The following is a 239,309-nucleotide window of genomic DNA, read 5'->3' on the forward strand; positions in this document are numbered from 1 at the left end:
GCGAAATTAGAGTGCTTTTGTTTTTTATTAGAGCTTATTGCTGTTGGAAAATTACGGATGATCACTCCCGCTCGGGATCGCTATTGTTGCTGCGATCATCGCCTGTCATTCTAAACTTGGGCTAACAAAGTCGTTAAATTGACTCCCTCGCTCCCTCATTATGCGCAGTGTTAATAACCGCTAATTAACTTTGCTTACGCGCGCGTCGGAAAGCTTCTCTCTCTCTCTCTCTCCTTTCTCTTTTTGTTCCCTCTTTCAGCCTGAGCAGCATCCAATTAAGTCACAGTAACTGGAATGAACTGTCAGCAGTGTGACTCCCAAACGAGTAAAGACAGAGAGCAGACGGCCAGCCCGAAACGAAGCGTTTAATACGCAGGAGACATCGGGTCCGACTTTCATCCGTGCACATAAAGCACACTGATGGGCATCACTTCCATTCTGATGAAGCCTGGACGCTCTTTAGTCAGAAAACACGTAATAAGCCGAAAGTCGCACGATATCTACGCTTCGAACACTGTATTTCCTCACATCAACCGGATTTAATCCAAACACCTTCAATACAACACTACAATTCAGTAAAAAACAATTCATTAACTCTGCACATAAATAAATACATACATAGGCAAATATGGTGCCAATGTGTATTTTTGATTACTTATTGGCCAAAGCTTTTATTCAAACTAAGAAATGTTGTAAGACTTAATAAGACTCATAATAAGGACATTGTTATATTGGGTATGTGATTATGGAGTGTGTATAGCTCTCAAATTAAATCTACTCAGAAAAAAAAAATCAATTACAGGCCAAGTCAACCTAATCAGCCCAAGATGTCTAGGATAATAAAACTGTATGTATTTGTGCATGTGTGTGTGTATATATATATGTGTGTGTGTGTGTGTGTGTGTGTGTATAAAACATTTTGCATATTATTGAATATTGCATCCATAATATATATATATATATATATATATATATATATATATATATATATATATATATATATATATATATTACACACACACACACACACACACACACATATAAACACCCACACACACATGCACAATACATACAGTTTTATTATCCTAGACATTTTGGGCTGATTAGGTTGACTTGGCCTGTAATTGATTTTTTTTCTGAGTAATATATAATATATATCTATTATGGATGCAATATTTCACATATCTCTGCTCCTGGAGAAACCTCTGGTCCCATATTAGGGACGGGATTACTCCAGATCTGCGCAGTAGTTTATGGAACACACAATGCACCTCTCATCCTCAGTTTAAGCCCAAGCTGCCAGCAGAGGGCGCTGCTTACAAAAAAGCAGGAACACCCGACGCATTTTGGGTTCTTGAGCTCCTGCAGACATGAAATCAGTCATCACCAACCTTCCAGGACATCCAGCTTACTCCAGAACTCAGGTCCAAATCCATAAATCCGGCTTCTGCTTCAAATAATCAGTGGACTTGATGAGATGGATCAGCTCTGCTGGGTTTGGATTGGAAATGCAATCTAGGAACAGAGCTACATGGTGATCATTGAGCTGAGGTCTTTTTTTTTTTGACCTTTTACACCACTGGACAGAAGGAAACGTTTAAGAAAGTTTATATATATATATATTCTATTAACAGGTTAAGCAAAACGCGTCATACAGTTATGTAAAGAGTTAATGCTCTTAAATTGCACAGAAGAACCCTTGGAAGCCTTCAAAGCAAAACATCTATGCTTTATTTATAACTTTTTTTCTGCACACTAAAATTTTTTGACATGTTTGTGTAAAAGCCGATTATTCTTAATGGTGTTATCTATATGTATATATAAAAACACCAATTACAGCAGATATTAGGTCATTATTTAATTGCTCATGTCATACTAAAAATGTTTGCCTTTCTCGTTTGCTTAAATGTGTGTATATTCTACCTATGTTGTGCCTTTAATAATACTCAGATCAGATCCAATCATGCACCTTACCCAGGTCTATGATACCTAGGCTTTATTTCTAATGAGAATGATAAAAAAACAGTATAGTTTACACACCACTCTTAACACTAGATTGTTGTACAAATTATCAAGTTAGACTTGTTGTGAAAATATGACACCCGGTAGCATCAGGGGAACCGGAGGAGAGTGAGAGTGACGTGCGCCGGTGCTAACAAGTGGCCCGCGCGCGCCTTGCGCTAAATAGACCACTGAAAATTAAATATGTGAAAATTGCGCCTTTTTTTTCCTCCTCTCACTCTCCCCCTTTCTCTTTCTCTCCAAACGTGTGTGCTTGTAATTAGTGCATTTAAACAAAGCGCGGATATCCTGCTGGCGGTAATAGTCCCTGACATTTCTTTTCTTGGGTTAATAACAGAGTGCGTATAAATGAATCAAATTGTGGCCCCAAATTACATAGCGACTTTAAATACGGGTCTGCATTGCGCGGCTGTTTGGGACCAAGAGGGAAAAAAAACGTTTTATATTGTTATTATTGTCATTAGTCTGTTGATCTGCTTTACAAATGCCCCAGAAGTTTAGAGCAGGAGTGTATTTGTGGCACAAATTTCCTGGCTGCTTCTGGATATTAATTACACTGACTTGTGGATAATTGTAAATAAAGGACAGACTGCGCAGGAAAAACAAGCATGAAACACGTGTACACTGAAGATTTATTTTTTATATAGAGAGACAACCCTTCGGTCGCAGTATATAAAACAGCCAGTCATCCCCAGAGGCCCATATTAAGGTCATAACATACACCACGTCTCGGTATTTCATAATTATGTCTTGATGCGCCTCTTCTCAGGTTGTAACAGAGCTGCACAGCTCCTTATAGAGCGCTGAAAGGAGAGTGTAAATTGTAGCTTGTTGAAGTTTCAGGATTGAATTTTGAGAAAAAAAAAAGATCCTTTTATGATGGCTTTGAGCGGGGTCACGCCATCCGCAGCAGGTTAAATAGACTTCTCAATCAACCTCTCCAGGCTCCTGAGTCCAGTTACCTGCGGGCCATTATCACCACCTTCAGCCATCTCAGACTATCTGATCGCTTCAGAGAGGACAGGCAATTAGGGGTGGTGAGGAGGGCTACCAGGCTGTGAGCAGGGCTACCAAAGTGCAAGGAGGGCTACCATTGTGTGTGAAGGAAGGCTACCAGTAGCATCCAGCCTCGCCCAGTCAAACCATACACCATATGTTCTGCTATATACAGTATATATATATATATATATATATATATATATATATATATATATATGAAATATTTTTTATATATATATTACATATTAGCAACAGAAAAATGCGGTTATTAGTGTCTATATGACATTAAAATCACTATATTTAATGATACTAAAATGCAATTTATTGGATAAATATTGAAAACCAGACCAGCAAAGCTAGCCAAATGGGATTATGTCCCTTAGGGATTTTTACATGGAAAAAAAGGATTTTATCACTACCTAACACAACAACAAGAACAAGAACAAGAACAACAACAACAATAATAATAATAATAATAATAATAATAATAGTTTTTTATTAGAATAATAATAATTATTATTATTATTATTTTATTATTATTATTATTATTATTATTGTTATTGTTATTATTATTATGTTTTTTATACAGTATATATACTGTATATAGTGACGAATATAGTGATTAATATAATGCTTTTTATTGTATAAACTACAATAAACCACTAATACACCTCAATAGAAATATTAATCAATCACACTGCATAAAGTATAATAATTGTGCTCATAAATAACAAATATCAGCCTTGTGATCATATCTGTTCAGCTTATCTCTATCTATTTATCTATCTTGAACTGTGCAGTCGGCTTTATTGGACTAATGTGTGTATCTCAGGCCGGTAAACTTTAATGAGAAAACTGAAAGATCCCCCTTTCCCCCCGGGAGCCAATCAGATTGTCGCTCCACGTCAGTGCGGCGGAATGGAGAGAGGAGCTGCAGCGCCAAGGAGCTCCACACTTTACCACTTTAACATTACGTACAGACAGACACACACACACACACACTGACACGCACACTCAGAGAGAAAGAGAAAGAGAGACCTGGGGTTACATGCGCAGGGAGAGAGTGTGTAGCGCTCACACAAGCTGAAACTTCGCCGAACGCAGGAGGCAGAAACGCGGAAAAGCGGCTGAAATTTACGCAGAGACAAAAATGAGCAGTCAGTTCGACGACGATGCGCGCGACAGGAGCGAGTGTAAAAGCAAGTCTCCGACCGTCCTCTCGTCCTACTGCATCGAGAGCATTCTGGGCCGGAGGAGTCCCTGCAAAGTCCGGCTGCTGGGGGCGCAAAGTTTAACAGCGCGGCCGGAGCACGAGCAGCCTACTGAAGGTACGGCACACACACTCTCACACACTCACACATTTACAAACATTATGTGCGCTCACGCTAAAAAAAAAAAAAATGGAGATTACAAAATATTTAAGGAAGCATGTATAGCTACGGGCTTGTCTTTGCTAAAAGGCTAAAATCAGCTCCTGTTTGATTTCACCCAGAACACTTTAGAAATCCGAGCATGAACTTGAGAGTCTCGTAAACATATCCAGCCTTTCTTTATAACGCAGTACTCAGCGGCGCGCGCGTTTCTGCCTAATAACTGCATAAGAAACATTTTAATGCTTTAAAGGAATAATCAGAGCTGAACTCCACGAGCTGTGTATAGTTACACATTTCATCAGATTTACATTAAACAGTAAAAATGATCATGTAACAAAGAGGGTAATAATATAGTGAATAATGATATTATGTTTATACACAATATATAAAGAAGGTTTTGTAAACATATCTCTATCTCGTGTTGCTTATATTTCTAGCGTGAAAATGAAACTAACACTTTAATTATTGCTTTGGATTTATTGTATTGTTTGATACCTAGAGCATACATATTTAAATAGAATTAATTTTCCTTCACTCGTGACAAGGAGATAAAATATTATATCATAAACTGGCTTAATATAAGTTTTGTAAAATTAACTGTAGTAGAAATAAATAAATGTAATTTAGTCAGCTGGGTTAATTTGATTGCGTATATTTTTACAAATTTAGTAAATCCGCATTCCTTTTTTACATTGACAGTAAAAATGTTCTTTCAGTACAGTGTGTGAAATAGTTCTGTAATTTCATTTATACATTAAAAGAACGTGATTAAAAATATATTACACCAGAGTTAGCTATGAGCTAATTTGCACCTGTCAGAGATAAACACGAATAAAACGAGGTTAGTGCATACTTTTAAAACATGCATGTGTCCTCCATCTGTCTCTCGCTCTCTAAAAAAAATTAAAATACATGATTTGTTTTTGCTTTGTTTTGTTTCAGTTTCCACCAAAGAGCTCTCCTTTGACTCGGACATGCACCTTCCGCCCAAACTGCGCCGGCTCTACGGCCCCGGGGGGAAATACCTGGACACCAACAGGGTGTTTCAGGATCACGGGGAGAAAAGCGAGCTCGGCTGCGAGAGCATGAAGATCAGCCAGGCGCCGCAGGTCAGCATCAGCCGGAGCAAGTCGTACCGGGAGAACGCGCCGTTCAGCGGGCTGGAGGAGGCGCGCAGCAGCCCGGAGCTGGCCGAGCTCGGAGCACTCAAGTTCGAGGAGGATGCGGTGAAGGAGGAAGAGGAGGAGGAAGAGGAGGAGGAGGCGTGCGGAGCCGAGCATGGCCTGTCGCCCAAGGACGAGCCGAGCCCACGCAACGACGCAGACGTGAAGGACGGAGAGGACAGTGTGTGTCTGTCTGCGGGCAGCGACTCGGAGGAAGGCATGCTGAAGCGCAAGCAGAGGAGATACAGGACCACGTTTACCAGCTACCAGCTGGAGGAGCTGGAGAGGGCTTTCCAAAAGACCCACTACCCAGATGTGTTCACCAGGTACGCACACCCACCTCCACATAATAATAATAATAATAATAATAATAATATTTTCTAGTAGTCAAAAAATCTGTAAGTCTAGGAAATTTTCTCATCTATACAAAAAAAATTGTTTGTTTCAAAAGTCTCTGTTCATAGAAGAAATTCTATTTTTTTTAATCTTCCAAAAATTTCCATACTTATTTTACATCATTTAGATAATAATGTCTCTGAAAAAGAACAACACACTGAACTCATTCTCAAGTGGTAATGTTAATTTTCTCTATGGAGACTTTTGGGAAAGTGTGCATATAATATATATATATATATAATATACTTGTATAATTTAGTGCTCGTTCATAAATGTATAATCCAAAAGCAGTCTCTCTCTCTCTCTCTCTCTCTCTCTCTCTATATATATATATATATATATATATATAAGAAACAGATAAAGATATATAAATGATAATTTTCCTCAAACATGGAAACAAAAATACAGACCTTTACTGAGATGACACGCTGGATTTATAAAATATCGGCAGCTAAAATTCACACCAAAAATATTAAGATTTAACACAAAACCCGTATTATATAAATGCAACCAGTTTATAGGATTATTGTAGTAACATGAAGTTAATAAAACAAGTCATATTTCTGTAAATCTGTAAATTGACAATTTTGCCTTTTTAATGCCGCATTTAATTCACTTGAAAGTGCAGATGCCGAAAATAAACTCGTATATTTTTTTGTATAAAATCACTGCTCGGTTTTGCGGCGTTGAGGAAAACAAGTAGAAAAACAATAACAATAAAACAGCAGCAATTTTGATCTAATCTTATATTTATTTTCACAGGAAATATACAGGCTCGTGTTATCATACAGTACTGAAACAAATAATATTATTGATAGCAATACAACCCGAGTGTCCTTTAAAAAAAAAAAACAATAACAAGAATAAAAGACAATAAAAGCATTTTCTTTCCCCTATAGACTGGTCGTGTGTATTGATGTCCTTTAAATCGGCGTGGCTCGTTTTCTTGCACATAGTAATTGTAATTGCCATCATCCTTGCAAAATGGTGAAGAGTGATGCGGTTCCTGGCCAGCCCTATAGATTGAATAGACATTATGTCCGTCATTATGTAGTTAAAGCTTTCAGAAAGGAGCAAAGGAGCGAGGGAATTAGAGAGAGAGAGAGAGAGAGAGAGAGAGAGAGATTAAATAAATTCCTTGAATCTATTTAACATGTAACAGCGTCTGTTTGATTTAGTTATTGTATAAGTACATTTGAGTCTGACATGGATGTAAAATGTGTGTGTGTGTGTGTATTGTTTCAGAGAGGAGCTCGCGATGCGGCTGGACCTCACCGAGGCGCGAGTGCAGGTAAAACGCGCTTTTCTTCTCTCCTTAAAACCCTCAAACAGCTGATCAGATTGATGAATTAACACTAAACACCTCATTATTATAACATCATTATTCTTGTTAAATTATTATTACATACTCTTGATAAAGTCTATTTTAAAGGAATTATTAATACAGAGACAAGAATTAGAGTTATGCATGGATTTCAATGCGTCCTGTATAAAGAGTTATTTTTAGATTTTAAGATGTAAGCATTTATTAGATTTATAATTGTTTATTATTGTATAAGAGTTTTTAGAAGACTGGGATTTTATGATTAAAGAATTTAAGCAACAACAACAACAACAACAACAAAAAGAGTCATAAATGTAATCACCTGGGGGCTTCAGTAAAAACCGCTTTCATGTTCCTGGTTAGTTATATATTCATATTTACACTGATACTCTATTTGTATATTTATTTATTTCAGTAGAGCGTTAAGATTTCCGAGAATTCTGGGAAATTGTGCTAAGCGACGTGTGCTATATCTGGCTAATGGCCTATATTTAATTTCATTTGAAAGTGTAGCCTTCAGCTGTGTTAAACGACTCCCTAACGTCACGCCGGAGATCTCTCCTGTTATCGAAAGTTATTACATGCAATGGAGCGAGCGTTTTAACGGCAATTACGCGGACGCGCTCGCCATTCGTAAAAGCGCACTTAGCGCAAGAGCAAACACTGCTATTCCAGCGAGAAAATGGTGTTTGAATTCTCATCGCCTCTGTGCGGGTGGAGGGGGGGGGGGTGGAGGAGGGTGCGAGGATAATGCTATTTGATTTCCCATTTTGTGATTGCAATAGACCAGCACTGATCCGATGCTTTGCACTTGGAACAAGTGAGACTATTAAAGGTGTTTGTCGCCCCCTCCATCCCTCAACACCACCACCACCACCCTCCTCCTCCTCCTTCTTCTTCTTCTTCCAATCTATTCAAAGCTTGCATGATCAAGCTCAACTCCCATAACCAAAGAGACAGTACAAACACATGGCAGGGTTATTGCCAACATAAAACAACAGATGTCTGTTTGAGACTGTGGATGAACAAATCACTTAATGGGCTCGATCAGGAGGTGATAAAACTCATAAATTCCCCAGGGGCCCTGTAATGCAAAAGAGCCTCTGTATGTGTGTGTGTGTGTGTTGTAGAGTCACTGTTGACAATGTCCTCATTGCGAACACACTTGTCTCCAGGCCCTGGCGCTGTAGTAGTAGCCCGTACACACCAGCAGTGCAGTGATGGTTTGGGGCACCCGTGGGAAAGTTAAATACCCTTTCAAAGTCACTTGCATTTTCAGGAATTTTCATTTAAAGCGTATTAATTGTTACTGGCCCCCGTTTAAGCCGTTATATCCAAGTCCTTTGTGAACAAGGCTCTTAATTACCGCGCTCCACCCCATTTTTTTCCCCTTGGTGCAGCCTAAAACCAGATTTTAATTAGCAAACTTAGGCTAACCGACCATGAGGGAGCGGAGCTTAGGGTCATGTAATTACCCTTGACTTTCCGCCTATTTGTCACCTCATTAAAGCGAAGCAAATATTGCACACAGATTACAGTGTCGAGCTCAGACAAGCATGCACAGCAGTACACAATTCAGAATACAAAAGTGAACTCTGGTAGCTACTGCAAGACGACTATACGTCACAACACGGAGATCACATCTTTCAGAAGTTATTGAAATTATTTAAGACATCATACATGGGTGTAAACAAGAGCCATTCTTTCTGTCCAGGTTTGGTTTCAGAACCGGAGAGCAAAATGGAGAAAGAGAGAGAAGGCAGGAGTTCAGTCTCATCCACCAGGTCTACCCTTCCCTGGTCCACTAGCGGCAGCTCACCCCTTAAGTCACTATCTAGAGGGCGGCCCGTTCCCTCCTCATCCACATCCAGCCCTGGAGTCGGCCTGGACCGCTGCCGCAGCAGCCGCTGCCTTTCCAGGACTTGCGCCACCACATAACAGCTCCGCCCTTCCTCCAGCCACACCCCTTGGTTTGGGCACCTTCCTGGGCACCGCCATGTTCCGCCATCCGGCCTTCATCGGACCCACTTTTGGCAGGTAGGCAGGAGCGAGGAACGAGCTCACCAACTCAGCAAAATGTTAGAAGTGTAATATGTGAATAATCCTCTTGATTGACCTCTGAAGATGTTTACAAACATCTGTATAATGGATCGAATGGAAATTAGATTTTTTTTTTTTTTTTTTTTAGAATTATCTAATCAGCTTGACTCTTCTGCTCAGACTTTTCTCCAGCATGGGTCCCCTGACCAGCGCTTCCACGGCTGCTGCTCTTCTGCGCCAAGCCACACCACCAGTGGAAAGTCCGGTGCAGCCGGCCGCAGGTCTGTCAGACCCACCCAGCGCCTCGTCTTCTTCCTCCACCTCCGCAGCTGCCGACCGCCGAGCCTCGAGCATCGCCGCGCTACGTCTTAAAGCAAAAGAACACTCGGCTCAGCTCACTCAGCTGAATATCCTGCCTGCCAGCTCTACAGGGAAGGAGGTCTGCTGAAGCTCTCTCTCTCTGAAATATAAACCCCTTCCTGATAAAAATAATAAAGCATGACCAAATCCACAGTGCAACAGCACACCGGCAATTGAGCTGAGCCGAGCCCTGGAGGCGTGATGCACTGTTACAGCGCCCACCTTATTGGACATCATCAACGACCTGAACCCCAGTCTGCAATGTAGCTACGCTGGCATCACTACGACAGCCAGTCCAATGGTACTTAGGAAGGCCACTCCATTTGTGTTTTAATTTTCTTTTTCTTTTTTTTTGGGGGGGGGGGGGGGGGGGCGGTCAGGGATGTGGTGACCAGTCACTCATAGAACAGCACCTTCTCCTCTGCAAAAAGTATCAGCTCCAGTGTGGAACCAGAGGAGGGGGTCAATATGCCAAAGGGAACTGCTAGAACCCTCCAAATCACACCAAACTCATCAGCTGAGAAATTAGGAAGAAAACAAACAAAAACAAACTCCTGTCCTCTCCGTGAAGATTGCTCCTTCACCTCTTGTGTTAATTATAATCTTTTGGTGTGTGTGTTGGGGGGGCGGGGAAATTAACATCCAGTTTCTTTAATATGACAGTGATGGAGTTATGATTGCTTGATCTGTTAAGAGCAGCCTATTTGTACATAGATACATATATATACATAAAAATATATATACACACAAACACACACACTAGCACTGCCAACATGAATTGAATTGGGGGGGAAAACCTTAAGCTTAAAAAAGGTGTACATTTGAAAACACTGAAATTGAAATTCACTTGATGTAGTATTGTATGAATGTTTCCTAGTAGAGCTCAACTTATGTTCATTTTATGGAATTTTAGGTTTGTAGATGGTTATTTATGTCGACCCTGCGGACTGTTCAGATCCACCGCCGGACACACTGCTGTTCCACTAGAGACAATGAGTTTTTTTTTTTTTTTTTTTTTTTGGCAAAGCCAAGCAGAATAATAATAATAATAATAATAATAAAAAGAATGAATAAATCTGATGAATGAATCTTATAAAATGAAAACCCCAACCATTATTTTGCTAAATTATTATAATTATTAGAATAATTATTATTATTTACATCAGTTATAAATTTAGACAGAAATAATACAATAAAACCAACATATGCACAATGTACAGCATGCCTTCACAAATAAAGTACAGAAGCAATATCATTTAGGATTTTGTTTTGTTCCAAGATGCTCCATGGTTTCATTTGAACCAGTTAAACACGCAATAGTTAAATATTATTGAAATATTTCTGGGTAGTTTTTATATTTTATTCATATTTACATATTTAAGGAGTTAAAATATACTTTCATATAAGGAGATACAGAAAACAAAAGGCTTTAAATTTTACGCACGTCGGGGGATAAAAAAAAAAAAAGAAAGGTCTTTTTTTTGTACCACATTATAATTATTTCAGAAAATATTTCCGTCTTGGTGGTGCTTTAACGTGTAAAAAAAAAAAGTGATGTGATGATTATTCGCTCCATTAGTCGTGCTTATATTCATGACGCCTTTCAGTTCCACCTGTTAACAAAACACGCTTGGAGAAGTTTCAGAGGCCGCAAATTGATCTCGACATGTGTAATGCGGGCTAAGTCGAGCCGAGCCTTTTCTTATTAATGAAGTATCAACCGGTTTATCAGAATGTCTTTTCTCTGGATTTAGCCCCCTCCCTAAAATCCTCTCCGCTGGATCGCGATGCCATTACAGCACTCAATGCGGCTCCTTTCAGCCAAGTCGTTTTGACCCGTCCATGGTGCTGAGGCAAATCGCGTGAAATTACCTCTAGGATTAATTTTCCCTTTTTATTCTTCGCCTGCGCGCAGTGAAAAGAGTTCCCTTTCCTTGTTTTACACCCGCTAATCCGACTCATTTCGACACCACAAACAAGCAGGATCAGTGGAAATGGAAATAAAGCTTTATGAAGATGAGTTAGAAGAAAGAAAGGGGTCTCTCTCTCTCTCTCTCCCTCTGGAACGTTTGTGACTCTTCACATAATTTATTCTCACTAACTCCGTGCGCTAAGAACCCCCTTCCCTTCCCGCCTTCTCTCTCTCTCTCTTCCCCTCCACAATCTCCTCTCAATCCATCCTCCCAGACTCCTAGAAGTCCATATTAAACATTGACATGCCATGCTGCCTGACAAGAGCAGCAGAATATGTTCAAAGGGGCATTAAGGAGGCAGGAAAAGAAAAGAAACCCATTTTCTCGGCAGCTCCAGCATATGAGGACTATTATATTTAACAGGGAGCGCTCCGGAGCGCAGGGGTTTGGCCACTTCTCCACCTCCACTCCTAATTCTCTGGGGCTTTTATTTATGGGATTATGTCGAATTCCTTAATCTTATTATTAGCAGTAATAGCATTGTTGAATGTTATTAACGAACGAGTTCACATAAGAACTCGGAGGAACTTAAGACAACTTACATGTTGATAATCAGCCAGGATGAAAAATGTATCATCGTATTAGCATCAAGGTAAAAATCGTCTGAAAAAGCGAAATAAATGAATGTGTCTAAATTCATCACACATCTTACAAACTTTTTTTTTGGGGGGGGGGGGGGGGGGGTACATGATTGTAAAGTCGGGTCTGGAGCGGATAATAATCAGGACGCGTTTTTGCGCCTCCCGGTCCGGCCGCAGCTCGATTGGATTGGATTGGCCGGGTGCTGAAGGCACTGAAGGCGCTTTGATGAGGCTCTCGTCTCCCTTTTTGGAGTCGCGGAGAAGAAAATCAGTGAAAAGGCTGAATGGCTGAGGGGGCCCCCACTCACTCACTCACACCACCAACCACTCGCACCCTTGTTCCCCCCCACCCCTCCCTCCCTCCCTCCCTCCCTCAGCCCTTGTGGGCGCGCCTTAATTCCCCTGCGTCTCTTTTACTCTCATCCAATTAGTTCAGTGTATTAAGCGGTTTATCATCTCATAGCTCGCTATTGAAGGAAACAAGGGGAGCACTTTGCAACGGGAGCGGCTTTTCCTTTTGACACCCACGGCTACTTACATATTCCGCCGCGCAATGAATAATAGCGAGAGAATGGCGCACTAATTCCCTCATCAAAGGAAACCTTGTCCTACTACAATTTCTGGTCCGAAAGGCGGGCAATAAAGCTTAGCAAGACACACACAGAGGGAGAGAGGGAGAGAGAGAGAGATTCTTATTAGCTTAGTGAGCAGAATGAATGCAAAGCTGTGCGGCCATTGAGAGAGGCGCAGTTTGAAAACAGCCTCCACTGGCACCATAAACGCTTTTGGAGGAATGCGTCACTGAAACCCATGAAAACCCGTCGGTGAGCCCATGGACTGATGACTTAACCTTGTAAAGTGTAAGGAGGAAAGGGAGAAAAAAAAATCCTTTCTTTTTAAGCAGCTCTAACTATTCAGGTCATGTAAAGTAGTTTGTCGCAGATGTGATATAATAAATATATAAATTAACTTCTGCGGCGACACGGGCCTCCGCATGAGCGCTGTCCATCACTTACACACATACACGGGACTAAACCCGGGCCAGAAAGCCACTCTGAAAGTGTACACTCTGTGAGGTCGATGCCATTAGTGGCTGTCGTCTAAAGTGATTTTTCAAGCACGGTACTTATGGAAATTGGCATTTGCAATGATGAAATGGTGTAAAGGCAAAAAAAAAAAAAAAATGTTCACCTGTCATTATAAACACATAGAACAAGCGCCATTTTTTTAACCCATGCAGCACAACTGACTGCAATATTCAGACCCCTCATCCATCCATCCATCCATCCAGTTTATTTCCCCTCCATAAGGCAAATTGAAGAAATACCATTTCCTCTACTTAACATCTGGAGATTTTTTAAAACGGCAGCAAACTTCATCACTTTCTTAAGTACTTTATTTAACATGAAGTATATAAAAACATTCAACCGAGACGTGATCAGACATTGACTTAGACAAAAAAAAAAAAAAAAAAAAAGACATAAAAGTATAAAACCTCCATACTGAGTGTAAGTCCAAACGAGCATCCAATCTTTCCCAGCTCTTCAAATCACCAGGCCGAGTCTGTATCATTGGCTAATTGCTACGCTGTCAAGGACCAGTGGTGGTGGAGAGAAGTTATTACCCCTGATTGTTCCCTCGTTGTGTGTGGCGGAACGAAGAGGAGGAGAAAAATAGGGAAGGGGGTGGGGGTGGTGGTGGGAATGGATTGAGGGTGCTGGTGTTTTTATGGGTCTTTAGGCTCTCTTCATGTCCATTTTACCACCAAATTGGGATCGATTAAAGGACCAGGACACAGGGCTAAATGGACATGATGAAAGTCGCTGAGTGACGAGCAGCCAATCAAGGAAGCTCTTGACAAACACGGCAATCACCACCAGCAATACAGGTGGGGGGTGGGTGAGCTTAGGTAAGCGCTACAGGTTGTCCAAAAAAAAAAAATCAGATGAGTAGCAGATACCCCAGGTATATGTGTGTGTGTGTATGTGTGTATATATATATATATATATATATATATATATATACACACACACACACACACACACACACACACACACACACACACACACACACAAATGAATCCTAGTTAGAAAAACTCAACAGTCCAACTGCCACCCGGAAGGTTCTACACTAATAAAACATTACTTTAATGAAGTAAAGGCCTGGAAGAGTTTGGCGAGGTTGACCTCGGAGTAGCTGCTGGACGCCAGCACACGGTCCACCGCCGCCTTCAGCTTCTTATACACAACTTTCTCTTCGTTATTTTGGTTCCTGAATCGCTCTGTAGACAGAATGCAGGACAGGTTAGTGCATCAATAAAATGAGAACGTCAATCTATGAGAAAAAATAAATAAACAAACAAACATGATGTGCATTTATGAGGCTGCATGGCTCTAACTCACAGTAGAGAGCAACTATGTTTATGTACATGAGAACCATGGGGCACTGATTTATTAATCAAATGTAGTTAAGCAAAGTGACAAATACAAATAATTCCTCAGACAAATTTCATAAACCATTTTTCTTTGGAGGTTTCTCCAGTTCCCTGCTCACAACTTCATTTCCTACCTACATTGAACTGCCAACAAATATGAAAGACCACCAAGTAACTGTGGTTTCATCGTCTTGCCATTTAACAGGTGTACAGAAATATTATGAGAAATTATAAGAAAATGAGAAGGTACATCTAGTTTGATTTGGGAATCTAATCAGAGAAAAAAAATGCTTGGACAAAAGTTAGTGTGTAATGCGCCAAAAAAAAAAAAAAAGCGTTATTTTATTTAAGGCAAAATAGCTAGCTTTGGAAAATGTATTACCAGAGTACTGGACAAGCCACGCCCACATGACCACAAGTGACTTGTTACTCACTAGTCAGGACAGGTGGTCCGTCACTTTCAGAACACATCCATAGATTTTCCAGAAAATGTTCAAGTCATCAATATTTAATACACAGTTTTGTCAATTTATTCCAGCTCTATCTTTTCTTATACTAAGTTAGTACTAATAAGTATATACAACTGGTACATTTATCCCTGCACTGCAAATATTTATAACTTATCATTTAAAAGTTATTTAATGTACATAATTGCATGTTAGTTTAAATGCTTTAAAGTTGGAAGATAAGACCGGTGAAACGAAATGGTACAACTCAGAACTTATTTTAAGAGTGTATGATTAATAATGTTATTTTAACACAACCTCATATACACTACATGCCCATATAAACACAGAGCCACGGCCATTATTTTTCCAAGAACACGATCAGCGACGTGTCAAATGCACGTCCCAAGCGGTTAACTCATAAAAATCCTTCGTATAATTACTGAGAAAATTTGAACAAGAAAAAAAAAAAAAAAAGCAAATATAATCATCTAGCAGGTGAAAAAGAAATCCATAGATGGTTTAAGAGAGAGGGAGAGACACGAAAAAACTATCTGCTATAATATCGAACTCTGCTCTTGGACAGAAGAATGGAGAGGTTTATCAAGTATCATTTCAAACACAAGTCCCCAAGAATCGATAATGCTGCAGTAATCCAGAGCAGGGCGACGGTTTGAGGGGCTAGGTGACTGCAGAAGTCTGGAGGCTAAATAGAGTGCGCTGCCAGGGAGCCGGGAGGTCAGGCAATCGGGTCGATATCCCGGGTCATTTATCCCGACGGGAGGGCCTTCAATGATAGAGAGGAGATGATAGAAGAGCTACTGCCAGCCTTGCAGGACTCAACCAGAATCACTGACCGAGTCGAAGGCTTTAGCCAAAATCTTTTGTAAAGCAGAGACTTCACACGTTTAAGAATCCACAAATGTAAAAGAATCTCTGCACACAAAGCTGTAGTTGGTCCTCCTGCCAAAGGGTGGCAATGTAAGATATCACAGAGACGTCCGAAATCATTGCTGCTGAGAAAATCCGTGCAAATACTTGGGTTTTAATCACAGATCACTTTTATTAGCAAGTGGAAAACAAATATGAGCCTCAAGAGTCAGGGGGGAGAAAAGAAAAAAAACAACAACAACCAGACACCGAGATATCACCACATACACACACCAACGTCAACTTCCATTATCCATCACACACATTTTACCATAAACGAGAGTGAAAAAGAGAGAACAGAAGGCTTAGACGTGAACCAGAGCGAGGGGGAGAATACTATTTACCTGAGAGGGAGAAGGAAAAAAAAAGAGAAAAAAAGAGGAAAGAGAACAAAGATGATGATGCATGATCAAGCGAAAGCAATCATGTCATCATTTTTTTTTTTTGAAAGGTGGAAGAAAATAATTCTTTTTGTCCTCCCTCCATTTCTCCTCTGTCTTTTTCTCCACTACCACCTCCTCTTCTTCTTTTTTTATTCTTCCCCCAATCACTGTACAAGAAACGAATAGAAAAGAGCAACTTAAAAGCCACAAAGGTTGTCATAGACCTCGCTTTCCCCCCTTAGGCCCGGCAGGGGTCGTATTTAAAATAAATAGCATTTGGGGGAGGTGGGAAAAAAGAAAAAAGGGGGTAGCCAGTGAAGATAAGGTAGAGAAGAAAGGCGAGGTAAAACGGAAGGAGGAAAAGGGAAGAAGATAAAACGATGGAGACGTTGAAAAAGCAGAGAAGGAAGAAAAAAAAGGAGAGAAGAAGAGAAGACAGGAGGCAGGGAGGGAGATGAAGCTCATTCGAGAGAGAGAGAGAGAGAGAGAGAGAGAGAGAGAGAGTGTATCAGCTTCCATGCGCTCTAACTAGGTGTAAATACAATAACAAGCATGTAATTAAGTGAGCATGATGAAGTTAATGGAGATCATACATTCCATTTGGGCTGCTTATGAATATTCTATTAGATGTTATCAGGCAGCTGGAATAGCTGTTAATTTAATCATCACCGCGAGCAGGGAAAAGTTCTTTGTGCAAGTGTAATTGCACAGAATGAATAATTGATTTGACAATCGCACCCGCGGATTTGCAGCAGCTCGAGGCTGGCAGAGTGCGGGGGAGGCGGGGCGGCGAGGCCGAGAGCTCGGCGCCCTGAAAAGGTTGCAGAGGAGATAGCCTGCAAATTGAGCATTAGCTGCACACTGATAAAGGACAATTTTTATTTTATCAATGCGGCAAAATTACATTACGGCACAAGCATAATCACACTGCCCACACTTAAGAAGAGACAAGAGAGCGTGTGTGTGTGTGTGTGTGTGTGAGAGAGAGAGAGAGTGTATGCGTGCGTGCGCGCGCGCGCAGGGGGAAAAAAGGAGCTGAGAGAGAGAGAGAGAGAGAGAGAGAGAGAGAGAGCGCAAGAGAGGCATTAAAAAGGATGACTAAAAGTATAAATTGGAAATAAATTGCTCTTCATGAAAAGAATGGAATCAGAGTTCAACATGATTTGGACGTCATTGATATGGGATATCTAATAATCCAAAAAAAATGAAAAGAAAAAAGGAGAAAACGCTTTATTATGGAAGATCTCCTGCCGTGTGTGAAATTGCCTCCACATTTACCTCGCTCGCTGCAATCAGCCCGAGGACTGTGGTCTACATGTAGATCAGATTCTGCATCTGAAATCTCTCTCACACACTCACACACACCAAAAGCACCCCACTTACTCTGTGGACACACTCAGTACATACATTCCTGTTCAATCCCAGCTGAGAGCTCTGATGAAGTCATGAGACCGACACGCCGTCCAGATCCTTCCAAAGGTCCGAGGCTCCGAGTCCAATCACGGGCCTGGATAGCACTCCTGGATGCTAATGTGTGACACGCTAACATGATGAATGGTGTGATTTACTGTGATTGGTTCATACACGGGTAAGAGACGATCAGATTTGGACGTTTAAATAAAAAGCGTCAAGAGAAAAATGAAGTCTGGAGGAAGAGAGGAAAGAAGAGGCGGGAAGCAAACAGACATCCTTATATTTATTCGGTTCTGAGCAGTAAAGCCCATAAACAAACAGTTTTTTTTTTTCCAATCAGTCAGTATGTTTAATGATGGCTTTTAAACTGAAGGTACACGTGTTTGTTCGACTGAACTAAACTTTTTGAAGCTGGACTAGCTAAACACGGATAATGCGGCTGGGAGGCAAGTTACTTTTTGCACCTCGGCTCCTGCCTCTGGGTTTGACCAGGAAGTTAAACTTATGTGCTTGTGAACTCATTATGTGTTGAAGAAAGCGCTAACATAATAACCATGAGGCATAGTGTGTATCTCGTGTACAAAAGAAGAAGGTATGGAATGTACAGCACAGGTAGTTGTCCATGGTTAGTTCACCGCTCCACATGCTACCAGTTGGCGAAGATGAATAAGAGTATATATATATATATATATATAATTTTTTTGGCGATATCGCCAAAAAAAATATATATATATAATTTTTTGGGCGATATCGCCAAAAAATTAGACTTCCGGTAAAATAATATAATAAAATTAGTTTAATGCTGATTCTAATGAAAAGATCTCGTGATCACGTCATCAACTGAAACAAGAAAAATTTTCTGTGTAAAACAGCAGGAACGGATGCTCCAGAGTTCCTACACAATATTTTGGGCTATGTCCTATATACACACGTGCTAGTGATTAATAGCGCCCCCTTGTCAGAAAGTTTAAAATCAGGTCAACAGGGAAGGAAAAAAAAAAAGCCTAAAATTTGAACTCAAACTCATGATTTCATCATCAAGCAGCAGAACAGGCTTGTGGCCTGTGCTGTCGGTGACGAGAGCTACACATGACCGCAATTCAGGTCAGAAAGAAAAAGAAAAAAAGTAACAGCCGAGTCGATTGGTCAATCAGAGCCGAGACTCCATCAGCTGTTAAGTTTAATGTCTCTGAACTCCTCAGACTGACCAAGCAGGCCCATTTACGCAGCTCCATTGTTCACGTCGAGGTTGGAGACCAAAGGCTGAAGTAGGATCGGCTCGCTCACCTCTGGCCCCCGTGTCCGGCGTGTCCGCCCCATCCTCCAAAGCACCCCCCCTTTCCCACCAACCCCCGGCACAGTACAGTCGCAGTTATCTAAAGCGCCACAATAACGGCGCAGCCGACAGAATAGCGCCAAGATTGGTTTTTCTATTGTGCCGTCGCGCTGGCATAATGCCCACTTTAAAAGCAATTCCTCGCTCATCAGAGACAGACAGAAAATCTGTGACGATACGACACTAAACGTCGCAGGCTGGTGGTGAGTGAGAGAGAGAGAGAGAGAGTTTGGCGTGAATTCAGTAAAATTACAATCGTATGTGCGCGCGTGTGTTTGTGTGTTGCAAAAGGGGGCAGCTGAAAGTTTCTAGAACTACACTTTATTCCATCATTCCCACTACGCCGGCGCCTTTCTCTCGGCCCGGAGCTCGACCTCACGCTTCTTCCCTTTTGTGGAGTAAATGGACTGAAGTAAAGGATACATCACTGCTGACTGCAGAGCGGAATCAACTACAGGCCTCAAAGGAGTCTTCACTCACCAGCTCTTTGCAGGAGGGGGGGAGGGGGGGTTAAAAACAAGAAGGGGGTCCTATCAGACCCCTGAAAGAGGGGGGGAAAAATGGAACACTAAAAGCACTGACTGTGACCAAACACCTAGAATAAAATACTACGCCTACATGGTTACAGCCATAACTTGTATTTTTTTTTGCTTTGTGTATGCTTTACAGATGTGGACGACAAAAGCGAGCTTAAAACGAAAAATGTTGAATTACACAAAAAAAAAAAAAAAAAAAAAAAAAAAAATCATAAAGTACTCGTCGTGTCAGTGATACTGATCAAAGCGAGGATATGGGTGCAACCGAATTCGATTCCTCCTAATCGCTACGAGTCAATACACGGCAATAAGAGGCCCACCCAGGGTCCGAAATCAACACCTGGATCGGCGTTAAAGACAGCAGCCGTGAAGCAGCGCTGTAATTTCTCACAGAGTCCCGCAAGTCTATAATACACTAACACATGGGATTACCATGTGGCCTCAGAGAAGCAGGCATGAAATAATCAGAGTCAGAGTCAGTATGGGGCGGAAATTTATGGACGTCGTAAACTCTGAACAATATTTACATCCAATCTCAACTGGGAAGAAATCAGATGGAGTGGAATAATCATAGAAAAAGTGAAATTAGAGGCAAGGCCGAGCACAGAGACAGGTCAGAACTACCAAGATTGGCCACAATCACCCCTGACTGTAGGGAAAAGTAGAGAAATAAAAAATTCCAGAGAGAAGCCAAGTCTATAATCATGTTAGAGGCCCCCCCCCCGCCACCTTCCTCCACACATCCCCAACACCACCAACACCCCCAAACTCCCTCCTCTCCACAGCCACTCGGCTAGCTTCATGTTCTGAGTGGTCATCTATTGATTACACATTATATTTATCTACGCCTATCGCTCTCGCTCCGGACCTCATCGGCACACGGAGAAAGAAATAAATACATTTACAAGTCCGCTCCAAGTGGTCCTTTTTAATCAAGTGACATCAATCACAGAGGGCCGCTGGGTAAGTAGCGTAAAGCTGCGGTTCGGTCACACCGGGGCCGGATCCCGCGCAGGGCCGCTGGAAATATATGCTCCATGTCCCATTATTTATGAAGGCCTATCCTTTTGCCTTCTCGCCAATTACTCGCCCTATCATTTTCCAAAATCTAAAAACTGTTTTCAATCAACAGAGCCAACGCTATTACTGAGTGCCTGCCGGCCCTGAGAGGAGGCTTTTCTCCCTCTCGCGCTCCCTCGAACTGATTGGACCGCTTTGCATTCCTCGCCGCTCCGTGATTGAATCCCTCGCCTGAATTAAGGCTGTCGACTCGAGGAGCCGTACATCCTTAACCCCCAATACCCCTCCCCCCGTCTCTTTTTTCTAACCAACCCCTTGACCACCTCCAGCATGTCTGAGCATCGGTGTGCATGCACCTGTCGTTTTGTATGTAGCATGGATTTAAAAATAAATAATTTGTCGTGTTTTTCTGCGTAGCGGCGCCTTCTTACTTCTGTCGTCCCCCTGCAGGACTTTGGTTGTGGCGTATTCCCAATCAAAGATGAACCTGTAGAAGCACAGCTGGTTGTAGAGCGCCTTCTCCGAATACTGTAACGAGAAAAGAAGAAAAAAAACACAAAACATGGCATCATTTAGTTTAGGTTTAAAGAACGAGCAGAAAACATACTGCATCACAAAAGTGGGAACGCAAAAACAAGTCAGCGTGTTTTTTTTTTTGGTTGTTGTTTTTTGTTTTTTTACGCCATGTTATCAATACGATGATGCGTGAACCCAAACTCACTTCACAACCCCTCTTCAAACTGTTTAGTGACGCTGTGGTGGTCGATTACTCAATCGCTCATTCACATTGAAAAAGAAAAAAGGGAAAAGAGAGAAAGGAGAGAGAGAGAGAGAGAGAGAGAGAAAAAAAAAACAATTAACCATAATCACACGGATGTTTACCTCACGTCGGTTTAGCACTGTGTTTTTTGTTTTTTTTCTCTCATCTCGCTGGGGAAAATGGAAGGCTGGAGCGTAATGAGATTGGTGCAATTCAATCAGGGAAAGCTGGAGAATCACCTGCCTTAATTACAGCTGGAGAGACAGGTAGTGTTTGTCATATATTCTCCACTGTCATAGACGGAGGCAAACACAGTTGCTCAGGCGAGCCCTGAGTTTAGAGTCATATAACCTGCCAAATCTGTCTGATTGGCCAAAAACCAGGCGCCCTTGTCGCTCGCTCCCCTCTGCAGAAGTACCACAAAAGCAGGAAACAATTTGTTTGGTTTGTAAATGCTGCTGTAATTATCGTTGGCCACGTGTCTGCCTGCCAGAAGCGCTCAGGTCGAGAGAGAGAGAGAGAGAGAGAGAGAGAGAGAGAGAGGGATGAGAAAAGATAGAGAGAGAGAGAGAGAGAGAGAGAGGGGAATCTGAAATTACCTCGAAAATTACCTACTTCATAATAGTTTGTTTTGATAAGGCATTGTGTGTGGAGCTGATGAACAACGGTGGCTGTCAATTTGATTAGCCATTATACTTTTATGTTAATTGCCATTATTGGGTCGCCGTCTCTACAAGTCACCATAGAAGCCATGCAATGCCTGGCGCAGAGAGAGAGAGAGAGAGAGAGAGAGAGAGAGACGGAGCGAGAGAAAGCATGCCGCAGAGGGAATTTAGCGAGGGCCTCTCTTCAGCTTTTAATTGCCCTCCACAGCTTCCGATGAGGCCAGCAGCTGTTGACCCATAATGCACTAGCTGGTCAACAACCGTGCCCGTCGATTCAGCAATGCGGCCGTAATGGAGGCCTTGTATCCAGCGCCAGCACGGCAAACACTCTTTCTACTGAATAAACACGCGCGTGCATGCGTTTCCTGCGAAACTGTGCAGATTGTATAAGATTAATATAGCTATAACACCCCTCCCACACACACACACACACACACACACACACACACAGCGGGGTCAGCACCGACTCCACAGCGCCTCACGTACCTCTGACAGGTGTCAAAAAGGCGTGGCGAGCGGCTCATCAACCGTTATTCGATTTGGAATTTAGTCACCCTGCCACATCCATACCACTCTCGCGGTTATCTCCCTCTTATCGCCGCCCCATCCCTCCACCCTCCACCACCTCCCCCTCCCCGCCGTTTTTTGGTCGGCTCAATGCTTTGTTCCTGTACTGACACCATTTCAATTTTCGTCGCAAATCTGCAGCATTTTCGGCCCGAATGACTAAGAAGCAAACCAGCTGTGAAATTGCCTCTCCCCAGAGACCCCACATCCACCGCCGCCACCGCCTCATGATAAAGCTACAACACTATACACTTCACGGAGGGAAAGAGAGACGCCTGTGCCAAAACATAACGAACAAGACGCAAAACGACGCTGCTAAAAAGTAATCTAAATCCTTTAATGTATACATTTCAAGTTGGAATAAAGTAAAACCGGGTATGACATTTAGTTAAACTCGGGAAAAGGCCACTTAACAACTATAAAACTGCGTCTGGATGTAAAGAACTTATAGAATTATGCTTCTCTAACCCGACAGCAGCGGCAGGAAAGAAAAAAAAAACTTTTTTTATATATTTTTTTATTTAATTCATGCAGATCTCTGCAGCTGCAGCACAAGGGGAGGAAAAAAAAGCCAGTTTTGATGAGGCTTAACACAAAACGCTCCAATTAGAGTTAATTTTAATGGGCCGAGCTGAAAAAAGGAAGGCGATCGGCATCACAAGGTTTCATAATGAGTCAATATATGTAAATCTTTACAAGGCAAACACAGTAGGAAACAAAGACATTTAACTGAAGCGCCAGTTGATGTCTCCACTTTTTTGTGCGCATAATTTCTCCCCATTGAAAGGTATAATTGCCTGCTATTTGAAGATATTCATGCTCAATTTTTGAAATTAATTTCAATTGGGGGGAAATGTAGAAATGTCAGCTCCCTTGAAAGGGATTTGATTTCAATTATCCTTGCTCAAAGGACTGTGATTTCCAAATACACTTAAGCAAAATTATGACAAGAATTTTTGTTCCCAGAAATTCAGTGTTTAAAGAGCGATTAGGCGATAAATGGACTGGCTTTGAATTGAAGTGAATGCGCCGGTCTCCATCTGAAAGGCACTCAATTATCCCTGATTGCTCCCGTTATAATGTATCAAATAGAGATACCTGCTATTGCTGTAATTTGTGTGAAAATTAACATGCTGCAATTTCCACTAGAGGGAAAAAAGGAAGCCCTAATGGGTGCCTGAACGTACATCAATAAAACGGAGACCGAGTGGGGTGGGGAGGCGGAGGGAGGGTAGTGAGGGAGGGGGCGCGAGAGCAAGAGCGAGAGAGAGAGAGACATTGGGATTGAAGGAGAGAGTGAGAGAGAACAAGAGGAAGGGAGAGAAAAGCAACAGAGAGAGAGAGGAGGGAAAAAAAAAACTAATTTACTGAAAATATTACAAATTGCACCTGTATATAACTCCTCCAAATTACCAGCCAATCAGTCTAGGGTGCCCATTACACTTCCATTTAATCTGGATACAATGGCGGTCGATGTCTCCGTGGCCGTGGAGACTCGAGGCGAGGCGAGGAGCATCGCTGTCAGGAAAGAGGCGAAGCTCAGAGCGACAGAGGGACGACGAAAGGGGTGAGGAAGTTAATGTTTTATTCAGCCCGCAGTTTAAACTGCCATCTCACCAGGCAGAGAAGGGGACGCCTAAGTGGCTATGGTGACAAGAGAAATTGTCCTTTTGGGTTTCAACCTGTCGCCACAGAACCAGACAGAGAAATCAGCAGCAGCCAGAGAGAGAGCGAGAGAGAGAAAAGAAGAGCGAGCGAGACAGAACAATAAAAAGAAAAAGAAAAAAAAGGAAAAAAAGAGATGCAGATAAGACAAGAGCTGCAAAGTCTCCTGTCGGTCCGTGTTGGTCAAAGTTTTTGACTCTGAGGCATCACCTGCAGTCCTGACATTTGAGAACCAGAAACACTAACACCCTCTTGCCCACCCCAAGGCCCACCCGCCCACAGTCCTCTGGGGAAAAAACGAATCCGAGGACGCTTATTAATTAGACCCTGTCCACTAGAACAGGAAGGTGTGAAGGATGGAGGAGATGAAAGCAAAGGAACAGAGAAGCAGCGCCTGTGATAAAGATGTTCACTGGCTCCACAGCGCCATCAGCTGGCTGAACAGGTGTCAGGACCGAGCATGCAGCCGTACCTCAGGTCTGAGTGTGGACTTGCAGCAGACGGGACAGATCGGGCCTGAGCGCGAGAACGCAACGGGGAGACGGCGTGTCCGGTTTCCACACGCCTGGTCCTCACACTGCAGCCATCCCTGTGTGTGTTTGTGTGTGAGAGAGAGAGAGAAGTAAAAAAAGAGACTGCATTAAATGTAGAAAAAAGCAAACATGTTCAATAATGCACATATTAACGCAAAAAATATATATTCATAAAAAAAAATCTAAAGTTTCCGATTAATAACACACACAATTAAACTACAACCCAATCACATTCCTTGTTCTGTAAATTCATTTTAATATTAACAAGGCTGTATATACTTATAACATTTTTTACAAATAGAACAAATATCAGCAGCAGCGACACACCCGGATCAATCACGATCGTCATCTTTGATTTATTTAGTCACATTAATAGTTTATTAACTGTTGATCCTTAGCGTCTCGGGTTACCCAGGACGCGCTAAAACATCCGTCATGTTCAGTCAATTCATTAACACGGACATCTGTTGTAGAAGTTAAGCCTCGACAGACTGGGGTCAAATCCCAATTGACTTCCTATTGACTAGATACGCTCACTAACATAATGCCTTTCAATATGAGACGCTATGAAGTGGACAATAATCCCACAAATGCATAAGTACATCATCGTTTTGCTCTAGTATGTTTGTCAGATTTTAAAAATGTATATTAAAATTAAATGAAACTAAATTAAAGCATGGCACTCTTGACTTTAGGTTAAAGTTACTGTCTGACCTTACGGCAAGATAAATATGATTTCATTAAATAAGAATAGAAATGATCAAATAAACTTTTGAATCATTATATTATTTTATATAAGTAATTTATTTATCGGTCAGTTGTACATTCTGTAAAAACGTCGTCATAAATAAAACCTTCACATCGATAATGTGAGCTGAAGGGAAATTAAAAGGGAAAAAAAAAACATGGAAAAAAAAAAGAAAAAAAAAAATCATGCCCCTACATAGTCGGGGGCAAAGAATAATTCTGTCAAATTTCCCCATCAATTGCCCCCCTATTGGAAGCTTAGTGGTGATCATCGTCGACGCACGCAGCACAGGATTTTCCTGCGCTGTGGGTTCAGGGGCCTGGGACAGGTGCAGGAACCCCCCCGCTGGCCCTGCCTGCCTCTCCCCTATGATTAGAGCAGGGGCCAGGGCTAATGTGGGTAATGCCCTGCTAATGACAGAGCCCCCCCCCTCACCCCTCACCTCGAATAAAGCGCTCACCCTCGCACCTGTCCCACAGAGCATTAGCACCACCGCCTGCATTACTGCGGACGGAGAAAAGACGGAGCCGTGACGATGAAGCGCAGCTGTCGACAAATAGGAGAGAAGAAACCGGAAAGGTCTAAGGGTCCACGGGTCTGCAGGTGACGTCTTATTCGAGCTGGTGAAACCGAATAAGTGACAAGGGACGGGGCTAGGCCACAAAGCTGAACTCAGTTAGTATTGGTTAAACAAAAACTGGCTGAAAAATGGCTGATTAGAAAGAGTTTAGGATTACAAATGTGCGACACCCATAACTGAATAAAAGTTGAAACAATATATAAATGAATTTATAAACATTCCTTTTTAAAAAAAAATGCCAGTCAGGCAGTAATTTTATTTCTTTCAACTAAAAAGTCAAAGTTGAGTTCTGGATTTAAAAAGTTTCTCCAGTGGTGCAGCTGCAAATCGCAGGGATAATTTTGATGATCCGTTTCTATACTAATGTCACCCTTTCATTAGTAACAGCTTATTCACAGAGACGTGTGAGATGGACATGCCATGTAAGGATTCATTATAAAACATACAATAATTTTTTAAAATGACATTTTCTGTAAGGAGACAATAATTAAACATGTATAGAAGGAGTCTCCAGTGTCTGAGTGTTCTGAAGTTTTTAGGGCAGTTAAAAAAAATTAATGAATTAACTAAAAAAAAAAGAAAAAAAAAAAAAAAAAAGGGGGACAAGTGATCGTGAAGGAATGACTGTTTATATTTTCGGTAACTATAGCAAAAACTCGAACCTGTCTTGCAGACGGAGATCCTTAACAATCTGACCAAACAAACTGATGAAAAGTAAGACGTTATAGTTAAAAAAATAAATTAAGTGTAGCTGTGGGTAAAATGCTGTGGTGTACGACGCAGAAAACCACCTCCAGACACGCCGTTACACGCAGACGGCTGTAACTCAGCAGGGGCCTAAAGTTCAAGAACGAGCGAGTTAAACATCTCAGCCTGTCTAGCGTATTACGATGACGAGGGATTTCCCAAAATAAAATAAAAAAAACACAAACAAAAACTTGTTTGATTATGAAACGTCTGCCTATTTTACACCGGACTCTGTTACCATAGAAACATCTGAAATAACTTAAAACACTAAGCTTAATGCATGCCGCGTGTTTTATTCCAAACAGGTGTGAGTGTATAGGGGACGCATTAGCTAAATAACTAACTACAAAAACCTGAATTCGGTGCTAAATGTCACGATGCATTTTGTCGGTTTGTCACGAATTATAAATGCCTATATTTCACAGATTTTTTTTTTGTGTGTTTCTTCCACAGCCTGTCACTTTCATTTTCTACCGTTTACGTTGAAGTGGAAGCCAGGCGTAATGCTGTAATGTTAGTAATCAGGTGATCGTTATTACTCTCAGTAGGAACCCGCAACCTGCACGTTATACTCAAGGGAGTTAGATGTTAGTACTTAGCCCCTTTAATCTGGAAGAGCGAAAAAAGTTATTTAATCGCCCTACAGTGGAAAAATCGCTTTAAACGTTTAAAATAAAATAAAAATCTATAAAAATAAAGATCAAAGTCTATAAGCCTGCTTCATAACCAAACATTTTTTGGGGGTGAGGTGGGCGACTTTCTTCTCTCCTCTACTTCTGCCACTAAGAGCATAAAAGGAGATAATTCTGTAAAATAGAGCTGAAACGACCTTTACTGAGCAGTGCAGTTCTGCGCAGACAGCGGTACCTCGGCATACGAATGCCCTCATTTATGAATTTTCGCCTTAAGAACTGAAAGGTGCATCGGCATAAGAATCATTTTTAGCATACGTCCAAACACACACACAAACCGAACCTAAATCTAAATCTAAGTTACGCCCAGGAGCAGTTCAACTTGCTTGCGTTTTTTTTTTTTTTTTGGTGCAAGATTCAGTGAAGACACAGCTCCATGAATGTTAGCAAGGACGGTAGCAAGAAGAAAAGGGAGACAATTTCAATTATTATTATTTTTTTTTAAATCACAGCTAAAACAAAAAACAGCCGCTGCCAAGAATCATCATAAATTAAGGTTAAGTGGGGTTTAATGTCTAATAATTTTATGTTTTACTATTTCTAAATGTTTTTTTATATGCAAAAATAAGATTATAATGGAAATTGGTAATATTTGCATCTGCATTATTACATTATTTTGTCTTCAGAATAAATTAAATTTGCATGCCAAGGTTCCACTCTATACACAACCGCTCAAAAGTTTGTGATCACTTTCTAACTCCATGGTCGTTTCTTATGTTTCTTTCTTTCTACACTGTAAAACAATACTGAAGCGTTTATCCAAAACACACAATAATCTCCACTGAACAGATGATATTGAGATGTATATCTGCTACCTCTGCTCTGTAAAGCTAAATAACGGCTCTAATCTGAGGTGCTGGTTGTTAATTGGTGATTTCTGAGGCTGGTGACTCTAAATGAACGTCTCCTCTGCAGCAGAGCTCAGTTTTGGTCTTGCTTTCCTGGGAAGATCTTCATGAGAGACAGTTTCATCATGGAGCTTGATGGGTTTTACAAACACACTCGACACGATGTTCTTGCAAGAACTGACCTTAGTGTCTTAAAATAACAACTGACTATTCTTGTTGTTTCACAATTACATAATTCCGTATGCGTTATTTCATAATCTCCAGTATTGTTGTGAAATGTAGAAAATAAATCACTAAACAAAAACAAAGAAATTTGCAAATGATCCCAAACTTTTGAGCAGTAGTGTATATATACAAACACACAACCTTCAGCAAAGTGTGAGGTAAGCAGAAGTACTCTTTACCGTGTAAGAACAGTTTCTAGACTCGCGTCTAACCTGCCGTAGAGTTTAAACATATGCTGTAAATCTGCACATTCTTCACGTTTAGTGATCGGTTCATTTGGGGTTCATTCGTTTTGAGTTTTTTTTTTCATCCATTTGCCCGATTAGTTAACTAATTAAAACCGATATTCAAACCATACAACTCGATCATGATCATGTTGTGCTTTACGTCTGACTCACTGATAATAATAGACACACACGACGGCAGCAGCAAAAGCGAAAGCTTCCCCTCCGCTGCGATGATGTTAATTTGCTCTCATTTCCTGAGCTCTGATTAGTTCTGGAGGGTCTCTTTTCTAAAGCTTATCAGCTCCGTATTTAAGCCCAAGATGCGTCTTATCACTCACCTGCACCGACAAACACACCGGCATTGTTCACACCTTCACGACTTTATCAGAATCAACAGTTTGTTTCGATTTTCCAATTAATCTCATCTGCGCGGCCTTTTTTGCATGGTGGGCCGAGGTTATTTGGATAATTAGCGCCCGGGCCTCGAAGATGAGAGAATGGTGGGGATGAAAAAAAAAAAAGAAAAAAGAGAAGCCAAGGGAGAGTAATTGAATCCTGACATATGTGAGCTGTTTGGTTTTCATTTTAAAGAGAGCGACGGTGTTATCACCCCTCTGTTTGCCCTGCGGCCCTTTTGTGCTTGAGGAGGCCCAAGACTAAACCAACAGAACAGTTCCCATGGGCCAGGAAAGACCAGTCCTGGAAAGTGCATTCCTGCTTTCTAGTTAGCATCAGGAATATTAAATTTCGAGGATACGGAATAATGATGGAACGACGTAGATGCATGCATACATACTGCTCATGTAGAAATGACACGACGTCTAAAAGGAAGAATACCAACAAATGAAACTATAAATCACGCAACTGTCGGTGGAGAAGGAAAAAACAACAACTCCAAAACAATCCACATCAATATTGTGAAGGTGGTGATAAACACAGAAATACACAAATTAAAGAAAGGGTTCACTTTCCAGCTGGAGTCCTTCAGAAACCTGTGTAACCGAGACAGAAGGGAGGGAGAGACAGAGGGAAGAAGGGAGGGAGAAGAAAAAAGGAAACAAAAAATCAAGGAGCAGCAGAAATGGGGGAAAAAAAGACATCTAATTGAAACACTAAGCACTGGCTTGAAGAGAGAGAGAGAGAGAGAGAGAGAGAGAGAGAGAGAGAGAGAGAGAGAGAGGCAGGATAAAGCCTCATAATTGCATAATTATACCAGTCGATACCTGACATAGTGAATACAGCCACTTCTGCAGACGTCAAATGAGTTCCACATAATTTAACCAAACACTGGGCAAAACCTGAGGGCGATGAATCAGCGCAAGGCAGCGGAAAGGAAAGGGAGAGAGAGAGAGAGAGAAAGAGAGAGAGAGAGAGAGAGAAAGGCTCTGCGCTTTGCTTGTCTCTGCTCTCCTCCTTCTCCATTACAATCCTAACGCATTTAAGGACAATTTTCTTCTTTCTTTCTTTTTTTCTTTTTGCGTTTAGAAATTAAGTTAAAATTAACACAAGTAAATTCAAATGGAGGCAGAGAAGAAAAAAACCCACCCTTACACTCCACACTGGCTGAATCTACCCGCGTATAGTATATTATGTATAAAATTATATTACATTATACTATATTATATAATATAAACCTGCGATTACAGGCGTATGAGTGCCAAAGAGCCGCGAGACAACGGGCTTAGCACGGGGCTTTGTACTTCAGTAATCAACAGATGTACTTACAGGCCGCGGCCTCGGCACCACAGAGCAGCTGAATGGGCAAAAAAAAGCGTCCACTTTGTACATCTTCGCCTTAATCAAGGCTTTTCTATTCAGCAATTTGACCTTTTGTTCAAAACAGGATCATCACACACACACACACATAAACCCCCCAACACACACCACCACCACCTTTCTTTTTTTTTTCTGTTATTTATTTATTTTCTTCTCTCTCCCCAGCCAGTTACCAAGGGCGACCCGTGTGACGAACGTAATTGCAATAATTTGTTAAACGCCATGGCAACCCACATTAGAATGGGGAGTAAATACGACGGGGGCTCTCATTTCGTCTAAGGAGTCCGGGAATGGAAAAGAAGAAGAGAAGTAGACAGGAGTGCGTATTTGCTTTGTCTCCAAAGCTCTGGTTTATTGGTAACGGTGGCGGGGTAAGGAGGGGAGGAAAAAAAAAAAAAAAAAAAAAAAAAAAGGTGGCCGCGGCAGTAATTTGCCCCATGATTAATGCCCCCGCCGGTGTTGGTATTGGTCCTGGGTGTTGCGCGCCTAACTCTACAAACACCTCCGACTTCCAATCTGTAACCATGTAAAGCCTGTAAAGTCGCCCCCACTCCATTACACAGCCCCGGCTTTCTTCGCTCCATCTCAGCGAACAAACAGCTCTATTTGAGCTCTCCCCTCAGCTGAAAGGAATCCTTAATTACACAATATTACCCCTCTTCATTGCTCTCGGTGCGGGAGGAGGGACGCGGGCGCGATGGGCCCTGGGCTTACAGGCGATGTTAGCATTCACAGCCGGCAGCTGGTTTACACACCTACTGACAAAGAGGGCCACAGGCGCAGGGCCCCGCTCAGGGAGGTGGCTACATTCACACGACTAATTGATTTCTGCACGGCACGGCAGGAGGACGAACCCCTCCACCGCCACCTCCCCCACCCCCCCTTCCTTCTTATCCGAGGCTCACTTTCACTTTCTCATTCTTTTACCCTCTCTCTCTCCCTTTACCTGCTACTCTTACCCTCAGACATGATGGCTGCTAATGGAACATTCACAAGGAGGAGGGGAAAAAAAAAGTCAGCTTCTCATTCCTTCTTCAACAATCCTGCAAATTCCAGCACATACCCGATACTGTGATTATTTACTGATGAGTGTTCTGCTTGACGGAATGGTTAAAAAAAAAAAAAAAAAAAAAAAAGGATAATGCTTAATAATCAGACTTTAGATACATTGCACATTTGTTAGTTCAATAATCAGGACTATAAAACTATTAAAATTATTGTACACAAACAGGACAAGTCTTTTATGAGATGTTTTATGCGTACGACAAAAGAATGATTCCTAATAAACTAGATTAATCCAGCCACACACTGTATAATCTGATGAAAGTTTCTGAAAAAACAAACAACCCATTAATTAAATAATTTAACCTTCAATTAATTAAACTTCCTAGTAGTGACCTGATCAACAGTCTTTAAGTAACGAGTAAAACTGACTATTTTATTAGCCATTTAATTAACTAATTTATTAGTAGTAAAAGTAAAAAGTTAGATAATATTAAATAAATCGAAAATAAAATGTAAATATGCAGATTTTCCGAAAATTATGGCGCCTTCGCCAAATGCAGCTAAAAATTTTTATCTGAATGAAAAATATTTACCACTTCAGCTAATAACAAACATTTTCATCTTACAAATAAAACTCTTCTCCTAAGATATTCACTTTAAAAATTAAATAATGCCATAAAAGTAATTTTCCCATTAATTAAATCTTTCTATATTAACGACCAACACAATGCAATTCGGTCACTTGATTCGCACGTTGTGATTGGTTAAAAATGTTGGGTGCGTGTTTTGGGGAGTTGTCAGCCAATCACAAAACCGTGTCGTCATTTCTGACTCATCAAAAGCTTTTCTTTTTCTAAGAAATTTTGGACGTATTTAGACCAAACATCCTTTTACAATCAGTAATTATTAGTCACTTATATCGGACTTGACCGCCGAACCAGAACCTTTTGGACCTGTGCAATCATGTGATCCACCTTCTACAACCGAAGCTCCTGGACAATCAGATCGAACTCTCAAACAACAGCATAGTAGCTGAATTAGTGTACTGTAGAAATCTTTACATTTCTATAGCCGCAAAATGAAATGTTAATTCTTTGTTCCATGGCTCGGGTTCTGGGTGATTTGACGATGCTGGAAATAAAATATATTACCAACTACTTTTCATTAATTACTTAAAATAAAATTAAAATAGAAAAAAAAAAATCCACAGCTGAAATGATTGAATGTCAGTTAAAAAGCTAAAATTAGAATTGATTTATCTATAGCTGTTATAATAAGTACACTTCATAAATAAACCCTCTTCCATCATAGTGCGATCAAATTCTCGCTTCTGATTGGCCAGAATGAGTTAATCAATGTTTTTTTGTAACTACAGCAGCTCTTATAATAGCGCAGGTTTATTTCTATTCATTTGATCGTTGTAATACATAATTTCTGAAGTAACGGCACAGGGAAGTGATTTTCCAACACTCCGCGTACAAAACGTTGTTTACGCTACTTAAAGGTTTCTTAGCAACATATGAAGGGAACGACTGTTTAAGGCTGTGTAACGCAAGCGAGAACAGGAAACTAACTAACTATTTTGCAGATGAACCGTGACGTTTAAAAGGTAGCTATACGTTTCATACTTACGCTGTAGTATTTGCGGACGTGTCTCCGAATGTCCAGGAGCAGTTTGTTGCTGATTTGAACGTGGTAACGTAGAGGGCTCGCGTTACAGGGGACGTGGCAGCAGCGCGTCAGACTCGGTTCAATCACGTTCCCCTGAGAGCGAGAAAGCGATAGAGACACAAACATTGTTATTTACTAGTATTGCTTTTGTTTTTAATATGCATCATTGTTAATGTTGATTCATGTAGGAAAGATTTAAATAAACAGAATTTGTTGCGTGAAGTCCACTTTTCCCTGGTATAAAAAAAAAAGAAAAAGAAAAGCCGCAAGTCTGATTCGGGGCTTTTAGCAGCCCTGTCAAGAGCAGCGAGGATTAAACAGTGGGTGGAAAACACAGCACCCCTTCATCCTGTCCCCTACCCGAGCTGTCTTCTACAGCCATTACGTCTCAAACAGGCCGAAACGCACGGAGCGTTAATGCGTTAGAGCCGCTCAAATATTAGAAACTTTCTCTCACCAGAGAAAAACTTGACCAGCGCTTTTGCTTTATGACAGGAGGAAAGCGTTCGGCTGCCTTCTGGATCGGACCACCGGTAGTCTGTGTGAGCCATTAGCCCGTTTATGATGTTTACTCCCATCATTGGATAGCACTTTGAGAGGAACAGTGCTTCTATGCAAATACTCTTTGGCCTCTCTCGGGCCGGCTGCGGCGGCGAGAGTGTGTTTGCATTCCTGCTCTCCTCCTCTCTCCTCTCTGATAAGAAAAGAAAAAAGCTTCTCGCTAGACTGCGCGGCTGAGAGTCAAGGCTTTTGCGCTCGCCCCCCCCTCTGCACACAGATGCTCTGAAATACCGCGCTCTTAATTATTACATGAGCTTATCAGTGAGGCATGAGCAGCCGTGCATGCGCGCGTGTGTGTGAGGATAAATCAAAGTCGGAAAAGTGAATACGTTCAAAGTAAACTTAAAAAATTTCCTCGTCTCTGTGCGCGTAAGAGGTTCTTGTAGAAAGAGTGTGCGAGTTCTCCGACACGCTAGGAGGACGCGCTCTGGCGAGGGAGTGCACGCTACGTTTTTATGAGCCACAGAAAGACGAGGGAAAGCTGTGTAACTCTTAATTAGACAAAGACTCCACTCCCTTAACGGGAATAAGGCAGCTGTCCTGAAAAAAAAAGAAGAAGAAGAAAAAAAAATACATTCTAAGAGCTAAGAATAAAAAAGATCCGCCGTGCTATTAATGCTGGCAACTTCAGGATCCAGAACCAAGGTTCTCAAAGGGTGCTCAGAGGAACCGTATACGTGTGAGACAACAATCAGGTGATTGGGTGACTTATTATCGGGTGACCTGGTCGTTATTTAAACTGAATCATTACATCACTGATTGATTCATAACAAGTAGATCCATATCAATCCCTAAATGTTAATAATAATAATAATACTGTTTAATATTTTCTTTAAAAATCTGTAATTTAACTCCTTTAGTTTCCGTAACAATCGACCTTTAACTGACCGTTCCCTCAAACACGCTGTCGTAGATGTTCTCGGTGCCACACTCGGGGCAGGCGAAGGAAAACCTCTCACAATCGCGGTACCGTTCCTCGTCCGTCAGCTGAGCCGGGACGCCCAGGAACCCGTCCGACTCCTCCTCCCGCTGCTGCCTCTGCTGGGCGCGGAACTGGCCCGGGTCCAGACCTGAAAGACACGCAGAGCCGAGCTGAACACTTACTCGCACTTACACTACTGAGGTCACACGGGGGTCACAAAATTTTACACCAGCAATTAAATGATCAATGAGGCATATTTAAATTATACAAATTTTAATTCTTAGAGCCTAACTTACACTTCTAATAGAGAAATAATAATGTCAACCCCCAAAATCTGCGGAGTGGACGTTTTCCACACACACACACAAAAAAAACCTGTGTACTGTACAGTACTGTACTGCTGTGTCTCCTGTAATAATTTACCGTCCCAAGCGGCGTTTTTCCTCCATGGTCGCTTTCTGTTCTCTCTACAGTACTGAAAATTGTTATATTTTATTTGAAAATGTAGCATTAATATTTATAATTAAAAAAGTAGTAAATTGTATTATTCTTAATAGTTTAGCGTAAAAAAAAAGCATGGAAAAACTATTTATTGGCACGAAAATGGGCATTTAAAAAAATGTTTCCGCGAACATTTATTTATTAGATTCTGAGAAAAAAAAATCTGCGAATGACTGAGTGGCCGCGAACTCTGAACTGCAACTCCGTGGGGGGCTGACTGTATCAACAAAGGTTTATAATAATAATGCGCTCCTTTTAAATAACTCCTGTTGCTATAGTAACAGCTCATTTGTCCAGCAGATGCTATAATAATATAAAATGGATTTAAAAATAAATAATCCTTCAGATGGTAAAGCTGATGTAACCTGTATGAAAGGAGTCTCCAGTCTCAGTAATCTGTAACAGTCAAAAGTGAAGCTGTAACTCCACTAAAACCTTTTTCATCATCTTTTAAGCTTTCTCAGACGGTTTCTCCGTGCAACGTTTGTGGTACTAACGTGAACAGCGAGACGACAGAGAGCGGCTGGAGAGGCAGAGCAAGTGTTTATATCTGCTGTAACTTCAGTAACAGCAGCATGTGGACTCGCTGCATCGAGTCATTAAAGGCACCGAAACTGTATGCCATGGTGGTAAAGTAATAAAAACCTAACCAGTTAATAAAACTTTTGTCACTATTAAAACACTTTAGGATGTGTGACTGCGAGTCTAAAGTATGAGGAGATGATGATGAGGAAACTAGAGGAGGGAGATAAATAAAAAAAATAAATAGATAGATAAATAAATAAATAAACAAATAAGGCTCAGATAAGCAGCTGAGATGATCATATCATTAAGAGATGGCAGCTGAATATCTATTTCATCCTCCCAGGTGACACCAAACACCGTTAGAGTGAGGGGGAAAGAAAAACAGCCGACGTCCCCCTGAGTAATTTAGCTAAGTGAATAAGTGAGTAAATAAATAAAGTGTCTACTGCAAGGCTACGAGGATTAAAGCAGCAACGGCGGCGGTGGTGCAGGAGGAGGAGGAGGATCAGGAGCTGCTGCCATCTGCAGGCAGGCATCCACAGCATAGAAACTTATTCCACAAAGGAGTGCAAAGCTACAACACACAGTATAAAACACAATAACAGCAGTTCTTATCAGATCAGGTTCTGTTTAAACCTGAGACGAAAGGATAACAAAATAAATATATATTGCATTATGATTATGAAAGACATTTCTACAACACTTGTAGAACTGCTCATTAGAAGAAAAAAAATAAATATGCTTAATAAGGCTTGATTTAATCTCTCATTTTAGTCCCCATGATGCGATAAATACCTGTACAGGGACATCACCCTTAATGAAGCTGACCGGATTAGAGGGGAAATGTCACGAGGATTAAAGCACAAATCCAGTAGCCTTGACTTACAACTACTTGACATTTCGGCGACCTGAAAGCCAGAGGACCTTCAGACACGACGACACTTTGAGTTTTGTATTTGTTATGTATTAAATACACGTTTGTAAATGTCGCACCTTATTTTAGAAAAGCCGCCCAAAAGGTGCGCGAGTGACACATTGTGTGAGATTTACTAAACAAACATGAACACTGCTACATTGCTGCGTCGAGTTATTAGATTACACTGAGGTGTGTGTGTGTGTGTGTGTGTGTGTGTGTGTGTGTGTGTGTGTGTGTGTGTGTGTGAGTGAGTGAGTGAGTGAGTGAGTGAGTGAGTGAGTGAGAGAGAGAGAGAGAGAGAGAACGAACACGATTGGTAAATAAAGTACTTTTAAATCTCTATTCGGACGGTTTCACAAAACAGAGAGAAAAAAAAAAGAGAAAAAAAAAGTTTTGGTAGAGGAGCTCTCACCGAGCCAGGTGGCAATCAGGACAGCATCAATACCCTCGATAGGCTCACAGATTCGCCCCACCACGGGGTGGACCTGCTGCGAGAGGTAGTACTGTGTGTCCAGGGTCAGACCCGGCTGCTTCTGGAGCTGCTCTGGAGCGTACGCTCTCTGGCTGGCTGCAAGGTTCGAGCCGTCCTGGAATAAAAAAATAAAAAGAAGAAAAACATAAAAAAAATAAGAGAAAAAAAAAAGATTTGATAATGTTTGTGAAAAGCTGGACGTCTACCTGACAGATGATGTAAGACACGGTGTCCCCTGCTTTGACCTTGCGCCCTCCTTGAGAGTTGATCCACAGAGCCACGTGCACATGAGGGAGACTTTTCTTATCCGGGTAGTCCTGAGGATCCTTCGTCAGGGCCTACACACACACACAGTTTAATATCAGTCACGCGTAACACAGTCTTGTGTGGACAGAATGTGTGCTCCTCTGAGCCAGTACACCACCTTATGGATCTCGAACATGTTGAGAGGGACGCTGCCGTTAGCCACCTTCTCCCCGACCTCGATCAGGTGCTGCTGGATGTTCTCCAGGATCATGTCCCGGTTCTGGTCCGACAAAATCTGACCAATCACATAGCTGAAGAAGAAGAGGAAGAGCAAGAGTAAGAGTTGAGCAGCAGGGGATGAATATCCATGCTGGAGAATATCTGGATTTAAAAATAAAAGAATTTTGTAAAGAAAAAAAATATCTGTATAAAATTACAGCTTACAATCTGGCTTATACCAGAGAGAGAGAGAACATGGGGAGCAGTCAATATAGATAGATATAAAGGAAGAAGAAATAAAAGAAAATAAAGTGGATAAACTTGATAAAGTGGATGAAAATGTGGTCAGAGAAAGAAAAAAGAAAGTAAAGTAATAATGGAATAAGAAGGAAAGAGACAATTAATGATTTGCTAAACTAAAGCAATGAAAAAAAAGCAAGAATGGAGAAATTGAGACTAAGTGGGAAAATGTGGTCAAGAAAAGAAAGAAAAAAGACAGAATGGGAAAAGAGTCAAAGAAAAAACAAAGAAGAGAAATCAAAAAAGAAAAAAAAGAAAATGGAGAAAAAAGAAAAATAGAGAAGATAGATCTTAAAAAGAGATAGCCAGCAAAAAAAATAAATATAAAAACACAGTATGTCAAAAAAGACAAGAAAAGAAAATGAGATAGGAAGACAAAATAGTATGAAAGAAAAACTCTATTCGATTTCTATCTTTAATGAAATATAGAAAGAAGCAAAAGTAAGATCAGATTTATTTTCACAAATAAAAGAAAAGAAATACAAAAGAAAAGAAAATTAACAAATACATAGAATGTACTAAAGAATTATCAGTAAATTAAACAACATTTTCAGCACATGAATGCAGTCCAACAGCAGACAGATTATTTTAAACTTTCACAAAAACCTTTACATTTTTCTTTCTTTTTTTTTTCCTTTTTTCCATCTGTAGTGTAGTGAGGTCTGTACTGTACCTATATGATGTCACTTCAGTTCCCTAGCCACGCTCACTGATTAGATCGTCAGTATTATGAATTTCACGTGGAAAAATCCCACGACTAAACGTGAACAGACGCTGCACTGCATTCCTCTTGTTGACGGAGTTCGTGCTAACGAGCTGGTATTAAACTGAAGGCTGATCGGCTCGGCTTTAACAGCTCTTTTACAAATTGCCGTCTTCATTTCAGCAGCTCGCGTGGGCAGTTAATTAAACGCTGGCGCTGTGTTGAGCAGAATCAAGCTGAACACATTAGACCCTATGCTTTTTTTTACCAGCTGGACCGGTACAAAGGGGACGAAAAAGGAAAATAAAACTAACAACTAACAATCAATTAATCACCTGTTACGGTAATGCGCTTAGAATTTCCGCTTGGAGACATTTGAAAAAAGTAGAGTATGAGACAGAACAACAACGCCACAATCACACTTCATCGAGGTAGCTATCTAAAGTGCTCAAATATTTACAAATAATAAAAAAAAAAAAAACGTATTAAATGTTGTGGGTTATACTTTAAGGAGGCCGATGCAACCTTTGGATTATTCCAGCATCAAGTTATCTCTATCGAGCTTGTCACAAAAAACTATTTTTCTTTGTAATTAAATTAAAAATTTAAACTCATTCTAGATTGATAACTCGTGAAATAAAATATTTCAAGCTTCATTTTGTTTTAATTTTGATGATTATGGTTGACATCTAATGAAAATCAAAAATCCAATATAAATACTCTTATAAGCCACAGAAGGTCATCACTTAGAGCTGGCTGTTCACAGAGTGCTGTATCCAAGCATGTTGATGGAAACTTTTTGCTTTTTAGATTTTTCCCCCAATTTTCTCCCTAATTTAGTCGTGTCCAATTCCTCCCCGTCACTAGGGGGCTCCCACATTAAGGCTACTACCACTCAGTCAGGAGGGCTGTGAAGAAATAATAAAGAAAAAGTGTGGATAGGTATGAAATCCAAGTCCAGTCTGAGGTTTCCACAAGGCGATGATGATCTGAGGTGCCGTTTCATCAGCTCGTCAAAAGTCTGGACAGTATCTACTAAAGGAGATCTTCATGCTTCCGTCATCAGACAAACTTTACATGTAGACGATGATTTCCTTTTCCAGTAGGACTTGGCCCCAGCCCACAGTGCCAAAACGATCACTAACTGGTTTACTGACCGTGATATTACTGGGCTTGACAGGCCAGCAAACCCACCTGAACTAAACCCTACAGAGAATCTATGAGCTACTGTCAAGAGGAAGATGAGAAACACCCGAACCGACAATACAGACGAGCTGAAGGCTGCGATCACAGCAACCTGGTCTTTAATAACGTCTGAGTCACACTGACGCAGTAATCCATGCTAAAGGATTATTGAGAACCGTGTCAGAAGTAAAAAAGGTGTAGGTATGTGTATGTATGTGTGTGCGCGTGTGTGTGCGTGCGTGAGACCCAACACTGACTTGCCGCACTCCTTGGCGAGGTCACACCAGTCCCTGCGAACGATGTCCAGTCCCTTGAGCTCCTGCTTGGTGGTGTAGCGGCCGTCTCCCTGAGGCTCCACCATCAGAGCCGCGTACTTCTTCTTCTTCAGCAGCAGCAGGGACTTAAACACGCCGTCGATGTCGAGCTCCAGGAGTCGGTACAGTTTATTCACCTCGCTCTTTACCTAATAACACACAGTCACAGTTTACAGCTTAACTTTTTCACTAAAGTTAATAGGGCCAGGTAGGTTTGGACAGTTCCCCCCGCCCCCTTATTAAATTAAATATAAAAAAAAAAACAAGAGGCGAATACTTTAATACTTTATCTATCTTTACTGTAAAGATAGATAAAGAATTAAATAAACAAAAGTATTTCTGTAAGATGACGTAAGCCACATTAAACATTTTTTTAAATTTTTATTATTTGCTTTGAAACCAACGGACACACGTGAGCCAAATTAACACGTGTCACGGCGGTGGGAGGTTTTTTTCTCCGGCTACCTTGTTGCCCAGTTTGAAGACCTCGTCCAGGTTGGAGCTGTTGGTGTTGATCATGATCGAATCGGTGTCTCCGTAAATCACATCCAGGTTCATCTGCACAAGAACACGGCCAAGACGGTTAACACTTTGGAGCCGAAAAACAAACATCTAATCAGAGAGAATCTCCTCGACTCACCTTCTGGACCATGTCTTTAGTGTGCATCAGGATCTGGAAACGAAAAAACATGATTAAAATATACAGATATCAAGATCTCCCACATACACGAGGTATAATATCTACATTCTATACCCGTTTATAAAAAGACGCACTCTATAAGAGAGACGAGTGTTAACCAGACAATACTGTGAAAGCGGCGTACATTACGGACACTGGCTCGACAGCCGGCATAGTGACACGCCAAACACACAAAGAATTTAATTAGCAAATCTATTCAGTAATTCAACACTTAGCAATAGGGAAAAGAAAAAGCCTCGGTGATTTGCTTTTAAATGGAGGATAATTGGCTAAGAGGGCTATTAGCTGCACTGAAATGGGGCTCCAAACCCACACACCAGCCGAGTCATAATAACGCCTAATGGCCTTAATCACCGGTGGCCTGCATAACGGAGAGAGTGAGCAGAAAGAGAGACAGAGCAAGCGAGCGATAGAGAGAGAGAGAAGGAGAGAGAGGGAAGAAGAAAAAAAAAGTGTAGGAGTGGTGTCCAGCTGTAGATTGCAAACCTACGTCAGCTGCAGCTGTCTCGGACAAGAAAAAAGAAAAAAAGAGTGAAAAAGTGGCGGAGTGAAACAGACAGTTGACACACACACCTTAGATATCATTTCACATTTAAACGTTAATCTGTTAGGAATGGTGCTGAGGAGGCAGCAGGGCGCCAATACTTATAATAATGGCAAGAGTCGGGCAAGTTCTCATAAGGGGGTGAGAATATGTATACGTCAGGTCAGTTCAATGCACAAAAACAGCTGGCTCGCCAGTGTGTGTGTGTAGGAAAATGGTCATTGAACTCCACTCCAGAGTGCTTTATTTCTTTTATACCTCATCAACTTGCTGACAGTGAGAATGATTTATTTTAAACAATTAAAGACGGCAGTGTCGTGTTCTCTCAGTTTATAGAAAACATTTATTCCGGCCGTCCGTCAGGCAAATAAAATAAAATTCACGTGTCACAGCGATCGGTTTATCCGTCTTCGGAACTCCAGATGCCCCGTCACTATTTAAGGAGCTGCGGATTTCGGTGTGATTCACACACGGGAGGTGTGAGGGGTGACCTCTACGAGAGAGGGACTCTGACAGGTGGAGATGAGGGCAATAATCTAAAGCCAGACAGGGAAGGGGGTAAAAAAAAAGAAAGAAAAAAGGGGTGTCGTAGTGCAGCCTGTCAACAGCAATCGAACAAGCCGCCACCAGCCATGCCTCTCTCTCTCTCTCACTCACACACACACACACACACACACACACACACACACACACACACACACACACACACACACACACACACACACACACACACGGAGCGCATCCGCATCCTCGTCATGGACAAGGACGGTGCTATTTCAGAGCGTACGGACTCCACTCCTTGAAACTGGAGCGGCCTTAAGCGCGCTTTATGAGGTGCCAAATGCCTCACGGGGGGGAAGCGAGGGGTCAAATTTGAGTAATTACAGAACAGCCCTGCGCATTAGTGAATACAGTCAAGGTCACCTGGAGGGGGAAAAAAAAAACACATCAAGAGAGAGAGAGTGATAGAGAGAGCTCATTAGTTTGCAAAAGAGCTGCGCTGTTTTCTTTTTTACGACTCATCCCTTCTTGTTATGTCAGCGGAAGAATCCGTCTCCACCCGGATGAGATGGTTAGAAGAAACTTCCTCGCCAGAAACACACACGCTTTCATTCACAATCAGACGCTGATTTGAGAAAGCCTGCGTGAACGTGTCGGCGTGCACGGCGATGAGAGCTCCGGGTTTTCCACAGGGACAAGCTGAGGAGGACAACGCTGGTGAAAGACAAGTCGTTTGACCATGGCTCAGGAATGACCAAGGGGGCAAAAGGGGGGGCGATGGAGCTCATCTTTAAACAACACATACCGTTCCCAAAAACATCCAAGTCTGACTAAACGCCCGCCGCTCGGCTTTGGGGGGGCGAGGCCGGAGAGACACTCCTGCACTGACGACAGCCACGATCTCTAAACCGCGAGCCCCGGGGGGGTAAAAAACACAACAACAAAAAAAACATTGGGGTTTGGCTGGGAAATTAATTTTTATCTGATGGGAAAATATTCAAGTATCAAGAATGAAAACTATTAACTGAATACTTGTTAATCGTTAACTTCAGTCCACAAAGTGCATATTGTCACATGACATCTTTCCAACGTTCACGACAAAACACAAATGTTAAGTTTTGTTTTTGGTTTCTTTCCTCCCCAAGAAGAAAAAGAAAGAAAAGAAAAAGAAAAAAAAAAAGATGAGGCAATGTTCCAAATCCTTCACACTTCCCCTTTAGGACGGATCATGATGCTCAGCGTGCAGAGCCGGTCTTTATGCAGTGTGTAATTAAAGAGGTCGGTGAATCAGAGGCTGTGATGTGCGGCAGGATGGGAGGATCGTCTTCAGCTCACGTTTGCTCTTGGCTGACTGACCGATAATCACACACACAGGTTTAAAGTCACTCAAACAAACCCACGCTGTTGCACGCTAATACATATGAGATGATTACTTTCTCATAGCAACATTTCCGTTACATGTTTTATTCCTCTTACTCCCCAGCATTTTCCCATCACCACAATGTTCTGATTTTAATTAATATTTGTCAAACGTCCATGAAACAAGTTCGTACATGTACAGCTGTGACGTTAGTGAGAAAGGTAAAGGTACTAAATTGCTTCGAGGACGTTCAACAAATATTAAATTTGCAAAAAATTATTATAAATATTCATAAATACTTGTTCCTACACAAGAATCTTTTCTCTTTCGTCTATTCATTTATCGTCAAAGTAATAAAACCAACAACAAAAAAACGCTACATATATATATAACATACATACATACACACACATACACACACCACAGCTTGTCATTATCGTTTTCACATAATCCACAAAATAAGCATCGGTCATAAAGACGTCAGAGCGACATGAGAGACACTCAACTGTAAAGTTTTGAGAGCTTGGCAGCAACCACGTAAAACTTTATGATCCTACAGGTGACGCACTCTGAACTATTCACACATTTCCATCCCGTGTTGTAAGAGTAATTTATTCGCCAAGTTTGTTTAGAAATAATAATTATGGTGGATGACATCACATAGATTCATGCTGCTTAGTAACAATGTTGCTGTTAAATGTTAGTTAAATGTCAAACTCTTAGTTTGTAGTGTTCAAACCCTGCGCTTGGCTTTTTAAGTGAGAAAATTAAGGTTATAAAGAACGGGATACATTTAATTATTAATTAAAACATTTTTCAAAGGTTTAAGATTAACAAAAATAAAAATCGTGATACTTATAGAATCGCAATCGGCACAGAGGTATCGTGATGCGATCGTTATGATCAGGCGGTTCCTGCTGATTCCTGTCCCTAATACGTACTGTGTATATCATGGCCCTGTATTACTCTTCTCTTTATTTAATCTTTATCCTCGATTTTGTGTTTTTTCTGTAAATCAAATATACATTAAACGTGTAAATACTGCACCACAATCTGACGGTTTGAATTATGTGACTCTAACTAGCTATAAAATCACTCATTCATATTTACAAGCGCCGGATGCGAGGGATGTGACATGTAAACCACGAGCGGCCCGTGAACCAGCTCGACCCGAGTGTGTTACGGCCGTGTGTGCGCGCGCTCGCTCGGAGCCCCGCAGGTCCGCACTCCACATCGCAGCAGGCATGTTAATCCCCAGTGGGCCATGAAAAAGCTTGTAAAAGAAAGTATCTAGTGACTATTGTTTTGAAAAGCAGGCCTCTGAAAAGCATTTAGAGGATGACAGTCGCTCGCTTGAAATAGCCAGAGACACACTGAACTGTCAGAGTGATCTATAGCTGCTGCTGCCATCTCTCTCTCACACACACACACACACACACACACACACACACACACACACACACACACAGAAGTTAACTAGTAGATGTTTTAAACATCCACAATGCGCACACACACACAAACAGTTTTGGTCATGTATCTACATACACACACACACACACACACACACACACACACACACACACACACACACACACACCCAGAGTTAAAGTTATATGAGCCAGATTCCAGAGTACTGCTCTCATGGAACTTCAGGTGTCACATATCCACGCAAATCCCTTCTCTGATTTAATACAACCGCCTGAAATCACAAGCTGGCACCCCAGAGCCGAAGGTTACGGAGAACCGAAGAACCCAACCCCGCGTGTAAAAATATCACACAAAAGAGCGACGCATTCCCCTGATGCGTAACCTCCCCGGCCCAAGACAAACATATTAATCAGATCCCGTTCCAGCACGTGAGACAAGCGGCGAAAGAAAAAAAGATAACAATAAAAAATAGAAATAATAAAAGATGAAATAAAAGAAAAAATTAAATCCCCGGTACGTTTTACACACACTAATAATTCTTCACTGTGCAGAATATCTTTACGGGACTCAGCTGATACAATATTAAATCACGATAACGTTAAGTAGATCACGATAAGTATGACAATTTTATCAACTTCACAATCAGTTATTACTTTTCTTTTTAAGATTTTGTTACAAAACACTAAATAAACCTCACACAAATAATTAGCTTGTACCGTACAAGACGCTGGGCTGTGTGAATACTTTAGCGTGCACCACCTGCAGAATTATAGAGAAAATGCACTTCAAATGCAAATATATTTTTTAAATTATTTAAAAAAAACACATCAGTTTCAAGGTAAAATTCCAAAAATTCAAGAGATTTGACATTCAGTGTCACTTTATTCAACGTGTGAAAAGACTTACAGTAAAATATATTTAAAGTATACTAAATCCCCTACATACAAACATTTGAGTTCTGAGTTGACTTTCAAAAGATATGCGCATGTTCAATCGCAGAAGTTAGACCACACGTCCGGTGTACATTGTCATGTGTGTGCAGCGCATCATCCCAGGATGTCCAGAAACTAGCAGAAAAAAAAAAAAAAGACTGCGACGATGAAGCTGGTACTGCTAAGAAGCGCCGAGCAAGAACAATGGAGGCAAAAGTTAAAATGGAGCGAGGTGAAAAGATGGCAGATATCACTCGTTCTTTTAACATGAATCGTTCGACCATCTGCACGATCTGCAGAACATTGTCCTGTAATATACTGTTTATCGCCAAGTGTGTCAGTATCCTAGTACCTAGACGATGTTTATTGGACTTACAAACAAACTGGACTTACGAACAGGCTCTCAGAACGGAACATGTTCGTATATTGGGGACTTGCCGTGACAAACAGCTCAACATTTACATCACTCTCCAAAATTTACAACAGGCCCCTAAACATTAACTTAAAAAACAATAATTGTTAAATAATATATTAAAACCCGTCTTTAGGCTCACATACTCCCTGTAAAGCTCTCGCATTCCCATCAGGGCCTGGAGCACGGCACCACACCCGCACGCCGGCTCTGTCGTATTATTATTTACTCGTTCACTTCCAATAATCCCTTTTTGTCCTTATAAAAAGGTGAGCGAGACGCCCCAGCGCATGCAGAATGATGTGATCTTTTGCACCTTTTATAGTCAGGTGTATCGATATCAGAGCTTTCACGCTTTAGGAAATTAAGCCGCCGTTTCGAGACAATTAGGCCCGATTTAAACCGGTTTGCCCGAGATCCTGTTGCTCCCTCGCGTCACACCGCTGACAAGTCCATTGTAGTTTAGGCAGGAGCCATGATTCAAGACCCGGGACACTTTTACGATACGTGTTAAACCCGCTGGAGGTGAGAACGAGAGATGGAAAGGTTGCGCGCGCATGGGTGTGTGAGAACTGCCTGGATGAATTTATGAGGGTTTCCTAAACATTTCAGCTCCTTCTGATTGATGAAAATGAAAAAGTATGTGGGGTCAAATCTCAAATCTGATCTCCGTAGGGTTTAAAGCACCTACGTAGTGAGGATATACAGTATAGACTCGGGTGACTCTAATATAAGTTATGACATATTTCCATGGTAACAGTTCACACAGAGTTGGGGTATAGCTGAAGCTAATGGTTATGTAAGGAGTCTCTAGTGTCAGGTATCGAATACACTCAAGACATGAAACCGTAGCTTTGATCTTTCCAACAAAGAAAAATCTGAGGAAGTTTTTCGGTGACTTCTTGTTACTTAATAATTATTAAATGATTGTAGCAAATCTTTTTCTTTAAAACCCATTCCTGTCATTTATTAATAAGATTTAAATTTTCTTACTTTAACAGTTACTGCTAATGCTGACATAATTTTTCCTTTCCCTTTGAAGCAAACGCATCTTTAAATGTGATTTAAAAGGAACATGCTGGAACCTAACAGGCTGTGGAGAGGACATTAATTTTACTGCCTCATCACGCCGGACTATATAAAGCTCAAAGGTCTGACTGTCATCGTTAAATCCAAAAATGTCCCCGTGACTATTGGTTAAGTCCAGCAATATCAGGAGAAAATCCTCCACTAAAGACAGAAGTAATAACCCCCAGGGGGCGGGGGCGCTGCTTACGTTTTATTCTGGGAAAGGTTAAAAATGACCTTTAGTGCTTCTGAGTATAGGATCAAAGAAGCAGCAATTACTTAGCCCTCATCTCCTGTATCAGCTGAACTCGGGTCAGGCGAGCCGCGCCTGTTTTTACATCACGAGATACAGAGGATTAGATTTTCCCCTCCTTTACCGCCTCCAAACTGGAAGATAAAGAGGCAGGTCAGAGGTCAGGCTCACTGACGTTCTGCAACCATCAGCAGCTCCGCAACCACCTCGCTGAATTACCCCCCCACCCCAAGCAGTTTTCCCTAACCCTGTCCCCCTCCCTCCGCCGGCTCAGCTGTAGCCCCATACTTCACACCAGGACTCGCCACAAAGGTCCCGAAATAAAACAGAGGCACATCAATCACACGGAGCCCTCCACATGTAACACTAAGCCGTGTTCCGCGCCATACTCCGCATGCCGGGCCAGCTCAGGGTCCGCCGCAGAACAAATGTTTCTCCAGAAAGGTCAGAGTGTCCAGAGTCATGCCTCGCTTCTGTTAGTTAAAACGCTAAACCTGGAGGAGCTCTGGGCTGGAGAGCTCGAAGGGGGACTTCCCGACTCCTCCTTAATCCAAGGGGTAGAATTTACTCACAGCCTCCCCTCAGTGACACACCGCAGTACTGCTTCAAGAAGAAAGCACACTTTCTTACTCAACTGAGAAACAGGATCAGGAATAAAGGGATAAATTAAAATGGGAAGAATAGGGAAGATTGGCATTATTAATGCATAAATATATCAAACCAGTCCAGCAAGCGCATTAACATGAGACTCAACATTCCTGCATCGCTAACCTTAGCATCATAACAGTGACCTGAATCACCTGATGACGTAATCGTACGCACCGAATATGACTCTGATTACGGCTAAATTCTGGATTCTGATTGGTCACAAAGTTTTAATTAGTTTTCTAAGACACTAGCTCTGACAGTGGTGCCTCTGCAAACGTTTGAATACATTACGGTCTCCATAGTAACAGCTAGTTCTAAGGGACTTGTACAATGGACACACTACGTAAACAGACACTATTTTTATTTTTTTCAATCGTTGATGAGGTGAAGTTTACAAGGTTTCTGTTTATCTTCAGTTTTTCTTACTCAGCTTAGTAACATTATGACAGAAATAAAAAAGAAAGGCTGAAGTAGAAACGATGCAAGGTGCGACTTAAACTAAATGATAAACGTAACAACGATTAGAAAAAAGTACTAACGTAATAATCAATCAATCAATTAAAATGCACTCGTTGCAAAATGCTGTAGAATAAAAGGAATAAAATGCTTTAAGTCGAGATAGGGAGAGTGCTGCAACAGATCTGGAGCTTGTCTCAAAAACACTGGATAAAATTCACACATTGAGGTTTTTAGGGAAAGTGCGAGGAAACTGGAAAAAAAAAAAAACAGATACAGCCTTAATCCTTACAGATGTCACACTCTAATGCTGTTCTGTGTCACAGTTATTAATCTGGGACTTTTATACATTTACCTGTTGAAACAAACTACACTACAACTCAAATAAATGTAAACATACTATAATACAGAAAAAAATATTAATTTATGATTACTTTCTAAGTAAAGATGTACTTCTACATATTTAGCCATTTTAGATTTAAACTAAGTTAAACTCCGCCTTTTTAAAACTTGATAGATTATTAATTCAAAGAGTTAGTTAAAAGAGATGATCAGCATCTGTTGGTCGTATAGTGATAAACCTTCTCCCCTGTTTGTTTGTCTGTGTTAAGTGTAATTTGATTTGTATTTACCCTGAAAAAAATAAAATGAATAAAAAAAATAAGGAGAATGGCAAAGAAAATCCTGTAGATTGTCTAAAGTGTATGCCAGGTTGCTGATAAAAGGTCATTTAAAAATGTTAATTATTAAATAAGTATCATATTGTTTGTAATGTTCTAATATTAATTAATTTATTTACCCTTTCTCTTGTCCAATCTACAGGTGACGTTTCTGCGGGTCGTTTTTGGGGGGGGGGATTGCTTGTGGGTGCAATTCACCTGCCGCAGGTAAATGGATTCAGTGTCTCACTACAGTCAAATTAAAAGTCGATTGAATCCACGTCACCATCACGATGGATTTGCATGAGGACACATACATTGTATGTGTGAAAGCATCATTAGAAGTCCCAGGAAATCCAAGCTGTGCGCTCTTGACGAGGACACAAGCACCAAACCACACACAAAAAAATAAATAAATAAATAAAAAACTTCACACAAATGCAGACGTTATGATTCGAGTCACGTCACAGGGTAAACTCAGAGGTGTGCCAGATGCCAAATCTCTTACCACCATCATTCTCATTCATTTCGGATGAATATAGTTTAGTTGGCAGTCCAAAACGAAACGAGAGAGAAATTGAGAGAGAGAGAGAGAGAAGGCAGAAAAAAAAGAGAGAAAAAAAAAAAAAACACACACTACAGCAGCTGACAGCAGTAAGCGCATATCATAATGGGAGTAATTAGAGTAATTTGTGCCATGGAGCCAGACTGAGAGCTGTGTATTAGCATGAACAAAGTGGCTCAACACCGGCCGTCTTTATCTCACGCCGCGCAGGTCCGCTATTCCTAACGCGCACTAGTACAGCGCTTTTAAAACGACTGAAATGTGTCTGCGTGCACGAGTGAGAAAGTGTTAAGAAGCGCGCACGCTCTAGGAAGGTAGACACCGAGCTTCTACGGCTCCAGGTTGAAATAATTCACGCTGATGAACGTGAATACGTGCGTTACTCTCGGCACTCGTGCCCGTGAATGTGAGCGCGGGGAGCTGATGAAAGATTGAGGGTATAAAAAGCACGAGAGGGCGTCAAACGGTTTGTTAACGCGTAATACACAAAAGGAGGTAAGAGATGAGGAGGGGGGAGGGGGGGTGTAGGGGTCTGGACTGTGTGAAACAGGTGAACGTTGGGGGAAATCTGGGTTTGTGCTGCCCCCGTCTGGCTCAGAGGGAAAAACGCAGGTAACAAGTCCAATAAAATCTTTTATTTTTTTAAAAGTTAGAACTAAGATTAGGTTTTTACATGTATTATGAATATTCATGATATATAATAACTACCACTATACATTAAATTTAATCCTATAAAACACATCTACAAAAAAAATCTAATATATACACAGACACTTAAAAGCATAATATTTAAAAAACAGCATCGAAGCATGTTATACATTTCACTTCTCGCGTGAGCATGTGTATAAGTGACCCAGGATGGGCGTTACTCACCTCTCTACCTTTGTGTGTGACCAAAGCAGCCAGAGGTTTGGCGTAGAAGCGGCTGTAGGAGAAGCCCAGACACCCGTACATGCTGTTAGCCGTCAGTTTCAGAGCCTTCTGCCTGATATCATACTGTACACAAAAACAAATGAAAGGACATTATAAATAAAAATAATAACACTCATGTATTAAAGAACACACAAGGCGGCGTGCACTGACCTGCATGTAAAGATCAGGGTTCAGATCAGGCTGCTTCATCAGCTGTTTGACCTGCCGCCGGCGCTCCACCAGCTTACGGATCTCCTTCGGGAGGACGCCCATCTCCAGATCTGGGTCCGGAATCTCCGGAATATCATCTGCGTCATCGTCCTGCTTTTAGGACACAGGAAAATGGGTTTCGGTTTTGAAATATAATTAAAAGTGTTTTGGGGAAAGAAAAAAAAAATAGATCTTCAACCTTGTCGCCTCAATCTGCTCATGTGCTCACCACTCTTTTGTTGCGTCATTAAACAACCTTTATATAAGTAGAAACCAGCTACGCTACTGCAGACGTTATGGACATGTTATGATGTCTGGCAACCATTTATGAGCCAATTTGAAAATAAATGGGATCTGTAATGAAACATTTACTTTTCTAATACTTTATTCTTTATTATTTTGTTTGAAGTGTGTGCGTGTGTGTGCGTGTGTGTGGATGCCACCTCACTCTAACGCCCGCCCGTCCACAGAGATATTATGTCCTGTTTGTCCCTTAAGAAGATTCATTACTTAATCTGTAATTCAGGATTTAAATTTCAACAGGCCAGAGTTCAAGTTCAATTTATAGTTTACTCTCCCTTTTTATTTGATTTGTTTGTTTTTACTTGTGTTAGGATTTTTTTCCTCTTTTCTCCGTTTTACGATAACAAGCACCCGCTATTGTGTTACAGCTTTGCGTCAGACTATTACAAAGCGCTTATACTGGATACTCCTTCCATACATGTTAAAGATATAAATGTCTCCTGAAGGAAAACATTACTATAAGAACGCTTTTACAGCTTTAAATTGGACGCCTAAAGCTCCTTCCATAAATAAAGAGTTCAACAAACACCTCATGTGTAGCCAGAAACATCTGAGTGGCGCAACAGAAACGTTGCATATGGCGTTGTTATTAAAAGTTGCACACGTCAAAAAAAAAAAAAAAAAAAAGTCTCAAAGCACTGCGAGTGCTAATACGCTGAAACTGGCGTGTGTTAGAAGCCACTATCAGGTCGAGTTTTGAGACTTTGCGGGCGTTTGAGGTGGTAAAACCTCACTGTTTATTTTTAATCCTGCAGGTAGCACAGACGGCACAATCTACACATTTTCATCCCCTGTGGTTGGAGTGAAATAATAATTTAGAAATAATAAATATGACGGAAAACAGCGATATGTTCTGCTCAGTAACAATGTAGCTTTGCGTTTAATTTAAAGTTAAATGTTAAACTATTGTATTTGTAAATTAGTTTGCAAATCTACTGTTATAAGGAACAAGCTAAGTTTAATTACTCATTAAATCGTTCTGTTTTTAAAGGTCTAAAATCGTAACAAAATCAGGGAAAAATGTAATGTCGAATCAAGATCAATAAAAAATTGTGATAATCGTAGAATCAAAATTTTAATAAAATCAGCACTTAGGTTAATGTAATGATATCGTATCGAGAGGCGACTCCTTATTCTTGTCCCTACCACTCAGTGTCCGGTGGACAAAAGACTGTGAATAAGCTGTTACTATAGAAACGACAACGTACTAGAATGATGTAGCAATAACGATACTCAGGTCCAGTGGGAGTGTTAGAGAAAATAAATCTACAGCTTCAGGGTTGAAAATTTAACAGCACTGTGGTATAACCAATGCAACACACACACACACACACACCTCAGTCTTTTTGCGTGAGCCAGATGCCTCTCGCTGAACCGTAGTGAAACAGATGTTAAACTCCTGGATGATGGATGGATACAAACTGTTAAAGTCCAGCAGCAAAATGAACTTATCATAAAAACCTAGAGGAGACAAAAAAACAAACAAACTATATTAGAAAGAGAGGTGTGTGTTTTAAATATTTGTTTAAAAGACACACACTGACTGAACACGTACCAATTTTAGGTTCCAACACCAGACCTCCAGCATACGCAGCCTTCTTCCTCACTTTCCCAGACTTGCTCTTTCCTGCATCTATATCATCATCCTCACCCTAAATCCACAAAGATAAAAAAAAAAAAAAAAAAGATTAAAGAGGGGGAGAGAGAAAAAAACAGGAACAAACGTACTCTCTTTAACAAATCTACAATCTCCATACAGGCTCGTGTTGAGGTTTCTTCATAAACTGCTTGTCTGGAACGATGTAGTCCCTCTCGTGGAAGGCGTGAAGCAGCAGGAACTCATTTCTCTCTGATCGGCCGCCCATCAGCGTCCGAGACTTCAAATAAACACAGCATTGCGGAATTAACACACAAACACCAAGTAACACAGTGTGTGTGAGAGCGTATATGGAGACTGAGGCTTACCAGGACGTTGCCGGCGATGTTGGTGATCTGAAGCGCTAGAGGAAGCACATTGAGCTCGCACATGATCTGAAGGATAAGCTTTGCGTCCATCCAGGTGAGTTCCAACAGGTAAATCAGGTGATTAGAATCACTGAAAGAATAATAAAAAATATATATAATCACACATACATTAAGTATGTGTAAGTAAGTATCAAGTATTAGGAAAATTTTTATCAATGTAGGTGGTGACCCATCAAATCCATCAACCTGTAGAAGTTCCTGATGTTCTCAGGAGGCACCACGACTCGCTCCGTCTTTAGGATCTGTGCTGCCAGCTCAGTCAGGTGGTAACTCTTACAGCGAATTAGCTCCTTAGCGGAGATCTCGACGTCGCACACAAGTCGTCCACAGGCGGCGCTCCTCTCTGCGAACCCACCACGGCCCTGAGAGGAACGGTTGAGAATCAGTTTCTCTGATAAATCACGCTTCTACTCTTATATTAGCATGGACGATTCTCTCACCCCCAGTTTGGGCATGTTGGCTCGCCTTAGTCGCCCTATTTTGGACCAGAAGGGCACTTTGCACACATTGATTCTCTGCAGGAGCACTTCCAGATCAAAGCCCAAGATGTCATGACCCTAAAACAGATTGGTTCACACCTCAGGACACCGCCAAAACCCGCGACCTTGTCTCCGTACAGTATTTCATGATTTTTCACTCACCACTAAAACATCAGGATCGATCTTGTGCAGCTTGGCCAAGAAGAAACCCAGCAGAGTGCGCTCCGTCGCCGCGATCTCTACGTTCCCGTTCTGAGCAACAAAAATGCAGGGAGAGCGTGATGGTTAAAAAAAATAATAATAAAAATCGAGCTCGATTGTGCAAGTGCGATTTAGTTTTTCTAAATAACATCACACAAAGCTCACCTTCTTCTTAATTGCGTCTTTGAAGTCGTACGGGTAGATGCAGTCTGTGGGCTTGCTCACCACTGAGACGCGGAAACACATGCAGCGTGATCAGGAAACCAAACACATGGAGGTTAAAATGATTAAGTAATACAACACAAGTAAGAGTACTGTCGTAAAAAATATCAGTACAAATTCATAAATATTTTTAAATAATTAAAATAAATAAATAAATAAATACCATCAAACAACTGTACATTTCAGACTAGGAATGGGAACCACAAGGTACCAACAGGGACAATCTGACAGAAGTGCGATTTGATAAATACAGTATATCAATATAATAATATATATATATTTTTTTGCTGCAAATAACTTTCTCTACACGGATGCGGTGCTGCCTGCCAATGTGTGAACAGTTCAGAGTGCACCACCTGTAGGATTATAAAGGAACTACAACATTTTACCAACTTAAATGCAAACACATAAATAACTGAGCAAATCATTACAAAAAAAATAAAATAAAAAATAGATTGGCCATACACGCATTGCCACACAACACAATCAAAATTTTTTCTCCCCATTCCCATTTAAAAAATAACAAGCCAATTATTTTGCTTATTTTCCTTTATTCAGTGAAAATAGCTTTACATGTAAACAGCCAAACACATTCATGTAAAAATATTACTATAATTATACTAGTATTTAAATAATAAAAGAAAAGAAAAGCAGACAGGATGAAGAATTTAAAGTTATAAATCTTAAAAGTTATACTTTAAATCTTTTAATAAAAGTTTAAAAGATTATTTTCTGGGCTATTAGCAGAAGATCATCATTAACATCAGGAATTGGAAAAAACTTGAATGTTGATTCTTCCTTGCAAAAAAAAAAAAACCCCACACACAATCAATTCAGTTATCGATCACTATTCAGTTGTTGCTGTGATTCCCGTCTCTCACACGGACTCCAAAACCGATTGGTGAAAAGACTATTTTTTACATTTATAATAGAGATGAACCGGTCGATCGTCTAGTGAGCAGGATCATCTGGTTTTCAGTTAGATTGGGTGTGACCGGTGATCAGCCAATCAACCTCAAATACAAACCATTCTGTACCGAGCGACGCAACAGAAACACATTTTTAATGTTACATTATTAAAAATCGTGCGTGTTAAAAGCCTCCGGTCTGCCCTTCACACAAATTTACACCAGTCGCACAACATCACCAGCGCTAATTTGTCGGAAATTTGCGTGCATTGGAAACCCTGCATGCCCGCGTTGGAAGCAGCATACACCTGCGCGCTAACAGTCAAGTTGTGTTGAGGCGTTTGAGGCTTTAAAACATTGTCGTTTCTTTATAGTCCTACAGGTGGCGCACTCTGTACTATCTAGACATCATCCTGAGTGGTAGGAGTGAGATACTGTAGGCGCTGCTCAGGCGAATGCTAAACTCGTGTATTTGAAGTTAGTTTGTATCGTTTAAATATAATTTATTATGTTTTTATAAACAGGTTTTTATAATGAACAGGTTACATTCAATTACCTGTTAAACTTTTAGGTTTTAAGATTTTAAAACTGTAACAAAATTTCAGGGAAATGTCATATCAAATGGATATTTATAAAAAGTGTGATGCTAATAGAATTGCATTTTTAATTGAATCGGCACCGAGGTGTTGTGATAATATTGTATTGGGGAGGTGACTGGTGATTCCCGTCCTTACTCCTTCATACCCACCATCCGTTTGTCCAGGCTAATATTTATTTATTCATTCATTCATTCTAACTTCCAACTCCCCCCCCCCCCCCCCAACTCTTTACTCCCCTCCACAGTTAAACTTTTACTTAAAATCAAAACTACAGTCTAGAAATCTGTAAAACACAATTAAGTTTTTTTTCTTCACTTACCACAGAAATGGGTCTGATACGGGACACGTGGCGGCGCCTTGTCCAGAGGAAACTTGTAATGAATGAGAGCTGCCAAGGACACAATCTGCACAACACAGAAACAAAACCGTAAAAGTCGTCATCAAAATCTACAACAAGTACCGTGCATCGATCTACCTGAACCCTCACAGGAACCATTGGTCTCACCTCATTGTGGTGGGTCTTCGGGTTGGGGACCGTCTTCAGGTTAATTGACATGACGATGAGCGGAGGAGGAGGCAGGTCCTTCACCACGGAGATCAGGTCGCTTTTCAGAGCGACGGCCTCCACTTTACACCAGCTCATCGGCTGACTGCACAGCTCTGAATTTAAAGACCATACTATCAATAATATGTGATTGATATTTCCCCCCAGAATAAAATGCTTTTTACGCAACTCACGTGGGGTCTTAACATCAAGCCAGCAGGGTCCTCGTATCTTCCTGCTGAGGAGGAAGTGCTCCAGGCTGGAGGTGTTCGTACCAAACACGTGAGAGAAGGTGGAGCCTTTGAGACCAGACGGCAGCGGGGGCATCTCGGCCTACCGGACAGAAAACAAATAAAACCAGGAAACAGATAAAAATACAAAGAGAAGACAGGGATGAAAAATTCCATGGCGTGTCACTCACAGAGTATCGCACTTCCAGGTACTCGCACTGTGTGGGAACGTCTGGAATCTCGAAGGCGTAGTTTTTCTCCACTTTCTGTCAGAGAAGGAAAACACCATAAAGTAAATTCTAACATTTACAGAAAAAGAAAACAACAACAAAAAAAGGATCCAAGTGTAACAAACTACCTTGGACTTGAACTTCATTATTCTGTATTTTTCCGAGAGGCTGTTAAACTCCTGGTAGACGTCCATCATTCCGACTGGAACGTCCGTCTCTTCACCAGTCGCCAGGTTTACTTTCTGTTAGACAAACAACAAGGGGGAAAAACAAACCTTTACATGTAATTCACGTTACTTGCTTTTCTTATGGACACACAGCTGTTTTATTATCTCATATTAATTATATTATTTAATATGTGTCATTATTTGACTCCTGACACAAAACATGATCCTGGAGGCAGCCATGTTTTTTTTGTTTTTTTTCTTAACCCTCTACCAAGCCATCCAGATGCCTAATGCGTGTGTACGTGTACTGACGCGCTCTCTCGGCAAGAAGTACATCGTCCTTTCGATGTTTTTCACTGCCACGCAGCAGCTGACGTGGGCTTTAGCAGTCTCGATCCACACCTTCCCAAACAGATACACCACACCTGTAAACCACATCAGATTTCACCGTTAATCTCTAACGATTCAGAGAGCGTTATTAACCTCCGTAAACACAGAACGAAACGTTATCTAACAGGAGACGGACCCGTTAACGAGACTCACCTGGTTGGTTGTACTGATCCTCAAAAGCGTCGAGCCAATAAAAGCGGAACGCCGTTTCTCCGTCGGCTCCCTCCACCATCGGCAGCTGGCTGGAGTCCACCTGCACCTCCACAGGAGATTCGTCAACCTCCTGGTCTTCCATCTTGCCCCAGCAGGAGCCGCCCACCATGCCGGATCTAAAGGAGGAAACGATTGCCAGGTCGATCAGAAACACGCAAACGGATACACAGACGACACATTTAGCCCCTGATGAAGGTGTGTAAGGACACTCACATCAACACCTCTTCCTCAGGTTCAGGTTTTGGCTCCAGTTTAACACTGGGCTTCGTTTCAGCCTCCGTCTCTGCTTTAACCGCAGTTTCCTTCTCCTGCTGCTGCTCGGACTCCAGCTCCATCGGCTCATCAAAGTCCACCTCGTCAAAATCTAACGAGTCGCACGCTACGGGAAATGAGATGATAATTACATGTACAGGTGAATGACATTCGTAATATAATATAAAAAGCGTTTACATTATCTGGCTAGTACAAACAAAAAAGGTAAAAGACAAAAAAATTCAAAAAATGATTACACACTCAAGATCTGTTTTCAGTTTAGACGGCACTTTAAATTTGTAATGGCATCTTCCTTGGGTCCTCTAAACGATAACCATTTGTTTCCCCTATCACTCTTGGACTCGACATTCTCAGTGTGGTGTGATAAGGGTATAAAACTATTTAAATATTTATATGTGGATGGTGTCTTCGATAGTCTTGCCAATTTGTCATCTCGTTATGGTCTCCCCATTACCCATCTGTTTCGCTATTTTCAAATTCAAAATTTTGTGGCCAAGCGTTTCCCTAATTACTCCACTTTACCTCCAGAACAGCAGTGAGAAACTATGCTATCATTTATTTCTCATCATAGAGGAACCATTTCGAAACTCTATGATACTATCCTGTCTCTTAGTAACCACTCAAATGTTAAGCTTAAGTGTACATGGGAAGGGGAACTAGGAATTCAAATACACGAGGAGTCCTGGGAACAGGCTATAGCGAAGGTACAATCTTCCACCTCTTGTGCTCGTCTTGGACTTATTCAATTTAAGGTCATACACAGGGCACATTTCTCCAAGTCTAGATTCTCTAAATTGTACCCGGAAGTTTAAAACAAACGTGATAAAAGCCATGGCTCTCCTTGTCACCTTAGCCACATGTTTTTTCTGTGTCCTGAGCTGGAAGGTTTCTGTTCTTGGGATAACTCTCCAACCTTGCCCTTTGATTGCTATATTTGGGATTCCTGATAGCTCACTTACACTTAATTCTACACAAAAGGATATCATAGCTTTCACATCCTTATTAGCGAGACGTCTATTATTGTTGCATTGGAAGTCTGTTAAATATCCTACTATCTCCCAGTGGCTTAAAGATTAAAATATTTTTATATTAAAAAATTTAATATACGTTAAGAGGATGTGCAGCCAAATTTTTCCACAATTGGCAACCATTGATTTCTTATTTTACTAGTCTAGAGGAACTGCCTGGTTAAATGTATACTTGTTACTGTTATAGTTAGGTAATATGTTTGGTGGTTGTGTTGAGCCGAGTGGGACATAAAAAAAAGAATGATTACAAAATTTTATCTATATAAAACCTTAAATCTCATTATTTAATATTAAATCTAGTTCCAAGCAATGATGATGGGGCCCAAGCACCCGTGTCATCACCACCTAGATGCACCAGAAAGACAATGGTTACAGACATTTAAAGAGGGACATACCAATACCATTATGACAATTTTAGAATCTTGTGTTCAAAAAAGCCCTGGATTCTGGGGAAAAGAAAAAAATCTACTATTGTAAATCTACTTTGATGTCACTCAATGTGATGTCACCAAGTGAACACTCAAAGTTATTAGCCACTTTTCGGCATAAGTTTAAGACATCGACGCGGCTGAACTATTCAAAAATGTCAAAAATCCCCTCACAATTCTGCATCCTTAACGTCTTGAGGTCACATACGCCCGGTTTAAGGGTAATCGTATAAATCCCCTACGAGAAGTATATCGATTTCTATTGGACGCGTTTTGCAAACGACCCAAAATAACCGACTTCCTGTTAAGTAGAGCCCAAAGTGAATGTGTTCAGCTTAATGAGACCAAAAAGAAATTAGTGACAACATGAAAGAGGCATTGAGAACCTGACAGGGACATGGCTAGGAAGCAGGATTAGCTTGATGCAGGAACGTATTTACTTGGACCTTGTTACCACTGTCATTTTTAGGACATCTTGGGAATATCATGGACATCTTGGGAATATCAATCTTTACTGGAGTGTGACGTGGGCTTTAGATTTCACAGTGCGCCATTATAGCTGTCTCCACGGCTCTATAAATAAAAACAGCAGTAAGGTGAATACCTTCCTCAGGTTCCTCCACCTTGAGTTTCTGGGGCTGGATGGAGGCGGCGGGTTTAGAAGGAGGTTTAGACGCTGGTTTTGGTGTGAGATCTGACGAAGGCGGGCGAATCACCGCGTGCTTGGGCTTTGACAACGAAGCGACAGGTGACTCCTGCGACGAAAAGAAAAACAACGAGAAATGTGAGCTTTTAAAAAACAAAATCTACAAAGTTTTATAAAGTTATAAAACCGTCACTATACGAGTATTGCAAAATCTAAGCAATCCATTCAGTGCAACTGAAAATTACAGCTCAAATTATAATGTTTTTAAAGTGGACTAGATAACAATTTATATAATCAGTATTCTCTTATATACACAGTAAATGTGTTATATATAATAATGATAATCATCATTTTAACAGCATTTCATAAAACAATAACAAACACACAATAAGGAGAACGGTGATGACCTTGGGAGTTTGTGCTTGGACAGAGAAAGGGTTCATGGGTGACCCCAGAGCTTTCTTTTTCTTCAGGGTGATGACAGGAGGAGGAGTGAGAAGCACCGGTTTCTGAGGGAGAGAAGAAATAATAAAATGTATGGAAGGGGGGAAAAAATAAAAAAATAAAAAACGAGATTCTGGTTCTGATTAATGACAAAGTGCTGACAGGTTTATATATATATATATATATATATATATATATAAAAAAAAAAAAAAAAAACAGGCTACTGTTTCTATAGCAACAGCTTGTTTACACAGGCAGATGGTGGGGGTTAGAAAGGGTATTAATGTTTATAGCTGCTATAACAGAAGTGATAACAGAAACTAAAAGAGCTAAAGTGAAATTTAAGGGAATTTTGCTCTCTTGACCCTTGACCTAGTTGGTGATATTACATACAGTCAGCCTAAGAAACATTGTTGCCAGACAATTTCTATAAACATTTATTTATAAGGTTAGTTAAACTTCCCATCATTGTCGAGGAACTTCTGCGTTATGATTGGTTTTACAGGAGCTTTACCGAGTATGAAATGCAAAGCCCATGTTTGTAGTTGCGTTTTAATAACCGCGTGTCATAAATGTTTTTTAATTTATTTCATAAAATCTTAATCTTAAAAAAAAAACAATTACAATAATTATTTTGCTAGTCCAATGACATTTTTTTTACATACAGGAGGTCCCCAACATACGAACGAGTTCAGTTCCGAGAGCTCGTTTCTAAGTCAAACAAACATTGTCTAGGTACTAACACAATCGGCTAAACACACTATAAAACTAGCATGTTCCATGATCTTGTCCTGATTCGAGTTAAAAGAATGATGCCATCTTTTTTTTTTTTTTTACTCCTCCTAAGGCCCTTTTTAAGCAGCTCAGCAAAACATTAAAAGCTGTAAGCGGGTTCAGCATCAGTCTCCTCACCTCAGAGTGCAGATCCTCCAAAATGTCTCCCAGAAGATCGTCTTTAGAGAGGTCCACGTTTTTCTGCAACCCAGACATTAATGTAATAAATGTTTTTCTTAAATATGGACAAGTGTACAGATAATAAATCGAGCCGTATCACGTGACCGCTCACCTCGGCAGGTTTTTTGACGTTGCTGTTCATGAACATACTCTTGATACTGTTGGGTTTACTCACGGACGCCTTCTTAGCGTTCTTCCCTTCTCCTCCTTTAGCACCAGATTTATCTGTTGCAACAGTGTGTGAAAATCACAGCAGATGAAAATGAGAACAACAATTAAACTTCTAAGTTTAACAGCTGTGCATTTGTTACTGCTTACTTTTAGTGCCTTTTCCCAAGCTGGTGTCATCGAGATCTTCATCAAAGATCTCTCTGCCATCTTCTACGTAACCTGCTCCATCTGTAAACAAGTCAACAAACACGTTTTAGAAGCTGATGTGAATTATAAATATATAAGTCAGAAGGTAAATGTGTGGGTTTTTTTTTTTATCTCTATCGTTTTGCCAGAACACTAAACAGATACTAAACTACAACTCGATCGTGAGTTGGTGTGTCTCTGCAGCTCAATATGCTGTAGTTTAGTTGCACATGTCTCTCAGACTCACCGTCATCAACGATCCAGTCGTCGTCCTGTCTGTCCCGGACCATTCGCGAGTACTGATCCTCATCCACCTCCTCGTACACACTCTCCATCTCCTTCACCTGCATCCAGGCATCACCGGACACTGATTACGTCCTTATCCAAACTAGTTTATTTGACTAACCTGTTAACTAACTATCCCATGCACAATAACATACCTAGATCAGTTAACATATTTCATCCGACCTCGGCTCTTAACTCACCTCATATTTCACCTTCTCGCCCTTTTTGGCTCTTTTAAGCTGCTCCAAGGCGGATTTACGGCCCACTTTCTCTTTTTTCTCTCGTCTGGAGCGGGATGCGGCAAGGCCGCATGTGGTTCCATCATCTGGGAAAAAATTATTTTGTTGTAAAGTATGTTTTTCCTCTAAAATAGTTACATGCTGTACCCATATTCAGTATACATCAGGTCCTGAGGTTGTTTCCGACCAGCAGTCTAATTGGATGAGAGGCGTTATTCCACGAATGATGATACTAGACAGTAACAGCACTGTGACGTGTAACTATCTGTATGACTGGGTGTGTCCCAGGTGATGTCCAGTGGTTAATGACACTAACTGTGTGTCTCAGCGTGGGTGAGAGTAGGTCTGTACGGTCCGCAGTACTGAATAGAGAGCAGCTGTCTGACAAAACCCACATTCACAACCAGTCACAGAAGCACTTTCAGTAAGAACACACGTCTGATAACGTTGTGTCGTCTTAAACAACACGCCGTCTCTGCACTAATCACTTCTAAGTCGTTCTGAATCGCCTCTGAACTATTCGTGTTCGTTCATTTTCAGCTACAAAGCTAACTAGTTTCTAACACAAGGTTGAATCCCAAATTCCTCTCTAACCCCTGATCAAGGGCACTACTTGGTGTGTGGAACAAGGGAATGTACACCCTACATAGCGCACTAGCTTACTTGTACACTATTTGGTATTTGACCCCAGAACCCGGAAGTTAACAGAGCTGATATTCTAAAGTGTAATAAGTGGAAATATAAAGTAGATCTGATGAGTTTCTCAGGACTGTCCACCACCTCCATGGTTTATTCTCCTCCCCTTTTGTCTACAGAGTACCGCTAAGAGTTTAACACCACTCTCACTCACTCACTGTCGCTCACTAACTCTTGGTCGTCAGCTCAGCCAGTCGCGGGAGGATATATGTAGGCGGGGCAAAATAACTGGCTAAATAAAAAACCTAATCATAATCTGTTAATAAATGGAACTGTTGTGTAAAAGTTATGTCGACTCTCCAGGTCGCACTGATGATGCTGCTGGTCGTGGCTGTGATACTTTCAGTACTCTGGCTGTGCCCCTGTGCCGTGCTGATATTCAGTACAACAGCACGAAGTTACTCTGCTCTGGAATTGTGTCAGTGGATGATATCTCAAACACGGATAAAATGTCAAGGTTGTGTAAATTATTGCTGTATATTCACACAAACTTCAATAACATCGATTTCAATGTTTAGTTTTCTATCCACTCACGCATCCCGAAATCTCTAACGACACATGAGCTCCATAAAAACACCAGCTGCTAGAAACTCAGTCCTGGGGTGGACATTTAGTGTCTGGATGAGGTTTAATTGCTAATGAAATCATTATTAACGCTGATAAACTAATCCCGTCTGAATAAGGTGTTGAATGCAGTGTTATTTAACTTATTAGAGTACATCTTAAAGAGGCATCACCTAGACTAGAGCTATTGTCCAACTTTAAGAAACTACTAAATTGTGGTTATTTTTTTATAAAGGTTTATTAATTACAGTTAAAAAATGTTGGGATGTTAAAAATATAAAGTTTCTTCATTCTTCAGTTTTTATTAGACATCCAGGGTATAAATTATCCTGTTTATTTATTTCATACCGTTACTGAGATATGGCTTTGAACAAAGTATTGGCACCCCATCCATACAAAAGGCTCCTGAGTAAAGCAGTGTGTTTTCCTAATTATTATGAGCTCATCTGACACGATGGTTAGTGAAGATGGACTTAAAACACTAAACACGATATGTAACCATAACTAAACCTTATAAGAGTAAAGAATTCAAGCCCTCAGGAAAAATAAACCGCACGCGCAGTTAAAGAGTAATGAACAGATAAAGAACGGACAGGTTGGTAAACTTCCAGACTTAACATTTTTAAAAAGATATATGAGGTAATAAATATTATATAAAGCCTGTGAGAGAAGAGTTTTAGTGGTTAGCTCGCTCGCTCCTGTCAGAGTGTTAGCTCTCGGCTAGCTGCAGGAGATTAGCACTCATGCACGCGCTCAAGAATGCGATTCACTCCGCTGAAAAATCAACATAAATACAAAACACAAACTCACCGAAATCCCCGTTATCCGCATCTTTATCCGGATTAGAAACAGGCGCCATGTTCTTTACGGAGTCACAGCGTGAAAGCAGAGCAAGAAACCAAAACAACAGACTCCGCGCCAAATCGCCTTTCCCGGGGAAAAGTCATATACCGGAAGTGTCGTCAAAATAGAGCCGAATATTATCCAATCAGAAATTACAATGTAGACTGATGCAGTTCCGAGCGCGTCCGCACGATGTCACTGTTTCACATGACGGAGTTGAAAGCTAAATATTGTGTCAAATAAAATAGTTTTTTCCCACTTTGAGTTGTTTGACTTTTTTTTTTTTTTTACTTTGTTGCTCCTTTTTAATTGATAAACTGATGATTTGGGTGTTAACATATTAAAAAACGTTAGTCGTCTAAGAGCTTCCATGAGACATCACTATGATTATTCATTTGCTATCATTATTTAAGGTTAAAGTGTAAACCAAAATGTTAAATAATTCCCTGTGTATTGTTTGTGTGATACATGGCAGAGCTAACATTATTATTATTTTATTATACAATCGGTTATTATAGAACCCTCAGGACTAAAATTAACTGTACTGCAAAGGTACATTACTGTACTGCAACAAATCTTGTGACTAGCTAGCTCGCGCCTGTCAGCGTGACTTTATCACTTTTAGCAAAAAATAAAGGAGCTTAAATGAATAATCTTAAGATGTACTTAGGCTTAAAATATTCCAGTTTTTTAGCAGATATTTTCATTTTTTCCATGTTTCAGCTTGAAGACAAGTGCAATGTTGTATAAGTCATTCTTAAAAACTTACATGTTTTTAAGAAAAAAATCTTTATTATTCTATATTGTTGTACAGTGAGGTGTGGGATATCAAACCCTGTTTTGTATTAAAGTTCATGTTGTAACATTTTTGTACAAATGACACAACAGTTTGTCTAAAAACCAAGTGTTTTTTTGTAAAAAGAATAATAAAAAAATCCACTGCAGTACCTTTTAATACCATTTAAATAGGATGTCATCCTGTAATTTATTACGAATAATCCTTCCTGGCTTTTTACCGGGTGATGGGCGATGGTGTGTGAACAGTCCCATGAGATTATCAACTGTTATTTCATGCTGTGGTGCGTCGCAAGCAATGAGCAGGTTTTTTTATCGTTCTATGTGCGTACAACTCGACTGAAACAGTAGGCAGCGTCATCATCAACATTTACGTCCTACTGTGGTCGTGTCACAGTCGTTCCTCACTGAATGTAACAGTAGGCAGCGTTCTGCAACAAAAATGTCTACATCAGGCTGAGCTCAGAGCTACTGAAACCCTGGATCAGACTGCAGAGAGTCTACAGCGGTGGTGTATACGACAGGCAGAAGTAAGGACTTCAGAAACACTGGAGCAACGTGAGGAACAGCAGCGAGTTGACCACACACTCCATTCGCTGTTTATGGTAGCAGGTAATCGTCAGGATTTGCACACGGGCAGAGCTGCGGGGAAACCTCATATATCCGGGTGACGCTGCGGGTAACATCTGGTAAGTTATAAGAAAATAGATCTTTAAAAGATATCAAAGTTTTTACAAATACAAAACTATTACATTTTATTGTTTACACTTATGCAGCATTCAACACTTTTGAATAATATTTCACATCTTCAAAACGTTTTTATGTAAACTAGTTTTAGCATTAAACTCTTTTCGAATCCTTTTCATTTTTTTTAACCCACCGAATTGTGATTTGGGTGTCACAGGAGTGGTTAGCACTGTCGCCTTGCACCTACAGGGTCCATGTTCGATTCCCACCTTGGGTCTGTGTGCGTGGAGTCTGCATGTTCTTAGTGGCTTTTCTTAGGGTACTCCAGTTTCCACCCACAGTCCAAAGATATGCAGATTAGCTGGCAACCCAGTCTTAAGTAACTGCCAACAACTAATATACCTCGAGGGTGGGGCGTACTAGTTGCCCGATGTAATGGATGGACTATGGAAGGACCAAAAAATTGGCACATTTTTTAATAAAAATAGCAACAACAGCAATGAAATAATGATATTCTTTATGATTTCATTTTCCTTTTTTTTTTTGCAAATTGCACTCTAAATTAAAGTGCTTTTTCAAGTTTATTGAGTTCATATTTCACATCTTAAATAATAATAGTAATAAAACAATACTACTACTAATACTACTACTACTACTACTACTACTACTACTAAAAATAATAATAATAATAATAATAATAATAAATCAGAGAAGTTGTTCAGTCATAATGCTGCTGTCGTACTCACACAACATATTTTTACTATATTCTTACATTTTTATACCTTAGAGTTTACAATTTCTTTTTGTACAGTCTCTAAATCCTGTATAATTCTATTTTATTTCCTAATTTTAGTAAATATTGTAAATGTTCTGCCTAATAAAAAATCTATTGTATGTCCTATTGTAAGGTTTCATTGTATTTTATTTTTTTTAAATATATAGTTTATTTTAATTGTACTCTGGTGCACCCTTTTCCAAATTCCAAAAATTATTTAAGGTAAAAATGTATAATAATACAATAATACAATATATTTCATAATTTAAATAATAAACATAAAGCAATTACTATGAAAAACAACATATTATTATTATTATTATTATTATTATAGATGTTATTATCAGACAGTTATTCCTTTTCTACAGTGTTATTATTCTTTCCATAAACAGTCTATCCCCTGATTGCTCCATCTCTCTCTCAGGTGATGCAGATTCTCACCACTGGTTAGTGATGGTGCTACATCCAGCTCATCCAATCACATTCTCGTAGGCAAATCCGCTCGTGCCGATTGGCTGTTTCTCTGCTTTCCTCTTGTCCTGGTCTTTCAGCCTGTTTCCTTGTTTTCCTGCTGGTGTGTATACACAGTCTGTGTGTGTGTGTGCTCTTTAGGAAAAGCTGTGGCTTTGTGGATTTCTCCGCGCTTCCTAGTGGAGAAGGAGGAGGAGGAGGAGTGAAGGGTGATCAGGAGGAGGGTGTGTGTGTGTGTGAGAGAGAGAGAGAGGTTTTAGGATTTGGGTGAAAGAGCATCTTTAGTGGTGGAGAGAGAGGACTCGGGGAGCTTCATACTGATGCTGAGTCAGAGACAGGTGGATCCCTGGGCCTTTGTCTCTGGAGCCTCGGGTGAAGATGGAGGAGCTGGAACACACCTGCCCTCTTCCTCGGACGGTGAGACAAATGAGCTGTATGTGTGTGAGACAGAGAGAGAGTGTGTGTGTGTGTGCAAATCTCTGATCTAACTGGGTGTTGCTGTTTATAGTCATGGGTGTACTGAATGATGCGGTACGTAATGAGTGCATTTCTAGTCTGATATCATCACCAACATTCGCTGACAACCCCTTTAATCGCCACATGTGCCAGATGGTCTAAGCTGTTCTTGCATTAAAGCTGCAGTCTGACCTTCTCTGATCTGCTTTTGCTCCTCCTTGTCACCTTGCACAAGATGATGACTGATGCATCTTTTTTTTTTTTACTTCCTGTTTTGCACCCATGGAGACCGGTCTCCCCGGACGAACAGATGGTCACAGTGGCATCATGGGTGTGAAGTTACAGTGCAACATACTGTACGATATAAACGACAGATATACAGCATGAGCAATTAAAGGTGAAACATGGAGGAAGGTTGGATCTCTGTAATTTAAAAAAGACGCCTTGGCTGAAGTGGTATGGTGTTGAGAGTGATATTACACTTGATAAGATAAGATCTATCTGATGGGACTCCACACTCCTGGTGAAAGTTGATCAGTATCCTGCGTTTATGGTTCTGTCCAGTACATAAAAGCTTCCAGTGAATCATATTCACTCCTGAGTCATTCGGCACAGACTGAGTGTTCGAGTGGTGAGAAGCTTCTGCTTAAATCTGAACGCAAAGTATAAAGTTATTATTTGAATCAAATGATAGAGTAAAGATTTTATTCAGCATGTTAAACCATCCATAAAAAAAGAAAAAAAAAACCCTTAATGAACAGTTTGAAAGTATCGACTCTGCTTAATGAATCGAATCGAGTGTTCCGACTCACAGAAAAGATCCAATTAATTTAGTGATAGTGCTTTAGTGGCGTGTGTGTGTGTGTGTGTGTGTGTGTGTGTTCTTCCCCTTGTCTGTACTCAGTGAACAGATGGATGGATAGACTTACTGGACGCTGCTTGATGGACTTTATTGATCTGTATGAGTCTCTTTGCAGCTGACGAGCAGAAAAAGCACGTGAATGAAAATAAAGGCGTACAGTTAAAATCTAGAGCTGTAATATTCCTGGAGATCACCGTGCAGGTGTGTGAGGAATCCCTGGAACGCTCCAGTGTTTCTCTTTAAAAAGCCAGACCTTTTAAAATCCTCGTCTCAGCAGATCATCACCTTCATTTCTGTTATGTTTATCTTCTCCGCTCTCTGCAACCACTTCTTCTCATTTTCTCTTTCAGTTTGTCCGCTCTTTCTTTCATTCTCACTCTTTCTCTTACTTCACTTCTTTATTGCTAAATTTTTGTTCCCCTTTCTCACACTTTTTGCCACTCTTACTTTCATTCTTCTACTTAGTCTTTCCTTCCAACTTCTTCACCTTCTTTATTTCTTCTTTGCTTAGTTTTCTTTCCGCTTTTTTTATTTATTGTCACATTTTTTTCTTTATTTTGATTTGTCCTTACTTTTTTATTCTTTCCTAGGCCTTCCCCTTGCCCCTAAAAGAAGACGAAATAGTAGATGAATGTGAGATTTCTTTTATTAAATTTTACCTTTTAATAAACAATAAAAAAACATCTATTTCTAAAAATTTTTTCTTTCTTTTTTCTTTCTTTCTTTTTTCATTTGTTCTAACTTGTTATTCTTTCCTAGGGCTTCCCTTGCCCCTCATTACTTTCTTTCTTTCTTCTTTCCCTCTATCTGAAAATAAAAGGAAATGAATGAAAGAATAAAAGAAGACAAAACAGTTGATAAATGTGCAATTTCTTTTTTTACATTTTACCTTTTATTAAAAAAATAAAAATTTTCCCCTTTTTTTCTTTTTTCATCATTTACCTTATTTTCAGATTATTCTTTTATTATTTTTATTTCTTATAAATTACTTCTTATTTATATCTTTCCTAGTACTTTCTCTTGCCCCCTTTCTTTCTTTCTAAAAATAAAGGAGAATAAGGAATAGAAAAAGACAATAATTTTCACTTATTTTTTAATTCTTTTCTGCCTCATCATTTGCCTCATTTCTTTCTTTCTGTCTTTTCCAACACTTATTTTTTCCATTATTGTTTGTAATCACATTTATCTACTTTTTTCTCTTCTTTATTTATTTCTCCATTCTTTCTTAGTTTCTTTTATCTTTTATTTCCTTTAGAAGATGCACTGAAAAGCTCTTCCCCAACACACACACACACACTCTCTCTCACACTCTCTCTTCTTACTCCGTCTTGTTTTTCTTCCCCAGACTCTGATCGAACCCGCCATATTTGCCCAGGAGACGAGCTGCGAGTGTCGAGCGCCCCACGAGAAGCTGAGTGTTGATCAGGCTCGACTCGGCACTCCCGGTCAGACTGCTTTAACTCTTTAGTTTATCTCTTTTTTCCTCTCCTCCTCCTCTCCTCCTTCCATTCAGAGAGACGATTCAGCTCCTGAGGTTACTGCAGGTCATGAACAGATGGCTTTCAGATGGGCGCCGCCCACTCAGGGGCCCGTGGGGAACATTGGCACCGTGTTCTCTCGTCCAGAATATCTACTGTAGCATTCACACATGAAACCTTTTACACACTGGAGACCAGCCTTTAGTCGCTTTAATCCTGATGTAAATAAAACAAGGGATGGGTTTTTAAAAAAGTCTCAAAATAAGGTTCTTGTGGTTTCTGTACACATAAGAACTAGGAATGTTTCTTCAAAGTGATGCTGGAAAAAAAAGTAAATGCTGAATCTTTAATGAAAAAAAAAAAACAACAACATTTCCATCATGTGGAAGGATCGCGGCAACAAATAACCAAACCATCCAATAAATCTTCTCTAAGATTCTCCCTGAGGGACCAACAGGAGAAAACCATTAATGCTCCTGATGGAGAAACGCTTTGGGGATCTTTGGAAAGTTAAGGGTTCTAAAGAGTTTTGAATGCGTTTTCACATTAGGGCCACGGGGTCGTTTCCAAGAACACTTGAACCCCAAAGTCTGGTTCTTTTTAATCAGTGAGAACGCAATCGTTCTGCTTAAAGAGGTCTCGAGCACAGTACGGCGCACTCAGGCACAGAGCGAGAGATATGGCAGCCAGTCATACCTAAACAGGAAAATAGATCGCTGTTTAGACACGACGTCATTAGTGCTCCTCTGAAATCTCACTCGTTAGACGCTCCAGTCTCATCATCACCTGCACATTGATACATTGGGAAAGACGCACAAACTTTTCAATAATAATATCAGACATAGCGAAAAAATTAACTTCCTCGTTCTCTTCTTCTCTTGTGTTTAGCCAAGTACTGTAGGTGCACACTGCCACCTGCTGTATTGGAGAATGAAAATACACAAGCGTACCCGAGTACAGAGAACAAAATTCTGGTGAATGCCGGACAGCAGGGGAGGGGGGAGGGGGAGGGGGCGGGAGCAATCGATCCTGGGCACGGTACAAATCTGTCATGCCTAATGTGAAAACCCCCTTAAACTGGTCACAGCTTCCCCTTTAATAGGAAGCGCCACTATCAGAAAAAAACGTTTTTAAAAGTTCTTTTGACAGCTAAGGGCTACGTAGTTCCTGAAAGGTTTCTGGTTGGAACCAAATATTTTACTTATAAATTTTTTATTAAAACACTTTCAGCCTTCAAGATGGCTCTATGTTTTGTTCTGGTCAACTTATTGAACCTGATCATGTTTTTTTAAATGAGTTAAAGGGTTCCACTTGAGGAACGATTGGTTAATTTTGTTGTAAGTTTACCTGGTGTGCAGCAGGGGGCGCAAAACCTTAACATGCAGCTTCTTTAAGGTGAGCGTTTAGAGCGAAAATGTGGTTGACAATATTAATATTTGTATCTGCTGTACAGTTAACACTTTTGACCTGTTTTTGAAATATTGATTTCTAATTTACCTGATCATCTGTCTCCCCTCCCCCGCCGCAGTGGACCGGCCAGTGCGCGTCTACGCAGATGGGATTTTTGATCTTTTCCACTCGGGCCACGCCCGAGCACTCATGCAGGCCAAGAATCTCTTCCCCAACACGTACCTGATAGTCGGAGGTTAATACTTCAGCATTCTACGTTTAGCAGCTGCAGTGTGTTTGTATTTCATGTTACCGTTGTGTGTTATTCATGTGCAGTTTGCAGCGATGAACTTACTCACAAGTACAAGGGCTTCACGGTGATGACTGAGCAGGAGCGGTACGAGGCCTTACGACACTGTCGCTACGTGGACGAGGTGGTGCGAGACGCGCCCTGGACCCTCACGCCGGAGTTCCTGGAGAAACACAAGGTCAGCACTAGAGCTCTAAATATAACCTTCAGGCTTAAAGGGGTGGTTGTAATGTGGCGCCCTCTGTGGACTGCAAGGTGAACTGTAATTATATAATAGCCCCTGCATGATGATAAAACAGATGATAAAAAAGATGACAAAAATCTAAACGAATACAGATGTTCATGAGAGAATTAAAACATTATAAAGTAAAAATAGAAATTTTCTACAAAAAATTTAATTACGTAAAAAGAATTGTCAGGATAGAATTTATTTCTTATAACTGAAAATTAAGTAATATAATAATAAAAAAAAATAGAAAGAAAATAATTTGTTGATTAAAACATTTTAATAGTATAAACATTCATAAGAAGATAATTTAACTTTAAAAAGAAAACAAAAATGACTAAGAATACAAACAATTCCACAAAAGAGAAGTAGATTTGTTTGCAAAATAAAATGAAATGAAAATTTTATCATTATAGTTTGCCTGCAAAATTAAATTTGTCAAGCTAAAATAATTTTAGAAAAAGCACGGAATAAAACAAAAAAACAAAAAACAATTTTACCTTTTAAGGATATGGGGCGGAGCATGTAAATATCTTCTGTCTGAGGGCGGGGCCAGTTAAAGTGAACTGTAATTAAATAATAATTCCTGCATGATGTCTTACCAAGTAAGATATGAAGTTGTGTACAAAATTTTTTAAAAATTTATAAGAAAAGAATTTACTTACAATAATAAAAAATTAGTAAGAATATGTCTACAAAAAATAAAAAATTAGTAAGAGTGGAATTTGTTTATTAAAAAATGTAAAAAATAAATAAATATAAGATAATTTACCCTAAAAAATAAAACAAAAATGATTAAGAATACCAAAAAGGCCACAAAAAGTATAAACCAGGTAAAAGTTTTGCACAATTTTTTTTGTTATAAATAGAATTTATAAAATGTATATTTGCAAAATTTAAACTGTAAAAAAAATACAAGAACAGAATTTGTCTACAGAAATAAAAGAAGTCGTAAGAAAAGTGAGAATCATGCTCAAAGCTAGCGTTACGATGAGACAGACGAGACACAGCTAAGCTGGAAAAGCACCGCACGAAACTACAGGTTTACCTTATAAGGATATGGGGCGGAGCATGTAAATCTCTTCTGAATGGGGGCGGGGAGCTGTGATGTAAAAACGTAGCGCGATGTGTTTATTGGCCGAATCACACAACAGACTATTCTAACAGATCTGAAACTTTATTTGACTTAAATGTTTAGAAACATTTATACGTTTATTACAAACTGCTTCATTAATTTAATCAGTTTAAAGAAAAAAAATCTAACAAATGTCTTTAGATTGACTTTGTGGCGCACGATGATATCCCATACTCCTCGGCTGGATCTGAGGACGTGTACAAACATATAAAGGAAGCAGGTGAAGAAAACTTGTTCTTTTTAGTGTATGTGTGTGTGTGTGTGTGTGTGTGTGTGTGTGTGTGTGTGTGTGTGTACACGTGTGCGTCCGGCCTGGTCTAACACCTGTGTGTGTGTCTCAGGGATGTTTGTGCCCACTCAGAGGACAGAGGGCATCTCTACATCCGACCTGATCACCCGTATCGTCAGAGACTACGACGTTTACGCCAGACGCAACCTGGAGCGCGGATACACGGCCAAGGAGCTGAACGTCAGCTACATCAACGTAAACACGCCACGTTCACACACACACACACACACACATTCTGTTAATGTCCTAGAAATATAACACATAGGTCTGTTATAACGGTCCCAGGAGAAGAAGTACCGTCTGCAGAACCAGGTGGACAGGATGAAGGAGAAGGTGCGGACGGTGGAGGAAAAATCCAAACACTTTGTGTACCGCGTGGAGGAGAAGAGCCACGACCTCATCCAGAAATGGGAGGAGAAATCACGCGAGTTCATCGGGAACTTCCTGGAACTCTTCGGCCCTGATGGCACGTGGGTGAGCGTGTGTTCTCTCGGCCTCGAGTCGAACTCTTTGCTGTTTTGATTTTTTAGTGAACAACACAAAGTGATCAGCGTGACGTCTGCTGGTGGTTTAACAGTGAAATAGTGAATAGAAGATTTTACGGAGTTGTTATCAGAGATCATTTCCTTCTCTCTCTTCCTCAGAAGCAGATGTTCCAGGAGCGCAGTGGCCGGATGATCCAGGCGTTCTCTCCCAGCGGTTCCCCCAGCAGCAGCCCTCCCAGGGATTTCTCTCCGTCCCGCTCTCCCTCTCCTCCGTCCCGCTGGGCCGTCCCCAGGACCTCGCCTCCGTCTTCCCCTAAAGGCGCCTCGGCCTCCATCAGCAGCATGAGCGAGGGAGACGAGGACGAGAAGTGAGGACGAGGACGAGGACTTACTCACTCACTCACTCACTCACTCACCTTAAACACCTCACACACACGCACACACACACACACACACACACACACCTTTCTTCTTTCCCTGTACACTCCAGCAGTGACGAGCTTCGTGAGTCTCCTCATGAAAAACAAATGAAAACAGAAACGTGTAAATACGCCGTATGCAATACGAGATCGATCACGTCCTCTCGATCGTTTTCTTCTGACTTGGTGCGATTGATTCTCTTTAGCGGAGAGGAGATGAGAGCGAGGAGTGTGTGTGACTGATTTGCCTTCACCTGCTCAGGTTCGACTGAAATGTAAAGACCGTCCGTGTGAAGTACTGTACATCTGTGTCTGCAGTTTTTATTTAAGGACAGAGACGCTTCAAGCTGTTCATTGATTTCCGGAGACGCTTGATGATGTCTCTTATTGTTCTTTATTTCATTAAAGGAACAAACGAACAACTAACCAAACAAACAAACAAACAAACAAACAAACAATAAGCGGAGTCCCTCTTCACGCCTGCTGTGATGTTTGGAGCTGAGACGCACTTTCTCTGAGAATCAGACTTTCACAAAAACCCACACAAGAACTCTTCATTTTATTCAGATGCTCTAAAACCCGTCGATCCTCGGACTGACCCTGTTCTCCGCGCGGCGTCACGTTTCTTCAGTTCCTGGCCTTTACTTCTTCCCTGTGAACAGATCCCTCAAATAAAATGGAAGAAAACACCGGAGTTATTTCCTGTCGTTGAATGTGTACAGCAGCACGGATGGGGGGTGGGGGTTGGGGGGTGGGGTGGGGTGTAGCTGAGATCGCTGGTGTTTTGGGCGAGCGTACACTGCATGAAGCTAGAGAGTTTAGCGTTTTCAATGAAGCACTAATTACTGATATTTTATTCGTCTTTAACTAGTTACCTTTAGAAGAAAAGTATAGCTGTGACTTCTTATTAGAAGTAAAAACAAAAACAATTTATTAAAACAATATATTAAACACCTATAGATGTACAAACTCCGCCTCCAGAGGACGGGCCACACCCCTTACCTGAGCCTGATCCTGGTGTGGAGCAAGTTCGAGTTTTCCTTCAAGACCTTATGATACGATACGGAATGTCCAACGTACGATGATTTACACACGCAGATTTAATCCCGGCGTAGCGGTTAGCACTGTGGTCTCGCACCTTCAGGTTCCGGGTTCGATTCTTGCATCCTGTGCTTGGTGTGTTTCCCCCGCACAGTCCAAAGAGAGGCAGCTTAGGCTAACACGCGTTCCCAAATTGCCTGTAGTGTATGAATGAGTGTTTGAGTGTCTATGCCCCGCCTCGTGCCTCAAGTCTCTTGGCATAGGCTCCAGGCCCCCCACCACCCTGTATACATGTAGATTTAGGCATTTGGCAGACACCCTTATCCAAAGTGACTTACATTTTTATCTCATTATACATCTGAGCAGTTGAGGGTTTAGGGCCCAACAGTGGCAACTTGGTGGTCGTGGGGTTTGAACCTGGGACCTTCTGAACCGTAGTCCAATGCCTTAACCACTGAGTTAACAACATTTTAAGGAAATGAAGTTCTGGAATGATCAAATTCATTCTTTTTAAATGATTGCATCAGCATCTGTATGAACATCTGTCCTGTAAACGTCACTGCTACCTCCACACCCTCCTCCTGCTTCTTTGATCGCTGGAGTCGGGACGGACACGAGATTATCTGTGGAAAAGTTCAGACTGACCGACGGCTCACCGGTGGCGATAAAATGCTAACAATGTATAATCTAAAACAAAATGTTTAACCTCCAGCGCTGACGTTTTGATGAGAAATGTTTGCTCCTAACGCTAACACTAACACACTGCTCGACTGAGAGGTCGCGTTAAATGCACCGGATGTAAACTTGCACTGTGTATAAACCTGTGTACAGACGTGCTGCTTTGTTCACGTGTTATTTTATACCTTTATCATGAACTGGATTTAAAATAATGTGAATAAAGTGTAAACCCGTGAGAAAATGTGGATCTCTGTATCAATGGATGGATTTCAGGAAAAAAAAAGCAAGCAGTGAGACAAGACGAGACGAGACGAGACGAGACTTTCGAGACAAGGTTTTATTGAAGTGGTCACACTGCATGACACAATAAACCACTACAAAACACAATAACACAAGAAAGGCTGAGCAGATCATGTCAATTATTTAGATCTCTGTCTAAAAGCATGCTGGGAGATCCAGCGCACTGATGAGAAACGTTTCTGTGGGGTTTTAGGAAAATAACCAACAATGCAGAGACACTTGATCCATCCTGAAGGTGATCATATTCCTGTAAATGTTTTATTCCTCATATACCACAGCGATGCGTCAGCAGATTTCTACTCACTAAAGAACGACAAGTTACACTGTTTAGCTGTTTATAGTTACGCGTCACTTACAGTACACGTCACAGCAGCTTGAAACTTAAAAGAAAAAAAAAAAGGCTAAGATAAAGTGTAAACTCCTCTGTGGTGAATACATGTACAGCTCACTTCGTCTGACACTGGAGACTCCTTCCTTAAATGTTAACACTTAAACGTTAACCTATCACTATTACGGCGGTACGACAGCGTTAATACAAACCCTTTATTATGATTGGCTGACGCCATGACATCACCATGCTGGTTAGAAAGGTTAATCAGAAAGGGGAACTAAACCACGACTCTGTGGTGTACATACACGCCTATCTTAAGACTGATTTGCTACATACATGCTGGCTTCGGCTAAGCAGAGGAATAAAATCACGTTTTAATTCATTCATTCGTTAGTTTATTAATGTTAAATTACTTCATTAAAGAATGTAATCAGGTCAGGAATAGGAATGAATTTTAAAATCAGCTCCTTCCAATAAACTAAATCGATCGCGATTAGATTAGCAGATTGCTAACTAGCATCTGATCTGCAGTGCTAACGGGGACAAAATGAGCAGGCCATAAATAAAATAATTTTAAAAAATATTATAAAATGGACAAATCATGATTCATAATATTTTAAAATCTCTTTTCTGCCAATTCACAAATAATTTAAGATTGGATCTTTATAGTGCTGAGTTGTTCATTCTGGCGTATTGCTAGTGGTTTTGGAATAATTTATATTTCGTACACTTCGATGGATGTTAGTGGCATAAAACAACAAAAACAACAACAAAGGGGAAAGCTAAAAACATGTAAACACTTTTTTTTATGTATATTTTCCATTTGTAATACCCTGAAACCTTTTCTCTTTAATTAATGGCAGTCAAAGCTCAGTTATTTGCACGTCCCTTCAAAGTGCACCTAATAAATAATTTTGAAATCAAGAACGCAATATTGGAGTCTGTAGAAGTATAACTCGTGTGCATGTTTCTTGGATCTGATTTTTCTGTAGAATCTCCTCCTGAAACCTTAGGCGTTAAATATCTTCCCTCCGTCACGGCGCTCTCGCTCGCTCGCTCGTCTACGGCGTGAAGGTTACGAGAGCTGACTGATATCGAATTCTGTAAATCTGACCGTTAAGATACTGGAATGTGGTATGTGTGTGTGTGTGTGTGTGTGTGTGTGAGATGTGCTACCCTACTTTCCCCTTCTGTTCGTAAGGTAAAGAGAGGTGACGTTACTACAGCTGAAGCATGCTGAACTCTGTTCTCTCTCACCACCAGGGGGCGCTGGGACTGACGTTTTAGAAGAAGGAAAAAAAAAGGCAGATGTGCTGAGGGATGCTGACCCACACAACCACCCATGCACAAACACACACACACACACACATACACCAAAAGAGAACACTCGGAGGTGTGAGGGAAGGAGTGAGATAATGCTCTGGTGGTCTGCTGGTCTGGTGCCCCTGGTGGTGGATTTATCTCTTCGCTTTGTACTTGGAGGTGTCCCGCGGCTCTTTGCTCGGGTTGCTCCAGTCGTCCGCCCCCGGACCTCCCTGATAGTGGCGCCAGGCCGACTTGTTAAACACCGGCAGCCGCTCAAACGACTCGCTGGAGAGAGCCTGAGTGAGGAACAGGAGAGAGAGAGACGGAGAGAGAGAGAGAGAGAGATAAGAAAAAGTGAAAAAAAACACCAAAGTCTCAAGGTGGCCGAATATAACTAAAAAAGAAAAAATCCTGGCGAGACTATTTTTTATTTATTTTAATGAAACTTAAAAATAATAATTAGAGAATAATTAAACATCTTGAATAAATATAAATAGTATAAAATAAATATAAATACATTTTATTCTCCCACACACACACATTCACACACGCACTTATTCAATTATAAGTTTTATAATTATAAGTTGCGCCTTATAAGTTGCACAATGCCAATATTTGCAGTGATGTACAGTATATACACACACACACACACACACACTACTGTGTTGCACCATCGGTAGATGCTAAACTGCATTTTGTTGCATTTTTTATAAATTATTATTCCTACAGTACATAGTGTCCTAATCTCAAATCTACTTTAATTATCACAAAACGAGTAACATCATAAATTAATGAAGGACTTAATTTAATACTTAACATAACCTTAATTAGTGAGCAGACTTTATAAAACCTCTAAACAAATTCATGTAGGCAGATTTATTTAAGCGAGTATTTCGCCCTGACTCGGGCGATTCCGAGACTCTGCGCTCCTCTGACCTTCAGGTAGATGACCGCGTCCGTGCCGACGCCTTCCATCGAGTAGAGCTGCAAATCCCCCTGAAAATAGCGAGCGTAGAGTCTGGAGATGGGGAGGCCGTGACCGAACCCAGCCTGCACACACACACACACACACACACACACACACACACACACACACACACACACACACACACACACAGCAGGAGCCGGGAGTTACACTCACACACCATCTTTTTCGGCATGACTAGCATATAAGCTCCAGAAAAAGATGATGGGGAGAGAGAGAGAGAGAGAGAGAGAGAGAGAGATGTAGTTTATTGTAGTTCATTGTAGTTGGGTTGTAGTTTGGGGGTTGCTGCGCGATTCTTACCAGCGGGACGCGTTTAGAGTTTAAGCTTGGGGTCGGGGCGGTGGAGTAGGTGTAATTAAAGAGCCTGTCAATCTTCCGCAGAGGGACGCCTCCACCCCGGTCACTGATCTACAGAACACACACACACACACACACACACACACACACAGAGACAATATACAATATGACCTTGAGCTATAAAACAGGGAATAAAAAAAACAGATGCCTTTATGTTCATATTTTTCAGCAACGAGCCATTCAACAGAATGAAGAGAGGTGTGTGTGTGTGTGTGTGTGTGGGTGTGTGTGTGTGTGGGTGTTCTGTAGATCAGTGACTGGTTGTGACTGACCTTTATAGAGAGATCCTCTTTCCCCAAGGTCACTTTAGCCTTAATAAAAGGAAGATCATCTTTATTTTCTTCATTATGTTCCACCGTGGCCCGCATCGAATTCTATACACACACACACACACACACACACACACACACACACAAATATATGCAGCTTTAAAAAAAAAAAACTCAACAGGCTGAGAAGCTCATGCTGGTTTTGTAGATCGAGCTGTCAATCATATATTTCAATATTAGGCCACGCCCACTCAGATCAGCGGAATTTTAAGTCGTGGCTTAAAACCTTTATATTTAAATTCTACTTTCTTTTTAACAAACCACACAAGCCTGAAAGTGGTGTCTAAGTGTCTGAACAGTCCTGAACACCCTTCAGGGAAAAACATCACAAAAGAATTATTTAAGAAAGCATTATTATTATTATCATTACTATTAATATTATTATTATTACTATAATACTAAATCTATATCAATTATCTATTCATTTGTTTGTTTTTTTTTTTTTTTTTAAAGTTCTGGAACATTTTTAGCCACAGTGTAAAAAGACAACCATGTGCATGAACAGTCGGCCAAAATAAAAAATTAATATGAAAATAAATTAAACCCTGTTTAATCTCCAGGTAACATTTACAAAAAAGGAAAGTGTGATAACCTTCTGTCAATAATTAAACAATTCTGAATATCCGCTCTGACTCAGATGGTGTATAACCGACTATAATAATCTACAGTAAAGATAAATTTCCGGTACAAAGGTTAAAGGGCGATAATGTCTGGAGAGCGTGGCTCATAAACCGTGTTTGGTGATTTACCTTAAAGAGTTCGAACAGCATGTGGAACAGATGAGACGGCACATACACGGCCTGGATGGGCTTGTCAGGAGCTTTAGCTATAAATGAACAAATAAAGAAATTAATTAACATTTTGGATTATATTTTTTACAAACAATAACCATTTCCATATTTAGACTTGAACATAATATGGAATTTCGGTAATTTTATTATACATACATACATTTTATATATATATATATATATATATATATATATATATATAGGGAGAGAGAGAGAGAGATGTAAATGCACTGATGTTTAATTTGTATTCAGTCTTGTCAAACAAATTTGTGTGCACCTGCATTTAAATGTGCAAATTAAAGGGGCAGCTAGTACTCCGTCAGGTCGGGAGAAAACCTCACTGTTTCAGAGGAGTCAAACTATTGTTCTCACAACAACCAATGAGATCATGCTGAAATGACTAGTGTGTTAAGAACAGTCCAACACATCATTAAACCGGGCAGGATAGTGCTGAACCGTCAACTCCACATGAGAAACCAAAAACACATCCTGCGTGAGTGTAGTGGGAGCTTGGTAAAGTTGCATTGTAAAAAACAAAACAAAAAAACCCCAGTCGAAATCAGACCTAAGATTAATTGTGAAAGCCCGATGAGAACTCACAGGATTGAGCCCGAACACTCGTCAGTGAGACTCATCAGGAAAAAAGGCTTCAGTTTGCTAGAGATATTTTTTTTAAATGAATTATTTTCAGGAAGAAAAAAAAAAAAACATTAAATAGCTGGTCTGTGAGCAAGGTGTGTATTTGTGCTCCGTCTAAAAGTAAGACGAGAGGAGACAGGGGAAGAGAGAACAGAGACTGAAAATATAACTAATGGGTTATAAACGAGTAATACGGAGTACTGTACGTGGCTACAATGCATTTATGTTTGCTGGAGTTTATTATAACATTGCTTGTCTTTAGTTCCACTGTTGGACCTGCAACATGTAAAGCAGAGTTCGTTTTGCCCCGGGGGGAGAAGATAAACCTAACTGTGTCGCTCATTAATGTTAACCTGTAGACCTACACACTGCTCTCACAGTTCAGTCAGCCTCAGCTGCAGGCATCACGCCGGAGAAACGGACTGTTTGTCTGTATGAGATCCTCACTTTAGAGCTGTTTATATAGAATAAATATAGTTATATATATATATATATATATATATATATATATATATATATATATATATATATATAAATATATAGAACGTGTTTTTCCAGATCTCTCAATGAGAGTTTATTTATGGTTTGTTTATGCTAAAGAAAATGTTCATAATTATTATAGTAATTCATAAAATGAAGTCAGGTGACCATGTGAGTGTACTGAATCACCAGGTTATCACATCTATGGAGTTTCTCTTCTTCCCTGATGGCACAAGCCGTATTCCAGGACTCAGGAAAATATCTGTTAATAACGCTTAATAACAAAATATGTTTATAACGCTTTTCTATCAGAGCTCTATTCGCTCAACAGCGTATTGAAAACAAACTCACATCCATATATATAATTTATCTCAACTCCCACTGACTTTACTCTGAGTTTTACTTTTACATTTCAATTTCATATTCTTCTTCTTAAGTTAAAAGAATGACTTTGCAGAGAGAGAAATGCTCAGGATATGCCCAAATTAATCAAATGATTAAAACAATTATTATAAATAATTATTTATAATACGCTTTTAAAAAATGTATTCTGTTAAAAGATGGGAATACTCTGTTTTTCACACATGACAAAAATGTTTTAATTTCGTCAGATCATGTTTCTTCCTTGTAGAAATGCTTAGAATTAAATTAGAACAAAGAAAAAATTAGATCAATTATCTGCCAATAGATTAAGATTATTTTGAAATTCAAATTCAAATTAAAATTTTATTTGTCACATACACAAACATACACAGTACGAAATGTAGTGAAATGCTTATACGACTGCCATTGACCCTAAAAGAGAATTAAATTTTATGCTTGAAACATTTAGAGCCAGGTTTAAAAATCTCATCTCAAGTTTCTTTCAGTGCAGCAGATGAAATCAGTAATGTATATTCAAGATATTTTACTCGCAAAAATGTCACCCTTATGTGTGTGTATAGTTAATTTCGTTAAAACGCTTGTTTAAAAACAAATAAATACATTGTACATCAATCGTGCACTTACCTCATTCGTCTCTTCTCCTCTTTTTTAGGCGTTATCACTTAATTATTTGTTAATAATCATAGTGAATCATTGACCAATCTGATTAATGAAGAGCGTACCGTTAAACTCTTTAATCTTCAGCCCCGGGGCAGTGGGGTAGTACTGCTCACACAGCATCTTAGCCATCTCGTAGGCATCTGAAACACGAACGCAGGACACGTAACACACCGTCGAGGAGATAACGCTGAGATCACAGAGCAGAGAAGATAAAGCCGCGGCTCACCGTTAACCACGTCGGCGACGTTACACGCGGGATCGATGCTGCCGATGTGTTTGGGATGCGCCGGGTTTGTGTCGTTACCAAACAGGAGAGCTGAAACCAAAAAACTGTTCATGTTGACAGCGAAAGCATAATAAACACGCAAATAAGAATGGCATCGTGTCAGAAATCGGGTTCGGAATTTTACACCAAATACAAAAAAAACTATTGATTTCAGGATCCATGAATAAGCGTTCATCTAAATCTGAATCATAACTCCGCCCCCTTTTCACCCCCCTCTGGTGAGGCTATGCTCTAAGCCATGCTAAAATAATCACTAATTCATGAAACCTGCTTTACAACATGAGCACGTAGCTGGCAGGCTAGTTGATTAGCTAACTAGCGTTGATTAGAGGTAGACTTTAATGACTGCTTATTATTCATGCTTTGATTTACATCAGTGCTGTCTCAGGGTTGGATATTAACCACAGAGAATCTGTCTCTTATTTTATCTACTACAAATGTGTTTAGCGCTTAGCATCAATATTCTATAGATGGTTTATGAATACACAATTTGCAGCGTTTTTATTGTCAAAAATAGTAGGTGGAGTCGATGCATGAAGCCCATGATGTCATCGTCTACGACGCTGCCAGGCTCGAATAATCACACCTGACGGGTTTAAAGTTATTTCATGACATCACAAATTGAGCCTGTATGTAGCTCCGCCCCTAAATGGCACAAAATTCTTGAAAAGATTCAGTTTTTAAGTAGGAAATGTGATTTAAAGACCAATTAAACTAATTTCACCCAAACATTTGACATTTGATAAAGAAATCACCTGACCTGCAGAGTATAAAGTTTTTCTTTTTATTGGTTTTTAAACACACGAGTGAGTCAAAAATGATCCGCACTCTGGATGTATAATTTGTTTGAATACATTTTTAGAAAACACAAATACATACATTTTCCACATTAATCTCAGTGCTTTACGATACACTTTGTCCGGCTGTCGACAAGCTTTTCTATCCCCTCATAAAAAATGTTTTTTTTGAGCTGTGAATTTTTTTGAGCTCACCCTCGTATATATTAGAAGCTTGACGAGTTTTTTGGAAAGATTGAGTAAATCTGAGCCATGAAGCTGTGTGTGTGTATGTGTGCATGTGTGTGTAAGACAACGTACTATGCTGGTTGATCAGCATGCGGAAAGAGATTCGGTTGGTGTAGAAGCGGTCCAGGAAGTACTGAATGTTGGAGCTGGAAAACGGGTCGATGCCGAACTTCTCCTTGTACTCGATCACGCCCTGGGCCATGGTGGGAACCACGTCATTGTGTCTGTTCCTGATCTCGATGAGAATCTCCAGGAAGCTGAAGGGTAGAAAAGAACAAAAAACTGAGCTGGAGAAGATGGACTCGATTCTTAAACAATGCCACTAAAAACACTGAGTTCAGAAGGATGATTTAATAGACGTTGTGGAGAACAGAAAAGCGAAAGGATGAGACTCACTCGTTCAGGGCGTGCGGGTCGTCTGAGCTTCTGTTTTCATACTCCAGCAGCTCCAGAAAGCTCTGCATGTACCTGATGGGTTAGAAATAACAAGCTCATAGGTCAGGGAGTAGTGAGGGTCGGTTTTACACACACACACACACACACACACACACACACACACACACACACACACACACACACACACACACGTTAGTCTGAGCTCCACCCACCATTTCTGCACCAGTCTGACCGAGGGCTGGGTCAGCAGTTTGTCGGGCAGCAGGTTGACCTCGCGCATGGTGTTGGCCAGTCGCACTGGGAGCTCTTTCCTCAGGAACATGTACGAGGTCTTCTCGCACGCATTGTCCCGTCCTGGAAAAGTTTCATCATCAGAAAAATGACTGAATGTAAAAAAAGATGTAGAAGTCTGAATGAGCTCAAAGATTAGCTCTTGTCATCAAGTGCACAATGTAGCGTGTAAAAGCCAACTTTTAAAACTATTTCAAATGCACTAATCATACATCTCCATCCAACACATTGTTTCCGTATAACATTTTGTGTGACGATTCATTCGTTAGATTTTTTTAAATGAATTTTTAACTCAAATACGTTCGCATCGGAATTGGTAAAATGTTGCAGTTCCTCTGTAATCCTGCAGGTGGTGCACTCTAAACTATTCACACGGCGCAGCATCCTGTGTGGTGGAAGCGAATTATTTGTCAAGTCTGTTTAGAATTGTAAAAATTTAATCGTGATACTCGGAATAACAATAGAGGGGCCTGGTGAGTCCCATCTCTAGTATACACACACTTAAACACACACTGATGGGACGATCATTGAATATAGCTGATGATTGGTTGATATCCTGTGCATTTGAAGCAACCGATTGTAAAAAAAAAACAATAAAAAAACCTAACAAACAACAAAAAAAAACTATCAATTTTAATTGTTAAACATTCCTGTACTGTAGTTTTCGGGAAAATAACCACAAGGGAAAATCTTAACATGAAGCAATTGCCATGCAAAATCTGTCACAAGGAATGTGTGTGTGTGTGTGTGTGTGTGCGTGTGTGTGTGTGTGTTTGTGTATACACAATGAGTAAACACTAGTTGGCCTATGATGAGAGTGTACTCCCGCTTTGACAGCAGTGACATGTCTGTAATGTTAATAATCAGCAACAGATGCTTATGTGAGTAACCCTAGTTGATTGGCGTGTGTGTGTGTGTGTGTGTGTGTAAGATGTCCTCTGACTAACAGTGAAGTGTTTTAGGATTGATTTCCGGAAACATGACTGTAAGGATAAATTAATAGCCGACTAATAATTCATCATTAGACAGGTTTACTCAAAACACATGAGTGATTATGAAATGGTCATCACACACACACACACACACACACACACACACACATATACAAAGTATTTGGAAATATACTGTCATAAACAGCAAAAACATCTATCAGGAATGAAAATGCACTTTTCTTCATTTTTCATTCTTTTTTTTTTACATCAAAATAAGGACTTGATCTAAAAAGTGTCACAGAATTAATCCATTTTTTCCCAGTATGAGAAAAACCTAACGCTGTCATCCTTCCCATTTTGTAAATGTCCAAAATAATTGACATCCACGTGTCTGAGTGCCAGACGCCACTGTAAAGGCCACTTCCTGATTTAGGTCTTTTTTTTTACCGGCCACAAAAAGTAAAATCATTAAATATTTATCTCTTTTTAACAGTTCCTGGGGTAAATGGCCAAAGTATCCGGTGTTACTGTCCAATAAAGACATCTTTTAAGGTTTAATGAATCCTCTCCCAGGAGTCTCTAATAACAGGGCAGTTCCAAAGAAAATGATGGTAATGATTTGCATTTTGTTTCCCACAAACGAGAGGAACTTTAGTATCGAACTGAATAGGATAGGATTATTCCCTCTATTTCTAGGAACCGAAACATTTCCACTGATATCTCCGTACTCTTGTAAATTCTTCTTCTATTTACTGTCGTGTCAATGAAATCTTGCAGATATCCATAAAAATCTTGCATTCCTAATACAGTACATGTTTCTTTTTAGTCTCTTCGATGAATTTAAACTGTATAAAGTTCCTTCTTTCATCAAGTTGCACAGGGACGTTATCGCTTCAGCTGTATAATCTCTAAACCTGGTATTTGGGGTAAAATCTAAATGGTACACACACGATTTAATCTCAGCGAACTCGTCATTTTCCACATTTCACCCGTGAGTTACTGATTGTATTTTTATGATGTTGTAAACAATTAACTTCCCAAACTATTATACGATGAGCGGCACCAGTATATCACACCATCTCATCTCTGTGCAAACTAATAATCATGGAGGGAGTGTAAGTCCCAGCAGAGAGACTCTTCCCAGAGGGAAGAGAAAGGAGAGATTCCCAACCAATCTCTCCTTTCTGGATTTTTCTCTTAGAGAGAGAGAGAGAGAGAGAGAGAGAGAATAGAGTGTTTCTCAATAGAGTAGAATCTATATGGAAAAGTTTCTTTTTATGATTTCATTAACAATGTGAAACTCGTTTTAGAGTCATTACATAGAGTGAAATATTTCTAAACTCTTTTGTTTTTATTATAAAAATATGCTTAAACAAACAAACAAAACACAATAAATAAGTTTTTTAAGGATGAAGAGCTACTTCACAGCATGTTGAAATTTATTTTCACTGAGATGTCATTTAGGGGCAACACACACACACACACACACACACACTCCGTGTGCTGAGTCAGCGGTCTGGCTTTAGGGCATATCCTGCTGAGAGTGTGTGTGTGTGTGTGTGTGTGTGTGTGTGTGTGTGTGTGTGTGTGATGCTCGTTCAACCAGTGTTTTTGTGCTTTTTGTTTTTAAGGTTTAATCCTGCACAAGTGCTGTGATGTGACAAGGGGCACGTACACACACACACACACACACACACACACTCTCTCTCTCTCTTTTCTTCTCACACACACACACACACAAACACACACTCTTTCCTTCTCTCTCTCTCTCACACACACTGAGACACACACTATTTCCTTTTCACACACACACACACACACACACACACACACATTAATTATACATCAGGCAGAGGATGAATAAAACGTCCACAGAGCTGGAAGTTAAACACAGACTTCCAGGAGTGAGTCCCTTTCGACAGAAACCTGAATCATCATTAAAGGGGCGGAGCGAGCGCAGGGTTTGGTGCTCAGACCTCGGACCATGATTTAAAAAAACACATGGAAAACTAAACACTATGAAGACGAACCAAACATACTAAACAGTTTTGCTCTCTGGTGGTCTGTGTTCTCATTCTCTAACCAATCAGCTCTGAGAAGCTGCATCACATGACCCCAGCCCCTGAAGCTCCGAGGCTCAACGTGTGAATTTAAATAAAGCAAATATTATACAATAACTCATTTAACTTCTCTTGGCACGTATGCAAATAAAGGACTAGGCGTGAGTTCCATCTTACACATCTTCCTCTAATCATCTGCAGATCTGATAAAAACCATAGAGCGTATTTATTCTGTGACATCACCTGTAGCTCCGCCCACGCAATCTGTTTCCACAAGCACTGAGAAGGTCATTTATTTCTAGGTCATATTTAACCTTAAACCTCATTAAACCTCCCAGGAGTTTTAGGTGTGAAGATAAATGATGTTTTCTACGGACTCTGGGTTACGGACTGGAGCTGGAGAGTAAACAGGGTCTTTATCAGACTCTTTCATCACTCTGAAACAATACAGGGAGAACAAGCACAGCGAGTCTCCTGTAACTGTAAACCCGTGAGCTCGGACACGCCGCAAAGGAAGGACGAAAAAAATAAAATAATCGAGGCGTATAAACGCGGCATAAAATACCCGAGCTTGTGTGTTCTGTAAACACTCGGCCGAGGCGTGTACGCGCAGGGAGGTTTACAGTAAAGTAAATAGGAGGAGCAGAAGGTGAGGGAGAAGGTTCTGGCGTAAATACAGTTTAGATCCTAGTGTTAGTCCAGTTTAGTCCAGTGCTGTGTGGGACGAACTCTCTCTCGCTCTCTCTATGGATATTTCACTGAAACTCTGTACAATATTGATGCGACTCGACCCAGAGTGCTGAACAGGCAGAGCGCCTTTAACGGCAAAGAGGAAAGGAACCATGATATAATTACAGTCATATCAAGTCTAATTGGCATTAATTACATATAGGAACATCTGCTCTATTGTGGTTATAGGAAACTAATCAACACCTTCTGACCAATCAAAGTTAAGGATTTAACAGCACTGTGGGATAAAAGACATTTAATGCCTGTGTAATTACATTTCAAGGCATTTAAAAGAATTTGGCAATTTGACTGTACATGAAATAAAACATTACACTATGTTTATTAAAAAGAAATGTGAAGTGTTCAGTCCTGTACTAGTTGGAAAGAAAGAAAAGAATGAAAACATAGACATGAAAAGGGAGGAAGGAAAAAATGAATAAAAAAAAGAGGGAGGAAAGGAAGAAAAATGGAAACAAGAAGGAGGGGAAAAAAAGGAAAAATTTAAAAGAGGGAAGATACGAGGGAAGAAAAAGAAAGACCTGCGACTCCTCAGAGCTCATTGTTTACAGAAGAAGGAATCTCGTCTCTATCGCGTGGCTCAGCGACATGTCCCAGACTCAGACACTTTATTAAAGTCGATGTCTCTCCTACGTATAAAGTCTAAATACTGATGTCCTTCACTATAAAACGCAATTTAACATTAATATGAACTGCATTAACCAACATATTCTGACTAATCAGGATGCGGAACTCAACAGCAATCCCAAATCAGGATGGGTTCAAAGAGAATGGGTTTCCTGAAGATTCTGGTTCCTCTCGAGGTTTCTTTCGATTGGCATCTCAGGGAGTTTTTTTCCCCACAGCCCCGTAGCCCTCGGCTTGTTCATCAGGGACGATCTGATCATTTTGATTTAAACACATTTTCTTACACATTTCATCATCTTTTCCCTAATTTAGTTTTGATTCTTTGCGACAATGACCACTGTTAAAAGCACTATAGAATAAAACTGAAGTGAACTGAACAGAGCTGTGTTAAAAAGCTCAATTATTGTCAGGGCAATATGACCCAAACAAACAAACAAACAAACAAACAAGGATTAGATCGCAATAACTGATTTTTTTTTTATATTAACTTATTATTCTTAGATTTGTTAAGAATAATAAAAAAAAAAACAACCACTGCAGTATTATAAACACATGTACAAGTATAAAAATAACACCTGCTGGCCACTTTATTAGGAACACCTATAAAAAAATAATACAATAAAATAAAATTGTACATAGCAGTCTGCCACATTATTAGGAACACCTGTAAAAAACCTTGGATTTTCACCCACAAAATTCTGCCACTTTATTAGGAACACTCTGTAAAAAAAAAAATTTCACCTGCAACAGTCAGACCCAGAGTTGACAGAGTTTACACAGAAAGGGGCAGGGGGGGGGGTATGATACTCAATCACCTTTATCTTCACCTGCATTTATATGTCTGTAAACTGTACTGCTGCAGCATGAATGGGCTGATTAGATTAGATAACAATACGAATGTCTGGGTGTCCCAATTAAAGTGAAGGATTAATGTTTACTGTTTGAAAAGAAACATTAAGGAACTGGGGGGCTGATTCTAACTATTAAACAAACAGAACATTCTAGTGTGTTGTGATCACTGTCTGAACTATTGGACCTTTAGTGCACTACAGAGGACACAGGAAGTAGACATCATGTCAGGAGTCTTTGTCCTATAGAGGTTAAGGGACAAAACAGGTCTGAACACGTGATCACTATATACTTCACGTATATATATCTGTTTATGACGTCACACAACCGCTCGTGCAATAGAGGATCACTTACCAAACTCGAGGAACTGCTTGATGGACAGCGGAGAAGGTGAAAATCTGGAGTAGTATTCTATTTTCGCAGAGGAGTTCAGGAGAACCGCAGACAGCCTCATGGTGATGGGAATAAAAACGCTTTTTATTATCCACAGCTAATCACAGGCTAATGGTTCTGTTCCGTTCCTGCAATCTAAAGCATCAAAACCGCAAATACAGGCACAGCACTTCCTTAAAAACTATAAGAGCATCCTCGGAGATCACTGACATTTTCCTCTTGTCCTCTTCCATCTCACTAAAAGAGAAAGGGTAAAAATAGTCCCTTATTGTTTTTTTTTCCCGTCCCTGAATGGTTGCTGTGAGACACTGCGGCTCTGCTGGACCGCGCTCTGATTGGCTGGCATGGAAACGCGGAAGTACGAAATCGCGGCTTGTGATTGGTCAGAAAGAGACCGGCGTCGCTTAGGGTTTGTTCTCGCCTCGCTCAAGCTCGGTTGAAATGCGCAGTAGGAGTGCGCAGCCGGACAGAACCTGTCTGTACCTGTGCGCGTTCACAGCACGTGCGCTTACAGGTGGTTAAAGGGTGATGAGTGATTCAGGAAGCAGCACGAGCTCTGAGTCAAAAATAATGAAACACAGTTGACTGTGTGGGTGTCTGACCTTCATAAAGGTCCCTGAAGCCAGACCTGAGTCCACCTGATTAATCAGTCGTTCATGGATTTCCGTAGATGATTGGGTGCAGATTGATAGAATACACACACACACACACACACACTGGACCTTTCCGGATCCCCCCATTTGTAGAGGGGGGCCAAAACTTTGCTCAATAGACACATGAAAAACTAATCCTAATATACAGTGTAGGTTAATGAATATCAGATTAGATTAGAATAAATAACGACTAAGAATTTCATTTATCATCTATACCACTTTATCCTGTGTACTGGGGTCACTTGGGGGCCTGGAACCTATCCCAGGAAACTTTGGGCACGAGGCGGGGTACTCCCTGGACGAGGTGCCAATCCATCACACACACACTGACACATGCATTCACACACAATTTGGGAACCCAAATTAGCCTAATCTGCATGCCTTTGCACTGTCGGAGAAAACTGGAGAACCTGGAGGAAACCCAGCAAGCACGGGAAGAACATGCACACAGCCCTCGAGGCGAGAATCGAACCCGGAACCTGGAGGTGCAGGGTGACGGAGTTAGCCACTATGGCACTGTACCGACCTGCGAGATGTTCTTTCATAATTCATAGTTCACACACTCGTTTTTTCACAAACAACAGGCAATTTATTCTGTCCAATCCAACATCCTGCATATGTGTGTACGAGGAAACTAGAGAACCCGGAGGAAACCGCGCACCTGGAGAACAAGTGAGACTACATACATGGGATCGTATCACAGATTTGCAATTTCCTTTGAGTATCTATCTATCTATCTATCTATCTATCTATCTATCAGATCTGGATTGGTTTCATATCCACATCGCTTCCTGATTTTCATGTAAAATTTGCAGTTTGATTCCAATAAATATTGTTTACACGTGTTTTTGTGTTACTGAGTTTTAGATGAAGTTGACGGTAAATTCGGCTCGTCACACCGTCCAGCGTGTACACCACCCAGTGCCCCGAGTCCCCTGGGAGAGGCTCCAGGCGCTTCCTGTGAGCCTGTACAGCTCCTCACATTTACAGCTATACTTCCTATTATTTAGGTTTAAATTTAATACTTGGTCATCGGTGCCTGAAGTCTAAAACTTAAAAACTAGCCAAATGTTTCCAAGCAAAATCTGACCAGTTTAAGCAAAATAATTAAAATAATGTTTAAACCATGATTATGGCATTGGGGCCAAAGGGAAGTGACTCATAGAGAAATGAGGAAAAAACTGCGAGGAACTTGTTCATTATAGATTTATTCTCTGTTTCTGGTGCAATATGGGCTACAATTGTATAATAAAAGTCATATAATAATAAGCATAATAATGTTTTAAATGTAGTTTTGTTTTTTTCTAAACAAAAATCACGTACACACTTTATAAAAAATGCTGTATTGTATTTGTTATAAAAGAGCCACTTCTTTATAAATACAAAAATATACATGTGTAGGTCTGTGTTCCACTTGGTGTGATTGTGATCTCATGCCAGAAAAAAAATCACTCATTATTTTCCACACAGTATTTGCTGGACTGAACAATTTTCTTCTCTTCGTCAGTGTTGATGTATTGCATGGGTTCGTACTGACGCCGGTACAGCAAGCGCGTCACCAGCGTGATGATGAACATCTCCACGATCAGAAGCTGCTGATTTATCACTGGGAAATAAACAACCAGGAAACCATTTAAAATATTAAAATGTTTCTTACTCAACAACTTGATAGCTTAACTCTGTAAAATATTTGGAGTATGATGTATGAGCTAGACTTGTGATATCCCTGTTTATGCTCTACAGCTTTGAACCAATCATTCTTGGTATCCACAGCATTTTTATGCTAATTAAGACTATTAGTTCACAAATTCAAAATTTTTAGGGCGGGGCAATGCACAAAAAAAATAACAGAATGATGATGATGAAGATGATGATGATGATTACCCTGGATATGGTAACACAGGTTTTATACAGTATGAACAGGTTAAGGTGCTGTGAATGAACTTGGAGAGGATTTATTTATCTATATTTATTATCCTGGTGTTTGTAATAAAGGTAAAAGTAATCTTTCAGGCGTTTAAATTCTATGTAGGTTATAATATCAGAGGCGTGAGACTCACTGTAGCCGCGAGTGATAGAGCTGAACGGCGGGGAGCAGGCGATCGTCCCACACAGGGCCAGAATGTTAATGATGGCCGGCTGCAGCTGACTGAGAACCAGCACCAACTGAGGAACAACAGAAAGACATGAGCAATGTAATAAGGATTATAAAAATTATTACTACTAATAACAATAAAATTAAGCAAAAAATTACAGCACCTTGTTTTCTTAAATAACTGTTTTAATATTCTTTTTTGTGGCTTTATATCCAATATCATTCATTTGTTTTGTCTAATTTTCCGCCTCTAAACTTTTCATTTAATTTAAACGATAATATACCATATTTTGGGACTATACAGCTCAGCCAAAACACAATGCAGAACATTAAGCCCAGTATTGTGTAGGTTCCCCTTGTGCCTCCAAACCAGATCCAGCCCATGGGCATGTGGCTCCGCCTGGCCTCTGGGGGCGCTGTAGTGTATGCCACAGGATGTTGGCAGCTGATTTTTTTGGGTGCTGTGAGGTGTGGGGTGGAGCTTCTATAAATTAGACTTGTTTGTCTGGGGCATCCCATGGGACTTGATCAGACTGGAATCTGGGTAGTTTGGAGGCCGGGTCGGGGAGCCCATCCGCAGTGGTCTGTGGTGCGCTGGGTGTTCGGGTGCCTTTTATCATGGCCAGCATCAGAATGCTCGCGGGCTTGCGTTTGGTCCCTGCAGGCTTGGTGAGCCCTGTTTGCCCATTTATAGATACATACAGATCCTGTTGCCAGTTTATTGGGGTATAACTGATAATCAGTGTCATGGCTGATCGGTGTAGGTTTAGACTACTGTGTAATAAACCTTGTAAGTGCATATATTAGCATTTTACAATACTATATTAGCACTATGTTTCCCTACATTAACATTTTACTGTACTGTATAAGCATCAACACATCTATCATTTTACTCTCCATTACATAACATTGTTTCCTATTAGGATTGTTAGCAGTATACTCAACTGTACTCTATTGTCATTATACTGTTTTTTATAAGAATTATTACACTACCGTATAATATTATTCATTAATTATAAATATTCATTCATTTTGATTTATTATAGAATAAACAAGTTGGTTAGTTGTTTGACAGATCTGTCAAATAGTCACTTAACTGTTTTCAACAAATTAAAACCGAGCTCTTTGGTACATTAGTTTGTAGAAAATGCAATTCGAATTGTGAAATTTACAGTATATTTTATTTAAACTAATGTTAAATATATAGTGGGGCAAAAAAGTATTTATTCAGCCACCAACTGTGCAATTTCTCCCACTTAAAAAGATGAGCGAGGCCTGTCATTTTCATCATACAGTAGGTATACCTCAACGATGAGAGACAAAATAAGAAAAGAAATCCAGAAAATCACATTGTAGGATTTTTAAAGAATTGCAAATTGTGGTGGAAAATAATTATTTGGTCAATAACAAAATTCCATCTCAATACTTTGTTATATCCCCTTTGTTGGCAATGACGGAGGTCAAACGTTTTCTATAAGTCTTCACAAGGTTTTCACACACTGTTGCTGGTATTTTGGCCCGTTCCTCCATGTCCTTCGTTGCCCGGGCGGTGTGTTTGGGATCATTGTCATGCTGAAAGACCCAGCCACGTTTCATCTTCAATGCCCTTGCTGATGGAAGGAGGTTTTCACTCAAAAGCTCACGATACATGGCCTCAATCATTCTTTTCTTTACACAGATCAGTTGTCCTAGTCCCTTTGCAGTAAAACAGCCTCAGAGCATGATGTTTCCACCCCCATGCTTCACAGTAGGCATGGTGTTCTTTGGATGCAACTCAGCATTCTTTCCTCCAAAAAAGTTGAGTTTTTACCAAAAAGTTCTATTTTGGTTTCATCTGACCATATGACATTCTCCCAATCCTCTTCTGGATCATCCAAATGCTCTCTAACAAACTTCAGACGGGCCTGGACATGTACTGTCTTAAGCAGGGGGACACGTCTGGCACTGCAGGATTGGAGTCCCTGGCGGCGCAGTGTGTTACTAATGGTAGCCTTTGTTACTTTGGTCCCAGCTCTCTGCAGGTCATTCACTAGGTCCCCCGTGTGGTTCTGAGATTTTTGCTTACAGTTCTTGTGATCATTTTGACCCCCATGGGGTGAGATCTTGCATGGAGCCCCAAAAGGAGGGACTATCATTTTTCTTGTGTGTCTTCCATTTTCTAATAATTGCTCCCACAGTTGATTTCTTCACACCGAGCTGCTTCCCTAATGCAGATTCAGTCTTCCCAGCCTGGTGCAGGTCTACAGTTTAGTTTCTGGTGTCCTTTGACAGCTCTTTGGTCTCGGCCATAGTGGAGTTTGGAGTGTGACTGTTTGAGATTGTGGACAGGTGTCTTTAATACTGATAATGAGTTTAAACAGATGCTATTCTTATTTTGTCTCTCATAGTTGAGGTATACCTATGATTTAAATTACAGGCCTCTCTCATCTTTTTAAGTGGGAGAACTTGCAGAATTGGTGGATCCAGCTATAACAGGAATCAGCAGACAGAATGGTTTTGCATTCAAATGATGACAAATTAATGCTTAAAAAAGTGCAAAGATGTTTTGCTAAACAAGGAGGAAAAATACATACATAGCGCATGAATAATTAACATGTCTTGAGAAGAGTGTTGTGTTCACCTGATACATGGCGTATTTGGGAATGATTTTCAGGCTGCGTAAAGTGTTGCGCACGTGCATGAACATGATGGCGACGGGCCACAGGGCGATGATGGTGAAGACACCAATGCTGGGGTTAATCCAGATCGCAGCACCCGTGATTTTCATCTGCACAAATGCACGAACTCCAGTGTGATGATACAGTGCTGCAAATCATCTCATTTATATACATGAAATATCTCCATCCGGAGCTTCTAAAAGGAGTCTGTACTCACATCAGTGGGGTCATACTTCTTGTTGGTCCACAAGATGATGGACAAGATGGTAAACACCACCTTCAGCACAGCGAACTGGAAGGAGCCCAGTTTCAGCATGAACAGGGAGCGGCTGTGGCACAAACACACGACCAGCGAGAGTGTTATTTTACCGAACTGGTGTTGATGAGTTTTCTAGAAGAGCAGCTCTGACAGTAGTGCATGTTTATATTAAGGTGCTTATTTGTTTCCATAGCAACAACTCATCAGCTTATTGTAATAAACAGAATGATGTACTAGTGTAAGTACTGGTCATTGACAAAATGTTAAAGCTAATAATAATCTGCTGATCTTTAATGTAATCAGTGATATTATTATTATTATTATTATTATTATTATTTGAGGTTGAAGCCCACGTCCATGTCTGTGTGTCTCTCTGTACAGCAGAACTCTCTGTCTAACTTATTACTACAAAGAAATCCCATTCTGTAAGGTTGAGTATCTGACGCCTTGTTTACACTAAGTTGTCCTTCTTTGGTGCTCAGACAAATACACTCCCTGTTCGGTAATCGGAGAGTGAATCACAGATGAGAAATGGAAAAAGGAAAATCAAAGGATAAAGATGAAGTTTTGTCTTAAAACCACTCCAGCGTGTTAAAATTCACTTATACCACTTCAGCGCTGTTATTTCAGCCAAAGTAAAAATATGAACTAATCCCAGTCAAAATATTCACTTTATCTTTTCTAATTAATATCTATTGGTGCAGGTGTTTGTTTACATTGAGACAGTAGCGCATTAGTAGATTATTTTAAAGTAGATTATTAAATCCCACACATAACTGTTTATAACATCACTTTTACTCAATGATTAGATTTGAATTATGGTGCAGATTAAACTTCAGGCAAATAACGAAGGACTGGCAAAGTTTTATTAAATTCCATCCAAAATCTGGCTGGACAGACAAACAGACATCCAGACAGGAAATTGATTTTTGGTCCTCCAGTGTATGAAATGTAAAGATATAACTGAAAGTTCAAGTTCTGACCAAACAAAACCTTTCTTTTATTTTTATAGATCAGCACACTATGCCAAGTCGCTGGTGGCTCAGTGGTAGATGTTCCGCCAGCCATGCGGAAGGCCCGTGTTCGATTCCCACCCAGTACCCAAACCCCCCCAACCACTGGAGGCAGTGCCGGTCCCAAGCCTGGAAAAAAAATTTCGTCAAGAAGGGCATCCGGTGTAAAACCTGTGCCAAGTTGTGTGGACCGAATAATACGCTGTGGCGACCTCTTGCCGGGAGAAGCCGAAAGACCAACAAGCACAATATGCCAAGTGCAACAGCAAAACCTTTTTCCATTTATTTTGACAGTGTGTGGAGTATGGAGCTCTAAGCGACATGAAAGAAAGCAAAAACATCGAAGGAAAAAATATTTTTATAAAAAAAAAAGAATTATGTAAAAGGGGAAAAAAATTCCAGTCTGACTAAAAATACAAGGATCACTTTCATCGCTAGACAAAAGTTAACTAGAGAAGCAAAACAATCTTCTTAATGAACAATATTATTTATAAATAACTAAAAATATTATAACTAAAATATGTAAACGTTCAAGAATGATAATAAACATTAAAAATAAAAAACAATTGTACAGTGGCCGAGAAATGCAAAACAAAATAACAAAACCAAAAACAATAACAACACAGAAGACAAAATAACAAAAACAAAAACAATAACAACACAGAAAACAAAATAACAAAACCAAAAACAAAATACCAAATGAAACACAACGACAATTCAGTACTGCAGCCACACGGACATTTAGATGTATTTTCATTTTAAGGATTCATTTTCGTATTTTGGGATTATACAGCACTTTGGTCAACTAAGTTGTGTTAAATCCAATTAGAAGTCCCACCTTCGCTCGCTAAGTTTTTAACACTAGAAGCGCCGCGCCAGTGTCAGCTACTTTTAACCAATCCCTGAAGAGACAGAATCATAACGCAAAAGGCTGGATGCTAAAATTTTGCAATAGTTCGTTTGTATAATTTTACTAGAATATTAACTTCATTATTTATAAATTATTTAATTATACATAAATAATGTTTATACCGTCAAACAAATATTGTGCTAAACTACACAAAAAAATCTTGACGTTTTAAGTCTCGCATTTACAACCAATCACAGACAAGACAGAACCAATCACACACTTGAGCTGAATCGTAACACTTCTTATCCTCTCACAAAAGATTGCTAAAATTTCGCAATCAAACTTTTAAAAATTATTATTATTATTAAATTAATCTAAAAGAAATGAACAAAAACTAAAATAACTTTTTAAAAAAAGTTTTGTGTTTTTATACTGCCCCGGATACACTCCTACCCTTCTGTCCCAAAACATATAGACTATTTTTTTTCATCTACTGTATATATTTTGTGTACCCTATGCAAAAATGCTTCTAATTCATCACCTACAGCGCCACCTCCTGGACAAAATAAACTTCCAGGAATTAAAAAGCATTTCATTCTTTATAAACTAAAGAGTGTAATTATTTTTCTTGTAAACTTAAAAAAAAAAAAAGAAATATGACAAAATAAACCACTCAATAAATAAATCAATAAATAAATTTAGAATTACTTTGAGCTGCACATAAAATATATGAAAGATGCTGTAAATAAACACTTTTCGTCTTATTGTTGCTTTTCCAATAATGATGCTGTTTGTGGTAATCTAATTTCCACATCAATGTGATTATGACACCATGACATCACGGCGACATGTCCGTACAGATTTTCAGGTATTAGTAACGAGGTCACGTTTTATCGTTGTTTTTTTTTTTTTTTTCCTCTAAAAATCTTTCTCTGAAGGTGTAACGACCCCGAGGTCACTCAGGTAACCTGACTGATGCGCCACATCAGAGTTTAATGACCAGAAGGACATTGGACCAGAAGCAGGACAGCTAACCAAATATTCAAGCATGGTACTGTACTGTACAGGCAAAAGTATGTGCACCCGTGACATCACACCCATGTCCAGTCTTAAGGAAACGCTTGATGTTGGTGCATCACTGTGAGGATTTGTGTTTGCATTAGTAAATTATATTCAGGGTTGCACATACTTTTGGCTGTATAGTAAACATTGCTTTTGTGTGTGTGTGTGTTACCGTGTGATGGGGACTCGGGGCAGACAGGGGCAGCAGCAGCAGCATGGGCCGGTACTGATCCGAAACGTATTGTTAGACTCATGTTTAAGAAAAGCCTGGTCACCCCCGCACTCCTCGATCATCAGGATCAGAAACTTAAACACCACGATGGAGAAATACCTGCAGTGCGCGCACACACACACACACACACACACACACACACACGTTTAAGTATCTTGTTTAAGTTTTAATATTTAGGGAGGATTATTGGCACCCTTTTTATTAATCACATATAATAATCACTAAACTAATATATGAAATATATAACAAGAAGTTTTTATAATAATATTAAGAGAGCTTTTTTTCAACACAAGATAATTTAAAATATATAAGACAAAAAGAGTTACTGAGAAGTTTCTAAGCTTTAAAAAACTAGAATTTAAAATCAAAATTCAATAATGATTAGTTAATTATTTTTTTTTTATTAACTAATGTGTTTTTTATATATATAAATATGTATATAATTATTCAGTGTAATAATAAATTGTTAAAATATAATTATATTCAAAATGTATTTTTATTATTATTATTAAAAATAATAATATTTTTTTTATAAGTAAACATTTCTGTAGGATATTTTTTATAGTTTTATAGTTTTTCTTAACTAAAATTAAGAAAACTGAGAAAAGTGTTCCAGTTATAATGAGATCGATCTGTAGCTTTAAAATAAATTTTTTTCATTTTATTTTATTGAAAAGTATTGTAAGTGATTTAAGTACTAGACAGCAACATGCTTTATTTGTTTGCTTGTTTCTAAAACTAGTGCAAATCATGTGTTAGTGAATCGCTAAGAAAAATATTTAAACATTATTTTTCCTAAAGCAAAAAACATCATCTGTCCGTTTTTGCTCTCACACTCACGTGGCTGAGGTCATGTCTGTGAACATGGTGGCTCTCGGGATCCACATTCCCAAGCATGACATCGTCCCGATAACCTGCGCCGAAAAAGATCAGACACGCACCATTTTCAGGTAAACTTTACATTCTCTCATTCAGAGTAGATGAGATGAGTTTTTAAAGAAAACCCTCGCTCACCGGTGCGGCTCCATTCACCCAGATGATGGCGCTCTTCTTGTTGGAGGAAACTTTCCTGTAGATGTAGATGGACTCCTCGATGAACAGCAGCACGGACACTGAGGCCATGAAGGTGAGAGTGGCGTAAAGGATGATCCCGAAAAGGTCGAGTTCTGTTAGGGAGAAAAACACAAAAATACACAGACATCATGAACAATTGTTAAAGACTCTCTCGGAGTGTGGAGTGTAAACGTAACAGCTCTGGGAAACAACACAAGGATAGATGTGTAGCCCAAAAAAAAACAAAAAAAAAAACACACCTTCATGTTAGTGTCTATTTTTCTCTCCCTCTCTGATGTTGTAGCATGGAAATGACGTAACTCTAAGGTTTGATTTCAGATGTTTGCAGCATCAATGACAGACCTGCGTGGTGCTCTAAAAGAAATCCTCGCTGTCTCCAGACACACGTCTAAATCATGAAGGGGTTTTAATTTCAGATTTGAGTGAACCTGGGATGGTGAACTTTTAATACAGACGAGGGCTTCCTGCACCGGACTGGCGAGCCAGCCAGGAGTACAGAGACTCACGAGGGAGCTCATCCTCATAGGGAAGCACAATCCGGAGGTAGTGGAACCGCATCTTCTCATACCTCAAAGACATCTGCCTGATGACCATTCAGCATTTTGAAATCCTCTTTTAAGATCCCTAAATCAGCTTCTCTTTTAAGCCAAGATTAACATGATATAAAGACTTGTGCAAGGAGTTTCCTCAGGCATTAAGAGTCAAGTCGGGCCAGATGCCACAGGTTACAGACAGGACATGTTTAATCACATTCAATTTTTATACTAAATATAACAGCGAGAACGATCATGTCTTTCATGGCATCATGGGTAAAGTCCAAGATGAGCACTGCTAACAATTATGCAGGGTTGACAGAGCATAAGAAGGCTATGTTGAGAAATCAGATAAGCAAATCATTTTTACCATAAATAAAAAAAAAGTCATAATAGGGAGAATTCTGATTCTGATTTGTGCTTTTTCAAATATTATCATGCATATTTATAAAAATAACATTAATAATTCATAAACTTTAACAAAACAATCTACAATCGGTAATGATTTCTCATTAACTAGAAATCCATAAACGTTGAAAGTCATAACTATACAACAAAAAGTATGTGCGCCCCGAACAATTACACCCACATTGTGTTACATTTCATTTCAGATTTATTCTCCTGTGTTTGCCGTTATAGTGCAGTGCACTCCACTCTTCTCTTATGTTCTCTTCTGTGAGGATACAAGTTCATTCACACGGTCTACAGGAACATTACCGAACTCGGGCTGATGCCGAGATGTCAAAGGGGCTCCATTTCATTCCCAATTCCTCCCAAAGGTAATCAATCATTGGGATCAAGTTCAGGGCTCGGTCTAAAACACCCCAATACACTCTTAACACAACAGGGAAGGGAGCTATAGGGAGCTTTAGAGAGCTTCAGGGAGCTTTAGAGAGCTGGCTTTGTGGATCTTAAAGGAATATCGTCATGCTGGATAAGGGTGTTGGTTCTATTGAAGGGAAACTGCACTGAAAAAAATATAACACTGGCTCAACTTAAAAAAATTGAAGTAATCTGTCACACGTAATTTTTTAGCATTGATGTAAAGTAAATAAACCTTTACATGTAACTTAAAAATTTTAAGTTCATGTAAACTAATTTCTGAAGGTATATCAAACTAAAATTTTTAAGTTGTTCTAAATTAAAATAAATTAGTTGGCTATATTACTTAATCTAAATATTCTGCTAAATCTAACCTGAAATTATAAACTTGATATAAACCACTTTTTGAATGTTTGAGAACTTTTTTAAGTTGCATCAAATAAAGATTTAAGGCATTCATAATTTAAATATATATAAAAAAAGATACTTTGGATCAACTTAAAAAAAATTGCAGTTGTAGAGAAGTTACATTTATAAATGAAGACAATGAACAAACAAGTTCTCCTCCAAAAACATTTATTACCATCCTTGAAACCATACCATGTTGTACTATTAAATTATTTCTCCAATAAAAGACAGAAAACAAAAATAAAATCAGTAAAACAATGCATTTTTAATAACTTAAGCTTAAAAACTGTATAATCCTATTTGCTAACCATGTTAAAATCTGACAATTGTTTGACAAATAGTGTGACCAAAATTTAATATTTTAATGTCAATATAGAACACGTTCCCTAAATATTTTCTGCCGGGCCACAAATGTGTGTTTGAGCTCACCAGGATAGCTCAAGTTTAACGCATAGATAAGGCCAAACATGGAACATTCATGTGCGACTGACTTTCTGTGGTGGCTGAAGACAGTCCTCTTCCTCCCTGAGGGCAAACAGGGCCATCGTGCACCTCTCAAGTTCAGCCTGAGCTTCACCTTTCTGAACAACCTAATAAAAGAAAGCACATTTGTTAGACAAGTTGCTCTATTTGGCAAAACAGTGTCTGATGTATGAATGTAAAAATCACTTAATGCTCCCTATGAGTGCAAAAAAACACCTAGGATTATGGTGCATCAAGTTAAATTTAATTATGTCAATGAATAGGCCAAAACAACAAACATACATATACACACACATTATATATTACATTATATTGCCAAAAGTATTGGCTTTTCTGCCTTCACATGCATATGAACTTGAGTAACATCCACTTCTTAATCCATAGGGTTTGATATGATGTTGGACATTTGCAGCTGTAACAGCTTCAGCTCTTCTGTAAAGTCTTTTCACAAGTTCAAGGAGCATGTATGTAACTAATGTTAATACATACTATGATTAAAAAAAAATAATAATAATGCCCCGGGGTAAAGGTTGTGCTGCAGCTGATAATTCCACTGACCTCGTAACATTTTTCAATCCTAAGGTTGAAATACTTCATGAACAAATGCTTACCAGTGTTTAAACAGTTGGTCCACATCTTCCACTAAATACACCATAAGACATTTCAGGAGATACTCTTTTCATACATTCACCTCCAGGCTCTAGGCATGTAATAACAAACATAGTATTATGTTAGGCTTTTAAAGCGTAATAAAATGAACATGGCAAACGTTGAAACCTGTATTCAGACAGCATTCACTAACGCGTGAACAAGTTAAACTAAAATGTTTTATTCTGCTAGTTTTGTTTTAATTTAGTGCGTCACAGCCAACTTGATTTGAATGCCCTGCTCAGCTCCTGTGACTTCCATTCACAATATTACATTTAACACCAAGCTAATTTCTGTTATTTTTGAGTGAGTACATACCAGATCAAAAACTTGAAGATGAAGATTCTATCTCTGGTCTTCTCTCAATGAGTTTGTAGTGTTGCTTGTCCAAGGAAACCAGCAATCTTGCTTGAAGTGCAGCAGTTGTAATTCTCAGAAGCTCATTATTGATCTTAAAAAAAAAAAAAGGAAAAACAAAAATTGGACTGGCTCAAGTTCTTAGCAAATCTTAATTACAGTATGTATAGAAAGAATCACCCCCCCCCCCCCACACACACACACCTTTAAAATAACTGCATTCTGTTGCCTTGTAAGTGCTCACTACTGATAATACAATAAACCAATAAACATAATTCAGTTTTGCAGGATAACTAAAATTATTCTCTGATATTATCAGATAATTCAACTACTAATTTTCAGTGGTCTGTCATTTCGAGATAGTTTATTTTAGGATATTTAGATTTAGACTGACATTTAATAAATTCACGGCAATTCTATTGTATTATTTCCATTTTAAAAGTTATCCACATAGGGTTTTTATTTGTGGATTCTGGGACTTATCAATGTCTGCAGTATGGGTAAAATAATGCCCTTTCAGAAAAGCTAACACATCTTTAAACACAAAAGTGAATAAAGATTTCATGTTTACTTTTAAACTTCATAGTAATGGCTAACCTCAGCTTGTTGGTCTAAGTGACCACTAGCTCGAAGTGGGACAGTGCTCTGCCCATTAATCCATGATACTAATACCAAGCAAATTGGAATATATATACACACATACATACACTATTTTTGTGTTTTATTTTACATTTTATTTAATTTACATGGTTAATTTAATCGGTCCGACTTGTGGACTTTTGTACTTTTACTTGTAGTAACGTTAAATCAACGTGTAAAATTGCTGCCAGTATTAGGGATTATATACTGATAACGTTAAAAACGTGTGATAAAGTGTAACCAGTATGTCAGGAACATGTGCTAATGCCCCGTTTCATACAGGGGAATATAGTTTCAGCGATATTACATTACTTACACGTTAGCAAGTCCAGAAGGTTTTAATCATAACTATAAGTACAGTACAAACATCACTCACTCCAAACTGGCCGTTCTATGTTTAGGTCACTTTCCTATTATTTTTTACATCGTTAACCAACGGTAGTTAAATATAATTAATTTCATTTTATTCGGCACAGTCGACTTAGTGTAGAAACTCCGGTGTTTTTGAAAATAACCGCGTTAGTTTGCTAATGCTAAGTAATAGTGTATAGGTGTTTTTAGCCAGCAAACACGGACGCAAAATTTAATCTACAAAGTAGTTGTTCCTGACATAAATCAATCGTTTGCTCACGGAAGAGATACATTTAACATAGAAATGACATGAGTTTGCTTTCTTACCTGTTATTTTCTTTGAAAAACGATGGCCGCCAGCAGAACGGGATTCAGTCCTCGATAATACTACGTCATGAGGTCACGTGACATGGCGAACTTTTGGTTTAAAGTAGAAATTGTCCTTTGAATGAACTAAATAAATTTAGGTTTAACCAGGAGCTGAAATGTTTGCTTTTAAGCAACGTAAAAATATCAGTTTCGTATGGGAAATTTATTTTTTCCCATCAGATCAATGTAGAAAACTTACTTTGTATCAATGACACAGCAGTTTACTTTTTTCAGTGTGTTATGTCACACTGTACAGAGACACTACAAGTATGTGCTCCAAACTTTAGATTGTATAATGTATTTAATGAGATAAAAGACTAAAGAACTTTAAACAGATCATCTGGATTAAAAGGGAAAAAAAAATCTTGGTTTTGTATTTTATAAATGTTAGGTAAAAGTGTGGTGTTAATATTTGTGAGAAGGAAACAGTTAGTCATGTACAATTAATGCTTCCACATTAAGGCTACTACTACCCATCAGTCGGGAGGGCCGAAGACTATCACGTGTTTCTTCAGAACCATGTGACGCCAGCTGACCGCATCTTTTCGAACTGCTCGCTCACGCACCGTTGAGGGCGGAGGACCACACTCGGAGGACAGCGCTATCTGCCCCTTGCGCAGGCAGAGCTCCCTAAATGGCTGTAGAGCCGTGAGTAATGTGGGAGCACGAAGTGCCTCTCATCCCTCCCCTCTAAGAGAGCTCGGCCAATCAGCTCTCTCTAGACCTCCGGCTGCGAAAGATTACAGCATCACCCGGGAATCGGACTCCCGATCTCCGTATGATAGGGCGCGGACTTTACCACTGTGTCACTCGGGGATAAATAAAATGAATGAACAAGTTAATGGACACAGACAGTAAATAGTTAAATAGATAGATAGACAGATTATTTCTAAAGAAATCTTTCGTTTTTCCATTCTGTCTTTCTGAGCTTAGCTGGTTTTCTGCCTGTCCAAATAAAAAACAAAAAGACACAAAGATTGGCTTATCACCAAAACACGATTACTAACAGAGGTCCACACATTCTATTACACTAAAGAAGCTTGTAGTGCAGTAAAGGTTTCCTCTCCACCTCCTGGAGCTCAAGAAGCTCTCTCACGCTTATATGGAAAAGATAAAAGAAGGAAAAAACAAGCACCGTTTACAGGCAAAATCTGAAGGTTTAATCAGACCATGGATCAGATCATCAGACTTCCTGGGCCACCTGCTTTTACTTGTCCTTCTTTTCACTTTTTTCACTTTTTTTTTTTTGCATAGATTATAATACACACACATAAATACTCCCCCCACTGCATTTCTTGAATTAAATGATATAGAATAAATTACAGAAATTGGAACAAATGTTTTACTGAGACAGGCTGCAAAGTGTCTAAAGATACAATTCATAAACTGTATGTTTTTATGTAACAGCCTTGGCAGCGACCTCATGTCCCCTCTCGTCTGTTCCAACCACTCAGCCTTCAGCATCAGCAGTAACTAATCACCGGCCTGATCATCTGTCATCGTCTGCATGTGTTTTCCACTGGTTCAGGCCTTAAGTTAGATGTTTTTTTATGCTTGAGAGACTCATAGGTCACTGTGTGGTTTAACAAAAACAATCTCTCTGGCATTCTCTTTACAATTATCCAGTTAAGGGTTGCAGGAAGCCTTAAGTACGACCTAGGGGACTTGGGGAGAACATGCACACTCCACACACAGAAGCAGGGTTTGAACCCTTAAACTAACTACTATGCCACTGCAACACCACAAAAACACATTCTTCTGAAAGTGCTCAGGTACTTTCCTGAGGTTTTAGATACTTTCCTCTGAAACTGCTTCTTCTTCTTTAATAGCAATAATCTACATAAATAAGTGCAAAAAGTAAGGCTTAATGCATTTAAAAAAAATATTTAAGAACTGGTGTTCCTGATGACATCAATGACAATTCAGAGAAAAATTACAACTATTTACCCTCAGGGGCCGCCACATGAGATTTTTTCCTGCATAGCTCATACACACTTTCACATAGGGACATGAAACTCGGTACACATTTAGAGCTCATTGAGCTCATGTCCTGGGCTCAACTCAACAGGAGGCCGGCTATTTTGGGTCGTTCGCAAAAAACCCACCTGATGGATTTTGATCTACTCCTCCTAGGGAATTGATACAATCGCCACCAAACTTGCCACACATGCGAACACATGCACGCATGCACACAAATACACACAGACATACACACATTACAAATGTTAACACTCTCACACTCAACACACACACTAATGCATTCAACAAATATTTAGGGCCTAAACTGACATCAGCCCTATATAGTGTCTGAAATGTGCAAGTCGTGTGGTGCACCCGGGCGGCGAGGGCTTTTTGTAGGTCTTAACACGCTGTAATAACACACAGGTTGTGCGGTTCCCCAGGGTGGCGATGGCACAGGGTGCTTCGACCCGTCATTGTTGTTTGCAACTGTATTTCTTTATTTATTACTTCATTGCATGTATATTTTCTTTTACCCTCTTTGCTCTTGGAGCAGTCTCTGGCACAAGATTATCTGGAATTAATAAAGATTTATCTTATGTTAATGATTTTAGTGTTTTTTTATAGGACGAGATGTATGTTAATGTGCATCTGATTTATTTCATGAGGGGGAAAAAATCTCTAGATGAAAAACATATGGTTTCCGCTTTGATGGATGATCAAAGTCACAAGGCATTTCTTTGGAATTCAGGCTTTAAAAAACAACAACAACACAATTAATTGATATGGAACATTAAAGTAAACAAAAAAAAACAAATCATGATGAAAGTGTACACTACACTACATTTTCTGAACATAAGCTCACAGAGCTGACAAACACCACTGGAATGAGACCTGATTAGGGTTATTGTACAGGATTACAAGTAATGTTAATTTAAATGATTTTGACATCAGCAAAACTATAAGTGACAGCACTTTCCATCAGTTTTGTAGAATGACCCAGATGATCTTTATTTTATTTGTTTGTTTGTTTGTTTGTTTTGCTCTCTCTCTTTCTCTTTTCAATATTCAATTCGATTCAAAGATTAAAAGAACTTTATTAACCCCAGAGGGAAATTGCTTTGTCTTGGTATTACAGTTGTATTGATTAATTTAATAATAATAATAATAATAATAATAATTAAAATTTTTTTTCAAGAAATAGAATTAAAAGAAAAATACAATAAATAGAAGAAAAAATAGAATTAAATATAGCACACAGTTACAAATTGCACAAAAATATATATTTGTTTACTGATATTGCACACATGTAGTGATAATCAGATATTGCACTTGGACTTATCTCGCGCTCTTTCCCTTCTCGTCTTCTCTCTCTTTTTCTTTCATGCATAATTTTTTTTCCGGGTAAAATGAAAGCAGACTTACGGGAGATCACCTCGATGGCCAGTGGCGGCTCGCGCGTGCAGTTCGGGTTGATCCCGCTCATGCTGCTCCGCGATACCGTTACTTTTTCCCGCGCAGATCCGGACGGAGCTCAGAGCTCAGCGCGTGCCTCCCGAAACAGAGCCGCACTGACACCCGAGAGGGACTTTCATTCGGTCCAAAATCCACTAAAGATCAACAACCCCCCCGAACACACACACACACATACACACAGAGCCCCGCCCCTTCACTCACCCTAACTAACCACCCCGAGGAGAATCGAACCCATACACACCCCGAATCCTGCGACTCTCTCCAGAACTGTGTGTGTGTGTGTGTGTGTGTGGGACTCGAGAATGCTGGAAGCTGAAATATTTCAGCCCTCTCCCGCAATCAATCCTACATCCCATGAAGCGTCTCCATGGAGACTGAGAGAGGTTGGGGCAGAAGAAAGGCTTCTGCAGTCATGTGGTGTCAGCTGGGCAAGTTTCCCACCCTGTTCCCCCAGTCAGGGGACTGTTTCATCCTCTGAGCATGAATAAACCTCAACAAGAGTGAAGCAAAGTTACAAAAAAGGGACAACCTCTACCTCTGAAAATGACCTTTTTTTGGCCAAAATGTAAAACAAGAGCAGTTAAAATAACTCAACACGACTAACAACACGAGTCGTCGGTCTTTCGGCTGCGCCCATCGAAGGGCATCGCATTACAATTCGGCACAGGTTCGACGTCGGATGTGCTTTCTGATGCAGCCCTCCTGTTTTATTCGGGGTTGGAACCGGCACTGCGTCCGGTGACTGGGAATCAACTGCTGAGCCATCAAAGCCCAAATCATGTAACTTTTCCAAATTTAACACAAATGTCTCCTTTTAATGATCACTGCAGTTCAGTTATATTCATTCAACCTCCTGAATAAAATCAAGCGGTGTCACGATGGCATTGTGGTTAGCACTGTCACCTTGCACCTCCAGGGTGTGGGTTCGATTCCAGCCTAAAGGTCTCTGTGCATGTTCTCACCGTGTTGGTGGGTTTCCTCTGGGTACTCTGGTTTCCTCCCACAGTCCGAAGACATGCCTAGTAGGCTAATTGGCGTTTCTAAATTGCCGTACAGGATGTACCTGGGATAGGTGACCCTGTGGCATCATATATAATTAGGGCTAATAGCAAGTACTAAGTACTGAAGATGTTTCTCATCGTGGGGTTGAATAATGTTGATACTGTTGTAGTCATTAAAAGTAGCATTTAGTGTTGAATTTAGAGAAATCCCTTGTTATATTAGTTGTGAATTTTATTTTCACTTTAACTTGTTTCACTGATTTATTACAAACAGCTGCATGTTAGTTATTTTAGCCAAAAATAAAAAAATCTCGATGGGGGTTTAATCCTTTTGAGAGCAGCTCTATGTTGTATGATTGCAACAATGTAAAATAGAATAAAGTGCATGCTCTCTAAATGACGTATCCATCCATCCATCCATCCATCCATCTATGGAACCTCTGTAGTCCTACTAGGAACTGTGGATGCCAATTGGGACTATTGCATTTATTCCCATCCATGTGGAAAGGAAACCGGAAAATCCAAAGGAAGCCCACCAAGCACGGGAAGATTATACAAACACACAGACCTGACAAGGGATTAGAACACGACCCTGGAGGTGCAGGTACACAGTAACTCTGTGTGATAAAAACACATTATTTATATTCTATACTGATGTCCTCAGAGTTGTTTCCAGCCAAACAAATTATTTTTTCTACTTTGAAAATGAAAATGCTTTAGTGGTAACAGTACAGTGGATTTCCCTAGAGATCCCTAGAGTTTTAGTAGTTAAATCTGTTTGGATTTCTCGTTTCCAATAACTATAAACTCAAGCTGATGAGACTCACAAAACTTCAGCTTTCCTGCTAAAAATCTTACACTCACACATACGGAAATCCAGCCAAACCCCAGGTTTGTGCCAGACGGGGATTCTGCTTGACTAATCCTTTACTTGAAATGATCAGGATGTTTAAGGAGTAATTTTAAGTGATTTAATTTTTTTTTTTTTTGCAAGGCGCTAAAAACCACAACATTTAAGTCTGAGATGTTTTATGTTTTTGTTCAATTTTCCTTCACCAGATCACACGAGACAAACTTCATGCAGCTACACGTTGGGGATGAAACTCAATTCATTTATCACTCCTCATAGATATGATCACTCTTCTCATAACTAACGCTTTCAACCAGCTTAATATAACCAGATCATTTGATTTATACACTTATTCTTATGAAATATTTTATTACATGTGATAAAAAAATATTAATACATTAATTAATCAATGTAGAAAATGAACGTAACTTTATTCTTTCATGAGTTATTTACAAGTTTCTGACCACTTATAAAGCAGTTATTAACAATTTACATACTAATGACACGCGAGGAGCGAATAGAAATTGTGTGTTGATGTCTGGTGAACGCAGTAACCGGGTCACTGCAGCAGATTTCAATGCAACACACCCTACGAGACCACCCATCTCCCATGCTACAGTTAGCAAACTGCTAATAACTGCTTTATAAGTGGTCAGAAACTTGTAAATAACTCATTAAAAATAAAAAATAAAAAAAAAGTTGGATCCAAAATGGTCGACTTCAAAATGGCCACCATGGTCACCACTCATCTTGAAAAGTTTCCCCCTCACATATACTAATGTGCCACAAACAGGAAGTTAATATCACCAACCATTCCCATTTTATTAAGGTCTATCCATATAAATGGCCCACCCTGAATAATTTTTTTAAATGTACATCCATAATTTTAGGTTAACCTTTATTTTAAACAAATGAAAAACATGTAAAGTGCAGGAGTGGACTCGACACCAGAGCAGTAAGTGTTAAAATACACTCGGATCAAGGTCAGTGAAGGATTTACTGAAGCAGAACTTCAGGTACTTTACTACATTGACCTAAAAAAACAAGGGGAGGAAGATGGCAGTAAGAGAGAGAGAGAGTGTGTGTGTGTGTGTGTGTGTTTGACATTCCTCGCTTCTGATGTGTAAGAAGAGTTCAGTGTCCTGAGAGTCAGTGAGATGAACAGTTGACCAAGTTCAGGGTCTTGCACACACACACACACACACACACACACACACACACACACACACACACACACACACACACACAGGCACCTTTATTTTTAGTCATGTCACATAATAAGCACGTATTTCATTTACAAAATATTAAGATTTAAACTAATCAGACGAAAAAAAATAGACACAGGATCAACATTTTACAGAATTCCCAATATTTCCTGTAAATCCTGAAACTTATCTGGCAAGAAAAAAAAATCAGGAGGTATAAATATCATAAGCTACTCTGCATGCCAGAGAGTTTTCCTTATAAATAAAGCACGATCAGGTGACAAAAAGGAGTTTAAAGATGTAGAAAATGAACATAACTTTATTCTTTCATGAGTTATTTACAAGTTTCTGACCACTTATAAAGCAGTTATTAGCAGTTTACATACTAATGACACGCGAGGAGCGAATAGAAATTTATTTATGAGTTGTTGCTTGTGGGCGTGGCCTGTGTGTGCTGCCCCTTGTTTCCTCCCCAGCTACACACCGATCAGCCATAACATTAACACATCAACACTGATTATCAGTTAAAACTGGTGAACAGGTCACAAGCACCCGAGTCTCACCCACGCAAAGTCCAGCCCGTCTGGTCCGATCCCACAGAAAAGCCAATAGTGGGCGTGATAGAAAAGCACCAGAGCTCAAGACCACCTACCCGGCCTTTACACTGGTCAGATCCCAATCCGATCAAGCCCCAAGGGACGACCAGGCAAACAAGTCTGATCCATGAAGGATCAGACCCCCCCCCCCCCACCCCCCACCTACAGCACCAAAATGATCCACTGCTGACATCCTGGTGCCAGACATCACCGCACACACACACACACACACACACACACACACACACACACACAGAGGTTTTGTTGAGTCATGCCCTAAGGAGGCAGAATTGCCCCGAAGGCACACGGGTTGCTGATCAGTGTTGAAAAACTGTAAACCGAAAGTTCATTCCTAAATAAATCCCTTATCAGAGCACAAGTGTGTACATGGTGTTGTCTCAAGCGGCGTCACAGTGGCGTTGTGGTTAGCAGTGTCACCTCACACCTCCAAGGCCCGGGTCCGATTCCAGCCTCAGGGTCTGTGTGCATGGAGTTTGCATGTTCTCCCTGGGCTTGGTGGGTTTCCTCTGGGTACTCCGGTTTCCTCCCACAGTCCAGAAACACGCAGAGTAACCTAATCACATCATATATAATTGGGGCTTAGAGCTAAAGGGAGTTAAAGTTGTTACCAGCCAAACAAATGTTTAATTTTTTTTTATTTTGCTTTAGTGATAACAGTACAATAGATTTAGCCTTTGAACAATGACAGCGATGCAGCAGAGCTTTGGGAATTAAATCTGTCTGGATTTCTCGTTTCCAATAACTATAGACTATTCACAAAACTTCAGCTTTCATGCTAATCATCCTGAGAGAAATCGTCAGTGTCGGTGACTTACACAAACAGAAACACACTTAAACCCCGGGACGTGGATTCTGCTTGACTGATCCTTTACGGAATACTTGGAATGATCAGGACGTCTAAAGAAGTGATTCTCAAAGTGAAAGTTATTTTTGCAAGGCGCTGAAAACCATGACGATTCAGTCTGAGATGTTTTTATTAAATTTTCCTTCACTGAATCACAAGAGACAGATTTTATGCAGCTGCACGTTGGGATGAAACTCAATTTGTTTATTTATTACTCCTAATAGACATGATGTTCACTCCTCTCATATATCTAACGCTTTTAGTCCGCTTAATATGACCAGATCATCAGATTTATACACTTATTATTATGAAAAATTTTATTACAGGTGATAAAAAAATTAATACATTGTTTTATTAATTAATTTAAAGAATTAACCCAAAATTAATTCGGAAGAATTAAATCAAAACACCAATGTGGTGTACAAAAAAAACTCAAATGGTTTAATAACTATATATATATATATATATATATACATTTTATATATTAAAAAAGTTTAATATTAACTGAAATCTAACAAATTTTGTGTTATGAATGAATTTCCCCCCATTAAAACTATTAGTGAAACGCAAACGGTAAGTTTAGTAAAATCTCACACAATGTTTAATTGCTTTTTCAAAATTAATAAAACACCTAAAAATATAATTTATAATAATTAATAAAAATACACCATAAATACACCTTTATGTAAAACAAACCAAAAATATAGTTGCAAGCAACGACGAGCGGGCCCAAGCACCCTATACTGTACAACTTGCACACTCAACACAATATGACGTAATAGTGCTGATGTTTTACATTTACATTTAGGCATTTGGCAGACGCTCTTATCCAGAGCGACTTACATTTTTTTATTCAATTCAATTCAATTCAATTTTATTTGTATAGCGCTTTTAGCAATTTTCATTGCCGCAAAGCAGCTTTACATAGTCAAAAGAATTATTTAAGTTTGTATGAAATGTGAATTTGTATGAATCAAAATGGTCAGTTTGTCCCTGGTGAGCAAGCCGAGGGCGACAGTGGCAAGGAAAAACTCCCTGAGATGGTAATAGGAAGAAACCTTGAGAGGAACCAGACTCAACAGGGAACCCATCCTCATTTGGGTGAAACAGAAAGCAGTAAATGATCTGCATTTATACAGTGTGTAGGGTGGGAGGCAGTTCAGCTATAATAGCTGATGTTAATTGATGTTAATATGGAGTCCAGGTAGTTATTGAAGACCCAGGTAGACTTGTAAGAAGTTCCAGTCATGAACTATCGAACTGTCAAGTCCCCAGAGAAACAGTTGCCAACACCAGTCAAGGCCAGAACCATTTTCTAGGTAGAGAGAATCATCCCCAGACACCAGACGCATCCCAGAGAGACACACGGGGCATCCATGTGACGAGATCTTCAGCCAGAAGCGGGGCACCAGGATGGGTCAGACAGGTCCGGAGGGCAGAGGGAGTCTGGATCACTGGCAGCTCAGGAACGACATGTGTAGCTCAACAGAGAGAGAGAAAAAGAGTGAAAGGGGGGGACAGGAGGAGAGAGGAAAAAGAAAGAGGGGGGGAAAGAGAAGAAGAGGAGAGATAACAGTTAGGTATGGTCACAGTCACACAATGTATAATGTGAATGTATATTAACTGTAGAGTGCAAGCAGAGACTCCGGCAGGACTAACTATGACAGCATAACTAAAAGGGAGAGCCAGAAGGAAACACAAACATGAGAGGGAACTGAGATGTAAAGCAACCAATCACCTCACCGTCAACAAACCTGAGTGATCAATGAGAGTGAGGAAGACAGCATCCAAACATACCAGTTCACCATAATACTCTACGTCCATGAGTCCCCCAGATCTGCTCCTTTACCTATGGCAAATCTATTTATAAAAATGCTTGGCTAAATAAATAGGTTTTTAGCCTGGACTTAAACACTGAGACTGTGTCTGAGTCCCGAACACTATTTGGAAGACTATTCCATAACTTTGGGGCTTTGTAAGAAAAAGCTCTGCCCCTAGCTGTATTTTTCATAATACGCGGTACTGACAAGCAGCCTGCATCCTTTGATCGAAGTAGGCGTGGCGGATCGTAAGACACTAGCAGTTCGCTCAGGTACTGCGGCGCGAGACCATTTAATGCTTTATATGTCAAGAGTAGTATTTTAAAATCGATGCGAAATTTCACAGTGAGCCAATGGAGTAAAGATAAGATAGGGGTGATGTGCTCATATCTTCTGGTTCTAGTGAGGACTCTCGCTGCTGCATTCTGGACTAGCTGAAGCTTATTTATGCATCTAGCTGAACAATCAGACAGTAAGGCATTACAATAGTCCAACCTAGAGGTGATAAAAGCATCAACTAGTTTTTCTGCGTCGTTTAGCGACAATAAATTTCTTATTCTGGCAATATTTCTGAGGTGAAAGAATGCTATCCTGGTAATATTATCTACATGTGCTTCAAATGAAAGGCTGGAATCAATAATCACACCAAGGTCTTTCACTGTTGCATTTGATGGAACAGAAAGGCCATCTAAAGTTACGGTGTGATCTAAAATTTTACTCCTAGCTGTATGCGGTCCTATGACTAGAACTTCTGTCTTATCCGGATTTAGCAGAAGGAAGTTAATTAGCATCCAATTTCTTATGTCCTGCACACATTGCTCAATTTTAGTAAGCTGTTTTTTCTCATCAGGTTTTGCTGAGACATATAACTGTGTATCGTCAGCATAACAATGAAAACTAATACCATGCTTACGGATTATGTTGCCCAGAGGAAGCATGTAAAGGGAAAAAAGCAGTGGACCTAAAACTGAACCCTGCGGAACGCCAAACTCCACTAGAGAACATGCAGAATAATCACCATTTAAGTCTACATACTGATAACGATGGGTCAGATAGGATCTGAGCCAGGAGAGGGCTGTACCCTTAATTCCCACTACATTTTCTAATCTGTGAAGAAGAATAGCGTGATCAACGGTGTCAAAAGCTGCACTGAGGTCAAGTAATACATTTTATCTCATTACACATCTGAGCAGATGAGGGTTAAGGGCCGCGCTCAAGGGCCCAACAGTGGCAACTTGGTGGTTGTGGGGTTTGAACCTGGGATCTTCCGAACCGTAGTCCAATGCACTCAATAAATATTTGTCATGTCAGTTGTGTGTGTGTCTGTGCACGTGTGTGTGTAGAATAGGAGGAATTCTATATCAAGACCTCCAAAAAGGCAAAAAGAGTCTGTGTGTTAACATTTGTGATGTGTGTTTTAGTGTGTGTGCATGATCCATGAGTGTTTGTGTGTGTGTTAACATTTGTGACGTGTACGTGTTTACTGTAGAATAGGCTGCAGATGCTAGAAAAAAAGCATCACACTATGATGAACGTGATGTCACTCGATATGATTTCCCACAGAAAGATATCGATCACTATTCAGCATATTTTTAAGGCATCGTCACGGCTGATCCGTTTGAGATATCAAAAATCCCTCTACAATTTAGCATCTTGGATGTCTTTAGATCACATCGGCCCAGTCTGGTGACGATGTATAAATTCCCTAGAAGGAGTAGATCAAAATCCATCGGTACGCTTTTGTGAAGCTCTAAATGTGTACCGATTTTCGTGTATCTACGTAAAAGTGTGTATGAGCTATGCAGCAAAATCTCTTGTGGGCGCCCCTTGCCCCGCCCGGGGCCCAGACTCTCAGGCATCCTAACAGCAGCAGATTCCAACCTCTCTGCTCGAAAAAAAACAAAAAAAAAACTATAGGGCCCTTCACACCCTATAATAACACAGGAAGTGCTGGAGAGGATTCGACACGGTGCAGTACGTGTTAATGCAGATGTATCAAAGGTCAGTATGATTTACTGAGGCAGAACTTCAGGTACTTTACTACAGTACATTGACCTAAAAAAAAAAAAAAAAAAAAAAAAGGAGGAAGACAGCAGTAGGAATTTGTGTGTGTTTGACATTCCTCACTTCTGATGTGTAAGAAGAGTTCAGTGTCCCGAGAGTTAGTGAGATGAACAGTTGACCAAGTTCAGGGTCTCGGTGGATGTGTGATCACACACACACACACACACACACATTCTAGAAAAGCACGTTTATTTTTAGTCATGTCACATAGTAAGCAAGTATTTTATTCACAAAATATTAAGATTCAAATTAATCAGATGAGAAAAATAAACACAAAATTGAAAAACAATCAGCAGGGTATAAATACTTTAAGCTACTTTAGCTTTAAAGTGTTTTTCCATTTTCTCTTTAAAATTTTTTGTTAAAAATTAAATAAATAAAAAAATGGTCCAAGGTAAGAGTACACAAAGCTCACAGAGTTGAGAATTCAGTATGGCTTCTAAAGGTGGAAAAGAAAGAAAACATTTTTTAAACAAAAAAAAAAAACCCAAAAAGATCAGTGCTGTGATGTAGAAAAAAAAAGAAAAAAAACTGAGCAATGACCTGGTTTGAACATTTTTAGCTTCAGGGCAACTTTACGGCAGCGTTTAGGGAAAATAAAAAAGATCAGGTCACAAAAAGGTGTTTAAAGCTTTTAATCTGGGGAATTAAAAAATAAATAAATAAATAAACACTACACGGCTCCATCATACAGCCTCACATAACGACTCTTTAGGTTCGGATTCATAGAAAAATACACACGTTTAGTGTTTCTGAACTAGATCAGGTGTGTGACATGAAGTTGCAGTCACTGTGTGGTCTGAGATACACAAGTGTGTGTGTGTGTTAGAAAACAATGATCTCTCTCTTTCTCTCTAAGTGTGTGTGGAATCATGCATGTCCAGACTACGGCGACATCAAGTCTGATCCAGGGAGGCCCCGCCCCTCAGCATTGGATTCGCTGCCAACTTCCTGGTGCCAACACACACACTCACACCCACCCAGAGGTCTTGTCGAGTCATGCCCCGAGAAGTCAGAACTGCCCGGGGGAACGAGGGGAAACGACAGAATGCGGTGTGTTGGAACGTTCTGGCTGATTCTCTTTAAAAAACTGTAAAACTTCAACCCAAACTAAATAGCACGATTAATCAGAGTTAAAATGCATTATGTGATTTACCTGCTGCTCGCTTGACTCTGCATCAGCTTCCTCCTCCTCAGATCAGATTAGACTAGACAACAAGCTAACTGAGGCACAAACGGTCTCTCTACGCGTTTGTACAGCAGGAAATTAGTACAGGACGGTTCTAAGCTTTAGTGTGAAAAGAAAAGTCGCGCCACAGGACCGGGTCTTTGGGGATGGAAATCGGGCCAATCGATTAGATTTGTCGCGTCGTAGCTCGTTTGCATAGAATCGAGGAAGCTTTTGCACGCGCATGTAGAAAGCAAACACACACACACAAACACTGCGGCGTGCTAATGTAAACGCATGGTTCTGTTAACGACCACCTTATTTGTTTCTCTGGGTGGATACGAGCCAGTGATACTCATCACACACACACACACACACACACACCTTCTAAAACACAGTTGCACTTTGGATACTAAAGAACCCTGTAATAATTAATATTCAATCCGACCGGATGGCGAGAAAATAAATAAACATGCCGAGCACCAGCAGAGGAATACCAGACAGCACGGACACGGAGGACGAGAAGACGTCTGATAAACAGAGGACGGAAAAACTAAACCAAAAGACGATTCGGTGCTTCAGCGTGAGCGCACAGAGGGAACATCCCGCCATGAATACTCGCAGCTCCGAAATTCAGCCCTTTATTTGGCAAAAGAAACAACACAGCAGCCTTAAACGACCAGGGGTCGGGTCTTAAACCCGGCGAGCCTGGTGTGTACAGATGAGTGCAAAAGTTAGCATCCCCTTCAATTTCTGGGTGGATTATTATTTTTTTTTTTATTTTACAAAAAAAAAAAAGTAACAAAATAAAACGACACAAATTAATCATGATATTTACTAGCATGAATGAATTTTTTTGTTCAGTAAATCACCATCATTAGGGAGCAACAAAGCTTTACTAGGCAGCAAATGAACTGAATCCATGTAATGATCTTAAATGATTAAAGTAAAAAAAAAAAAAAAACTTGTAGAATAAAAGACCAATCATGTATCTTTTAAACAGTCCAACTTCTACATCATCAGTGAATTCACTGCAGGCCTGCACCAGACTGAAGAGGCAACTAAATCTAATCAAACTGCATTGTATTGTAGACTCATAAAACACACAAAGCTCACATTATGAACAAAACAAAGCATGACCCTGAGGTTTTATTATATTTAAACAGTAGATAATTAATGACGACTCCAATCCTACAAACTTGTTTGGATCTGCTCTAGTCGTTAAATGTTTGATGTAGAAAACATCTGTTTTAGTTAATGCTATTTAAAACACAATGATGAGAGAGTTTGAGCTCGAGTTCAAATCGAATTATCAATCACTCAATCAGAGGGAATCAAGGACACCGCAGGCTCTAAACCACTAAATCACCGAGCTATGGCGGAAACCAAATGAGATGCAGAAAAAAAAAAAGAAAAAAAAAGTTGTACATGGATGCAAGTATGAGAAAAAGCAACAAAAATAAAACATTTAATATAAGGATAAATCAAACGCATTATACACTCACGAGCAGGGTTTGCAAACTCTCGCTCTCAACTGTACAACTGAACACAGTCGAAGTAAAATATAAATCTAAACCTAAATATAAACTAATTTTTCCATAAGACAAGCAGCTTATGAATATTCATAAAAACGTCAAATCTTTTAGACAAATTTTTTAATACATTGAACATTTTATTTGGTACAGAAATTATTTACACATCACTAATTAATTATTTTTTACAAGTGATCAATACTGAAGTGAATAGAATATGAAGTGTAAAATGTTTAGTGCAAACAAAGAGACAGATTGGACTAATTAAATATATATATATTTTTTATTATTTTAGAAAACTGTTGATTCGGGTTTTAATCATTTTCTGAAGCCTGAATATTAAAAACTGTAAACTCTTCACTTGTGCCATTTATAATAATAAAACTTTGTGAACTTGGGCTGTCGAATTCAGTTTATTAAAAAAAAATTGAAGATAGTTTTTGCATGTGAATGTTAATGCGTTTATGTTTTATATTTATGAAGAAACGTTAGCATTAGCATGGGATACGCTGTGTTCAGGACAAACCGCATTAAAAAAAAAAACTGTCACTTTCCTAAGTTTTGTATTCTTTAGAGCAGTTACACTACACACACACGACCTCCAGAAGTATTGGAACAGCGCGGTCTACACTGAAGACATACGGGCTTGAGATGAAAAAGTAAACACAGATCAGGATTCTTGCTTAGTTATTTGCATCTAGACGCGTCTTTAACAAAAAAATAAAAAAAATCAGAACATGGCAACCTTTTAGTTTAAAATGTCCAACAATCCACAATTAGAAGACTTTATATTTCTGCTCTCCAAGACCACACCACATGATGTCATTGTCTCAACAGCAGTGAGAGTCAGAAGATCAGAGTGGAATTCATAAAGAGCTCAAAAGGTTGAGCCACTACCCAGGTGATGTAAAAGTCAAAGTGTGGAGAAAGAAAGGATCTGCTGAAGATCCAGGACATTAGGGTGATGGGTGTCCTGGATCGTGTCATGGTTCGGGCTTCTCACTGATCATTACTACTGATGATGAAGCAGCAGAATGAATTCAGAAGGCTACAGAAACATCCTGTCTGATAATTTATAGAAAAGTGAGTCCGATCTAACATCCTCATGCAAGACAACGGGACACGACACAGGCGGTCATACCAAGGGTAAAAAGTGGAAGGGTTTTAGACTGGACAAGTCAATCAGGTGACTTTAACCCTATTGAGGAGCATCACGCCTCCTGAAGAGGAGACTGAACCGGACGATCCCCAAAACACACAACATTCAGGAGAAGCTGTGCTTCAAGCCTGGAAAAGAATGAACAGTTCGATGATGTCAGAGTTTCACCAGCTTGATGACGTTATAACAAACCAGAGATGTGCAACTTTAGGATAATCTGTTCCAGTATTTTTGCTTAAACGATGATTGTGTGTCATGCCATTAAAAGGGGTCATGTTTCTTAACACATCCAGAAGTAGATATTAGGAAAGATTATTCAAAACATTAATAAAAGATCACATTCTGATCGTCTCATGTTTAAGCAAGAAAAAATGACAAAAAAAAAAAAAAAAAGCCGGAAGGTCTTGCTGTTCCAATATTTTTGGAGGGGATTGATTTCAAACAGATGGCCTTCTGACAATTAGCTATAAAGGAAAGTGACTGATGGGTTCCTGTTGTTACTGACATCGGGACATGTACATAATTGTTTGTGTGTGTGGGTGGGTGGGGTCGGGGGGGTGGTTTCGTAGAAATTCTACGTTCAGCAACACAAGGGGCGTTAACCCCAAAATTAGGACAGACCTTTCCTCGTTTCACGTGTAAAGGAAAACACTGGATTACATTAGATTCTAATGCGTTTTGTACATAAAAAAAAAAAAGGATTCAAACTGTTAAAGTCATAACATAGAGAAAACTTTTTTCCCCACACTTGTCTCCGCTTCTTGTGACATCATCAACAGGCTTTTAATGGAATCCATGCAGAAGCAGCTGGAAAACTGGTATCCTGTTAGGAAGTGTTAAATCCTCGTGTGGGGAGTTTAGGCTCCTTCCTCTCCCCAGCAAGACAGATCATGTGACTTGGCTCAGAAAGACTCGTCTCCTAAGCGGCTTGTTGCTTCATTAACGTAAACTTTCAACGTGGCTCGGTTTAGATAAGAAAACGAATTTTGACGAAAATTGTATTTGATTTAATAAAACATGAGGCTCATTATCATGAAACATCACCGTCACTCTGCCTGATCTAAAGCTCGAATCAAGCGACTCGCCGCTACAAATGACACGTGACTCATACAATAAACACGAACAGATGAGTGTTGTGGACGTTCCACAGCAGGTCCAGCTGAAAGTTCTTTTGATTTTTTTAAATAGCTTTTTTCCCTCCTGTGTTTTTTAGGGATTTTACTCATGATAAGAACAACTGGTTTCAATCTGAGACTCGAAATCTTAAATGTAACGAGACGACATGTTCCTGTGTTGAGTAAATGTTTAACCCGATAAAAAGGCTTGTTAATGTATATTGTGATGATAATAATCAATACTACCAGAAAATATTCAATACTGTTTAATTAATTAAAATAGAAGAAAAAGTGATTATGGTGAAACGTTCCAACACTGGAGGTATCATTTCGTATATAATTAATTATAATTAATAAACAACAACAGAAACTCTTAAGAAGACGAAATAAACAACTGCATCATCAGGAGCGTCCAGTTTCGTCACTGTTTAAAAGAACGTGTGTGTGTTTTAATATTTGGTCAAAACCTTCACTGTTTTGTTACTCCTGTAATAGTGTTACGCTATCGAATAACACCGGCGTGACACAACGGCTCGTTTCTGATGAGCAAGAATTATAAAGTGTGTGTATTTCAATTTTCATTGAAATGTTCGCTAACTGAAAAGACGATGTGCAAAAATGCGATCTCCCATGACCTCAACTTCACACACATTATACCGGAAAATAATAATAATAATAAAAATAAGTACAAAACAAACCAAAACAAAATAATTGGTTGGATGCAACACAACTGACACACGTCTGCTTGATAAGTTTACCTTAAAAACAAAACAAAAAAACAAAAACCCAAAAACCCCAGCCGGAGCCGAGTGGAGCGGGGATGTTAAATGGCTGTAGCTCTTGAGATCTCTCGCCGCTTTGTAAACATCAGATCAGATACCGCCGGGGGAGATCGGACACCCCGAGCAATACTCCGGTAGTGCGCAGTTCGTTTTCTGGTAAACAACAAACGGTCGTAAATTAGGAGTCGCATTACTGCGTTACTCCAAGTTCATGAGCGAGTGTTAGGATAAAATGTGCGACTGTTGTGATAAAAAAAAAAAAAAAAAGAGGATAAGATGCGCGATCAGGATTTCTCCGCACGTTGGACGGACGCGCACGTGGACACGCGCGTTGCTGCAGAGGTGATGGAGTTGTTTAAGGCATCACATTCATTCGATGGCTGTGTTTCTCCTCCAGAGTCTCACCCTAAACGAGGACACGAGAGCATGTCAATCACGTCTCACAAACCCCGCCTCCTCGGGAGAGAACACGCCGAGAAAGGATGCTCACCTGGCTAGGACTCGGTCGGCATGGAAACTGTGACACAGTCACTGTCGCCTTCACCTGGGAAAAAAAAAAAAAAAAAAAGCATGTGCGTGTTAAATAATTCTGGCAACTGCATAAATATTGGTACCCATATTAAAAAAAATTACAATAAAAACATGATGTTAATGAAAGTTTAAACAGAAACGTATGAGGGTGGTTCACGGTGGCTCAGGGGTACGTGGTGTCGTGCCAGGCGTGTGTAAAGCCCGGGTTCGAGTCCCAGTTAATTCCCCAAAGTGGTGGCGCCAAGCCCAGATAAAATGTTTAGATTGTGTTGGGCAGGGCATCTAGTATAAAAAAAAACAAAAAACAAAACAAACACCCTGCGCCAAGCTGCGTAGAGAGAGCAGGTGAAGAGGAAACTGGACAATTACTCTTCCCTTTAAGTTCTTTCCAAGTGCCAAGTGCCAGGTTTCCTGTAATTATCTCTATAAATAAATAAGCTGAGATCGTAACAATAGTAACTAACACCTCGGGGTTTAGTTAGACTCCGGTGCTGTGATCTGGACACAACATCCCACATTTTAACTGAAAAAACACACAAACTACAAACAAACATGTTGTGCATAAAATCCAAAAACAGGCCAAGGACTCACCAGACTTTACAGCTGCAGTGACGGTGTGATCATGCTGGAGCTCGTTATTGAGCAGATGTTTCTGAGACTCACTCAGGGGACTGCACTGCTCAGCTTCAACACTGTTCAGGGAAACATGATTTTATTTTAATTTAGAGAACTGGACAAAACCCTAAACTGGATTATTCACATGCATTGAGTACAGTCGGCTTAACGATCCCAAAAAAAAAAAAAAAAAAAAGTTATGACTGGGGAAAGTAACTACAGTTAAAAAAAACAAACACAAGCTGGGTCTAAACGTTGTGCGAGATGGAAATCAGCTTCAATAAACAGCTTCACTCGCTCAAAGAAATGACTGTGTGTAGTAAATACGAAACTATTTAAAGAACTCTTGTAAAGTGAACGCAGTACCGAGAGCCACAGCCTGGAGCTAATAAACAAATTTACTCATTTTATAACCTGGAGTCTTCCGTTCAAGAACAGGATTTCGCAATTGTATTGAAATCAGGTCTGAGTCTAATAAGAAGAAGAAATCGTACAACACAGGAGGTCTTTAAATTGACTTTAATTGCTTTAAATTTGTTTCAATTCGCTGCTTATAACCAAGACTTTATTTTATCCTCAACCTCTTATTAAGAGACGTGAAACATCAACATCTACTTAGAAAAAGGTTTGGGTTCAATTAGAACAAAAGACTCGTGGTTACACGGGAAAACGAAAAAAAAAAAAAAACTACAGCGTTAACAACATTCACATGATCTAGACCGTGAGAAAGATTGCTTTAAATAGGCAAAGATTCCAGTTCTGATCTAGAATATCTACTGTAGACGTCAGAAACTAACTTTAATCTAAACTTTAATAGAATCTAAACTGGGCAGGAGAATGTTTAATAAAAACACTGTCTGATCCGATATGAACGAGACGGGGTTGTAAACCTTTGTGCCGTTCCCTCTCCTCTCCTCTAATAATTACGTTCCACTTGAAACACTCTGGAAACGTAGTGTTTTCCTCTGCGCTACCCTGCATTTCGGACGTGTATTTACCCCGACTGTGGCTATGTTTATTAGTTCTGATTTAAGAGATGTTCAGCCTGAAAACTGAACTTTTCTATGAAACTTATCTGACGGTGTGCTTGTGCGGCTCCTGCGGCTAAACTCTACTGGTCTCGTATTATAAGTGATTCCGCTAAAGCCTCCTTTGCAGTACAGTATTCTTAAAGAAATTACATTGAATCATAAAGTGAAGGAGACGCAATTAAAACTTCCTGTTTTAAAAAATATATATTTATGTACAGTCTGTGGAAAAAAATTAGAAAAGCGCCTCAGTGTTGTCCGGTAAAGGCAGCGTGAGAACAAAAGCACGTGCAGACGTGCGTGCATTTACAGACGAGCACAGGGACGAGAAATCATTGTTTTCCAGGAGGACTCTGTGTTCTACTTTTTCCTCTAATAAGTGTCCACGTGCTTTCCAAGACAATAATAAGCTCAATACTTTTCCAGTGTAGGATAATCTGTTTAAAAGGTAAATATATTAGCCATGTAAAACACTCTCTATATTCTCCCCATGTTTGTAAAAAAAAAAAAAAAAAAAAAAGAGAAAGTTTAGCTTCCGTTCCTAAAATAAACGAGAACAAGCCTCCCCGTCTGTCTTTACTTTCATGCGCTCTGATTGGCTCACGTTTCACAAATGCAGTAAAGGATCTAACCAATCAGAGACGAGACTGAATCCTTGAAACTAATCGTAACGAAGTAGGCGGGTTTTACCAGAAACGATGAGGCGTCGAACTGAAAAATCCAAATTTGGGAAAAACAAATAAAAACGTCGTCTTCTTGTTACATTTCCAGCAGATTAAAAAAGTGACAGTGAGCCAAACCGCACATGCTGTGTAATGCTCTGAGCACGTCTAAACACACGTCTTATCAGATCAGCGTCCGGGTAAACAATTACGTTGGAATCTTTACTCTGCTTTTAATTTGGGCTTCAATAAACACCACACACACAAAACACAGCCTGTTGTTTGTGTGTAACGACCCGTGTGTGTGTGTGTGTGTGTGTGTGTGTGTGTCTCTGAACCGTCAAAGATGCTTGACAATGTGATGGAGTAGAGTCTTTAAAAATATGACACGGCACAGACAAAATATTAGACACGTCCAGCGTCAGGGTTTGCCCGGAAGCTAATGCACGTGGTGGATTCCGCGAGTGACATGACAGACCCGCGAGTGATGTGGCGCCTCGTAAGCGAGTCCAGCAACCGCCCTCATCCCGTTTTTTTTTTTTGCGACCATGATCTCATCACTTTGTACGATTAGACAGACGCTTTCACAGAGATATTCAGGCCTGAAGAAAGTTCCAGACTCCCTGGATAAAACAATGACCCTATTCAAGAGAAAGTTCTGTGGAACTGGAAAAATACACATGAGAAACACGGCCTCTGGGGACTTGGGGTAAGAACAGGAACCTTACGCATCATATGTGAAGTTCAATTGCACCGAGGCAGTGTGTTCAGGATCATCATTAAGTCTGAGCTTGGGCTTTTAGGAACTGGAGACATGAAGATGGCAGAGACACTTCCTGCAGGAAAAAAAACAAACAAAAACAAACAAAAAAAACCCACACATGCCGTCCTCAGGTCTGAACTTCAAATGTGTCAAAATCCTCGTGAGATCAGCATAAGAGACAGGACGAGCTTTGACCCGAGACTGCTCTTATGTTGTAATGGTCCAGTTGAACAGGTTCCCCACTAGGACAAACGTCGACTCGTTTACAGCCGAGTTTAAGTTCCATGCTGGTGTTTGTACAGTTCTTGGAACACCGTGATCATCCCTTTAGTGCTCCAAGCCTGCGTGTGATCTAAGCACGTGTTAACCATGAACAGGAGGGACATCCAGGCAGAGCTCTTACTCTCCCTCTCATATTGTGGAGAAGCAGATGGTCCACGGATGAGACAAGAGAACAGGGCCAGGGTGTGAAGATGGTGCACAATTCGCCCTCTGCTGGTGTTCGCAGGGATAACGTGGGCCAAAGGAAATTTGAAAAACAAAGGAGAGACGGAAGAACGTCACCTCCACGCATCATGTTCGAGCTCCAGGAAAATTTAATCTCCAGAAAATACAAACTTTTCCAACTGATTTTCTATGGTGCAGAAATGCACTACAGCATGGACTGTGATTTTAACTAATCAATTGTACGAGTTTTATTCATCATGCTGCATCAAACAGTTTTTAATAAAATTACTTTTAAGAGACATATTGTGATGTGATATTTTGATTAGGTCCTCAGTGCCTCAATAATCTATGGACTTCCATAGATTAAATCAAATTAAAGAAAACTAAAAGAGTGATAGCAATACCCTCATCTCGTTTGATTTCCCGATTCCCAAGTCTGACCTTCAGGATCTGATTTTGTCCCAAATCCGATTGTCTTTTAACTGACAGCATACGCAAACATTTTTGTAACTTTTCGAAAAAACAAAACCATGTTTATAATAAACCAGGGATTAATAACTTCTTTAAAACTGCTTTCGTCATGTTGATGAGTGCGTTATTAAATATGCACTTAAATAGTCAAATTCTTTTCACTATAACTAAAAAAAATAAAATCTGGCACTGCAGGCCACGCCCACAACTGAGAAGACGCTTAGTGCCTGGTGCAAGTGGCTCATTAAGGTTGTTTTAAAGATGTTAAAGTATTTACAGTGGTTGGAGAGCATGAGATGTTAGACGGATGTTTTTATTTGAATAAAAATCAGGGCCGGAGCTAAACAAACCAAATAAATAAAGCAATTGTTCGAAAGTCAATTTACCATCAAAAAAAGTACATTTTCCATCCAAGAGATTGCATGTATATTATGTAAAAATGTTTAAAATGTTAGATTTTGTGTAACAGTGCCACCGAGTGGTGGAAATGTGAAACTGCACCTCACCTCTGGCTCAGATGGTCAGGATGTACGACGACAGTCGGCTGCTCCGGATCAGTGACGACCAGCCGCGTGGGAAACGTGAGCCCGTCCCCCTGACTACACAGGAACAAAAAAAATTTATTAGATCCATAATCAATTCTGAAAGAAGAAATTCCCTGCCAGTGAGTGAGCGAGAGTGTGTGTTCACCTGGTGAACACCGGCAGCAGCCAGAACCGTTTCTGGTCTCCAAACACCTGAGCGATGTTCTTGCTGAAGCCCAAAGAGAACCCATGCTTATCCGGTCCGTTCCTGAAGACAGGCGCTCGAAACGCCTCTGAGGAAAAGAGAAGATGGGTCATGTTTCAACACACAACCGTGCAAAAATAAACGGGGACGTAGGGAGATCCGAGAGCTTTACCTATCGTGGATCTGTTCTTTCCTACGAGCCACAGGTGATAAGTGAAAAGTGAGAGGATGCTGATGCAGAACATAGCGGCCACGAAAAAGAGGAACAGCACGTGGAATTTGGCGTGAGAGTCGGGCAGCTCACTCTGAATAGAGAGAGAGAGAAAAAGAGTTTGTGAGATGGGATCAGCATCGACAAGAATGAAACACACGAATCACAGAGCGGCGTGATGTCCACTAACAACAAATAAATAAATAAGGAGATGCAATAAACAAGCACATCAATAATGAAAAGACAATAATGGTGGAAATAAATGTAAACAAGGGCGTGCACATGTTCATTATCATCATGGATAAAACATATATATATATAAAAAAAAAAAACTAGGAAATCTTTTTTTAAAAGTTTATTTTAAAGCCCCCAAACGATTCAAAAACAGGACTAAAAAGAGTTCTAAGAACACGGCCATGAATAGAGAACGGAACAAAAACATTCTCTGAGAGCGACTTCTCCCAAAAAACCAAGAACAGGCTGGTGATGAACATTGCGTTTACCAGCGTGATGGAGCTCCTCACCATGAGGCAGAAGTGATCACTAAGTGTCTCCGGGAACAAAACATGGACATTTTGGGTCCATGTCCAGGAAACTCCACAGACCTTAAACTAATTGAGAACTTGTTGCTGATCCTCAAGAGGCGGAAGGAAAAACAAAAACCCACAAAAACTCCAAGTACTGATGATGTAAGAATGGGCTGCGCCATCAGTCAGGGTGTGGCCCAGAAGTTGATTGACAGCATTTCAGGGTGAATTACTGAGGTCTTGACAAGAAGAAGAAGAATATTGACTCTCTATAAATTTAATGTAAATGTCAATAAAAGCCTGTGACTCTTATGAAATACTTGTAATTATACTTCAGTTTACCAGCGTAACATCTGACACAAAAGATCTAAAAACACTAAAGCAGCAGACTTAGTGAAAATTAATATGTGTCATTCTCAAAACTTTCTGAAAGAAGCCACCTGTGGGTTTAAGTAACATTTTAGGGTTAAAAAGAAATAAAAAAAATAAACGAATGAATAAATAATAAAGAAGCAAAGATGTAGAAAAACTTAGTTTTAGAAAGAAAATATTAAAGTTGACAGGACCACAAGATTAATCATGCAACCCTAACAGATAGCACGCACTCAGACAAGCAGACATTTTTATATATATATTTTTAAGTAAGTGATATGTGATGAAATGGTATTTTATTTATATAATTGGATTTTCCATGCTGGCGCAAACACACTACTCAACAATCGGCGCTAACGCCGGTGATTACCTTCGGACAATTCTCTGCCGATTTCCTCCGACAAAGCTTCGTGCAAACAGAGACAGAGTGTTAGACAGGAAGACAGGAGGAAAGGACGAGAGCACAAGACAGAGTTACAGCACGGACACGTCACCATCTCACGCCCACGTCACGATACGAATTATAGAGGTTTCAAAAGGGTAAATAAATAAATAAAAACTACAAACACAAAATAACTAAGAAATACTTATTAAAATAAATAAGTAAATAAATTGCTGTGCCTCTTCATGGGACAAAAAAAAAAACTTAAAATAAAAACAAGTAACAATTTAATCTATAAATATAATTAACATCAGCTGGATTCTTCTGAAAAGGCTCACGTGTTTATGACTCATTTTTATCATTTATCTGTTCAGGAAGCAGCTGTTTCACACTTTAACTCTGCGATGTGGAGATGCAAACGTCTAGACACGCAAAAACAAACTGTTTACCACTGGCCAATGTACAGGAGAGCAGCGTTGTCAGACCAGCCGTTAACATCCACTCTGGAGAAAACCAGGAGTGACGGCGTGTGTACGTGACTAAACTCACTGTGGCTGATCGCTCGGCGTTCTGAGGTCAGACTGAGAGGATGTTCAGAGATGCTTGTGCTGCGTTGAGACATTTAACTTACACACAACACGCAGAACAACGTTTTATCAGCTGTTTCTTTAAAGTGCTTCCTCACAAACAAACTTATCTAATCCATTATATGGACGCTTCATTGCAGCCCTAATATCAATAAACTTAATATTAAAATGTTTTATTATATCAATACACTAAGTTTTTACATAATTTTTTTGTAGATATTAAATTTTAATTAGCAGTTTATTTATTTTATTTTTAAAATAAAAACACATCCAGACACACACACACTAAAGACCGGTGCAGAGGTGCTTGACTGGGTAAAGAGAGTGAGAGAGAGAGAGAGAGAGAGAGAGAGAGAGAGAGAGAGAGAGAGAGAGAGAGTGTTAGAGCACCCTGGTTGCATTATTACTCACTGTCCAGAACTTGATGAAGTACTGCAGCACGGTGGCAGCGATGAAGAGGCAGTAGAGCAGCGAGTAGGCCAGGAACAGGATGAAGAACTTGTAATTGGAGAAACCCACGCAGTTGTTAACCCTGTCAGAGAAAAGAGGAAACTCCAGCATTGAGAAATAAAGATTACGGCAAGAGACCTGCTTTTGTAACAAGGGAGTTCTCACTCACCACGGGCAGTGATGGTCCATCTTCAACACGCACCTGGTACACAGAACACACAGTACTTTAATATCACATATTACAATATTAGCAATTAAAAAAAAAAAAAAAAAACCCTGCTTGGTCATTTCAGCCAGTCAAAGGACCCTTAGGCGAACTAAACTCTTCTTCATCCTGTTACACAATACAGCATCCTGTTTCGAGAATACAAACCCATGCAAATATTCAAAAACATTTACAGTATTTGAAATGATTTCATGCAAATTTTAAGCGAAACAAATTATCAACTTTACAAACAATCAAGTTACGAACGGACCGCGGTTCTACGAACATTTGCAGATGCGAACAAATCGCTGAATTAAACAAAAAATAGACATTGCAGTGCACCAAATACCGATATTTACAATTATGTACAATGTGCAGTGTGTAAGTGTGTAATGTTTCAGTGTGTAAGTAAACGTAAAAAAAATTCTCAAGTCTGGTATATTGTGTGTGTGTGTTGTGTGTGTGCGGGAGAAATTAGTTGGCCTAAGTGGTTTCAATGAATTAGTCTAGATTGATAAAAATGTCTCTCCTGTATATCTGTCCTGATGGTGAATAATCCTAATTTCGTAAAATTCTCGACAAAACAGAGCTGTTTTCCACTGTATTGGACTGTGAACTCTAAGACAAAATGGCGTCCGGGATTCCCCTCGCGATTTAAAGGCACAGAGACGACACTGGTTATATTTGATGTATGAGATTCATTTCCAAGACTTAATTTGAAGAACTTTTTTGAGGTTTTACGAACTGCTCCGGGAAGTTCGGGACTACCTTTAGTGACGTTAGTATTGTGACTATCGTAAGTGAATAACAATTGGAGTAATATAACCTGCGAATAACTCGAACTCAACCACACAAATCATCTTTATTAACTGTCAAACCATGATTAACACCAGAGTTGATTCTTTTCCTGTAAGAACTGAAAAAAAAACCCAATGTCCGATATAGAGTATAATACTCTAACACTAGAATATTATATGTCTATGTCTGCTATTTTTCTATTTTCTAAGACCCCGAGCCGTCTGCATGGGCGTGGCTTAAACTCACATGTCGCATGCAGAGCAGTGGTGGCACCGGTCCGGTTTGATCACCTGGCAGCGGTCGCAGTAACGGATGGCTAAACAGAGGGATTATTATTATTATTTTATTTTTTATTATTATGTCTTTTGGTTCGATTTTGATCGGATTGTTCATGATTGTGACGGCGATTCTCTCACCTCCAGCGCCGGTGCGCGTGTACAGCGGTAGATCACTCGCGACTCGCTTTAGGATCTCCTGCTGCGTCTCAGGACGTTCTTCTTTTTCATAAAGCTCCTTCTCGGCTTTAGGTAAACAGAACTGACACACACACACACACACACACACACTTTAATGCTACACAGTTTTAGAAAATAGTTGGAATATGTCTAAGAATAAATTGGATTAGTCTGAACGACTGGGGCCTGACAAAATGTCGTCTGTGATTAATGTGATTCTGTCTGTAATTAACAGAAATCGGAAAAGGATTTGATTTCTCAAAACGTGAGTAAGAACAGACTCTCTTTAAATCTTGTATTTTCAGGTTTTCATAGGAAATCAGTGTTTTTATTCCTCTGTTTACCTCTTTGGTTGGATTCGTTGGTCTCGTGAAGATGGTCTTGCAGTACGACCAGACGAACAGGATGAAGGAGAGGTGAAAAACAATCAGGTAGATAACTGTAGGGAGAAAAGAACAAAAAAAAAACAAAATGAGGAGTCGGAAACTCGGATCAGCACAAACACAGAAACAAGAAGAAATCCAATACGTCTCATTTTAATTTGTGAATCGAATGAGTCAAACGTTTCTTACCTTTTTCTCCAAAACTCGGCACCGTGACTGCGGAGAAGAGAAAATTATTTCACAATTATTTTACAAATCTTTTACGCAAGACTCAAATCTGGCATTTTTTCAGCTCAATAAATACTGAATGAACTCGTCACGCGTGTGTACAGTAGACGCGTGTGTATTCCTGCAGTAACCGAGGTGGCTGATCTGATCACGTAATCGATAGGCAGCGATACATTAAAATACAGATATACATCACTGATAACACACACACACACACACACACACATCAGAACGATTCACCTTCATTAGTTGAATCATCAACCTTTTCATCATAATGAGGGTTTTATTTGTGAAACCACTACTTAAAGAATATTGCTTAAGAACTACACAGCTGGGGCGATATATAAAAATAAAAATAAATGTTTAAGATGTGTATCATAACACAAGTCTGCGTTTTTATATACTTAAACAAAAAAAAAGGTATTTCATTAAACAGAATTGTATATCCTTTGACATGGTTATGAGGTGTGTTTAGTGTTTATTAGGAGGAAAAGATAAAGTGTGATGATGGAAATCTACCTGGCAACAGGTGAGCGCTTTAAACCTCTGTATTCTGTTATATAACACACACTGTATAAGGTTTCAGTCAGAATTTTACAGATTATTTTGTGTATTAACAGGTTGTACAATTTAAACTCCCTCCTCTTAACCGTTTGATAACTAGTTAGTTAGTTATTTAGTTAGTGAGTTAATTAGCCAGTTAGCTTCCATGTCTCTGGCTGTGATGAGAACTGCGCATGTGCAGACACCTTTTAACGCAATCTCACGAATCGAGAATCAACTCTGAGTGAAAATATCAGTTTAATAAGAATAATCCTGATTTTATTCCGTGTTGTTTGTGTTCTTGTTGTTCTTATTGATGATGATGATGATTAAGATTGAGATTTAAGGACAGTTTACACATTAGAGACCCGCGTTTCATTCTAACATCACTGTTTAGTTTAAAGAGAAATAAATGCAGAGCGTGATTTTTGTATCTGAGCTCTCTCTCTCTCTCTGTGTGTGTGTGTGTGTGTATGAGAGCAGACACTTCCTGCCTTCCTTTCCTTCCCGAACACTTCGGCTATTTTTTGACAGAAACACAGCAGTTTGATGAAAACTTCATACTCACACACACACAGCTCGACCACGTAGGCGTAATACGACCAGCACACGACCAAAGCGATAAATATAACCGGTATCCAAGCCAGACCCCGCTGGCAGCATCTGAGGACGTGTGACGGCGCCATCTTTAATCTCCACTCTGAAGAGGAGCGAGTCGCGCGCGAGGAGTCGGATCTTTGAGCCGAATCAATACGGAGCCGACACACTGAACCGAGTCGCAGCTGACAGGACAGGAGGGCGCTGATTGATCAGATGGAGGTGACGTCATTAGGGGGTGACGTCACACAATCCAAGAAGGAGGAGACGTTCTTACTTAATAATAATCAAACATTCTAAATACGTAATTCTTATTTATCTATTGTTAAAATGTCTTTACGTATTATTTGTTAAGTTTGCTACACTCAATATCCTCTATTAAATTTTAAAGATAATTGTATAATTTCATCGTTTCACACCTGAATTTTGCCTGTTATATCTTCTTTATTCCTTCAACTTGATTAGGATTGTAATTCTTACATGCTTAATATACACAGTAGCTTACGTTATAGCAAAGAAAAACATTCCTACATAATTCCCTATTTATAATGGAAATAATCGTACTTTTTAAATTTCTTAAACTAGTTAAATATAATTAAAAGAACAATAGTGTGTCTTTTGGTGGCGGCATGGTGTCGTAGTGGTTAGCACTGTCGCCTCCACCTCGGGGTCTGTGTGCATGTTCTCCCCATGCTTGGTGGGTTTCCTCCCACTGCCTGAAGACATGCGGATTAGACTAATTGGTGTTTCCAAATTGCCACAGTGTGTGTGAATGAGTGCATGTGTGACGGATTGGCACCCTGTCTAGGGTGTACCCCGCCTTTTGCCCTAAGTGACCCTGTATACAGCGGTATAGATGATGAGAGTGAGTGTCTATTGGTAATATCTTTTCCATTGTTTATGTCATGTAACTATCCTCTGTATCCTTCTGTATTTACTTTATTCTGTACTATTATATTAATACTTTGTTCTTCGTCTTTCCTTTATGGTAATTAATGTATCCTAAAAAAATTTAAATCTAACTAGTTATATTATTATTATTGCTGTAATTAGGATTCCTTCATATTTTCTTATGCCAGATAACCAATGACACACATTGAAGAAATAATTTTCTTTTTTATTTATAAAGCTTTTTAATAAAGTCATAATGAACAACAAAAAAAAAAAGATTTTGTAATTACCATATAACAGACAATACAAAAAGAAACAGCAAAAAAAATCAGCGGCACAAAAACAACAATAGTTGATTAGGACATAAAAGGACGTCTTAGAGTGATGGACAGAACGAGAGGGACACTGAACTGCAGCACAGCTAAAAAGGAAAAAAACACTTCTGAAACACTAGATGGGCGTCAGTAATAATGAATGCGTGTCTGATCAGAGAACGAAACACAGATAAGACTGTATGAATCACAGAACATACATTCGTCCTTAAAACACATCCATCACAAACACAGGAGAAACCAGACACTCTGTCTGCCCTCCCTGTGACCTCTAACACTTTTATTTCCCTTTGTCCTGTAGTCATCTGCCCCGCTGTTCTATCTCTTGCCCCTCTTGTTGCCCGCTGGAGGTTTTTTCAGCTGCAGGACTCCGGTGCCAAAGCCAGCGCTCTGGGTCGGGGACACACCGAAGGTCAGCCCGGCCGAAGCGTTGATGCCCGGGTTACTGAAGTTAAAGCCTGAGGTGCTGGAGCTTCCAAACCCTGAGACATAACACAACAATAACAAGGATACATCACACACACACACAGGATAATCCAAAAACACACTCCCAGGTCTAAAGCAAGAAACCACAAACACATTCAGGAATTTGAAGTTGCCAGAACTACTGTTTACTGAACAGTTCCAGTTTTAAAAGGTGGAAAATTTTGCAATATACTCATTTATAATAATTTATAAGTAATTCATAATGTACACTACGTAAATTAACAAAACTAACTAGCTAACTAAGAAACTGAATGAGCTGACCAGCTGAGACAAAACAAGTTAACGCGATAAATTAACAAAACTATCTAACAAAGGAACTCTCTCGTAATGAAGGACTGTGGAGTTTTTTTTCCCTTTCAGGAAAATATGATAAAATTTTCATCTTTTGTTAAAAAAGGAAAACAAGGGAAAAAGAAAAAGGGGTTAAGTCGCTACTGTAGAATAAATCTGAACCGACAGTTTAATTTAGAGTGAATGCCAACTAGCATCCGTCTTAACATTTTATTTGTTGTTGTCCATGAATTTTTAATTTATTAATTTTTTTATGTTTTTGTCTACTCAGTTTGCATATACTGTACAGTAGAACCTCGACATACGAATTTAGTCCATTCTGGAGTCAAATTCTTAAGGCGAAAAATTAAAATTGTAAAACACACTTTTCCATAGAAAATAAGGTAAATGCAGATAATCTGTTCCATCTTGCACATAATGCAAAAAACCCAACAACAAACAACAAAAAAAATCATAAAATTCATAAACCCGCTTCGCTTGGCTTTCCACTGAAACAAACAAGTTTTGAACGGCTCCCGGACGTACGCGCAACTTCCATTATTATGCCGAAAATTCTTCCAATGCAAACTTCGTGCAAAATTTATATTCTTAAGGTGAAAATTTGAGATGAAGGAAATTCGTTTCCGCTGTATTTAGTTTACTTGGTCATTTTAAACAATCCAGGAACATTAAAATGTAGCAGAAGTGCTGAAATTCATAATGATTTACATTTAAAGGAACTATTTGTGAATTTCGGCACATCGAGAGTATTTTATCAATCAGAATAAACAGACATCAAGAACGGAGGATTCCTGAAAAAAAAAAAAAAAAAAGATTATAAAGTGCGCCAATTTTTCCATCTACAGCAGCGTTAAGAGGGAAAGGCTGAGGAACTGAGGAGGAGCCGGAGGAGGTGATGAGTGTGATGATGATGTTTGGCTCATACACAGTTAGTGACGGTGCTATGACACACACCTGCACTCAAGCTCCCTCCAGACGGCTTGTTAGCAGAAAACCCGAACGACGAGCCTCCCGCCGCCGAGGCGCCGAATGCCGGCCCGCTCCCGAAAGCTGCTGAGCGAGAGACATAAGCGAGTGGTTTATTTATAAAAAAAAAAGAAAAGAAAAAAAGAAAAAAACTACTCAGATGTTCTCACATCAAGATTATAAAATAAAGCAGAGAAAAAGGAGGAGAAGATCAAAGCAGGTTGTCTATCTGTCTACTGTTGGAGATCTACAGGATATCTGCGTCATTTAAGCAAGCGTGGTGCAGCTCAGAACAGCGATGGCTGAAAGCGAGTAGGGAAAGTGTGAGTGCGTGTGTATATAAAACAGCGGGTACCTCCGAGGCTGCTGGAGCCCATACTAGCGCTCATACCCGAGGCAAAAGGAGTCCCAAACCCCGCCTGAGATCCTGGGACAGAGAAAGAGAGCAGAAGAGCTTTAACTCTCAGAGCTGCGTCTCACTCCAGGGAGGAAAAACAAAAACCTCTTTCTGTGCGGTAAAAGACAGTGTGTGTGTGTGTGTGTCTTTGACGGTTCTTCAATTCCTTAAGTTCAGTTTTTCTAAAATTTTTCTTAAATAGATGTACATGTATGTATGCACACTGTACTGCTAAGGGTTACACACGTAAGAGATTAATATCCAAGAATGCCACTAATAACTGTGTTGTAGAGAAAATCTAAATCTACATTCGAGTCATACCCAGGCCTTTTGATGACATTTCTGGAGAATAAAGACTGCGAGTACGATGATGAGACTCTCGGCTGCGGTAAAACATTTGAACGGTGCACACGTCTTAAAGAAGAATGACCATCAACGGCCACCTTGCGGAAGAGGCGCGTCTGTCGGTGTGTGAACTGTACATACACACACACAATCATTTACCAACACCACTCGCACATTACAGTCCTGACTTCTCTTCAAAACATTTCCACATGTTTGCATTCCACTTTAAAAGGAGTTCCTGGGAGGCCGGTGCTCTGAAAAACTCTCTACCCTGATGGTGTCCAAGCACTAGTGATACTCGGGGATAAGCGCATTAGTGTAGCAGGAGATTATAAAAAGAAACAAAGGGAAGTCCCGCTTTGACTCGAATGCACCTTATTTATAAGGTAATAAGTTATTAATTATACATGTTTGAAGTTCAGTACTGGATTCATGATCGATGTTATAACTTCAATGACATGCGGTAAGGTGATATTATAATGTAGTAACAGTGTTGTAGATACTGTTATAAGATATAAAGCACTTTACTTAATGATTCTTAAAACATCCATAAAGTATTAAAAGTTCCATAGAAACATGTAACTGAAATTTCCTTTGGGATTTATAAACCATCTATCCATCAACTAGTAAGGGGAATCACCAGAGGTCACCCGATACGATATCATATATAAACGATATCGCTACTAACAAGTGAACAGTTCACAGTGTGCCCCCTGTAGGACCACAGAGGAACAGCAACATTTAAAATGATAAAGATTGCCACACAGTAAACTGCAAAACATCACTGAATCGATCTTTCGGCCTCCGTCTTACATGCTATAATAACGTACGACAAATGCTTGGCTTAAAAGTTTTAATTTTACTACGTTATGTATAACATCCATTGTTAATGAATAATAAAAACAAAGGAATGTCATGCAATAGTTCTAATGAGACGGATTCGTTGATTCAGCGCTAAAATGAAGAGCTACGCCGTGCGCCCAAGGTGCTCCTTGTTCCTTTGATTTATTTATTTTTGGTTAATGCGTGAGAACAGGATTTAATTAATAATAAGAGTAATAAAAGTGATACTTCCAGAACATTTTATTAAACAGAATTATTACCCTTCAGGACATCAAGCGACCCGTGTGTGTGCGTGCGAGCATTTTTACTCACTTTGTTTTTTAAAAAAATATATATTTCTGACGTCTCTCTTTCGTACCTTGTGTGAACTGGTTCGATCACTAACGCTCACTATTTTGTAAAACCTACGAATAAAATAAGCACAAGTACAACAATGCAGCTCGGTCTTATCCAAATATAGAATATAATCACAGTGTTATAAAACTGTGACAAGGCATCATATACGACGGGAATTTAATATTAATTTATTTAAAAATAATAAATTTTGTGAACGATTTTGCGCTCCTGTCTCGTTTCCTTTTAGCTGGCTGATTTTCTTAAAAAAAAAAAACTTTTAAACAGTTAATTTGTTTTCCTTTAAAAAAAAAAAAAGGGAGAGAGATGCACAGAAACAAATCAGCATCTCATCCAAATTTTTTTCCATGAATAAGTGACTAGTCAGTCAAAAAGAAACAGACAAGGGCTTTTCTTTTTTTTCTTCAAAAGAAGCTGATTTATTGTGAATTTAAAGCACTTACATAGAACATGACACACAGTTTCAGGACAAACGGATTCCTACTCGCTGTTCGCTTGATTGAAGTTAATTTAAAATAATAATAATGATAATAATAAAAATAAAATAAAATGCAGTTAAAACAGCGAACCCAGATTCATGTGTACTGTTTATTGTGCTGTTTATAGCGCCAAAGGCACTGATTGACACACACATGGGTGATAAATAAGATTAGCACTGAATATGCGTGTTATTGTGTAAACGATCCGAATCACAAACCTCTGAACTCCTGAGGTCGAGCTCCAAAGTACCGCGTAAAGAGTAAAATCTGTACAATAACGTAACGGCATGCGGGTTATTAGAGTTCAGGTGTAGAGGGTGGTCTAAGGATTGTTCTCGCATTGCAAAACCGCTAGCGTTCAGTGTTTTTAACCCCTGCGTTACACGCTGGGGGCCGACTCTAATGACCTGTGGGGAGCGTGGCTTGTCCGGTAGCTCCATACAGCTACTAATAAGCATAAGTATTAGCTTTATCCTCAAATCAGATTAGCAAAACCTTTCTTGCCAAAAACTTTCACCAGAGACACAAAAATGTATCAATGGCTGTGATTAGAAACTGAGAAAACGTCAGAGTGAACACGTGCTCTTAGATTCACACGGTATAGTATAGTAAACGGTATAGTAAAGTATAAAACCCCAGCTCAGCTTTATCACACATCGGTGCCAACGTAGCGACACCCTTTCCACATAACGTCCCACGTTTATGATTAAAGTGTTTCACGATTTATTATTTCCTTAAGAATCAGATCAAACTACAGGCTTTTAAATACCTCACTTCACTCAATAAACACTCATATTAAAGGAGAAACTCTTTTTATTTTTAACACAAACTCTATAAACTTTATGTGAAGGGTGTGTGAGTGTGTGTGTAAGAGATTTATGACAAACGAGATAACACCAAGTCATTTCCCATGACTGAAAAAACCACGAATGAATAGTTTTCCTGCTAAATCCACTTCTAATGGACGTCTAAGGGCAGATGTTGTTGCGATAAAAAAAAAAAAAAAAAAAAAAAAAAAAACGCTTTAGAGCGGAACAGAAAAGCGCTAACGCAAAACTTTGAGAAAAAAGTATGAAATCTGACACTGTTTTATTATGGTGAACTGGTATGTTTGGATGCTGTCTTCCTCACTCTCATCGATCACTCAGGTTTGTTGACGGTGTGGTGATTGTTTGCTTTACATCTCAGTTCCCCCTCATGTCTGTGTTTCCTTCTGGCTCTCCCTTTTAGTTATGATGTCATAGTTAGTCCTGCTGGAGTCTCTGCTTGCACTCTACACGAAATATACATTCACATTATACATTATGTGACTGCGAACATACCTAACTGTTATCTCTCCTCTTCTGCTCTCCCTCTCCTGTTCCCTCTCCCCCGATCTCTCCTCCCTCTCTCTGTCGAGCTACACATGTCGTTCCTGAGCTGCCAGTGATCCAGACTCCCCCTGCCCTCCGGACCTGTCTGACCCATCCTGGTGCCCCGCTTCTGGTTGGAGATGCATGGATGCCCCGTGTGTCTCTTTGGGATGAGTCTGGTGTCTGGGGACGGTTCCACTCTACCATAAAGACGGTTCTGGCCTCGACTGGTGTTGACAGCTGTTTCTCTGAGGACTTGACTTGGCTGCAGTTGCTCGATAGTTCAAGATTGCAATTGTCTCCAATAACTACCTGGACTCCATATTTACATCAATTAACATCAACTGTTATACTGAACTTCCAGCCTCCTAACACACTGTATAAATGGAGATCAATTCCTGCTTTCTGTTTCACCCAGATGAGGATGGGTTCCCTGTTGAGGATGGTTACTCTTAAGGTTTATTCCTATTACCATCTCAGGGAGTTTTTCCTTGCCACTGTCGCCCTCGGCTTGCTTACCAGGGACAAACTGACCATCTTGATTCATGCACACTTACATTCCATACAGACTTAAATAATTTTTCTGATTGTGTAAAGCTGCTTTGCAACAATGATAATTGTTAAAAGCGCTATACAAATAAAATTTAATTTTACACGACACACATGGACAAACATTTTGTCATTTACATTACAACTAGAGATAGTAATCACCCGTCATCTCCGATACGACATCACAATATCTTAGTGACGATCGATTAATCTCGCGATTCTGTATGACGATTTTACAAATATTCTGATTCAATAATAAAATTTTTTTAAACCTTTAAAAAAGCGTTTTATACCATAGCTTTATTCAGCAGCTTCACAACTGAACATGAGTAATTAAAAATGTAGTAAATGTTCCTTATAACAGTTTTCTAATGTACAGCATTTAAACACTACAAACTAACTTCAAACTAAATTATACACAAAGCTACACTGTTGCTGAGCAGCGCGTATCTGTCATCCGCCATCATTACCATTTCTAAACAAAATTAGCAAATAGTTCACTCCTACCACACAGAATGATAATGTGTGAATAGTTCAGAGTGCACCACCTGTAGGATTATAAAAAAAATGGCAACATTTTACCCTAACAAAAAGTCTTAAGTGTTTTTTGCACAGGTGTCAGCACATGGGTAGGTGTGTGTGTGTAAGACTGGTGTAAGAGCATGTGTTAAGCGGATTTAAGACCATTTCGCTCAGAGTTCACGTAAAAAAGCCAATCTGAAGCTTTTTTTTTGAAGCACACAGCTTTTAATAACGTAGCGCCATAAAATGCGTTACTGTTTCACGACTTGGAAGTTTTTGCACTGAACATCTGCCCTGAGACTTCCTAATACAAATAAATTCAAGCTCTGTTTTTATCAATCCAGAGAAACATGTTGAAAAGATAATCTGTGACTTTAAACACCCCACACATACAGTGAATAGAGATAAAGGAATAGATTAATTATTATTATTATTTTTTTAAACGATAACGTCCTTAGCAGTCGACACAAAGAAAGAATAAAAAACGAGCAGCTGTTTAATGACGACAAAGGCGGATATTTCAACGCTGCGTCGATAAATACTGAATCGTCTCGGTACAAAAATTCACAGCAGCAGTATATTTAAACTCCTCGCCCTTCACGTGGGCAGTGGGAACATGGTAGCCCTTAAGGACACGCCTAAAAAAAACAAAAAAATGAGCATATGTTCCTATATAAAAGAAAAACCAAACCTCAAACACCACACATATGCACACACACACCCTGTGGTTTACACTGATGTGGTGGTGTACAAGCTCTCCTTGTAGTTTAGGATGAAATGTGAGCGCGGCTTAAAGGCACAAATTAAGGCGGCTCAAAGTTCAAGCTCTCTCGGTTCTGGAAATATAAATAAGATGTATATAAATAAAGGGATGCATGGATACTGATACTGGTGTCAGGAACTGGTCCAGTGACGAAATCCCAGCATCGCAAAACGAAATGACTGAGACGGAATTATGGGAAAATTTTTAACAAGATTAACGAGCAAAACAGAAAAAAAATCTGTGTAAAAACATCACGAGGAAGATTGTCAGGATCTGAACGCACAGCTTAAAACATCTGGAGATACATCTGTACCGACGCAACAGTTGAAATAAATGGACACGACAATCAGAAAGTGATTATTATCTTTAAAGAAAAAAACAAAAAAAAAAAAAAACAAGTCTGACCCTATTAAAGCTGTATTTCCAGAGGATTAGAAGTAGACGTGAGACAGATCACACTGCACATGGTTCGGATCGGGAAATAAAAATCTAATTTCTAATCGGAAAAAGACAAAAATAAAATGAATAATGGGAATATTTTTTCCTCATCCGTTTTGTTGAAGGTCTAAATCATGACTATAAAGGTAATTTTGTATAAAAGCTTACCTTTGAAGTGCAATATGGGGGATGATTATTTGTTTCTTTTCTAATGTGGACACGTGATTTTTAAAATTTACTCTTTTTCACTCTTTCCTTCGAACGAAAAAACAAAACTTAACAAATGAACAAGTGAGCTTGGCTACTTTTATTATCTTCGTAAAATAAAAAAAGATTTTGGTTAATTTTAGTAAAACGAGGTGTGTTTATTTAACTGCTCTAGTTCTAGAACTGATGATTTATTTATTTATTTTTAATAAAGCGAGATTTTGACAGTGTGCTCTGGCAACCTGGTCCGTTACACCTCTAATAGTGAATGAGGATCGAGTTGAACTGTGAGGTTTAGTGAATTCCTGTACAGTGATGCCTAACAGGCTGATAATCTCCCTCTGTCTGTCTGTCTCTCTGTCCCTCTCTGTCCTGTCGTCGTGAGTGTCATCATGATCCGCATCTCCAATACCCCCCTCCCCCAATGTACGCTCCCACTTATTCACTCATCTACAGACAGAAGGAGATTTGTATTAACATCATACAATAAGAGATTGCAAAAACAAAAACAAACGCTAACTGTAACAGGAACGCCGCTTAGCGTTAGCGCTCGGCAGCGTGCTACAAACAGGACGCGATTGTGCAACATGTGCAAGACACAATGTCACTTTTGTTTATTCAGATCAATGTAAATGTGAACCCCGTGTCACATGGCGCTATACACGAGGACACGTCTTCTTGTGCGTCACCGTGCGATCGCGCAGGGGAAACACGGCGGCCGCACTTACACCTTTAAACGTGAACAATGGAACGCTCAAAGTGACTTGTTTCAGTATTGATGCACCCCTTCACATATTAAAACAGTCGAACGATGTGTAAAAGACAAGAACGCAAGCCCTTATTAAACGACTTAACGCAAAATAAAAAAAAAAAAAAAAAAAAAAAAATATATATATATATATATATATATATATATAATAATTATTTCCTGCAACTGCTCCTGTGTGTAAAGTTTACACTCTGACTGCAGGACGAGTGATCTGTCGTTCGGTTATAAATACGGAAGACGGGGAGAAAAAAATAAAATAAATAAAGAAGAACTATTTAATCAAATACAAACAGAGGCTCAGTCTCGCAGACACTCATCCCAATACTTTCAGCCCATCTGGCTCTTATGCAGATTAGCTTAAACACACACACACGGGCGAGCGCGCACACAGGGTTAGTGTTTAGCCGCTACAGGAAACTGTGATCAGAGAGGCTCGAACACACTCGCTTCGTCTCCTACACTGTTAGTTCCAGATGATGTACGAGTTGAATCAAAATTCAATTACCAGGATGAGAAACGCACGTGTGTGTGTGTGTGTGTGAGAGAGAGATTAAAGAGCACCGTAATTATGTCCGATGATCCAATCACCCCTCATATCTGTAACCGGTTATCATCGTCGAGGGAGGGACACACCATGGTAACGCGGATAAGCACGGTATGCACGCGTGTGTTTAAATACAATACTACATTCAAAAAACTAACATCCAGTAAATCAGTAGAAAACTGCATAGGCTAAATACTTTGTATAAAATAAATTCATATTCTTAAAAGTGTTAGTACTGATAAAAGCAGTTTCTGTGTGTGTGTGTGTGTGTGTGTGTGTGTGTGTGTGTGTGTGTAAAACACATTCCAATAGGTTTATCACATTCAATTAGTCCAAAATCATTCACGCAATTCCATGCACATTATATCGGAATCATATTGTTATAAATCGCTAAAAAGAAAACAACTAAACAAAAATAAAACAAACAAACAAAAACAAACAAGAAGTTAGCACTGAGTAAACAGAACTGAAATGTAATTAATTTCTAAACAGATTTCTTTTTTATATAAAGCATAATTACTCATTTTGATTTAATGTTACTGAAGTGTTATAAATCTACAAACGCGTATTTTAATTCTATTAAAAGCCAACAGAGACGAACTATAAAATCATTATTATTTAGGAAACTGATAAAACAGATAATTCTAAAGATTTATGTTAATATTTAATCATTTAGAAAAATCGTTAAGTTTAATATATATATATATATAAAAAAAAAAAAAAACACTTGGGTTAAGTCATGTGATCATACGACGCAATGCTATCTCTTTTAAGAAGATCATCTCTGACATCATCAGCGTGCGCCTCACCGGAGATATTTTGCATTAAATAATCTAGTGTTTGTTTTTAAACACTTGACCGGACAGTGTGCGTGGTGTGAACGCGACTTCAGTATCCGTGTGTACCGATTAGAGTTTTTTATTTATTTTTTTTTTTTTAAGTCTGAAGGGTCACACACTGATGACATCATAACGATGATGAATCACATAACAGATGATTTGTAATCAATTATATCGCACATGTTTAAATAATTATTCTGGGTATTTTAATTTTTTTTTTCTTTATCTATTTTGTAAATTAAAGCTGAGATGAAAACTCCAGAAGGTGAAACGATGTTGATTTCATCATGTTTAAAGATGGTGTCATTAATAAAAACCGACACCTCCAACGTAAAGAGGTTGCAGATGAAGGACGAAGTGTTAAGTCTAAAAACTATCGCTACATAAGTGCTCTTAACAGCCCTCGCTATCCAACACCAATTTTTATTAATTAATTTATTTATAAAACCTTAAACCTTGATTAGTGATCGTGATTGATCGAGTGTATAAAGTGTGTAAAAGGCAACGTCTTTGCGTTATTTCGGGATTAGTCTATGCACCAGTGCAGAGCGAGCACCCTTTAAATCAATCGCAGTTTAACATTGAGAGGTAAGTACCCTGTTATCCATCGCATTTTTTCCCCAAATGGTTACAGGATTAGTAAAAAAAATAAAATAAAATAAAACAAAACAATAAAAAAAAGACAGTGCAGTTTAAATCTCTTCTGCCTTCATTAAAATGTGAAATTCAGATAAAAAAAACAAACAAACAAACAAACATACGTAGAGCTGTGTTTGTTCCATCAGAAGTGCTCGGTTTCTTCAGAATAAACGTAGAAGGAAAATATACGACACAATGGTGGCGTACGCATTGAATACCCTCACTCTGACTTTACTTCCCTCTCTCTCTCCCTTACTCGTTCACAGCCTTAGAGGTCAGTTAGAGGTCTTAGAACTTGAAGGCGGTCAGACCTGGAGCGGGCTGCTGCTGCTGCTGCGTGAGCGTGGCAGCCATGGCCACTGCGGCGGCGCTCGGGACAGAGCCGAAGGGCGTGGGGCCGGTGGTGACCCTCGGGGCGTTCTGCAGTTTGCGGCTGGCGCTGCGCTTCGACTCGAACACGTCCGTCGTGTCGTCCAGGAAAGCTCGCCTGTAGCTCAGGTATTGGTGTTTTAACACCTGCAGGGGGCAGAAGGAAGTCGGTTACGGTTAAGAGGTCATGATTAGTCTAAAAAACAAATCAAGTCGTGCTTTTCATTAAAATTGTGAACTCTAAAGAAAGCGGCTTTAATTTGATATCGCTAATGTTTATCTCAAGACGCTATATTTTTTGCATGTTTTAAAAGTATTTAAAACTACTGTTGCTTATTGAATATATGTCACAGCTTGTACAAAATCTCTTTTGCAGCCAATCTTCCGCTCCACACTCCGATCCAGTAGGTGGCGATATTGCTCCAACGTTAAAAAAAACTCAAACGATGGAGCAACAGCAGTGATAATCTTGCAAAATAAGTGGAGAAGATGGAAGCTGGTCAATACGTACAAGGTCTGTAGTTTATCGAAATCCTTTTAAAAGTGTGAATCGATTTTGAACCATGATTCGACTCGTTGAATTAGTCAATCAAGTTGACTTTTCACTATGTGATCTTTTCTGTTCCAACTTTACCTCAGGATTATTTCCACAAACCAAAGTCACATGTTGTACAATATAACGCAAGACATCGCTCTGCTTTCAGTCTCCTTTAGCGCCCCCTAGCATCTGTGCACCAGTAATGTATTAGAGTTCTTGCTGGAATGGCGATCATTTATTACAATTCAGATTAAATGAGTTTTTAAACAACGCATTAGATTTCCTATTAGTGATGGTGACTTCAAATACACACACATACCTTAACATTCTCATGAACGGCTTGCAGCTGTGCAGCCAGGGCTACAAAGGTCTGGTAGAGCTTCTGCATGGCCATGGACAGATCTGTGTACACACACACACACATACACAAGAAAGGAGATAACTTCAGTACACATCAGACTGTAATTAATATTAAAAATCAAATCTCTTCAATGAATAAAATGGTGTGCAAGTAACCATTTACTGGGGGGGGGGTTGCACAAACTTTTAGAGCCGTACTACCTTGAGGAGTGATGTGAGAGCCACTGCTTTGTGTGGTCAGGTGGTTCTCCAGTTCCTCGATCTGCTGCCGGTACTGCTGTAACTGCACCTCGAACTGCTCAACCAGCGCCCGGAAGTAACTACACACACACACACACATAGTTAAAGCCATACTAGATCGTTGTCTCTGTTAAAGCTTTGCGCTTCTGTCGTCGTGGTTGTTGCCATCATGAGACAGGAGAGGATTTTACCACTAACATAGATTAGTACACAAATATGTGATCTAAGACACAACACTAGTGTGTGTAGCGTGGACAGAGGCACAGGTGTTTTGCTGAACGTAAATGTACTACACACTATTACCCCACAGAATCGATGTAAATCATCAAACGGTGATTATTAGGGCTGTGACTATGGAATAAGATCGCTGTCAAAAATATTCATGCGTAAAAAAAAAAAAGTGTGTGTAATTCTGTCTTTTGTCCGAGTTGGATTCCAAAGTCTACAGCCACGCCAGCTTACAGATACGAGATTTTGTGTGTTTGTTACAATACAACTCAGATGTGTAATAACACAAAAATGTAAGTCGCTCTGGATAAGAGCGTCTGCCAAATACCTAAATGTAAATGTAACTCTGAAATATACAAAACTCGTTTTTACAACTCCTCTGTTTTACGGACGAATTGCGAAATTACGCACACGAATGCTGTGTGTTAAACCACTGTCAAAAATACGTCATCAAGGCCACATGCACAGGCATTACTATCCGAGGGAAGAGGAATCGATTCGGCGAATGCTCCCCGCCACCGTTTTAAACCACTGGCGCCAAAATGCCAGATTAGTAGCCGAGCGCTCTCTCATCGTCTCGTATCTGTAAGCTGTCGTGACCGTAGATTTTGGAATCCAACTCAGACAAAAGACAGAATTACACACAAATTTTTTTTACGCACGAATATTTTTGACAGTGATCGTATTCCATATGTGACTTCCTACTCTACAGCTCCTCTTCTGTCTAAAGCAGCTGCCTCTAGTGGACTGTGATGGTACTGCAAGTAGGCTGAGAATTGTCAGTTACAATAAACTGTTTTAATTTTTTTTTATTCACATTAAAATAATAAAACAGTTTAATAAAATTTTATGTGTATAGCACTTTTAAACAAATGGACATTGCTACAGCCTAAAAATAATAAAAAACTAAAGGTATACATGTTTAAAAGGAAATGTATATATTTATAGCTTAATCAGTTTATCCCTAATGAGAATATATATATATATATGTTCTGAGGATCTTTTCTAATAATAATAATAATTATTATAATTTTTTTAATTATAATTTTTTTCAATCCTGGACAGTTTACTCACTCGGACGGAGCCGTGTTTTCGTGCTGAAGTCCAGGAGGAGTTTTCTGGGTTCTCAGTGCGATGTCAGCGTTCTTCAGCTCCTGCACAGAGGGAAAAATTCACACCTTACAAACGACTGATTTCAGGTAAAAAGACACGAGCTGGAAATAAAGTTAGATACAAAGTGTAATTCTGTAACAGATGGAGCTGCGTGAATAAAGGGTGTTAATTTATTTCATCACATGTCACGCGCCCCTGAGTCTCAGCACAGATGTAAATCAGAACCACGGTTTCTCACAGCTTTCCTCTCTGTCTGAACACATGCTTGTAAGTTTTAAGATTTTTGCTTCCACACCCTTAGATCTATTTTTCGTTTTACCCCCAAAAGGAATCTTTTTATGTGCTTTATTTATCTAGTTTGTTAAAAAAAAAAAAAAGTGTGATGTTAATCTAACGTTCCTAACCTAAACCTCTGTAGAGATATTCACATGGCGTTAGTATGGATGAGGTGACGTCTAGAATAATGCTTTAACACATCCGATCTGAGACTGCAATCGAAGTTAGTTACAGACAGCAATTAAACTCATGCTCGTGTTTCCATGGCGATGTTGTGCCTATAAACCTGGATGTTACATAAAACCAAAAAAAAAATTTTTATTTAGCAATAAACACATTTTAGAGTTAAAATGTTCTTCCCTGGATTGTTATGGCGTGTTTTTTTTTTTTTTTTTAGCATTATGAGGTCGTACATTGTTTATACGATGCATGTATGTATGAAACAAAAAAACAGAAATACAGTGGAACCTCGGTTTATAAACGCCCCAGAGTACGACCAAAGAACAACCATCCCAGGCTGCCGTTATCAGCTAAACGAAGGCATGAGGGCGTCACCCAGCATAAAAACATCCCAAACAAAAAGTAAATCTGAATAAATGTTGACAAATATATAGTGGCAAGCAAATGTTTGGGTACCCTTGGTCAAGATTTTTGGTTATTTTCTACAATTTTAATGTGAAAACAGGGTAAGCGTCACCTGGCAAAAGAATGGGAACCCCAGGAGACTTGAGCTCCCAGTTTACTTTGACCAAGATATCAGACCCTAATTAGCCTGTTAGGGTCATGGTGCATAGTTAGGAAAGGTCAAGTGATGCAAATTTCAAAGCATTCTACAGTAAATACCCAGACCCCTCTAACCGTGCTTCATCAATAAGCAGCAATGTGTTCCTCTAAGCAGTTGCCAAGAACTCTGAAAATGAAATTCATTAACGCCCAAAAAGCAGGAGAAGACTAAGAAGATAGCAACGTGTTTTCATGAACTGCTTTTTAGAAAGTGAACTATTCAGCGACGCCTGCACAAAAATTCAGCGTCTCAATTTTGTTACACAAGCCTGATGCATTTTTGAAAAAAAATCCTGTGGACCTTTAAACTGTGGAGTTAAAATAGAACTCTTTGGCCGCAATGTGCAAAGGTTTGTTTGGGGAACAAAAGGTACAAGAACTTCATGACAAGAACACCAGTCCAACTGTTACGCATGAGGGTGGATCGATCATGCTTTGGGATTATATTGCAGCCAATGGCACAGGGAACATTTCACAGGTAGAAGGAAGAACGGATTAAATTAAATTCCAACAAATTCTGAAAACAAATATAATTAATATCATGACAATAATAAAAAAGCTAAAGTTAAAAAGAGGATGGCTTCTACAAATGGATAATCCTAAAAACACACCTTTAAATCCACGATGAACTACCTCAAAAAATAAATGTTTTGTCACGGCCCTCAGAGTCTCCTCACCTACACATCACTGAAAATCTGTGGATAGACCCCAAAAGAGCACGCACAAGGAATCTCACTGAACTGGAAGACTGTTATAAGGAACGAAAATCCCTCAAACACGAACTGAAAGACTCCTGGCCGGCTACAAAGAGCATTTACAAGCTGTGCTACTTTCCAAAGGGGTGCTAATAGGTACTAATAGGTACCCGCTATTGCGGGCTCTTGTCCCATTATTATTTTAAAAATGTAAAAGATGAAAATAAAATAAATTATTTTGGTTTAAAATATAATAGAAAAGCATCATCTGTAACATAATGCCTTTTGGAGATAATTTTATCTCCCACCTGCTTAACTCTTTACAATAATCTTGATCAGGGGTGCCCAAACTTTGGCATGCCACTGTGTGCGTGTGTGTGTGTGTGTATATATAAAAGTAAATTGATCTCTCCGGATCTGTTTTTGCATATAATCATTGAAAGAACTATTTTTAAGAGAGATAGATGGATTTATACCTGCGTTCATTCTGTATGATTTACTGAGTCAGATTTCAGACCTGCTGAACCCAGACGCAGTTCCAGACAGTTTCAGGTCTTAGGGGAAAACGAATCTCTTAAACATTACACAATCATTTCGAATGTTTCTCCACACTAAGAGCTCAGCTGTGACCGGTGGCGTGCGCTCTCTCTCTCTCTCTCTCCGTACCTGCGCCGTTTCCATCTTCAGCTTGTCTATAGACAGCGCGTTCCTCTGCAGGCCGCTGGCGCTGACCGACAGCAGCTGCTTCAGGCTCTTGATGTCCTCCTGCACCTTCAGCATGGCTTTAGACGACATGCGGCTGATCTCCTCCTGAACCTGTTTCTGCTCCTTAACGAACTTCCTACACACATGCACAAACACAGGAAAATGTAATGAGTTATTTCTTAGAGCAATTTGATTTAAAAAATAATAAATAAAGTTCCAGGTTTTCTGCAGATCAACTTAACTTTCTTAAAGGAGACATGTGACGATATGATTTAAACACCAATGACAATTGAAACATTAACCAAAGTCAAATAAACCATTCCAAAATATATATTTATTTAGTTTATACTCTAGGCAATTTATATTAACTTACCAAACACAACCCGGCCTTATTTATCAAACTAATACAAACAGGATTATTTATAATTATTTTGTTTTCAGACATATGTTATTTATCATATTTTATTTATCGAGGCTAAGAGCAAATAAAGGCACAAATGATCGCATTAAGATGCCAATATTTATCAGCACAATTAATTAAAAGCACTCTTTCTTATGAATAAATTTTTTTTCTGAGATTTTCCCCCGATTGTGTCCAATTCCTCCCCGTCACTAGGGGGCTCCCACATTAGGGCTACTACTACCACTCAGTCAGGAGGGCCAAAGACTATCACGTGGTTCCTCCGAAACCACGTGACGCCAGTTGACCGCATCTTTTCAAACTGCTAGCTCACGCACCGTTGGGGGCGGAGTAATACACTCTCAGGACAGCGCTATCCGCTTTCGTGAGCTCACTGACGCCCCTGATTGGCTGTAGAGGCGTGATTAATGTGGGAGCACTAAGTACCTCTCATGATGTTCATGGAAAAAAACAAACAAACAAACAGAACATACTGGAAGTTGTCGACGTCCTGGCAGATGGGAGCGGGCAGGTTTTCATCTTTCAGTGCTTTACTGTCTCTAGAAAAACAAAAATTGTGACCAATCAGAGAAGAGCAAAATACAAGAATGCTGAGAGAGAGAGAGAGAGAGAGAAAGAGAGAGAACACGCGCAAGTGTGTGGGTTTAACTCACTCAGGTCGAGTTCCAGATAATTTATCACTTTTCTTCTCTGACGAGGCGCTAAAGTCGACTCCACCCAAACCCACACTTGGCGCCGGGGCAACCGGAGCCGTGGGCGCTGTAGAGGACGAGAGCAACCCACCTAAAGTCAGACCTCCGCCCAGAGTCGACTGTCCAAGACCTGAAACATGGAGACACGACACGGAGCTCAGAATGTGGATTTGGGGCATTGCTAGAAAGCAAAAAAAAAAAAAAAAAAAAAAAACGACTATTATTAATAATTAAAATCTCAAGTCTTCATCACACTTATTGCGAAGAAGCACCCACTGATTGTATTACTCTCACAGGACGCCATGTTGGAATGACTAAGCACGCGTTGTCTGTTCTTGAGCACACGCTGCCGTACACGCTCCCGCACGTGCTGTTAGAGACGAATAATCACTGGCATGGCCACATGGCAATTCCGCCTACGAAACTGTTCCAGCTGCCATGTTTGAGTGACATACTTAGCTATTTTTTTCGCGCAAACGTTTTCTCTGCTTGATGTAAAAGTCCACACGACGGCCTCGTTGCTCCATGGCGTCAGGAAACTTACTATGCATACGCAACTCAGAGGTATGTGACGAAGGAGAGCGAGAGAAAAAAAAATACTCGAGACTAAGTGGGTAGGCAAGCAAATTAAAAGTTAAAGTGGCGTCGAAGTTGATACAGCTCAGTAAGCTTCCTTTTCAACTACCGTTTCTCGATTCCTTTATCAAAATGGTGGAAAAAGGGATCGCCGCTTCCAAGTTTATCAGAAAGTAACGTAAAGCAAGGCGCTGCTGAAAAACAACACGTATCCCGGATGAGCGAATCGCACGCCAACGCCCTCTAACCGATGGACAATGTAAGTAAACTAGCTAGACTATTGCAACTATGAAAATCTGTGAGTAAACATTTATAATCAGAGTAATACAAACATGAAAACTTTAAATGAGAACAAAAGCTCATAGTTTACCGAGAAACAGCAAGACGTCTTCTTTATCTATCGGATGAGCAGAGTTTGTCAAAGGAGCCAAGATGGTGAATAACTGACTCCGTGCAGGCAGAAAAATGACACCCAGAGCTGACTATGTATTTAAACGCCATTGTGCAAAAATAAAAGTAAATAAAGTATATTTCTTTTTTTAAAGGCAAAAACATAAATGTTGGTATCTCCAAACCGCCACACGAAAGCAATGACATGGACAAAGAGGATCTTGAGAGATGCGCAGAAGTACTTTGTTTAACAAAGTACACCCTACATCATGCGTCTCATCCCTGCAAATCAGCACGCGGCTCTGACGTGATGTGATCAGTATTGACTGGCAAAGGGAAGTGTAAACTTCCTCATGTGAACTAACAATTAGTGATCTCCACATACTTTATAAAGTCCATCTTGTTTCCCAAAAAAAAAAAAAAAAAAAAAAAAATACCCTGCCTTCCTCAACGCCTCTCGCCCTGTAGCCCTGACAGTGAGGAAGAGCTTGGAGTAGCTGGTCTGGCACTTCATGTCCATAGTGGATCCACTACAGTTTGCCTAGGGTCCGAACCGCTCTACAGATGATGTCATCTCACACCTCCTTCACACATCACACTCTCACCTGTACACTAGAAGAGGGAATTACGTTAAAAATGTTTACAGTTTGGAGTTTAACACCGTAATTCCCTCCACACTCATCACCAAGCTGGAGCACCTGAGACTCAGTCCATCTGTGTGTCAGTGGATCTCTAACTTCCTAACTGGCAGACCACAGGCAGTAGAGGATGGGTAGACATGTCTCAGTCTCCCTCATCCTCAGCACTGGAGCCCCTCAGGGTTGTGTGCTGAGTCACTCTGTGGCCACTACCAACTCCACCACCATTAGACTGCCCTCGAAGGTGCTTAAGAACTTTGACTCCTAGAACTCATCGTCTGATCTGGAGCACATGCTGGTGTACATGCCGTTTGTGACAAATAATCACCGGCATGGTCACATGGCACTTCTGACCACAAAATTGTTCCAGCTTCCATGTTGGAGTAACAAACTTAACTACTTTTTAGTTTAAAAGTCGTCTCTGTACACATGGTTGCTTCATGTGACGTCCCGAAACGTCAAAGGATATGACATGCACTCAGAAGTATGTGACAAAAGAGGGGGGAAGAAGGGGGAGGGGAAAAAAACAAACAGTCGATGCTAACAGAGTGAGCAGGAACACCTCTTAAGGTCAAGAGATGCAAATTAAAAGTTAAAGTGGCATCGAAATCGATGGAGCTCAGTAAACTTCCTTTTCGACCACCGTTTCTTAATTCCTTTATCAAAATGGTGGAAAAACGGATCACCGCTTCGAGTCCATCAGGAAATAACATAAAGCATGACCTTGCTAAGAAACGCCACGGATCCGGGACAGTTGAATCGCACACCGACGCCCTACAACCGATGGACAAGGTAAGGTAACTAGCTAAACTACTGCAACCATGAAAATCTGTTCTGGAATAAACACTTAGAATCAGAGTAATACAAACATAAAAACTTTAGCAGAGAACAGAAGCTGATCGTTTACCCGAGGAACAGCAGGACGTCTTCTTTTTCTATCAGATGATTAGAATTTTTGTCAAAGGAGCCAAGATGGTGAATAAGAAACTCCGTGCAGGCAGAAAAGTGCCATCCAAAGCTTAGTGGGTATTTAACCGCCATTATGCAAAAATAAGAGTAAAAGATGAAGAAATAATAAAAACAATAATAAAAAAAAAATTTAAAGGCAAAACCCTGATGTTGGGATCTCTGAACCGCCACACAAAAGCAATGACTTGGACACGAAAACAAAAAAAAGAAGAAGAGGATCTGGAAAGATCTGCAGAAGTTGAGGCCAAACTACTTTGTTTAACAAAGCACATCCTATATGATGCGTCTCGTCTCTGCAAATCAGCACGAGGCTCTGACGTGACATGATCAGTGCTAACAATCAGTGATCTCTACATGGTTTATAAAGTCCATCATGTTCCCAAAGAAACCACACCCCACCTCTCGCCCTGTAGCCCCATCAGCAGTGAGGAATCAGCAGTGAGGAAAAGCTTGGAGCAGCTGGTCAGAGACTTCATCATCTCTTCTGCAGCGTTTAACACTGCAATTCCTTCCACACTCATCACCAAGCTGGAGCACCTGAGACTCCGTCCATCTCTAACTTCCTAACTGGTAGACATGTCTCAGCCTCCCTAACCCTCAGCACTGGAGACTCACAGGGTTGTGTCCTGGACATTACTTTTCTATTTCAATTCCACTTTTTTATGGCTAAAAGTTTTTTATATTTCCTATATTTGTATAATTTCTCTCATTTTATATTTTATACTCTTTATTTGAACATTATTTTTCTTTAAGATTTTAGGTCCTTGGTGGTCATAAGTGGTATAAGCATTTCACAGAATTTTTATTTTAATCAATTATTTTACAAAAATAAGCAGAAAAGAAGAGAAAGTGGATTGTTCTTCCACTTTTAGGCCTTTTCCAAGCACAGAAGACATTACATCTTAAAAAAGTGAGAAATCATAAAATATTTAAGTCTATGTATATGCTTTTATATTCATAAGTATGAATTTTTTTTTTTTTTTACCCAAATCTTTATGCTTATTTTTCTCCAAAACATTCAGTGCACCTGCAGCACTACAGCTCCGTCATTTGAGTAGATTTGTGAATAATTTACATTTCCTGCAGGTAAGTCACTTCTAAGTCGATTCAGAATCGAGTCATTGTAAAGTTCTCATCTATCCAAATTCGATAACACACCAGATCTCTGTTTAAACCAGACAAACACTGGGTGTGGGTGTCTTGGGTTACGAGTGTGTTCTCACCTGTTGAGCCCGTGCTGGAGAAGAGTGAGGAGCCGAGGCTGAGCCCGGTGCCTGGAGCTGCTGATGAGGCAGCTCCTAATCCTAATCCTCCTCCTCCCAGATTGAAGGAGAACCCTGTGTTTGATCCGGTCTGAGGCGCTGACGAGGTGATGACGGAGCCCAGACTCAGCCCGGTGGTCGCCGGGGCCGAGGTGGTGCTGGTGGCGGTGGCGGGCGTGCCCAAAGAAAACGGACTCGCTGAGGCCGCTGGTTTCCCGAATCCGAAGCCCGTGGAGACGGAAGTGGTGGCGGGAGTTCCTGAGAAACGAGATTCATTTCACTTAGACAACCGTTTCTTGAGAAATCTCATCAAATTGTTTCTGATCGATTGTCAGATCGTCACAACATGTCAGTTTGAACTGGTGCATCGAATGTGTTTTGATTTACATGACTCTGAGTTGACTCAGTCCAAAGAGTCACTTCTGGTGTCTTTATTAGAAATGTAAAAAGAAATTAAAAAGAGCGTCACAGTATTTTCTTATCAGTTACAGCTTACCCAAGGTGAGGCCGGTCGATGGTGCAGCTGCCCCTACAACAGACAGAACAAAGAATAATATAAATCAGGATCATAAAAACAATCAAAGTGAGCATGAAATTGGACCTGACATAATCTGTGACCGCGCTTGATTGAAAAAACAAAAAAGAATATAGATACTTTATTAGAGGGAGCGGAGCACATTTCTGCTTTTTTTTAAAAAAAGCTTTTTTCAGAGACTATACATCAAAATACAGCGGCAGAGCCTCTGGTGGAACTGACATATTTCTGATTTAAGGAGGACGACAAATGGGAGTCTCTAAACACAGTAAAGAAATCCAGAGTGATGTCTGAAAAGCCTCTCTGCAGAAGTGGTATACATATTCAAATACATTTGCGTAATCAGTGAAACAAACCAGGTGTTAGAGACAGTCACCTACAATCTAACAACAAGTAGACTGACATTATGAGATATCTAATCAGCCTCATCTCATAACAGCGCGGGATCATTTCTGTCTGACTACAGAAGCCCTGAGGGAATGAGAAGCCTGTGGACAGCATCAGTGCTGAAACAAGAATCTTGTTACCGTATAAACACTAGTGTGAACAGGGAACAGCGCTCGTACCCGAAGCAGGCGTGTTAAAGGAGAACCCTGTTGCCGGTTTCTGTGCAAACAGGGTGCCGCCGAGGCTCAGGGTCGAGCTTGTGGTGGTGCTGGTGTTGGTGCTGGGGGTCACCGCTCCCAAACCGCCAAAGCTGAAGCCGCTGGTTCCTGAAGCAGGAGTGCTGAAAGAGCGGAAGAGGTTTACAGTGGTTAAATGTGTGAACTGCAAGAAGTGCAGTGTATTAGGACATTATTATTACCAGTTTTAATTTTATGAATATTGTTTTTTATTTACTAAAATTAGTATCTACATCACTGAGGGCTTGATCAGACTGCAGACAGCTTCACAAATCTGATCTTTAGAAGTGACTGACTGCACATACTCGTATGTGAATATGATGAGATGGGATTTGGCTCAGCTCAGAGCGGTAGACCTAATCTGACACACTGCTGGTTTATCTGCATCGGTTGCCGTGGTAATGGCGGCCAACGCTCCCACGCAGCGTGATATTTCCTCATATAATCGCCCTCCTCCTCCTATGGGTTCCCTGTCGCCATCAGACATCTCACTTTGTCCTCTGTACAAGGACAACTGTTCTCCGTTTCTCTACTGCAGTTTAACCAGATGCTTATCCTGAAATCACGGTTAATTTACCTGCATGGAAAATTTAATCCTGCTTTTATGTACTCAGCAGCAATAGAGCCAATAGCAGGAAAGAAAGACCCTTAACAACCTCCTAAAGCACAAGAGAGTTCAGGAGTTTCTACCAATTTATCATTTTTATTTGCGTCTCCATTTCATTCATCGTCTCCTCACTCATTTTTTTCCCCTTCAGCGTGAAATCTGATTTAAGCGTGTAGAGCATTCAGGCTCCTCAAACTGGCAACGGATGTGGTTTGGTGCAAAAATCCGATTCAATTCAGACTACATGAAGGCAAACCGATTTCAATCTGGCAGCGCCACAAATTGGATCCGGTCAGGCGATCCGAACAGCTTTAAGAAATACCACAGGAAATCCAGTGTCTTCACATGTGTGCTCAAAAGTAAAGGTGCGTGTTAACATTTGTGCAACGTGACTAAAATGTGTCACACACTTCCTGCCCACCTGGTAAACCTGGCTATTAAGGCGGGGCTTACACTCTCTGCCTGTCAATCACAGTGATGCTAGCCAATCATGTGTCAGCTCGTGCATGTGGAAGAGGGCAGATAGCACTTTATTCCCACTTTCAGAGGAAAATAATTTCTTGGATTATTATTATTATTATTAAAATGTGATAGAAAAAAACCCACACCGCTATAAAACAAGCCTCACAAATCAACATCTTTCACTTTTTAAAACCATGCATAAATTTCGCAAATGAGAGCACAGCTGTGCTATAGTTTTGATATTAGCAACTTTAGAAATACTCCTGATTAACAATTTAATCTATAAATAAACAAAGGTCTTTAAAGTGTGTGAGAAAACTTTAGTTATCACTAGTTACTTATGTAGTTAGCAGGTTAAATGGTGTTGGATAAAGTTCTCGTACCTGGCTGCTGTTGCTACTGCTGGTGCTGGTGTTGCTGCGGCTCCTCCAAAAGAAAAGCCCCCTCCACCAGCTCCAAAATTAAACCCCGACATGTTTATAATTTTTGTATTATTATTATTATTATAGTAGTATTGTTGTTGTTGCGTTTGTTTTCACACTAGCGCGCGAGCTCTGTACAAAAGCAACTAGCTAACAATGCTAGCTTTTCATTTTTTCGTCCTCGTGCGCGCCATTAGACCCGTTAAAGCGTCGAGGAAAAAGTTGAAACAGCACACATCGACGATTAGATACCCCGCTCGCAATCTATACAATAACGACGCAAATATTACGAGTTAATAAGAATAAAACTGATACTAATAACGATGATAATACCAAAATTTCCACAAATTTGTTTCCGCGCTCAGCGTTTCTTCGTCAGCCTTTCCTCTGGCAGCTCGTTAGCGCCCCTACTGTACTGGAATAATAGAAATAATAATAATAATAATTATTATTAAAATATTTATTAGTACATGTATTATCTGTTTAGTTTCTGCAAAAACTTGCAGGTATCCTATATATATATACGTAAATATATACATATTTATTGATTATATTTATTCTGCTATAATTCCTTTGCAGAGTAAGCCCCGCCCAACAGCGGAAGAACAAACCGGAAGCTAACTGTAATGTATATGTTATTTAATCCCACCCGTATTCTTGGAAAAGTCCCGCCTCCTGCGTGATGACATGTACACGTTTTCATAGCTCTGATTGAACGATAAGCTTTTAATTGGTAACTTTACATCCAATCACAGGACAAATGCCGGAATACAGGTAGGAGTAGAAATAGTACTTCGAAACAGCGGGTTGAGCAACACCAGAAACAGAAATTATTCATTGGGTGTTGCTTATTCTGTAGCTGAATTTTTTTTCATGTGCGGTTTTATCGTTTAATACGATCACCACAGTGGGCTGATGGAGCACATACGGACCCCGAAGGTAACAGGCTGGAAAAATACATCCTAAATGAGTCAAATATAAAAATGTCGCTAACATGCTGTTAATTCAATCTTTGCAACAGTGTAAGTTTGGTGTTACATTTATTCTGATTTATATAAACCCATTGTCAGGGGGTGTTTATTCACCCTGGATGATGCAGAAATGTCCCTGGACTAGCTCGAGCAAGCTAACATTAACACTGTTTTTAGCCGTTAGCATTATTTATACAACTTTAACCATTTAACTTTAAGTTTTTTTAACGTGTCAGTTTTCTTTCTATCACTTTTCCCGTTTTCCCTTCCGGTCTAATGTTGTTATTTTAACCAAAAAACATGTCAGAGGCCGAAAATTCGGGCTGCGTCCAAAATACATCTGTACTTCCTGTATGAGGGGCGCTGTATCGACTGAAAAAACAGGGAATTGCACGCGCTACTTAGTGCACTAGATTACGGATTGGGCAGAAACCCAGTTCTGCACGCGCCTGGAAGGATGATGCGTTAAATTTTAAACCGCGATACTCCGATAACCGACTAACATTTGATCGCGGGTTGTGATAATATCGACAAGCTGAGGATATGATTAATAACAACGAATATAAGGCACAATGTATATGCATTTTCCTGCGTGGTTTAACTTTTGACTAATCTATTTTGTACAGATATCCGATTGAACACATCTGAATGACATCATAGCGTTGTAATTATTAAATGGAAGCTTGTAAATTAAATATATCTACAAAGTGGTGCATACGAATACATCACCTTAAGAATCTTTAGCTTAAAAACTGAAATTATACAAGAAATTTGCCTCGCACACGAAGCATTTTTGGCATTTTCTTACTGAACTGAACTAAGTTGCATATATGTCCGAGAGCCCTTCAAGACTTTTTGCGCCAGTGGAAAGCCAAGCGAAGCAAGTTTACATATTTTTTGTAGTTTTTTTATTTTTGCATTTTGTGCAAGATTTAGACAAGACACAGAATTGTGGGTCCCAGAATGTTAGCAAGGACGGTAGCAAGAAGAAAAGGGAGCCGCTTTCAGTTAGGGTTAGATGCACTTCAGTGCCAAGTGAGGTTTAATGTCTATATATTTTAGATTTTACTTAATTTACATGTCTTTTCTAAAAAAATTTTTTTTTTTACAGTATATGCCAAAATATGATTATAGTGTTGGTATATTGATAATATTTTTGGGTGGCTGGAACGGATTATCTACATTAACATTATTTCCTAAGGGACAATGTGTTTCACAATACGATATTTTACCCTAAGCACTCTTTTCCAGGACAGATTAAATTCGTATGCTGAGGTACTCATTTCTGAGAAAAAAATTCTTCAGAACAGTACAGACTTTATCTCAGGAGCTTACACTCTCGTTGCAATCAGTAAATCTTCAGCGCTGGATCATTCCTGTTCCATCGGCCCCTCCTGCATGTTCATATGAGGTTAAAGAAAACTTTCTCAGCTTTAAGAAATACCACATGAAAGCCAGTGTTTTCACATGTGTGATGAGAAGTAATGGTGTGTGTTAACATTTGTGCAACGTGGCTAAAATGTGTCACAAACTTCCTGCGTCTTTGCAGCACACACTTTGTCTCGTAAAAGCTCCTCTCCCTCTTTATAGACTGCCTTATGTACACAGTGACGGTCGTGTGTTCCCGAGCTGCAGCTCAGTCACCGGGAGACGCGTCGAGGAGTAAACAGGAGTTTTAATTACACCATGAATACACAGTTGCGATAAGCTTCGTCCAACCTGGAGTTGTGTTACAAAACAGCAGGGTGTGGTGCAACGTTGTCTTTATATCGGCTCCAGGTGGAGGGAGAACCTGCGCCACAGGCCACCTGCATTGTGAAATTAATATAAAAGTTAGGACAGGCTATTGTATTGTTGGAAATAGGAGAGACAAAAAAAAGCCTGCGTTACACTGTTAGATGTTTTTTGTTAGTCATTCTTTATGACTGCATGGGGGGTATTTTTGTTCTTTATAGCTTCATTTATGTTATGGCAAGCTTGTATACTGAAATGCAGTCAAGTGGTGCCAATGGACATACACACACACACACACACACACACACACACACACACACACACACACACAGGAGCAAAGTTTTACTTAATGGTTAGCCATGCATAGTCTGGGTGCCAATACTTTATAGTATTGGAAAAAATAGTGAAGCAGAGTTGCATGTTGTGGCTGCCTGTGCGATAAAAACATTTGCAGAATTACATGGCAGCATTACTTCAGGAGAAGCAAACATTAATTTAATGGTAGCCCATGTGGGCCTGGGATGCCAATACTTTATTTTTAAACTCTGCTTCATAGACCAATGGAATGAACTTTCACGCAATGCCCGCCCATAAACACCATTGGCATGCCAATGCTAAATCATAATGAACGAGTGCTTCTCAGCCAAATACTGCCAAGGGTGCCAAAACTTTAAAGAGTGGCTGAACACAGAACAGGCCCTTTAACATTGAAAGGAAATGGAACAACCATGATGTTGCACAACACTTGTGCACTAGGTGTGCCATTATTTTTAACCATGAAATGAAACGGCCAATAGGGTGCCAATACTTTTAAAAGGGAAAGAGAAAAGCGTCAAGGTGTGACATTTATGTATGACACACACACACACACACACACACACTTACACACACACACACCTACCCTCCCCAAGAGATACCTGGGGTGCCAATACTTTTAACCAAAAAGGAAGAAGGTGGAAGTACATACAGGTGGAAGTACATACAGGAGAATCATGGGTAATAAACTGTCATATGGGGAGAAAGATGGTTTCAGTGGTAATAAATTGTGTGCGTGTGTGCGTGTGTGTGTGCGTGTGTGTGTGTGTGTGTGTGTGTGTGCGTGTTGTCAGGTGGAGCAGGTGAAGCTCCTGGATCGTTTCAGCAACAAGTCTACATCAGGGACGCTGTACCTCACCGCCTCGCACCTCATCTTCATGGACAGTAACACGCCCAGTGCTCAGGAGATTTGGGTAAGATTCGTCCAAACTTTTGGCACTCTTAGAGAAAGAAAAAAACGCAACAAATCCTCCTTTGTACACCATTATAATCATTTCCAAACTTAACAAGGGTGGTCCTAATGTGAAATGTAAACATCCTCTGCGTCACATTCATTCCTTTAATCATAACTCTGATCAATACACATACATGCATTACATGCAATAAACAATACATGGATCAGAATTTTTTTTAAACATTATTGTGTTAACTGAATGTGTTGCCCAACAGCAGTACCCTTACAGACCACCAAACAGCACAAACACTCTGCTGTTAAACATTCTTATACTAAAATTAGTTTTACTGTAATGCAGGCCGGGCCATCACTGACCCGGCCTGCATTACAGCCACGATTAGTTATGTAATTGTACTGTTATATCTAATAATTATACTATATGTACAATACTCTCTTTGTTGGAACGTATTTATTTTTCATAATTTTTTTGGATTTTTTCCCAATTTTCTCCCTAATTTAGTCGTGTCCAATTCCTCCCTGTCACTAGGGGGCTCCCACATTAAGGCTACTACTACCACTCAGTCGGGAGGGCCAAAGACTATGGGCACTAGCTGCTCCTTCCGCGTGCGTGAGCTCACAGACGCCCCTGATTGGCTGTAGAGCCGTGATTAATGTGGGAGCACAAAGTACCTCTCATCCCTCCCCTCTGTGAGAGCTCGGCCAATCAGCTCTCTCTAGACCTCCGGCTGCGAGAGGTTACAGCATCACCCGGGGATCGAATCAGCGATCCATAGATGATAGGGCGAGCGCTTTACCACTGCGCCACTCGGAGGCCCTTTGTTGGAACTTATTAAAAATATTGTCACCCCAACTTTGTGTCTGTCCAATAATACACAGTTACAACTTTTTTTTTTTAATTCACTTCCATTCAATTTTATTAATATAGCGCTTTCATGAAGCAGCTTCACAGAATTAAAAAGAAAATTAGCAAAATGAGTTTGAAAACATGTGAGGAAATATGTAGAAACCAAAATGATCAGATGATTAGATGAGTCATCACTTAAGCGTCAAAAAAAAAAAAAGTAAATAGCCTTTTTTTTACATTTCGAAGCAAAATAATTAGTGAAAAAAAACTCACATGATTGTGAATTAACGTCTCCCTGTTGTGATGTACTTTTAATTATTTTCTTAGAATTGCAGGTTGTACCATCATGCACCTGCAAAAATTTTAGTTTCTCCAATTTCAGCTAGTGTGTGTGTTGTTTTATTTATTTATTATTATTATTATTATTTTTTTTTTAAATAATCGACCCGCTATATGTCTCCCGCATTGGTTTAGTCGAGTTAATTCACATGAAGGTAAAAAGTCACAGCTGTAATATATTATTCTGCAGTTGCAGGATGAGTTGTGCGTCGTTAAAAAGAAGATGCGTTATAAATAAATAAATAAATAAATAAATAGACAAGCTGGATGCAACCCATTAACTCCCATTAAGTCAGACTGAAATAGAAGTGGAAGATTTCACCCCAACAAACGAAAGCGCTCCTTTTTGGTTATTTCGTGTTTTATCTTTATGAACTTTGATCAGAAAGTCAGATTTCATGTTTAAGGCTGAAGAGAATCTGATCTGAGCTGAGAGTAGAGTAAAATTAGACCACACGGATCTTTTTACGCCCGTGGTTATACGCCAGTTTGTGGGGAGGTACACACCCCATGCTCCGCCGCAGGCTGATTCTGATTCAGTGCGTCTGAATGAAGCGAGCTGTGCTGATTATCCCCGAGTGACTCATCACACCGGCGGAACAACTCGGAACACACCCCGGGCTGCTGAGCTCTAAAGTCTGTGGGGTGCCATTATTTTTGCACAAAGCATTTAAACCAAAGCCTTTTAACTTTTTCTCCTTTGATGTTGTCTGCTGGTTTCCTTTCAAGGTCAAACGAGTCGCTTTGGACAACTAAATGTGCATTTTTAATAGCACCCCAGGGCCCTGATTCTCATAATGATGATCTCAATTAATTTAATTTGTGTATTTTAATGACATTAGTAGCTGTCGATGCAGAGCGCCATTCCTGGGGCACACGTCTGAGTTTACGTGTTGTTTGGATGTCACATGCAAAACAACCTCATTAGTATTCACATCTTCGAAAAGGAAGGAGGCGGTATTGAGAAGCAGCTCCTCAATCAATTAATCAACTAATTGGTCACATGATCATAACACAGAACATCACGTGAGCAGGTTTCCTGTTAGAGAAGGTTAAGGCCACGCCCCTGATCCGACTTTGATGTGATGCGGTGTGTGTGTTCCTCCTGTAGATCCTCCATCACCACGTGGCGTGTGTTGAGAAACTCTCTCTGACGGCCAGCGGCTGCCCGCTCCTCATCCAGTGCCGGAATTTCCGGGTGGTGCACTTCGTGATCCCGCGCGAGAGAGACTGCCACGACGTCTACAGCTCGCTGCTCCGCCTGCTCCGGCCAGGTCCGAACATCTGCACGGAAACTCACAACGACTGCGTGTGTGTTTGTGTGTGTGTGTAGGTTTAGGGGGTGTGACAGTGTGTTTGTGTAGTTTTAGTAGAGTCTAGTGACGGATTAAGCATGAGTGTGTATGAGTGTGCGTGTATGCATGTGACAGTTTGAGTTTGTGTGTGTGTGTGTGTGTGTGTGCACTTATCAATGTTTGTAAGAGTTTACTTATTAGTGTGTGTCTGTGTGTGTGTGTTTGTGCGCACAGTGTCGTACGACGAGCTCTACGCCTTCTCCTACAACCCGAAGCAGAACGAGCAGCAGCGGGGGGAGGGGTGGCAGCTGATAGACCTGGGGGCGGAGTTTGAGCGTATGGGCGTACCATGTGACCAGTGGCAGCTGACAGACGTGAACCGAGACTATAAGGTGAAGTGAGAGAGAAACACGTGTGCATTCACGCCATCACGCTCACATCAGTGATGTCTCAATTTGGTGTGTGTGTGTTTGCACACAGGTGTGTGAGACGTACCCCAGAGACCTGTACGTTCCCATCACCGCCAGTAAACCCATCATACTGGGAAGCTCCAAGTTCAGAAGCAAAGGACGCTTCCCCGTCCTCACCTACTTCTACCAGGAGAAGAAGGTATGAACAGAGCCAGTGTGTGTGTAAACTTGACTACACACACACTTTTCAGGAAATAAGCTGTGTTCACAGCAGTTTATACAAGCATAGGTGTAAACACAGGTTTGTGTGTGTGTGTGTGTGTGTGTGTGTGTGTTAGGCCGCGGTGTGTCGGTGCAGTCAGCCTCTCTCAGGCTTCAGCGCTCGCTGTCTGGAGGACGAACACATGCTGCAGTCCATCGGCAAAGCCAACCACAACAACCGCTCCATCTACGTCATGGACACCAGGCCCAAGGTACACACACACACACACACACACACAGCATACACCCTGGAAAAAAGTTGTTTGTTTGTGCGTTTAAGTTTCTTTCTCGAGTAAAATAGACTAATAATTTTTCGGAATGTTCTTCACTCCTCTTCATGTAACTGAGGTTATGGCTGTAACATCTCACTGTATAATAAACAGTAATGAATCCTGAAGCTGAGACCTGGGAGTGTGTTACAGTTAAACGCTCTGGCCAACCGGGCGGCGGGGAAAGGGTACGAGAACGAGGACAACTACTCCAACATGCGCTTCCAGTTCGTGGGCATCGAGAACATCCACGTGATGAGAGCCAGCCTGCAGAAACTTCTAGAAGGTCTCGAGAGAAGAAAAGAAAAAAACTTTTTTATTAATATAAAATGTTGCATTGCTTTTTATTAGCTTTTCTCTCTCTCTCTCTCTCTCTCTTTCTCTCTCTCTCTCAGTGGTCGGTACTCGCGGTCTCTCCATGTCCGAGTTCCTGGTAGGACTTGAAAACAGTGGCTGGTTGCGTCACATCAAAACCATTGTCGACGCAGCCATCTTTCTCACCAAGGTCAGATCACACACTCCAGGATTAAGAATAATATTTACATACATTTACATATTAATGATTTATACGCTAATCTTATGTTACTTAGTTTTTTAAAAAACTCTTCATTTGTGTCGTCGCCGTTGCAGGCGGTGACTGTAGAGGGCGCCAGTGTGCTGGTTCATTGCTCAGACGGATGGGATCGCACGGCCCAGGTGTGCTCTCTGGGCGCCCTGCTGATGGACCCTTATTACCGAACCATCAAGGGCTTCATGGTACGAGCTCAGCGCTGAACCCCAGGCGGTGTCGAGGCCACGAGCTCCAGCCTTACGGGAATTTCAACATCTCAATAAATAAATAAATAAATAAATAAATAAATGAGTGGATGTAAAGCTAGTGAAGAGAGTGGATAAAATAAATCAATAAATATAATCTTGACAACAGGCCACTGGAAGGGGAGTGCTAAATAAATAAAATTGAATTAAATTGATCGAGCTCAAACGGTGATGTCATCTAACCTCATGTTTTTAGGGGCGTGGCTTCAAAGAAAATGAAAATGTTTTTTTACGTATAAATGTTTTCAAACCTTCCTCCACAATCACTGACTGTACCTTTAACACACTAACTGTATGAGTGTGTTTACATTATTACCATTAATAAGTCTAATTTATGGAATTATTTTATATTCAATATGAAAAATGTTGAACACAAGCTGGGATTCTGTGGTTGATGGTTGTTCTTCTGCTGTTCTCCAAGGTGCTGATCGAGAAAGACTGGATCTCCTTCGGACACAAGTTTGCAGACAGGTGTGTGTGTGTGTATGAGTCTGAGAGTGTGTGTCTGTGAGAGTGAGAGATTACAGTCTCTCTCTCTCTCTCTCTCTCTCTCTCTCACGCTGACGTCTCTTCCTGACCTCCTCAGGTGCGATCAGTTGGACGGCGACCCGAAGGAGGTGGCTCCCATCTTCACCCAGTTCCTGGAGAGTGTGTGGCAGGTGATGGAGCAGTTCCCCCAGGCCTTCCAGTTCAGCGAGTGGTTCCTCATCCAGATCCACGAGCACGTGCACTCGTGTCAGTTCGGAAACTTCCTGGGGAACAACCAGCGTCAGAGAGAGGAGCTGCAGTGAGTGTGCGGAAGCGTGAGAAATGAAGCGCTGACATTTAAACGGTTAAGATGATGTTAGACTGAGAAGTCAAGATCAGATTCCTGTAAAAATGTTCTGCAACTGTGTTCTGTTAGACACGGAGTCAGCGTTTGTAGTGACTGAGAAGCCGTTTGGAGCTCGACCAGATTGAACAAGTTGCTGAGGATGCTTTTCTCTGTGTGTGTGTGTGTGTGTGTGTGTGTGTGTGTGTGTGTGTGTGTGTGTGTGTGTGTGTGTTTGCAGGTTAAAAGAGAGGACATACTCCTTATGGGCTCATCTGTTAAGCGAGCAGCAGAATTACCTCAACCCCCTCTACAGCCCGAGTTTCGTAGAATCACACCAGGTTCTGGAGCCGAGCACACAGTCCTGGAACTTTAGGTACGCTCGCCACATGAAAAGTGTAGAATTACACTCCTGGACCTCAGTTTTGTAAAAGTTATGTAAAAGTGAAGAGACAAAATCACAGACAAAGTCAGTGTAAATATTAAATTGCGCTGTAACGTTCTTTAGTGCAGCTTTATAAGACACAGACACACACACACACACACACCTGAAGGGCAGGTGTCGCATAGGATTAAGTCCATCTGAAGCTATAACTCGGTGTGTGTTTTCGTGCCTCAGGTTTTGGAGAAACATGTACCATCAGTTCGATCGCTCCATGCACCCGAGGCAGTCGATCCTCAAACACACTCTCGCGCTTAAAGACAGCAACAAGGAGCTGGAGAACACGGTGCGAGCCCTGCAGGAGGTGAGTCGATTCCATCCTGATCTTGCCTTCTGTTTACCGATTGAACCGTATGATGGACGTGATGCGACCGACGTCTCTCTCTGTAGAAGCTGCAGAAGTACGGAGTGAGCACGTCACCTCTGATCCACCAGAAGGAGCGCAGCGTTCCTCCTCGACCGCGGTCGCTCATCCTCGGCGCCCCCGTCAGCCGAAAGGAGGCGCAGCAGGACGATGACGAGGAGGAGATTTACGGAGTAGAGGCGCTGGAGGAGGAGGAGGACGTCGCACCGAGCAGTAGTGGGGAACGGACTGTAGAGGGCAGCAGCGCCTCAGAGAACGGATACTCGGAGCTCCAAGGCTCGTTCGGGTCTAAAACCGAGCCGGCTGTGGTCAGTCTGGAGTTCGGAGTGGCCCGGATGACCTGCTGAGGCTCGCAGGAGGACTGAGACGTGTATATTGGTTAGGATGGGTGATGAGGAACAGATAAAGAGGATATGTGAGTGAGTGTGTATGAGTGAGAGAATGCGCGAGTGTGTGTCTGAGTGTTTGGCATCGGAGAGGCTGTGCGTAGAAATGATCATCGCCAAGTGTGTATAAAAATAAATAGAAGGATGTGTTCTCAAATGTAAATCCGCTATAGATGAGTTTGTGTCATTGTCCAGAGTGAGAGGAGGTGATTTTTTTTTTTTTTTTAAAGAGTGTTAATTTCACTAAAAGAAGAAAAATTAAACATTTAAACAGAGAGGATGTGAAGCATCCAGATAAAACCTTTCGTTTATTTGCTTTCTCACGGATCAATCTGTTTACCGGGTCTGGATCATAATGGAAATCACACCACACTTCTCCTGCTGCATTATACTGTAAATCAGTTTTTCTCGTCTAGACAGCGCTCTGGTCTTTATGTTGCTTTATCCTTTTTAACAACAAGTTCAGCCCAGAAACCCAGGACTCAGACTAACAGTAGAGCAGACATCAGTAATTATTTACTCAGTCAGTCTAACGGGACACACCTGAGCAACAGGAATCAGTTCATGGCACGTGTTTCAATACTTTTGGCTACTCAAAAATTTGTGGGTTTAAACAGAATGTTTTCGTGTTCTCCGTTGGTGTAAATGATCCATCATTACAAATTCATCTTTTCATCTCAAACCCAAATGTCCGCAGTGTAAACTTAATCAAGAACCGGTCTCGCCGTTCCAATACTTTTGAACAGGATCGTCTGTACACGTGCAAAAGGACAGAACTGTAAAATATGTATTTAATGAGAGCGTGTGTGTGTGTGTGGATGGAAATGTGGTAAGAAAAATATTTAACAAGCACTGTGTACTGTGATGCAAGAAAGATGCAAACGATGCAAAAGTAATATTTTGGTACTGAGCGTGTACAGAGAAGTAGGTTTGAAAACCAATAGCTGATTAAGTATGCAAAAGGGGCAGGGCTTTAAACATGCTTGCAAAATGTCTTTAGTTGAAGTGTTTCTGTGAAAAGGGGTGGGGCTTAAAGGAAAAAAAACAGTCACAAAATTAATTAAGCTAAGATCTCTGCAAAGTATGTGCGAAAGGGGGCGGGGCCAGAAAACAAACATACAAGTCACAGAAATCAATGTGAAGCTGATAATAATAATAAAAAAAAAAAAAGATAAATAATTTTGCAGTAGTAATAATTTGATATTTAACGGTAGTACTTTCCTGTACAATAGTCTACATTTTTATGATTTTCAGCTTTGGAATAAACTTTAAACTTTAGAAGGAGAAACGCTAAAGATTGATTTCCATAATCCTCACTAAATGCCCTGGACCTTGTGCTCCTGCTGAACCCTGAGCTCCTGTGCCTCAGTCTTTAGGGTCGTATTTATCTGTGATCGTTTACATTTTCAATAAATCACACAGCCATCAGTATTGACCACCAATGAGCCCCATCCATCACCATCAACCCCAACATGGTTAAGTGTCTCTGAGGACGGCGTCTCGGGAGTGATTATCGCTCCTGAACCCTGGAGACCTGCGTCTCAGACTGCAATAGGATTATAGAGAAGATTAATGCTCTGTTCTGCATTTTAAATCGAAATCGTGGTGTTTTTCTGCTTAATCCCTGTTAACTGAGTGTGTATCGTGTGGATGCGCTCACAAGAAAAATGAACAGAGAATCTTATACTCTAATCTTGTACAATGAATAGATTGATAAATAAATAATATGCTGAAATATAAAACACAAAGGAGGAAGGAGTCTCCAGTGTCAGCGCTTTGTAACTGCCACAGATAACACTGTAACGTTGAACATCTTCATGACTGTTAAGTTTTACGCTTTAAAAGTTTAAACATAAAATGTCCTGTAACTGTACAGATAATATAAAAAGTACATTTCGTAATTGAATAAATGAAAATGCTTAAAGTGCTGTAGTATAAGAGGAATAAAACACGTTGTGTTGTGATGAGATGTTATAGGATAATTATTCGTCTCTGAACTGTTGATTATTTTTTTAGAACAGCGCCACACACTGGGGTTTATTCCTCACTTAGACATTCAGAAAGGATGTTCTTTTGATCTAATGCAAAAGACACGATAGAGGACCAATGTGTGCTAAGAAAATCTCCGCCACACCATTACACCACCACCAGCAGCAGCCTGATGGATCCTTGCTTTCATGTTGTTTACACCAAATTCTTTTGACCCGACCATCCGGATCCGTCGCAGCAGAAAGCGAGACTCGTCAGACCTTTTTCCAATCTTCTATTGTCCAATTTTAGGAAGCCTATGTGAATGGTGACGTCAGTTTCCTGTTCCTAGCTGACAGGAACGGCACCCGGTGTGTTCTTCTGCTGTTATAGCACCAGGGCTTTAAGGTTTAATGTGTTTACGCTCTTCAGCAGACCTCGAGTTCCTGTTTCCTTTCTATCAGCTCGAACCAGTCTGACCGTTCACCTCTGACCTCTGGCATCAACAAGGCATTTTCACCCAGAGTGCTGCCCTCACTGGGTATTTTCTCGTTTTTCACCACCATTCTCTCCATCTCTTACAGACTCATCCTGTCCTCGTCTTGTTTTTGGCCCAATTAAATGCACTCTAGAGTATATCGGCCCGCCCCACTGTGGCTTGTAAATTCACTGAAGAAGCAGCTCATTGTTTATTGATGTGGGTTTTTGAGGTTTTAAAAGAATTTAAAACCATTCTTTTTTAATAGGGCGAGGTCCGCGAGAGTCAGCTCATGCAATGCTAGAATGTTGTTACCTGAGATGGACTGATATAGAATTCCGTCTTTATTCTCTATCAGTAAGAGTCAGTAATCATATTATCTGCAGCTCAGATGTGTCTCTGTGGCGCCGCCGAAGCTCAACGTCATTCAATCGCCTACGCAAGACCTTCAGAAACACACGCGGCATCTCGTCCAACAGGTTTTCTCATTTGTTTGTGGTTTTTCCGCTTTACATCCACCGGAGAGGTCAACTGTTTTTTTTTTTTTTGCTTTTGTTTTTCTGGTGAGTCAGATCGATGGATTCAGCTCAACAACAGGAGTCCGGATGATTAGTTGTCATTTTGTTAAACGTTTGCAATGAGAATGTTTTTGTGAATAAACAATGATGTAATGGTCGTACTGTATGTCACGTCATGACACTGCATAACAAATCTGCAGACTTCTAAACTAACAGCAACATGCCGCAGAACAATATTACGCTAGAAGACACTTCAACACACACACACACACATTGTAGTGTAGATTTAAAAGACAACGACTAACTGATGCATGCGTACCATTTATTACCCGTCCATTCTCTCCCCTTTAAACACACTTGTGTCTCTTCATCATCAGGCTTTATGTTTGAACATTGCTGTCGTTTGAAAGCTGAGTGCTCACTGAATGATCTTTAGAATTTCCAGTGTACAAACAGAGCAGCGTTGTTAACTCGCACACAAACGGTACCTCCTGCTCTATTATTCGGATTTTCCATTCACTCCATTTATGAAGCGCTTTGCTCTTTGGACTGACGGAGACGAGCATCAGAAGCACTTTCACTTCATTATATGCTCCTTATTCTGACTGTAAAGTCAAATATTTTCTGTTAAGTTGTAGTAGTTCTGATGTCACAAAATAAGGCTGCTGCTTTGGACCAATGAGGTTTAATATGCAAATGATTAAAGGTTTAGTGCTGGGAAAGTACAGCGAAGGTTTTATATAGCTCACGTTACTGATAAACATATTGTTGACGATCGAGTTGTATGAATTGTATGTTTATAGATTCTTGACTGAGTGTGTGATGGAACTACAAAAAGCACAAACCAGGCGTCCTGGCTTGCCTCCGACTTCCAAACCCGCAGCCAGAGACAATCTCGGTACAGTCTGTCATTTATTAGACACGGGTTAAGGAGCCGTTGATAAGAGGAACAGGACACGCCTTTCAGCCTGCATGCTTCACTGAACACTGACAGAAATGTCATTTGTTATTTGTCATTTGCTCAGGACCACCCACCGATCTGGAGACGAACCAGTGAATAAAGGTTGGATGATTTGGACAGTAAAGAGGAGGCGCTCGTTGGGGTGGGACGACGTTCTCCGTTCAGGATTTTATTAACTGCACCCATTGTTTCAGTGGGTCCTCTGGAGATGGTGGAGGGAGTGAAAAGGCAACAAATGGGGTTGAAGGGGTTAAAGGGGTGAAGGGTTCAGCCAAGGTACTTGAGGGAAAACAAAAACAAACACACACGTAAAAGAAAGACGATATAAGAAAGTTGACAGGTTGTGGATTCTTGAGTTGGAAAAAAAAAGTATTATTGAAATTAATCAGGAGTTGGAAAGTCCATCTGAGTGTCTCTTTCAATCTGTAACGTAGAAGCTTAATCAGAAACCGACACTAAACCCGCGAAACCTTTAATCTATAACGCAATTTTCATTCTTGAGTGTAACCGAAGTCACCCTGTGCACATATGCTGAAGGCAGATGGCCGGCGCTTTAAGCGATGAGATGACCACATGGAAGATGATCAAGCATCGTCATCCACAAGAAAACAGCATCTTAATCTCATTTATAAATTTCATCAGGCAATACTGTGAACCATTTCAAGCGTGTGTGTTTGTGTGTGAGAGTGTGCGCTAGAGGGAAATACTTTTCTGTACTATGAGCTTCCCTACTGTAGTTTGTCTCCAGTTATTTGCTTTATTCAAACCTTATGAGCTCCATGTTACCGTATACTACACTGGAGCTTTGGGTTTCTTAAAAGAAAAGCTCTTTGTTTTCTTTCTTTCTTTCTTTCTTTTTTGCCAGACCACAAGTAAAAGCGTCTCGTGTTTCATCTATATTTAGTGATGCGCATTCACTCTGCTGTAGGATGAAAGGATATACTGTAAATGGATATATATTGCACAGGGAAATGAATAATGTGGAGAAGGATGGTGCTGCGACGCTGCTGACAGGGTGAGGAAGGAGGGGAGGGGGGGAGGGGCAATGGAGGCGGAGGGAAAAGAGACCGGCTTGCCCCTAAAGCTGACGAAAGCGGCTTAGCCCTCCCAGTTACCATAGAGACCGTCATGAGCAGCTGCCAAAGAAAGGGAGAGTGAGAGAAAAGAACACCAACAGGCGAAAGCAGGAGGCAGAACCACAGAGAGAGCGAGAGGGCGAGAGAGAGAGAGAGAGAGGAAGAGCGAGAGGAAGAGAGAGTCGGAGTGACGGAGTAAAGGACAATAAAAGGAGTTAGAGAGAATAGTGAAGTAGCCGTAATGGAAATCCAGATCAGTTGCAGTGAACCGCCTCCATGCGACCCCCAGCCACCTGGAAAGATCAACAAAGCTGCCTTCAAACTGTTCGGCAAGCGCAGGTCCGGCAGCGGTATGCCGAGCATCTTCTCCTTCAGGAACAAAGGGGACGCAACTGACAAGGAGCTTATCAGAAGCAAAACCCACGACGGCTTAATGACAACAGATGAGCTGTCCGAGTTGGAGAGCCACGGGAAAGAAGAATCAGCCAGCAGCGACCATCTGAACAGCGCATCTGCTGCGCCCGTGTGTAATGCCATCACCAAGTCTTTCAGCTTCTTCTCCTTGCTGCGGCGCAATAGTTCTCGCATCAGTGACAGGGCGTCTACGCTGGGGCAAAGGGGACGTGGGCTGAAGGGGTTGTTCGGCAGCATACGCTGGCGCCGTAAACCTCCGTCTCGTGACCATTCCATCGAAATCCAGGACATTGTCAAAGAAGCAAAAGGCGTCGATCTGATTTTGTCCTGCAGCTCCAGGAACGTGGATGTAGAAAACGTGACACTGGAGCCCCCAGTGGAAATATTACAAGACGATGCTGTGAGCTGGAAGAAGCCCTGTTTGCAGGACAGTAATGAGGAATGTGCGAAGAGCTCGTCTGTTCTGGTGCAACCAGTTGCTGAAGAGTCTCCAGCTCCGTCTCTGCTCACTGTGGAAACTCAGGAACCTGTCAGAGCCGCACCTGAGAGTCCAGCCCATCTTGCTTCCATGACACCTCCGCAGGATCACAGCTCCGTCGACCCACCATCTGAGGATCGGCTATGCTCCATGTTCAATGATGTCACTTCGCTTAAAAGCTTCGATTCATTGACCGGTTGTGGCGACATCATCGCTGACCAAGAGGACGACTCCGGGAACGGAGGCAGCGTCACCAGCAGTGGAACAGGAAGCAGCAACGGAGGGCTTCAGGTAAGCGCTGAGAGATGTTCCCCAGCCAAACCTCCCCTTCCTCCTCAAGTGACTGGTCTAATGTCAATGTCCATGTATCAGTGTCCGCCGTCTCGTCATCGAGTCTGTCCACCGACTAAAACTCCACAAGGCAGCGGGATAGTGGCTTACATGGGTGGTGGAGAGGAAATGGCTAGTCCAGAAGGTGTAGATGATGCAGATATGCAAGGACTTTGGCACATGCTCCCTAAAAAAGGGGAGGATTCCCCAGCTCTACCTCACCTGCCGACTCGGCAGGACAAAAGACCTCCTCAGGTGAAAAGTCTGGGGCTTAGCAAGATTCCTGTGAATGGAAGCAGCAGAGCAGGTAAACAACAACAGCCGCAGCAGCTGACCCGCCCTTCTCCTCCACCCATTGTGAAAGATCTCCAGGACGTCCCACCCAGTGACGAAGGCTACTGGGACTCTCCGACACCTGGTCCAGAGGATGAGGACAGCGGTTTCCTACAGCGTGACGGTCTACCGAGGGACAGCTGTTCAGGAGACGCGCTCTATGACCTCTACGATCTCGACAGTCCCGGGACTGTCGGCTCAGACGACGATGACACGATTTCACCTACACCTTCTACGGGCGACCTGAAGATGACCCCGCCTCCTCAGAAACCGTCTTGTTCTTCCTTCCGTTCCATAAAGGGCAGCACAAGTCTTCCACGAGAGTCTAAGATACCAATCAGCGTGAGGCAAAAGCCGCCGTCTCACTCTTCCAGCCAAGGGGCGCTGTCCTCTCCGGTCAGCCCGACCTCGGACAACCCTTCCGAGTCCCCCTCAAAGACGACCACGCCAACTCGCACTCGTATCCCTGTCTCCAAGGTACCGGTTCGCTCCTCAGGCAACAAAAAGGTAGCACAAACCAGGAAGTAGAACTGATTTTAAATGTTAAGCCAAAATGACTGTATTTTGATACGACTAACGATTCCCACGGTCCCCCGCGGACGTCGCACCTTGAATTATTTCTGCACTGATGTATTGCAACGCGCCACATTTTACACACGATTCGCACGTATGTAGAAAGGAAATGTTAAACTGTCACAACTTCACTTTCACTACCTAATGTGAAAAAAAGCGATGAAATTAAGAATGTTTTATATAAAAATCTTTCATTTATACCCATCCCACTGGAAATCCTCTTCTTCCTGAACCAGCGAGAAATAAGAGCATTTGGCTCTACTTCATAAAAAACAACAACAACCTTGTGGAAACACAGCTGCAAATACCGTCTCTCTGGGAATTACGAGCAAACAGCCAGAAAAAGCACTTCAGATACCCGAAAAACAAAAAACAAACTCCTCAATCAGGATCAGGGAACGCCATCTTTATTTGAGATGCTCCTTTTTTTTAACCAATTGAAATAATTTCCTTTTTATAGACTTTAAGTTCTTCCTGAAGTCTTTCATACTCTTTTTCTATAAAAAAAAAATATAAATCACTGTGGATGCTGATTTTTCTGGGATTCTAAAACGCTTGCAGGATGAATTACAATCAAAACAACAACAAAAAAAGGGTCACCATGGCAACGATGGCCTCCACATCACTTTGAGTTTGTGACGTCACTGGAGATCTGAATGTAGCGCATGCATCGTGAAGAGAACATCCGAACGTTCTGCATGCTCATGAAGGAGAAAGAGAGAGAGAGAGAGAGAGAGAGAGAAGCCTGAGGGGTCAAAGGTCAAGCATTTTCCCCCATCCTCAGGGACATTCTAGTCTCTCATCTTCGGGTCCAGACAAAGATTAGCACAATAATTAAGTTTCACCAACACTGAATGTTTTTCTACTGGTGTTTTTTTTACAATCACTGCTGCGTCCTGGTGGTTTTAGTCGTAACAACTTTCCAGATTTTTTTTTTATTATTATTTTTCTTCTTTTTCTTATTCTGTTTCACTAATTTATGAATAAAAACAAACCGATACGGCGACGACTTCAGACTCGTCTGTTTCACTCACACGGTTATTTGTGTTTTATTCCTCTTACACCACAGCAGTTTGCCAATTAAGAGATTTATTTCTTTTTTAAATACTGTCGCCTTGTAGCTACAGGGTCGAGGGGAGAACATGCGAGGGTTAGAGTTCGCATGTTCTCCCACGCGCTCGGTGGGTTCAGTCCGAAGACACACAGGTTAGATTGACGCTCCCAAATAGTGTGTGTATGAGGTTCCTAGATGAATGGATGGATGGATAGTTAAACATAATGATGTGAAACTTTACATTATAGCAGCTATAAACACTCGCTTCCTCATCGGCCTCTCCTTATTCTCTCTGTTGAATTAAAGACCACAAATAAAACGACTAATCCCAGCTGATCATGTTGCTGAGAAAGTGTGAGGCTGTGTAAAAACTCCTCTGTCCTGAAGATGTGGGAAAAACCTTATATAATAGTTTTATTTATTAGTTGTGACTTTAATTCAGTTTTCAGTGGTGTTGAACAAGGATATAATAGAGAGAGAGAGAGAGAGGGTGTGTGTGTGTGTGTGTGTGTGTGCGTGTGTGTGCGTGTGTGTGCTGAATACAGATGAGATAAAGGGGTTTTAAATGTAGGGCGGCGCTCGGTTCATGTGTGGATCCACGTGCCTTAGATGTGTGTGTGTGTGTGTGTGTGTGCGTGTAGATTTGTTACTGTAACGCTACACTCATACTTTGTCTATCAGCTTTATGTAAAGGGATTATGTAATACCACAACATTCATCCATGAAAACCTGCCAGACCGGTGTGTGTGTGTGTGTGTGTGTGTGTATAAAGCCATGCTTGATCTTTAATTGGGTCGCTGTATATCGAGTTTGCTGGGCGTTAACCAGATTAATTGTGTCTTACATTAAGCTTTATTTGTGTGTGTGTGTGTGTGTGTGTGTGTGTGTGTGACTAATGTGAGGTGCCCTAGTTTTCCAGACTGAAACAGACAGAGCACACAAAAATCTTTCTGAAAAAAAAAATCATTCTGCACAGACGAGCTGGTCTGTATAAACTGCTTTACGGTTGTGTGTGTTGTGAACGTTATTAAAGAGCTGTTTATTTGATTAAACACCTACGATGCTGTAAGGAGTCTCCAGTGTCAGTGCTCTGTATTCAGAGGTAAAGTTTAAGCAGGAGAGTTTACACTTCTGCAAGGTTTCTAAGCAACGTGAGAAAAAAAAGGCTAGTTCTTTTATAAAGTAAAAAAAAAAAGGGAATTTGCCATGGTGTAGCAGGAATAAAGGACTTCAGAACAGGCTGTTAGAGGGAAAATAAAATTAAATTCTCGTTAAATTATTATTATTATTAATGTTGTTTCTAATCAGGGGATGAATACATGAATAAAATAATTCAACATTAATTCAGTTTATCCAGTACATCACTGTGTGTGTGTGTGTGTGTGTGTGTGTGTGTGTGTGTGTGTGTGTGAGACCCATATGGACACTGAAGTGGTGCGATTAATCCTGACAGTTGAGACGAGCTGACACAGAGGCGGGGTAAGAAGCAGTTGCTCGGCTCCTCATTAGCCTCGGACCCCACCTGAGCACCAGACGGGTTCCTCAGGGCCCGAGTCGCTCCCGCTTAGCGCCCGGCTCTCAGGGAGGCCCGGTTAATGAGCTCCTGCTGGAGCAAATCAGGGCCGAGGCCAGAAATGAGCAGTCAGGGGACCGGCGTCTCACTGTGCTTTTAGTATAAAATACACTCTATCTGTGTGTGTGTGTGTGTGTGTGTGTGTTGTGAGACGGGTAAAATATTGAGTCTGCTCACCAAATAGCAAATCCCTAAAGGAACATGGAAGAAAAATACACAGAATAAAAATATTATTATTATTATTAGTGCATGATCTCAAATACGTCCCGGCCGTTCTGTAAGAAAAAAGTGCTTAAGCAATCATCATCATCATCATCATTAACAACAGTCTTATAAAAATACATAACCAAAAAGATATATAAATGTGTTTTAGACTTAGTTTGACTTTGAGATTTAATAATTATTACTTATGTATTGTCCAACGTTAGCTAAACTGCGGCTAAAGTACAGAATGTTTCGCATTTAGGATTGGCTCTTATTTCCTGCTTAGCGACGATGTAACCAATCACTGATGAGGAGAAATTCTTACACCCAATCATAAGGTAGAGGGCGGGATTTGTCTGAGAAGTTGGGAGGAATAACCTTTCATAACCACGATTACACAAGGACAATAATCATTAACATCACGGCTGACGATCTTCATTAAAAACCACTGAAAATGTTTCATGAATGTGTTTTTGACTCACATGTTGTGATGAATAAATGAAGCTAATCTGAACAAGAAACTCACTCACTTATTGTCTATACCGCTTTATCCTGTGTACAGGGTCGCGGGGGGACTGGAGCCTATCCCAGGAGACTTAGGGCACAAGGCGACACACACACACACACACACACACACACACACACACACACACACACACACACACACACACTATGAGCAATCTGGGAACACCAATCAGCCTAATCTGCATGTCTTTAGACTGTGGAAGGAAATCGGAGAACCTGGAGGAAACACACAGAGGCGGGACTCGAACCCGGAACCTAGAGGTGCAAGGCGACAGTGGTAAACCGTTTATTATAAGTCCTAACTCCATGCTCTGGGATTCTAATAAATCACTGATACATTATTGATATTGTAACCTTGCATGTATCTTTTATTAAAAAAACAAAAAAAAAAAACTAATTCGATTAAACACCTAATTTGAACACAGAGATTGTGTTGTCTCTTACAGTTCTTTGCCTTTGTAATGATAAGCACCTGCTGTAAGAGGCGACAATCTCAGAAATACTCCAGGAACAATTACATCACAGAACTCAAGATGGAATAAGGCCTAATGCCTCACTCAAGTGACATCGTGTCCTATTTTTCATTACCGAGAGCTCGAATTAATCATCATCAGTCTCCACCCGGTCTCAGATTTAGAAAGCGACACTTTCTCACTCGTCTCGGAGGAAAACCTGAACCAGTTCGCTTGCTGCGTAACGATAATTAGGGAAGGATTAATGTCATGAAAGGAATTTCTGTCACTTTCTGTCTCCGTGGGTTTGGAGGAGAGGATGGTTTAGCTGAAAAATGAGAAGAGGAACACCAGATGCGTGCAGATCCTGTTATGTAAAGGGGGGGGGGGGGGGGGGGGTGTTTGGGGGGGGCTGGACAGGAGGGCATTGAAAACATGCACCCGTCTTTCACAGGCTTGTCCCACTACATAAATCTCCATGGCAACCTCAGTAGGTCAGCCAATCAGAAGTGGAGGAGGGGTTCGAGGAAGTGAAGCGAACGTGTGGTTTGGTGCGAGTCTGGTGCAACGTGTGAAGCGTGGAGCAAAACGTGCATTTTTAAAAGATTTCATCCTATTTTTCTTGCTAGAATCTCAGAACATCTCTCTCTCTCTCTCTCTCTCTCTCTCTCTCTCTCTCACACACACACACACACATGGTACGAAAAGCTTCCTGTTCTTTCTTTGCATTCTCTGCTACTCTCTCAGCCCGTGCTCTTCCCCCTCACAGTTACACTGCGCAAACAGGACGGCGTCACGTGATGTCACTTCCTGTACTTCACTAAAATGTGAAACATAAAAATGTTTGTTGCATCTTCATTAATAATTTATCCACATCCATCTTCTGTGCTGTGTTCCATAAATCATTTATACTAAGTGGTGGGAACAAGGACATGTGCAAGTATATGTGTGTGTGTGTGTGTGTTAAAAGTACTGTATACACTCACACACACGTGCAAAGAAGTCTAAACTCCTCAAATTTTGGAAAAATTGTTGGAAAGTTACAGCTTTACCTCTGCTTGGAGGTATTTAACTGATAAATTTATTTATTTATTTTTATTGATTATTATTTAATATTTAGGACATTTTAATTTTTTTATTAATCTTTCTAAGATTAAGTTTTAATGTAAAGAACAAGTATATACGTACATGGGTAATGCATGGGTCTCGAGGGAGAAGGTGAGAAGACAGCGAGCATCACAGTGAAAGTGCCACTTAACACACTTTAGTCATTATAAACAATGTGTACAATGTATATAATGTATACATTATAAACAACTCAACAAACAATTGACAAGAAATTAACTCGACTGAACTCAATCGCCCAGCGTTTTTTAATTTTTTTAATTTTAGTTTTGTTGAACATCTCAAATCATCTGCATGGTTGACTACTGGACTGCCAGATAATGTTTAAGCAACGTGTCAGAAAGCGCTACCAGTGTTAATTAAAGTGATTACATTCTGTTAAAAACATGTCACAAAGTGCTACCAGTATGGCAGGAAACGTTATCTCCGATAAAGCTACACTATAGTTTTTTAAGTGCTACAACCATTCAAAACTGTAAGTATGTGATGTTGAGAAAGTAGCTCAGACTGATGGAACTGTACATTTTTGGTACTGGTAGAAAATTCTGGGAGGGTGGGGGAAAATGTCTGATTGTCAATTTTATTTTTAAGAATAATTATCACAAGTATTGTCCAGAAATGTATTTTTTCTTGTTTTCATACAGAATCTGACCCAGAAACCTCTGTTTAATCTGCCAGAAATGCTGTTTCCTGATTGGCCAGCTTGCTATATGAGAAAGTTTTTCGACCAATCACAGCACGAGTAATACACTTTCTGTTTCATCACTAATATAAACATTTAGATTCCTTTGGAACCTGGAGGAAGAAATATTGTGCTTAAATTTGCATAACAAAAATGTCTTTATTTTATAAAATAAGTGTGTATGTTTAATATTAAATATAATATAATAAATGTAATTTAGTTAATGTGACCTCAGCAGTGACACCTGAGACTTAATGATAAGTAATATCACTTTTAATTTATTAATAATTTTCTATAGGATTTTTTTAAAATTATGTATTTAACAACAACAACAACAACAAATTAATTATTTATAAATTGATTTTGTGTTTTGTAATGCTCTTATTTTTTTTTTATTGTTCAGAAATGTTTATTTTGGTTTAAATGTTTAAATTAATAAATATGATAAAAAAAAATAATTTCACTGAGTAGAGAGAAGCTGTATAACTGGCAACCCTACACACACACACACACACACACACACAGTAGCTCTTCCCTGGATTTTCTTAAATCATTCCCCTTTTAACATGACAGCCACTAAATTATAGCGCCGACCCTCTAAAACGTGTCATAATGTCCCATTAACTAAAGACATCCTGATGAAATATTCACGCTTCGCGGAGCAGAAACTCCACCCACCCCGCCGTCCATCTTCACATCACTGTGCTGCTCTAACCGGAGGCCAGGGCTCCCCTGGGGATCGGGGGCAATGTAAATGACAAGATCCCCCCATTTGTGTTTCCTCAGAGACATCAGGAGCTTCTGCATCACAGAGGACGAGAGGTCCGAGTCAGCCTTGACCACGCCTCGCCTCGCCTCGCCTCGCCTGAGTGCTTTTCAAAAGAATTTTAAAAAATGAGCTGGATGAGAACAGGATCTATTTATCTCTTTACTATTTTACATTTAGTCTCCAGTGTCAGGGCTTTGTCTCAGGTAAAGCTGTAACCCAACGTCCTTTTACAGATAAAAAAAAACAAAAATAAAAAATTGTCATTGTTGGAAATGTGATGTGGTATAATAAGAATAAAACACTTGGATGTGGCTGATTATTGTCCCGTCACAGCATGACACCAAGTGTTTTATTCAATACTCATAAACAATATCAACTCCTTTTATGGTTGTTTAACTGTTTATAAACATTTGTCTTAACCACTGAATAGGTTTAAAAGTCAGTTCAATTGTTCGTCACTGATAATAATAGAGCTGTCTACAGTAGATGCATCGCCAGAAAATGTTCAAGAGCATAAATTAGAGCAAATGCTTAGCAAATAATGACAACCACTGCAGGTGTGTATACGCTGAATATTAGAACAATTAATTTTTTAAAACTCTTTAACATCCTACCAAACTTTCTGGTAGAGCACATTTGGAGTCAATATATATTTCATTATCTTTTATAAAAAAATGTGTAAAACGTAACCTGATTGCATTATCTCTACCACTCAGTTGATTCGAGATATCCTATGCTAAATAAAACTCAAAGTCATTGCTTTGTTTTTTAAATATTGGATCTTCTTAATTTTAAGTAATAAAGTAGACCTAATGCCCAAAAACGTGTGATTTTAAGCCACAAAAAAAAAAAAAAAAAGAATTTTATGTGACTTTTTAATTGCAACTTTTACCATGAAGTGACATCTCAACCATTTGGAAGAGGCCTATACTGTTTTTTTTTTTTTTTAAGATTTTATTCCTTTTGCCTTAGTTATGATGTTAGATGGATGCAGCGATGTGGTGTTAGGTCTGGTTCTGTTTAAATCTGTATCTATGTGTTTTATCTATAACAATGGCTAAAGATATAATCACACAGGTGTCTGTAGGCTTGTCTTTGTGTCCTGGTTTTATTGTTTCAGATGCAAAATATATAATACAGGTGCATGCAGAGTAACAGCATAAATAACAATGAAAAAAAGAAAGATAATTCAATGCGTTTTTCAAAATATACAGCAGAGAAACGCATTGAGGATTATTATTATTATTATTATTATTATTTCACCCATCATCAGAGTGTCTCAGACTCTTATTGCCCCCTGCTGGTTATTAGTGGCATCACATGGAAGAGTTTTGTTTTCTGAATAATAATAAAAAAGAAATCTGAAGGCTTTGATTATTTTTTTTCTGCATTAATATATTTGTATTATTTTTCTATAGATAATCAGAAACCATTGTGTATTTTGTTTTTGCAGCAGCGGGGCAGGTGAAAGCTGAACCGGGAGCGCCTTAAATCAGCCTGAAAATGTTTATATTTAAGAATATAATTATTTTCAAATACATAAAACATACACAGAGAAAGGAATATACTCTGTACTAAAGCAACTGGGATACAGAACTAATTCTCCTTACTATAAAAATATATATATTTATGTATACGTAGAGTTAAAACGTGGTTTGATGTCAGATCCTGAAAACATACTGCGACGCTGACACGATAAAACTTTCCAAAATATGAATTACTGATGGATTTCAAGAGCGTCTGGGCGACAAAACATCAAAAACCATATATTTTAGCACCTTTTGTAAATGTGAAGATTACAAAACCAAAACTATCATCTCGGTTCTGACACACACACACACACACACACACACACACACACACACACACTCGATAGTGTGTAATTCCATGTAAATTCTTTGGTAATTAAAATGGAAAAAAGAAAAAAAAACATTTAAAGGTGCAGTCTGAGGTTTTTTTAGCGCCTCCTGCTGTCTGAAAAGTGAACCACAGTAAAAACTAGGAAATGTTATTAATTTCCTAACAAAAACAACAACAACAACAACAACTGTTCCTTTAAATACATTATATACACACTTTGTCTGTTGGACAAGTTTTAAGGAAAAAGGGTGGGGCTAAGAATGGCTGCTCTGACTCATGGGCGGAGTTTTGAGAAAAGTACAGACTGCACCTTTAATGTTGTTGTTGACCTGTGCGTCCCTGAGGATCATCTCTCTCTCTCTCACACTCACACACACACACACGAACTAAAATGTAATAATTTGCTCATGAAATACGATGGAAAAGATGGTTTAAAGTTCGGTCGTGTGCATCTGTGATGTCACAACCAATCAGAGTCCTTCATTTCGGGTGACATGTGACCGAGGCACAGGAAGGCCGGTTCCACCAGCATCTGAATTCCAAAGGCACTTCTTTAGATAAACACAAACACAAACAAAACACTGCACACGCTTCACACTGGGATGGAACGCGAAGACGATGCTGGTCACATGATCTCGTCCAGGAGAAAACGACCAGAGTGGTGATGAAGTATTTCCACACACACACACACACACACACACACACACTAAATCATGAACTGCGTGTATCCCTCCGCTCCTGTGACGATGACGTCCATCCAGATGCGCATGGCCTCGGGAGACGGAGCCACCATGTAGTAGACGCGATCGTGAGTCTTCACGCTGAACGTTAAGGACGGATTCGGGCTCTGGGGAGAGAAATGAGACAATACTGACACCGTGTGGTCTCTGAGGGTAGTGCAGAAAAGAAATATCTAAAAACATTCAAATGAATTAAGAAAGTCATAAATTTGACCCATGGGTGGCGCTGTTGAGTATTTTCAAGCTTACACTACATTTACACATCGAATCACACATCGATTTAAAACCTCGACCCAACATCATAATCATAAAAACTATGAGTTACTTCCTGCCTAACTTCCTGTTTTAACATTCAGCATCCAGCTCTGTTCATTAGTTTACTTTGGTTCGACTTAACCGCGGTGTGTAGAGGAAAAACAGCCCCGTTACGAGTTCATAATGAGGTCGTGGTGCCTGTTTTAAAGTATTTTAATAATAAGGAAATTAAAATAAGAAGAAAATGAAAATTTGAGGGGAAAAATATGAAGATGAATTTCTTACCTTGTGTGCATTCTTTAAATGATCGTAATAGACTTCCTCTATGGCCTGGAAGTAGACCACGCCTTTCAGCTTCGCCTCGTGCTTATCTGTAACCATGGCAACAATAAGACATCGAGTTATACAACAATCATAACGAGCAGACATGTACAGTACAATGCGTTGTGTAGAGCTGGGACTAGTTATTGGAAGGAGGCCTTAGACATTTTAAGGGAGTCTGGTCTGGAAAATCGGCTTTGAGCAGATGAAGGAGAATGAGAGCTACAGCCGGCGGTAATGTAACCAAACCACTGGATTCCCACCGCCGTAAAACAACAACAAGGAAGAAGAAGAAGAAGAAGAAGATGTCCGAGTGCAGCGAGCGCTTTTCTGACCTGCGTAGTAAGACAGCGTCCTGCGGTTACGGTCGAAGACGAACCAGCGCTTCTTCCACGTCTTGATCTTTCCTCCCATCTTGATGAGGAACCCGCGGCACGTCTTCTCCATGATGGAGATGTGGTAGCACGTCTCGATGTTGTGCCCGGCCGACTCGATGTGAGCGCGCAGGTCGAAGTCGTCCTTCCTCACAGGCAGGTAGCGGGTCAGCGGGCGAGCCTGTGAAACCGGGGTCAAAGGTCAAAGGTGAAGGCATGGAGAGTCTGATCGAATAGTATGCATGAATTCGCAAGATTGATAAACATCCTCGTCCTAATCTCAGGTAATCCTGTTATGTTACCATGACAACCACAGGTCAGTTCATAGTCGTGTTAACTTCTATGTCTATAATGTCTGATCATTTACATATCAGCTGTGATTGGTCCAAAGAGATGAACCCGATTTAATGTACAATCGAATACAAAGCTCTCCCTCTCTCTCTCCTTCTCGCGCTCTCTCTCCCTCTCTCTCTCCTTCTCGCGCTCTCTCTCTCTCTCTCTTTCTCACCTGAGCTCGCTGTTTCTCTCGTAGCTTCACCTCCCTCTCGATGAGCTTCTGACGTCGACTGGTTTCCTCCTGCAGGCGTTTCTCCAGGTCCTCCCTCCTCCTGCGCTCCTCCTCCAGAGCCTGACGCCGAATCTCCATCTCTCGCTCCTGAAATAAAATGTATTGTGTACAAACGTGCCCATGATGTCCTTTATACATGACCGTGTGTGTGTTGGTAAACGCCAATCAGCTATAAAGTACAGTAAAGTGTGTTTATTCTTCTCAAGTTGGCCACGCCCACAAAAAAAAACCCAGAATAGCAACTAAAAAGTGATTTGGGACTCATCAGGTACTGATGATAAAGAGTGGGGACCACACACACACACACACACACACACCAACTCTTCCTATCCATCTATCAATTAAATTAAATTCAGCTTTAACAAAAAGAAAATCTTTCAGATCTATTCATCTCTTTTTTCTAATGGAGCATCTGGTTAAGTCCATTTTAATTTATGGCTATTTATTTCAAAAACTCACTTTATGTTTATAGAATTAGTACTAAGTCTTTCGAGAATGGAGCATAAATGCTAAAAATCTTTATAATAAGTCTTTATAATTAAAAAGAAATCAATTTTCCTGACATTTTATCTGATACAAACTAACATTACGCGCTCTTTCATATTCAAATGTATTAAAATCCTGCAAGTAACAACATTTTCTGATGGTGTGAATGTTTTTACTGCAGGTTGTAAAGTTTTTATGTGTTTCTATAAGTCGGTCGTATAAAACAGGACTATTTACATACTGCATCTGTCGCAGCTCCGCACGCACGCGGCTGGCGGCTTCTACTCTGAAACCCCTAACCTCCAGCGAGAACGTCTGGTTTCCCAGTTTGTTGTTGGGCTTTTAGATGTTAACGAGCTGACAGTTAAAGACGACCCGGTTTTACAGACTGCGTGGTGGCTCTCAGACGATGGCGACGGAGATCTGCGCTCACCCTGTGCTCCAGGAGTCGGTGTTTCTCAGCCTGAGCCTCCCTCAGCAGACGCTCCATCTCCTCGATCTTGGCCATGTTGGAGGTGCTGGCGCTGCACGAAACAAACAAAAACATCCCTGAGTGTCTGCACGGTTCGTGCAAAGTTCTCATCCCCCAGTGATACGCTACACGGAAGACACAGGGCAAGAATTCACACAACAACAACAGAAAAACCCCAAAAATCCATTGTTTTGCAGAACGCAGGAGGAACCAATAAAGCCGGTCAGCACTGGAACGCATTAGGAGTCCAGACCCGGATTCCCATGGTTTCCACTTTAAAACTTCAAATGTGACACGTGGAAACCATCGAAGTGGCTCCGTCTGCCTTGAAATGTAAGGAGTTCTTGTCCTTCGAAACTTTTTTTCTTATCTCATCTCATCTCATCTCATCTCTCCACTTGTCTCAAACGTCCAGAACCAAAGAAACCAACCTACGGAAAGACGATCCACCTAGCTCATTCTTCCTTCTTCTAAAAAATGTTCCCCTTTACAAAGTCCCTCACAAAGCCAAAACCTTAAGGAGCCCCGCTTGCAAGAGCATACACCGTTCCTGTACAGGTTCCTCGTGCATTTTAAGCTATTTCTGCTCAGCCAACGTGAAGGAGGTGGAGTTTAAAGATGTGGATCTATCTGGAACTTTACAGTTTGTTCTTTCGGTTCTAAAGTATCAGGCTTTGTCCAGGGGTTTTGTAAGCACCTGGGTTCCTAAATAGGTTGCATGAAAATTTTTTTGGCTTCTTAGAGACAACATGCAGTTCTGATCTCTCAGCTGTGAAAGCATGGAACACAAAAACAGCCCTAATTACAGGAGGACACGAGTTCCCAGGTCTGTATAATCACAGCTGCAGGGCTATAATCAGGGCTGCAGCTAGTGAGACATGGACACGAACATCCACACACACACACACACACACACACACCAGCACGCAGACATGACTTCAGCTCGCAAAACAGACCACGGTTCCAGCAGACACATAACAGAACATCTGACACACACCTCCATCTACTCATCCCTCCCTCACTCCATCACTCCATCACTCCATCACCCGCTGCAACCTCACGCTCACCGTACGCTCCTGCTCATCTTACCGACGTTCCTGAATCAGAAATGAATCCATATCCATGCTAGATCCCAGAGAGCTAGAGCTCTGCAGCACACAAAGACCTTCAGCACACACAACCCGCTCCAGACTCTGCTCCTGATTACATTCAAACTCCCCAAAATCTGTTTCCTCTAACTGTTCCCGGTGAAATCCGAGCCGCTCGCGCCCGGGGTTGACTGATGGAGGGGGCGAGGAGCAGCGGGCTCTTTCGAGTCCAGCACACGCTTTACATTAATTCAGCTCCAGGCCTCACACACACACACACACACACACACACACGAGCGAGTTCAGCATAAACACAATCCTCTTTGCCGCTCTGATGGATGAGCTCATGACGTGTGACGTGTTTTATTTTAAAAAGGAAAACCTGAACCGTTGGAGAAGCCGAAGAGGAACAATGGAGAGTGGAGCGTGAGCATTAGATATTAGATATTAGATATTCTATATATTAGATACTGAATATAAGACATTAGATATATATATATATATATATATATATATATATATTATATATTAGATATAAGAAGTTAGATATTAGAGGAACTATTGATACTTGGCTCAGTAACGCATGCTACGGATGTTTATAATTCCAGACTGATTGAGCGTCTGACCTGGAGACGTTGTCGGGCGAGCAGGCGGAGATGCTGGTCTCCATGCTGTCCGAGCTGTCCACGCTGAAGGTGTCAAATCCGTTGTCACGGTAACCTACAGAGTCCAGGTAGACGTTGGACTGGGAGGAGGCGCGACCCCCGAGCTCGGACAGTCTGGAGCGATGATCCTCACCCACCAGCTGCTGGCTGTGACCTGACACACACACACACACACACACACACACACACACACACACACAGGAGAAAGACCTATTTACCAAACAAACTCTGAGTAATTAACTGCATTAAGGTGTTCAGTGTAAACACGAGGAGGAGACGGAATCCTGGAGTCAGACAAACTGATTCCTGAGAAACTACCGAAACACTCGCGTGTGTGTGAACAGGAAAAAGGAAGATGCCACACTGGATCTTCTGCAGAAGGATTAATAACAGAATAACAAAAAGACAGACTAAGAAAGAAGGGAGAGAGAGAGACTGGCAGATTAAAGGAGATAAATAAAAATAGATATATCGAGAGAGGTGGAGATGGAGGGACAGGCAGAAGAGGCAGAGGGAAAGGCAAAAAAATGAAAGAACGAGTGAGATACAAAGCTAGAAAAAGAAAGAAAACAGGCAGACAGAGAAACAAAAAGAGAGAAAAAGGGACAGAGAGAAAATGAGAGAGATTTCTGACTTGTTATTAAAGTCTTTAACCAGCGATACAAATACACACATTAATCATTCCCAAAAAACGCAGCCTAGAATCTTAAATCCTGAGACGGAGAGACACAGTGAGAGTGGGACAGACGGAGGGAGTAGTGTGGGATTGACAGAGTAAGAAAAAACAGAACAGTGCAAAGGAAAAGAACCGAAAAGTACCGAAGCATCAGAAGACATAAAACCATGCGGTGGTCCTGAGGATCTTCTAGACAAACTGCAGAATGTTTCCACGCGATCTCCGTCTCCTCGACCCCCCCGGGTTTATCTAACGCTCGTCCTCATCCCTCCTTCTCTCGCTCGTTTACCTGATCTCCCAGACGCGTCCTTTTCCACCACATGTTCTCCATTACTCAGAGGCAGTGCCATGCTCACGACCTGATCATGCTGCCCCTGGCTCCTCGCTGCAGCTCTCTCTCTCACACACACACACACACTCGCACACACTCTCTCTCTCTCTCTCTCACACACACACCCAACTCTGTACAACCCAAAAAAAGCCCAAACTCCAGAAGGTTCTTGTGGAAGCTCGGCCCCGAGCAGCAGCAGCGCTGGCGGATATGAAGCGGCACAGGAACCGTGATAGACATCAGAGCGCTCGGAGAGAACCACAGACAGACCCGCCTCACTGATGAGACGACTCCCGGGAATCCCAATTACACACACACACACACACACATACCATTTGAGGTTTTTATTAATTCACTTTTTTTAAATGTAGCAGGAAATATTAAATCGATGATTGTTTATTTCATTCATTTTGATACTTATTTCTGTAAACAAACAAACATGTTATTTATTTCAGGATTATAAAACAGATGAAAAAAAAAAGATTTAAAGAGGACATGAATAACTGTCTGTAATAGCGTGAAAGAATTTCCTGCCTCTCGTCCTCCTCCAGCATTCCTCCTCTATCTCAGAGAACAAATAAACAAATCCGGGACGCGTAAACACGTTTCTACGCTCAGATCCACGCGAAGACGCATCCGTGTCCACAGAACGCGGAGGAAAATAAGACTCTCTGTATTTAAATAGAGAATTTCCACTCGAGTCAAATATCCGAGCTGAACAAAAACAAACCGTAAACAAAGGCGGGTTTACGTTAAACTCATTAAATAGATATCTGAACAAATACAAACTCTTTTTACAGACATTTATACATTTCCATACGTGGACATGAAGGACATGAAGGACATGAAGCAGATCCTCGGTGCAGATACTGAACACAGAGGAGAGTCTTTTGTACAAGAAAATCATTAGATCTACATGTTTAACATTTATTTATTATTCATTTAAATTATTATTTATACATTTATACCAGTACTGTGCAAAAGTTTTGACCCCCCCCCCCCCACAAACACACACACACAAACTTCTTTAAATCTTGCTTCCAAACATCCAGATATTAACGTATTCTTTTTTATTTAGTCTTAAAATTAGCAGAACACTCGTGTGTGTGTGTGTGTGTGTGTGTGTGTGTGTGTGTCTGTGTGTATGTGTGTGTGTGTGTCAACAAGAAAACGGATGATGATGCACTCTGTGACACACTGGATCTTCTGGGGCAGAGGGTTTAATAACAGAAAGAGACAGAAACAGAGTGAGAGAGAGAGACAAAGAGACAGAAACAGAGTGAGAGAGAGACAAAGAGACAGAAAGAAGACGGGAAGGGAGTCAGAGACAGGCAGATAGAAGGAGACATAGATAGATGGAGAAATAGATTTCTTCATATTTGACTTTCTTCTATCTTTAATCCTGCTCAGTCAATTAATAATTTTAATTTAGTTAATCAAAGTCATAATCTGTCATTAATCACAATTTTAAATCACTCACATTTACTCCTATTATAATTGTGCGATGTTGGAATAAAGAAACGCATGACAACCTGGTTAGAGGAAACAGTTTTATAATATTTTAAACCTTAACACTTAACAAATATTAAATTAAAATCTCTCGAACGGTAAACTCCTTGCAGCAGAGATCATATCGTGAGCCGCGTCTGTTCCTATAGTAATGACCCTGTCCGTTATCTCCTTTTTAACTTGGCTAGCGCGACTGGCTAACGCATGCTTCAGCTAAATGTCGTTCCTGTGTGTTTAACAGGCCCAGAGTGAATGAGCGCAGGTAGCATTGGTTAGCATTAGCATTGTCATTGGTTAGACGCGCTGTTACACCGAGCTAGTCACGGTTACGTTCAGTCGTCTCCAGTTAGTGCAATAAAAGTAGCTTCTGCCACCTGTCTCACTTTCACAGCCTTTTTCAGTGTCTAACATTTAATATATTAAAAAAAAAAGGTCGCTCAAATACACAACTTTAGTTTTATCTAAACTTCCATCTGGAAGCTTATTATAATGAAACTTGCCGTTCTGCGTCATTTTAACACACCGCCGCGTAACCGCACTGTGATTATGGGAAGCCATCAGGGTCAGACTTGGTCATATGATCAAATTGCGTAAAAAAAAAAATAGTAACATGTTAAAATTTCTAGATAGATCACGTGCGTTAACGCCTATTCATAGTGACCTATGAATCATTTAAGCTTAAAAATCATCTACTTTAAGTCCTGACCCAGTGAGAAACAGGTGCAGATGATGACGGATGATCAGGTGATTAGTAACTGCTGAGTGTTTGGAACAGACGGGAGGGGAAATGAGGTCGCTGCTGAGGTTCCTACAGAAACAACCAGCTTCTGAATAGTTTGAATCTTTATGCCCTTTGCAGCCTGTGTTAAACTAATATTTGTTCCCATTTTTTGTCGTTAAATTTAATTTATTACGAAGAAATGAGGGGGGCCAGGACTTTTGCACAGTACTGTAGTTCTAAACGTATTTGATTAAAATCAGTGTGAATGTTTTTTTTAAACAAAGTATCAGATTGTCTTTAAATGAGAGAAGAGATAAAGTTCATCATTTAGAGACCGAGTTTGTGATAAATATTTTTCCTTCACGTCTCACATTATCTCTCTAATCTTCATCACTCATTCATTCGCTTTAATCTGTATACAGGATCACAGGAAGCCTGGAGACTCTCCCAGGGGACCCGGGGCACTAGGCGGGGTCGCCCTGGACGGGGTGCCAGTCCATGTCAGGGCACGAGCATGCACACACTTACACACCAAACTCCAAACACACATATAAACTCTGATGATTTTGAAAGAACCGCATCACTTTGCCACTTCAGGACGTAAGAGAATGAATGGAACCCAGAATGAAGTCATGCATATGAGGAGAAAGTTAATCTGTATGTGTGTGTGTGAGTGAGCGAGAGAGAGAGAGAGAGAAATCCTCACCCTTGTGGAGACGGCGTGCATCTGCGTCTTTAGGAGACACTGTGAGGACGCGGTTCAGGACGCTGCCGCAGCTCGAGCTCTGCACTAAAGGCAGATGAGACTAAAAAGAAAAAAAAAGAAGAAGAGAACTGGGGAATAAGTGCACCACAGTGTGTGTTAATACTGTGCAGGTGTGTGTGTGTGTGTGTGTGTGTGTGTGTGTGTACAGTATACCTTGGTGGGTGTGTTGCGGCCCAGCGTAGCGCAGTTGAACTGGGAGCTGATTGCAGCGTGGGACTTTTTCCGAGGAAGCGTGTCGCACATCTGACCCTCCTTACCCAACCTCTTCCGTTCCTCCAGGCTTCGGAAATGCTGCGGAGAAACGCGGGGGCACGGATCACTCAGACACCGTTAAACACACACACACACACACACACACACACACACACACACACACACACAGAGCTGGGTTTATTCTCTCACACAGTTTACCTGCCTGTGCCGTGTGTGTTTTTTGGCAGGGAGAGGAGGAGGAAGAGGAGGAGGAGGAAGAGGGAGAGGAGAAGGGCCGAGGAAGGTCACCATCTCCTCCGGCCAGTGCACAGAGGTGGGTTTGGGGACGGAGCGAGAGCAGGAGGAGACACAGAGCTTTGCAGAACAGATGAGAGGAAGAAAAGAAAGCAGAGAAGAGTGGGAAAGGAGAGAGAGTGAGAGAGAGAGAGAGAGAGAGAGAGAGTCACTGTGAGGAAAGGCATATTTAAAAAATTTCCTTGAGAAAAATCACGTCAACTCTGTAAGGTTCCTCTAACAGTAATAACTTATTGACATTTAATCAGAACCACGTTGATGTATAACTTCATGAACATCTTTTTTTTCTGAACCCTTTTGCCTTCGAGGAACGTGCTGAAGGTTCTCACTCTTAAAGCCTTACAGGTTCCTCGGCTGTCCCTCTCGGGGAACCCTTAAAGGTTCTGTGTAAAACCTGACTAATATCCATGTAGAACTGTCTGTTTTGAATGTTAAGAACTCTCAATAAATCCTGAAAGAACCCTGAGAGCCATATTAGAAAACAAACAAACAAAAAAAACTCATTCTTATTTTATTAAATAATATTATATTTCTATTTTTATTTTTAGTTCTATTTTTTCCTAGTTTAATTTAATTTTTTTATTTAATTTCTATCGTATTCTTTTATTTATATTTATTTCTTATTTGTAAACTTTAATTCTCTTTTAGGGTCAATGGCAGTCGTATAATGCATTTCACTACATTTCGTACTGTGTATGTTTGTGTATGTGACAAATAAAATTTGAATTTGAATTTGAATTTGAAATTTATTTATCCAAAAACAATTTTTTAAAGCTAAAACACTTATGCAAAAAACCAACCCAAATATCCATTGAAGGACCGTTATACAACAGATCTGAAGGACTTTGATTGGGCGAGAGGCGTGGCGGTAATGTGTATAAGTGGGTGTGTCCCAGGTGTTGTCCAGTGGTTAATGACACTAACTGTGTGTCTCAGCGTGGGTGAGAGTAAAAAAACACTTTCAGTAAGAACACACACCTGATCACGTTGGTGAGTGGAACAAGGGAGTGTACACCCTACATAGTGCACTAGCTTTCCATTTAACACTATTTGATATTCGACCCCAGAACCTGAAAGTTAACAGAGCTGATATTCTAAAGTGTAATAAGTGTAAATATAAAGTAGATCTGGTGAGTTTCTCAGGACTGTCCACCACCTCCATGCTTTATTCTCCTCACCTTTAGTCTACAGAGTACCGCTAAGAGTTTAAAAAAACGAATCAAAATCTGTTGATAATAAATGGTGTTTGTGGAACTGTTGTGTAAAAGCGATATGACACTTGATGTCAGCACCACTTCAGTACTCGGGCAGCCCCTCATGCCTACGACTGCATCACAGCTGTGCTGATATCCAGTACAACAGCACGCCCTTGAGTGTTATACTGCTTAATTAAAGAAGCCCTTTCCAGAGCTAAGAACACTATTTCATAAAAAAAAAAAAAAAAAAAAAAAACAAACAAAAAACTTATGGAACCCTCTTTTTGTTTTCAGAATAACAACACTTCTGTATCCTGAGATCAAAGAACACTTATTTATTAAAAGTGTTAAATAAAATACATTAAAATTAATAAAACAAAAAAAAATTATATCATCAAAAAGACCCTTAAAGAACGCTCAATTAACTCTTTTCTTAACCAACATTATTTTTAGCATAAAGCATTTATTTCTCTGATGATCCCTTCAGTAATCAAAATTATTGCTTATTATGTTCTTCTTAATTCTCTTATACACTCTTAGAAGGATTCTTTAGGGCTCACTGGATAAGTACGAGTTCTCGGCGAGGTTGTAGGGTTCGACAGAGACTTTAAGGATCTCTGAGTCTGAGGGCAAAAGAAAGCATTTCTCAAATTATTTAATCACTTTGTATAGAAAAATGGTTTTAATTAAAGAGATATTCTTTATTTTAATTAATTATATATTTTAATATGATCTATGATTTTTAAGGGTCACTGCATGCATTGAGCATGTAGTCTGGTTGCCTAGGCAACGCTATCAAACGCTATAAGTGTGATCAAATGATCGTAAAAGGGATTTTAAAAAATGCTAAAAATGATTTTTGCCTCCTTGTAATTATTTCTTTTCTATAAGTTTATAAGTTATATGGTGATATGAAAACACACCCACAGCAGCTCCAGATAATCTTCTAACATTACAAGCTCATGAATAATCAAATGCGAAACTTTAAAAGCGAAACACAAATCCGAGAGCTCTAGCGTGCACACACCTCATCCTCTCCTGAAGGGGCGCTGCTGTCATCGGGACTAGGGCTGGGTTCGGACCCAGAGCTGGGACACTTGAGGGCATTGAGGTTGAAAGGGGCGGGGCTTGTCTCTGCCCCCAATTTCGTATAGAGTTCATTGATCTCACTGACTGTGACATAACCCTGTGGAGCAGACCATGTGAAAAATACGGAGAGAGAGAGAGAGAGAGAGAGAGAGAGAGAGAGAGATGCGGGTTAATAGCAGACACACGTCACAGAGTCACGACATTCCAAGAGAGTCCAAGCGTTAATGATTATCTCACGTGAAGGAGGAATAAAATAAACAAAGCGTCAAAAGAATATTAGAAATTGTTAAAATGAAGCAGGGCGTTAGCGGTGAGGGGGAGGAGTCATGCGGCGCAGACGCAGACGCAGACAAAGCTGTACCTCGGCACTTTTAATGGACAGAAAGGAGAAGAGACAGGAAAAGGCCACGATATCAACAGGAAGTAGGGAGAGATGGTGGGTGGGGCTAAGCTCACTACAAGGCTGAGACACGTCAGCCAATAAGGAGCCGTCCTGGAACAAGACAGAGTGATACGGGGTCTTAAGGGGCGTGTCCTTCTACAGGAAAGCTTGCAAGTGGAACCTTTAATAATTAAAGCATGAATATGAAAAAGATGTAAATACTACCTAGGTTACTCAGGTGGCTAGCTAATGAAAAATCACTAATCACTATTTTAGCTTATTAAACAGCTTGAATATGGCAGTAAGTACATTTTGTTTTTTTAAAACCAAACCTTCTGGACAGACAGGATTATTTCTGGCTCTCGCGTCTGTTTTTTTTTGCATGTATTTTAAATAAAATCAACACTTTTTTCCTTTAGCAATCCGGTTCTCATTGTATAATAATCCTAATCCAGATGTTTTTGATTGACAGATGAGGTTTTCACACCGTACCTCCTTCATACTGAGGGGGTTGATGGGGAAGCTCCGCCCCCCTGTGAGCTCGCCGTATTTCTTCTCCAGGTTGCTGAGATTCTCTTTTTCCTGTAATAAGAAATTGAAGGTGAAACGTCAGCCGTCGATCGACACGTGTTCATCCAGGTGTTTCTGCATCCTGCATCTCTCACCCGCTGCAGCATCATCTGCAGGTTGTTCTTCTCCTTCAGGAAGCTCTCCTTCTCCTTCTGGGCCTGCTGGATGATCTGAGTGGACTGTTTCTTCAGAGCCAGAAGCTTCTCCTACAGAACATCCAAGACAAGCAGAAAAAAAAAGTAAAAAAACAACAACAACAAAACGATAATTTTATGGTAGTTGCGTGGCTGATATTTGCCTTGCGGGTGACGGTGCTGCGCTGGTACTCTGCGATCTCTCGGAGGATCTGCTGCATCTGCGTCTCTTTCTCCTCGTCCTGACGGCTCTCTCGCTCCAGCTGCTGGAACTCCAGGTCCTCGAAGCGCTTCGTCTCCACCTCTAATGTCTCGGCGTCCTGCATCACACACACACACGAAAACACACACACACGTTAACAAAACATGTCCATCTCATTCCTGACATATAAGACTGGAGAGCTCGGTCACTGTGAGGTTCCTGATGGTCGGGGTTCACTTTGGGATTCTGTGGGAATTAAAGCTGTTCTCTGAGGACTTCATAGTTCAGTACTGGAGGTTTCTACAGGCTACCTGAGCCTCCAATAACAAACTGGACTCCATATGAACTTCTTCACATCTCCTGTTGCACTGAACTTCCAGCCTCCTAACACACAGTATGAGTGCAGATCAATCCCTGCTATGCATTATCACCCAGATGAGGATGGGTTCCCTGTTGAGTCTGGTTCCTCTCAAGGTTTCTTCCTTAAGGTCACGCAGCTATATTTCCTTTTTAAAGTACCCAAACACTATTATTAACGCTGTGTAATTTATGTTGTTTATTGTTTAAATGTCACGTCTCGTACACGTCTCGTTATCTTTTTTTCCGTTTTACTTCACACTCCAGTCCAGCAGGTGGCGACGTTGCATCAACTGCATATAATCTCAAAAAGAAGAAAATAAAGAGGCATTAATTTTGTACAATGTAAATTTTTTCCAAATACTTTGCGGAAGATTAAAGCGGTTTGTTTTTTTCTGTACAGAACATTTTTTAGACTCTTTAGACTCTTAATGTAAGTTTAAAAATAATTTTAAAAGTCTGAATGTATTTTAAATTAAAAGTTGGACGTTTGATTTTATTTGATCAAAATAAAAATCTGTTACATTGCACACAATTAAATGTATTTACTGTATAGGAAACAGAGGAAGTGCTTCTGTATAAAAAAACTATCCAGGGGCGGGGTTATGCTTAAAAGCTACAGCTTTTACCCCAATCAAGTCTGTTATGCAACACCGCTGTTGTCATGGTAACATTACACACCTGTATACAGTATGTTTGATCTTTCATCTGCTGATGGAAAATATGAAGTTGTGAATTAAGCCTCCGATATTATGGGATGTACAGAAGCCATGGGGACGTTTTTGTATATTCATGTGTAGTCATGGTAACTGGCATTTTTAATGAGGAGCAAATTTTCTGAACCCGGTGCTAATTTTAGTCGCTACTTGTGCATTAACATCAGAATCACTTCCTTCATTTTCATTTAAAGGTCCAGTGTTTCGCTCTCCGCGTCTCACAGAAGGTTTTATGTTTCTCGTCGCCGACCAAAGACGTGAAGGTTTACAAACATGTCCTCTCCTGCCGCATGCCAGTCGAGCCTCTGCAGCTCTGCGCCCCTGTCCCGCTGACCTTTAACCTTTAAACTCATCACACACAGAACAACACTATAAATCCACAGCTGTCACCGTGTCCTGCTGCAGGCACAACTTTCACACACTGCATTTCATCACCTCTACACACACACACACACACAGACACACACAAACACACTTCTCCCATTCCAGCTCATGCAGTCTGTGCGTATGCATCTTCATAAATAATTACACACCAGGCATGTGGATGTGACGAGTGTGTGTGTGTGTGTGTGTGTGTGTGTGTGTGATGCATGCAGACACAGCAAGACAAGCACTATGAGGATTCAATGTTTATACAATTATATAGAGAAAAGCTAGCAAGTCAGCAAGCGACAGACAGACAGAGAGAGACAGAGAGACGGAGGAAGAGGAGGAAGACGAAGGCTCCGTGGTTCAGTACTGACCCTGGACAGCTGGAGGACGAGCTGCTCTTTCAGAGCTTCGGGACACGTGTCGAGCTGAGCGCGCTGCTCGGACAGCACTTCGGCCAGGCGCTCGAGTTTAAGCCGCTCGGCATCGAGCTGGGCTTTGTCCTTCGCCGCACACGCCCACACACACACACACACACACACACACACAGGGCAGAGGCGTTAGTGCAGGGGCTGGTATGGAGCCTGGGGTTAGTCACAACCATTAGCAATGAAACATGAAGGAAGAGCATGATGATGATGATGATGATGATGAGGACGAAGATGATTGAGTGATGACTGTATGGAGTATAAAAGCCGAAAAAAATGAAATCGATTAGTGTTTATTTATGTGTATACGTTTTGCGCCTTTAACACAAGAACACGGTTTAGATTTTTTTTTCTCTTTCCTCCCTAACATTGATTGTTTTCCCGTAACAACACGTCCCTAAGCGTTTTATTCCTCTTACGTCACAGCACACACACACACACACACACCACTTGCATAAACTTCAACAATATTTGTGTTTAATCTCTGTGAATGAGCTGTTACTATGGAAACGATAATGTAGTAATAAGAGTGCATTAATATAAACCTGCCGGTTACAGAGAATTAATCAACACCTTCCTCTGACCAATCAGAGCGCAGAACTCTATCGCTGCGGCGTGAGAGTCTCTTGTGATTGGCAAGTCAATGAACTCGAGTGTTCAAACAGCTGCAGGTGTAAGTGCTTGACCTTGCTTTCCCACACACTCACACACACACACACACACACCTTCTGAGTAGATGATGTAGTACAGTGTGAAACGGATATACGGGAGATTATCACCTGTGAGACTGATGAGCTGCCAGGAACTTTATATGTACTTATGTTGTGTGTGTGTGTGTGTGTGTGTGTGTGCACACGCTTAGTGAACTACCTGCGACTTTTCCGAGTGCACCTTCTTCTCCATGTCGGCCATCTTGTCCTTCAGCTGCTCCAGAGTCTCCTTCTCCTGCTGCAGCTGCGCCGCCTCGGCCTCCTGCTCGCCTTCTAACAGAGCGCGCTCCACCTCCATCTACACACACACACATACACACACACACACACACACACACAGAGCTAAATTAGCAATTACAATTATTAACAAGTATAATTTTTCAGTTTATCCCAAAACTATTAACTATTGTTAAAATTAAAAATGACACTGTACATTTTTTAATTAAGACAACATTTTTTTCAAAAGTATTAGCACACCGTTACATTTACCATCCAGGAAAGTCCTTTATACAAGTTCAGAGAAAGATGTAGAGGATTTTTCTTTATCTTGTCATGTTAAACCTTTTACCTCCTACAGCCTGTTGTGTTCAAGTTTGTTTGAAGATGTTAAAGCTCCATCCATGTCTGAACTTTACCTTTTTTTTATTTTTATTTTTTATAAAATCTAAATATTTAAGAAAAAAAAAATCTAATATCATTTTCTCACAATCAGGGCCAGACATTTTAAATCATTATATATGTAATTACATTATCCCATTCTCCTGATGGGTGCCAATTTTTCTGAAAACCAAACACACCATAGCTTGGTGCATTTATAGCAATACATTTCTGGATCCAAACTTTTTAAAGCTTTCTCCACTCAGCTACACTTATTGTTCATTATAATAATTTTTTACACAAGACGGTGACGTCATTAACGACCTGTAATAAACCTAATTAATTCCAGGAAGAGCTCACCGTCTGAGAGGCGTTTCACACAGCCGTAAAAGATCTAATTGTCCCTGATTGGGATCTCATAAAGAAGCTGCCTGCTGTAAAAACCACTGACTGCTGGAGAAAGCTCGAGGTTTGAGGGTAAGAAGTAAATTCCTCCTCCAACAGGAGCAAACAGGACCTGAAGGCACCGGTCCCTGGGGAAAGTGGACTAAATCGGCATGAAGATTTATATCGGAGTTAATCAGGCCATGTGCAAGCGTTTGGAATCTACAGCCAGCTTCAGCGTTCACACCGAGCTCACAGACCTGGTGCCTCACAGGAGCCCTGACAGACTGGACCACGACCCACCAAATCTCTCCCCATTAACAGACTCACTAACCGAATCACTTATCGATTCACTGAATCACTCACACATGACTCACTCAGACACTACCTCTCTCTCCACCATAGACTCACTGAATCATTAACTCACTTAAAGCATCACACACCGAATCACTCACTCATACACCGAATCACTCACACACCAAATCACTCACTCACACACCGAATCACTCACACACCAAATCACTCACTCACACACCGAATCACTCACACACCAAATCACTCACTCACACACCGAATCACTCACTCACACACCGAATCAATCTCTCACTCTCTCACTCACTCCCTCTTGCACTCTCTTCACTCCTCTTTACCTCTTGGACTGATTCGTCCATCTGGTTGTCCAGCTCTTTGATCTTCTGCTCCAGCTCCTCCATGTTGTTCAGCACCTGGACCCTCTCCTCCTCGATACGCGACAGCTCCTGCTTCAGCCGCACCTCCTCTTCTCCGGGCACCTGCTGATGACATCACATCCTCAACACTCCCATCATATGACATATGAATAATGACATTTCACAAGAAGAATGATGCTGCGGTAAATTGTTCTATCAATTTTACTAATAATTGATTCTCTGTGTATAAGAAAAACTGTGACATGAATCTTATTAAATCTAACTTTGTACTTTACTGCACAGTACTACAAAGTAAAAATGAAACCTAATGAGGCCCTGATGCTGCGTTTTTCCCAGAAGAGACAGTATCGCTCCATTCCCAAAAACTGATTAAATCTAAGACATTTCTTGAGCTGGTATTTAGCAGCAGATTTTAAGGAAACTCTGATCCTGTGCCAGCAGGCCATCACAGCCTGGGTTTCCTTTTAATCTAATAAAGCCGATGTCTACACCCGCTGCCTGCTCTTAGTTTCAGCCCCGAGAGACGCAACTACAGCAGTTTGGTGAGGAAAGCACCGCATAGCTCCATCAGGATGCGTGGGAAAAACCGAGGAATCAATTTGAAGAACGTAAAAGTAAAGAGAAGTCGTCAGGCTCTGGATTTATAAACCTTCCAAAACAGAGAAGTCTGTATGAAACTGATTAAAGAGCCACATGGACACATGGATGGGAAATCTAGCTATCTGTTTTATACAAGGCTGTAAACATGTTTATTTCTGTTGTACATTTTAACATGAGGCTTTATGGGGACTAAGCCCCCGGTGGACATTTGATGAACTGCACCTTTTAGCACTTCCAAGTTGGACCCGTTGTTCAGAACCAGACGTTGCCCCATAAGAACAGCACATCTCATAGCTGAAACGTTTGGCGCTACATGCTACATTTGGAACATTGTTAGAAGAGGATATTAACTAGCTAACTAGCTTATCAGGTGCTAATATAGCAAGTTTGCTACGACTTTAATCCAAAACATGGGAGTGTTTAGTTTTCTGGAAGGTTTGCTAATGGGTTCATCAATCTCATTTCTGGTTGTTTTTGTAAATTTGAAATGTTTTTACGTAGTTTTATGAGCCACCTGTTGGCTTTTGGTTTCAAGAAACTATCCATTAAGTGAATAACATAAGCACAAAAAACTTGCACATGGTAATTTAGTGTGTGTGTGTGTGTGTGTGCGTGTGTGTGTGTGTGTGTATACAAATAAAATGAAACTAGATTACACACTGTGCGTGACCTCTGTATACTGGTACAGTGATGTTTATCTGAATTCAGCAGAGTTTATATAACGGCGCGAGTCTCAGACCCTCGGCAGGACGATGTGAAGAAAGACAACGACAGCGAGGAGGAAAAACGTCGAGACAGACCAAGAAAAAACAAAAGAAAGAAAGAAAAAAAGCAGCTTTGAAGCGGATTTATGGTGCATATAGAATTCATTCCCAGCATTTCTTGCTGCATGTATGGATTACAGATGTTCACTTCAGATGGATGAAAAATTAAAGGAACAAAAAAACAACATAAAGTGTCCATGCAACTTATTCCACTACACAAACTCCAGACTCAACCCTCAATCTCTTAGAAAAACATACACGTAATGCAGTTCTCCCCTTTAGCCCCTCCCCCTTTCCGGCACATTCCTGTGTGCGCTGGTGTGTGTGTGTCTGTGTGCAAAGCAATGAATGTGTGTGTGTATACGCATGCCTAAAAAGGTCATACACAGAAAGGACTTGACCTGGAAAGTCTCAGGAGGTCTAACAAAGGGGTTGTGCAATTAAACTACAGGAGAGGCTACGAAGCTAGCAAAGCAAACAGAAATAAAAACTTCCGAGGCTGATTGTGACTAGCAGGAAAGTCTTACGTGGCCACTGCACTAATATTTTCTGCCAGAATTACAGTTATGAGTTTGTTAAACAGTTAAGTATGTTTTATGGCTAGCTATGTTATTTATCATCACAAAGCTTTAGCAGGCTAGTTTAAGTTGATGTCTTTTTGGAAATACTTCTACACCACGCCACTAGAGGGCAGCCTCCTTTGAATTTTTGATACCACATAGTTCATGTGATCGTATTGATGTTTATATCTTTCCCAAAACACACACAGAGATACGATGCACTGATAACATGGGAACTGCTTAGAGTCTAGCTAAGTGTATAACAAATGTCAACTATTCAGTGGGCGGGACCTATTAACTGAAAAAAAACCCTGTCTGGACAACTCCCCCCCACCTTGTTATTCCGCATCTGTCGAGGAGACGGGCTGGGGGCGGAGCCGTGAAGACTCCCAGCAGGTGACTCCGCCCTGATATCTCGCTGACCGCTGGAACGACGCTGGCGTACCTGGCGCTCCTCCATGACCTGGCATTCCAAAGCCCCCGAGCCGTATCCGTTCTCCGCAGAGTCGGAAAATATGGACTCGTCCTCAGACACCTGCAGCTTCTCCAGCTCTTTATTGATCTTCTGGAGGTCGGCCACGGCTGAGCCGCTCTGATCTCGCTCCGAGCACAGACTCAGGATGGTTTCCAGACGCTGACGCTCCTGTAGGAAGGAGAGATGATGAAAATAATAAATTAAAATAATCATTAATAATTTCAAATTCAACAGAGCACCATTAATAAAGAATATACCGGGTTAAACAGGGATTAATCATAAGAAGAAACCATATGGTGTGGAATATGATGCTGCCACCACCGGGCTTCACAGTTACAAGAACTCAGACTTATCTATGATTGGTTAGAGGCTATAATGCGTATTAAATGTGAGCCAATTAGAGCGCCTTCCTCAGTCAGAGAGTCTGAAATAGAGACTGGAAGGCGAGAGATGTTTGTTCTCACTGATCAGGAATGGAAGCTGAAGTCACCTAATGTTACCCCCACATGGGGCAAACGTGTAAAGGAAGAATATATTTATCCTGACAAGAGAGAAACGTTTGGATCAAGTGTTTACATGGATAATATTCACTCACTGAAATAATTATTACAGGTTTACACCCAACCTCATTCGGATCGGGTCAGATTGTTCTGATTATTCTCCATTATTATCAGAGTATTAGGATCCGTTTAAGCTCCACCCACTATTGCGTTTCTGTCAAACGGAGTATTATTGCGTGTAGTGGAAAAGTGCATGGGGATCAAAACTTTTGCAAGGCTCAAATAGTTGACCTGACCCGAACACCAGCTTTAAAGCATCTATAAATTTAACACATTGTTCCCAAAAAAAAATAAATTATGTTTCTGCACAGACCTTTGTTATTATTTTCTTGTCCCTTCTAACGTTTTCATAACACTCAGAATGAAGCTCCACATCACACACACCACACACGGCGGCTAAATCACGAGTCGATTACTCTTCCAGGCATGTCCTCTGCGTCATGTGGTCAGAAAACTTTCCCTCCCTGCCTAATACAAAACATTATTCTTGTGATCTCACAGAACCCGACGCTAAACCTGGAGCAGAGACAGAGAGCGTTTAAAAAAAAATACAACAACAACAAAAACCCACTCCACTCCCGCCACGAGAACAAGGACACGCTCCCATGGGACGCTGCTTTGATGCTAATTAACAGGCCGGAAAAGTCCTGCGTTTGGCCACTTCTATGAAAATAAACTATGAAATGCAAACACCGCGGCTCACGCCTACGTTTGAACTCCGAGCCAGGACCAGCACCGACGATCCAGCAGATGTATACTGATTTATACAGATGTGCACGGATGATTCGGTCCATATAGCGTCAAAAGGAAACGGTAATAAAACCCAGAAACACTTAATGTATCACTGATGTTTAAAATAATGTAAGAAATGTGTTTCACAGACTCACAGAAATCTGTTCAAACAAAAAACAGGATTCCTGTAATGATAATTAACATCTGGATTTGGATTCTGTGCTGGTTGCAACATACTGTACACTACGCTGCAATCACCTAGGCATATTATAAAACATACTGTACGTAGGATACTCTTATATCTTGCACTCACCATGCCCAGGATGCCGGAGGTCAGGACGTCCAGGTGCATAGCGACGACTACGAGAGAAAGAAAAGTGACTGGAGCACCGATCGACGCTGGTGCTAACGGAAGCGCTCAATCTGCACGGAAAGGTCCGGCGTATCTAACCGAGTGGGCAGCGAGTGAAACCTCATGCCACCTAAAACAGACCTGGCACCGGGTGGCATGGGGACAGAAATATACCAGCGAAGTGATTTAATCCTTCCGCTTTCTCCTGTGTCACACGGTTAGGAAGTTCAAGACAGCAGCTGGTTCAGCTCCACTGGAGAGCATTATTAAAGACGTGTGCGTGTATGTGTGTGTGTGTGTGTGTGTAGAGTGTATATACACCGGACACCCCGCCCTTGCAGATATACCCAACCACCTCAAACATAAATAGCTCTTCACAAGTTCATCTTTCGTCTCAGTGTTGAGATCCGATGTGTTTAAAAAGGTTTCTGACACACATACGTGTGTGTGTGTGTGTGTGTTTGTATAAGTGTGAGCACATGCTTAATTATATTATCATGAGTCAGGGTTTGAGCCATGATCCCAGTGAGGAAGAGCAATTTCTCTCATGAAAAGCTGATCTATAACTTTAATATTTATTTATTTGATAATTATGCATTTAATTTTTTGATATAAATACGCACAATGCTCAAACAGCACACTCGCCCCCTGACTCTTAACGCAGGCTAGTGAAAGCACATCTGATGGTGTTTTTTTATGGCTGTCATGTTGGTATTCATACACACACACACTCGTGCGTCTCCACCTGCACCCTAACTAGTGTTTACTCTCTCCAGGAAAAGCCTCTAATCCAGAACCATAATGTTCCACCACAACTACAGGGTTGTAAAAGCTAATGAGCGAGTAGCCCGGGCTTCTGGGTTTGGATCGAGCTCAGAAAGGGGGCGGGGCTACAGGTGGCCTCACAAAGAATAATCCATACGAAAGCTGAGAAGAAAGTTGAGAAAACACCACCCGAGCCCCATGAGAATCCTGCTCGGCTTGGCGGAGAGGCCAGATTAGGAGCGTCAGCGCGGGGAAAACCGCCAACTCACGCCGCCCCACCGCGGGCCTCCCAGAGAGAGTGTTTTTGGGTGGCCGCACTCGCAGGGGCTCGGTTTGTGGTCCGGGGTCGACTATTATTAGGAGGAGTGGGCGACTCCACCTTAGCCGGAATCGCCTGTTCTTCCCACTACAGAGAAAGCATCAATACTTACATTTCCCAGCGTCTGTGTGTCATTAAGACTGGAATTTCATATTGTGTGTGTGCGTGTGTGTGTGTGTGAACGCTTTTTACAAAAGAGATTAATTCGTAGGCAGGTGGGCCTCTCCCTTCCTGCTCCCCTCCCAAAGCCAGATTTCCACTCTGTGGGATTCCTTACGGATGATTTTTTTCTGTGAAGGCAAACTGCAAGTTCAGCCGTTATTTCCATTCGGCTGCTGCTTGTGAGAATCTCCTCACACCGCGACAATACGCAGACTGCTTTGTATTTGTTAAAAACGCCCACACGCTGTACTCTTTATCTACTCTAATAGCACTAAACAGCTCTCGTACCATCGCTCGCATCGCAGCTCAACAAGTTATTAAGGAACTACAGCACGTTTCCAGTTGGAAAGGTTCACCTCTGACACTGTAGACTCCTTCCATAAATAAATAAATGTTTCCTTCTTGTGTGTCTGTTTTTTTTGTTTTGTTTTGATTACCAAGTTACGACTTTTTCAATCCAGAGGAACTCATTGAAGTTTGGTTAGAAGCTAAAATGATGGTAATTACGGTGCAATTTGTTGGAGTTGTTAAGAGATCTAAAAGAAACATTCTTGATCTTGCTAATGCTTTTGCTTCATCGTCATGATTGTCGCCTTCTTCTTAATGTCTGTACTAAAGTCGCTAGATCAAATGTAGGATTAGGTAGTGTCCATGCTCGACGGCTAGAATTCTCATTTCCTAACAACGCTGTTTTCTCAATTACTGTTTCCCCGTCAAAACAAACGATCGTAAACAAACATGTTACTAGTTCGATATGACTTTTTAATAAATTTTTTTAAATGACAAATTTCCTCACCAGTCTCTCCACCTCCTGCTCGCGAAGTCTCTCGTCCCTCTGTCTCTGATGATAATCCTGGAGTTCTTCTTTCCCACTGAGAGAGCTGATGCTGCCCTTCCTCTCACGGAATCCACCCTGTGGACCGATCCCGGCTTTTCCGAACGACTGCCTTCTCTCACCCAGACCCAGATCCAAGACTGGTGAGGATGCACAAGCTATCTGCTTCTCCAGATCTGAGTAGGAGCTGCTGGAGGTCAGGCTCATTTTCTTGGCCTGACGTGGGCTGGTACCACCTGATGGTACGATAATTTCCTGACGTACGGGCACTTGTTTGGAAATAGATCTGTTGGACAAGGAAATAGAGACAACCTCAGGGTGCCCGTTTTGGTGACTGGACTCGTGGGTGGGTGAGGAGCGGGACCATGGTAGGCCGAGAGGGGTGAGGTGGGACTCCCCCGGGCGGTAGAGTCGGGGTAGGGAGCGGCTGTGAGCGGATATTCCCATTCCTGTAAGAGAACCAGCTGAGTACTTCCTTTGGCGTGGTGCTGGAATTGGGTGTCCTGCTTCCTCGCGGTGTAGCCTGCGCGCTAGTCGCGGGCTGGATGGCATGCTAGCTGCTCCGCTTCCACTGCCTGGGATCGCTCGAATGGCATCGCTTGCTGTAGAGCCGGAGCCATTCCACATTGATAAGAAAGAACTTGATGTTTGGCCCCGTCGTCCATCTGAAGAAGCAAGGAGGCTATCCTGGGACTGGTTCCGCGTCATTGGCCGTGGAGGAGGAAGTGAGGAGTTGTATTCCCGCTGGTCACTGCGTCGTGGCGACGGAGGGACACTGTTAGATGACTGGGTGTGGACTTTACCCGAAAGAGGCGGGCGGTCAGATATATAGAGTCGTCTTGCTTGGTCCTGATAGGGAGATATCGGGCTTGACAAGGATATGGGTGACAAGGAGTTGGGCGTCGAGGGCGGGGACTGGGTCATGCTAAAGTAGGAGGGGCTACTGTCCCCGTTGGTCCGCAGGCTGTTCTCAAGGGCTTGTTTTTTCCTCTGTAAAGTGTCCATTAATTCCCGTAGCTCGGAGACGGACCGCACGCCTCGGGAGCTGGGTCCGCCTACGCTGGAACTGAAATCGCTGCTGAACTTCATATAATCTGAGAGAAAGAAAGGGAAAAGAAAGACAATACGTAAGTGAGACGTGTGATGCTGAGGACAGCATTATTACATAACTTTTAATAAAAGCCAAAGTGTCAGGTGATCAAAAAAAAAGGGAGCGGTTTTTCAGGAAGCTCATCTGAGACTTCCCTCCACTGCAGAAACAACAGAAACCTGCTTTTTAATGATCCGCAAACCCAGAACTTAATCTCAGCAGTTTTAGCTTCTAAATATAGAAATAGACTCAAGGTCCATGTAGAGCAAAACATTTCTGTTCGCCACACACATGCTGCAGTAAGCTGTAGCTCCTTTTTCTTTGTCAGGCTGTTCAAATAAAGCTTTCCTGTCCGGCCCACCTAGAAAACAGCCGGGCCAAAGATGGACAACAGAACAGTTAAACACGTGGGCTCTCACTCTTGCACACACACACCCTCGCTGTCTGCACAGTGTATTTGGACCAGCTTCTCCACGCATTCCTCCAAGACGGTGCAGACTGATCAAAGGAAATCACAGACGCAAGACACATACCAGAGCAAAGCAGAACCTTACACCAGATTTTACAGAATGTTATATAGAGGAGGGAGAGTCCAGAAGATATTTTGCTGGTTCTTTGGTCGGTCGAAGAGTTCGATGTTAAAAAGGAACTTGAAGGTGTTTAAGAATGCCAGTCGCTCAGATGGTGCCGTAGAAAGAAGAGTTTAAACTCTAATGGGGCTCTTTTGAGGATCTAAACATACTGAGTGATAGATCTGAGAATCTTTACAATTAAAGCAACATTTCTGATGCATTTATGCTTTTCCAGTGGATGTTCAACAGTAGGATCGCGGTAATTTGATATAATTTAAGCACAATCAAAAAAATTCGCTAGCAATTTCTTCCTATTCGTAACACTATCATGAAATAGCTTAAAAATACTCAAATCATATGAGGGAGAAAGAATTTATCATATAAAAATAGATAGATGTTTTCTTCTGTCGTACTTTATCCTCGGTCACCTCAATGTCGCTATGTTCTATAGCTAGCTGTATAGTAGCCTTTAAAAAGAAATGGGAAAAATGTACAGCCCTGATTGGTAAATCCTGCTAGAAGTCAGTAAGTTTCCAGTAAACCTGACAGTGTGGTGTCATCTTGGAGATATAAAAGTCTCTGGTTTTGTCAGAAGACCCCAAAACCCAAAAGTTCCTAAAAAGTTCCTAAAACCTGTGGTTAGCATTTCACCGAGACGCGTGAAAAAAGGCTCCAAGTTGAACAATAAACCCAATCGGTAAACAGACTTTCCACTGATATTGCCTGCAAACATGTTTCTTTTTGAGACAGTATCTCTTAAAAATCAGCTGACCTTTTAAGGCGCTTGAAAGCGTTCCTGCACTTCAAAGGATTCTATTGTGACTATACACAACACACACACACACACCTGTCCAGGATGAAGAAAGAAGGCTTGATTACCTGTAACTGAACCTGATTTACAACCCCCACCCCAACAACAAGGGCTCCCCCATGAGAGCTGTTTGAAATACAGGATACAAGTTCTATACAGGTCCATGGGGGTTGATGTGGTAAATGGGGGTGGGTAATGAGATTATAGTGGCTGGGATGGTTGGGTGTGTGTGTGTGTGTATGTGTAGCTTGGGTGGGTGGGGGACATATAGTGTGAGCTTCATTACCTGTGCTGTAGACCAGCGGGGACACGGGACTCTTCTGAGGAAGCATGCTCTTCATCCGACTGGCCTCTTCTGGATGGTTGAAACGGAAGAAGTAGGATTTACCCAAACACAGAGAATAACCTGGAGAAAGAAACAAAAGCACAAGAGGACAGAGTTCAAATAGTAGTCAAATAAACCTGACAGGAACCCTCTGAGAGCAGCTTGGGCCGTTAGCAGAACTGTAACTCTGCAGCCATCAATCCTGATCGGAACCCACAGCATTAAACAAGACATCAGGGTCACGACCTCGGCATTACCGCAGCCACAGCTGTCCAAACATCTCAGAACTTCTCGCAGAGTCTCTCACCATCAAGTCTGAAGCTAGACAAAGATAACAGCAAATGCACAGAGCAATGCTAGATCTCCATCAGTCACCATCTCCTATCTAATGGAAACGCCAAATTCCAAACTAAATGCCTGAGAAACCCAGCAGTATCAATCAGTATCCTTCTAAAGTTCTCCTAAAAGTCTGGGACGTTCACGGCACTTAAAAAAGGGGTGAAACAAGAACGTGGGCTGGGCGTCCCCCATGAGATAACGGCGCTTTATAATGCTAATGATATAATGCTTTATTAGTGTCGATCTTAGTCTGATCTGAGGAATCCAATGCAAAATCAAACCATCTAAGGCGATCTTCTCATTTTATTACACTGAAACAACTCACAGTACCATCAGCTTCTCCACTAACACTAGACTTTACACTTTAGCTGGTAAAAAAAAAAAAAAGTTAATAAAGCGATAGAAGAAAGAGAATATATTCTTATTATATATCTGAGTTAAACTCTGAGAAAAGATCATTTTTACCGTCCTTATTTCCTAGACTTATTATTAGTCATGGAAGAGGTACGAGCCTGAGGTGGAGATGTTTTTAATGTCTATTTGTTGTATTTAGATGTTACACCAGCACTCGTATCAATTGTGTAAACTCACAGATCAAGTAAACTTTTGTCTGATTTTTTTAATCGGGTTTCAGTCACTGCTCTCTTTCCAATGATTAAAATGAAAACCCAGTCATAATTCAGATTCTTTGAGGTAAACTTGGAGCTGAGTTTATCTTTAAAACCAGGTTCAGCCTTTGGGTTTCACTGCTTATCGGTGAGATGTGTTGGATTTTGGCAGAACTCAGATGGTACGCACCAGCCCTGACCACGAACCCCTGGCCTCACCTCTGTATAATGATAATCTCTACAGGTCTCCACTCAGCTCGTGCCTGAGACATCCTCCCCGGTCGTCCCTCCGTGACCGCCATGCCGTCCATCTTCCTTCATGAGTGTTCTGACTCGCTCACAACCCAAAACTCCCATCGTTTCCTCTCCAACCCACAACTGGATTTTCCACCGATTTGAAACCGGAGCTCGTAGAGCAGCCTTTTAAATCACGGAAAATATTTCCTGCTTTTCACCAAAAAACCCTAAAAGCCCTGGCTGCAGCACTTGGAGCTCGTTTTCCGCCAGCTAAGAGAGAAGAAAGATTTTAGTGCACTGGAGGTTTAGGGAAGGGGTTCAGCGAAGAAAAATAAGACATGATTAATTTCTTGACGTTGTAATGGAGTGTAGTGAGACAGGACGTGTGTGAGCCGCCCTAGTGTGAGAAGCAGCCTGGAGATGTGTGTTATGTCACTGGTGTCGTGCTTTTTTCTTTAAATCCAGAGACGTGGACACACGGTAAACACGTTCGTCTCCGGAAAAGAGGATTACTGCACCTTAGCGCACAGGCAAAACTGTTTCCCAGGCGAGAGTCGTCTGAAATGTTTAACCTGCTGCTTTGATGGTTGAATCCCGGTCCGCTGCTCTATACCCTGAGCTGAGACGGCTGATCATTAACATGCCAAACCTCTGACTTTTGGCCTCTTAAATCTCTCAGACGCATTCCACCGTCCTTAGCGCTGGCACGTCTGGGCTGATTTTCCTGCATTTTTCTGTGATTTGCAAATCTCTCTCTCTCTTTCTCTCTCTCTCTCTCTCATGGAAAAGTGAGCACATAACGAGAATCCCAGCCTTAATAATAAACCAGACCTTCACACCGAGAGACGTTTCATCATCGTGACAATCATGCAACAGTCTGTCAAAACAGTCATCTGAGAGATAGCAGCGTCAGATAAACACAGTTCTGCCCAAGGACCGAAACACACTCAGCAGGAAACGTTTCTCCGGTTCAGCCGTGGGTGTTTAGTCTACACAGCTGTGCTTCTTTGGCTCAGGACCTTAAATAAATATCTTATAGAAAAGAGCGAGCGAGCGGGTCCCGGATGCTCGGGTTTCTACCTGACCTCCTGATGATGAGGCTGCTTTAAGGAACAGAATTTGAGTTCAGTTAAATCTACTCAAGCCCGAAACCAAACTTTAAATAAGTTTACGCTGGATATTTACCGCGTTCAATCCCGTCAAACGGATCCTCATAAACCCGCTCGACAGATTAAACACAGTGTGTCTTTGATCCGATAATAAAACATGTTACACACTCGGTTTTTATGAATTTCACGAAGACCACAAGGACTCAATTTTCCGCCACCGCCAAACAGATTTCATTCCTTTATTACATTTCCGAAAGAGTTTTACGGCTAATTAGCTAGCCGTCTCCACTCCATCCCGTGAAAACCGGATCAATCAGATGTTTTAATTAACACAGCAAGATTAATTATCCAGATGTTGCTCGTCTTATTTTCCACATTTGAGGCCTCTGGAACAAAAAAAAAAAAAAAAAAAAAAAAGATTTCCAAACACAAAACAGAAGTTCTCGCAACAGGAAACTGATTTCCATTTTGGCTGGATTACAGGGTTACGTCTCGAACCCTCAAGACTTCACAGTGTCTCCTTTGTCCCTCAGTGCGGTTCTGTGAGGACTTAACAAGACACCTTAACTCATCAAGGAACTCTCGAGGAACCTTTTTGTTTCAGTTACACACAAGAACTCGGAAGTTTGGTTCTTATGAATTTAAATTTTCACAGAAAAAAAAGAGAAAAATAACAAGAATAAAACAGAAGAAAAGTTCAAGGTAGAACCTTTCCTCTCTCTCTCTCTCTTCCTCTCTCTCTCTCTCTCTCTGTTCGAGTCGAACCTTTGGAGAAAGTAGTGAACTTTTACACACTGCAACTTTCGTTCCATTAAAATCGAAACCGTACCAAATGCAAACTTGCGAGGATTAACACTTCATTTTAACTTAACAACAGCAACAACAATAAATACTATCAAGGGGGCGTGGCCAAGTTTATCCTACCGATGCTCACCTGTGCAGATCGACTAGAGCTGATTATTAATTACTTTAATTACACATAAAGTATCACATTATAATATCTAAAAGTTATAAGACTTAAAAAAAAAAAAAACACATCTCACGTCATCCAGCTCACGTGCAGACCCTTTAAACACATCTGACTGACGTCCTGGTGTTAACGCACCCCACGGCACGTGCCTGCGCCTTCCACAAACCCCACTTTTACTAATCCTGAACACAATCAACTGTATAAACAAACCCATCAGACCGAAAGCTGATCCGATCTCGTCTCCATGATGCACTCACACGACAAGCAGCACAGCGGAATTACGCAGATGTTGCACATGTGGATTAATAAATAACACAACTAATCCAAGCCCAAAGATTTCTCCTAACCTTCTTGTCAGAGCTTTTCCCATCCAGAGCTCGTCCCTCAGAGCCCCGGGTTCCTTCTCATCGCCTGAGATCTTCGTCCTGAGGATTAAAGCGTCTTCTTCAACTCTTTTACTCCTTAAAAGTCATTTCTGGAACAGCTGGAAGGGTGCAGCTGATTCAGAGCGGAGCCGCAGAGGGACGGAAAGCTCGGCTGCAGGAGTCGAGGAGGAGAAGGAGGAGGAGAAGAAAGAGTCGAGGAGAAAATGTGTCCCAGCTCCGCCCCCTTTGGTTTTTTTTCTTCCTTTCTGGCTCTGCTTGGAACCGCAGCGCACTACACGACAGAGCAGCACACACTCCGCGCGGTGGTGTAGTGTTTCCTCACGCTGTTAGCGGGGCAGTGTTGAGGGGAAAAAGGAAAAAAAAAAGAAAAGAAAAAGAAAAACAAGGGGGATGAAAGCAAACAGATGTAAAAAAGGAGTGAAATGAGAGAAATGTGTAACTGTTCCAGGATTTAAATGAAAGGAAAGAAGTGTGATTTAATAGAAATGTGTCCTTTTTGGAAAAAGTGATGAGATGACTATCCAGTGTTTAAAAGTTTACACCCCACACCCCACCCCCCGAATCTCATTAACGACGCTACCGAGTTCTGGATTCTGATTTTGGCCAGAAGGTTTCGATTCAACATCTCACAATAGCTGTTACCGTTTCTATAGCAACAGCAGACTCGTATTAACACGCTTCACATGAAAGTAAATAAGGAGAAATGTATCGGAAATGTATCGAAGGAGTCTCCAGTTACAGATCAAAGTCGAGAGCAGGCGAATTCCTACATCGTTAAAGTCTAGAGATCAGCCAGTGTTTGCGTTGATTATCTCTAAAAGCTGAACCCTGGAGAAAATCAATGCCTCTGTGTGTGTGTGTGTGTGTGTGTGTGTGTGTGTGTGTGTGTAAAGGATGATTACAGCCCAACATGGAGAAGAACTTTGCTCCTCATGGCTGTTTTTCTGGGCTCGTTGGTCCTTTCTCCTCACCCTCTGTGTCGGTGATGTTGGATGCGCGGCTGATAAACGAGCTTATCTGCTTTCGCGTGATTGTGCGTGTGACATGTTCGCCTTATCACCCTCAGTGTTAACCTGCAGAGTCGGCAGAAATCACCTCGAGCACTGACTACGATGTCCACGTTACATCACGTGTTTGATTTGGGGTGACATTTTAGAACACAGCACTATTCAGAGATTTCTATATACAGCTGATTTATGTGTGTGTGTGTGTGGGGGGGGGGTATGTGTATTGGGAAAGTAAGAGCTTGGCTTGTGATGTCAGAAATCCCATGTGACGTCTCTGGACCAATTAAAGCGGAAAGTTTGTAGCCACATGGACTGAACTCATTCGGATGAACAAATCAGGATCAGAATCGGGTTTTATTCACCAGTGTGTCTACACACATGAGGAATTTGATTCCGGCTGGTTGTTTTTAGGGGGTACTGGGGGGGGGGGGGGTATTTTATATAACCTGTATAACCTTAATTTAAAGTTGTTGTTCTTCTTCTTCTATAATGTCTAAACACTTTTTGTATAAAAGCATCTGCTGATTGAGGAGGTTTCAGGAAGGTATTAATTTTTTAACGTCAGGATGTTACGACTGTAACAGCTGGTGTTCGGCCGTGTTACAGTTTCTTTGTTTTTTCTCAGTTTTATCGAGTGCTATGTTTTTCAGCAGAATAAACACGGTGATGTAAATAAGAGTAAACCTGTATGCGCTGTACATTATGAAGCGTGTCGAAGCCAGAACTCCCACAGTGATGTGATTAGCAGCAGGACAGAGCGAGGATTAAAGCCTAATTCACTGGAAGGGCCTCGGGTGAGAGTTTGGAGTTTAACCTGGGGCCTGTTTCCATTTCTCTCTCTCTTTGTGTGTGTGTGTGTGTGTGTGTGTGTGGTTGCACTGTTTGCACACGACCTGATGTGGGTTTAAAATCAATTAACCTTCAGCAGTCTGCCTCTGTTCATCTTCACTTAAACACAATCAGTGAGTTTTAAACTGAAAGTGTAAGGGCAGAGCTGCTACTTTAAAGGTCCCATATTTTACTATTTGTGTGTGTGTGTGTGTGTTAATGCGCCAGCTGAAATCCCGCTCATATAATGAATTAGTTCACACCTCAGACGCTCTTTATTTCACTCCTTTTCCTAAAGTGCTGCATCAGTGTCTATGTAATTGAGCTCCCGCTAAGCCACGCCCCTTTCAAGAACAGCAGAGCTGAGCAACGAGTCTGGGGGAGGAGCTACGCTCAAATAAGATCACAAAATCTTTTAATGTGCTTGTTTAATAAGAAAACAATGGATGCAAAAAGTTGCTGTCTAAGACGTTAGTTTTTTATGTTTTTTGTTTGCAGACGAAAACTGGAAGCAGTCATTCTTGCATAATAGGTCACCTTTAACTTTCATTAATTGGAGATGCAAACTTATATCATACTGTACATGAGGTCCTCGAGGTGTGATGTGATGTTACTGTATTGCTACCAGCCTGACGTTGATTAATTTCCAATCCCTGAACTTTACTAAGAGTGTGCTTTTTTTTTATCTCTCTTAAAGTTAATCCGACAAAAGAACTATCAAAAAAACAAAAACAACAAGAAGAAAAACTTGCCACCCTTAGCAAGGAACATCCACATAAAGTGTGACCTGATCTGTCGTAGATCGTAAAGTCACAGTTTTATCTCCGACTGTTACACAACACTGACACTGGAGACTCCTTCCTAACGACTCACTCACTCATCTTCTATACGGCTTTATCTTGTATTCAGGGTCGCAGGAACCTGGAGCCTATCCCAGGGGGCTTAGGGCATGACTACACCCTGGACAGGGTGCCGATCCATCGCAGGGCACACACACACACACACACACACACACTACGGGCAATTTGGGAACGCCAATCAGCCTAATCTGCATGTCTTTGGACTGTAGAAGGAAACCGGAGGAAACCCACCAAGCACGGGGAGAACATGCAAACTCCATGCACACAGAGACGGGAATCGAGCCTGACCGGGAAACGATTCCGGACCCTGGAGGCACAAGGCGACAGTGCCAATCACTACACCACCGTGCCGCCCTTCCTAACAACTCCTCAATGTTTAACTGTTTAATTGTGTCTAAAACAGTATTTTTTATTTTTTAAAATTAAAGATGGTTATTTATAGGCTTCAGTTGTCTGATATACAGATCACCGCCTTTTACTATAAATTGTGTCTCATTTAGTCATGTCAATGGCCCCGCCCACTTTGCGTCAGTGGTATCACACAAGATTGAGAACTTTCACTGAAAAGTCCTGCTGCTTTTATTCCTGTCCGGTTTCACCTGCATCTTTGTGTCACACAATGTAAATCGAATTAATTAATTAACGAATTAAAAACCACGATAGTGTCATGTCTATGAACACACAGCCAGTCAATATTCTGGACGCCTCTTGTAATTCAGTGGAACTTTTAAAACTTGGAGCATTTCTAAAGACCTCCAGCGCATATGGAATGATGTAATTTAGTAAAAAAAATATATAAAAAAAAAACATGAGTCCATTATTCATGAGGATCTTCAAGTGCGGTCGGAAAAAAACATCAAACTCTGCAATGAAACCGTCTCTCATGAGGAGCGTCAAAGGAACGGGAGACCGAGACGTCGCTCCGCCGCAGAGAGGAGAAGTTCATCGCGAGTTAGAGCCTGGAGGAACGTCTCACCCAGCTCCAGGAGCGCACACACCTCAACACATCACAGAATATTTTATACCTCAGACGCCTTCAGCCTCGTCCTCCAGTGTAGAACATTTTACATATAAAGACAAACTGTTGAATCAGAAGGTGCGTCCAGGTTCAGGAGTCTACAACACTGAAAATTGCTATTTTTGGGTCACATGTAAAATCATCTCTCCAAAAACGGTTGAAGTTAGCAACTTGAATTTTTTAGGAAAGTGAGACATTTAGATTTCCCGTAAAAAATAATAAAATCAGCACCAGTACTGTGTCTTGGCCGAGTGCTGAACCACACAATAAAGATCTGATTAAATGGCAAAAATCAAGAGTGTGGGCTATGAGCTTGGAGTTTGTACATGACTTATTGTTCAGATCTTTTCTATTTTCTACTCGTGTTAAGTCGACTGTTTCAGGGTGAATGAGATCATTCTGACTCTGTTTAAGGCTTTTTCAAGAAATTTCCAAGCTGATTTCACCCTCTGTAGTCATCCAAACACCATGGACTCGATCCAACCCCCTCCACACACACACACACACACACACACACACACACGCACACACACACACGCAGAGACTCCATGGGTTATGATGTAAAACCAAACAACACTGCGGGTAAATATTTAACTGAAGCACTTCATCACTCAGACTGAGAACGAGAATAAGAGCAAACAGCGTGCAGCGCGGACGAGAGAAAAAACCCTGACCAGAGATGATGATGATGATGATGATGATGTAGAAAAAAAACGAGTGAGTAAAGTGGAATGGTGCGGGCCGTAACGTGAGGCCTTCAGCCCTGTACGAGTGGAAGCTCTGAGTCACTGAGAACAAAATCAACCGCTGCTGAAGCCACTCCAGTTAAACACGCGGTGACGTCCAAGAGCGGTCCTGGAGTGGAAAAACTGCAGATTTTCCAACACACGGCTCTTTTGGCCAGTTCATACGCTCGATGTCATGAAATCAGATCCGCTGTAGGCCTCACTCTGTTTCCCCAAAGCACAGAGTGTACTGTGAGTCCTAACCACCAGGGGGCGACAAACAGGGTTTATGGGTTTATGGCTTCACACTGAGACTCGGGTGCAAAAAAAGGTTCAAAAAATTTTTTTTTTCTTTTTTTCAAGCAATAAAATTCCTCTAAAGAAAAAAAAAACAGGAAGGGAATGAAGATGAACAAACAGAGCTGAAGAAAGCGAAAGAAAAGAAAAGGAAGGAAGGAAAATAAATTAACAGAGTGAAAGAGACAGCAAAAAAAAAAATTCAAGAAATGAAGGAAAGGAAAAAAGCCAAAAAAGGAGCAGAGAGCCATAGTAAGGTAAGTAAAGACTATTAAAGGAAAGAAATAAATGAAATAAAGGAAAGAGAGGAGAAAGGAAATAAGGGTAAAATCAAATAAATAAATAAATAAATAAAGAATTGAAGGATAGTAAAAGTAAGAAAACAAAAGAAAATAAATGAAGAGAAGAAAGAAAAGTAAGGAAAGGTAATAGAGGCAAGACATACAGAAAGGGAAAGAAAAAGAAAAGAATTAAACAAAAAAGAAAGAAATGGAGGAAAGGAGAAGACATGACGGGATGAACTGCGAATGTTTACCTTGTGTGAGCTGGGTGGGCGTGGTCACAGGAACTCCATCCAGGGAACACGGATGTCCGCAGGGGTCCAGAGTGACGATCCCGCCCCTGTTCTCGATGACGCAGTGCTCGGGTTCGATGCCCGGACCCTGGATGGTGATGTCCTGCGGCACGGCGGCATCTTCGCGGCCGATACGAGTGATTCCTGCAACGGATCGATCACATGATCATTAGGGACCAAAAAGTCAAGACGCGTCTCAGGACGAAAACAAAAGCCAAAACTTCTACGGGTTTTTTTATAGACATATGGACACAGGAAGTAGTTCCGGTTCTTTGCTTTGTGGCCGGCCCTTCAGGGTCCGGGTTCGATTCCCGGCCGGGTTCGATTCCTGTCTCTTTGTGCACTTGAGTTTGCATGTTCTCCCCGTCCTTGGTGGGTTTCCTCTTTTAATGTATAATTATTGGCAGGATGTGTGTTTCTAAATTAATAAACCTTTATCTGTCCTTAGACTTAAACTGATGAATAAATCCGAAGTCTCTTTAATAACTCTGGTTCATGTGGAAGCTTCAGTGTGTTCTGCTGCGTATCTGTGTGAGCTTTACACACTCGACCTGCTAGCTCCATGCAAATGAATCCCATCTAATGCTGCCATTTTTCTCTCCGGCGCCCCCCGAAGGGTTTCCGCTAATTGACCCTGAGGTGCTCGGGAGGGGATATGAGCAGAAACATGGCCGTATTTAGACAAACGCTGGCAGCGACGCTGGCATTCAGGTTCTGAGGAAAGAGTCTGGGAGGAAACGTGGAAATGCACGAGAGTCATGTGGAGAATGTTACATTAGTGCAGCGCAATAACTCAGCCTGGGGTTAAAGAAACAACTACGGGGAAAAAAATCATCACTCAGAAATATTATCCGGGAAATTAAATGTAAATAGTGAGGAGAATGGAGTGATGAAGCGGAGTTGAGGTTACCAGCATGGAGCTGATTGTTTTCTTATTACGACATGCCCTGAAGGCTCTTATTTCCTATTTTGTTATAAATGAAAACCATCTGAAAACTTTTAGAAAAGTTACAGCAAGTAAGAAACAATAACATAATAGATATTTATACACGCATTAATATACAGTATACCTGCGATGTGCAGCTGTGCGCATAAAAAATTCATGAGGGGGAAGGAACACGTCAACCTGTCCTGAATACATAGTCAGTTTCACACGACAGGGTCATGTGACTTTTCTGCACGCGCTCAAATTTGATTAAAGAAGGAATAATCATTTAAAAAAGCCTCGGTTAAAGTGAGCAGGGCGCGTTTTTGTTGGCTGTGACTCTACTATCTCAGCCGAAGGAGGAAGTGAGGTCATCGCCTCGTCCTGCCTCTGTTCTCTTTTCTTTCCTGTCTCCAGTACAGAGGACTGAGGAGGTGAAGACAGGAAATGTGTTTAAACTCGTCATGTGCAAAGTTAAAAACTTCTCAAATCCTCCTCGGCGGCTTTATAAAAACCTCGGACTCCACCCTGATCCTCTACAAACCCCAGCCAGCGTGCATGATGGGAAAAAGGAGCATCATAAGGGTGGCCTCATCCCCCTCCTTCCTCTTAGATAACCTTCACGCCGTGTCCATCCTCCCCCCCGCCCCCCCCGGCCTGCGGTCCACACTAACAATAGTCGTCACATGCATCCTCTCGCCCACAGAGTCGCTCACACAGACCAGACAGGACAGCACACACACTGCCAGATTTATTTACAGCTCAGTACTGAACACACACACACACAAACACACACACACACACACACATGCTCCACACCTACAATTCACTAAGATACACAAAGTCGCTGGTACAGAAATACAAAAATGACAATTTAAGGTGTTTACAATCTAATCAGGAAAGCAGAGTTAGGTTTATATGTTTGTTTTTATATGTTTGTTTATTTATTGGAGCCAATTTTAACCATGTGTCCCAAAGCACATTCCCCTACACTAATTCCTTATATCAATTATAGCTGAAATTACCGAGGAGGCTGATCCAACTAGCTGTTAGACGCTTCCCTAGTTACCATGACAACTCATCTGCACGAGCTCCGAATGAGACCCGCGGCGCCGCCCTACGGGTTTCCTCTAATTGAGTCGAGGTGCTCGGGATGGGATTTCCCGCTGAATGCCGCTCTCTCGCACCGCATGAGCTGAAACATGGCCGTATTTAGACAAACGCTGGCAGCGACGCTGGCTTTCACATTCAGAGGAAACGCTCTGGGTGGAAACGTGGTCATCATACACATGGGCGTACAAACTGGTGATGTTCACAAACGCTCTTAAAAAGAACGTCTAACGCTTCAGGGTTTGTTCTTTAACCCGTCTCAGGGAAACCCCTTAAATTAGAACGTGCATTCTAACAGAAAGAGACGTGTGGCGTTTAAACGGTATCATTAACAGACAGCGCGCGGGCGGCTGATGTGAGAACAGTGTCAGTGAGGGTGCTTATTAACAAGGAGTGTGTGATGCAAAGAAGTCACCCGTGTACCCGTGTTCTGCTCACGAGTCGAGATCAATTTTAGGCTTAGGAGGAGGTTTAGAGAATTACTCACCACAGCTATGGCTGGGCAAAGTCAAGTTATCCCCTTAAAGATTTAAACAATCCCCTTATGTTTTCTCATCAGAGTTGCTAAGCTAAAGATTTTATCACTGATTTGGTGACTATTTAAAACCCTGTGACCAAGTATGATTAAAAAAAAAAACAGTGGCTAACCTAGTGACTTTTTAAATGGAATCTAATAAACTTGATATAGTTCTTCAGATTAGGATAAACGAGTAACGAAAGCAGAATCACTCAACCCTCCATCAGTCTTACTGTTATTACCAAAGACCAATCACTGAAACCTATTATTCCCAATAACCTATCACTAAAACCCATTATTCCCAATAACCAGTCACTAAGCACTATAATTCCCAATAACCAGTTACTAAAACCCATTATTCCTAATAACCAGTCACTAAAACCCATTATTCCCAATAACCTATCACTAAAAGCCATTATTCCCAATAGCCAATTACTGAAAGCCATTATTCCCCATAACCAGTCACTAAAACCCATTATTCCCAATAACCAGTCACTAAGCACTATAATTCCCAATAACCAGTTACTAAAACCCATTATTCCTAATAACCAGTCACTAAAACCCATTATTCCCAATAACCTATCACTAAAAGCCATTATTCCCAATAGCCAATTACTGAAAGCCATTATTCCCCATAACCAGTCACTAAAACCCATTATTCCCAATAACCAATCACTGAAAGCCATTATAACCAGTCACTAAAACCCATTATTCCCAATAACCTATCACTGAAAGCCATTATTCCCAATAATCAGTCACTAAAACCCATTATTCCCAATAACCAGTCACTAAATCCCATTATTCCCAATAACCAGTCACTAAATCCCACTATTCCCAATAACCAATCAAGGAGCAGTATTATTTGTCCCCAGCCTGATTAAAAGAATGGTGTGAAAACCCCTAAATCGGAGCAGCTGAAAGAAACACAGCTGCCTCATATGTGGAAAACGTATCATGTGACATCGGTGTGACCCGTCTGTAATAGACATACCTTCCTTCAGTGGTAGTACGGTGATGGCCACACTGAGCCGTCCGCTCCCCAGACTGACCAGGTGAGGCGCTGTAGTCTGAACCTTCAGTCCCTTCCCCGTGTCAATCAGGTCCAAAGGTGAAGTCTGTACGTCACAACATGTCTCGGTTTAAACCACACAACTGCATTCTCATGATTCTCGCCGAGAACTGATTGGAAGAGATGTCTAATGGTTCTTAATGACCTGGAATGTGTTTCTGATGGTCTGTAATGATACTGTAGGTTCATGTTGTTCCTTATGGTTGAGTTTATTTTGATTGTAGTTATCTACCCATGACACAAAGCTCTAGGGATATTTAACGATAACCAGAAAATCCCTGGAATCCAAGGAAACGCCATTAAACCAATGCTTATTAAGGTCCTTTATGTAATGGTAACCGTTACAGACTATAAAATAGATTACTTTTTTCCCCAGTAGACGCAAACAGTGTCAAGATTCATAACATTGCTTTTTCTTGAACAGTTTCTAGTTGAATATTTAAAAAAAAAAGGAAAATGCAAAGTGCTTCACTGAGGTGTGGATTATAAACGTTGGGTGTACTACAGTAGTATGTGGTTTTAAACAGTGTTTTAATAATTTCATGACTTTTTACATTTTTGCATCATGGCCTGAGAGCATTGGGGTGGAGACACGCCCACGGCTGAACACAATTCCAGTTCTTACAGCTGGAAAAACAATAAGAGCTTCAAACTCACCTTAGGAGGTGTAAGGTTCTGATCCGACTCTGGCTGCAGTGTGGTTTCAGAGCTGTCTCTCTCAGCATCCTAAAGAACACACACACACACACACAGGAACACGCACCCACACATTAGCACCTATACGCTCAGTATCTCTGCCTCAGCATCCCAGTTTGTCAGTCGAATCTCAGAGCTTTCAGGACAACCACCCCTCCCCCCCCTCGCTAAGGGAACGATGTCTCCTAAACAACTTAAAGACAGGAGCACATCCACAGAGCAGACATAAACACACAAAGACTGGACACACTATCGCTCTCAGATGCACGGTGGAATGTGCGTGTGAAGCAAGGTCTGAGGGAGTCGAAGGCGACGGCGTTGAGAGTGGGAGGAACGCGCAGGAATGTTCCGAGCCTGCAATTTCCCACGAGTCACTGGGAGTGCTTGGCGTGCACGCATGGCCAGCGGAGGAACGGTGAGAATGGACACGCTACAGGAGACGGAGCAGGAGGTAGAACGGTTCCTCCTACGCGCTCATGTGTTCCACAGCTGGACTGAAGAGACTCAGGAAGTTAAATAAGGAAGACAATAAACATCTACCTAGGACTTTATTTAACTTATTAACTCGAATAAATAAACCAGCTGAGCGTATAACTTTAGCTTGAGGATAATGCAAATAAATATAACATGTGTGTTGTAACTCACGCTGAAATGATCACAAAGAAGAAAACACTGTGCGGTGATGTTAAAGTGTCCTTACGTGTGTTATTTCTCTCATACCACTGCCTTCTGTCAACATTCTTATTTACAATTACTGGAAAAATCTTTTGACTTTTTAGTGACTTTTGCAGATTGCTGACACTGGAGACTCCTTACCTGAAAAACCCAATTACTGACTATATTATTATTATTATTATTATTGTTATTATGCCATTATAACAATATAATCTGGTAAAATGTGATTTTCAGCCTAATATGTGGAATATTTGGATTACATTCATGAAACGAAGTATTACACTTTGAATATTCATGATCTTCACATTTTTGGATTTGGGCTTTTCTCTCAACATGTTCCTCTAGGGTTCTCCGGCTTGTCTGTAGTTCTACATGAAACCGTCTTGACACAAAAGACCCTGCACAATGTCCAGGTCCTTCACATGGTTTAAGCAGATGGTTAGGAAAAACCTTAAAGCCTCAGCTTGACCAGAAGTTAGTCCGCCCCCTCGCCCTCGCCCTCCCCCTCCCCCCTCCCCATCATTCTGCCTTGTGTCACCTCCGTTTCCTCTGATTGAGGGCTCGTTTCCCACACGAGCTCGCTGCTGGGTCCCTCTGCACTGCTTATTCCCCCTAATCTGCTTCCCCTTAGCACGCCAAACACAATACACACACACATTTCAGGCCTGAGAAAACAAAAAACACAAGTTCTGTCTGCAGAAAGGAGGTCAGGAGGCCCAGACGCTGTTTGCTAAACTCTCTGGAAGGCAGTTAACAAAAAACATGACCCACTTTCTGACCCTGTAGTAAGAACCCTCCTACCCTCACTCGTCTAGCTCTCGTCTGTCAGGCAGCCGGGCGTGTTCGGACAGATCTAGAGCCGGTGTTCTGGTACGAGAGTCAGTCAGGTATGTTGGCCCCAGGATGCAAACAGCACAGACGAATTCCGTAACGCCACTGATGAGGCATAGCGGACCCGAGTGAGGGGGTGGGGACCTGATCGAGTGATGAGTCAGCCTCTCCTCATTTCCATACAAACCATTTTCGTTTCCATAGCAACAGCTCATCCACTGGGCTTTCTGTAGGAATACATTTATTTGACATAAACTGTATGGAAGGAGTCTCCAGTGTCAGAGCTAAAGCTGTAACTTTAAGTTTCACATCATCTTCAGGACAGAGGAGTCTGTCACTTCTTTAAAGATGCAATAACGTAAGTGAGAACGGGAACTTTATTTATTTGATGATGCAAAATTAAACAATATTAAGTCTGGCACGTCATTTATAAATAACGAATCTTCATCATTGGTACAGTATGTACTGGAGCTGTGGTATAAGAGCAATAAAGCACGCTGGGACACGCTGATAAAGGAAAATAATCAACTATCTCGAATAACAGCATACACATAAAAATAGGATATTAAAGAAAAAGACATTACACTCTTTAGTCTATGCGTCGTTATATTAAACACTGTAGGACATCTATGAAGCATATTAATATGCCGTATAAGAGTCCGAGCAACGTTCTGTTGTTTTTTCTAAAGCGGAAATTGCAGGGAGTGTTGGAGAGTCGGAGGAAACCTTGATTTTGACAGCGAATACACTGATCAAAGCCTGCATGTGGAGACTCCCTACGCATGATTAGAGCTTCAGCAAATAAAGCCTGAGATAAACGGCATTATGGGAGCTCACACAAGGTGCCGATGTCGGCGGGTTGCAAAGGGTGTGGAGGGTTTAAACTGGGAAACTGTTTGTCACGCATTGTGGTTTCATTCCCAATCTAACACAAACGCTGGATCACAGCGGAGGGTCTCTGGTTAATTCTGCCAGATTCACTCAGGATCACGATCTGGCTATTGGAACATCAGACTCAGTATTTAAAGGTGTGCAATAATACTGTATACTGGATATTAATCATAGGCTCTGAACAGAACACAGTTTATTCTTATGCACTTCGGTCTTAGACTCGGCTGATACAAACAGCTGACAGATTGTGACTGCAGTCGCTCCATAGTTCTCATAAAGAGTTGAAACCAGACTCCATATTTACTTAAAAACCTCTCCTGAACGTCCTAACACACAGTTATTTCCAAAGCTTAATATGTAAATTATGAATGTAAAGCATTTTCAGCATACAAGCAAATAAACCGAGTGATGAACCGAGTGATTCCGTTAGTGCGTCGCTCAATTGAGTGTCATTAGAGAGATTTTTTTTTTTTTACCGATAAAACAGTGTTTCTGTTTTGTGTGCATGTGTGCAAAAAGAGTGAAGGAACGGTAACTGTGTAAGACAAGAAGGGGGAGAGGGGAGCTTACACACATAGCACCTGCGCGCACAAACGAAAACATTTATGTGTTCAGATTTATTTTTCTGTATTTATTTTTTGAGGCTGTGGAACAAATAATTTGAGTTTCTATTATTTCTAATGGGAAAATTAGATTTGGTTTACAAGTGTTTTAAAATACGAGCCCACTTCCGGAACGAATTATGCTCGTAATCCAAGGTTCCACTCTATGTGCAAGAAAAGAGAGAGAAATTCCTGCCTTTTTTTTTTTTTTTTATGTTTAGACAAGCCATATTAGGGATTAAGAAAAAAAAATCAGATGTAATTAGCATACCCCCTCCCCCTGGCTTGCTTAGCCCCACCCACTCTCTGGCCGTGGCTAAGAAAGTCACATCAAATGCTCCGTCTTTGGCTGTAAAAAAAAATGTGCACACTCGTATATCCTTGTACTCCTGTGAGGAAGTGACAAATTAAAGTCTGACGGCTCGTGATTTGCGTCTGATCTCCCTCAAGTGACCACCACGGCTGCGTCCCAAACTCTGACCTGTGCCGCGTGTGACAAAGCTCTCGTTGTGTTTTGCCTCCTCATGGTGCTCATTAGCTTCATTCTGATATACGGCGAGACAAACCAGTCACACACACACTTTCTCTCCCTTTCTTGTCAGGACCTTCGGGCAGACAGACTTCTCTCTGTTCGCCGCCTGCCGCCTGCTCACACCATCACCGCTACACAAAAAGCAAACGACTCGAATTCCTTCAAGTCTAGCGCTTCGGAAAAGTTATCCTAATCGCTGCAGAATGCTGAGAAGTGTGAGAGCATTAATCTGACGCTCTGAAAGTGGCTGTTAGCGCTTAATGTACTTCCAGCGACTGAAAGAGACGAGGGAGTGTTTGCACAGGTGCGAGCGATTAGCAGAATGACGTTCCTGATGATTTAAGAGACGTTTGGGAAGCTCAAGTTGGCTCTGAACTCAAACATAATCGTTGTTTGTCTTTTCATTAGGTCTTCTTGCTTGAGTGTGTTACAGTATCTCACAGACCTGCCGAAGGTTAAATATTTCAGGTGTTGATTTGCATCTTCAAACACTCGATATTTTGTCCTTTAATTTTTTTAGGAGGTCATTTTTTTTTCAAGAAAAGCAAAAAAAAAAAAAAAAAAAGGTGTGTTATGTATTTAAAGGATAAAAGGCCTATTATTTTTTATACTGTTACTCAATTTGGGCCTGATATTCTGCTTAGTTTTATTCCTAATCAATAAAAACATGTATATATACACTAAAGCAAACAATTAAAAAAGATTTTGTAATTTTAATTTTTTTTAGTTCCATTTTTAACATTTTAAACATAAGTTGGTATTTATTAAGTAAAGTAAATAATCAGAAAATAATCATTATTTTCCTGTAAACACACGAAAAAAAACAACAATTACATTTTTCTATTTATCCCAAACAAGTCTTAAGTTTTATTTATTTATATTAAACTAGTGAATTAAAAGTCTTAAACTAGTATTAAAATTCTGTCCAGTGGTGGACTTAAGACTAAGACGGTGGACTTTCTCCCTCTCTCTCAGGCAGGACGTCATGTTACTCAGTGTTATATTTAATGAAATGTGCTGCTGTTGTTCACATCAGATTTGCTTATTAGAGCTTCTTGCATGTGAGGCACAAACTAGAACACGTCGGGTCACGTGAGCGTTTATTTACTCCTTGCATAAAAGGTGCACATTTATATACACACACGTTATTTTATCTGTAGATTTCAGAACTTTACAAACCCAAAACAAAATAGCGGTTTGTTATCGAGAGTGCTCAGTGCTCCATGTGATTGTTTTCCTTCACAATCTCCTCCGCTCTCTCCAGCACCCTGCATCATCTTATCTTTAAACATATAATGGAATTTAACACAAACAAGTTCATGTCGAGGCTTGTGCCAACAACGTCTTTTGTGACCAAATATCTTTCGGTATGCAGCGCCAACAACGACAACATTCTGTACAGTCATCACTCCATCCCTCCATCCACGACGCCTCCTTAATCAGTCCTGCGCTCAGAATCAAAGGGTTTATGAAATCTGAAATCCTGCAAGAACTTTTAAACTTTTTTTAAGTTGTCTCAGGGAAAAAACAGGAATATCAGAAAACTCTTTACCCGGAAAAAACTTTACATATTTTATGAAACGGTTCACACACTTGTTTCTTAGATGATCTTTAAGCTTGTTAATGATTAAATGTTTTAGAGTGAGGTGAAGATATATATATATATATATATATATATATATATATATTTTTTTTTTTTTTTATTAATTAATTTATTTTCTGACAGATTATCTGCACTACTGGGGGTAACATATTTAACAAAGTTTTTATTTTAACCCATAATTTCAGTGTAACTCACCTGCCTGACCATGTCTCATTTCCATGAGCGTCATAAATAACATAAAATAAAATCATAACAAATCATAAATCATAACAGTGTATGTAACATAGTTTAAAAAACACTTCCCACACTGTGTTTAAATCCCCAGGGGACTCAGGGCAGGAAGCTGGGTTGGGGGTGGTTGGGGTGGCAAACCACTCTAGGCCACAAAGGCACACACACACTCACTCACACACTCATCACAGGCAACTTGTCAATGACTATCCGCTTCACGTGCATGTGTTTGGACTGTGGGAGGAAACACACTAAGCACAGGGAGAGCATGAAAACTCCACACATACAGACCTGAAGGTGGGATTCGAACCTTTAACCTTGCAGGTATGAGGAAACAATGCTAAATTTTAACGTTAACTAAGACTTTTGAAATAATACGCTGTTGTTAACTCTAATTGTTTTTACTCATTGTTCTAAAGTCAAAAAATCCGGGTCAAATCTGTCATCATTATAATGATTTTCAGGCTAAGTGAAGAACGTACATAATGTTTGAGTGATGTTACAACATGCTTTCCCTTAATAGGTGAAATATGATCTTTTTAAAGAAAGTGTTTAGAATAAATACACCCATTATTAACAGAAATTGAATTTAGTCCAGATTACAGAACGATCCACTTTAATACAGTATGCTTTATGGGTTATTACTGAAATTAGGGCTTTTTAACTGTTGCATAAAAGTGTTCTGACACTGAGACAAACACCCCAAACACCCTGACACCCCAATCTGCCCCACCACCAAGAAAAAAAATGATGTGTGTTTAAATAGTTTGGTTTCTAAATACAGATGAACATTTTAAACAAAATATAACAGATCTGTAGAGCTGATTAACATTATTATTATTATTATTATTATTATTAGATTATAATAAATTGACACAGTGATGACTTTAAACCTGGATATAAACTCTGATCTCTCTCACCGGGACAGACCCGATCCCCGTCATCATGAGTGATCCTGTCAACTGTCCCGATCCTCACGTGCGCCAGGAATCCGTTTCCAAAAACGCCGAAATTCAGATCAAAGCTAATAAGATCCGGACACAGCAGCGAGCAGCGCGCGCAGGGAACCGGGGGTTAAGTCGTGAAAACGGCGGTGAGGTTTTTATTTTTTATTTTTATTGAACTGGAACCGAGGAGCGACACCGACACCGACCGCACGCGCCCCCGTCCCGCTCCACACCAGCTGTGGAATGCGCGCGCCACAGCTGGGAGAGGAAAAACCTGCATGTGCGCATGCGCAGTCGTGACCTCAGCGGCGCCCTAATGCACTGATACTGAGGGGGGGAACCATGAGGAGTTTAAACACCGCGGGGCTTCCAGGAGTGTTTATTATTATTATTATTATTATTATTATTATTATTATTAATAAAGTAAATATTTGTGACGTCATTGCATAACACTTAATTGACACGTGCGGTGATTTGGCATCAGTTTAACCTGCTTTGTGATTCCCTTTTGTCCTTTATTCTTTATTTTTAAATCGTAAATACAAATAAATAAACCATTTTTGTTTATCTTACCGTCAAATTTTATATTTCGTTTATATTCTTTTGTAAACGATGACGTGGTTGTTGTTGTTGTTGTTGTTGATGATGATGATGATGACTGTTGTTGCTTACAAAAAATACATGACATATTTATTAAGTAAAAATACAAAACAATTTGTAATGGTTTACATTACATAATATCCTTATTATAAAAGGGTGCCAATATTTGTATTAGATGTTATATAACGAATAACAATCCTTATTATAAAAGGGTGCCAATATTTGTATTATATGTTATATAACGAATAACAATATTACTACAATAGCGTAAAATTATATAATCTAATATTTGTATCAGTATGTTACCTTTTTTGTGTCTCTGTATAATATAGAATTTATATTTAGGATATGTAATAAAAATAACTCCATGATGGTTCCTGATGTTTATTTCTTTCTACATTGTAAAGGAATGCTGAAGGCGTCCAAAAAATGCATTAACCTCCTTTGAACAGTTAATGGTGAGATGTTTCTGCTACTTCTGCTCTGTAAAGACTTCATAACGCCTCTAATCTGAGGGGCTGTTAATTGGTCATTTTTCAGGCTGATAACTTTAAATGAACTTCTCGTCTGCGGCAGAGGTAGGTTTTGGTCTCGCCCTCCTGGGACGGCCTTCATGAGAGCCAGTTTCATTATGGTGCTTGACGGATTTTGCAAATGCACTTAATAATACTGTTCTTGCAAGAACTTGCAATTACAGAAAGGCTGACCTCTGTGTCTTACCATAACAACTAACTTGTTTTTGTTGTTGTTTTATCAATTACCTAATCACATACAGTGGTGTGAAAAACTATTTGCCCCCTTCCTGATTTCTTATTCTTTTGCATGTTTGTCACACTTAAATGTTTCTGCTCATCAAAAACCGTTAACTATTAGTCAAAGATAACATAATTGAACACAAAATGCAGTTTTTAAATGAAGATTATGTTATTAAGGGAGAAAAAAAACTCCAAATCTACATGGCCCTGTGTGAAAAAGTAATTGCCCCCCCTTGTTAAAAAATAACTTAACTGTGGTTTATCACAGTTAAAAGTTCAATTTCTGTAGTCACCCCCTGGCCTGATTACTGCCACGCCTGTTTCAATCAAAAAATCACTTAAATAGGAGCTACCTGACACACAGAAGTAGACCAAAAGCACCTCAAAAGCTAGACATTATGCCAAGATCCAAAGAAATTCAGAAAAAAATGAGAACAAAAGTAATTGAGATCTATCAGGCTGGTAAAGGTTATAAAGCCATTTCCAAAGCCTTGGGACTCCAGCGAACCACAGTGAGAGCCATTATCCACAAATGGCAAAAACATGGAACAGTGGTGAACCTTCCCAGGAGTGGCCAGCCGACCAAAATTACCCCAAGAGCGCAGAGACAACTCATCCGAGAGGCCACAAAAGACCCCAGGACAACAACTAAAGAACTGCAGGCCTCACTTGCCTCAATTAAGGTCAGTGTTCACGACTCCACCAAAAGAAAGAGACTGGGCAAAAACGGCCTGCATGGCAGATTTCCAAGGCGCAAACCACTTAAGCAAAAAGAACATCAAGGCTCGTCTCAATTTTGCTAAAAAACATCTCAATGATTGCCAAGACTTTTGGGAAAATACCTTGTGGACCGACGAGACAAAAGTTTAACTTTTTGGAAGGTGCGTGTCCCGTTACATCTGGCGTAAAAGTAACACAGCATTTCAGAAAAAGAACATCATACCAACAGTAAAATATGGGGGTGGTAGTGTGATGGTCTGGGGTTGTTTTGCTGCTTCAGGACCTGGATGGCTTGCTGTGATAGATGGAACCATGAATTCTACTGTCTACCAAAAAATCCCGAAGGAGAATGTCCGGCCATCTGTTCGTCAACTCAAGCTGAAGCGATCTTGGGTGCTGCAGCAGGACAATGACCCAAAACACACCAGCAAATCCACCTCTGAATGGCTGAAGAAAAACAAAATGAAGACTTTGGAGTGGCCTAGTCAAAGTCCTGACCTGAATCCTATTGAGATGTTGTGGCATGACCTTAAAAAGGCGGTTCATGCTAGAAAACTCTCAAATAAAGCTGAATTACAACAATTCTGCAAAGATGAGTGGGCCAAAATTCCTCCAGAGCGCTGTAAAAGACTCGTTGCAAGTTATCGCAAACACTTGATTGCAGTTATTGCTGCTAAGGGTGGCCCAATCAGTTATTAGGTTCAGGGGGCAATTACTTTTTCACACAGGGCCATGTAAGTTTGGATTTTTTTTCTCCCTAAATAATAAAAACCATCATTTAAAAACTGCATTTTGTGTTTACTCGTGTTATCTTTGACTAATAGTTAAATGTGTTTGATGATCAGAAACATTTAAGTGTGACAAACATGCAAAAGAATAAGAAATCAGGAAGGGGGCAAATAGTTTTTCACACCACTGTATGTGTTATTTTATAGTTTTGAAATCCCCAGTATTGCTGTAGAATGTAGAAAATAAACTGTCTGGACAGAATGTAATGAAACTTTTGCAGTACTTAAATCTCTGCCTGAAGTTTTTCACACCTTGATGATTTGGGGATCCTCTGCCGTTCCTCCTTGCAGATCCTCTCCAGTCAGGTTGGATGGTAAATGTTGGTGGCGCCACTTTTAGGTCTCTCCAGCTCAATTGGGTTTAAGTCGGGGCTCTGGCTGGGCCATTCAAGAACAGTCACAGGAGTTGTTGTGAAGCCACTCCTTCGTTATTTTAGCTGTGTGCTTAGAGTCATTGTCTTGTTGGAAGGTAAACCTTCGACCCAGTCTGAGGTCCTGAGCACTCTGGAGATGGTTTTCGTCCAGGATATCCCTGTACTAGGCCGCATTCATCTTTCCCTCGATTGCAACCAGTCGTTCTGTCCCTGCCGCTGAAAAACACCCCCACAGCATGATGCTGCCACCACCCTGCTTCACTGTATTGGACAGGTGATAAGCAGTGCCTGGTTTTCTCCACACATACTGCTTAGAATTAAGGCCAAAAAAGTTTTATCTTGGTCTCATCAGACCAGAGAATCTTATTTCTCACCATCTTGGAGTCTTTCAGGTGTTTTTAATGTGTCTTGCACTGAGGAGAGGCTTCCGTCAGGCCACTCTGCCATAAGGCGCCGACTGGTGGAGGGCTGCAGTGATGGGTGACTTTCTACAACTTCCCCCATCTCCTGACTGCATCTCTGGAGCTCAGCTACAGTGATCTTTGGGTTCTTCTTTCCACTAAGCTACCCCTGGCCAGGTTGGCCAGATCTGTGCCTTGCCACCGTCATGTCTCTGAGCTCTTCAGGCAGTTCCTTTGACCTCATGATTCTCATCTGCTCTGACATGCATTGTATAAGCTGTAATGTCTTATATAGACAGGTGTGTGGCTCTCCTAATCAAGTCTAATCAGTATAATCAAACACAGCTGGACTTGAATGTAGGTGTAGACCCATCTCAAAAGTAATTAGAAGTAATGGACAGCACCTGAGTTAAATATACGTATGAGTGTCACAGCAAAGGGTCTGAATACTTAGGACCATGTGATATTTCAGTTTTTCTTTTTTAATTAATCTGCAAAAATGTCAACAGTTTTGTGTTTTTCTGTCAATATGGGGTGCTGTGTGTACATTAATAAGGAAAAAAATAAACTTACATGATTTTAGCAAATAGCTGCAATATAACAAAGAGTGAAAATTATTGATATATTTTGCTGCAGAATTCTCACATGTTTGATATCATGCTGTAAAGATTTCTTTATAATATTCAGACCTTAAAATTATTTTAAGAATACATTGCTGTGCATCATGTTTTAAATCCTCCACAAATCCTGGGGTTATTAGAAAGAGGGAGGTGATTTTTGTGTCAAAGCGAAAAACTGAAAAAAAGATGCTCATGTTAACACAAATGATTATTTATTCTGTAGCTTCACTCTCCATGTGTTCTGAGTTAAAGAGCTTGTTTGTGGTCACTGAGTTGGAACTGACTGTAAGACTAGAGGAACTGCCAGCACTAAAGAGAGGTTCGGTTTAGAGCATCAGGTCAAAAGTGCACTCAGGGTTTATTTATTTTTTATTTTTTTGCAGTTTGTACTTAACCTTTGTTAATAGAGTTTAAAAATCTGAAAAATATCCGCTCTGTAAAAAATAAATAGCAAATGTTACGGAAAAAAATCACAATTTTGCCAGAAATTTACTATAAAAAATACGGTAGCAACATTATTGGTTGTACGGGATCGTACTCATTATACTGTATATTTTACAGATTTTATTATTTTTTTCTACGGTTTATAGCCTCCTAATTCACATTAACCAAGGACTTTAAAGTCGTAAATGGTATTCGGCCCTTTGATCACTTTGGCAAAGACAGCAGCTAGCACACGCCACTTTGCCCGCCGCCACCCGCACCAGCCTGTGCCTGCATGCCAGCAGGGCACTGCCCACCAGATCTGCACGTGCACATCTTTCCTTTCCTTTTTCCCTTCATTCCTCCTTTAACCCTTTCCTTCCCTAAGTAAAAATACCCCTTTACCGTAAAATTTACGCTTTTTGGTGCTACCATATTTTTACGGTAGAATTCTGGCAACCACAGCTGCCATTTTTTTCTACCGTAAAATTTACTATTCATTTTTTTACAGTGTAAATATTATAATAAAATAATAGGAAAATTACTATGGGTTTTAAAATTTATAATAAGCTTTTGCACAAAAACATGCACCAAACAAAGCAGTTATGTTTTCCAACACCTCGCTACTCCTCTGATCCCAGGTGAACCCGACAGGATCGTCAAATAAAGAGTGAGAAATTAAAGATACCTAAACTGTGTCTGTCTCTCCTGCGCCAGCTGGAAGCCACGAGGCCTGAAGCTGCTCGGGAGGAATTACAGCCCAATTAGCATCTCTTTATGTAAGTAAGATATTCACTCAGCAGCCACATCCAAGACCTGGATCTCATCAGCCTGAGGGAGGGGAGGGACGGAACGTGTGAGGGAGAGAGAATTAGAAGAAGAACGACAGAGAGGGAGGGAAGAACGAGGAGCAGGAATGAGTGGGAGGAGAGCGGACCTGGAAAATATCACCTGAGACGCAGCGTTAGAAAGTCAAGCCATTTCTTTCTTAATGATATAAAATTGTGTAACACAGACATCGGGTTCAGTTTCAGTGATAGAAATCAGTTAGGATACACGTGAGTGCATTAGTTTGTGCCCCCTTGAATTCTTTTCATGTTTATCTTTATTTTCATGTTTCTAATGTGCGGTGTTCTATACCCGCGTGTTCCTCTTGACCTGGTCCTCAGTGAGATTGTCTTATTGTAGACCAGACTGCAGCACCAAGGACAAAACTGTAATCATCATCAAACCAAATCAGTTAATCCACCAAAATTTATTCCATGGAACCTCAAAATGTGGCTGTTTACAGATTCCAGAATTAAGAGTTTAAAACAACAACAACAATAATAAAGTACCAAAATAGACTTACAAATCATCTAAAATACAACAGCAACAGGATCTCAGTTTAATGTACAGTTTTACAGTTTGACTGTTTAAAAGTTTGTATACCCATTAAAGTCCTTAGTTTAAGGTGCTACAAGATCAAACAGGATTATCGTCTCAAACAGTCGAGATAAGCGACAATGAGAATCAGGAGAACAGTTCACAGATGCTCAAAAAAAAAAAAAAAAAAGATTTTATGAAAAATGGGATTAAAAACACCGAAATCCTCGAGCGAAGAGAAATAGGTAAAGAAGTGGGAGGTACAAACTTTTGCATTTAATTTCCTGGAATATTGTAATCATAAAAGGTATTGGTGCAGTTGTGTGCGTGTGTGTGTGTGTGTGTGTGTGTGTGTGTGTGTGCTTGTGTGTGTGTAAGGAAACTGACATTGAGAATGAGGAATCTAAACTCAGTCATTAAGGATGGAAATGAAAAGCAGAAGATGGAGGAGGAGGAAATGGTCCATGTAATGGAGGAAGAAACAAAAACCCTGTGTGGAGACGATTAGATCTCACGATAAACATCTCAGCTGGGAACATTTTAGATCGTCTCCCTCGATGATTTTATTTGTTTTATGTATTACAAAATAACAAGCCAGACTTATTATCTGTTTAAAGCTACATTTAAACTCGGTTCAGTTCCAGTTCTCGCTTATGTTATAGCAGCTGTTAACTGTTGTTCCTGTAACTTGCTGGAGCTCCACAAATCTTCTGAGTTCATCAAGTTTTCTTCTCTTCGTAAGGCTTTGTGTTCAAGTATTTGTATTTCTTTAGAAGTCGCCATACACCTTGTTGCTTGGACATAACGACTTACGAAGACTTGATGAGTGAAGTAGAAGACTTTTAAAACTTCTGAATTTAAATCAAAGACTTTGAAAGACTTGTTCATTAAAAAAAAAAACATACAAAGACCCATTGTTTTAAAGAAGTCATACAGCACTACATGCACTTTTTCAAGCTGTTTGGACTGAACTGTGTGTTAGGAGAGTGCGTACACAACCACTCTACGATGATAAAGAGCCGCCCAGTGGTTTTCTTTTCGTTTATTACAGTAACATCCCCCTTCTGAAATCAGGCCAATCGCAAAAGCCTGTTGATGTGACGCCACACCACTGAATTTAGTTTTTAAAGCTAACGTCCCCGCCGATCTACCTAAATGTGTTCATGTTTGCGATAATCATTTTTCCCCAGACTGCTTTATAAACGCGGGTCAATATAAAGCAGGTTTTACTTGGAAGCTGCTCCTAAAAATGGATCTGTACTAACGCTTCGTGTTCCTGCTTCATCTTCACCAGGCTCGGTGAGTGTAATTTATTTTACTATGACTCTTTGCAGATCGCCTTTTCTAATAATCACGATGAATGCGGAGTGTAAGTTAACTTATACTCTCATAGAACATGCAGTGATGAGAAAGACAAACGGGTCGATGCATGTCCATTCTTTTAATTTCTGCATTGTCAGGCGATATTACAAACTTCCGCGTAGGTTCCGTACTTAAATCAAACCAAAAACGACTGAAGAAAACAGGCTCAGGCTCTATAATCCAGCGTTTTCCAGTTTGGACTGCATTACCCACAAAGCACTGCGTTGTGGCAATGCTTTGTGGGTAATGCAGTCCAAAGCATTGCCCGCACTGGACTACACTTCCGTGGCTATACCCCACGTGTGTTGTGAAAACACGCCCCACAGAACTGGGGGGGGGAGGGGGGGGGGCTCAGCAGAGGTCATGAGCATTTAAAGGAACATGTACTAAAATAGGTTGATGAGAACAGAGCTAGTTTTTACCAGGTAAAAGTAGTGTTTTTTTTACACAATCCTTTTGAATTTTTAATTAACGTATAATACAAACTTTTCATTAGGACCCTAAAGATCATATTAACATTTAGTGAAAAATGTGATGTGTAGGACCTTTAAAAATATTCTGTTTATAATTGCGTTTACTTAAATGCTGTGGTTTCAATTATTTTGGAATCAGCAGATAGTAAGTAAAATGTAGTAAACAAAATGTTTTTCAAAGGAAACGCTTTATTGAAAAAAATCCAAAATAATTATTATCTACATGAAGAAGGGTTTTGTCTGCATTAAGGGGAACTCGCTCTTTCAGTGATATCTTTATGTTTCATATGGTGGAGGACCAGAAACCAAACTCTGTCTGTCTGTCTGTCTGTCTGTCTGTAAGCCATATTATGTCACAGCATCACGCAAAACCGTCTGGACAGAATGTAATGAAACTTTTGCAGGACCTAAATCTCTGTCTGAAGTTCAACCTGCAAGTGAATTAATGTTATGTTGAACAGTTATGTGTGGGATTTAATAATCTACTGTAAAATAATCTACTAATGCGCTACTGTCTCAATGTAAACAAACACCTGCACCAATAGATATTAATTAGAAAAGATAAAGTGAATATTTTGACTGGGATTAGTTCATATTTTCACTTTGGCTGAAATAACAGCGCTGAAGTGGTATAAGTGAATTTTAACACGCTGGAGTGGTTTTAAGACAAAACTTCATCTTTATCCTTTTATCTACTTTTTCCATTTCTCATCTGTGATTCACTCTCCGATTACCGAGAGATTATGTTTCTATTTCCATTCTTTCCTACTGATTATAATAAGATCAAGAATAAAAATGTTTTGTACAATTTTCTAATATTTAGATACCAATCCAGTGAAAACCAGTACTGTATAATGTATTATATTATTGTATTTATTATTTGATAAGTTTGGCGTGGAGGTTATGATTTAAACTTCAGTGTATAATTTAGTGCTGCAAAATAATCTGAGTTCAAACAAAACCTGGAACATAAATTCCTTTATGGATCACCTGTTTAATGGAATGACTGGAAGTTCGTCCTGTTCTGTGGAACATTCCAGACTCAGAAGCTCATCTGGAAGCATTTTTGACAAAACTTCAGATGGTTACAGACCGAGGTTAGTCACTAATTTGAGCAACGCTTGTGTGTGTGTGTTTGTGTGTGTGTGTTGCTTTATACAGAGCCTGAATGTTTAAACATAGAGCTTCCGAAGAGAAGCGTCTAAATTCAGAACCTGATCATTTTCAGGATTCTTCTGGCACAAACAGCTTCTCCTGGTCACTGTGGCTTCTGGCTAAAACAATCCTCTTAAACAAATATGCAGCAAAAGATCCCAAAGTGGCCACAGCAACCATCCGGCAATCGGCATAATTATAAGTTTGTCACCTTCGGTTTCTTGTATGCTGCTCGGACAAGATCATTAATGTATTTCCAGCGGAGAGTAACACATCTCCGTGCTGGTCAGACGTCAGGGTTTGGTCCTGACCCGAGCCCTGAAGAACAAACCACCTGGTACAGAGGTACAGTAGAAGAGGGGATAGATGTTGAGATATAGTGAGAGAGAGTGGGTGTGTTCAACTGAAACCCAGCATTACTGCAGAAACATGCTCGAGATCTCCAACCGCTAAGCATTCCCGATCTTCTGCACCAGCATTCCTGACTGTCCACGATTCCGAGAACGACACTCACAAATACAAAATAAATGCAAACAAACACAGTGATGAAATGGATAAATTTGGAGTCTGCAGGGAAACATTTCTGATATCTATTTTTCATATTCAACTCCAAAACTATTGGCACCCTTTCAGACATTTTACGAAGAATTACTTAGAAACGCATCTAGCTAATTCTTTAAACAGCCAACAGAGATTTTGGCGAACTTCGGCTTCACACAGTGTTTTGCCATTGGGAGGACTCTACTGGACATGGACCAACCAGGGGCTTCTGGCCAAAATGGGGCTTTGGCTGACAGAATAATTTTCTACAAGATTTAGGCATTACTACCTGAAAGATACTTTTGGGTATAAAGCATTGGCCAGCTAGGGTCTTCCACCAATCTGGAAGCTTCTGCCCAAATAAGAGGTTCTGCCCAAACAAAATAGTGTCTTCTGCTCAAAGAGGGGCATCTGCCCAATCAGGAAGTTCTGCCCAAATAGGGGTTTTTGCCCAACCAAAACCAGGGACAAACATCTAGTGGTTTCTGCCCAAAAAAGAAG

General features: G+C 40.6%; 10 protein-coding genes across 23 annotated transcripts; 4 read left to right on the top strand and 6 right to left on the bottom strand.

The window, feature by feature from the left end:
- Positions 1-4,008: 4,008 nt before the first annotated feature.
- Positions 4,009-9,987, top strand: arxa (aristaless related homeobox a). Of its 2 annotated transcripts, none has more exons than XM_053488099.1 (5): positions 4,009-4,349; positions 5,337-5,883; positions 7,199-7,244; positions 8,992-9,314; positions 9,498-9,987. In XM_053488099.1, the coding sequence occupies exons 1-5, from the start codon at positions 4,172-4,174 to the stop codon at positions 9,763-9,765; spliced, it is 1,362 nt and encodes a 453-aa protein (XP_053344074.1). In that variant the 5' UTR covers positions 4,009-4,171; the 3' UTR covers positions 9,766-9,987. The 2 variants fall into 2 exon arrangements, with proteins under 2 accessions (XP_053344074.1, XP_053344075.1); XM_053488100.1 differs by having other exon boundaries at positions 9,466-9,575.
- Positions 9,988-13,609: 3,622 nt separating this feature from the next.
- On the bottom strand, positions 13,610-64,312 carry pola1 (polymerase (DNA directed), alpha 1). Of its 3 annotated transcripts, none has more exons than XM_053488319.1 (38): positions 64,186-64,312; positions 62,077-62,201; positions 61,839-61,935; positions 61,553-61,633; positions 61,347-61,459; positions 61,193-61,255; positions 60,244-60,345; positions 59,795-59,945; positions 57,675-57,840; positions 57,402-57,577; positions 57,171-57,283; positions 56,820-56,933; positions 56,653-56,727; positions 56,426-56,564; positions 56,193-56,347; positions 56,007-56,091; positions 54,124-54,185; positions 53,920-54,009; positions 53,719-53,835; positions 53,465-53,640; positions 53,219-53,348; positions 53,011-53,130; positions 52,809-52,905; positions 52,590-52,714; positions 50,912-51,064; positions 50,702-50,824; positions 40,943-40,975; positions 40,768-40,860; positions 40,246-40,451; positions 37,760-37,892; positions 37,542-37,673; positions 37,276-37,450; positions 34,888-35,069; positions 33,400-33,531; positions 24,859-24,975; positions 21,161-21,257; positions 14,377-14,512; positions 13,610-14,147 (listed from the first exon to the last, which is right to left on the bottom strand). In XM_053488319.1, the coding sequence occupies exons 1-38, from the start codon at positions 64,232-64,234 to the stop codon at positions 14,102-14,104; spliced, it is 4,479 nt and encodes a 1,492-aa protein (XP_053344294.1). In that variant the 5' UTR covers positions 64,235-64,312; the 3' UTR covers positions 13,610-14,101. The 3 variants fall into 3 exon arrangements, with proteins under 3 accessions (XP_053344294.1, XP_053344292.1, XP_053344293.1); XM_053488317.1 differs by having other exon boundaries at positions 50,912-51,061; positions 64,186-64,249; XM_053488318.1 differs by lacking the exon at positions 13,610-14,147 and having other exon boundaries at positions 14,262-14,512; positions 64,186-64,249.
- A 2,762-nt stretch (positions 64,313-67,074) lies between these two features.
- On the top strand, positions 67,075-74,456 carry pcyt1ba (phosphate cytidylyltransferase 1B, choline a). Of its 4 annotated transcripts, XM_053487659.1 has the most exons (9): positions 67,075-67,363; positions 68,855-68,897; positions 69,610-69,709; positions 71,271-71,387; positions 71,468-71,619; positions 72,944-73,022; positions 73,144-73,286; positions 73,377-73,565; positions 73,736-74,456. In XM_053487659.1, exons 2-9 carry the CDS (start codon positions 68,892-68,894, stop codon positions 73,946-73,948), a joined length of 999 nt encoding a protein of 332 aa, XP_053343634.1. In that variant the 5' UTR covers positions 67,075-67,363; positions 68,855-68,891; the 3' UTR covers positions 73,949-74,456. The 4 variants fall into 4 exon arrangements, with proteins under 4 accessions (XP_053343634.1, XP_053343631.1, XP_053343632.1 ...); XM_053487656.1 differs by lacking the exon at positions 68,855-68,897; XM_053487657.1 differs by lacking the exon at positions 68,855-68,897 and having other exon boundaries at positions 73,739-74,456.
- Positions 74,457-76,036: 1,580 nt separating this feature from the next.
- pdk3a (pyruvate dehydrogenase kinase, isozyme 3a) lies at positions 76,037-90,197 on the bottom strand. Its single transcript, XM_053487655.1, has 11 exons — positions 89,846-90,197; positions 84,198-84,339; positions 83,986-84,057; positions 83,662-83,846; positions 82,505-82,594; positions 82,341-82,418; positions 80,074-80,150; positions 79,268-79,369; positions 78,939-79,046; positions 78,587-78,700; positions 76,037-77,946 (listed from the first exon to the last, which is right to left on the bottom strand). Exons 1-11 carry the CDS (start codon positions 89,943-89,945, stop codon positions 77,803-77,805), a joined length of 1,212 nt encoding a protein of 403 aa, XP_053343630.1. The 5' UTR covers positions 89,946-90,197; the 3' UTR covers positions 76,037-77,802.
- A 1,532-nt stretch (positions 90,198-91,729) lies between these two features.
- Positions 91,730-108,103, bottom strand: slc51a (solute carrier family 51 subunit alpha). Its single transcript, XM_053487370.1, has 8 exons — positions 107,774-108,103; positions 99,720-99,871; positions 99,546-99,619; positions 98,646-98,804; positions 95,507-95,618; positions 95,253-95,399; positions 92,598-92,703; positions 91,730-92,143 (listed from the first exon to the last, which is right to left on the bottom strand). The coding sequence occupies exons 1-8, from the start codon at positions 107,832-107,834 to the stop codon at positions 91,986-91,988; spliced, it is 969 nt and encodes a 322-aa protein (XP_053343345.1). The 5' UTR covers positions 107,835-108,103; the 3' UTR covers positions 91,730-91,985.
- A 13,346-nt stretch (positions 108,104-121,449) lies between these two features.
- zdhhc20b (zinc finger DHHC-type palmitoyltransferase 20b) lies at positions 121,450-133,054 on the bottom strand. Its single transcript, XM_053487960.1, has 13 exons — positions 132,937-133,054; positions 131,787-131,813; positions 131,559-131,653; positions 131,176-131,296; positions 131,006-131,075; positions 129,926-129,958; positions 129,718-129,838; positions 127,400-127,532; positions 127,189-127,315; positions 127,005-127,097; positions 123,104-123,204; positions 122,472-122,525; positions 121,450-122,387 (listed from the first exon to the last, which is right to left on the bottom strand). Exons 1-12 carry the CDS (start codon positions 133,052-133,054, stop codon positions 122,476-122,478), a joined length of 1,089 nt encoding a protein of 362 aa, XP_053343935.1. The 3' UTR covers positions 121,450-122,387; positions 122,472-122,475.
- Positions 133,055-134,061: 1,007 nt separating this feature from the next.
- On the bottom strand, positions 134,062-158,255 carry nup58 (nucleoporin 58). 4 transcript variants are annotated; one of them, XM_053487346.1, is made up of 14 exons: positions 157,837-158,255; positions 156,328-156,488; positions 155,723-155,755; positions 155,188-155,484; positions 151,353-151,521; positions 151,173-151,238; positions 150,240-150,414; positions 147,781-147,860; positions 146,440-146,558; positions 146,198-146,280; positions 145,283-145,487; positions 136,287-136,358; positions 135,920-136,015; positions 134,062-134,670 (listed from the first exon to the last, which is right to left on the bottom strand). In XM_053487346.1, exons 1-14 carry the CDS (start codon positions 157,926-157,928, stop codon positions 134,507-134,509), a joined length of 1,812 nt encoding a protein of 603 aa, XP_053343321.1. In that variant the 5' UTR covers positions 157,929-158,255; the 3' UTR covers positions 134,062-134,506. The 4 variants fall into 4 exon arrangements, with proteins under 4 accessions (XP_053343321.1, XP_053343320.1, XP_053343322.1 ...); XM_053487345.1 differs by having other exon boundaries at positions 135,920-136,018; XM_053487347.1 differs by lacking the exon at positions 136,287-136,358.
- Positions 158,256-158,695: 440 nt separating this feature from the next.
- mtmr6 (myotubularin related protein 6) lies at positions 158,696-168,325 on the top strand. Its single transcript, XM_053487342.1, has 14 exons — positions 158,696-158,814; positions 161,690-161,809; positions 164,106-164,268; positions 164,524-164,681; positions 164,770-164,898; positions 165,038-165,172; positions 165,383-165,515; positions 165,625-165,734; positions 165,860-165,985; positions 166,467-166,516; positions 166,632-166,832; positions 167,098-167,232; positions 167,476-167,602; positions 167,689-168,325. Exons 1-14 carry the CDS (start codon positions 158,791-158,793, stop codon positions 168,007-168,009), a joined length of 1,932 nt encoding a protein of 643 aa, XP_053343317.1. The 5' UTR covers positions 158,696-158,790; the 3' UTR covers positions 168,010-168,325.
- A 4,815-nt stretch (positions 168,326-173,140) lies between these two features.
- Positions 173,141-177,462, top strand: amer2 (APC membrane recruitment protein 2). The gene has a single exon (XM_053487344.1). It carries the CDS (start codon positions 173,291-173,293, stop codon positions 175,130-175,132), a length of 1,842 nt encoding a protein of 613 aa, XP_053343319.1. The 5' UTR covers positions 173,141-173,290; the 3' UTR covers positions 175,133-177,462.
- A 5,471-nt stretch (positions 177,463-182,933) lies between these two features.
- Positions 182,934-229,441, bottom strand: phldb2b (pleckstrin homology-like domain, family B, member 2b). 5 transcript variants are annotated; one of them, XM_053487618.1, is made up of 22 exons: positions 229,206-229,441; positions 222,882-222,950; positions 222,147-222,270; positions 218,565-218,747; positions 209,607-209,726; positions 206,809-207,941; positions 202,982-203,290; positions 200,685-200,825; positions 199,214-199,351; positions 198,290-198,418; positions 196,436-196,591; positions 196,233-196,343; positions 196,060-196,149; positions 195,124-195,282; positions 192,547-192,684; positions 192,334-192,433; positions 188,352-188,544; positions 186,599-186,689; positions 185,620-185,766; positions 185,073-185,292; positions 184,702-184,787; positions 182,934-184,268 (listed from the first exon to the last, which is right to left on the bottom strand). In XM_053487618.1, exons 1-22 carry the CDS (start codon positions 229,230-229,232, stop codon positions 184,128-184,130), a joined length of 4,005 nt encoding a protein of 1,334 aa, XP_053343593.1. In that variant the 5' UTR covers positions 229,233-229,441; the 3' UTR covers positions 182,934-184,127. The 5 variants fall into 5 exon arrangements, with proteins under 5 accessions (XP_053343593.1, XP_053343592.1, XP_053343594.1 ...); XM_053487617.1 differs by having other exon boundaries at positions 200,685-200,828; XM_053487619.1 differs by lacking the exon at positions 198,290-198,418 and having other exon boundaries at positions 200,685-200,828.
- Between the last annotated feature and the right edge of the window lie 9,868 nt (positions 229,442-239,309).

Source organism: Clarias gariepinus, chromosome 26 (genome assembly GCF_024256425.1).
Source record: "Clarias gariepinus isolate MV-2021 ecotype Netherlands chromosome 26, CGAR_prim_01v2, whole genome shotgun sequence".
In the NCBI taxonomy this organism is placed as follows: Eukaryota; Metazoa; Chordata; class Actinopteri; order Siluriformes; family Clariidae; genus Clarias; species Clarias gariepinus.

Coding starts and splice junctions, on each gene's coding strand:
- slc51a (XM_053487370.1), bottom strand. CDS start 107,834: ATGAGCGGGATCAACCCGAACTGCACGCGCGAGCCGCCACTGGCCATC. Junction 99,872..107,773: donor GGCCATCGAGGTGATCTCCC/GTAAGTCTGCTT, acceptor TCTCCCTAACAG/AACTCGACCTTTTCGGGATC. Junction 98,805..99,545: donor ACAGACATGACCTCAGCCAC/GTGAGTGTGAGA, acceptor CGCGCACTGCAG/GTATTTCTCCATCGTGGTGT.
- arxa (XM_053488099.1), top strand. CDS start 4,172: ATGAGCAGTCAGTTCGACGACGATGCGCGCGACAGGAGCGAGTGTAAA. Junction 5,884..7,198: donor TACCCAGATGTGTTCACCAG/GTACGCACACCC, acceptor GTATTGTTTCAG/AGAGGAGCTCGCGATGCGGC. Junction 9,315..9,497: donor ATCGGACCCACTTTTGGCAG/GTAGGCAGGAGC, acceptor TCTTCTGCTCAG/ACTTTTCTCCAGCATGGGTC.
- mtmr6 (XM_053487342.1), top strand. CDS start 158,791: ATGGAGCACATACGGACCCCGAAG. Junction 158,815..161,689: donor AGCACATACGGACCCCGAAG/GTAACAGGCTGG, acceptor GCGTGTTGTCAG/GTGGAGCAGGTGAAGCTCCT. Junction 165,173..165,382: donor TCATGGACACCAGGCCCAAG/GTACACACACAC, acceptor AGTGTGTTACAG/TTAAACGCTCTGGCCAACCG.
- pola1 (XM_053488319.1), bottom strand. CDS start 64,234: ATGGCGCCTGTTTCTAATCCGGATAAAGATGCGGATAACGGGGATTTC. Junction 37,674..37,759: donor ACATGTTCGAGATCCATAAG/GTGGTGTACTGG, acceptor GTGTGTGTGTAG/GCCCTGACGAAGGATCCTCA. Junction 21,258..24,858: donor AGTCCACACTCAGACCTGAG/GTACGGCTGCAT, acceptor TTCTCGTTACAG/TATTCGGAGAAGGCGCTCTA.
- amer2 (XM_053487344.1), top strand. CDS start 173,291: ATGGAAATCCAGATCAGTTGCAGTGAACCGCCTCCATGCGACCCCCAG.
- zdhhc20b (XM_053487960.1), bottom strand. CDS start 133,054: ATGGCGCCGTCACACGTCCTCAGATGCTGCCAGCGGGGTCTGGCTTGG. Junction 127,533..129,717: donor ACTTCATCAAGTTCTGGACA/GTGAGTAATAAT, acceptor CTCTCTATTCAG/AGTGAGCTGCCCGACTCTCA. Junction 123,205..127,004: donor CCTGACCATCTGAGCCAGAG/GTGAGGTGCAGT, acceptor TTCCCTGAACAG/TGTTGAAGCTGAGCAGTGCA.
- pdk3a (XM_053487655.1), bottom strand. CDS start 89,945: ATGAGGCTGTCTGCGGTTCTCCTGAACTCCTCTGCGAAAATAGAATAC. Junction 84,340..89,845: donor CAAGCAGTTCCTCGAGTTTG/GTAAGTGATCCT, acceptor AAACTTTTCCAG/GACGGGACAATGCGTGCGAG. Junction 83,847..83,985: donor GACCCGCACGCCCTGAACGA/GTGAGTCTCATC, acceptor TCTACCCTTCAG/CTTCCTGGAGATTCTCATCG.
- nup58 (XM_053487345.1), bottom strand. CDS start 157,928: ATGTCGGGGTTTAATTTTGGAGCTGGTGGAGGGGGCTTTTCTTTTGGA. Junction 151,522..155,187: donor CTCCAGCACGGGCTCAACAG/GTGAGAACACAC, acceptor TCCATGTTTCAG/GTCTTGGACAGTCGACTCTG. Junction 134,671..135,919: donor TGGAGGGAGCTTGAGTGCAG/GTGTGTGTCATA, acceptor GTTATGTCTCAG/GGTTTGGAAGCTCCAGCACC.
- phldb2b (XM_053487617.1), bottom strand. CDS start 229,232: ATGATGACGGGGATCGGGTCTGTCCCG. Junction 196,150..196,232: donor TGCAGATGATGCTGCAGCGG/GTGAGAGATGCA, acceptor TTCTTATTACAG/GAAAAAGAGAATCTCAGCAA. Junction 195,283..196,059: donor ACCCCCTCAGTATGAAGGAG/GTACGGTGTGAA, acceptor TCTGCTCCACAG/GGTTATGTCACAGTCAGTGA.
- pcyt1ba (XM_053487656.1), top strand. CDS start 67,325: ATGGAGGAGCTGGAACACACCTGCCCTCTTCCTCGGACG. Junction 69,710..71,270: donor GGCTCGACTCGGCACTCCCG/GTCAGACTGCTT, acceptor CCCCCGCCGCAG/TGGACCGGCCAGTGCGCGTC. Junction 73,023..73,143: donor CAAACATATAAAGGAAGCAG/GTGAAGAAAACT, acceptor TGTGTGTCTCAG/GGATGTTTGTGCCCACTCAG.